The 288358-nt window shown below is 35.0% G+C and overlaps 19 protein-coding genes, 2 long non-coding RNA genes, 2 other non-coding genes and 4 pseudogenes across 29 annotated transcripts; 16 read left to right on the top strand and 11 right to left on the bottom strand.

Moving 5' to 3' along the window:
• The first annotated feature begins 49632 nt into the window (after nt 1-49632).
• On the top strand, nt 49633-54539 carry LOC146882497 (uncharacterized). Its single transcript, XM_085667752.1, has 2 exons — nt 49633-50518; nt 51921-54539. Exon 2 carries the CDS (start codon nt 53028-53030, stop codon nt 54537-54539), a length of 1512 nt encoding a protein of 503 aa, XP_085523878.1. The 5' UTR covers nt 49633-50518; nt 51921-53027.
• A 3306-nt stretch (nt 54540-57845) lies between these two features.
• LOC146882496 (uncharacterized) lies at nt 57846-60507 on the top strand. Its single transcript, XM_085667753.1, has 7 exons — nt 57846-58067; nt 58146-58352; nt 58420-58512; nt 58595-58696; nt 58779-58997; nt 60148-60258; nt 60340-60507. Exons 2-7 carry the CDS (start codon nt 58281-58283, stop codon nt 60394-60396), a joined length of 654 nt encoding a protein of 217 aa, XP_085523879.1. The 5' UTR covers nt 57846-58067; nt 58146-58280; the 3' UTR covers nt 60397-60507.
• A 22611-nt stretch (nt 60508-83118) lies between these two features.
• Nucleotides 83119-84195, bottom strand: LOC114166465 (germin-like protein subfamily 1 member 20). Its single transcript, XM_028051201.2, has 2 exons — nt 84023-84195; nt 83119-83800 (listed from the first exon to the last, which is right to left on the bottom strand). The coding sequence occupies exons 1-2, from the start codon at nt 84135-84137 to the stop codon at nt 83253-83255; spliced, it is 663 nt and encodes a 220-aa protein (XP_027907002.2). The 5' UTR covers nt 84138-84195; the 3' UTR covers nt 83119-83252.
• Nucleotides 84196-85769: 1574 nt separating this feature from the next.
• On the top strand, nt 85770-85857 carry TRNAY-GUA (transfer RNA tyrosine (anticodon GUA)). Its single transcript is given in 2 exon segments — nt 85770-85806; nt 85822-85857. It is a non-coding gene; the product is annotated as a tRNA-Tyr (tRNA).
• A 5965-nt stretch (nt 85858-91822) lies between these two features.
• TBL35 (TRICHOME BIREFRINGENCE-LIKE 35) lies at nt 91823-97296 on the bottom strand. Its single transcript, XM_028050088.2, has 7 exons — nt 97084-97296; nt 96671-96960; nt 96294-96573; nt 95126-95297; nt 94731-94927; nt 94490-94642; nt 91823-92383 (listed from the first exon to the last, which is right to left on the bottom strand). Exons 2-7 carry the CDS (start codon nt 96879-96881, stop codon nt 92053-92055), a joined length of 1344 nt encoding a protein of 447 aa, XP_027905889.2. The 5' UTR covers nt 96882-96960; nt 97084-97296; the 3' UTR covers nt 91823-92052.
• A 21813-nt stretch (nt 97297-119109) lies between these two features.
• Nucleotides 119110-122468, top strand: LOC114167502 (proteasome subunit alpha type-4). Of its 3 annotated transcripts, none has more exons than XM_028052600.2 (2): nt 119110-119268; nt 121413-122468. In XM_028052600.2, exon 2 carries the CDS (start codon nt 121436-121438, stop codon nt 122186-122188), a length of 753 nt encoding a protein of 250 aa, XP_027908401.1. In that variant the 5' UTR covers nt 119110-119268; nt 121413-121435; the 3' UTR covers nt 122189-122468. The 3 variants fall into 3 exon arrangements, with proteins under 3 accessions (XP_027908401.1, XP_027908402.1, XP_085523754.1); XM_028052601.2 differs by having other exon boundaries at nt 119131-119268; nt 121418-122468; XM_085667628.1 differs by lacking the exon at nt 119110-119268 and adding an exon at nt 120196-120299.
• Nucleotides 122469-126609: 4141 nt separating this feature from the next.
• On the bottom strand, nt 126610-129891 carry LOC114166523 (protein trichome birefringence-like 34). The gene is made up of 5 exons (XM_028051270.2): nt 129402-129891; nt 129007-129184; nt 128548-128744; nt 127436-127594; nt 126610-127166 (listed from the first exon to the last, which is right to left on the bottom strand). The coding sequence occupies exons 1-5, from the start codon at nt 129734-129736 to the stop codon at nt 126818-126820; spliced, it is 1218 nt and encodes a 405-aa protein (XP_027907071.2). The 5' UTR covers nt 129737-129891; the 3' UTR covers nt 126610-126817.
• A 3395-nt stretch (nt 129892-133286) lies between these two features.
• LOC114166313 (uncharacterized) lies at nt 133287-145170 on the bottom strand. Of its 2 annotated transcripts, XR_003599895.2 has the most exons (4): nt 144711-145170; nt 143992-144084; nt 136589-136691; nt 133287-134098 (listed from the first exon to the last, which is right to left on the bottom strand). It is a non-coding gene; the product is annotated as an uncharacterized LOC114166313 (long non-coding RNA). The 2 variants fall into 2 exon arrangements; XR_003599892.2 differs by lacking the exon at nt 136589-136691 and having other exon boundaries at nt 144711-145168.
• LOC146882495 (uncharacterized) lies at nt 138005-140799 on the top strand (annotated as a pseudogene).
• LOC146882494 (uncharacterized) lies at nt 141039-142219 on the top strand. Its single transcript, XM_085668111.1, has 2 exons — nt 141039-141512; nt 141781-142219. The coding sequence occupies exons 1-2, from the start codon at nt 141432-141434 to the stop codon at nt 141874-141876; spliced, it is 177 nt and encodes a 58-aa protein (XP_085524237.1). The 5' UTR covers nt 141039-141431; the 3' UTR covers nt 141877-142219.
• Nucleotides 145171-154075: 8905 nt separating the features above from the next.
• On the bottom strand, nt 154076-155233 carry LOC114165437 (uncharacterized). The gene is made up of 2 exons (XM_085667431.1): nt 154528-155233; nt 154076-154398 (listed from the first exon to the last, which is right to left on the bottom strand). The coding sequence occupies exons 1-2, from the start codon at nt 155231-155233 to the stop codon at nt 154076-154078; spliced, it is 1029 nt and encodes a 342-aa protein (XP_085523557.1).
• A 219-nt stretch (nt 155234-155452) lies between these two features.
• On the bottom strand, nt 155453-157425 carry LOC114165980 (uncharacterized). The gene is made up of 4 exons (XM_085667430.1): nt 157032-157425; nt 156825-156928; nt 155709-156261; nt 155453-155637 (listed from the first exon to the last, which is right to left on the bottom strand). The coding sequence occupies exons 1-4, from the start codon at nt 157423-157425 to the stop codon at nt 155453-155455; spliced, it is 1236 nt and encodes a 411-aa protein (XP_085523556.1).
• Nucleotides 157426-164310: 6885 nt separating this feature from the next.
• LOC114165898 (uncharacterized) lies at nt 164311-165180 on the bottom strand. Its single transcript, XM_085667429.1, has 5 exons — nt 165040-165180; nt 164900-164966; nt 164699-164809; nt 164543-164618; nt 164311-164449 (listed from the first exon to the last, which is right to left on the bottom strand). The coding sequence occupies exons 1-5, from the start codon at nt 165178-165180 to the stop codon at nt 164311-164313; spliced, it is 534 nt and encodes a 177-aa protein (XP_085523555.1).
• A 3061-nt stretch (nt 165181-168241) lies between these two features.
• LOC114166444 (germin-like protein subfamily 1 member 20) lies at nt 168242-169458 on the bottom strand. The gene is made up of 2 exons (XM_028051178.2): nt 169278-169458; nt 168242-169050 (listed from the first exon to the last, which is right to left on the bottom strand). The coding sequence occupies exons 1-2, from the start codon at nt 169390-169392 to the stop codon at nt 168503-168505; spliced, it is 663 nt and encodes a 220-aa protein (XP_027906979.2). The 5' UTR covers nt 169393-169458; the 3' UTR covers nt 168242-168502.
• A 1939-nt stretch (nt 169459-171397) lies between these two features.
• LOC146882493 (5-OH-xanthotoxin synthase-like) lies at nt 171398-172281 on the bottom strand (annotated as a pseudogene).
• A 4638-nt stretch (nt 172282-176919) lies between these two features.
• On the bottom strand, nt 176920-178521 carry LOC146882492 (uncharacterized). The gene has a single exon (XM_085667428.1). It carries the CDS (start codon nt 178519-178521, stop codon nt 176920-176922), a length of 1602 nt encoding a protein of 533 aa, XP_085523554.1.
• A 1574-nt stretch (nt 178522-180095) lies between these two features.
• On the bottom strand, nt 180096-182001 carry LOC146882491 (uncharacterized). The gene is made up of 2 exons (XM_085667427.1): nt 180166-182001; nt 180096-180110 (listed from the first exon to the last, which is right to left on the bottom strand). The coding sequence occupies exons 1-2, from the start codon at nt 181999-182001 to the stop codon at nt 180096-180098; spliced, it is 1851 nt and encodes a 616-aa protein (XP_085523553.1).
• Nucleotides 182002-184983: 2982 nt separating this feature from the next.
• LOC114167310 (germin-like protein subfamily 1 member 20) lies at nt 184984-186153 on the top strand. The gene is made up of 2 exons (XM_028052363.2): nt 184984-185167; nt 185482-186153. The coding sequence occupies exons 1-2, from the start codon at nt 185053-185055 to the stop codon at nt 186027-186029; spliced, it is 663 nt and encodes a 220-aa protein (XP_027908164.2). The 5' UTR covers nt 184984-185052; the 3' UTR covers nt 186030-186153.
• Nucleotides 186154-188471: 2318 nt separating this feature from the next.
• On the top strand, nt 188472-192080 carry LOC114167649 (uncharacterized). Of its 4 annotated transcripts, XR_014984886.1 has the most exons (5): nt 188472-188810; nt 188898-189017; nt 189106-189238; nt 189713-189839; nt 191076-192080. It is a non-coding gene; the product is annotated as an uncharacterized LOC114167649 (long non-coding RNA). The 4 variants fall into 4 exon arrangements; XR_003600287.2 differs by having other exon boundaries at nt 188473-188810; nt 189713-192080; XR_014984887.1 differs by lacking the exon at nt 189106-189238 and having other exon boundaries at nt 188474-188810.
• A 14925-nt stretch (nt 192081-207005) lies between these two features.
• LOC114166500 (germin-like protein subfamily 1 member 20) lies at nt 207006-208065 on the top strand. The gene is made up of 2 exons (XM_028051243.2): nt 207006-207175; nt 207388-208065. The coding sequence occupies exons 1-2, from the start codon at nt 207061-207063 to the stop codon at nt 207933-207935; spliced, it is 663 nt and encodes a 220-aa protein (XP_027907044.2). The 5' UTR covers nt 207006-207060; the 3' UTR covers nt 207936-208065.
• A 6423-nt stretch (nt 208066-214488) lies between these two features.
• On the top strand, nt 214489-215838 carry LOC146882490 (uncharacterized). The gene is made up of 3 exons (XM_085667426.1): nt 214489-215397; nt 215446-215517; nt 215563-215838. Exons 1-3 carry the CDS (start codon nt 214489-214491, stop codon nt 215836-215838), a joined length of 1257 nt encoding a protein of 418 aa, XP_085523552.1.
• A 10111-nt stretch (nt 215839-225949) lies between these two features.
• LOC114166440 (germin-like protein subfamily 1 member 20) lies at nt 225950-227022 on the top strand. Its single transcript, XM_028051175.2, has 2 exons — nt 225950-226126; nt 226354-227022. Exons 1-2 carry the CDS (start codon nt 226012-226014, stop codon nt 226899-226901), a joined length of 663 nt encoding a protein of 220 aa, XP_027906976.2. The 5' UTR covers nt 225950-226011; the 3' UTR covers nt 226902-227022.
• Nucleotides 227023-244801: 17779 nt separating this feature from the next.
• Nucleotides 244802-247184, top strand: LOC146882489 (uncharacterized). Its single transcript, XM_085667425.1, has 2 exons — nt 244802-245963; nt 246117-247184. Exons 1-2 carry the CDS (start codon nt 244830-244832, stop codon nt 247182-247184), a joined length of 2202 nt encoding a protein of 733 aa, XP_085523551.1. The 5' UTR covers nt 244802-244829.
• Nucleotides 247185-248776: 1592 nt separating this feature from the next.
• LOC146882488 (uncharacterized) lies at nt 248777-249950 on the top strand. Its single transcript, XM_085667424.1, has one exon. It carries the CDS (start codon nt 248799-248801, stop codon nt 249948-249950), a length of 1152 nt encoding a protein of 383 aa, XP_085523550.1. The 5' UTR covers nt 248777-248798.
• A 3801-nt stretch (nt 249951-253751) lies between these two features.
• On the top strand, nt 253752-253858 carry LOC146882487 (small nucleolar RNA R71). Its single transcript, XR_014985675.1, has one exon. It is a non-coding gene; the product is annotated as a small nucleolar RNA R71 (small nucleolar RNA).
• A 17969-nt stretch (nt 253859-271827) lies between these two features.
• Nucleotides 271828-276393, top strand: LOC146882486 (uncharacterized; annotated as a pseudogene).
• A 3808-nt stretch (nt 276394-280201) lies between these two features.
• LOC146882485 (uncharacterized) lies at nt 280202-281668 on the top strand (annotated as a pseudogene).
• Nucleotides 281669-288358: the final 6690 nt, after the last annotated feature.

Here is a 288358-nt window from a genome sequence, read left to right as displayed (position 1 = left end):
ATTTCTGGGAGATCAAAGAAGTTCTTAGGTAGATGAAATATCTAATGATGTTGCGTATAGTGTTGGGACATGTTGCCTAATTTAAGTCATTGTATTCTAGTATTTGTATGTCATTATCTAAAGGGAAGAAAAGACCAAGAGCATGGTGGGCTTTGACATATCTGAGAATATGTTGACCGATCTTGTGATGAAACATTATTGGATCCTACACAAATTAATAGATTATGTTATATTAGATCTATAATTAACTAGGTATAAAAGCTCTCGTATTAACATCGATATTGTTGAGGGTTCACCAAGGGTTTTCCCTTTTCAATGAGGTCTTTGATGTTGCTCATAAGGGGAGTCTAGCAAGGCTTATTATCCATCATTCCAACTTTAGATCGGATATTTAGGGAGTATTTTCTCTGACATAGATGAATGCGTTTTTTGGACCTAGTAATTTCAAATCGTAGGAAGTATTTTAATTTTCTAACTTTTTTTTTTTATTTTTAAGGCTTTGTGTAGAAGAATCTTGGTTTTCTCAATTTGGTTCATACTATTTCCTACAAGAATGACATCATCTACATACACAAAAGAAGTGGTAAACGTAGTAGAATTTTTATGTGTAAAAAGGGAGTAATCTGACTTTGATTGGATATATCTTATAGAAATGAGGAAGGAAGACAATTTCGCAAACCATTGGGGGCTTGCTTGCTTGACACCATAAAGGGATTTAGTCAATTTATAGACTTTCCCGGTCTTGATAGTATTGAGTCTTGGTGGAGCTGTCATGAAGACTTCTTCATTAAGGTTTTCATGCAAAAAAGCATTATCCACATCAAGTTGGTACAAATGCTAGTTCTTTGTTGCAGCAAGAACTAAAAGAAACCTTAAAGTAGTCAATTTTGCCATAGGAGAAAAAGTATGAAGAAAATATATTCCTTCTAATTGTTTATACCCATTAGTAAGAAGTTTAGCCTTATATCTAGTAGAATTAAGCAGCAGAATAATTAAGGTTTGGACAAAAACAAAAGAGGGATGGTGAATTGGGTTCTTAATAAAATTGTGCTTTTAAAATTTTCCCTTTTCAATATCTAAGTTCAATTAAAAAAATTCTTTTCTTTATTTTAATAAACACAATAAAATAAAGAGAGTACGAAAGAGAAAATTGCATAAAGTATTTATATTGGTTCGGATAAAAATACCTTACGTCCAATTGTTAATCTCTCAAAAATGAGATTAACTTAATCACTAAAATAAACCAAACTTACAATTAATAGTAATAAAGATTAGGTTTAGAAAACACCTCTCTTGAATCACACAAGAGATGAAACACCTCCCTTGAAATCCACAAGGGATGAACACACCTTCCTTGAATCACACTGGAATGAACACCTTCTTTGAATCACACAAAGAATGATTGGCTTCTTTTAGTAACAGAAAAACACTCAATCTCTCAAGATCTCACTTGATGAAAGTTATCTCTCTACCCATAGGTTTTTCAAATCCTTCCCATAGAGAGTTCTCAAGTACTCTAATTTATGTGTCTTCCAAATGAAAGCCTACCACTTTATTTATAGAAGCCTATTTACAAATTAGGTTAAGAATATGAAAAGTTAAGTCATAACTGCCATAGATAATCGATTATCATAAGTGATAATCGATTATCACAGAAACTTTAATAAAAACATTTTTTCTCACTATGATAATCTATTATCAGCTAGGATAATCTATTATCAGTAGGTGATAATCGATTATCAGCAATGATAATTAATTATTCTAGTGAGTTTTGCAAATAAATAAAATTCTCTTGGTGCTTTATTGCTTGGATTTTGCCTTTTTGACTCTTGACATACTAATTTAACAATTTTAAATAGCATATACAGATTACAAAACCTAAATAACTAAACTCCTAAGTCTTTAATGTAGCTCTTGAATCGAAGCATCCTTTTAAGTCTTCAACATTTTTTCATCATCGTTAAGTGTTCCATAGTTCTTCATAAGTCATCATCATCATCAAAACTCCTTATTGAAGGAAGATGTCCATCTTCTTCTTTTTGCCAACAATCTCCCCCTTTTTGATGATGATAAACAAGTGTTGAAGACTTTTGATATGTCTTGTTTTTAATAAGCAACTTAAGAGAAAAGAGTAATTATTCCAAATCAAAGATAAATATTTTTTCTCTCCTTTTTAAAACATAAGGTATTACAAAACATCAATAAACACATATCTTCCCCTTAAAGAGGTACCAGTTATCACAAGATATTAACATAAATAAATCTCCCCTTTTTTTATCATAATCAAAAATGAATTCTTTAGATAGTTCCCCCTAAATCAGATAACTTAAGTCCCACTTAAAAAAATGTTTAAGATATAAAACTCCCCCTACATGTAATATTTCCCCTTTTTAATAAATACAAACATTTCAAGAACAAATACTCCTCTTTAATCAGACTCCCCATAAATGAAAGAGAAACTCTAAAGTTAAGAGAAAAACAAGAGTTTATTTAAATAAGGGAAGATTATATCATAAAACAATGATCTTTAATTTTCTAATTTTCATTTATAAATTTCAATAGTCTAAATATTTGAAAATCTTATCAGAATGGTTAAAATTTGAATTTTTTTATTCAAATTTTGCAGGATAATCGATTATAAATAATGATAATCAATTATTAATTCATACCCCATAATAGAAATTTCCAAATTTGCTGATAATTGATTATCACCTGAGATAATCGATTATCACAACGGAGTTTTTCGGAAAACACTAACAGTAATTATTTTTACCACTTTTACACATATCTAATATTCCCAAATCCATTATGAAATCGTAGAACTTACCAGGATGCCAAAAGTTTGATGAATATACTTGCTCTTGAACATCCAAAGAGACTTTCTTGATTTTGAAATAACCTACGAGACAGAAAACAATAACATTTTGGTCCCCAATAAACTTATTTGGGTCCTTTGAGGTTAAATACCAGTTCTGAACAAAAAAAACACATTTCCTAGCTCTCAGATCAAGTTTAACAACCTTCAAATTGAGACAAGTAGGAGATTCATCATGCAATAATTTATATAGTTTTATTTGAAAGAACATAGCTAGGTATTCTATTAATAAGATGCATAGCATGAGTAACAACATAGCACCAATAAGACTTTGGTAAATTGCATTGGAAAAGTAAGCTCTAAGCAATAGTAAGATGTGTTGGTGTTTTCATTCCACAATAAAATTTTGTTGGGGTGTCCAAACACACCTTTGATGACTTACACCAAATTTGTTGTACAAATCAGTATCACAAATAATCATGCCCATTATCAATTCTAATGGTTTTAATAACTTTACCAAACTGATTTGTTATATGAACAATGAAATTCAATAAAAGTTTTCTAGTTTGAAATTGAGCATGCCTAAGGAAAATTCATGTGTGCCTATTATGATTATCCACACTGCTTATAAAATATTTAAGACCATGAATAGAGAAAAGAAATATAGGGCCCCAAATATCAGTATTTATCATATTAAAAATTTTAGAGGAATAACTATCACTTTTAGAAAAAGGCATATTATGTTGCTTACAAAAATGACAAATATCATAAGCATCAACACAAGAATAATGAATATAACGAAAGGTTTTATATATTTTTAAGACAGTTCCCAACATTAAAACCAGTAAAAGAAGGAAAATTGTTAAGGTAATATAAGCCATTGTTTATGCTAACACACCCAATCATCTTGGATGAAGTAATTTTCTATATCTAGAAACATTTAGGAAGACATATTATCATGAAGTTCAAATATTTGTTCTAGTTACCCCTTTCTTGATTATCGGTGTTATAGTTATTCTTTTGTTTGTACCATTGAGGGTGTCCATGCTTGGAATAAAATTCATCAATTTTTATGATTCATCTTATGGTATTAAGAACATTGCTTTCCATAGTTTGGATTTCTTCCGCTTCATTGAACACACTGTGCATTTCCTCCCCAAGATCCTTGTTCTTGTTTGTAATTTTTTTTAGTAGTATGATGTAAAACTTTGCTTTCAACATCAGAATTATTTGTATGCCTTTCTTATTGCATAATGATGGAAAAAACTTTGTTAATGTTTAGTAAAGGCACCATTAAAAGAATCTAAATTTTGATGTTATTGTAGGAATCATTTAAGCCCTTTAGAATAATATGGCATATTCATTTTCTCTAATTTTCATGAAATTTCTAGGTAGGTCACACTCACAAGGTTTTCAACAAACACAGTTGGGAATAGGTCTTAAAAAATCTAATTCTTCCCACAAAGTTTTCAAATCAGTATAATATACATCCCACAAAGTTCTCTCATAACTTTATTGAGTGAAAATTTTATATAATATCTGACACACAAAACAATCTCTCTTTGAGAATCTATCTCTTAATTCATCCCAAAACTCTTTGGCACTATTAATATAAATGACATTATCTGCAATTTGAGAAGATAACATTGTGTTGATGATCTAAGAAAGAATGGTAACATTCAGTCTTACCCATGCTTCTTAGATAGGATCACCCTTATACGAGTCTTGATGTTTCCATCTAAAAACTTGAACTTGTTCTTAGGCAAAACAGCTTTCTTCATACTTCTGCTCCAAGAACTGTAATTGGTCTCATTTAAGGATTGAGAAATAAGAACACTTAGGTTTTCTCTTAGGTGTAGATAGTAAGGGCTTGTAGGGACGAGGGATTGATCTATGTTATAGGTCTTTGTGGTGGCAACACTAGTATTGGTGTTATTCTCCATGATAGAGATATGCAAGGTCTAAGAACCTATAAAGAAGAAAGAAAAGTGGCAATGGAAGCAAAAAAAGTTTTTACAATTGCTTTGATACCATATTAAAATTATTTCGTGATTAAAAGATAGTAAAGTTTTACATAAAGCTTGTTTGCATAAAAGAAGGCATAAAGAGTGAGAAAGGAATATCTCCTTCTTCCTCCAAGACGAAAACCAACAAGCAAGAGACAAGACCAAAACGAAAAATTTGTGAGCAAAGGGACAAAAGGTGTGAAAATTAAATGCTTTTGTTTATTCCTTTGAAAGTTACACTGAAAAAGGAAGGCAAACCTATCTTAAATAGGTTTATGTTACAAAAAGGGAAAAAAGAAAAAAAAAACTAATGAGATTTCTCATAAAACATAAATCCTAAAGCTCTTTAGGTCACAATATAATTTGAAGGGAAATTGTGTTTCTTTTGACAAACAACTATAGTGTGGCCAATACAACAACAATGTTTGCAAAAAGATGTTGTGGTAGCAAAGTTAACCTGATGTTCATGAGTGCAAAAAATTATTTCCAAGAATTTGTCATTCTAGCTAGGATCCATCAACAAAATATGGGATCTCACATTGTTTTACTCCTTATTCAATCCATACAAAAATTGCATTACTTGTTCTTCACGTTTACCTTGAGTAATGGTTTAATGAACTATACTTGAACATTTGGTAATGCAAACATATATGATTTCTTCTAAAGCTATCCAGTCCATTCCATACCACCCTAAGCTTGGTGAATAACTTAGTACCTGAGAGATCTCATTGTCAAAGAAAACAAACATTTACATTGTAAATCATTATATTAAAAAGACAAGCCTAAAAATAAAAGGATTTGAGATCTTTGAGTATTTGTTAAGCTTTGTCTATCCAGAATATACTCTGCAAATTAAAATGGAAACATAGTGAACCAACCAACATAGAATCATGTTATTGCATAGTTGCCAAACATGATAAGAAGGATTATATTTCTCAAGTTTAGGAACAGTTCCATCGCTGAACTCAACTTTGTTCTTCTCACTAAGAGCAATAATTATGGATCTACTCCAAGAATGATAGTTATTATTAGCTTTAAGAACAGTAGAGAGAATAGTGGTAATAGAGTTTTCAATTGGGTGAAGATACATGAAACTATGAAGAGACATGGTTTGAGATGGTTCTTCATACAAGATGGCAACAAAAATAAGAACCATCAAGAGAGGAAGAAAAGTAAGAAAGCGTGCAACATACCTCTTCCAAAAAAAGAACTTTGATACCATATCAAAATTATATCCTCCTATAATAAGAATTATAGCATTGTAAACAATGACTTAGAGTTCGATCATAATAAGGTGTGATGAGCACTAGAAAAAAAGAAGAACAAAAAAGAAAGAGTATATGCAAAGCACTTCATTAACCCATATTTAGAAAAATACAAATACCTTATACCTATAAAAGTTGAAAAAGAGGAGAGAAAATTATTTATACCCATTATATTTATTTTTCTAAGAACTTAGTTAAATTGTACTTTTTTTTTATAATTTTCATAATTTGTTAATTTTTCTTATATGCATCGAATAAGGAATATGATTACAGTTTAATTCTTTTTTTTCTTACTTTATTATATCTTTATTCTATTATATCATCATTGTTTTATATCTTCCTTTTTCTGTTTATGTACACCATATAAATCATACACTAAAGAATGTAGGTTATATTCGTCGGCCAAAAACGGACGCCACAAATGTAAAACTGACGAAAAGAGGAAGAAGCCGTTGGTCCAGTAACGACAACATGGACCACACCCATTTCCTAGATGCAAAGCTCGTTTGCGTCACCTAAATAGGGACGAACATTTGTTGCTTATTGTCACAACTGGAATTGCGACGGGATAGCGAACTAAAAAAGAAAATGCATTTGAAAAGAGAATTAGAGTTGCCACCATAGTTAGTTCTAGAAAACTATGGAAAACCATAAAAATAAGACAAGTCTATGAAAAACCAAATTTTTGAATCCGAGAGTCGGTTTCGCGTAAGGAAGGTCTTAGCACCCTACGGCGCCCGCCCGAGGGCAGTACCCTTAATTAAACAAACAAGTTGATGTGGTTTTCAAAATATTAATTTTCCCCAAAAATAATAAGACAAACATATATAAAAGAAACAAAACTATTTTTTAGTTTTTTGGGCCCGACAAAGGTTGACCTTGGTCCTACGTATTCTCATTAAAAATGAGAAATCAGGGTTACGTAGTTCTTTAAAAAGATATTAAAAAAATATTTCGAAAATGATTTAATTTTTTGGAGGTGAACCTAACAAGGACTGACCTTGCTCCTACGTATCTCACAGGGGAGAATCAAGGATCACGTAGTTCTTAAAAAGCTTGTTTGTTTGAAAATGTTGATGTTTTTATATTTTGAAAATTTATATTTTTTTTGTATTTTTGAATTACTTGAAAATATGTGTCACACGACGCGAGCGGTCGAACAAACACTAAAAGGGAAAGAAAATTCTTTTAGTATTTTTTTAAAATTATTTGGAAGAAAGTGTCATACGACGCGAGCGGCCGAACAAACAAAATAAAAATGAAAGAGAACTTTTTTTTTTATTTTTTTCTATATTTTTATTTTTATAATTTTCAAATATATTTTTTTTAAATAAATAAAAAATATAAATAAATAAAAGTGGAAAACAAAAATACGGGGTACATGAGTGATTAGTGGGGGTACACAAAGTAAACACAACAACAGGCCCAAAAACAAATAGACAAAGGTACGAGGGTGCAGGACTATCACATGTGGGAGGTGCACGAAGTAAACAGGTGGGGTGTATAAAGTAGGACAAAGGTGTAAGAAATAAAATGATGTGGGGTGTATGCATTAAATAAAGGGGTGCGTTGTGTAAACCCAAATAGATCCAAAACATAAACTAGAAGGGGTGCAAAGATTTAAAGCAGGGGTGCGCAAAGTAAAGAGAGGTCTACCAGCCCAAACTCAACTTTTTTTTCCAACACTCATTCGAGCAGTAGTAACACCCAAACAATACCAAAATCGAAACAAGAACATGTCTTAACAATGGCAGATAAAATAAAAAATAAAATAAAATATAAAAAAAAATCGTGCTCTGTTCTTTATTGTTTTTTCGTAGGTGTGATGGGAATAAACAAAATAAATAACAGATGTAACTATGCTCACCTCAAATCATCTCCAATTCATACATTCATGAACATCAATATTAAGTCACTGTAACAGAAGCTCCAATTCATACATTCATGAACATCAATATCAATATCAAATCACGATAACATAAGCTAAGAAGGAGTTAAGAACACTTACCGTGAAAATAAAACTTAATGCATTAACAGCTTTGCTTCCGTTTTCAATTTTGACTCATTCTCTCCCTCTCTGTAGTAAAAAAAATCAATCCCCCCTTTCATGAATCTTCCTATTTTTATTATGTCATTCTCTCCTTTGTTCTGTTCACTTTTCTCTGCACCTTCCAATCTCAAGATGTGGGATAAGATTGAGAGCAGATGTTGCTTCCTCCTCTTTCAGCCATCATGGCCATGGCTAGCTAGCTATTACAGGTCATTCCTAATGCCGAAAACCATGATAGCATAGGAGGCATTGGTCTGATATCAGAGACCTTACATTACCTCTAGCTTTCTTTCTCTTTTTTCTTTTCTTTTTTTTTTCTTTCTCTTCTTTTTTTCTTTTGTTTTCTTGTTTTTTTTCTCTTTTTTTATTAAACTAGAATGAGAGACGTAAAACAAAATGGAACTATAATGACAGAAAGAAAAATAATGTAATAATAAAATAATAGTAATAATAAAAATAAAAAGCACAAATAAATAAATAAAACAAAAAAAAAGCAAAATTAAATTAAATTAAAAATAAAATAAATAATAAATAATTAATAAAAATAATAAATAAATAAGCATAGATATTATTCTTTCTCAAACGAAAAAATATTTTTAACCTTTTTTATTTTATTAATTATTTATTTATTCTTCTCAATTGAACTTTAATTATTTTTTTATTTATTATTTTTATCATTGTTATCCGAACAAAATTGGATGTTGACACTTATTTATCGTCGGCTCAACCGACAAAAACACAAAAGAAATATAATAATTTCGTATACGTGGGTCAAGCCCACGAACACCTGAAATGACTAAAAATGAGAAGAATTCAACGCATTTTCTAAATTTTGTGTGGGCTAAGCCCACAAATGATTGAAAATTAATGGTTGAAACAAGGGTTTGTGTTGGTTCAATCGACGCAATGAATTTGCACTTTAATCGTTGCCATCAGCCCAACGTGGACTTGGCCCATGCAAATACCTACGGAACAAGTCAGGACCCCGTTGGACAATGATGAACCATCACACAACAAACATATTCATTACCCCTAAGTTCTAGACAAGCAAAAAATAGAAGAATGCATAAAGAGGAAATTTGCATCATGCCAACAATGAAAGACTAAACAAAACAGATTCATTACCCCTAAATTTTGTGCTAATGCACATCATGAAGACCAAGAACAGGTCGTGCATACTTAATGACAACAATTTGCATCCCCAAGCAAAGAAATGGAACAGTATGTTCTCGGGCATACTTAGGAGTAAGAATTTTCCCTTGCACTCCTCTATCAACAAAGCCTCCTAGAACTAGAAGACCATCAACGCCCTAAAGAAGTCTAATTAAAAATAAATAAATAATATATCATTACATGCATTTTAATGTATATATCATTATTAAGATATCTGAAAATGGAATAAATGTGTTCAGTCTAAATAATAGGAATACATTTAAAAGATTCCATGCAACTTTATATGCCTCAAGATCCTGTAGCAGTATATTAATCAATCATCAAAGGGTTGCATAAAAGAAAAACCAAAGGGTCAACTAACATAAGTAGTGCGACAGAAAGATTAGTAATCACCTCTTTATAAGTAACTTCTTCAAGATCCCCAGTCGAAACCCAATCTCTACTTCGGTTGCGAGCAACAAAAGCATGTAAGAGTGCCTTCACAAAATAACAAGTGCATTGGCTTATGGTATACTAGGGTTTAGTTTAACAATTATGTTTCATTATGCATATGGAATAAAAGATTCAAGAATACTATATAGAATTACTTACTTTAAATAGCAAAGGAATATCTATGGTTCCTTGAAGTTGATAGAGTGATGCACCTGTAAACCTAAGTGTTGATGTTTAAAAATCAAAGTGAGGGTGTGGCTGTTGAGGGGCTAGTAATGTTTGAACAAGTATACATTCCTTGATACCAAAACTCAATTTCAAACATCTGAAATCTCCTTCTCCCAAAATAGCGTGGACAAATATACTCTTCAATTTAAACAACTGTATATACCTTGATCCAAAAAATCAGTTTCAAACATCTGAAACTTTCTTCCATTCATTAGAAACAATTTTCCCAATCATTATTTTCACACAAGTTTGTAAACAACTTAACTCCTAATCATTTGCAATTCTGCATCTAAAAAAAGTACCTAAAAATCAATATGTGGTGAAATTGCAAGCCTAAAACGAAATAGTAGGAAACAAGACCATAATACTTACACATAATCATAACATCAGAACATCAATCTCATTTAAAATGCATAAAATCAAAAGAGTTAAAGCCAAAATCATAAAATGCATATATAGGTTATATTATTTTCAAATAAGAACAACTTAAATGGATGCTCCAATTTGGTCTCCACAATTCACAATAATATCTGATAAAACATTAATTAATTCCCAAACAAAATCCAATCGAGAAAATAGAGAAAGAAGGGAAAAGTTAAAATACCTCTACAACGCCAAAAATGGGGCTTAAAGCCACGAACTCCAACTGATTACAAGGATGCACTACAACAATGACTTAAATAGCTATCGTGACGACTAAGAATGAATGTGGATTGCAACGAGAATGCGAGCCTTAGCTATACACACAAGCTCAAACAAAACCCATTACAAGACATATGCTTCCAACTAGGTGCGAACGAAAATCCCCAAACCACGCCTCTGAAAAAACCCTTTGTTGCATAAAAGAGAGTTTATGCATTGTGTTGTTGACGAGAAGCTGTAGGGTGAAGGACACTCGTCATCGCGCCCTCTCTCGCTCAAGCATCCACGCTCGTCACCGAAGTCAGCTCGCCGGAGCAACTCACGACGTTGCAAAACCATGCCTCGTCATAGCAGGTGGCATCGTCGAAGAAGTTGGAGCTTCGTTGGAATGTCTTCGCAAAAGGTGGCATTGCAGTTTCGCTTACCCACTTCCCTAGTTGAGTTTCACCCCTCGTGGAAGAAATCATGTGGTAAGGAAAGTAGGGAAAACAAGGAGCTCACTCAAGGAAGCGTGAAAAGTCGAAGGGCGTGAAAATTTGAAAGGGGAAAACAAGGAGCTCACTCAAGGAAGCGTCAAAAGTCGAAGGGCGTGAAAAGTTTGGCTAGCCGATGCAAACAATTTAAATTGTTATGTGTCGGCCTTCCGATGTTAACTATTCACGCTTTTTGCGAATAGTTAATTTTCATTTTTAAATAATTTTTTATTAACGTCGATTTTGCATGAGTCTAACAGACTTAATTTGCATCGCACACTAGTTCGACACCATGATTTGGAAGCTAAAAGAGTGTATTCTTATAGTGGTAGCTAGTGTATGTAGATAGATATATAGAAGTTAAGACTATCTTGTTTAAGAAGTATCAGTGGACTGCAGGTTTCTATTAAGCTTTGACGAACATTGGAATATTATTTAAAATCTCTACTTTTAAACAAGTATATATTATTGAAATAATGTTACATATGTTTTCGTAATATTTTTACCTAATCTTAGTTTAAGCTCAATACGTTGAGAAGAATTTGGTTTAATGTAAGACCCAATTCAAAGATTTGTTATATTTTTACAAAATTTTAACTGAACCCAACTTTACTTCAATTGGATTTAGTCAAATAGTTAGTTGATTAATTAAAGTAATAATAATAGTAATAATAAATAAATAATAATATAGTATAGGATATAAAAAAAAAAAAACAAAGCATAAATAAAAAATATTTGCCTCAAAACAAGAAAACAATACATTACTTTCATATATAACACAATTCAAATATAAATACTATTCCATGAAAAATACAAATGATGTAATAATCATGTGTCAATAACACTAACAATAATTATTTTACTTACTATAATAGATGGAATTAAATTGGACTGATCAAGTTTGGAGTTCATTAACTTGATACTTAACCAAATTTTAATTCCTCACCGGCATAAACTCAACACAGTTAAATGGCAATACAATATGTTGAAATGTAATTGGATTGATTAGGTTGGTTAAGGTTAGGTTTATTTCAACTCACTTACACCTATTATCGGTTGTTTCACTTTGTTTAGAATTGCCTTTACTAGTAACTTCACCACCATGTTCAATATATGTAAATTCTTCTTTTGTCTTACCCAAATTCACATGTAATTTTTTTAAAATAATATAATTTACACATGTTTAACTTAAGGTCTAACGGCACTTATACTTCTAAATTTTACGTTAAAAAGCATAAGAAAAACAAAATGCATCTCTTGAAACTATGATATATATATATATATATATATATATATATATATATATATATATATATATATATATATATATAAAACTTATGTGTCCTTACAATATATTTATGTGATATCAAGATCATTTATCAAGTACTTCAAAGACTATTATCACAATCATTATTTTTTCTTTCAACAAAGAAAGGTAAGAGGTAACATTAAATTGTTTAAAACTCGTTGAAAATATCCATCCAAAACCAATGATGGGTTTTACAAACAGAAGTTTTTCAATGCATACCTTGGAAAAAATGTACGAGTCTCCTTTTACCGTTTTTAACATTCTCCTTAAATAATTGGTAGTCTCACATGTTAACTTAATGGTTGATCTTGGATAAGATTTGATAAGCTCGTGAAAATAATAATGTAAGTGTGTAAACTAATATTTGAAGGAATCATGAACTAGATTTGTATATAATCCTTTGATCTTAATCTCTTGTTCTTGCTAATGTTGGTATTCCATTATTTACGAAGTTTGTTAATTATATCCCTTAACTTTTTCTTAGGACTCTCCCTCAAATTATTAAACAATTATCTTATATCAAAATTACAATTGTCAATTTAACCTATGTTCAATAGGTCCGTCTTAGTTCACTCTTAAACAAAATCTCTTTCAATGGATCACTAAATAAATGGCTTGAAAAAAACACTAAACTATTAAAGGCCCCTCTTAAAATGCGTTAGACTCAAAGTGGACTTGACCCTACCACAAAAATTTAAATAACTTTTTAAAATGGTTTTGAGTTGGCTTGAATCGAAAGTCGAGCTTGGTCGTCCCAAATCGAAGGTGGAGCAAAGTGGGCTCGCCCTGAAGGTCCAACCAACCTTGGTCGAGACAACGGTCGAGACGAGTTGCTTGAGACAAAGGTTAAGATGGGGTGTCACGTGTCGAATGTCGAAGGTTAACACAAGTTGAACTGCGTGAAAGGTCAAGAGGGGTTGGCACATGTCAAAGGTCAAGATGGACCATAAAGAGACGAAGGTCGAGACGGGTCATCCAGGACTAAAAGTCCAAGCAAACAACCTGAGTTGAAGGTCAAGATAGTTCGTCCAAGGACCAAGGTTGAGATGAGTCAATCCAAGCCAAAGGTCGTGATAGGTTGAGCTGACTCGAAATTTGAGATCGACCGACCTGCGTCGAGGGTCTAGACATGCCATTTCAGGCTAAAAGTGGGACATACTAACTTAGACTAAAAGACGAGATAGGTCAACAAAGTTTGAGGCTTAATACAAGCTTACTTGGATTGAATGTCAAGATCAACCAACTTTGACCAAAAAATGGAACAAGTCTATGATGAGTGCAAACTTATGCCCCCATTTAACCTTTAATATTGGGTTCTTAATTGAATTTTGTTCTTAAAAAATTGTTTTAATTAGGATTTGTTATAAATAGGCTTATTAAGTAGATTTGGAGAAAAAAAAAAGGTGTCTTAAGGAAAAGTCAAGCAAAGTCTTAAAAAATTAATGTATTTTGTATCTTTTTTATTTTGTTCATTCATTGCCAATGAAGAATCAAATTCATGTTGTTTTTTTATTTTCCCAAAACCCTTTTTAATGAGTAATTAATTTAATAAATTAGTTAAATCAAATAAAATAATATTATGATAAAAAAAATTATTCTTATTTCTCTATTTCTTTCGAAACTAAACACTCTTTATATTCATTTAATTTTTGTTCATTTTTTTATTTTTTATTAGTTTCAGTCTCTATATATTTTTCTCTAGAATATATATATATATATATATATATATATATATATATATATATATATATAAAAGTAATTGCTAAAAATACTTAGATCATGATAAAATGAATTCTCAAAATATTCAAACTCAATTATATTTTTAAAGATATTTCAGTGTCGGATATATGGATATAATATAATATAATATAAAATAATATACTAGTATTTTCATAGAAATTTAAACTAATAGAATATGTTATATTTATTTATCTAAGAGAAAACCTTAGAAATATTATTTTTTTATCGGCAAAGAATTAAATTAAATTAATAATAGAGCACTTGAGGGGTGCTCTAACCCATTTACAAAAAGATGAGAGAAAGATGCAGTGCATCTCCAAAACTATGCTTCTACAATAATCTAGCAGAACAATTAAACTGGACTTTCAATGCTAGAGTTATGCCTTCCCAACGTCAAGCTGGGTAGGAATCATAAGATTAGCCACCCATATCGCACCTTCCTTGGCCGGTCTACAAGATTACACAAAAAGTGAATACAAAACCAGGTATGCATGGTTCGTTGCGCTCTCGAGACTATGTTCTCTTGGTTGTTACGGAGTAACCAAAGAAATGTGCAAAATCACTGATGAAGAGCTCATTTCTTTAGACATGGGAATCCTTTTCATGCTCACCTGACAACTTAAACACAGAAAGCATCATATCATAGAGATTTTAAATACACAATAGGAGCGAAGTACCAGTCACTATATGAAAACTTTACCGAAGGAATTTTATGTTTCAACCAAGCCCAAGTGTTAACTTGAGCAAGACTAAAAATCTCTTAAGTGTCAACTTTCTTTTGCTTAAAGATCACCTCATTCCTATGTCTCCAAATTTCCCCAACTATAGCCAGCCACATTCCTTTCCACATTGTGTTTTGCCTAGTGTTCAAGCTACTCATATGAAAGTGTTGAAAATGTATCCTAGCTTGGTTGTGATGCACTGAGCTCACCCCTATCCAGCTATCACACATTTTCCGCACCTTTTGAGACATTGCACAAGAGAAAAATAGGTTTGATGCACTATCTTCACAATCTAGGCAAAACTCACATAAAAAGTGTTGTACTTGGACTCCCTTCACTGATAATTTATCCTTTGTCGGTAACTTATCCAAGAGTAGCCTCCACCCAAATAATTGTGCCTTCGGAATCACTCTTATACTTCATAACTCTGTGAACACCTTGTCGCTTTCCCCTTTGGAGCTACCCATCAACTTCATATATGCAGACCTTACAGTGTATGCTCCTTTTGCGGTTTCCTTCCAACTCCAAGTATCCAGATTTCCTTTCCTAAATGTACGACTATTAATTAGCTGATAGAGTTGTGCTTCCATAGCTTGCTCCCAAACAAGTCTTTGTCTCCTCCAAACCAATTCCCAAACCCATGTGTTGTCGACCCAATGTCCTACTCTAGCTATGGGACTTTTTTTACTTTCTGAGATTAGATATAACCTATGGAACCTCGAGCTAAGTGGTGCATCCCCCACCCAAAGATCTTCCCAAAATAGTACTTTGTCCCTTTCTCCTATCACCCAGTCTTTACAGTTTTCAAACCATGCTCCTTGTATTGAGCTTCCACAAACCTTATGGATGTCTTTCCACCACCTTGAAGCAGACTTCGAGATGACAATTTCATTAAGGTTCCTCCATGACCCATATTTTGATTCTAGCACCTTTCTCCACAAGCCTTTGTCCGCAATGCCTAATCTCCACTTCCATTTTGCTTGAAGTGCTCTATTGAAGTTCCTAATTTCTCTTATTCCCAAACCTCCTTCCTCCTTTGGTTTGCATATGTTTTCCCATCGAACCCAGGCTATTTTCCTATCCTCAATGCTCCAACCCCATAGAAAGTTCCTTTGGATTTTCTTTAACTCATCACACATGCATTTAGGTGCTTTAAAGAAGGATAGATAATACAACGGTAGTGCTAATATTACTGATTTGATAAGGCAAACCCGACCAGCCATAGACAAGAGTTTACCTTTCCAACTTGATAGCCTACTTCTGACTTTGCTGACAATTGTTTGCCAAAACTGTTTCTTCCTTGGGTCCCCCCAATTGGCAAACCTAGGTACAAGAATGGGATTTTCATATGCTTACAGTTCAGAATGCTGGAGAGGTTGTTTAAATGAATGGCGTCTAGACCTAGCCCCCCAATTCTAGTTTTGCAGAAGTTAACCCTAAGACCAGACACCAATTCGAAACATCTTAAAATGGCTTTTATTACATAAGCGCTACGAGTAGTTCCATCAAACATGAATAACGTGTCATCAGCGAACTATAATAACTGCATTTTAATCCCTTGAGCACCTACTTGAACTCCACAATACAAACCTTTCTTGACAGCTTGTCTTACCAACCCTGCTAAGCCCTCTGCTACAATGAGAAATAGGAATGGTGCCATAGGGCCCCCTTGTCTAAGACCCCTAGTTGGGACAAACTCTTTGGTAGGGCTTCCATTCACCAGCACTGACACTGAGGATGATTCCATACATTCCTTGATCCATCGAATCCACTTTTGGCAAAACCCGAGTCTAGCCATCATGTCGTATAAGAAGTCCCAGCTTACCGAATCATAAGCTTTTTCATAATCAACCTTGACTATAGCTAGTCTTTTTTTTTTTGGGTCCTGTATTCTTCCACCATTTCATTGGCTACAAGTATATCATCCATAAGACCTCTTCCTTTAAGAAACGCAGATTGAGAGTAGTCAATGATCTTAGGTAGTACCCTTTTAAGTCTGTTTGCAAGAATCTTTGATACTATCTTGTACACACATCCGACCAACGATATTGGCCTATAGTCGTCCACTCCTAAGGGGATTTGTTTCTTGGGTACCAGAGCTATAAAGGAGGCATTACAACCTTTTGGTATTCTACCAGTACTGTGGAACCATTTTATCGCTTGACACACATCATTCTTCAAGGTAGCCCAATTTTGTTTTATGAAACAAAAATTAAATCCATCAGAACCAGGACTTTTGTTACTCCCACACTGATTTATTGCCTCCACTATCTCATGTTCCTCTATTCCCATTATCAAAGACCTATTATCATCTTCAGAAATGGTTGGGAACTTAATATGGTGAAGGCTTAGGTGTACGCTGTTAGGAGCTGTGAAACGAATTTCAAAGGCTGACCTTACCTCTTCTCAAATTTTGTTTGGATCCTCACACCACATGCCATTCACATCCACCCCTTTGAGTTCATTCTTAATTCTCCTCCATCTAATTTTAGAGTGGAAATACTTTGAATTTATGTCCCCTTGTTGCATCCATTTAATTCGTGCATTTTGATTAATCAGTGAGCTTTCCTTTTGTAATAGCATTTTTAGTTCGCATAACAAGTTCATTCTTTTGAGCTTTTCCACATCCTCTAAGTTACTTTCATCGCCCTTCTTGTCAAGGTCCCCTATTTCCATTATAAGGTTTTGTTTCTTAGTGCCAATAAGCCCAAAAATCTCCTTGTTCCAGGATTTTAAGTCATACTTGAGCTTTTTTAGCTTCTCTTTTATAGTTGTCAATGGGTTCCCTTTCCCAATATACGACTCCTAGGACCGCTTGACCACCAAATTGAACGACGGATCAGAATTCCACATGTTTAGCGTTTTGAAAGGCTTAGGTCCCCAGTCAATTGAAACTGGTTTTAAAAGTAGAGCACAGTGATCAGATACTTGTCTGCCTAGAATGTATTGTTTACTATCCGGCCAATAGTTGAGCCACTCTATTGAGATCATTATTGTGTCGATTCTGCTTTTAGTTGTTCCATTGTCCCTATACCATGTATACTTTCCCCCTATTAAAGGTGCATCGATCAGTTCTGAGGTATCTATAAAATTATTGAACCCTTCCACTTCTCTTTTCGTTGTATAGCCTCTTGAGTTTAAACCTTTTCTTTCACTGCTTTTTCTCACTGCATTAAAGTCACCCAGTATACACCATGACTTACACACATTCGCTGCTTTTATTAAGGTTAGATCCTTCCACAATTCTTCTTTCTCAGTAATGACACTGGAAGAATACACGTTGAACACAACCACAGGGATTGGGTTTTCTTTAGTGTTTCTAAAAAAATCACCAAACACTCCTACATACAAATTTCCAATGACTTGTCTTGTACATTTGAACCTCTCTTTATGCCAAATTGTTAGGATTCCTCCTGAATTACCCTCTGCTTGTTTATGCAACCAGTTTATATTATTATCACCCCACAAGTTATAGCAACTAACCTCTTGCAAGTCTTGTAACTTAGTCTCTTGGATGCATAACATATCAATTGCGTTGCTATCTATAAGTCCTTTTAGATATTTCCATTTGTGCCCCCCTCCTAATCCTCTAATGTTTAAGCTAATAGTTTTCAGAGTTAACTAAATGTCCCCCTACTTTCCCTTTCTCCTGATTCTTATCTCTAGATTCCATATTCTCTAATTCCTTAATAATTTGTTCTTCCTCTCTTGAAAATGTTGCGCCTAATTCCTTTACTAATTCCCACAACTTTACAAACTCTGAACCACTCGAAGCTTGTTGGTTAGACCAAAACAATTTATTGCAGTTTTGTATATTTTCATCAAAGAGTGAATTACATATAGATTGGACAACTTACCTGATTAATTTTCGCTTGCAAGCCTGCCTACCCTCCTTCGTTAAGCTGCTCGATTTTTGTTGTGCTTTTCCACTTGATTCTCCTATCCAGAATTGCCTTCTGACCGAGAATTCCAAAGGATCCAATTTCTCCTCATTAATGAGAATCATATGGTTGGTTAAAGATGTATTATAGCGCTCCAGGACACACGCTTGGTGAGAGGTGTCAACCGATGTGCTCGTGTTTGATAGAATGTGGTGTTCACCTTTTGTAGGTTCTGCAATTGCCAAGCTTCCCGAGGCTAATAAAAATTCTCTTATTGTATCATCTGCTACCTCATTGGACCGACAACGAAGTGCACATTCTTCATTTGAGCTGCTACTATTTACAATTGAAAGTGGGCTTCTTACCTTAGTTTGGCCCATTACGTCTGTTTGAGCTTCATTTTCGCAGCCTCGTTTTATTGGAGTTAATACTAGGTCAACATGTGGGCCATCACTAGATAACTTTTCTAAGTTGCCATAATGCCCACCATGCAAAAGTGTAGCAGTGTCGTCATCAAAATGGAAGTCTTCGTTTGGCACAGATGGAGATGCTTCTGGCATTGATGCATAGTTTCCGTTTTTGGTTAAAAGAGCACAACGGTCATAAACGATCACATTACCGTTACCACTTTGCATCGCCGATTGCTTTTGGGGTATCCCGTTGCCGCCGGTTGTCGGAGAAAGAATTGTACGCTCATCCAGCTCTGCTAATCACATATTATTCAACTGGGAGTCATTATCGCTCCACTCTGTATCTGAGCTATGTTTCCCTTCTCCCGCATTGTAGAAGTTGCTCACAGAGGAAGAGTTAATGTCTTTTACACAGCAGCATAATAGGTGTGTGTCTCCATTAAATTCCTCCTCCAATGCTACGTTGTATTCTTGGCCATTAATGCTCATGTTAACTACCATCCACGCTCTTCACCCGATGGGGACCTTTATCCTCAATCTAGCAAACTATATGCATTCCCAAGCTTGTGTGCTTTCATCGATGGATACGAGGGATCCTATTGGTGCTACAATCTTTTAAAACATTCCTCAGACCATAGATTAAGGGGTAAACCCCTACATCTTACCCAAACCAACTTGTTATGCATGACTTGTGTAGAATTCCAAGGTGTGATCAAGTCAAAGTTTATTTCCCACCACTCCTTGTTCTCCTCTATAAGCTTCCCAACCTCCTCCCCAGAACTACCTTGCAGCAATAGTGAGTTATCCCCAAGGTATTTTGCTCTTAATCGGCCTTGACTGCTTGATTCCACTTCCTCACTAATTAGATCAACTCTCGCACAGTTGCTGACTCTGCCAACATAACTACCCTTCAGCCATTTAACATCCACCTCCTTAGCCTCAAAGCTTATTCCTTTCGCTTGTTTGTTCTTCTGTGTAACTTCATTTCCAGAACCTTTTGTAGCTTGAGCATATGTTAAGTGTTTTTTAACCTCCCTCCATTCTGATCTAATTTTCACTGCCTTGTTAGCCAATGAATATTTGGTTTGTTGTAGCCGAAGATTCACATCTTTCCTAGCATATCTTGGTATATTTACATGCAGTTTGGTAGAGCCAATGTAGATGGAGTCAAGGTCGTGTTGCAGTTTTTGAGTTTCCTTAACATCATAGAAGCGAACGAACCTGTACTTGTGACCCCACTTATCAAGCCTTCTTGGTATAAAAACTTCTGATACCCTTCCCCACCTCTGAAATACCCTCCACATATCATTCTTACCGTAATTGATTGGAAAATGTGAGAAGAAGTAAGTAGTTATCCTTCCACCAAGATTTCCCTGTGCTCTGAAGCTCATATTCCAAATATTTTTTCAGTTATATATCAGTGAACTTGCCAATACGATGCAGAACTTGAATTCAGATTTAACTGCTGAGGTTGTGGAAATTCCGAGAGAAGAGCATGAGTATGGTAATATGGTATGAATGCAGATTCGTAAACCTTAGAAATATTGATAAGATTTTTCACCGAGGGATTCATAGGGAGAGATTATATATGTGTGACATGAGCTTTACCCACATAAGGATCTATATTACTTTTAACTCAAAATCTAAAGATAATAAGTTTATGGGTCTTTTCTCTTATGGTGTTTAACTTTGTCATTTTTACCCAATATGAGATTTTGACTCACACTTTGGTTTTTCCGAGCAAATACTTCATATTATCATAGGAAGTACTAATTCAATTCTTCTTAACACTCACTATACTATCATACACAAATACTCTCTAACACTAGTGTAGGAAAGTCTTTTAATGTTGGTTAAAAAATACTTTCTATGTCGGTTCTAGAGCAATAATAGATACAAGCGATATAGAAAGTATCCACTTTCTATTTCAGTTCCAGAACTGATATAAAAAGTGGAACTTTCTATACAGGTTAAAACCATAACAGGCATTGAAAGGCATAATGGCGACCCTCTTCGCTTGGATTTCACAAAAATTGGTGTCCTCAAACAAACCAACCAAATACGCCTCAACAGCTTCCTGAAGAGCAAGAACTGTGTGGCTCTATAACCTTAAATCATTTTTGTGAAAGACAAACACCAAACATAATCATTATGATGAAAAATCAAAAAAGGTAAAAGTAAAAAAGAAAGTTGGGTTTTGAAATTATAACAAACCTTGGAATCTTTGAGGATTTCAAGGATCAAACGACCAAATGACCTGACAACCTTGGAATCTTGGTTCAAAATAAGTATACGGGCCCCACAGGATACTACGTTAACGTAATTCGAATACACTGGCAAAACATTTTTATATGCACCTTTACTTAATCATATAATTAATTTAATCTAACTTAACTACACCAATTTATTATTTTATGTTGCCCATAATATATGTTATGTGGTTTTCATGTTGCTTCGAGTTTCTTAAGTTGTTATTCTTATGTCGATATAGTACCTAGTGAACGTACTATGGAATGAATTTCTTAGACGCTTGCAGTGGTCGTCTTTAAAATTCTCATCTCTCTCTTTTCCAAACTGGAGATACCTGCAAAAGATGCTTCAATGCCAAATCAACATAGAGCCTTTCTCCAAAGGTCAAATTTCTGAGATTAGTGATTAATTAAAAAAGTGTCCTTAATTACTTAGATCCACCTGTATTTATACTAATTGTTTTTTTAAGAGTTATTACCTATTTTAGGTTACCATCTTATGCGTACTGTGATTTGGTTGTTAGTTTGGACCTTAGGGCCCTTGTGGTTTGGTTGTTAGTTTGGACCTTAGGGCCCTTATGGTTTGGTTGTTGGTTTGGGCCTTAAGGCCTTTAGTTGGGGGTTGTGTGGGCCTGACATTGGAGGCCGAATTTTGTTAGGAAGCTTGTGGGATCCCAATAGAATTCTTCTAAGTTATGTTATGAAAGAAGGGGAAAAGGGTCGTTCACATGTCTGTTTGCCGACAAGAGCTCTTGTTGTTATCTTTGTTTACTTTGCATACTCATTTGTTCTACATATCTTACTTTATTAATGTTGTTAAGTAGTCGATTTGAGCATTTAGGATATGTAATTAGCCTTCGAAGGGTGATAGGTTCGCGGTTTTTTGCGTAGTTACTTTGTTTGCATATTTGTGATTGACCTTTTTCTAGAGAGATGAGTGGGTTTCCGACCTTGGGTCTAGCTGTTGGTCGGGGATTGGGTGGTCTTATTTGTTACATATGGTATAAGTGTGTTTTTGGCCTTGGATTCAACCGTTGGTCGAGGACTAGCCGGCCTTATCTGACACATATGGTACATTTGTGTTTGATATTGTTCATTACTTCATCAAATTAAATGTTCATCTTGCTAAGAAATCTTTTGACATGCAACATGGTCTTTCTAAATATTGAATAACAACATTGAATTAAGTTTTCTCTTTTAATTTCGATGGCACTTGTTGAAATTTTTGTAAATATGATTTTAAACAAATGTTCCACTATTCTTTTTAGAGTAATGTATTACTCCTACAATTTTTCTTTAATTTGACCTTATTAGACTGGCTTGTCCGAGTTAGGGTAATATCATTATACCTTTTGTTTAATAAAGTTGGATGATTATTTTTTTTCTTTTAAATATGTTTTTAACTCATTAACATGTTTTTATTATGTTTTGTGAAGACTTAATTATTGATTTAGTCCTCCAATTTGTTGTTTTGGTTAATTTTGGTCCTCTTATTATTTTTGGGTTCAATTTACACTACTACAAAAATCACATATTACATCGGTTATTTTCTACATTTTAAATCGGTTATATCACCGATGTAAATTTTACCGATGTAGAAAGAATGACATGTTTATATCGGTCGTGCATATAACCGCAGTAATATACTACTCTACTATTTCATCCATCCATATTGACCATTTCATCACTTTCAATATTAACCAGCTACCAGAAATTTGATTTTGTTAATCTAGCCACAAGAAGAACAAGGAATGCAATTTGATTTAAAATCGTGTTTCTTCCCAAGCTTAGTGAATCTTAAACATCTGCCAGATTTATTCTCATCATTCAATAATAAAAAAAAAAAGCACACCAAAGAATTTATTAATGTCAAAAATGCACACTGTATGATTTATTCTAAGGATTGAATAGATTTTTTTTGAAATTGCTATAATTAAAAAGGGGGAAGGCTGAGCAATGGCAAGAGACAACAAATAGGGCTAGGCACGACGACGGAGGAGAACGAAACCCTAAACCTAGGGTAGCGAAAATAGTGGTGCAAGGTAGTGGAAGTAACCAGCCAAGGCAGCGACACGGGAAAGAGAAAGTGGAACCCTAAAACCAGGGTACAGGAAGCAGCGCATCTCACAAATGTTGATCTCTTTTGGTGCAACCAAAGGTGGAAGAGAGGTGGTATCCTCCCGTGAGTAGCAACAACGATAGTGGCACATCACAACGACAGTGGAAGTGGTTTCCCAAGCAGCGGAAGCGGTGAGGCAGCGGAAGAGGCACACACGAATGTTGATCTACTTCAGCCCAACCAACATGGAAGAGAGGTGGTCTTTTTGAGCACGAGCAGCGGTGGTTTTCTCGATTACGAGCGCACGAACGGTGGCTCCTTCACTACGAACGACGGGGGACACATTGGTGGCTTTGGACCTCAAAGTGAAATGAAGATGGAAATAGAGAATGGGAAAAAAGATGTTCGCAAAGGAAATGCAAGAGTTAGGTTGAAATAGAACCCTGTTAAATTGGTTCTTCAATTAACGGATGTAATATAGAATTTCGTTATTACAATTATGCCACCAGCTTATGTTTTACATTGTTTTCAAAACAAATTATGTAAAATCTTGATGTTGAAACTCATTTTTGCACTAGTGTTAGACCTTCAATTTTATAAAACGGTTCAATTTAGTCCCCTTATTATTTTTTATTCAATTTAGTCCTCTTTTTTTAAACAATCTAATTTGAGACCAAATTACAACTTATATGTACATGTTAAAATAATTTTTTAGAATTTATACATCAAATCACTACACCTAAATGTAAAAAATTTGAGTATTTAGGTTAGGTGTAAAAATTTAAATTATTTGACCATTTAGGTCCAGTGATTTGATTAGGGATGGCAATGGGTCGGGTCGGGCACAAATAGTGCCTACCCGCATCCCAACCTGCCCAAATAAAATCTGCCTCGTTACCCGCCTGTTTACCCGCCGAGTATCCGCTTAAAAAATACTCGCGGATATTTTTAAAACCCATGGGTACTCGTGGATACCCGATACCCACAAATATTTAAAAAATATATATTTTAAAAATTTTTTAATATAGAATTAAAAAATAAAATATAAATTAAATTAAATTAAATTTTAATTATAATTAAATTTGACATAATAAAATATACTGCTAATTTTAATTTTAATTAAATTCAACTTAATAAAATATAAATTTAATTTTAATTTTAATTTTTTTGCAGGTAACGGGTACCCGCGGGTACAGATAGTATAATACCCGCACCCGACCCATTTATAAACGGGTATTAAAATATCCGCTACCCGCAGATAATAAATAACCACGGGTACTAACTATCTGCGAATATCCGCGAGCACGGGTATTTTTGTCATCCCCAGATTTGATGTATAAATTCTAAAAAGAATACTTTAACATGTATGTATAAGTTGTAATTGAGCTTAATTACTAATTTGGTCTCAAATCGGAGAGAACAAAATTGAATTGTTTAAAAAAAATGAGGACTAAATTGCATCAAAAGTAATAAAGGGACCAAATTGAACATTTTTGAAAAAATTGAAAGACTAAATTAAATTAAAAAATAATAAAAGGATCAAAATAAAGTAAGTAACAAATTAGGGGACTAAATCACTAATTAAGCCGTTTTGTGAATGAAGAAAATAAAAATGTTTTCTTTTTCTTTTCCCTTATATTAGACTTGTCCACATGACTCAAATTAAAATTTTTTAAACATTGTTAGTAAAAATAACGCAACAAATAAACATCATATAAGAAATTAATGATTAATGACTATAATTAAATGACAAACTTTCAGTTCCCCCACATATTAAAAAGCTCACAAAAATGTTCTCTAGAAGAAAATATTTTTATTTAAACAAATACGTTTTAAAGGAATATAAACATTTTCAGTCAATGCAAATCAAGAAAAAGTAACTTATTAAACTAAATCTAATTTTGGTTAAACACGACAAAACTATTGAACACACCTAACAATAAGACTACTGAAGCTTGGAAAGTAAGAAGTTGGAATTGAATTATTGGCATCAAAGATTTAAGAATTTTACGTGAGATTATATATATATTTGCTGAAATAACTGTGCTTCGTTATTTAAATAGTGCAATAAATTGACGAAGAATAATTTGATATTATTGCAACACAAAATGGGCATGTAAACGACAGAATCTGTGTTCTAAATTCTATTCTGGAGCAAACAGATTAAACTGTATGTAGAAGGAGAGTGATGATGAAAGGATGCAAAGAGAAGGCAAGAATCTGATATGAGTCACCTTATGAATATAATTGTGATAATCAGTAACTTGGAGAATAGGGTTCCATATAGTGTCCCTCCTAACTTTAGTGCTACTTTTTCACTTCGATATTGTCTTTATCTGAATAATGCAGCTAACGTGAGACCCGGATCAAGCACCCTATCACTAAATTATTACACAAATATCTATCCATTTTATTTATATATCATATCATATTACCAACCTATCTAGTAATTTTTAAGGATATATTTATATTGGGAAATGAATTTGAGGAACAGAAAAGTAAAAAAATAATAGTCAAATGTAAAGATGTTTAAATTAAAATTACATGTTTCGTTTCAAAAGTTGTGTTCCATCCATAAATGAAATATATACTTACTGTATATCTACAATTCATGTAAATCATTCTCTCCGACAAACAATAAGTAAAGAGTTTAGTATGTGACTGTATCACACCTAGCCGGTTTCGCTAGCTCACCAACACATGTTATCCTTGACCGACAACCGATATCGGACAAGGCTGGGGGACTGGTGTACTATACCTAGCCAAACTCAAATCAAGTAAATAGTACACACGTTAGAACCGCATACCGCCTAGTACCCGGACGCAACCAGCATTAGCCATCTAGGCAAAATACAACCAGCATTGACCATCTAGGCAGGTAGCCGGCCAAAACCGACTACTTGCCTAGAAGGTTAACCCACCTCAATACACCTTGGTAACCTGTTTTAGGGCCAGGCCCACTCATGGCCCAAGTTGGGGCCCAAGTCAGAGCCCAAGTCAAGGCCCAGCCCATGAAATGGTCAAACGTCATTAATGTCTATAAATACACGTGGACCCCGTCATTTAAAGGTACGCTTTTCATTAATTGCTGATTTGACTCTTGAGAACTTTGACTTACTTGAGCTTCGGAGATCCTTCTGCAGGTAACCCCTCCTGGGTTCAAGTTGACATGTATCGAAGGGGAAGAGGCCAACTAAGGAGATAGCGGATACATGGTGAGGTGACACTCGTGCCTAACTTATCTTATTTGTACCTCTGCAGGAACAATTGGCGCCCACCGTGGGGCACGAGACGAACACCCTTGGTATCCGCTTTTCTCCGAAGATGGTTTCTACCCGTAGCAAGGCTGGAGTTAGTAAGCAAGTTGACGCTGGTCCCTCTGGACCTTCTGGCGTCACCCCTGACCTGGCCGCCATCCTAGACGGCCAGAGGAAGATGCAATAGGAAATCGCAGACCTGAAGAAGCGCAATGCTGAAGAGATGGAAGCGCTCAAACAAGAAAACTCCCGCCTCAGGAGGAAAATTGAGGCAGATGCAGACCTGAAGGGAAAAGCCAAAGAAACATCTGAAGCCGTGAAGTCTCCGGCTTTTCAACCTACAGAAGAAGAGAGTGAATACAACCCCACCCCCCACACCTTCACCTCCACCCAACAAACCCCTCTCACGACCACACACCCCCAACACCTCCCACCCGGTCACCCAGGCCTTACCGCACCCTCAACAACCCACATTCCCCATAACCTACCCACTACTCTCCACACCGCATACGTCCCACCCTACAACCCCCCATATCTTCCCACAACCCACATCCCTCCTCATAATGTTACCTCCACCTTCCCTACCATGATCAACCACCCACCACCACCCCACCTTCCCCATCCACACCAGCCCAGACGCCGCCACCCGTTCACAGACTTCATCTCCAACACCCCTCTCCCAACCCAGTGGGAACCATTCAACCTCGATCGCTACACTGGCGAAACTGACCCCGATGAACACCTCAAAGTTTACATCACACACGTCGCCCTGTACACATCCCAGGACGTAGTCTTCTGCAAAGCTTTTCCCACAACACTCAAAGGCCCCGCCTTAGAGTGGTTCACCACCCTTCCACCCTACTCCATTGATAACTTTGACACCCTTTCCAACATGTTCTCCACACATTTCGCCGGCAGCCGGCCTCACCAAACCACCACCATGTCCCTACTGGGCATCAGACAAGAGCCCAACGAACCACTCAGAACATTCATCGACCGCTTCAGTAAAGCAGCCCTCCGCACACCACACCTTAACCAGGAAATGATACTCCAATGCATGACCCTCACCCTGCAGCCTGGACCCTTCGCTAACAACGTCTACCTCCACCCGCCCACCTCCATGCACGAACTCAAGCTGCGTGCCGCTGACTATGTGCGCATGGAAGAGATGCAAACTCTTCACACCCAATTCTGCAACGACTATGCCGCCAACACCTCCAACCCCAATCCCAACCCCGCACCCAATCCCAACTCCGCACCCAACCCCACCCCACAGCCTCACTCGCGCCCCGATACCCGTCCACGTGAATCCCGCCAACCACGTTTCACCAGATACGCCCCACTCACAGTAGCCCGCTCCCGCATCCTTGACGAAGCCCTCCAGGCCGACCTCCTCCCCCCACCACGTAAAACAACCACCCCTCCCAACGCCGATATGACCAAATATTGTCGATACCACCGCAATCACGGTCATACTACAAAAGAGTGCAGAGCGCTACAGGACAAGATTGAAGAACTGGTACGCGCCGGCCACTTTCGCCGCTTCATCCGCAGAGATGACCACACCTCATCTCGAACCCACCACCCCCCAAGACAAGACCACAGACGACAACCAAACACCGCTAACCACAACACCCAACCCACCCAACCCAGTGACCAACACCCACAACCCGCCCACACCAACATAACCCCTGCTGACCCCCCCTTGCGAGGTACTATTAACACCATCTCTGGTGGCTTCGCAAGCGGAGGCTCCACCTCATCCGCTAGAAAGAAACACCTCCGCCACATACAATCTATCAACCACATCACCCAAACCCATCACAGACGACGAATGCCCCCCATCGTCTTCACTGACGATGACTTTCACGGCCTCGACCACCAACAAGACGACCCCATGGTCATTACAGTTGAAATCGAAAACTATGCCGTTAAAAAAGTACTCGTAGACCAAGGCAGCTCAGTTGACATCCTCTATTGGGCCACATACCAAAAACTGCAAATCCCTGACACCGCGATGATCCCATATGACGAGCCCATATACGGCTTTTCTGGCGAACAAGTCTCTACCCGGGGCTACATAGACCTCCATACCCTCTTCCGGGAAGGAACCCAAACCAAAACAATCCCAATCCGCTTCCTTATAGTCGACGCACCCACATCCTACAACATACTCTTGGGCCGCCCTTCCCTCAACACCCTCGGAGCGGTCGTCTCCACCCCGCATTTGGCCATGAAGTTCCCAACACCATCCGGCGATATCCTAACCATCCACTGCGACCAACGCTTGGCACGCGAATGCTACATGGCAAGCTTAAGGCCCCAACTCCCAATCCAACAGACAAACCACATCGAGCGACCACCCAATTCACGCATAGCCTTATCCGGCGAAGACCTTGATCCCAGAATTGGCCGAGACGCCTGTCTCGAACCAGTCGAGGACACAACCCCACTGGAACTTCCCAACGGCCATTCCATCAACTTGGGCACTGGTTTAAGTCCTGATGAGCGTGCCACAGTTACACCCATCCTTATAAACAACACGGATCTCTTCGCTTGGTCAGCCGCCGACCTCCCAGGGGTAGACCCTAACGTCGCATCCCACAAGCTCTCGGTATACAAAGAAGCTCGCTATGTATCTCAGAAAAAACGCAAACTTGGCGAAGAACGCAGGCAAGCAGCCAAAATAGAAGCCGAGAAGTTGCTGACCGCAGGATTCATAGATGAAGCGCACTACACCACCTGGCTCTCTAACGTTGTCTTGGTGAAGAAAGCCAACGGTAAGTGGCGCATGTGCGTGGATTACACAGATCTAAACAAGGCATGCCCTCGCGACGCCTACCCCCTACCCAACATCGACCGCCTTGTGGACGGTGCAGCAGGAAACAAAGTACTCAGCTTTCTGGACGCATACTCAGGATATAACCAAATACCCATGGCCACAGCAGACATGCACAAGACCGCCTTTATCACAGACGACGCCAACTACTACTACAGAGTCATGCCCTTCGGCCTCAAAAACGCTGGGGCAACCTACCAGCGGTTAATGGACAAAGTCTTCAGCCACCTCACAGGACACTGTGTCGAAGTCTACGTCGATGACATGGTCGTCAAATCCTCAAGCCATCATCAGCATGCCATAGATTTGGAGGCGGTTTTCTCCGCGTTACGCCAGTATAACCTACGCCTGAACCCTGAGAAATGCGTATTCGGCGTGGACCGGGGTAAATTCCTCGGTTTCATGTTAACTCAGCGCGGCATAGAGGTTAACCCCGAAAAATGCAAGGCTATCATCGAGATGCGTAGCCCCACCACCATCAAAGAAGTACAGCGACTGATTGGCCGCCTCACATCTATATCCCGTTTTCTACCAAAACTAGCAGAACAAACCCAACCCATAATCCAACTCCTGAAGAAATCCGCCCGGTTCACGTGGACAGAAGATTGTGAACAAATCTTCCTCAAGCTCAAAGCATCCCTAACCTCACCACCCGTCCTCCGCAAACCTGACACTAGCCAACCCCTGCTAGTGTACATCACGGCCACCGATCACACCGTCAGCGCTGCCCTTGTCCAAGAAGCAGAAGGCACCCAGCACCCTGTTTACTTTGTAAGCAGGACGCTCCAAGACCCTGAAACCAGATACCAAATGGTAGAAAAACTAGCCCTATCCTTGGTACACGCCGCACGCCGCTTACGTCCATATTTCCAAAACCACACCATAACCGTCAAGACCGATTATCCAATTCAAAAAATATTGCAAAAACCAGACTTAGCCGGGCGCATGTCGTCATGGGCCGTGGAGCTCTCCGAATTTAACATCCGCTATGAACCACACGGCCCCATCAAAGCCCAATGTCTCTTGGACTTCGTCAACGACCTACAGCAAACACCTATCGAGGACCAATGGACGCTTCATGTAGATGGCTCCTCGAATCCAAGGGGTGCAGGTGCCGGCATCGTACTAGAAGGCCCCAACGATATCCTCATCGAGAAATCTCTTCATTTCGCTTTCAAAACGTCGAATAATCAAGCCGAATACGAAGCCATACTGGCTGGTCTCTCTCTAGCCCGTGAAGTAGGCGTCAAGAAGTTGATATGTAAAACCGACTCTAAACTCACAGTAGGTCATTTGAACGACGAGTTCCAGATCAAAGACCCCGTCCTCCAACAATATTACCATTTGGTCCGCGCAATCATCCAGTCCGCCTTCGAACTGGTCCGCGTCGAACACATACCCAGAACCGACAACGTCAGAGCCGACATCCTTTCCAAATTAGCCAGCACCAAACTCAAAAACCGCAACCGATCCTTGCTACAGCAAACACTATCCACACCCTCCGTCACACACACTTGCCAAACGTTAACCCACACCCCATCAGATAATCTCACCCCCACCCAAAACCCAAACTGGACCACCCCTTATGTTCAGTACCTCAAAACCGGCAACCCCCCGCCCAACGCGGACAAAACTTGGCTGGCCAAGGCCGCCAGGTACACTATGGTAGGCGACGACCTATATAAACGCGGATATGGCCAACCCCTACTTAAATGTGTCACGCCAGAACAAGCCCAGTACGTCATTAAGGAACTACACGAAGGGATTTGCGGTTATCACTCAGGCGCGCGCACCATGGCCACGAGGGTCCTCAGAGCCGGGTACTTCTGGCCTACAATAGAAGCGGACTGCCAAGATTACGTCAAAAAGTGCAAGCCATGCCAGAAGCATGGCAACCTTATACATCAAAAGCAGGAACAGCTACATCACATATTATCCCCCTGGCCGTTCGCTAAGTGGGGAATGGACATCCTAGGCCCATTCACACCTGGCAAAGGACAGGTTAAGTTCCTAATCGTAGCCGTCGACTACTTCACCAAGTGGATTGAAGCCAAACCTTTGACCACTATCACGGCCCAGCAAGTCCAGCAGTTCGTGTGGAAGGACATCATATGCAGATATGGTATACCGCATACCATCATAACAGATAACGGCCGACAATTCATTGACAAAGAGCTAGCAAAATTCTACACCGGCTTGGGCATCAAACATATCACCAGTTCAGTAGAACACCCACAAACCAATGGGCAAGCAGAAGCGGCAAACAAGGTCATCCTCGTGGAACTACGTAAAAGATTGGATACCGCAAGAGGCCGGTGGCCGGAAGAGTTAGTTGAAGTACTTTGGGCCTATAGATGCACCCCGCAATCGTCAACCAACGAATCCCCCTTCAGCCTGGTCTACGGCGCAGACGCCATGATACCGGTAGAAATTGGCGAACCATCTCTGCGCCGAGAACTATACAACCCCGCTAGCAACCATCAAAACATGGCTTTGCATCTCGACCTCCTTCCCGAACTCAGAGAAAAAGCTCAAATACGCAACCTCGCCGCCAAACAACGAGCCGCCAGGAAATATAACGCAAACCTGCAACCGCGTTCGTTTGTCATAGGAGACTTAGTTTGGAGAATGGCCAGCAGTGCTAGAAAGAAGGATGGCAAGTTCTCCGCCAATTGGGACGGCCCGTACCGCATACGAGAAGACACAAGTGGTGGGGCTTATCGCCTCGAGCAACTATCTGGGGAAGAAATCCCCAACACATGGAATGTCTCCCACCTAAAGTTTTATTTCAGTTGAACATGTATCATAAGCGAATCCATACTTGTAACCACGGGTGTACTCTTTTTCCTCACTTGGTCTTTTTTCCCTAAGGAGGGTTTTGGCCAAGGAGGTTTTAACGAGGCACCCCCTTTTTAAATAAATAAAATGAGTGGTTCCCTACTTTATGATTCTATACTACTTGTGGTTAATTCGCTTAAGTTCCCCACCCTTACCACAAGTAAGCGGCCTGGGTCGAACACCCTCTACTTGTGTTTAATTCGTTTAAGTTCCCCACCCTTACCACAAGTAAGCGGCCTGGGTCGAACACCCTCTACTTGTGTTTAATTCGTTTAAGTTCCCCACCCTTACCACAAGTAAGCGGCCTGGGTCGAACACCCTCTACTTGTGTTTAATTCGTTTAAGTTCCCCACCCTTACCACAAGTAAGCGGCCTGGGTCGAACACCCTCTACTTGTGTTTAATTCGTTTAAGTTCCCCACCCTTACCACAAGTAAGCGGCCTGGGTCGAACACCCTCTACTTGTGTTTAATTCGTTTAAGTTCCCCACCCTTACCACAAGTAAGCGGCCTGGGTCGAACACCCTCTACTTGTGTTTAATTCGTTTAAGTTCGACAACATTCCCCTGTACACATGCAACACAACATATCTCATATTCCTATCACATGCTATCATCAACAACCACAAAACATATATAGATCCACAAGATGCATCATATTAAAAACAAATGAAAATATTGTACGAATTATTACAGATTTAGGATTCATTGCAAAACACAACAATATGAAAACTACATGCTAAGCCGCTTGATTGCCATCATCCCCCACGGTCGCATCCTTCTCCTTCACTCCCTCGGGCGCCTCACTACCAACCCCTACCTCACCCTCTTCATCCTCCCCTACCAGCTTACCACCGACCACATCCTTATCTACATCAAACCGTGCATCCAGTGCATCCACATTTTTGTAGAAGAAGGCCGCCTGCCGCAACCCCTTCTCAAAGCCATTGATATGCTCCTGAATAACACTGTTCTTCAGATCGTCCAACTCACCAACAGCACCATCATACTTATCTTTTAGATCCTCATAATCCTCCTCCATCTCCCCTATCCGCTTATTCAACTTCTCCTCAGAGTCAAGGTAACGAACCTTCCACGACGCCAACCTCTTTCTCTCAGCCTCCCACCCTTCCTTCTCCTTCTCCAACGCCGCCTTCTCCTCCGCCAACTTGTCCAATTTATCCTGCAACCCTCCCGCCTCCTTCACTTCCCTTCTGTAGAGCGACCCAACACGTCTACTTAACACCAACGCCTTACTCCCAAACTCAACCATAGTCCTCACAATATGATCAACCTCCATATTGTCGATGGAGTTCACAACAGTATCCGGCAAATTGATTGAAATGTCCTTCCTCACGCAGATCTCCGGCAACTCGATTAACCCGGCCTCCGGCAACTTCTCGCCACTGGCCGACCCCGCCCCATCGCCGGACCCAAGAATAGCTGCTCTTACTCTCTTCACATCCTTACCCTTCCCGGGTCGAGGCGGAAGCTCAGCCCTCCTCTTAGTGCCGCCATGCACGTGTACCTCCACCACAGATTCCTGCAAATTGGGAACCTCAGTTTTCCCAGCCTCCTTGGCCTTGGCGGCCATCTCCTTCCTCAGCGCTTGGAAGAGCGCCAAGTTCTTCTTGCCAGACTGTGCCATATGTCCTGCAATAACATATCACAACTCGGATCAAAACAACTTAGCATCATTAACACAGTTTAAGTAATAAACAGATACCTTCAATATCTATAATCGGATGCACCGAATTATAAACCCTAACTAAGCCCTTAGTGGGCAACTTATCCACAAATTTCAACAACACCCCCACCACCTCCTTATCTCCGGACGACAACTCTTCCACCCCCATATCCTTGTAACGCGTAGGGTTATTAGTCCAGCTGAAAGGGAACTTTGTACTCCCATCCGCATTCAGGAAATGCTGCTCACCTCCCTCCTTCACCACAACTTTGAAGTATCCATCCTTGAAGTGCTTGAAAGACTGGGAGAATGCGTCCAACCTGCTAATGCTGGGACGACTTATCAATGACAACCATGTAGTCGGCCTCCGAGGTCTGGTATCATAGAAATACAAAAACGCATAAGGCGAGGGCTCCAAGTACAGCGACTCGCACAAAATACGGAAAGCCTGTAAGTAAGCCCAGCTGTTGGGATGTAGTTGAGTAGGCGCCACATTCAAAACCCGCAACACGCCCATGGTAAAGTCGTCGAAAGGTAGACGTATATGCAGTTGCGAAAAATGGCACATGTACATGTAGAAGAACTTCTCGGCAGCCCCTTCTTGCCCATGACATACCCGGTCTATGGCGCTCACTCTCTCCAATGAAACTATATCTTCACTGACCCCTCTAGAGATGATGGGAGTACAGTTTAGCCAGGAGTTCAGCAGACGAGACCATCTGAACAGGGATGACTGGTCACGAACATCGGACGCAACCCACGCATAACCGCCCTTAGCCGGCCAGTTGCTTTCCTCCAGTTCTTCAGGAGGATCTTCTCGGATCTCCCTTACTACCTCCATCGGCACCCCGCTTGTGCCAACTCCAGCACTCACCCCCTCTCCACCAAACCGGTCATCTCTACTCCTATCCGATTCAGTACTCTGACTACTACTAGATGTAGACAACGATGAGCTATCGCTACTAGACATACCTGTTTGATTTTTTACGGAAAGATGTCGGCGGAAATTGGGAACTAGTCGGACAAGATGATGTGCACAAGATCTCTGTTTTCAAAACTCGCAAATGAACCAAGTAAACCATCAGCTGCATTCAAAGCTGTATTTATAGTCCACGATCCCAAACTCTTCCCGCCAAAATGAAAGCCCAGACCAATCGACACCATCATTATGAAATGTATGACACATAAAAAAACGACGGCGCCAAAAGTTTTAAGATGTGACCACCTGACGCCCTTTCACCTACCTTCTGACACTTCAAAGCCTTAACACTGTTCATCACACTTAAAGGCTGGGGGACTGGTGTATCACACCTAGCCGGTTTCGCTAGCTCACCAACACATGTTATCCTTGACCGACAACCGATATCGGACAAGGCTGGGGGACTGGTGTACTATACCTAGCCAAACTCAAATCAAGTAAATAGTACACACGTTAGAACCGCATACCGCCTAATACCCGGACGCAACCAGCATTAGCCATCTAGGCAAAATACAACCAGCATTGACCATCTAGGCAGGTAGCCGGCCAAAACCGACTACTTGCCTAGAAGGTTAACCCACCTCAATACACCTTGGTAACCTGTTTTAGGGCCAGGCCCACTCATGGCCCAAGTTGGGGCCCAAGTCAGAGCCCAAGTCAAGGCCCAGCCCATGAAATGGTCAAACGTCATTAATGTCTATAAATACACGTGGACCCCGTCATTTAAAGGTACGCTTTTCATTAATTGCTGATTTGACTCTTGAGAACTTTGACTTACTTGAGCTTCGGAGATCCTTCTGCAGTTAACCCCTCCTGGGTTCAAGTTGACATGTATCGAAGGGGAAGAGGCCAACTAAGGAGATAGCGGACTACATGGTGAGGTGACACTCGTGCCTAACTTATCTTATTTGTACCTCTGCAGGAACAGTGACAAACGAAGTTCGAAATGGAGTATAATATATTATTGTAGAAATCAAATAAATATTTGAAGAAGGAGATTGAGTATTATTGATTGTAGAAAATGTTACAAATAGTTCGTTATATTGTACACACAAAACTCACCCTAAAAGTCACTAGTAAATATGTCTAAAACATGGGTATATGCTAATATACTCCCTCAAACTCACAATACTACAATTAAAGTCATTGAAAGTTTGTCAAATAAAAAGCGAAAGCGTAAAACAGAGTGCGGCTTGGTAAACATATATGCAATTTGTAGAGTCAAAGGAACAAATCGTAAATATATAGTACCAAGTTGAAGATGATGACGAGTAAAACGAAAATTTGTGTAAGTATGCTTGGTTCGATCATGAAAATCATAGTTGCGAGCAATATGAATAGCATTTTTATTATCACAATGTAGAGGTATATGATATTTCAAATAGACAGTCATATCTACAAGTAACCAACGCATCTAAATAATCTCACAACTAGTCAATGTCATGGTGTGGTACTCAGCTTATGTGGATGATCAAGATGTAACATCTTGTTTCTTACTCTTCCATGATATAAATTATTCAACAAGAAAAATACTCCACCTAGTAATGGATTTTCGATCATTAGCTCACCGTTCCAACTTGCATCACAATAGGCACACAAGTCTAAAGACGATGTAGAAGAAAGCAAAAAGGACTAAAATTGAGTGCCCCGAATATACCTGAGAATACGAAGAACAATTATGATTGTTTCTCAACAACCATTTCCCAGCAAGTGCACTGGTGCGTAGTAATATCAACAAGTATCATATCCACAGAGATTTAGTAAGTATATTGGTAGTTTGGTTTTTTGGTTTTTGGATTTTCATAAAGAATGCAAGTAAATATAGATAGTAGTAATTATATAGATTGAGTGGAGTGGAGGTTAGATTTAGTTTATATGTCTAATAACAACTATGATAGATTCAATGAATACAACAACCTTCATATACTTCTAATTTAGATATGGAAAATTAATGGATCCAAGATAAAGTTCTAAGTAACCTTATGCAAATTCTTCTTGTAGCAAGATTACTTAGTAACCTTATGGAGATTCAATCTCAAAGACTTAACCCAAAGTTCCAGATCTATGTTCAACTTAACCAGATATATCCTCGGCCTGAAGATAATCTTGGTGATGGATATTACTTTCCATGTTCTCTTAGGCCAAGAACACATAAATCCCTCTAGTCTTGCATATCTAAGTCTTAAACAGCTTGCTCAATTCCTTGACACAAGATCTGCCTAATACCTGCATTAAGCGTCAAAACAGTGGGGGCCAAACGCACAACTCCATCCCTGGTTACTAGTTTAATCTAGTTTTGAATTAGTTAGTTTCGTTGTTGAAATCTCAGATCATGCTTTAAGGCGCACCTTGAGACAAGAATTAAGCATGAACCAAATCGAAGGAAAGAATAAACATATAAGATATAATCTGCATAAATGGAAAGAAAGGATAAGAAGATTAGTGCTACTTTGATATCACCATAGAGAATTTAGCTACTCATGGAGTAGAATGATGCAATACATATCCAACATTTAGACATATAGTATTTACATTAAGAACTTAATCTTTTTAACCTCACAAACTCATTCCTACTCCACTATTGTATATTTGAGCCTTCACTCAATGCCTAGAATGAAGACATGAGGCATTTATTTATAGGAATTTTTAGGCAGTGCTCAGCCACAAGGATTTCTTCACAAATGGGATTTCCTTCTTTGCTCAACCCCTTGTCTTGGTGCTTAGCACTTGACCTTTCCTTCTTGAAAGGGTTTTTGTTGGCTGCTCAACCTCATGGAATTGTGCTATAGGTTTCCTTACAAAGAATGTTTCCTCACGAGACTCGGCTCCATTTGTTGTGCTTAGCCAAAAAGTCAAAATATGTTATCATGACTTTTCTACTTCCATGGCTCAACTCTAGTTTTGTGTCTCAGTTGCATACTTGATATTTTTTTCATATTCACTACAAAGCAGCAAAATATCATTGCAATTCATAAAACTCCAATTCTCAATACCTCATTCTGTATTTTAAGCTTAAGGAGGTTTGTTTTATACATAAATAAAACCATTTGATACATGATAAGTCTCAATTTCAAATGGAAAATTTACTTATTCTAGACACTATCACCGCACCCCCAACAATAGCTCTATGCTTGCCCTCGAGTAGAGCAGAACAGGACAAAATGGCAACATGATTAGTTTCATAGGTTGTTAAAGAACTAGTTTTAACATGTTGAATGCAAGAGAGGGAACAACAAAAGAATCCATCCATTTTCAAACCAATACCAATGCATTGTAGTTCACAGTTTGGGGAACCAACATGGATTTTCACTCATGTTTTTCAATTTGGTATATATTGAATGCACTCCCCAACTTAAGTATCTTACGCTCTAAACAACCTTGCAAGCTTTCACCTGATTTTGTATCTCATTTCCAAGCACTGTCTACACACAATAAGCATGGTCTCTCTTGAGCTTGTAACCTGGCTAGGCTGTCAAGAAACTTTGTTTTACAAGACAAGTGATGAGTGTGTATTTTTGCCCTCATTTAAAGATTTAATTTTGGGTATTTAATAGAATTGTTGTGCTTAAAGAGTGATTTAATTGACAACTCTGATAATTGGGTTTAAGTTTTTGAAACAAAAATAATTTAAATTTTTTTTTAATTACATAAATTATTTTTTAATGTTTTAGTGTTTGTTGATGCGACTGAAATTAAATTTAGTTATTTAAAAACGTTAAATTAAATTATTTCAAATTACAAAATAAAGCAAAAATTAACAAATTTTTTGAAAGGAAATAGATGAGGAGCTGAGGTTAGTTTTTACATATACACCATACTTTTTCAAATGGGCCATAATGTAAAACCTACTCTTGCATCCCCAATATATCTACTTTCACCTCTCTTACTACCTACAAAATAAGACCCTATCAAAAGATGACATGTGGCAGCATGTTGGTACTCAAACTCTGTCCAATCAGATGATTCCACCTCATCACCTTTAACCTGTACGCCGGCAGCCATTGCGGCGCCACGAACATCCTCGAAATCGCGCCGTCATCGCCTCCGCAACTTATTCGTTCAGTCACCACCTTCGAAGCCACCATGGAAGCCTTCACCACGACATCGCGCTTCCACGAAGAATCTCGCGCATGCAACGTCTCCTTCCTCCATTGACGGAGCGACGCCAACACGAACCACCACTGTAGCAGCAAAACGACGCGGTTTCAATGTCATTATCAAACCTCCATCAGATCTCGACGCTCATCGGAGCAAAACGCGCCCAAACCACCGCGGCAAACATCGACGTTCACAAGCCAACCACGCCACCAGATACAGGTAGAAACGCGAACACAAAATCACGAGCTGTTCTAAATCACGTTAAACCAGCAGCAGCAGCGCCTCCAACGCAGACCTGCAATCACCCATCTCGCGAGAACGAAGTCCGTAAGACCACCACGAAAGCAAAACCTGCACCACGTATCAAAGCCGCATTCAGTATCGTGCACCACCACAGTTCACCATGGCATCCTCCGCGTTCACACCAGACCTTGTCGCCGGCCACATTAGGTCTGCACCTTCAACCAGCAGCACGACCACGAGCCATGCAGCACACGAAAACCCTAATTTTGGAGAGTGAAAGTGGATGCCATGTATCAAACTCTCAATGCACACTTAACAAGTCAATGAGTGAAAGCAGGTCAAATATTTAAAGTCTGATCAAAGTTTGGTCAAATAAATAGAAACTAAATGTAATTAATAATATATTTGGATTTCCCTTCAACGAACTACACGATTGATTGTTGATTAAAAAATTAATACAAATCACTATAAAAATATTTAATTTTAGAAGGAGTTAATTAGTTGAGGTTATGATAACCTCTAGTAAAATACAATATATCAGAGGTTTTAAGAACCCCAGTTAAATACCAGGGGTTTTCTAAAAACCCCCGAAAAATTTAAATTTTAATTAATTTTTTCATTTTCATTTTTTTTGTAAGTTTTAATGTTAGAAACAGTGTCTCGTCTCAGGTGTCGTCGCGTGGTCGTGTTCTATTCAGCGAGCGTGTCGTGTTCTATTCAGCGAAGAAGATCTGTCGCGTGGTTGTTCTTCAACGGAGAAGATCGTAAACGGAGAAGATCGTTTAAAGGTCTCACAAGAACCGTCCTCCACCACCGTTCTTCACTGACTCATGAAACTTCTACAGGTAATTGTTCTCCCTTGCTTCCAATTTCATTTTCATACTTCGTCCTCGATTTTTCGATTGCTTCCAATTTCGTCTTTCGATCTCCCGATTTCATCTTCCAGCATTTCAATCTCTGTTTCGTTTTCATTTGATTTGCTACTGCATTCGATTTTTTCTTTCGATTTTGCCCTAATTTGGTTTCTCTTTTCGATTTTGTCACTGGCGTGCGATTTTGCCACTGGCCACCACCAAGTAACCATGCCATAGCCATTGCAATTAGAGTGAGTTCGATTTTGTCACTGCGTCGCGCCATTGCTGTCAGGTTTTCTGCTCTTTCAGTATTTTCTGTTTCTGCTATTTGCATATTTCATTGCATATTTGACTGAGTGGTCCAACCTCAGTGATGATGATGCCCTGTTTGTTTCTTCAGTTTCTGCTATTTGCATATTTCATTACATATTTGACTAAGGGGTTCAACCTCAGTGACGATGATTGTAACATCCCGGTCGGATATTACTAATTTAAGTAATAAAAAATAAGAAATATGATGAAAACATCATTTATTATACTTCGCTTCCCAAAAACGCGGGAAATTTTAAAACGTTTATTAATCGAATGTTATCCAAAAATCCATAATTTATGAAACTCCAATACAGTATCCAAATTCACAAATCAATAAGACACTATTTACAAATTTCATAAAAACAATAACGGTAAAACTTCAGTAAAAGCTTTTCCCAGTTAACCCTCTCTCCGATGTTATGCCTCATCAGCACCACCTGCGACATCATCTGCTCCCGTGTAACGCATTACACGATCATCGCCAAACACAAGCAGATAGGGTGAGCTCATAAATAATTAAACATATAAGTTAATAAAAAAAAGTCAAGATACACCCATCTATTTTATTCTAGTTAATTCTTAGCCCAGACCTTAATCCCCAAGGCTTTTCAACCTTCACAACAAATAAATAATTAGCCTCGAATTCAGGGTTTATGATGCTCACACGAACCTGTCCGCTCGTGGTCCTGCCTCTACGAACCTCCCCGCTCGTAGTCCTGCTCTACGGACCTACCCGCCCGTAGTCCAACACACGTGATCCACCAGCTACGTACCTCCCCGCACGCAGCATCTCTCAAGTGTGAGCACGGAACATACGAACCTACCTCGCTCGTATCCCCACACGAGAGTAACATGATATGAACCTCCCCGCTCATATCATCACGTGTTCACCACCATCCATGAACCTACCCGCTCATGGCACAGCATCCCCTGATCCAAGTTTCACAACACAACATGATAAAGAAAACAAGCAAAGCACACCACCCTACACAAGGTATATACTCAAGTTGGTCTTAGGGATTCCAATGCTTCCACAAACCTGCCCGCTCGTGGTCCAACTCTACGAACCTCCCAGCTCGTAGTCCAACACACGTGATCCACCAGCTACATACCTCCCCGCACGCAGCATCTCTCAAGTGTGAGCACGGAACATACGAACCTACCTCGCTCGTATCCCCACACGAGAGTAATAAAATATGAACCTCCCCGCTCATATCATCACGTGTTCATCGCCAGTCATGAACCTACCCGCTCATGACAACATCAAGCATATCCCAGACCAGGACCCACACCACAAACCATGCAAAACATATCACAATGCACCCTACCACTACACCATCACCTAGCGTAGCCTAAGCACTGCTAGGCAAAATGGCAGTACAGACCGCCTGGCGGTTCCACATCACCGTCGGGCGCCACAACTTATAAAACATTCTTGTTTCATACTATCGCCTGGCGGTTCAGTCTACACCGCTAGGCGCTACACCAGTAATGTGACACTACTGGTTTTAGGTACTCTAATTCATTTCCTAAAATTCAACCATTTAATTCTCAAACATCCAGAAATCAACATACACATTCATATATTCCAAATTACAACATCACAACACATATGCATCTTTCAAGTATAAGCACACATTCCTCTCTTTTATAATTCATATATACTTACCTCTTAAATCAATTCCAGCACACATTTTATTTTCCCCTTCTCATTTTTCCCAACCCTTTGCATGCTTACAATTCCATTACATTTAAAGTATGATTATCATGTTCCCATACTTTTCCAAAACCCGTCATGATCATGCAACACCCGGTCATAGTAATATCATCAATTGTGGCCTTATTCCCACACTTATAACATCTTACGTTCGAGCTAACATATATAGGTTCATATATTCAACATGTCTCAACAAGCACTACCAAAAACATACTCATCAATCATGCATCAATATATTTATATATATACATTCACCAATCAAGGCCATACCAACACTTGATCACACTTAATCATCCATTAGTAATCATACTATTAGGGAATTCAACAACCAATCATGAGTGACGTATATCTCCCTCTTTAGGCATCCAATTTGAATCTCCACCGTTCAAAGTGAAGAACAACATGTTGTGAAACACCTTACAAAATTTCACCCAAATCGGACGGTTAACGAAGCGGGAAATGCAGTTTTACGAAAACTGCGCAGACTAGAAAAATCGGTGGCGCCTGGCGGCATGAACTAGCGCCGGGCGGTTCCTGTTCCACGAAAAGTACGAAAAACAGCGTTTTTCATGAATCAGACACCACGCTTCACTGATATGGCGCCTGGCGGTAACCAACGTGCCGCCAGGCGGTTCCTGCTGTTCCAGGAACCCCAACATTTTTCTTTGCACCTGCGAATCTCAACCCTTTCAGAACAACTCTGAGTTCAACCAATTTATGACTTTATAGGATATGATTCCATCTTTTAGGATTACAATTCATTCTCTAACACTTCCCATACCCGAATTCATTCACCCTTTCCATTTAGATTAAAGTCGTTTTCGAAATCCCCAATTCATCAACCCTAAGATAACCTTCATGCAATCTTCTTCTATATTAAACCCCAATTCCACGAATTTCCAATGAAATACTATGTTTAATCATTCATAAATATTAGAAAGCAATTTCTCCTTGATCACAAACCTCCCAGAACCTGTGAAACATCAAAATCGAGCCAAAAGTGGCTCGCGTCGCCTAGCGGGTATTCGTCACCGCTAGGCCCTTCATAAAACCCAGAAAACTGGGTACTCTAACATGCACCGCCTGGCGGTTAAGCCCGTTCCGCCAAGCGGTTCCGTCTCTAGAACCCCCAATTACCCAGAAATAAGATGAGTCGCCTGGCGGTGGCGATTTCTGGAAAATTGCAGAAAATACGAAAATACATGAAATAGCAGAGTACATGCATTCAAATTCACATACATTTCATACAAATAAAAACAAGAAATAAAAGATTCGGTTCCAGCTCCCCTAACCTCTGATCCTCGCTCCAAACACGGATTGCACGTGACTTTTAGTTCAAACTCAGCCTTGCTCTTGCCTCACTCTTCCACAATGGTTTCCCACTCCAATTCTCCTCTACAATTCGTGCCAATCGCCCAGAAGTCTGTGATTTCGTATGCACTCCCCTGTCTCAGACCCTTAATCCCTTAATTATTCTCTCTCACTCTAATTCATTCCACCCTTAATTTCACTTAACCTTTTAAAACGAAAATTACAATAAAAGTGTGTGTTAATGTCTACTTAATATCCCTCACAGTGTATTTTTCCAGCACTCACGGCTGCCTTCTTGGCTACTAGGTTTTCCAAACCTTTTCACATTCATGCCAAAGGAAAAATTGGCAAAAAGAAATTATTTAGTTCTCAACAAGGTTTGAACTCACACCCATACACATACCAAACCAAGGCCAAACCATTCAACCAATCCAGATTTCATGATAACTCCTACAATTCTAGGAATTTATCATCACCCCATGCATTCAATATATAAACACACACAAAACGCATAATTTAAATAACACCCAAGTGGCACATATAGGACTCGAACCCAAGTCCTCACACACAATAAAGTACTCTCAACCACTTGAGCTAGTACTTTTCCATGTCATAGTTCCTCACATTAATTGCTTTAAATGTTTCTATTACCCACCATAATTAAATAATTATTTACATAACTATTTAATTTTCTCGGGTCTTACATTACACCCACCTTTAAAGATTTTCGTCCTCGAAAATAAGACTTACCATGAAATAAGTGCGGATAGGATTGCCTCATGCGATCCTCCATCTCCCAGGTCATTTCCTAAGTAGTCTCATCCCATAGCACCTTCACAGTCTTGATTTCCTTCCCTCGCAGCTGTTTCATTGATCCAACTCCCAATATTAGATCCTCACGTACCTGAACGTTTTCCTCCTCTTACACAAGTGTAATACTTGCAATCATTATAGTGTTTACACTAAGTCCTTGTCATCAATTCTTCAGTATCTAGTCCTCTGCTTCTCTTTCTTCCCATTCCCCGCGACACCATCCAATTAGAAATTATTGACACCAGCTCTTCCTCAGGTACTAATGCGATAAGGAACTTCACCACTCCAAAGTGAAATTCTAGCATATACTTGAAAACGAGTCTATGACTCTTCCACCATCGAGATGCTCTACATCTATTCTTCTCTGGTCTTTGCTAAGTAACTCTAGTTCACATGACATTTTGTCCTCACCTTTCTGATCCATCTACAATTGATACCTCGTCGTCGATTTGTCTCTTTGGATCATCGAACACTACCTTGTTGAGTACCACACTGTTCCAGCATGAGATTGGAAAATAACCTATCCATTCTTGTGTTGATGTCCCATTCTCACAAAAGAGTCAATTCCAATTAACCTTGAGTATGAATTCTTCGATCATCTCGAGACACCACCAAACCCAAGTATTCCACACTTAGCCGCAACTATAGAGTAAACCAACATCTCACTACCAATTCCCTCTTGCCGACAACCAGAACCTAATTCTCATAATGGCGATACCAAGGAGTATCTGATCTCGATTAAAACCAAAACGCATACCCCAAACACCACTTTTATACCTTGTATCTTTTTAATTATTTACTTTAACCGATCCAACACCAATTAGTAGAGACACTCCTTCAGCTGCACAAGACTTTTCTCTTTTCCTTTCATCCTCCCTTGTGCCATGACCTTACCAACTGCCTCATTCCCATAAGAACAACTTAATGAAGTACTTCTTCTTTCGATACTTGAAACTGTTCATCTCATGCCCCAAGTCAGACCTTTCTCTCTCGTGAGCCACCTTACTTAGGACATCCATTCTACTCCTGACTTAAATTGTGGTTATTGCCAAGAAGATTTAACTACCTCTCATGGAGGTTGACCGGCATAAAACCTTGAACATACGGTATTCTTACCACGTGATTGGTTTTCCCCCTTTCTTAGAACATTGCCTGGTCGACCTAATCTTTCGAGCTCTACCTCAACTTTACCTTTCACTAGAGATTCTCACTTCCTTGTCTCGACCCTTTTGGTTTAGCCTTAGCCTCATACGTTTCACTACTTTCCACTACTACCTCTGACCCATGTTAGGATGTAGTACCAATTTGACTTCTCAACTTTGCTGCACAAGCATGCACTGAACACCTCTCCTTATTCTAACCTTTGAATTTGATTCCTCTCCCAAAACTTAAGGTATTCGTTCCAAGAACCTATTCTTGCCCTTAGTTTAACGCGATGTTTCTAAACTCCTCTAGTGCTTTTCGCCTACAAATCCACAACTTAACTTCACTCGTACACTGATACACAACCTTCTGCATATTCGTATCTTCGGTCAAGAGGCTACCTCAAAGGCCCTACACTAACCCTTGCAAGGCAAGCAAGTCAAGTTTGAGCTTGAATCTGCATTGCTTTGCCACCACAAATAACAAACACATACCACATGAGTGCAAACATAAAAGAAAAAGGTATAGGAGAGAAACTCAACCTATAACTTCCCTCTCTTTTACCAAAACCTTTAGAATTAAGAAAGGAAACTATCTCTGATATAGTCATGAGTGTGCACCCTCATCACTTTACCAAGAAATTTTCTGTTCTTAATGCTTCCGGTTTCACAACTTTACGTAGTCCGTAATCAATAGTATGATCGATAGACTGCAAATTCATTCCTACACGGTTTCGCAACCGAAACACGACAAGCTCACTCCCCAAGGCCCAAAAATCATTTGAAAACCATTGCTCTGATACCAAATGTAACATCCCGGTCGGATATTACTAATTTAAGTAATAAAAAATAAGAAATATGATGAAAACATCATTTATTATACTTCGCTTCCCAAAAACGCGGGAAATTTTAAAACGTTTATTAATCGAATGTTATCCAAAAATCCATAATTTATGAAACTCCAATACAGTATCCAAATTCACAAATCAATAAGACACTATTTACAAATTTCATAAAAACAATAACGGTAAAACTCCAGTAAAAGCTTTTCCCAGTTAACCCTCTCTCCGATGTTATGCCTCATCAGCACCACCTGCGACATCATCTGCTCCCGTGTAACGCATTACACGATCATCGCCAAACACAAGCAGATAGGGTGAGCTCATAAATAATTAAACATATAAGTTAATAAAAAAAAGTCAAGATACACCCATTTATTTTATTCTAGTTAATTCTTGGCCCAGACCTTAATCCCCAAGGCTTTTCAACCTTCACAACAAATAAATAATTAGCCTCGGATTCAGGGTTTATGATGCTCACACGAACCTGCCCGCTCGTGGTCCTGCCTCTACGAACCTCCCCGCTCGTAGTCCTGCTCTATGGACCTACCCGCCCGTAGTCCAACACACGTGATCCACCAGCTACGTACCTCCCCGCACGCAGCATCTCTCAAGTGTGAGCACGGAACATACGAACCTACCTCGCTCGTATCCCCACACGAGAGTAACATGATATGAACCTCCCCGCTCATATCATCACGTGTTCACCACCATCCATGAACCTACCCGCTCATGGCACAGCATCCCCTGATCCAAGTTTCACAACACAACATGATAAAGAAAACAAGCAAAGCACACCACCCTACACAAGGTATATACTCAAGCTGGTCTTAGGGATTCCAATGCTTCCACAAACCTGCCCGCTCGTGGTCCAACTCTACGAACCTCCCCGCTCGTAGTCCAACACACGTGATCCACCAGCTACATACCTCCCCGCACGCAGCATCTCTCAAGTGTGAGCACGGAACATACGAACCTACCTCGCTCGTATCCCCACACGAGAGTAATAAAATATGAACCTCCCCGCTCATATCATCACGTGTTCATCGCCAGTCATGAACCTACCCGCTCATGACAACATCAAGCATATCCCAGACCAGGACCCACACCACAAACCATGCAAAACATATCACAATGCACCCTACCACTACACCATCACCTAGCGTAGCCTAAGCACCGCTAGGCAAAATGGCAGTACAGACCGCCTGGCGGTTCCACATCACCGTCGGGCGCCACAACTTATAAAACATTCTTGTTTCATACTATCGCCTGGCGGTTCAGTCTACACCGCTAGGCGCTACACCAGTAATGTGACACTACTGGTTTTAGGTACTCTAATTCATTTCCTAGAATTCAACCATTTAATTCTCAAACATCCAGAAATCAACATACTGGCAAGAGGGAATTGGTAGTGAGATGTTGGTTTACTCTATAGTTGCGGCTAAGTGTGGAATACTTGGGTTTGGTGGTGTCTCGAGATGATCGAAGAATTCATACTCAAGGTTAATTGGAATTGACTCTTTTGTGAGAATGGGACATCAACACAAGAATGGATAGGTTATTTTCCAATCTCATGCTGGAACAGTGTGGTACTCAACAAGGTAGTGTTCGATGATCCAAAGAGACAAATCGACGACGAGGTATCAATTGTAGATGGATCAGAAAGGTGAGGACAAAATGTCATGTGAACTAGAGTTACTTAGCAAAGACCAGAGAAGAATAGATGTAGAGCATCTCGATGGTGGAAGAGTCATAGACTCGTTTTCAAGTATATGCTAGAATTTCACTTTGGAGTGGTGAAGTTCCTTATCGCATTAGTACCTGAGGAAGAGCTGGTGTCAATAATTTCTAATTGGCTGGTGTCGCGGGGAATGGGAAGAAAGAGAAGTAGATGACTAGATACTGAAGAATTGATGACAAGGACTTAGTGTAAACACTATAATGATTGCAAGTATTACACTTGTGTAAGAGGAGGAAAACGTTCAGGTATGTGAGGATCTAATATTGGGAGTTGGATCAATGAAACAGCTGCGAGGGAAGGAAATCAAGATTGTGAAGGTGCTATGGGATGAGACTACTCAGGAAATGACCTGGGAGATGGAGGATCGCATGAGGCAATCCTATCCGCACTTATTTCATGGTAAGTCTTATTTTCGAGGACGAAAATCTTTAAAGGTGGGTGTAATGTAAGACCCGAGAAAATTAAATAGTTATTTAAATAATTATTTAATTATGGTGGGTAATAGAAACATTTAAAGCAATTAATGTGAGGAACTATGACATGGAAAAGTACTAGCTCAAGTGGTTGAGAGTACTTTATTGTGTGTGAGGACTTGGGTTCGAGTCCTATATGTGCCACTTGGGTGTTATTTAAATTATGCGTTTTTGTGTGTTTATATATTGAATGCATGGGGTGATGATAAATTCCTAGAATTGTAGGAGTTATCATGAAATCTGGATTGGTTGAATGGTTTGGCCTTGGTTTGGTATGTGCATGGGTGTGAGTTCAAACCTTGTTGAGAACTAAATAATTTCTTTTTGCCAATTTTTCCTTTGGCATGAATGTGAAAAGGTTTGGAAAACCTAGTAGCCAAGAAGGCAGCCGTGAGTGCTGGTAGCATCTGCTGGTTTGCCAGGGGTGTTAAAGGTCAGGTTGGGGGTTTGATTCCCACTGGCAACAACCCACCCAGTATGAATGGACGGAGAAGGGTAAGGGGTTGGGGTGCATTGGGCTATAGTAACCTGACAGCCTCTGGGGCCCGAGGAGGGGTAGCCAGGGATGTTAACTGGTAGCATCTGCTGGTGTGCCAGAGGTGTTAAAGGTCAGGTTGGGGGTTCAATTCCCACTGGCAACAACCCACCCAATATGAATGGACGGAGAAGGGTGATGGGTTGGGGTGTATTGGGCTGCAGACCTAACACAACCGGTTTGAGGGTGGCAGGTGGGATGCCTGGTAAGCCCAAGAGGATCCGGGGGTGTTACAATGATGCCATGTTTGCTTCTTCAGGGTGCTATTTGGTACATTTGTAAGTCAAAAATGACTTTTAGTTTTTTTTTCATATTTTTCTTTCGCAATTAGTGTGTAGAATTTGAATTCTATGGAAATGACTTTCGCAATTACTGAACCTGGAATAAGAGCAGAGTCACAGACATGTAGTGGTTTTTTTGGTGGTGGATAGTTGCTATTGAAAATACAAGTTGATATGATCTGATATCTTAATTTTGCTTCTATGAAATACAATGCTACTAAATGAAGAAGCCAATTACCAATGGATATAAAAAGTGGCAAATGAAAGTCTGGTAATTTGAAATGAAGATTATACCCGCGAAGAAATGGCAAGGGGAAGGATTCTTGTATTTAAAAATCATATAAAATGTATAGAATGTAGGATATTGAAGTAGATCATTGTGATCTATGCTTTGTTTTCCTTTCCTCTTGTTTTTGTCTTGTAACGTTGCTTTTGTCTAATCAAATTTCGCTGTAACTTGCTTCACCCTGATTGTATTAGCGAAATCCCTTTGGTTAATATACTAACATCTGTGTTTGGTTTGGAAGACCAAATTATGGTACAATCTTTATTTCCTTTGCAGTCTTAGGATTGTTTAGTTTCCTTTAAACTGTAAAGTGCTAAACGTAGAAAAAGACAATGTCGTTCATATGCTTAAGTCTTCTTTTTGTTCCATTATCATTTGTGGGCTTGAATTCAGAATGGCATTGATGTTGGTCAAGTACTTTTTTTTCCTACTCTATTGACCCGTGTTAGGAAAATACGATCTCAAAGATTTTGCAATAGCATTTGGGTTAGTCAGTTAAAATCAGACCAGTGTGTCACCCTTAAGCATTCACTGTACGATTACATATTGAATTAGGAATCTCACAAACATAATTTGTTATCTGTATCTGATTTATTTGTTTGTTGAATTTGGTGGACTTTGACTTGGTTACTGCCATCCGGAATTGAATCTGGAGCCAGTGAGAGTAGCGCTGGTCAATGTAATCTTTATGACATCTCTTAAAGTCATCGGGAATCGGCTGTGAATGTAACATTTGTGCTAGAACTTGGAAGTATTTGAAAGGTTTTCTGATAGCTTCTCCCTCCTTTTCTGCAGGAATATATCATAGTTTTGATTCAGCAGGTAAGGCAATGCTACATTACGTTGTTGTTATTATTCCATTGAACATCAATTTTGTTTCTCATGTTACGTGAATTATTACAATCTATTTTTTATCAAACTTTATCTGATTCAGTAATGGTGTTTTTTGTGGTGAAGAGATAAAACTTTATCAAAATGTTATTTAATGGTTTCCTTTCAGTTTTTTAAGGTAAATTTTGCCTTTTAGTTATTGGGGCTTCATTTAATAAATTTAGTTATAGACATGATTCCTCCGACTCGTGATTAGATGATAAAAAATCACATAAAAAACATTGGAATGGACTTTATTTAATTTCATCTTTAATAATTAGACGGAATTTGTAATAATAGCCTTTTCTTTATAGTTGATTATATATAAACATTCATATCTATTATATATTTCATAATTTTTTTTTGGTATTCTTATATTAACATATTTTGAAAAAATAATATACTCCTTTTAATGATTAATATGATGTCAATAAAATATTTGTATCCCTATCAGGTAAAATTTGATTTTTGTCTTCTAAACTTATATTGACTTGATTTGGAATAACTTTCTATTGATCTAGATTGTGTGTTTATAAGCTACCCCAACTAGTTTATGAAAATAGGACAGCTTAAAATTATCATTTTTTTAACTTTCATTTTTTCATTACTGATTAATTTAAAACATATCTCATTTTTAGTTAAAAAATTTAAATAACACATTCTATAATTTTATCCTTTTTCATTAACTAATATTTTCAATTCAATCAACTAGCCAACCATTTTTTAGTTTCCAAGCTACCTAACTTATGACATAATTACATCTAATATATGGTTTAAGGAAACCATTAGGCAAGTACTTCACTTAAATAATTGGTGTATTTGATGAATTTTCAGTGTGGTCATTCAGTTTAGAAAATTACCTCAAATTAAATTAAATGGTTTTGGTGTATTTAGTTGAAGCATAAGGCATGCATGCGTTCATCTTAAAGGAAACCTCCTTGCCACTAAAATTGTTAACGGGAACAATATACAACTGCATTTATGTTATGGTTTCCTTTTTAGTTAACGCCCTAATCAGTAAATTCATGAATTAAAAAAATATTTGCAGACTGTTACAACAAAGATTATAAAGTTACACAAGTAGCTTGCTCTACATGGAACATAAACAGTTGCAGACTGTTATAGTTTTTGCACTGAATACATAATAAGAGTAGGTCTAATAGTAGTTATACATTATTATGCACCACCCACTTATTTTAGGACTAAAGATTTTGGAAAGACTACCTTAGGTCTTAATAAACGACACATGTTCATAATCACATTACCTTTGCCATGATTTTATCAATCCTATTCTCCTTTGTAATGTATGTTATTTTTGTCTTGAAATAATGTATCAATTAATTGACTTGAACAGACCTCATTCTCAATGGACAAATCTTGGATAGAGATGCCTAGAAATACACCTCAATATATGGAAGGATTGAACACATTTTTGGACTTTTCATTTGCCAATAGCAGTGTGAGGGGTGAGATACTATGTCCGTGTCCGAAATGCAACTTTAACAAGTGGCAATGTCGTGAAATAGTGTATGAACATTTGATTCTCAAACCTTTTCCAAAAGGATATACAAGGTGGCTTCTACATGGGGAGATAAGAGGAGCAAATGTGCCAGATGAAATACATGTAATGCCGCAAGAAAACAATGAAGCAATTCCCGCTAATAATCCAATGTGTGACATGATTAATGATGCATTTGGGTATCATCAATACAATGATGACATGGTGGATGATAAGGAAACGGGTGCAGAGTCAAGCCATAATATGAATGATGATCTTGGAGATTTTTTTCAGTTGATGCAAGAAGGTCAAGAGAGTTTATATGAAGGGTGTGATAAATATTCTAAACTTTCTTTCTTGATCAAGTTGTATCACATCAAATGTATGTGCAAAATAACTAACAAGGGAATGTCCATGATACTAGAGTTGTTAGCCGATGCTTTTGAACAAGCTAAAATACCACGCTCATTCTATGAGGCGAAGAAAATTATTAACAAGCTTGGTCTTCATTACACAAAATTTGATGCTTGTCCAAATGATTGCATGTTGTACTTTGGAGAAGACGCAAATAGGGACTTTTGTAAGAAATGTAAAACATCTAGATGGAAGGCCAAAAAGAAAGGTACAAGTGACAGTGGTACAAGTAATAAAAGAAAAAAGATTCCTGCAAAGGTTTTAAGGTATTTTCCTCTGAAGCCACGCTTACAAAGGATGTTTATGTCTTCTAAAATAGCTGAGCATATGTGATGGCATGCATCAAAAAGTACAAATGAAGACATCTTAAGGCATCCAAGAGATTCTAAGGCATGGAAGACATTTGACCTTAAACATCCTCAATTTGCCTCAGACCCTCGAAATGTGAGACTTGGTTTAGCTACTGATGGGTTTAATCCATATGGCAATCTAAGCACCAGTTATAGTATTTGGCCAATTGTACTCATACCATACAACCTTCCTCCTTGGATGTGTATGAAACAAAGTTCCTTTATTCTCTCTATGATCATTCCAGGAAAGCGAGCTCCAGGAAATGATATTGATGTATATTTGCAACCACTGATAGAAGAGTTGAAAGAGTTATGGAGCACGGGCATAAAAACTTTTGACTCATATGGTAATGAAGTGTTTGATATGCATGCAGCCATATTGTGGACTATCAGTGATTTTTCAGGTCTTGGAACTCTATCTGGATGGAACACGCATACTGGGTTGGCATGTCCTAGATGTAATTTTGACACAACTCCTAAGAAGCTTCTTAAAGGTGGTAAATTTTGTTTCATGAGTCATCGTCGTTGGTTAGATGGGAGGCATAGATTTAGACTGGCTCGCATGAGATTTGATGGAACTATAGAAAATAGAAATCCACCTATGGTAGTGTCAGGATATGATGTCTTACAACAAGTTGAAAATGTCAATGTTGAATTTGGGAAAGAACCAATACTTGAAGAACGAGCCAAAAGACAACGGGGAGTTAATCATGCCAAGTTAGACACTCAACAATGGCGAAAAAAGAGTATATTTTTTGAACTTCCTTATTGGGTAGACAACTTATTACATCACAATTTGGATGTTATGCATATTGAGAAAAATGTATGTGATAATGTGGTGTTTACCTTGTTGAATGATAGTTCAAACAAATGTAAAGACAATCTAAAAGCACGAAAGGATTTACAACTTTGGGGTATTAGACCTGATCTTTGGCCTGATGAGAATGGTAGATATCTCCCTGCTATATATACATTGACAAATGCAAATAAAGATATCTTTCTCAAAACTTTGAAGAACATAACTGTTCCAGATGGTTACTCTAGTAACATTAGTAGATGCATTGATGTCAAACAACGTAAGCTTGGTGGATTAAAAAGTCATGACTCACATGTTTTGATGGAGCAACTTTTACCTTTGGCAATGAGAAATACACTTCCTAAAGAAGTATGCTCTATCTTGATTGATCTGTGTATGTTTTTTAGACAATTGTGCAATAAAGTTTTAAGAATGGATGAACTTGACCAACTACAAAGTAGAGTTGTCCTCACATTGTGCCACATGGAGATGTTATTTCCTCCTTCTTTCTTTACAGTCATGATTCATTTAATTGTGCATTTGGTAGAAGATGCCAAGCTTGGAGGACCCGTCCAATATCGATGGATGTATCCCATTGAGAGGTATCTAGGAAAGTTAAAGTCCTATGTTCATAATAAGGCACAAGCAGAAGGGTCAATAGCTGAAGGATACATGGCTGAAGAGGCTTTAACTTTTTGTTCTAGATATTTAGATGGAATTGAGACTGTATTTAATCGACCGCGTCGTGTTAATGATGAACCTCATATTGTTCCATCTAATGTAAGTACATTATTCCCACAAGTTGGAAAACCAGCCGGTTCTTTTGCTTATTTCACTTTATCGGCAAAGGAAAAGTTGCAAGCACATCGTCATGTGCTAACTAACTGCACCATAGTTGACCCGTTTCTGCAGTAAGTATTTATGCATTTTTGTATAATTAGTTTTTCCTTCAACATTACATTATATATTTTATATCTTTGACATAGGGAATTTAGAGACACTTTACGAAGACAACTAAGAAGTCGCACACGATCATCCTCTATGATAGACAAGAGGGTTCATAGGGAATTTGTAGAATGGTTTTCACGTCGTGTATGTATATTTTCTCCAATAATCTTTAACTTATATATATATTATTAAAATATTAAGCATGTTACTGAATATTAAGTATTTTGTTTTATTTTGTTTTAGATAAGGAATGAATCAATTGGTATCCATTCAATTGATTTAAAATTCTTAGCTATGGGTCCGATTGATTGTGCAAAGCGATACAGTGCCTACAATGTGAATGGGTTCAAATTTCGTATATTGGAGCGTGATCTTTGGCTTAAAACACAAAATAGTGGAGTGTTTGGTACATTTGGGACAAGGAGTTATGCAAGTAGCATTGATAATCAAATGCGGTTTGGAGTTGTGCCATATTACGGTCGATTGGTAGACATAATTGAGATAAATTACCATGGACATTTCTCAGTTGTTTTATTCAAATGTATGTGGGCTAATACAACTTCTTCTAGAGGGATTATGACTGATGACTTTGGATTTACATTAGTTAGTTTTTCACGTTTGATCCACACTGGTGATAATGATGATGATGAGCCATACATTCACGCATCAGAAGCTCAAATGGTGTATTATGTAGAAGATGAGTTGGATAAAAATTGGTGCATACCTGTACATTTAAAGCCTAGAGACATGTACAACATGGGTGAAGAAGATGTTGATGATTTTCATGAATCTGAACCATTTGAGCAACAAAACTTAGAATTACTATATCCAGATGAGGATGGAAATATACAACTAGCAAGGTAATTGTCACATAACACTCTTTGAATTTCAATTTTTGTGTAATTCAATTTCAGTTTCTGTCTAGCAACAGTCTAGTAAGGTAATTGTCACATATACTACTAGCAACTAGCAAGGATGTTTTGGTTTGTGTAATTGAATTTCAGTTTCTGCATTCCAGAATCAATTCTGATTTTGATTTCGTGTTTTGGATTAGGTAGCTTTAGGATTTGTGTTTTGGAAGTCGGGTTTTGCATTCCAGAATCAATTTTGTATATACCTTGGGCTCCGTCGTAGCAATATTGCATCTTTGATAAACGCCCAAGAGATAGTTTTATTTCTCTAGCAAGTTCTTCACTCTTTTTTAGACGAATAATTTTCTTTAGAAGTATGCATCTTTACACACATCTTCTACTTTTGATTCTGCTCCTTTGTCTCCTTCATCTACAGTGCTTTCTTTCATCATCAAATTTAAAGCAAAAGAACACTTTTATTTTTGTTGAGAAGGTGCATTATCTTTAAGAAGCTTTCATATTTGTTTTATTTTGAACCAGTCAATTTGCTTTGTTTTGAATCTAATGGCTTAGGTATTTCCTAATATTCAGCTAAGTTATTAGTATGGTTGCTAGAACCATGGAATGTGATCTTATGATGAGTTATTGCTGAATGTGTTTAAATTAAACTGCACTAAGATAACAATATGCTTAAGTCAGTAATTTGTCTCTTAAAATTAGCACTAAGACACTAAGCAATATTTGATCGATGTTATTAGACACGTAAAGGAAGTACTTCCCATCATTTAATTCACTTTGAAAATGAATACTTTTCAAAAACTTAGTTATTATTGCTCTCATGATTTGTAGGACTAGTATGGTCAATAAATTACGCTTGAAGTTCTTACCAAACAGTCACCATTTTAATTATATTCAACAATTTGTAACAGTGCTCTTGATTAGTATCTCAAACTCTCTTATCAAAGTTGAAAACCTACATATTTTTTATTCTTTCATTGTTCTTGTATTTATTTATGAGAAAGTTTTGCATTAGCCTTTTGAACCTAAGTTGATCATGCCTGTAAAAATGGTGTTTGAAACAGTAGAGAATAAAAAGAACTTAGCTCTGGACTAACTTATCTTTCTATAGAATTTTCGGGAAACTAGTGCACTTCACAGTCTTCTTTTACGCCTTCAGAATGTGACATATTACTTGATACTAACATATGTGTTTGTCTTATTTTTTTGAAGACCACCTGAAGATGAAGAAAACATCAACCAAGAGTAATAGTTCGGATGTACACACCACCCATAAGTCCTCTTCTACATGGGGACAAGTAGTTGATCACAAGTCTTCTTCATGTCATCATCCATCTAATCCAGGTAGTATGTTGAATTTAAAATTGAGCTTTATTAAATCTTCAAGAGTTTTATTGGTTGTCAGGAGTCTTCAAGAATAAATTTGCAACCTCAAATAAGTCTAAGTCAGATGCACAAGTGCATATATCATTTCCTGCACCTAAGTTTACTAATTCTAGACATCTTCAACGTCCATCTACACCAGGTTAGATATCTCAACTCTCTTACTAATTTGTTTTCCATCTATATTCAACAAATTGATTCATTTTCCAAAACTAAACAGGTTCTTCATTTCCATTTCCCCATCCACCTCCAACTGCACCTCAAAGAAGTAGTGAACATGCTCCCCCTCCACCTCCCCCTGCACCCCAACCAAGTACTGAACAAGATCCCCCTCCATCTGCACCTACACCTCAACCAAGTAATGAAAAGGATCCCCCTCCACCTGCACCTGCACCTCAACCAATTAATGAACATGATCCTCTTCTATCTGCAACTGCACCTCAACCAAGTAATTTACATTTCACATATTTATGCACACTTTTTTTTTCATTCAACTAATTTACTTTCAGGAACCTTGAAAGTGAGGATATCTTCAACTAGTACATCATATATATATTCTGAAAGTGAAGAGGAAGAAAGTGAGGAGTCTGAGTTGCAAGAAGATCAACAGAGGCTTGTAGCACGAAAAAGAGCATGGTTTGTTGATGTTATTGGTATGAAACTTTTGTATATATGTATGTTTTCAAGCAGGAAGATTTTAGTTTTTCTAAATTTTCATGCAGTAAGTTTTCAACCATCATAGTTTTTAATCTTTTCTGAATTTTTCTGATGTCTAGTATTTTTATGTATCAATTACTAGAAACTTTGTAACTTTGTACTACAGCTGTAAGTTTTGATGTCTAGTATCTAAAGTAGTAAGCTTTAATTATTGTAACTTGGATTTTGATGTATCAAATACCAAAAACTTGTAATCAAATTCTGTCTACACTGAAATCTTATTTTTAATTATGCAGATTTTTAGTTAAATCTACACTATTTAATTTGTTTTTCAAACTTTATAGATGATCAAGGAAAGATAAATACAAAACAACTATGAGCCAATGATGTATGGAATTTACCTACAAATGAAAAGATTGTTGTGCAATGGAATAATGAGGGTCAACCAATTGGAGATAGTGGAGCATTATTGAATAGGTTTTTAGGTAGTGTTTCAAGAAACTCCAATGCTTTTCCTATTAGCTATTCTAGTTGGAGGAAGATTCCTAAAGATTATAAAGAAGATATACTTAAAAACGCTATTCAGGTAAGGAATGTAAAAGTTGAATTTATAATTTAATTATACCATGATTGTTGTTAATTTTAATTGTTTCATGTTTTGAAGGTTAAGTTTGATGTCTATTCTGATGTTCATGTAAACTATGTTCTCAAATCACTTAACACAAAGTGGAGAGACCATCGACAAGAATTATGGCAACAAAGGAATGATGGTACACGTACTAGAGATGAATTGATCACAATGGCTCCAAAAGGAATAGATAGAGACCAATGGGCTTCTTTTATTGACTATCGTCTAAATTCAAAAACAAAGGTATAATTGAAACCTTTTTTCCATCAACCTTATTCATTATTATTAATTTTTATACTTTGGTGGTTAGGACCATGCCCTCAAAAATAAAAACAATAGGGCAAAGCAAACCATTGCTCACACAGGTGGATCTAAGAGCCTTGCAAGGAAAAGAGATGAAATGGTGATAATATTACATATCTTCAAATTAAATTTATGTTTTAATTTTTTGAATTGTGTCATAATTTTTTTCTTCAACTCTATAGGAAAAAGAGTGTGGCCAAAAGGTCAGTAGAGGAGAGGTATGGATAGCCACCCACAAGCATGCTAATGGAACATTTGTTAGTGATGAAGCAAGGGAAATTGGTGTAAGTTTGATTCTAATAAACTCTATAATTATCATCCACAATTCACGTTATTTTAATTAGTTTCTTCTTGTGTTCTGTATAGGAAAAAATTCAATCATATGAATCAAAATTATCAACATCCCAATCAAAAGATGTATCTAGCACCGATTCCTTAGCTTTTGCTTTCGGAAGTCAAGAACATTGCGGACGTGTTAGGGGTTTAGGTTTGGGACCTTGTCCATCTAAAGTGTTTGGCTTCAACGCACATTCATATAGTGGGGCGTCTTCGAGTTGTCCTTCTTATACACAGTTACAAAATCAGGTTAATAATTTCTTATTTTCAATTATTGCTTTTTTTAGTTTATCTCTTCTGTATAATGATATTTTATTGCCATGAATATAGTCTTTTTTGTTGTTATATTGGGAATACAGAACCCCACTTTTAAGTTGCAGAGTAGCATCCCACATGGTTACCAAAAATGTGGTGAAAGGCATGCTTTTTATTGCTGTTAAATAACCTTAAATTGCTATTGATGTCATTGTTGTTATTGCTATCATTATTAAGACATCATTATCCTCATTTGGGTGTATGTATCACATTGTGAATGTGAAGAGTGGTTAGTGAGTGCACCTATCATTGTTAGTTCTCTCTCCCTTGTGCCTTTTATTGATATACATAAGCCTCTTCTTAGTAAGCCTCTTCTTAATTTAACCAAAAAGTCGACTAACTCGGATGTTCATGTTCAACCAGGCTTGTTGGTGCTAGCTTAGGACTAGCAGTTGCCATCTTATTTACCCTTGGTATTAATCCAAACTGCAGAGAAGGAATAATATAATATGAAAAACAATCATATGAACAACAAATTATTCTATATTTCATCCTTTTATGGTAACAACTCGAGCAATGTTGTGCTTTATGTATAATCCTAATTATTATAATCCTAGAATATATTTATTTACAAGACAGTATTCTACAGACCATAATTTACAATTACAACTATCTAAGGATATATGTTATGTACATGATTCTATGAAATCTGAGAATTTTATACCTAGTCTGACTCCTTACCAATTGTCTAGCATTCAACATCAAATTGAAAACGGTTCTTACAAGGTAGGACCGCTAGAGTATATTGATTGTTTAGAAGAAGATATGAATCAACTTTTAGATTCTACACTACCTGATTATCTGGATATCCATATACATGTATCAAAAAAACCTGATGAACGTCTAGTGATAATAAAAGCCCCATGCTAAATGTTAGTTCTCTCTCCCTTGTGCATATTTAATGTGAATGTTAAATAAATTTGAAATTTCAACCCTCTGCACAATGATTGAAAATAATATATGAACATGATGTAATATGGTTCATTATTGATGATTTTGAGTTTGATTTAAGTTTGTATTATTGTTAGGCATGTTGTAAAATGTAGACAGTTTGATTAATTTGATTAGTTATGTTCTCAAACAGGTTTCTTCATTAACATCGCAAGTCAATGAAATGAAGGCAATGATGAATTTCTTTGTACAAAACTATCAAGGAGAATTGCCTCATGACTTTCCTATGTTTCATTCATCATCGGTAATATTTAAATTTTAAGTATATTAATATATATTTTATATTGTGAAGAATGTTACCAATTATTATTATTTTTAATGTTAGGTATCTGATCAGGGGAGTGTTCCCAATGGAGAAGCAAATGACTCATATCAAGATTGATACAGAAGAATCTTATTAGACTTTCATTTTATTTGACTTTATAACAAATATAACAAAGATATTGTAATATTTCACTAGTTTGAACGTTTAAACTTTATTATTTACTTTGAACTTATAGACTACGTTTCTTGTTTTTATGAATGCTATATCTAGTTATAAACAAATATCTAAATGTTAGAATTTTTTCATATTATATGTTTTATGAATTATATGCATTCAAAAAGCATAATAAATAAAATTAAGAGAATTTGAAAAGTAAAAACATTGATAAATAATGAATTGCATTGTAGGGGTAAAAAATGAATTTTCAGTATTATTATACGGTATAAAGGATTTAAAACTACATACAAGAAATGGGTACTAGGGTTACAAAACCATAGTGAATACCAATGGTTCTAAAACTGCCGGTAATTACTAGGGGTTTTAAAACCTCAGATAAATACCAGGGATTACTAGGGGTTTTAAAACCGTCGATAATTACCAGGGGTTTTAAAACCGCCGGTAATTACCAGGGGTTTGAAACCGCCGGTAATTACCAGGGGTTTAAAACCGTCGGTAATTACCAGGGGTTTGAAACCGCCGGTAATTACCAGGGGTTCAAAACTGCCGGTAATTACCAGGGGTTTCAAAACCGCCGGTAAGTGCTGTTTTACCAGGGGTTAGTGAAAACCGCCGGTAATCCGTTAACGACGCTGGTTTTTCTAGGGGATTTCTCGTGCAGAGTCAGAAGTGTAGTTGCCCGATGAGCGTAAACGGCTAACTTCCACTTCTGATGACGTGATGGTGGTGAAGGAGGCTCAGTATCTTCACCCTCAGAAGGTGGGGGCCTAGATTTTTTCTTTTCTGTCATTATCTTCTCTTCAAGTTTTCTATACCCACCACGAGATAATATGTGCGGGTTTTTATTTTGAGCACTTATGCTTTGAGCCTTTTTTCTCTTTACCTGTAACATATAAAACCCACTTTATGAATTAGTTAAAATTTTGCATAATTATCAATTGTGCTATTGATGATTTCAAATAAACATACCTGTCATCCCTCAAATGTCTGAAGCTCAAGAAACTGACGCCATGTGTCTTCATCAATCCAAGTGTATTTCAACAATGGATTTTCATTCTTTTTATGTCCAAAGACATACCTAGACGTCAACTTGGTCTTAAAACCACAAAATTTCTCAGCCACCGATGACAAACATTTTTGTCTTAGCGTCGGCACATTTGGAATATCAAATGTTAGCTGCAATATAGAAAATGTCATCAACAATATTTATCATATTATCAACAAAATCCAAGTATAACGTTAATAACATTAATATTAGTTACCAATAAATCTTGCCATATCATTTCCCGATCAGCTTCAGTGACATGATCAAAAGATGGCGTAAGGATTGATATTCTCTCTCGTGCCAACATTCCTAAATAGCTTTTGAAGACGTCCCCAGAACGACCATTAGGCTCACCAGTGTCGATGTTAATATCAACAGGTGTTTTCTGACCTTTAGCTCTTCTAATTAAGAGCTATCTCAACCTAGTGGCTCCTCTAGTGGGTCTCTTAGTAGGTGCTTCATCCTCTGATGAAGTATAATGTTCAGCCATGTATCTGTGAAATGAAAACATAAAAAAACATTAATAAGCAACTGGCAAAATAATATATAAAACATTATTTAACAAAACACCTAAATTTTAACAAGAATATGAAATTTATACATAAAGTTATTGATTGGTCATATGTATATTCCTTCATCGTGATCTTCTCGAATTGCATGTACATCATCAACTAGATGGATTTCATCAACATTTATCGTTCTTCTAAATGGGTGGGTGACAGCAATATTAAGATCACTCATATTCTCTTCATTAGGATCAATTTGTTTTTTTTCCATGAAGAGCGACAAACCAATGTTCAGACGCAGGATCTTTAACATAGAAAACCTGAGATGCTTGTTGTGCCATGATAAATGGCTCGTCTCGATAACCCACCTTTCGAAAATCCACTAGAGTCATTCCTGATTCATCTATTTTGACACCACTCTTATTGTCAATCCACTTACATTTGAATAGTGGAATAGTAAACATGGTATAATCAACCTCCCATATCTCTTGTATTACACCATAGTATGTCATTGATCCTACTACGGGATTTTGATCTTTAGATGTAGAAAATTGTAGCGACTCAGCTTCAAGACTGACTCCACTATTTTATACTGTGTTGTTATCATCAAGAGACTTTGTATAGAATGTGCAATTATTGATTTCATAACCTGTACAACAGATGACATCAAATTTCAACCCATTTGCTAACCACATCAAAGTCTCAGAGCATTGCGAATCTTTCAAAACCTCATAGTTAAACCAAGGCATGAATGTTCTATTATGCTCCATCAAATGCCATTTCTCTGATTGTCTTGGATTGTTCTCTTTCACAATGACTTTGTGTGCAGACAAGTAAGGCATTACCTCATTTGTGTTGTTCAATATGTATAGGTGTGCTTGCATCAACTCTTCGCGATTTTTGGTAACCACACTCACACCTCGTATGCTGTTACTTATAGAACACTTGTTCAACCATGATCTGTGAGGAACTCCTATCGGTTTTGCTTTTGCCATGTAATCTGAACAAACTCGACACTTTCTTCAGCAATATATCTTTCGATCATTAAGCTTCTGGACGATATTGATTTTTCACATACCCTTTCAAAATATTCATGTAACATTCAATGGGATACATCCATCTTAAGTATATTGGTCCACAAAACTTGATTTCTCTCACCACATGAACAAGTAAATGTACCATGATGTCAAAAAATGATGGAGGGAAAAACATCTCTAGCTGATACAAGATTATAACAATTTCGGCTTTAAGTTCATCTAACTTTAAAGGATCAATGACTTTGCTACAAATTAAAGAGAAGAATGCACACAAACACGTTATAGTTTGTCTAACATTTTTGGGTAAAATTCCACGAATAGCTACAGGTAACAATTGTTGCATTAAGATGTGGCAATCGTGAGACTTTAGGCCAACAAGCTTCAAGTCTTGCATGGACACTAAACTCTGAATATTTGAAGAGTATCCTTGAGGTACCTTGACACTCTTTAAACATAAGCAAAAACTTATCTTCTCTTGTCTGGACATAGTGTAACATGCAGGGGGCAAATAAGTGCGCCTACCAACCTCCCTTGGTGCCAAGTATTCTCGGATCTTCATTTCAACCAAATCCAAACGAGCATTTACTCCATCTTTTGTCTTTCCCTGAATGTTGAGTAGTGTACCAATCAAGCTATCACACACATTCTTCTCTACATGCATGACATCTATGCAATGCCTAACTTCTAACTTCGACCAATATGGAAGGTCAAAGAATATTGATTTTTTCTTCCAAGGGCTTGATGCAGATGACTTCTTGGACGTTTTACCAAATACATGATGTACTTTATTAACTTTTTCATGAATTTGAATGCCAGTTAATGGAGTTGGTGCTTTGTCATTCTCTTGATGTCCATTGAATGCTTTCTTTAACCTTCGATAAGGATGATTAGCTTGTAAAAACCTTCGATGGCGTAGATACACGGTCTTCCTTCCGTTTTTCAATTGATGAGATGCAGTGTTTTCTTCACATATAGGACATGCTTTATGACCCTTGACACTGTACCCTGACAAATTACCATAAGCTGGAAAGTCATTAATGGTGCAAAATAACATTGCATGCATCATGAAAGTTTTAGAAGCAACAACATCAAATACTTCAACACCATCAACCCACAACAACTTCAAGCCTTCAACTAGAGGATTAAGATATACATCTATGTCATTTTTAGGCTGCTTTGGACCAGATATCATCATAGACAACATCATGTATTTTCTCTTCATGCAGAGTCTAGGAGATAAGTTGTAAATGAATAATATAACAGGCCAACAACTATGGTTTGTACTTAAATTACCAAATGGATTCATTCCATCGGTAGCTAAGCCAAAACGAATATTTCTACATTCTTCACCGAACTTGGGAAATTCCTGATCAATATTTTCCCATTGCATTGAATCAGCTGGATGACGAAGGAGTCCGTCACATCTTCTCTCAGTTGCATGCCATCTAAGGTTTTTAGCGTCTTTAGGATTTGCAAACAAACGCTTAAGTCTGGGCACGATTGGAAGGTACCAGACCACTTTCAAAGCAGATCCTTCCTTCTCTATTTGACCATTATCTTCACTGTTTCTTTTCTGCTTGTACCGTGATGACCCACACTTTGGACATTTTTTCAAATCTTCAAATTCTTTTCTGTATAATATGCAATCATTAGGACATGCGTGTATCCTTTTATACTCCATACCCATCGGACAAAGAATTTTCTTGGCGTCATAGTTTCGAGTGGGTAGAGTATTTCCTTCGGGAAGCATTTCATTCAAGAGCACGAGCAATTATGTGAAGCTTTTATCTGTCCAACCATTGGTCACTTTCAAATTCATAAGTCTTAAAACCGCTGATAATCGCGTGAACTTAGTTGAACCAACATACAACGGAGTTTTCGCATCAGCAGACATTGTCTCATACATATGCGCTTGTGCAAAAGCTTTTGCGCCAACATCCCGTATCATGTCCTCCATATTGTCTTCTTCTACTTCTACTCGCTCTTTAAATTGCTCTTTCCGTCGCTCTTTCATGGAGGAATTGGCAAGATATTCAGTCCGAGAAACTGTTGGAATGTGTATTAATTCGCCGTGCCATGTCCATATTGTATAACTTCTAAGGAAACCATCACAAATAAGATGTTCCCTAACTTGAGTTGCATTCAATTTTCTTTCATTCAAACAGTTGACACAAGGACATCTGAATTTCACCTCATCATTACTTCTCCCCTCATAACGTTGCGCAAATTTTATAAATTCCTCTACTCCATTCTCACACTCAGCGCTAATACGTGGTAAATTAATCCAATCTCGATCCATACTGAAATTGCGTGAACAATTTCAGTAATCTTTGAATCAATGCTCACGTCGTAATGAAGGTGTGACCCTATCCCGTTTAAGAAGATTCACTTTCTTTATTTTATTGGTACATATTACTTTTAAAATACATATCTTAAATTTCACGAAATTTTGCCAGCATTTCGCATTGGCCTTCAGGATACACGAAATGAAAGTGATTATAAACCACAATCAAATATGCACCCGAAGATCAATACAAAACACAATTGACAAATATTCATGAATTTTAAGATATCTATTTTAAAATATATATATATATATATATATATATATATATATATATATATATATATATATATATATATATATATATATATATATATATATATGCACTAATAAATTACTAGAAAGTGATTAATCTTCTTAAACTGTCCAATCGGACAATTCAAGATTCAATACATTTAAATTATTAGTATTGTATCCCCTTATATCTAATTTAAAAAAAATGTAATTTTTTCAAAATGAAAACTCGGGGACAATACATAATTTTCGTATTGAATCTCAAACGGGAAACTAAGGCTAACTTACATATAAGAAAAACAAACAACATGTTTTAACAAATAATTAATAAAATATATAAACCAAACAACATATTGGCATCATAGGAAAATATTAGAATTAGGAACCTGGGAGCGCGTAAAAAGCAGATGACGGTGGAAGATGATGCAATTCAACGCATTCGAGAGCTACAAGAGATAACAAAAAACACAAGACTAAGTCATAAGTAACAAATAAAAGCAAAAACAACAATTTCCTTAACATCATATATTACCTATTTAATTATAGTGTTCTTATAATTTTCTTAAATTCAGACTTAATGCTATACATTTGAAGACACAATGCTCTTAAATTGAGACTCAATCCTCTCACAAAATTAATTAAAACACTCAAAACAATTTCAATCTCAATGCAAATTAACACTCACAATAACTAAAATTGAAAATTAACATACACAAAACAAAAAACAAAAAAAAACACGTTAGAAATTTACCTTAAAGAAATCGCGGCGCGACAGTTACGGCAAAAAAAGGAAAATGTTCGCGCACAAAATGGAGGTGCAGCGATGGTGGTCGAAGCAAAGTGGCTGGAGGCACGAAAGTTCGGTGGCACCCCAACGTTGGTGGAAGAAGACCTCGCGTGGTGGTGGAGGGACGCCAGAAAAGTTACACCGAGACAGAGAGAGGGACGACTGCCGGAGCAGCGTGGCCGGAGGCGAGACGAGACGGCGGCAGGGGGCTCGCGTGGTTTTATCGCCGGAAGTCGTGGAGAGAGAAGGAGGAGACTGCGGCGACAGGGGGCTCGCGTGGTTTTCTCGCCGGAATTCGCGGAGAGAGAAGGAGGAGACAGCGACGGGAGACGGTGGCAGTGGCAGCGCAATGCAGTGGCCGGAATTTGCAGAGAGAAATGGAGGAGCAGCACGCGCGAGGAAGAAAGGGGGTTCATTTTTGAGCCCTAATTAAAATATATGGCCTCGGTTCAATTTAGAATCGAGGCATATAACCCCTTTTGGCCCCAATTCACTAACACCCGAGGCCTAACATCCCTTTTGGCACCGGCATTTTCCCCATCGAAGCCTATAAGTCAAAACGAGAATGGCATTTTTGAAATTTTGGGTAACCTTTTTGGCTTCGGGCCTTCATAACCGAGGCCTAACACCCTTTTTTGGCACCGGTTTTTCTGTAACCGAGGCCTATAACAGCTTTTGGCTTCGAGTTTTAGGTGAACCGAGGCATAAAAGTTGCTTATAATTGCAAAATTGCCACCGCGCCATTATAGGCTTCGGTTCCTTGCCAACCGAGGCCTATAAGGCGAGGTAAAAATACAATTATGCACTAGTGTTTCTTTATCATTGTTTTTATATCTTTTATCTTTCACCAATTTTATCTCTCTTATTACTTTTATTATTTGGCTAACCCTTTTTATATAGTTTTGATAAGAACTAATTTGTCAATAATCAATTCCGTGTTCGTTGGGAGACGACTTATGGTTGACTTACCCTTTCTATTTTGTTAACTTCTATCTTAGTAATACTAAAGTTGTTATAGTTTAGTAGTATAAATTTGGTAATGTTAATGGAAGCGTTATCAACAAGCAAGACTCACTGATAAAAAGAGTTAAAACAGCATGTGCATATTATGAGTCCTTCAACCTTATTTAGCTTAGCTCTGTTTTACTACCCTCTTTTTATGCATTTCAATTCCAATGCAATTTGGTTTCTTTTCATCTTTTTTTGTTTTGCACCATAGTTTTTTTCCTCAGTCTTTTGGACTGCATTTTTATTGGGCAATTTCTTCAAAGGCCTTCGTTCTTGCCTTTTATTCCAACACACATGCTATTTTTGTCCTCCTTGTCAATGAGAAAAAGTGGGATATTTACTTTTGTGGGCTAAGGTGTGGATTATGAGGCTAAGGTTCAAAAAAGGATATTAAAATTCAATTTGAGCTAGGCTATTTGGCTCTAGGTATGGATATTCAACAAAGAACATGCCTTGATCCTTTCCATGCTTTTTCATGTGTTTGACAATTTTCAAAGAATTGAAACAAAACTAGTGGCAACTCCTAAAGGTGCTTTCACTCAGCTCTCAATTTGATGTTTGGTTGCTCTTCTCACTATTTAGGTGCACTCATCCATGTTGATTTTTTTAACCATGAGCCCACTAGAATTGTTGGTTTGTCATTCAAGCATCAGGGTTCCCAAAGTTTTCCTACTCTTACATATCAAAAATCTAGTTTTTCTCCTAGTTCTTGTTCCAACAAAAAATCTAGAAAAACCTTCTATGCATTTCCAAAAGATATTAGTTACCCATATTGTCAATATTTATACTTATGGAAAAAATAAAAGCAAAAACATAAATTAAAAACTGCAATTAAAGACAAAAGTTAAAATGTACAAAAATTTAAAAAGAACACTAATATTTGGTGGTTTCAATCTTCCTCTCCATCATGATCTTCTATTTAGCCCCTAGACCGAATCACCTTCTAAGAACTAATCATATTTAAATTTAGAGACATTAGTATCCCTTTTTGTTATGGATTTTGTTCTTTGACTATTTGGTTAGGATCAATATTGGCAAATTGAGGGAATTGATAGCCAATTCAATACTAGCAAATTATGCTTATGATTTAAATCCTTGATTTTTTTTTCCAGCTTCAGTACTGGCTAGTTATGTCTTTAAAGGGCTAGTCATGGATTCAAACAAGCAGTAAAGGTCAAGTTGTCCTTTACAATTCGTCTGAAATTTTCAAATTTAAATTGCACATTCCACAGACCTCGAAAAACTATATTTTTACATTTTTACAGTGGATTGGAGCTAACTTAAGGGAGTCATGTTGCCAACATAAAAAAAGGAAATTCTAGCATTGTCTTTTGAGCAAGAATACCAGGTTAGGGGAGTTTCATCTGTTGTTAAATTGTAATTTTCACATGATCACGTATTGTATGGAATGCTTGAAGTGTAAATATTTGCCATGCTCGAGCTCTTTTCGCGTTTCTGGATTTTTCCATAAACCGCCTGGCGACACATGTGTTTGAACACAATTTTCTAGGTTTCCCTATGAACCGCCTGGCGGCTGATGGCGACCCGCCAGGCGACGTATACTATGTTGCCCAGTTTGTGGCTTGTGGTGATTTTTGTGACAATTGTGATGCCCGAGTTGATCCTGTATGTATGCATGGGTGAGTTGAAATTGGAAAATTGCTTGTGAGTTACACTTTATATGAAATTAGTAAGAATTGAGATTCAATTAGGGGTTAGGGTTCATATGGGATTTTAAGATGATGTAATATGTGTTGGGTTAGATTTGATGTACTGTTTGCATGAAAATAATATGGCATTAGACTGGCAGGAACTAGTGTGATGTTAGACATTTAAAATTATGCCAAAATGCGTACTGAAATTGGTAATTGAGGTCTTTAGGGTTCACATAGGTACAAGAAAAATCTGGGCAGAACCCATAATTTTTAAAGTAAATCTTCTCTTTGTTTATCTTTAACAATTCAAAACTCTTGTACTACAAACAACAATTTAACTTTTAAAAGTCTTATATTTCCACCGCACAAGAATTCCATCCAAATTCTATAAAATCGATATATATATATATATATATATATATATATATATATATATATATATATATATATATATATATATATATATATATATATATATATATATATATATAAAATAACCATTCCAAAAATTGGACACTAGTAGTAGTACTAGTACATGAGTTGACAGTTTCCTACAATCTAGAAAATTGAAGACACAGAACTTGTCTTAGGATCAAAATTTATGATGTGATCTATCGTTTATAGATCCTTAGACATAGGTACGTATAGTAACCTCAAGAAGTCATGTCCTTTTATTCTCCATTTTACCTTTTATGGTTCAAAATAAGTATACGGGCCCCACATGATACTACGTTAAAGTAATTCGAATACACAGGCAAAATTTTTATATGCACCTTAACTTAATCATATAATTAAGTTAATCTAACTTAATTACACCAATTTACTATTTTATGTTGCCCATAATATATGTTATGTAGTTTTCATGTTGCTTTGAGTTTCGTAAGTTGTTGTTCTTATGTCGATATAGTACCTGGTGAACGTACTATGGAATGAATTTCTTAGCCGCTTGTAGTGGTCGTCTTTAAAGTTCTCATCTCTCTGATTTCCAAAATGGAGATATCTGCAAAAGATGCTTCAATGCCAAATCAAAATCCACCTGCTGCCTGCCTGTTTATCGCCAAGTATCCACTTAAAAAATACCCGCGGATAATTTTAAAACCCACGGGTACCCGTGGATACTCGATACCCGCAAATATTTAAAAAATATATATTTTATAAATTATTTAATATAAATATATAAAAATAAATATAAATTATATTATATTAAATTATAATTATAATTAAATTTGACATAATAAAATATACTACTAATTTTAATTTTAATTAAATTTAACTTAATAAAATATAAATTAAATTTTAATTTTAATTATTTTGCGGGTAACGATACCCGCGGGGTACGAATAGTATGATACCCACACCCGACCCGTTTATAAGCGGATATTAAAATACCCGCTACCCGCTACACGTGGGTAATAAATACCCGCGAGTACTAATTATTCGCAGATATCCGCAGGCACAGGTATTTTTGTCATCCCTATATTTGATGTATAAATTATAAAAAGAATATTTTAACATGTATGTATAAGTTGTAATTGAGCTTAATTACTAATTTGGTCTCAAATCGGAGAGAACAAAATTGAATTGTTTAAAAAAAATGAGGACTAAATTGCATCAAAAGTAATAAAGGGACCAAATTGAACATTTTTGAAAAAATTGAAAGACTAAATTGAATTAAAAAATAATAAAAGGATCAAAATAAAGCAAGTAACAAATTAGAGGACTAAATCACTAATTAAGCCGTTTTGTGAACGAAGAAAATAAAAATGTTTTCTTTTTCTTTTCCCTTATATTAGACTTGTCCACATGACTCAAATTAAAATTTTTTAAACATTGTTAGTAAAAATAACGCAACAAATAAACATCATATAAGAAATTAATGATTAATGACTATAATTAAATGACAAACTTTCAGTTCCCCCACATATTAAAAAGCTCACAAAAATGTTCTCTAGAAGAAAATATTTTTATTTAAACAAATACGTTTTAAAGGAATATAAACATTTTCAGTCAATGCAAATCAAGAAAAAGTAACTTATTAAACTAAATCTAATTTTGGTTAAACACGACAAAACTATTGAACACACCTAACAATAAGACTACTGAAGCTTGGAAAGTAAGAAGTTGGAATTGAATTATTGGCATCAAAGATTTAAGAATTTTACGTGAGATTATATATATATTTGCTGAAATAACTGTGCTTCGTTATTTAAATAGTGCAATAAATTGACGAAGAATAATTTGATATTATTGCAACACAAAATGGGCATGTAAACGACAGAATCTGTGTTCTAAATTCTATTCTGGAGCAAACAGATTAAACTGTATGTAGAAGGAGAGTGATGATGAAAGGATGCAAAGAGAAGGCAAGAATCTGATATGAGTCACCTTATGAATATAATTGTGATAATCAGTAACTTGGAGAATAGGGTTCCATATAGTGTCCCTCCTAACTTTAGTGCTACTTTTTCACTTCGATATTGTCTTTATCTGAATAATGCAGCTAACGTGAGACCCGGATCAAGCACCCTATCACTAAATTATTACACAAATATCTATCCATTTTATTTATATATGATATCATATTACCAACCTATCTAGTAATTTTTAAGGATATATTTATATTGGGAAATGAATTTGAGGAGCAGAAAAGTAAAAAAAATAATAGTCAAATGTAAAGTTGTTTAAATTAAAATTACATGTTTCGTTTCAAAAGTTGTGTTCCATCCATAAATGAAATATATACTTACCTTTGTGTTTGGAGGAAGCATTTCAAAAATGTTTGAGAAATTGAAATGCATTGTATTTGAATTGCTTGCAATTAAATTTCCTTCATTTTCTAAATAACTTGTTTGGACAAAGAAATTAAAATACCTTACATTTTAATTTTTTATTTGAATAAAATAATTAAATTTTTTGTGAGATAAAATTTCATTTTAAAACTACTTATTTTAGGCTTAATTATGTTTTGAGTTCATGATAAATTTAGAAATGGACTCGACAACCCAAATGGGTCGGGACAACCTAGATGGGTCGAGCTAACCCGATGACTCAGCCGGGATAGGAAACTCAGATGGGCTAGGTTGGGTCGGCTCGACGATCCAGACAAGATTAATAAGCCTAACGACCCATACGGTCCGATCATGCCCGTTAAGTTCATCAACCTAGCCCGACCCAACTCGTCTAGGTCGTTGGCCCAACTTGGACTAACTAGATCACCGGGCCCTCCCGACCCATCTGGGTCATCCGGCCTGCTGACCCATCTGGATTGTCGAGCCTATTTATGTCGTTGGGCACACCCAATAAATCTGTGTCGTTAGGCCTACCCGACCTGACAAGGTCATCGGGCTGTTCGGTATCGGACCTATTAGGCCTGTCTAGGTTGTTAGATCAATCAGACCTGACTAGGTCATTAGGTCGGTAAGGCTTGTCAGGTCAACAGGTCAGTCAAGTTGTTTTGCCTGCTCGACACGTTTGGGTCGTTAGGCCCACCCGACACCTCTAAGTCGTTTGGCCCGTCCAACCCGTGTGGGTCACCGAGCTCGCCTGTCTTGCTTGGGCCATCTAACCCGCTAACCTATTTGAGTTGTCAAGACCGCCCGACCCGTTTGTGTCATTAGGTCACCCGGTCTGTTTAGGTCATCGGGCATGCTCGATCTGTTTGTGATGTCAGGTCAGTATGATCCGTCTGGAGTGTTTGGCCAACCCAGCGTGTCATGGTTGTTAGGTTTGTCGGGTACGTTTGGGGTTGAGTCTAGAGTGTGAGGTTAAGTGACAAGAATTTCAAATTCTCCAAATAAATGAATCACCCTCTTGAATTGCCTCTTCCAAACACACCGTTATTGTATCTATACATTTCATGTAATGCATTCTCTCTGATAAACAATATGTAAGAGTTTAGTATGTGACAAACAAAGTTCAAAAATTGAGTATAATATATTATTGTAGAAATTAAATAAATATTTGAAGAAGGAGATTGTGTATTATTGATGATAGAAAATGTTACAAAAACTGTGTTATATTGTACAAACAAAGCAAACCCTAAAAGTCACAAGTAAATAGGCCTAAAACATTGAGAGTTTGTCAAATAAAAAAGTGAAAGCATAAAATGGAATGCGGCTTGGTAAACATATATGCAATCTGTAGAGCCAAAGGAACAAATCGTAAATATATAATGCCAAGTTGAAGATGATGATGAGTAAAACGACAATATGTGTCAATATGCTTGGTTCGAACATGAAAATCATAGTTACGAGCAATATGAATAGCATTTTCATTATCACAATGTAGAGACAAAGGATCTTTCAAATAGACACTAATATTTGTAAGTAACCAACGCAACCAAATAATCTCACAAGTAGTCAAACCCATGGCGTGATACTCAGCTTATGTGGACGATCGAGATGTAACATGTTGTTTCTTACTCTTGCATGATATAAATTATTCACCAAGAAAAATACTCCACCTATAGTAGTGGATTTTCGATGATTATATCACCATTCCAACCTGCATCAAAATAGGCACACAAGTCTAAAGATGATGTAGAAGAAAGCAAAAAGGACTGAAACTGAGTGCCCCGAAGATACCTGAGAATACGAAGAACAATGAAGACTGTTTCTCAACAATTATTTCCAGCAAGTGCACCGGTGCGTAGTAGTTTCAACAAGTGTCGCATCCGTATGGATTTTAACAAGTACATTGGTAGTTTGGATTTTTATAAAGAGTGCAAGTAAATATAGATAATAGTAATTATATAGATTGAGTGAAGTGGAGGTTAGATTTAGTTTATATGTCTAGAAGCAACTATGATAGATTCAATGAATACAACAACCTTCAAATACTTATAATTCATATATGCAAAATTAATTTATGCAAGATAAAGGTCTAAGTAACCTTACGCAAATTTTTCTTGTAACAAGATTACTTTGTAACCTTATGGAGGATCAATCTCAAAGAATTACTCCAAGGCTGCAGATCTTTGCTCAACTTAACCAGATATATCCTCACGTCTAAAGATAATCTTGGTGATGGATATTACTTTCCTTGTTCTCTAAGACAAAGAACACATAGATCCCTTTAGTTGTTCCTATCAAAGTCTTATATTGCTTACTCAATTCATTGACACAAGATTTGCCTAATAACTGCATTAAGCGTCAGATCACTAGGGGTCAAACACATAGTTCCATCCCTGGTTATTGTTTTAATTTGGCTTTTGAATTAGTGAGTATCCTAGGACAAGCATTAAGCATAAACCAAATCAAAGGAAAATATAAACATCTACGATATAATATGCATAAATGGAAAGAAAGTATAAGAAGATTACATCTCCATTGATATCACCATAGAGAATTCAGCTACTCATAGAGTAGTATGATGCAATACAAATCCAGCAACATCTAGAAATATAGTATTTACACTAAGAACATAATATTTCTACCCTCATAAACTCATTCCTAATTTGATTGCAGATAAGTTTGACTAGCACTACAAACCACAATCCTGATATTGAATTATGTTCTGCACCTTGAAAACAATTATCACCAGATACTAGCTTTGAATGGGATGGTTTGGAAGATATCCCTTAACATCAAACACACGAAAAAGTATTAAAAAGGAGAAGTTGTAAACTTTCTACAGTTTTTTTTAGATACTTAATAACTGTCTTTTTATATTTGAGTGCATGTTTTTGTTGTAGTATCCCCCAAACTTGCGACTTTTTTAAGTTTGTTGCTTTGTAAATATCATCTGATATATATTGATGTATATATACACTTTAAAGGATTCAATATTTTCTTTATTTATAAATTTCATTTATATGGTCAACCTAAGATACAGTGAAGATTCTAATATCAAAATAATGATATTAATGTAAAGAATAAGGCTCTCAAACCATAAAATTTATGTCATCAAACTAACGATTTGAACGGGCCGAGCAAGCCCAAAGACACGAACAGGCTGGGCGGGCTTGACGACCCGAACAAGTCGGGCGAACTCGATGATCCAAACAGGCCAAGCGAGCCTGAAGACTTGGACGGACTGAGCCAACTTGACGACTCAGACATGTCGTACCCGACGACCTGTACGGATTGGGCATGCCCAAAGACCCTATTGGTAAGGCGGAATTAGGGAGTGGAGTTTGTAAAAGTTTGTGACGGAATTGACTAATGTGACATATTAAGAAAACTTTTAATAGATAAAAAAGTTAGATTACCAAAATGTCCCTATTGTTATAAGTAATATAAAATTATATATAAGTGATTTAGAATTATTTTTATAAATTTTATTAAATGATTGAAAATATAAAAAAAAAAACTATATTTATAAAAAAATGAATAATACAATATATTTTGAATGAAAATAAATTTAATATATAAGGTGGAAAATAATTTATTTACATGGAGACTTTTCTTTTCTTTTTAATAGTAATTTTAGAAGTAATAAATGTTTATTATAAGATTAATAAATTATTATTTGTGTTACTAATTTTTATTATGTTATTTTTTCATAATAAGAGAATGAATATAAGTGAATGGGTAATTTGGTAAATTCGGTCGTGTCACCCTCTAATCTCACTATAGGTAGTGGGATTGGATTGGATTTTCAGTGAATCTTCCTAATCATCTCCTTCATTCACCTTGTATCACCTTCAAAAGAACACATTATTCACTCGCTGATCATCACTTCTCATTCTTTGTGAATAGTACATTCACCCAAACGAACACACCCTTAAGTAAATTCTTTTTTACTACTCTTTTTCCTTAAGCATTTGGAAGTTTGTGCAAAGGATGTCACATGGTAAATTATTATATTACTTTTTCAGAGTTGTTGGCCAACTTTTGGAATTTTAATTCATCAAAAATTAAAGCTTTATTAATACTAATGATGTTGATTCTTTTATTCAAATTACACATTACAAATGATGAACTCCAGTTTATTTACAAATGATGGTATGAAAGGTTTAAGATATGGTTTTAAAGATTTATTTCTTTTACATTATGTTTTGAATTTATTATATACAATACATATAATTGTATAACAATAACTGATAATTACTTTTAGGTATAACTACTGATTTAGTCCCTTAATTTTTTGGTTTAGTTCAATTTGGTCCCCTTATTATTGGTTGGTTTAATTAAGTCCCTAATTATTTAATAGGGTTCAATTTGGTCCTCTCAATTAAGTTGGAGTTAACATTATGTCCGTACAGGACACGTGTCAAGCCATAAAATTTTTCATTTTTTTTATTTTTTTAATTTTTTTTCCTAAAAATTTATAATCTACCACGTGTCAAATTATTGTTGTGACGTGTCCTAACAAACACAGTGTTAACTCCAACTTAACGATGGGGATCAAATTAAACCTTTCTAAATAATTGGGGGACTAAATTGAACCAACCAATAATAAGGGGACCAAATTGAACTAAACCAAAAAATTAGGGACTAAATCAGATTATACCTTACTTTTATTATTAGTTACTTTATTTTTTTAATAATATTTAAAACTTAGATTAATTTAAAACAACCAAATAATGTGTATTAAAAGAAAGTGTGCGTTGCACAGGTAAAAAGACTAGTTTGACATTTTGAAACCCATGAACACTAGTTGAAGCAATTTAGAAAAGATAGAGCACTCAGTTAGGTCATTAAATCATTGTTATCTCTGAGAAGTTTTGAATACAAGTGACTTGTCAATTAAAATACACACACATACACACACTTTCTTAAGTAATTTTTTTTTTCAATAGCTTACTCTTGCATTTGTTGTTTGTATTGTGGAATGTGATGACTATACTATGTATACAAGCAAATATGTACAACTACAGAAAGAATATTTGAAAGATAATAAGGATATACAAAAATTTATTTTATTTTAACGATCCTTGAATAAATATTTCTCTCTATAGTGTAATTATGGTTGTATTATTTATGATTATAGTTTTATATAAATCCTTTGATGGGTTTATAGTATTCTTGATGGTTTAACTTTTAGGTGTTACAAATATAATCCTTATGCGTCATTTGCTAGAATGAGAATTTACATGAATTTTATATAATGCATGAATGAAATATGTATATAGTTTAGTTTAGAAAAGAAATACATTTTTTAAAAATAGATTGAGAACAAAAAATATATTTCATCTTTAAATTAAGAGTAAGAGAATGAAAAATGAAAACAAAATAGAAAAAATATCATAAAATATAATAAATGATTTAATTGGTGTAATAAATTATAGGGTTAATTATGTTTTTCATATGTAAAGTATAACGTGATTTTGGAACCCATCCCTATTTCAAAGTTTGAACTTATTTGGTCCTCTTACTTAAGAAATGCATGAAAGCAATACTCCCCACTTAACTACAATAATTTTGTTTAGGTGGCAAATGGTATTGTCATGTGTCTCCAAGTGTACAAGTCCACGTGTACTCTTTTCTCCTTCTCTCCCACCTTCCCCCTAATTCTTGCTCCTCCCCCACCCTTCATAGTCACTCTTCCCCCTCTTCCACCCTCCCTTCCCCCACTTCTAGCTACAATACCTTCATTCTAATTCTAAATCTCTAGCATGCTTAAGTCATGACATTTCACTTTTCCTTTCAGTATGTTAATTCACATAAACTATTTACAAAATATCAACTTTTTCTACTTAGTCTCCTCATCTTCCTCTACTCCAAAATCTAACCCAAAAATGTTCATCTTTCCCATATTAACTTCAATTATTCAAACTTCAAATAAAACATTAAGCAAGCAAGGGGCAAGGAATTGGTTTAGATATATAATATATTGTATTGAACAAATTAAACTGATTGCAACCGAGAGAAAATAATGTTAACGATTCCTCCTAAATTGCATAACACACATTTTATAATTGCTACAAACACTGCTAAAGTGCAACTTCCATTAATTCAAATTAACAACATAACATCAATTCTTGTTCCCTCTTCTCCCTCTCTTTCGTCAATCTCATTCTCTACCACAACCATCAAGCCAAGGAGTGCCATTTGCACGCCTTTTACCTCTTCCTCAAACATGAATTAGGGTTTTTCCACGCTCTAAATTTTATTTCACAATCCCTTCATAACGAGATGATGGAGGTTAAGAGGTCATGAGGGTGAGGGGGAGGGGGGAGGAGTGGCCATGGAGGGTGCGACAAGAGGAAGAATCGTGGGAAAGGTGAGGAAAGGGGAAAGAAAGGTACATGTGGACAAAAACTTAGACACACACTTAAACACACATGGCATCACCATTTGCCACGTCCAAAAAAAAATATAATGTTTTTAGGTGAGAAGAACTGCATTCATGCATTTCTTAAATATGAGGACCAAACTGAATCAAACATTGAAATAAGGACGAATTCAAAATTTGAGTTTTAGAAACCAAATACGTAGTTAACCCTAAATTTATATACCTTAATAACTACTTAATTATGCTTAGAATATATAGTAACCATATATATATATATATATATATATATATATATATATATATATATAATGTAAGATTGATATTCAAATTTAATGTTAAGAAATATTTTTATGTAAATTTGTAATATAATTTGGATAAATTAAAATAAGGGTAAAATTATAATTTACTTCTTTCAGTTGACTTTTATTTGATCACATTTGAGGTAGAGAAGAAAGGGTTCTCTTCCATAAGTTTGTCTATGACATTCATTGCACAACATTAGTTACAAATGATAAAAGATAAAAGTTTTTTTTGTAATTATTCTTAATAAAAAGTTTGTTCTTTTCTTATTTGAAATATTGATTGATTTTGCATTTGGTGTTTCCAGAAAATATGTATTTACATTTCTCGTGTTTTCTAACTACTACTTTTATTTTTGGGTTAAGTATGTTTTTGGTCCATCAACTTACATGTGAAATTGGAATTTGTCCATCTCGAAAAGTCCATATAAAATGCATTCTTATATTTTAATAATGCATGGAATACATTTTTCATAACCAAGGACGTCAACTTTTAGGTGATGTGTCTAATGGCCATGTCGACTAGATTAAAAGGTCAGAATACTTGGCTGACGTTGGATTAAAATAATTTTTTTGTTTTTTTTTACATTTTTCTTTTCTTTGTTATTTCCCTTTCTTCTTCCTCTCTTCTTTTCTCTTCTTCATCTTCACTTTACACCTAGGTTTCAAAGGCATAAAAAAACAACCAAACCAATTGATGAGTAGCATCTAAAATGGAATCAATATCCACTTATCAGACTAAGACACGAAATGCAGGAGTTGAGACACAAAAACATAGGGACTAGGACATGAAATGCAAGGGCTAAGAAGGATTTGCTTTCCTCTTCACCCAACCTCGCAGAAAGGAGTGACTACAATGGTGACTAACCGTGACGATAAGCGAGCGTTAGTGCAAACACGGTCACAATGACAAGCGAACGTGATTGCGATGGCGAGTGAATGCGACCATGACATCGAGCAAGTACAAACATGACAACAAACGATGGAGAATGGGGCGACACAGTTGAGAAGAAGGAATGAAAAAGGGGCTAAATAAGAACAAGAAGGAACTCTAATCCCTTAATCAATGAGTTTTCTTCACTCTCACGATTCCAAACAAGTTCATGTTTTAAAAAAATTTCTCTTCAAACTTACTAAATTTGCTTGTATCGATAAAAGAAAAATTTGAATATATTATTTTGTCTCTTCCATAAATATTGGTCAAAATCCGTAAATGGAGATAAATGTTGTTCGTAAAATCCCACGTTGATTTAGTAGCAGCCACGATCTTCGGTTTGTCCATCTTTGATCTTGTATTTTCGTTTTTCTTAATTTTTCCATTATATTTTCTTAGAACAGGTATGGCTTAAATTTATTCCTAAACTAAGCTCCTATAATTAATCTTCTCATTTTAGAATCAAAATCAAGTCAATATTTAAAGGTTTAAATATGTTTAATTATGATATATATATATATATATATATATATATATATATGGATATTTTTGTAACAAATTATTTTTGCAATTGTGTAATGTTACTTATTTTATTTTCTTTTAGGCAAAACAACATGGACTATATCTTTACGATATACTGTAAAAAATTGAAAAAATATAGTAATTTCGGTTTAATATTATTACAAAATGTGATATGAATTTTTGTTCCTAGTCCACACAATATATATGTTGAGTATCTAACCAAAAAAAGTGATAAATGGATATTACAAGATAAAAGAATTAGTAGAAACTAGTTAAAATCAATTGTACACGTATATATAAAAAATGTAAGAAAGAGACAATGAATTAAAGAGACCTAAAAAAAGTTTTGTAAGAGTAATCCATTTTTCAATCAAATAAAATTTTACGAGTAATCCATGTTTTAAAGTAAAAGCATATGTAATTTGAAAATAAAAGCTATTTTCTAAGGTAAAAGTTACACACTTCTATGGTGTTAACAAATGGACATTTTTTTAGTTTGATAATAATATAGGTTTTTGATAGAGGTGGGCTTAAAGCCTAATTCAACCCCACAAAATCAAATTGTAAGGTGGGATTTGTATCCCACTTATATACTATGAAATTGTCTTATCTCTAGTTAATGTGAGACTTCCAACACCCCCCCCCCTCACGTAAAGGTATATACATCTCATGCATGGGTCTAGAAATGGGTGGTCCGGTCTAATAGCGGGTGAAACAGAATGTTCAAGAAGAAATCTTGCTATAGGATAGGTTTTTTTAAACAATGGCTCTGATATCATGTAAGAAATGGGTTTAAAGCCCTTAAGCCCACAAAATCAGCTTGTAAAGTGAGGTTTGCACCACATTTATATACTACGAAATTGTCTTATCTCTAGTCGATGTGAAACTTTCAATAGTTTTAATATGTTTTTGGTCGTAATATAATTACACCAGTGCAGTAAGGGCTTTTGGCATCGGTTATTTTCAATATTTTGCCCCGGTTCCAGAACCGAGGCATATTGGGGTGAGACAAATAGGGGTAACTTTTGGCCCCGGGTGTCAATAGAAGCAAAAACACCCTCTTTCTGCCTCAGTTATGGTTTAACCGAAGTCATATACTTGGAACGTTACAACCAATCCAGAAACGCCTCCCGAATTCAATCTGATGATAGAATGCAACCAATCCAGAGACCCCAATCGTGATAACAAAATCCAGAAACAAACCCAAATCGAACACGAATATCTTTCTTTGCGTATACTCAGAAACCAGGTTGGTGTTCGGAGGAGGTGCCGACACAGGGCCAGCATAGGCCAACTGACAACAAGTTGTATGGTTTCCAATTCTTCTGTGGATTTTTCAGCGCCTTGCAAGCATCATCCCTGTGCTTGAAAAGGATGAATGTGTAACCCTTCGATTTTCCAGAGACTTTGTCGGTGATGGCCTTGCAGTCCTCGATCTCGCCATATTTCCCAAACACGGAAGTTAGGGTTTCGGTAGTGGCGTCCCAACTGAGGCCGTGGACAAAGATTTTCTGGTGTGCGGGGTCCACATCGACGAGCTGGCATACGCTCTCGACGAATTCAGGGAACTGTGGGATGCTGGAGATGACAACTTAGGGCTTAGGTGTTGCGCTATGCACGAGAGAAAGAGACGGAGGAGCAAGCCGTTCAGAGGCGGCGCAGCCGTCGTGATGGAGGAGGTTCCAGGGGACTGAGGCAAGGCGACTCCGATGAAAACCCCTAGTCGTTGGCACAATCGCTAGATGAAGCTCGCCGAAGACCAAAACTTGGAGGTTGGTGTAGAGAGAAGAGAATTGGTGGTGGCAGAGTAGTAAACGTTCGTGAAGAGAGAAGAGAATGCAAATGTTCGTGCAGAAGGAAGAAAATTATGCGAGACGATGAATAGGGTTCGCGAATTGGGAATTATAACATGCTTTATGGCCTCGGTTCAATTAATAACCGAGGCCTAAAGCCCTTTATTGCCTCGGTCCATAAAAATACGAGACCAATAATACTGACGCTGGTGGCATTTTTGAAATTAGGGTTATCAGGTTGCCTTATAGGCTTCGGTTCTTTTGTAACCGAGACCTAAAACCTCTTACTGCACAGGTTTTTAGTCGACCCGAGGCAATATAGTTGGACGAAATTGCAAAAATGTCACTGCCTCCTTATAGGCTTCGGTTCCACTATAACCGAGGCCTATAAGGCGAAGTAAAATGTCAAATCTGCACTAGTGTTATGTAAATTATATTAGGAATGTCAAATTAGGTTTCAATCCGTAAGTCGATATGGTTCATCATCGATTCAAGTTCAAAAGAAAAAAAATCAATTTTTTTAAATATAGGTCAAACTGAACCAGTTCACTTAATTTGTGTGTTAAAAATAGGTTCAAGTTGGGTTGAAGGTGTGTTAACCTATAACCTACCGACAACAACCTTTTATTAACTTTTTACAATTTTTTCATAAGTTTTTTATTATAATTCTTTACTACTTGTAATTATGTAGGTTGACAATTTGATTTTTTAAATATTGGAATGTGGATCAATAATCTTTGAATAGTTTGAATGTTTAATTAATTTGTTTGCCAAATTATGTAGGTAAACACTTTAATTTTCAACTACTGTCTTTATAATAATAGTTGGAGAAATAGGTAAACACTTTGATTATAATACTATAAAAAATGAATTGAGTTTATTAATTTTTATTGTACTACAATAAATATATAAAATAAATTGAAAGAATAAAACTTCATTCAATGAGTCAACCTACTAACCCAGTACCCCAGGTGGATTAAGTCGGCTTATACAATTTATGACTTACCAAAAAGTGATTTGGGATTATCTGACTCATTTTTAGATTGATTTGTGATAAGTCAACCCATGTAAGTCAAGTTGACTTACTTTGGTATTCCTATGTAAATATTTACGGAAAATAGAACAATCTAACTTAATTCAAATAGTACTATCAAGAAATTATTTAAGAAAACATCGTCAAACCAAACTTAATTAACCATGTGTTATCTTAAAGACTAGAATTAGATCCAAGCACAATTTTTGCAAATATTGGTTGTTCCATTAAATTGACAAACATTGGAATAAACCAAATGAAACTACAACTGAAAACAACATTACGGTATACGAAAACAATCCAGATGCACTTTATTTATTATATCAATAATTATTTAGAGGTCTACTGCCTCGGGTGATATATATAGAAACATGAAATTCATTATAGTTGTAGAATAAGAAATGATGGACCATGTTCCCCGACTAGTCCTTGCCATACCATTGTTTCCTTTGAAGATCTTCAATTACTTTGTTATCTACTTGAAGAGCTCTAGCGAGAACCTCAACAGAAATAGGTGGAACAGCTTTAAACAAAGCGTTTGCAATTGTAATAGTTCCTGGATTTTGACTGCTAAGACTAGCAATAGCAACAGCATTGCCATATCCGACGTTGAGTTGGAAGTGAACGAGACCAATTGGGAAGACAAAGACATCACCCTTGTTCAACACTTTGGTGAAAAGACGATTTCCATCTTGATTTGAGGTTACAAATCCAACATAAAGAGTTCCTTCGAGAACTATAAGGATCTCTGTACCACGTGGGTGGGTGTGGGGAGGGTTTAAACCTTTTGGTGCAAAATCTATGCGAGCCAAAGATATACCCAACGTGTTTAGTCCAGGTAGTTGATCAACAGCCACAGCAGTCACATTTGCATTCAGTGGATTGTCAGTGTTCCCAGGTTCCACATGTAAGAAGAAATCTTCAGCTTTCACAGTCTTAGGATCTTTACAAAATTTTCCATTCACAAACACTACAAATTACAAAAAAATGGTTAGTATGATTTAAATAATATTTTCAAAAATGCATGGATATAAAAAGGTATTATAACAGCTGATTGATATAAACTTAAAAAAGATAATACAAATAAAAGTTTATAAGTTATATGATACGATAAGAAAAGAAAGATAAAAAAAATGTAATACGAGATAAAATCAAGATATATATGCATCTTTCGTGGAATATTTTTACGTACCACCATCGGATTCCTTGATTGCCACACAAAAGTCTTGGAGGGGACTAGGGTCATAGGAAGACACAAGTGAGGAAGTGAGAGCCAAGACGGCAACAAGCAAGTAAACACCTTTCATTTTTTTTTTTCCTTTTGGTATACTCAAACGATTCTTCTGCTATGTAATGTTGTGAGAAGTGAGTTTTTGATTCATTTGGAGATCGGTATTTATAAGGATGAATCATTAATTGCTTTGCAAATTGTATTCACCGTAATTAATATTTTATTTAGTGAGGAAGCATTCCTTAACAACTACATGCGTACTTGATCAAAGAGTAGACCAAGGAGATGCCCCATGCGAAAAAGAAAACGTAATTGTTTCGGTGTTACGTCTTCACCTTGGCTTTGTTTCTTATACTTGTTCCAGTAATATTATTTTATGAGGGATCATCGTTAACTTAATCAAAGTTTAGGTTAGACTTTGTTTCAATATATTACATTGATGACGATATAGTTTAAATGGGTTGAATACGAAATTTTTTTGAAGGACTGGGTCACACTTAGAGACCAATTTTGATGCCGCTGTCAACAACTTCAGTACTAAAGTATTTCAATAACAGAAGAGTGTTTGAAGATATAAATGATCTTGAATCATTCACAACATAAATTGGCCAAGTGAAAACTTGAACAGTTCAATACATTCTTTATTTATCAAGATACTTTGTAGAAAAATTAGAATTTCTTTATTTGTAGCAGCCACAATTCAGTTTGTCCATCCCTGATTCTTTTTTTTTTTTTTTCAATAATATTTTCTCAGAACAGGTATGGCTTTAGAAATTTATTCCTTATAAGCTCCAATAATTAATCTTCTAATCACAGACAAATCAATATTTAAAGGTTTGAAGAGGTTTAAGTATGCTATATATATATATATATATATATATATATATATATATATATATATAGAAATTTAATTTTTGTAACAAATTACTTTTGCAATTGTTTAATGTCACTTATTTTATTTTCTTTTAGGCAAAACAACATGGTTTATATCTTTAAGATATACTGTAAAAAAATGTACTTAAAATATAGTAATTTCGGTTTAATATTATTGCAAAGTGTATATGAATTTTTTGTTCCTAGTCCAAACAATATGTTGAGTATCTAACAAAAATAAGGGAAGATTAATATTGCAAGATAAAAGAATTAATAGAAACTAGTTAAAATCTAATGTACACGTTTAAATAAAATAATGTAAGAAAGAGACAAGAATTAAAGAGAGCTAAAAAAATTCTGTTAGATTTAATCAATGAACTAAAATTGTACGACTCATAAGATTAATCCTTATAACTGATGTTTAGAATATTTTATTACACTTTTATTACAAACGATTTAATTATTAAGTAAATTAATTAGATATGCGATAGTAAATAAAAAAGGCAGTATTGTAAAAATAAATAAACCATAAATTATACTTTTAATATTATTTGGCTTAATTATAACTTATTAATTCACGCTAAATTAATGAATAATTTATTTCATAAAATTATATTTTTATTTCATATTTTGATATTTCACTGAGCGAAATGATATATTATTTTATTGATGTAATATTATTATTTGTTTGAGATATACTACAATTTATATAAAGAATTTGTAATAAATTGTATACTAAATTTATTTTTCTTGATATTAATGTTTACACTTGGGATTATAATTGTATTGTCTCATAATATGAAATTAAAACTATGCTTATGCATATAAGCACAAACCGACCTTAGCTCAGTTGGTAGAGCGGAGGACTGTAGTTGGCTATAACAGACATCCTTAGGTCGCTGGTTCGAATCCGGCAGGTCGGAATTTTTCCAAAATAAAACAAAAACCTTTTCCTCTAAATGCATTTTCCAAAAGTAGAAAGAAATTCAGAAACATTTTATGTTAATTTAAGATTTGATATATTTCATGTTAAAATTATATTTTCTGGTCATTTGAATTATTGCACAACACTTTATGAACGTGTGTTTTTCCTCAACACATAGCTGGTAACAAAATAAAAATCAAATGAAATCCTTAAATAGTATGACATGATAAAATTCTGACGCATCCCTATAAAACATTTCATGCTTCCTTAGAAACTATATGTTTTGGAATGGATTAACTCTCCATAAAAGATCAAGAAGTAATTCAGTACTTTTATAGAAAAACTACTCTATAACACTTTACCATGACATTTATCGTTATGAAAAGAGTTATTGGAAACCAATTTTAAATTCATTTTACATCTAACCTCTCCTCATAACTCAGTCTTATAACTCTCTTTTCTATTTAACTACTTTTTCCACCTTGTGTCTAAAATTACATCTTAATATCCCATCTATTTTAGAATTTGATCACACTTTTAGTAATCAAGAAATTAGGAATCGTTCTTCAAAGAGTAAATTTTCTTTTATTCTAAAAATTTATTTATTCTTTTTTTTTTTTTTACAATTTTCTCATCAATCTCACTAGAATCAATTGAAAAAGAAAAAATCCTTTCAACTTTTTTTATTATATATTAAACTTTAGTTATATTCAAATATTATGCTTTTAGTCCCTAGATTTTGAAATGATCATGTTGTTTGAATTTCAAAAATTTCATTAAAGATAAGCATTGTAGGTAAGGGAAACTATTTTTGTTTTTTTATAGAACTTTAGGAGCAATGACCAGGATGGAAGTGGCTTAGTCACTATATTTTAGTTTTTATGCATGGATTTTGTTCTAGTTGAGAACTATTTAAATGTTTACATTAAAGAGGGTTGTTGAGTTTTGTTTGATTAATAATTGTTTCAAAATGTTTTGAGTTGGATACTCTTATTGAAAAGTTGATATAATTATTAGATTATGTATTTTAAGGTATAAATTTCTCTTATATTAAGTTTTCAATATGTCTCAGGTAAGTAGAGTTAATTTCTATAACTTTACTTATGTTAATCTATGAGTTTGATGTGAATATAAATATACATACTTTGAGTTTGAAGGAACAAGGATGAATTGAAATGATTGTTGATGTTTGAACAATTCCCGATTTGAATTAATCATTTTGAATTATTTAGAAGTTGTATTATTAGAATGTTTTTGAAAAAGATATTTGAAAACGAATTTGCTTTGTTCCATAAGTCTGGTTTTCTGATATATTTTTTTCTCAGATAGAGAATTTTCACTCAAGTGAAAATAGAACATAGATGCGGACCTTACTCTTTATCCTAATTTTGTTCAAGAAAAAGATTTTTTTCCAAAACAAAAATAGAGTTGGAAATAACCTTGCTTTCGACCTTATTTTCACTCAAGTGAAAATACAATTGCAACTTAGCCTTTATTTCATCTAAATGTTCACTTAAGAGAGGAAATATTTGCTTAAGTGAGCCAATTTATGTTCAAGCAAAAAAGCTTTAATCACTCAAGCTAAAAAATATTTCAAAACACACACACACGTTTTTGAATTACATGTTTTTGAATCACACACACGTTTTTGAATTATACACATATACACACATGTTTTTGAATTATATTATAAATGTGGAATGAATATTGGCTTGTATATTTAATTGAAAACATGAGTTCGACCCACAAAAATATTTTCCTTAAAATAAAGACACCACTTCCAATCCAAAACCTTAAAATAGTGAGTTTATAGATTTTCCTTCTTATATAGTGCTCAATTTTCACATATCTATGTGAGAATTAAACTCACACTTTGATTCTCAGGACCAAGAAATTGATTATAAGTATTCACAATCCTACTTTAGCATACAATGAGACACGAAATTACTTCTAGTTATTTTTTTTATCTTAAAATCTCCTCTTAAAATAAAGAACAAAAGTAGTATTTTGTACTAAGTAGATGAAGAGCTTTCTGTACTGAATAAAATGCATATGACCTATGATTTATGCTAAAATTACGTAAATTGTTCGTGTTTCTACCAGAAACCGCCTGGTGGCGTTGAAGACCCGCCAGGCGACCCATGCTCCAGAACCCATTTTTCTGGGTTTTCTCTATGAACCGCCTGGTGGTTGTGTGATGTCTGCCAAGCGACACGAACTAGGTTGCCTAATTCTTGGTCTGTTGTGGTTTCTATGATATTTGGGAAGCTTGAATTGATTCTTTATGTATGCGCTTGTGAATTTTAATGTGGATAATTGCCTGAGAGTGAATTTCTAGATGAAATGGGTATGAATCTTGGTATAATTGGGGGTTAGGGTTTATGATGGGATTGGGGATGAAGATGCAAGATTTTTGTGTATGAATGACGTTTTATGATAATAATCTCAAACTGAATAAGCATGAACCCTATAAGTTTGAGTGAACACTAAAGGATGGCCAAATTGCATGCTAGAACAAAATGATTGGGGATTTTAGGATTCACGCATGTGAAGGAAAATTTGGGATTTTTCCAGAATTTGCACGCACCGCCTGGCAGTACGTCATTTGTCGTCAGGCGACGCATCAGTGCGTGGTTGCATTGTGATTTTGTTACGCGTTAGGTGGTCTGGGCGAATTATCTAGGAAATATTGTGCTTAAGATTGAATAATTGGGCAGAGTGTATGGAAAGGAAGCATGTGCATGTAAGATAATTAATAATAGGTATAATTATGTGATAGTTTGAATCAAGTGAGTATAAAAGTAAGGCTTACGGTGCCTATTTCGGTTATTGTCGTTATGTGCAAAATATAATATTGGTTGAGATGTAGTGTGATTTGTTTGAGTGGTAAAAGAATAAGGGTATATGTTATTGGGTAATGACATGATCTCCATTGTGAAACCCTTCAGTATGTGAATGTGTGAATTGCGATTCAGTCATATGATTATGACTAGATAAGTATGATTAATAATATGATTTGTGTGTTGAGTGTTTGGGTTCATTAGAACCAGTCCCATAATGCCAAAAACAAGTAATAGTGACGTTACTAATGTGGCGTCTGCCGGCACGGGGTAAGCCGCCAAGTGACAAGGAGAAAATAGTGAGCTACTGGGCGCGTGGCACCTGACAGAATGGGTGGTTCCGCTAGGCGGAAGCAATCTGGAAAAGACTCTAGAAGGCGCCTGGCGGCGTGAGTTGCTCGCCAGGCGACCTAGAGCTCGAGTGCGCCTAGCGACGCAGAGGTTAACGCCAGCCAGTTTCACGTGCAGAATTGAACTGCGAGGATTTTATGGATGATTTTTGTAATCAGTACTAAAAATCATTTTATATTAGTAAGAGTTAAACGTATTTATGGATTTTATCTTTTGGCACGTGTAAAATAAAGTTTTAATTTTTCTGCATTTTTGGGAAAGTACTTCATTAATAAATGCAGTTATTAAAATTTCTATTTTTTTAATTCTAAATAAGTAATTTTGACTAGGATGTTACACTCTTGGTCACAAAAGAAAAAAATGTAACTGAAAAATTACAAGGATAACTTTGAGATCATATAAAACTTAAACACTCTTTGTTGAGAGAAGTTCACAAAGTGAAGAATTTACTAAGATAGAACATTCATGGTTTACATTTATAAGATGATCTATAGAAGTTGCACTTCTAAATAACTAACTATGTTGAACAACATGTTGGAAATCCACATAAAAAATCAGTTGATCAAGAAGGATTGACTTCTATTTATAAGTGTCTTGAGTACTGAAGCTTGTGTGTAAATCTTTTGTTCATGTCTCATAGTGGTTGGTAACCTTTTAGCTGAACTCATTATTAATAACAACCTTTTAGCTGACCTCATTATTAATAACAATTAATTTGATATGTTTAAAGTATCTTATGCATTGAACAATCATTTTTTATATTTATAACATTAAATTTAGTATACAATACTAGAGAAGTTTGTCGGGTTTTTAACTTGTAGCAGTAGTTTATAAAGTGAAACTACATCACTTAATCTAAACTAGATGTAGTTTGCAATATCAGACAAACCGGTATAAAAATCAAAGAGTAATTTCTTCTTTATCTTATCCTTGTTCAATGCATATTATCGTATTACATTAACGAAAGAAGGAAAGATTTGAAAATATCTATAAACTTTATTGGCATATTGTCTATCAATCCAAAAATATCATTTGAATATTTGCTATCAGATGATACTTTGTGAATTGCAAAAAAAAAAAATGTTGAAATACAGTTCAAGTCTCCCTTTTTGTGTTTTGACATATTTTTCAAAGGTTGTTTAAAGAGTAAGATTGCTTTTACTTAATGGTTTGATTATTTGATTGATTATCACACTTATATATATATATATATATATATATATATATATATTAATTTATCAAAACTTAATATTATTTATTATAATCAAAATCATAAGATATCCTGTCAAGATTATGTTACTGGATGAAGGTTGAGTACCATTGCAACGCTATTCCTTTTGAGTGTTGTAAGGAACAATCAACAAAACATTGTACCGGTACTAAAGTAGAGGTTTACTAGGGTTAAGTATGCTTCGATATATTCATCAGGATTAATAGAGTCATTGTACTACTTTATGGTTGGAGGTTTTCAACCTAGAGGTAAAGGTACACTCACGATAACTATCTTTTGCTTTGTATGATGCTTAGTTAGATGAGTATGATCATGAGTTTATTTTTTAGGTTGAACATTAGGTTAATGATTAGTACGATTCTATTAGTTTTGTTGATAGCCTTTTTAACCAATATTTTGATCTCAATTTGTAAGGTTTTAAGCTTAATTTGGTGTTGCTTTGTGAGGATGTTTTCATCTCTTTTGTCTTTCTTTGCATCATCTTGGGACATTCACTATTTTTAGCTGTAATATCTTGTTATAATGTTGTGGAGCATCATTACAATATTGGCATTCATGCATTTCTCTGTCATGATTTCTCTACACCTTCTTGACATGAGCTTTGAGTTTTTGAAAATGTATTATGTGTCTGTCTCACTAGTGGATTAGTTTGACATGTTTTGACTTTCCAATAGAATTATACATTTGTTGCTTAAGAATTTTTTAAAGGGATATGAAGATATGCTGAAAACCGAGGAAGAAGATGAGGGATATGAAGAATGATATGTTGAAAACCGAAAAGTGAAAGATGTCCATGAAGTTAGAAATTATGAAAATGTATCTTCATTTATACCTATTTGGAATGCTTTGTTAAAAACATTTTATGATAGAAGTGATGAACTACATGTGTTTATTCTTAATAAAAGGATATTCACTTTAAAACATAATCACAAATCAATATCATTTCCACTGTCAAATTTGGGTGAAATATTCTTCTTTTACCTTTTGTCAGCATGTTCAACTTTTAGTGACAGACATTCAAGAAAAACTTGTTTTTCCTTTGGGAATTATCTGATGTCGATAGTTTCATACTGAATTTTTTTCATTTATAAATCCTATAAATATCATCAACAGTATACACATTGATACTTTGATAAAATTAAGGAGTCCATGTAGGTAGACAGATCAACTTCTGAAAGCTTTATTTGCTTTACATTTACGATGTATATGGTTGAGTGGATAAAAATTAAAGAATTAGAAGAAAATAAAATCTGAACTAAGGAAAAAATGAACTATTTGAGTTTCAGTTAGTATTTATTTCACTTCAGAAATTCCGTTTCATCTATTATAAGCCAATATACCATACATTTCTAGCTTCTTCCACCACAGAAATGCTTTTAACGTCACCAGAATTTATACTGACAAGTATATTCTTAGAGATGCTGCTAAACATGCCATAACCCTGATGTTTTTATAAGCTAACAAAAGCATGCATAGGATATATAACAAGTATAAATATAATAGTTAATCACACTGAAAAAATCACTTCATGTAGAAGGAGATGAGAGAGAGAATGAATAAATCACATTCAAAAGAAATCAAAACATATAACTACCTCAGTTTTATGTCCCTTAAGGTGCACATCAGCATTGAGGCCTCTAAATTTCAGCATTTACTTGTCAAAAGAAGTCTACCCTGGCGTGTAAACAACAAGTAGAAACAGCTTTTACCAGTCAAAATGCAGATATTGGCTGCTATATTCAATGAAGAAAATTGAATATTGTAACAACATCTATAAAAAATGGAATAGCAATTCATTCCACACATCAGGTACCCCAGGCAAGCACCAATGTATGCAATCAGAGTATGATGAGGGATTTGACAACTGTTGAGGCCTAAGGGGCTCCCAAAATTTGCGAAAAATAGAAGGATGACCATCCTTTCTATACTCTGATAGTTGAGTGATGTTGATGACAGAAACTTTTGAACTCAAATTGCTTAGGATCTTCTCCACAGTGCTCATTGTAGGCAAATCTGAACCACTTCCCCAATAGCCCTCATTGTAAATAGGCTCCTTCTCCCCATAGCAGTTTCCTTCACTTTCTGGTTTCCACTCTCGGCTCCTGAATGATAATAGTGTTCAATTCATTGATTTTTGGATTTCATCAATTATTGTTGTGATGGTATACAAAGGTGTAGCGATATAAATGAGAAAATATCAACCTTTGGATCGAGATAACAAAACAATATTATTATACACCTTTAATAACGAATAAAAGTATTTTCAGTTCACATTAATTTTCATAAACTAATGACTTCAGCAAAAGCCAATTCGTTTTTGTTTTTCAGTGTCTATGGAAGATCCCATATAGGAACCTAATAACTGTTGGACCAGTTCACCACATTTTCTTCACTGTTATATTGTTATCATTCTAATTATTCTAAAACTCTTATTGACTTCTGTAACATAGAGTCTCTCGCAGGTGATCCTCCGTTGGACATTATTATCACTGTCAAGATGATATTCTTTGGAAAAGCACTCATACAAGGTAAAATATACGCCATAAAGGAAATTTTTTGTACACTTCATTCTCGGCAGAACACACTTCGACCATAACGAGCCCAACAACATCACTATCACATGCACTAAACAATTTGAGGAACTCCTCAATATATTTCCTTGAGGTATACTTAAGAGGCGTAGGAATCAACTTAACCGAATTCCCATGAGTACTTAGAAACAAAAACAGATCTATCTCTCTCAACCTACTCAACCCTATCAATTCTACAACCTCTTGAGAAGTAGTGTCACTTATGACAAAAATTGGGAACAACACGCATTATCTCCTTTGATAACTAGGGGGCTACCACCATAAGAAGAATTGGAAAAAGACGGAGAAAATGACTTGTTGAAATAAGAACGTACGTCAATTGATAAAAGAAAATGAGAACAAGTCTTTGCTCATCATTGCAAAGATTTTTTATATACTTGGCGAAGTAAAGTCTTGTGTTCAAACACATCCAAAATAGAATTAATACAGATCATAACAATAAAATTTTATCATAAAAGGTCAAACATCAATAACTTGATCGTTAAAAGTCTACCTCATCAAACTTGTTCATCCTCATAAAGGTGAACTAATCATTCACCATCTTAAATAAATTACTCAGTCGGCTTCTAAGCTTGTTTGAGAATAAATTATCTCATTTACTATGTCGAGAAATTCTTTTCTTTACTAGGGAGGTAGATGCTCTTAAAAAGAGCGTTACAAGACTGTTAAGAATTAGTTAGAAAGACTCATGAGATGTACTTCTAACAACTGAATGTAAACAGTTATGCAGTAAGCCAGATTGCTAGTACATAAGCAGATAAGAAAAGTCCCTGCTAGACGCTTTAATCCAATAGATGCTTCTGATAAGCAACAAGCTCTATAAGACTATCTAAGCTGTTATACTTTAGATGCCCTTATCCTAGAAAGTAGTTTAGTACACAAGATCCTACTGTGACTTACATTTTTATGAATTTATATATAATTTGATCACTGGAGTAGTTTGATCTAATATTGTATTAATATATAATCAACACTTCATTAGTGGAATTTGCTATTTAGCTTTATTATGATGTGGAAATTTTGAAGTATTGTTGTGTTAATAGCATTTTGTTTTGCCTACATGTCATTAGTAAGTCTTCTAATAATATTAATTTTTCTATTTCGTAAGAGTTTACAGTTCAGAGTTTAAGAATCAACTATACAAGTCAGCTTTGTGGAAGATCCACAAACTCATGTTTAACAACCTAGAATAGGTAACATGAAGTTTACGACAACTTCCAAACACTCTATAACCAATTGAGTTAGACTCTCTAAAACCTAAATATATTGACAGAACAGAATCGTATTAGATGATTTCAAAGAAAGTCAAAATTCAAACTAGAAATTCTAAGTCCTTTTACATGCTTATCTAACAGAACTGAAGTGGGGGGACTAGAAACAAAGGAATTAAAAATTCTATAACAGGTAAGTTCTAAACCACAGAATTTGCATTGGATTATCCAATGAAACACGGTTAAGATGAATGATAACCATCAATATAATTCTGCTATAAGTTCTAAGAATGCACAACAAAGTTAATCTAGCCCAGCCACCAAAAATTGGTTTCTGCTCTACATGCATATAGTATAAATGTTTCCTTCAGTATTTGATAATACAAAATATAGCTTGGTTTCTCACCAGAGATGTGTTGGAGACATGGTCACAAAAAAGACACGCTTCTTCAGGGGATCAACTTTTGAAGATACCCATTCAGCCCAAGCTCCCATGGCCAACTCCATGGCTCCTCGCCCATCCAATTCTTCACAAGATCCATTTTCTTCAGCTGTCCATCTGCAATAGAAGAAAATACAATACATTAGAACGGAGAAAAAAAAATTCCCTTAAATAACAACTTGCACATTAATGAATTGATACAGACAATAGCTTAACTGGGCCTTGTCTCCACCATAAGTATGTGTTAAAAACAAGAATATCAGCATTTTCCCACAGTGATGCGTGTCTAAGAACTGTATCAGGACGAATTATGCGTTCATCTAGTCTGTGATTTACTGGGTCATCAGAATTAGATTCAACAAGCAGGGGAGCCCAGAGAAACTCCACAGTTGCATTATAATCCTGAAAATTAGCACAAAAATAGCGGTGTGCTGGAAATGAGACCCAAGACAATGGCACTTGTGAACTAGACCCCATCAACCCAAGTCTTGGAGCAAGCAATGTGTATAAAGAAATTCAGTTAAATGATGGAAAAAGACACATATTATGGAGGACTACATTTATAACATCATAAACATGTTTCCAGTATTGGTTTCTTACCTCTGCTCTGAAAATGGTGAGATGGGCATTTGGTGACATTGATCTCTTATCAGCAGGAATTACAGATTGTAACAAACATACCATTGATATCCATTGCCCTCTATTTAGTGAATCTCCAACAAACATTAGCCTTTTATCTCTCAACTTCTCCCACATTTCTTTCACATTCCACCTGTTTCATACAAGAATTCAGTGAATCTTATCAGAAGGAACCTACCCTATCACAGAAATAACTAAAAGATTAAATATGTTTCTAGTTCCTATATATAGAAAAAATGTACGCTTGCAGTTCCCTTGATCCCACATTGGTGTTTCCAATAACAGTGACATATTAGCGACTAAAGAAGAACATTCCTAATTTGTAGGGCTTAAACATCTTTAACCCAATAGTTAAACACTTACACAACCCACAGCTAATGCTACATTATGCACCAGAAAAAAATAAAAAATTTCAACTAACCACAGGAACAATGTTAGGATATAAGGAGAAGGAGAAATTAATTAAGATAGACTATTAATACGTTACGTTACGTTAGGTTAGTTAGTTAGTAGTTAGATATAAATAGGGGAAGAAAGATAGGAGAGGGGAAGGATGTTCGTTCTGTAGATTGAGCATTAATGACATATTTTGTGAAGCTCTTGGAGAGAGACACTGATCTCCTATTTCTTGTTCTTTTCATTCTATTTAATAAAAAAGTTATCTCTTCTTTCTCCTTTCAATTCTTGGTTCCTACCTAACAAACAACTCAGCAAATGATATTGTACTTGGACCTTTACTAAACTCAATCTTGGTCATACATCACTTCCACAAAATACTGACAACGTTCAAGCCATTGAATTGGATCATTCCAACTCATGTCACCACTAAGTGCCTGTTTGGAGAAACTTCTTCATAAGTATAGGAGAAAAAAAGTAAGAAGAAAAATAAAATAGTTTTTCCATAAGCTAAGATGAAGTTATACATATGCTAATTTGTTAAAAAAAAAAAATTCCTTTTAGCTTTTCCAAAATCTGATTTTAATTATGCACAAGCTATGGAGAAACTGATTTATTTTTTGCTTTTCCTTTTTTCGAAATTTCCACCAAACAAGCTCCAAGTCCAAAGCAATAATTAGACCATGGTGATTCAGCTAAAAACCACAAACACAAAGCTCAGAGAGAGAACCACCTCTTCAAATTGCAGTTATGTGGTTGCCATCTCCAATACTGGTAACCCAAATCAGACCTTCCATGCTTGTGACAGGCCAATTGGTCAGACATGTAAGGGCAATCTGACTCATTGTACAGTGGATGCGAAACATTATCAAACACCCATTTGCCTGAAAAAACATCACAACTTTCCGGCCTCACTCTCCGGCGACCAGACTGCCAAGAATCACCACGCCAAGCAATTTTCTTGCCACTATACTCAACAGTAGAGTTGCATCTACTGAATCTATCCAAAACCTCTAAAATTCAACAACCCCATTTCAACAAGTCAGAGAAAGCACAAAGCTTTAAGCTTCCAATGAAGCACAAAGCAAGCAGTGAAGAGAAATGCCATACCTGGAGCTTGCTTGAGGTGACCAGAGAGGTTGGGTTCGACAAAGGTGGCTGAAGAAACCTCTTGGTGGTTAAGAACATGATCTGGGATTTCATGGATTCGTTGTATGGTGTGCTCACTGTGGAGGGTTGAGAAGGCTATGAAGAACAGCAATACAAGCACAAGCAAAGGGAAAATGGGGGGTTTCTTCCTGTTCCACTTCCACCTCTGCATGGTGGTGTTGGTGGGTTGTGCTTGATTTTGATCTTGAATTTTGATTTTCCTCTATAAAGAAACCAAATCCTGGCTCTGCCTGAAACATGAAAAGGCAAATACATCACATAAAAGATAAAAGACTGGTCATGAACAATAAAAGAAAACAGCTTCAGATTCACGAAGAAGTGTGTAATAAAGACTAGTCAGTGCTCAGAATGACCGAATCAGAAGCTTTGATTTGAACTTTGGTGCTGCGTGTCCTAGTGTTGCATTTGCAACCTATTCGGTGCAAGATGGAAGAGTTTATTACTATTCTTTTCTAGTCAACATTTGTAGAATTATTATTGGTAAATGTAGAATCATCGTTACACCGTTTTACTGCATTGATCATATTCTCACTATCTTATGTTCCCTCAATTCTACCTCCATCTAGTTATTATGATCAATGACACGCCAGATTTAAAAGAAAGAATTATTCTTGTTTTTGCTTTAATAGAAAAAAGGGACATTTTAACTGGTTCATATCTTTTCAGGTAAAAATTTAGCTGTAGATGTAGTTGCCATGTTGTAAGAAACAAAATTAAGAGCGGTTTAATGTAAGAAATTTATTATTACTAATCTATTAAAAAAAAAAGCTTGATTGTATATTTTATAACTATTATCGTAAAAATTTGTGAATGTGTAATTAAATTATATGCAAAAATATCTTATATAACGTAACTTAAAAGAACCTATTTTATATTATACTACTGGATCATAAATAAATTTGTTTTCATATATTATCTAGATTTGTTTTATATTTTGATATAAAAAATATAAATATGAGTAATACTCGATATTTTAAATTAAATATATTTTAAATATTATATATATATATATATATATATATGAAATAGTTTTATTGGTTCATATAATTTTTTTTCTTCTAGATCTTTGATATTTATTAAATTTATTTTAATTTCAAAAGTATTTTTTTTCCTCGTTACAATCTTAGTTATAATTTTTTATTTTTAGTTTGTGAAATTTTATTCAAACGGGATATGAATTACATTGTTTAACAATACACATTTAATTTATTTATGTTTTTTTTAATATTTTTATTCATTTATTAATTTTTTTTACTTGAGAATGTCACACTTTTCATCTTAAGTGTTTAATTTTGTAAATTCTCAACAGAAAATATTTTTTCATTAAACAAGTTCATCAAAGGATATCATCAAATCTCCACTAAACAAGTTTATGAAATTATACACACACATATATATATATATATATATATATATATATATATATATATATATATATATATATAGACTAGTATAGCGAAGTATAGATTATGTTAGCACAAATGACCTTTGTGCATGAATTTGATGAAACTAGTATTTGAGATCATGTATGATTGATGAAGTATTAATGAAGAATTGAAGTAATTTGTTGTTGATCAAACTTAGAGTGTATTGAATCTAAAATTTGATGTGAAGATCACAAAACTTGAATATTGGACTCAATTCGTAGATTGTATAACATAATGTAGATTTCTTTTCTCTTGTGTCTGTCCTTTTAAATATGTTAAAAAGGGTTTTAACATGTTAAAAGTCTTGCTGCATATAGTTCTGGTATGAATGCATTCAATCAGTTGAATTGTTATGCAATTAGCTGATTTCACTTAAGTCAAGCGAAATTAACAAATTGTACAAACAAATCAACCTATTGAATTCACTAATGATCCGGCTATATTAGTTGGTTTTTCAAAGACTGGAGTAACTTTTGTAATTTTTGAATGTGAAAACAATGAAACCATTTTTGGAAACTCTCTCTTTCAATTACAAAGTATGCAGCTCATGTTTTGGTTTGTTAAGGAGATCCACCACCAAGGTTTGGTTGCTCTTGTGCTTCTGGTTGTTTCCTGGTGTGATTTTGGTTATTTCTTGGTGTGATTCCAGGTTTGCAAGTGGGATCTTGTTGTGCAAGGGTTGAGCTTCTTGTGGGATTCAAGAATCTTGGTGGTTTTATTATATTCATAAGTGTAATCTTTAATGGATTGTGTAATTTTTTTTATATAGTGCATTATCAAGCTCAAGTTGTCCTGATAAACTGGATGTAACTCATATTTGAGTGAACCAATATAAAAACCATTGTATGATTCTCTTTCCCTTACCTTATTCATCATTTAGGCTGTGTTCACTTGAAGGAGAGTGATCGAGAGAGAGTGAGTGGAAGGGTTTGAATTGATTTAAGAGTGAAATTTGTGTTGTTTTTTTTAAGGGATTTAGAAGTGATGGTGAGTGAATTTGGAAGTAAAGTTTGTGAGAGTTTGAGAAAGATTTGATTGATGTGATAGATTAAAAAATATGTTTTAGTAAAAGTAATAATTAAATTACCATTTAGCCCTCAGAATGCATGGCACGTGATGCAGATATGAAGGGTAAAAATGTAAAAGCTACAGCAATTCCCCTCATATCCGCGCATAATAGGCGAGACACCAAAATTCGTCTATCTCTCGTTTCTTCGCTCTCACTTCTGCATGCATTTCTCCAAACGAACACGGCAGGCTGCCTATTATCTTCGCTCACAAATCTACTCACCTTCAAACGAACACAGTGTTAATCTTCAAGAAAACTTGTCTAATCAATCTTTGTAAGGTTTTTGTGTGTTTTAATGTAATCTGGTGGTGCAACTAAGTTTAATATATCAATTAAAATCAATCTTGTATGATAATGCATGTTGTTTGAGAAAGTGGAGTGGCGCACAAACCAAATGTTGCAACTTTTCAAGACATCATCTGAGAAAAGAAAGGTCATATGTGATAGATCATACAAATTAATTAGAATAATTGATGCAATATGGATTTTGTATTATGATACTATTGGTGCATATTGTTGGCACAAGCAAGCTTGGTGCAAAGATTTGATAAAATTAAGTGCATGAAGATCACATGTGTTTGATAAAGATTAATGAAGATCCACTAGAAGATTATGTTTCTATTGTGCTAAATTTGTAAATGATGTGTTAAATGGAATGCTTACATGTTATATCATGTTGGTAGGCTATATGACATAGGTTAGATGTCTTGTTAGTCTTAGTTTGTCCTTTTTAATATGTTAAAATGGATTTTAACAAGTTAAAAGGCTTTTTGTATATAGTTTCTAGTATGAATGTATTCAATCAGTTGAATTATTTTTCAATTGACTAACACTTAAGTCAAGTGAAATCAACGGATTGTACGAAAAATTTAACCAATTGATTTAACTTAAGACCAGACTATATAAGTTGTGCTTTCGAGAGCAGAGACACGATTATGAGTTTTTGAGCGCGAAAACATGGTATTCATCACTAGAGAACTCTCTCTCTCTAAATTACACAACTGCAAGGTGAAGATTGAAGATCTTGGAGGCATTTTGGCTTTGTGGAAGCTTGAAAAACTCGTATATGGTTGGCTAAGGAGAGCCACCATCAGATTTTGTATTTCTTGTGCCTCTAGTTGTTTACCTAGTGTGATTCCAGGTATGTGAGATTTATTCTTGCAGGTTGTTGGCTAGATTTTTGTGAGTCAAAAATCTTGGTGTGTTTCTTTGTTCAAAAGTGTAATCTTGGTGTATGATTTGTAAAACTTTTGAATATAGTAAAAACCAGGCTCAAGTTGTCCTAATAAACTGGATGTAGCTATGTGATTGAGTGAACCAATATAAAAACATTTGTGCCACTCTCTTCCCTTCATCTCTTTCACTTTAAAAACTCAAGAAAACCAAGTAAATCATTTTTTGTTGAATTTGAATGTGTTTCTGTGTAATATGATAATGCATACATGTTAGAAATATTGTTTGGAACAATTCTTGTGTGTAAAATTTTGTTGTTTGAGTTAAATTTGCGAATTCTGCATAATTTGTTGTTTTATTTTTTGACCAACTGAAAGTTATTGTTCTGTAGCTTTTGTATTCGAATTTTGTGGTCTATTTGATTAAATCAAGGGTTAATTATGTTTTTCGTCCCCCAACTATTAGTGTTTTTTGGTTTTAGTCCCCCATCTAACGATTGATCCATTTCAGTCCCTGACCTTTTAAATAGCATGGAATTGGTCCCCGATTTTAAACTCCGTTAGGTTGAATTGACACCTGGCTAACGGATGGCCACGTAAGAATCCCGTTTAAGGCTTTCTCTTCAGTTACAATATTATGCACGTTTTGGTTATACTGTAATAATGCTTTCAGCTCATGTGTTAATTAATTAAAGAAGTGTTGTTATAGTAGTAATGTTTTCAGTCACGTGTTAACTAATTAAAGAAGTATGGTTAAGTTAGTAATGTTTTCAGCTAACATTTTGGGAAAGTAAGCATTACATTTGAAATTAGAAAGGGGTTTTTGCTAAAAACCCTAAACTTGAGGTGGTGAACGACGAAGTCGAAGTGGGTTGCACTCAGCGAAGGATACAGAAACTTCATTGACAGAGCGAAATCGAAGTGGTTTTCTGGTGATATTTGTACGACGAAATCAACATTGGTGAACTGAGGTAAGTTAAGTTGTATTGTTTACAAATTTTGTTTCGTTCATTGTTCGATTTACTCTGGTTTTGCTGTTATTAAAGTTCGATTGTTGTTGTTTTTGTTGGGTTTGTGCTTTATTTGAAATGTGGGGTTGCAAATGGGGTTTGCGGTGGCATTTCATCATATGGGTAGGTTTGAAAGGAATAGGGGATTGAAATATGTTGGCGGTGAAATCCACGTTGTCAAAGGGATCGATCCAGATTTTTGGTCTTTCTTTGAAGCATTAGGCATCGTGAAGGATTTTAAATACGCTGGCGATGTTAAACTATGGTGGAAGGGTTCCAAAGAGAAGCTGTTAAATAATCTAAGATTGTTGAGTGATGATAAGGAGGCATTAGCTTTGGCTAAGTATGCAGAGGAAAGGAACGAAAAGGTGGATATATATGTTCAACACATTCCTTGTCAGGCCGAAGTGGTGCATTTTATTACTGGTCCTGAATTGGATGAAGAATTCGGTCAGCCAAAAGTGGGGGGTGAACAAGATGTGGTTCCTGATGCAGCTGTAGTGGATGAGGCACCTGAAGTGGTTGAGGTTGAGGTTGATGTTGATGGGATTTGGTAGGTATCCCTTGTAGACATGTTGTGGCTGCTATTAACTATAAGATAGAAAATCCTGAGACATACGTGCATCCATGCTACAAAAGACAAGCTTATCATGCTTGCTATAGCCCAAAAATCACCCCTATAAATGGACAACAACTATGGCCCAGAAGCAATGAACCTGAATTGTTCCCACCCATATACAAAACACCACCTGGCAGGCCAAAAAAACTTAGAAGAAGGGAAGCAGATGAAAATGTGAGTCATTCAAAACTTTCAAAGAAGAATCTGATCATGAAGTGCAGTAGATGCAAACAAATAGGACATAATATCAGAAGCTGTAGAAAGGGGATGAGATTCAGAAAGGTAATTGAGTAATGATCTTTACTTCTTATTGATTTCTGTTTTGGAAATTATAGATCTGAAATTTAAAAACATACTGAATGGACAGGGAAACACACAACGCACTCCAACTGCCACTGCAGCTACCAACGTTGCTGGACCATCAAACCAAAGCTGCAGTAGAAGGACATCCACACCCATAGTTGCTGCAAACGTGAATGAAGGTGAAAGAGCACCAAGAACACAGCCAAGGAGCAGGGCAGCACAAGCATTAGGGTCTCAAGCTAGTAGTAGTACAACTTGTGCACAACCCACGTGAAAATGAATGAAGATTCCAACTTTTTCTTCCTTTTTTAAACGCATCTGTAATTAATCAAGACAGCTATAACGTTGGGCATAGTGATAGTGGACCAGTATTTTGTTTTGGAGAAGTGCTATTTGAATATTGTAGTTAAAGTTATGGACCACATGCCTGCTTTGGACCACTTTTTGCATTATTGTATTCAATCAAAGCAAACACTGTCCTTGTTGTTTTGGACCACTTGTCTGCCATTATTGATCAATGAAACGCGTAGGACTACTGTTTATTCATTCCAAATTTATTTGTCATACTATGAGAATTGGTAAAACACGAAGTTGGAGAAAATTGGGGACACCGTTTCATACTTTCATATTCTTTTAATCAGGAAAACAGGAAAATTGAGCAAACAGAAATTGGTAAAACCCACTGTCATAGTGTCAAATAACATCACGCATGACAAATTGGAGTAATATTCTGATATTATAACCACCAAGCTTAATACATTCCAAGTTTAATACACCAAACATACCTAACACAACATTAACCACCAATTTTAATAAATTCCTAATCACTGCTACAAATACCTAATACATTCCTAATTACAATTAACCTTCAACAACACCATAATAACCACAACAACAGTTGCAACCCACGACAAAACGAATAAAAGTTGAAGAAATTTTCCAATGTTCTTCTCTTGTTGCAATTTCTTCTTCAGCTTGTCATTTTTCTTTATCAACTCCATTATCACTTTGTCCTTTTCCTCCTTTTCTAAGCAACAAACTTTGTCTTCTTCAACAGTTTTTCCTCCGCTCGATTCAAGTTCAGAGTCTTTCCCTTCAAACGTTGATTCTGACTCATTAACCCATTCAAAATAATTACAATTGGAATTCGACTGCACAGAAAAGGAAACGATTACAAAGAAAACCAAATGAAGCTCAAAAATAAATTAAGGAATTTCTCACTTACAGCCCAATTCCTACACCTCCAAAATAATCTGCCTTTGTTCTTCACAGTACTTGCCTTTAGAAGCAACAATTTCTCCCCACACCCACACACTTTCGATGCGATTTCTGAAGAGAAGGCACAACTTTGCCATATTTTCAAACCACTACTCCTCTGCGTACAATCCAATCCTTTGGTTCCGCTATTCATCACTGTTTTAGGGTGCAATCCGTTATTCTCCCCACACCCACACACGTTCGATGCGATTTCCAATCCTTTGCGTGCAATCCGCAGTTTCTCAAATTTATCCAATTTTAGGGTTTCATAACATACCCCCAAACATGCATAATATTGTAAATGAAGAGAAAGCCTTAAACGGGATTCTTACGTGGCCATCCGTTAGCCAGGTGTCAATTCAACCTAACGGAGTTTAAAATCGGGGACCAATTCCATGCAATTTAAAAGGTCAGGGACTGAAATGGATCAATCGTTAGATGGGGGACTAAAACCAAAAAACACTAATAGTTAGGGGACGAAAAACATAATTAACCCTTAAATCAAAAGAGGTTTTAAGCTTTCGAAAAAGTTTTAAACAATCAATTCAACCCCCCCCCCCTTTCTTGGCTTAAATCACCATTCCATATCTAACACATATGCACATAGATGTTGTGGTGATTGAATCAGATGATGTGAATATTGCAATAGCAGCAGAAGTGGCTAAGGGTTCTATCACCAAACTTGTTGTTGGATATTCATCTAGTGGCATAGTTCAATAAAATAGTTCTACAAACAAATGATCATTACTCAAACACTTCGCAAGATAACTATTAATGGGAGATAATTAAACACTTCAATAATCCACCAAGCATCACATATTAATTAGTGTAGGATTTGGACACTTTATAATTCCCAAGTTTGTATCATAATCTAATCACCCATGAGTCCTTAAATTGGATATTGGGATTTAGAAGGACCATTTCTTTTATCATTAATTACTATTTGTTGGCTCATAAAAAAATATACTTTATTTTTTTCTTTTTAAATATGAAGATACCTAACTTCATTCTCTTATATCACTGCATAGTTGGTTATCAATATATGAACATTTAGAGCGCGGTTATTTATGGATTTTTAAACAGAATTTAATAATGAGCCTGGAATATTTTATAGTTTGTATTAGTGTTGAGTACATAATGTTTCATTTCAACCAACTATCTTGTAGTCTCTATCTGAAAATGGGGTAAGGGTGTTGAACATGGAATAAACGAAATCAAACTACAAGATGCATTGTATTTATTATATTATTAATTATTAGGAGGTCTAGTGCATGCGGTGATAGAAACATGAAATTCATTATAATTGTAGAATAAAAAATGATGGACCATGTTCCGAAACTAGTCCTTATCGTACCACGATTTCTTCTAAAGATCTTCAAGTACTTTTTTATCCACTTGAAGAGCTCTGGTGAGAACCTCACCAAAAATAGGTTGAACAACTTTAAACAAAGCATTTGCAACTATAATAGTTCCTAAACTTTGACTGCTAAGACCGACAATAGAAACCGCATTGCCATATCCGATGTTGAGTTGGAAGTGAACGAGACTAATTGGGAAGACAAAGACATCACCCTTGTTCAGCACTTTGGTGAAAAGGCAATTCCATCTTGATTTGATTCAACAGACATAGGAGTTACCTATGCCTTCAATGGGTTATCAATGTTCCCAAGTTCCACATGTAGTCTTTATCTGATTATTTCCCCTTTAGTAATGTATTGTTTTCAATAAACATAAGGGTATATCTATGATAATATCAATAAGCACTCCAAGATTTTGTACAATTTACGCTATTTCAAAGGGAAAATTATCCATACAATAGTCATACATGTCGATTGATGGAAGCATTATAGATGATGCTAGTGAAACTAGTTTGTCTTTTAACAACTCTTCTAACTACACTTCCACCTCTCAAATAGGACTACTACTAGTAATTTCTGCAAAACTATGGCTTAGAAATTTGTAAACCATAAATAAGCATTGACATCATATTTAAATTCATAAATTGTTATCATCATTTCAGCATAAGTACATATCCAATGCCTTAAATTTACCAATTTAACATTCTTGTGTTGCAATATTGTTAGTACACATATAAGCACTTGCTCATATGTACTCCTTTAAATGGTAGACACTCAAATTATTCTTCAAATCAAAATTTCTAGTGAAACTCATTTGGGTTATTAGAAATAAGGAAATATAATAAGAAATCATATATACTTAAACTATGCCAATATGTTTTACAGTGATATGTAATGTTCACATTACTCACTCACATTGCAAATAAAGGTAACACATTATGGGGTGCTTGTGATAATTGACACTACCGTGTTTTATTTTTTATTTATTTTTATCTTTTATTGTTATTTTATTATTAATTATCTTTATAGATAGTTCAATTTTTATTTAATAAATTTGGAAAAGATAATATTTAGTTTATATTTTGTAGAAAAGTGGAAATCTTAGAGATTTAAGAAGATTATCAACAAAATCATTGGAGATTACTGAATATTAAAAGAATATATCAACAAAATCAATTATCTAACAAGTTGGTTACTTTAATTACAAAACAAAATATTTGAAGGATGTATCAAAGATATGGAATCTACGAAGATTAAAAGATATGTATTTAGGATATTCAATTACAAAATCAAGCATAAAGCTACAAGGTCAATCCAATTCGAAAAATCTATATATAAGGGGCTTGGCAACGGTAAAAAACAATAATCCTTCTATCGTCACCATAGTTTATTATGAAAAACTATGGAAAACCATGAAGATAAAGCAAATCTATGAAAAACCAAATATTTGGGTTCGAGAGTCGAATACACATAGGGAAGGTGTTAGCACGCTACAACACCCGCCCGAGGACGACACCTTTAATTAAACATGCGAAGTTGATGTGGTTTTCAAAACATTAACTTTCCCCGAAAATAATAAGCAATGATACAAGAAAGAAACAAAAATATTTTTTGGTCTTTTGGGTCCGACAATGATTGACCTTGGTCCTACGTATTCTCATCCAAAATGAGAAATCAAGGTTACGTACTTCTTTAAGAAAGATTATTTCAAAAGACTATTTGGAAAATGATTTGAATTTTTCAAGGTGAACCTAACAAGGACTAACCTTGCTCCTACATATCTTGCAATGGAGAATCAAGGATGACGTAGTTCTTAAGAAGTCATTTGTTTGAAAATGTTGATATTCTTATATTTTTGAAATTTTATACTTTTTGGTATTTTATGAATTATTTGAAAATTAGTGTCACACGACGCAAGTGACCAGACAAACACCAAAAGAGAAAGAGAAAAGCATTTTTTTCATTTTATAATTTTTAGATTTTTATATTATGAAAACAAAAGTTTAGTGTGAGAGAAAGTGAGTTATTAAAAAGAAAGTAAGGTGAAAGTCTGAAAAGTATTTTAAAAAAATTAAAATAGAAGTCCAATACAAAAAGTAAACAAAAAAGAAAATAAAAACAATAGGTGTGCAAGATAGTAAACATGTGGTGCAGAAAGTAGTCAATGGAGATGTGTGTAGTGAAATTTAGGCGTAGGAAATAAAATGAGGTGGGGTGTGTGCAATGAACAAAGGGGGGCAGTGAATAAACGCAATTAGGCCCAAAACAAGACCAATACAAAACATGTGGTGTGGGGTTAGAAATTATAAGGATGTATGAAGTAAATGATTTTTTAGCCCAAAAGTAAGACATGCGGTGTATGTAGCAATTTGAGACAATTAGCACAATCCACATATGGGGGTGCAGGATAAAAATATAGGAGGTGCACAAATAAGAGGTGGGTTGAGATGCTTGATCAGCCCAATGTGAGATATGTTTGTGGAACCTGAACCTAAACCCTAACTTTTCATCAATCAAGAGGCGAACCCTCTCTCAACACAAGAACCCTTTACTTTGTCACTGTCCAACAGCCTCTATCTAGGCTTCACTCCATCGCCTCAAAGTCGTCGTCGACCTTGTCGTTGTCGTCGACAATATCGCTAGCGCCACTGGTGCGAACAGGGGGCGTGACTTCTCCTCTCCTTCGGGAGCTCTCCAAGACTGAACAGAGCCACTCTTAGTGACGACGTTGGTGATCGAAATTGGAGTCTCCGCCATGACCATGTTAGGGTTATCGCCGCAACCACAATTCAATGTTGCCACTAGTGCCCTATTCTTTCTGGTTTTTTGAATGGGTGCTAATTGTGGTCGTGTGTGGATTCTGGTTTTGGGCCCCTATTTTTTATGGTTTTTATGCATGTGGATGTGAAAGTGATAACAAAAGGAGTAGGAATAATGGAGTGGAGTGAAATTGAAAGATGATGGATTATGGTGGTTTGATTGGAAGAAGGTTTGAGGAGATGAATGTAGGTGTGATCGATAATGGTGTAGGACGTGAGTTGGCGATGGAGTTTAGGAGGAGAAAAAATGGAGAAGGTGTATTCGTGGATTGTGGAATTGAGGGAAATGAAGATGAGATGGATGAAGGATAGAAGAAAGTATGATGTTGTGATGAGCGTAATGAAGATGGAAAGGGTTGCATGTGTAAGGGATATTTGATGGGTAGCAAATGGGGGTGTTGAAACTTTGTTATGTGTGTGTTGCCCATGAAGGATGGAGATGGTGCATGGTAGTGGTTCTGGAGATGATTATTGTCAAAGAAGAGGAAGTATGGAATGGCTTATTTGGAGGTGCTCATTGGCTGGAAAGATGAAGTATAAAGATGGCACGGATAGATGGAAGAAATTCGTGGCTGTGGGGGTTCAAGTGGGGCTTGAATGGTGAAAGCATTGGTGTTGGACAAAGGAATGTGTGAGAAATGTGATGATCATATATTAATGAAGGTGACCATGGATTATGTTTTCAAACACTCAAGCAACAACAATAACTTGCACATTATCATGAATAAGCAACAAATAAAGCATGGTAAGCATAACACAACACGACAACATTCATTCAAAGACCAAACAATTTCACATTCATCCAAATATTCAAGAATTAAATGGTGTTTACCTCTTATAGCCTCCTTGTGCTTGTGCCGATGGACTTGTCTCAATATTACTTCTTCCCATTTTGCTCTGGTTGGCCACCTTCATATGTTTCCTTTTCCTCTATTGTTGTGTATTATGAATTGTATTTTGAAACTACAAATTCTTTCTCCTACCGTGTGAGCTGCCCAAAGCACGATGTCGACTGGTCTTCTATCACCCCATTAATGTTGTTATGACTGCCATGGGTGCAGTCATGATACACATGCCCAAAATTTCCCTTTTCATGCCAAGACCCCAAGAGTAGGGCAACGTATGAAGATGAACATTTTTCTTTGCATGAATGAGGAAAGGGATAACAGGCCAAGCCAATGGACTTTCATTTTTTTCATTTCTTTTATACATTTTTATCTATTTTTTAAGAGAATAAAACAAAATGGCGTGAAAATAAAATAAGATGAAAATTAAAAATAGAATAAAAATAAGATAAGATAAGATAAAGTAAAAATCAAAATAAAATAAAATAAAAATAAAACAAGATAAAATAAAAGTAAAGTAAAGCAAGATAAAATTAAAGTTAAAATAAAACAAAAGTAAGAATAGGAATATATATCTACATCCAATTCTGTTCATTTTTTTTTGTAATAATTTTTTTAATTATTTTCTAAGTTAATTTTCTAGACAAAATGGGGTGTTGACACCTTCAAGCAGAGAAGAAACCCCTTTCGAGGAAAAATCCCTTTGGGGGAGAGAGGGAAAGAAGGTAGAGACACATTCTGAAGGTTGAAGGAGGCATTCATCTTCATCATTATTCTAGTATTCAGAATGTTAAAGAGTAGCTAACTCCCTTATTCATGGGGTTGGGTGTAATTTATTATTAACTCTTTGTGAATTTTACTATTCAATATAATTATTTTCCATTACTCTTGTGTTCTATTCTTGTTTTAACAACATAATATTAGACATGATATTAGAATCTAAACTAGCGTAGACAAATAATTGATTGTGCATCTAGACATAGAGTAGCTCATTGGTCATTCATAAAATCAAAATTTTGATCATTAATGTGAACTTATAATAAAAATTGTTAAGACAGTGGAGTTTTTATTATTCAAGTTTAGACTTGTTGCTAAGACATTAGGGCTTGTTACATAAGGTGTGAATGCTAGAGTATGAATTAGAAGAATATTTTTTGGTGTTTTTACGTTGAATTGGATTATGAAATCCAATCTTAGTGAAGCCTTTATCATATATTGTTGCATACCATATGTTTGATAAAAATATAAAAATACAAAAAAAAAAATATTTTTGTTTTTGTTAACTTTGTTGTCTAATTAAGTTATAAATTGCAAGAGTGGCCAAGTGTTTCACAAGTCCCTTGGGAAATGATACTTGGACTTTCCACTTTATTACTTATACGATTTGGTACACTTGCCAGTCCTATAACAAGTTTTTGATTTCGTTGTTGTGGACTTGTGTTCAAACACAAGGCAATTTGGGCATTTGTATCTCTTTTAGACTTTCTTATGTGTTATATTTTTTTTGTGTTTTCTTTTATGCAGTTGATCTGTAAATGTTTATGATTTCCATTGATTTGGTTTGTGCTTAATGTTTGTCTCGAGGTATGCCTTAGAGCATGATCTAGCCGTTGGAAGATTCTAGACATGGGATTTCAGCAGCCTAACTAATCAAATCAAACAAATATTGCAATTCACCATAAATGGGATTGTGTGTTTTGCCTTTACTGTTTTGGTTCTGAATGCTATTATTGATTCATGCTCAATCCAAGAGATTTGGTAGGGTACGTCAGACTTAGATAGGCATTACAAGAGACATCTACGTGTCTAATCTTAGAAACATGGAATGTAATATTCATCCAAAATGAGAGTACTAAGTAATTTTGCAACAAGAGACATCTGACTGAGGTTATTTCATAAATATGTTTAATCATTCTGCATATTAGAATTATGGTTTGGTTGTGCATATGTTTTTCAATTTTTTTCTTTGTTTCAGTGTTACTATATTTTTATATAAAAATTGGGATAATTTGTTTGTTCAAGTATCTTTTGTGTTCTTGTGAGTGCAAGGTATTAATGAAAATGAAGATAAGACACAAAAAAGCATATGGTATTGGTTCAACAAGCAACCCACCAAAAAGAAAAAAAAATCATAATGAATATCAACCATCGAGCTAAAAGACATTAAACAAGCACTTGCTAGCGGCAACCTAGTATTTTTAATTTGTGTCTGAACATATTTAATTATTAAATTCTCTCTAAACTTGTTCTAATCATGTCCTCAAAGTATATAATTGAATGTTTGGATGGTCAACTAAGTTAGAATATATTTGAGCAATGATTTTCTTGTCTCATAATTGTGCATATAGTTGAGATAACTTATGGCATACATTGATTGTGAGATAATTTAATATGTTTATATATAGTCAGTCCTTGTTTAGCGTGAGAGTATGACCAGATTTTTGGATATTTGGATATGAAAGCATTTGAGTGTTGAAAGAATATGAGTGTTCTGAGCTTGAGAGTAGAGAGTTGTAAAGAAAGCAATTATTTCCATGAAATTGATTTTTGCCTGATTCTTGTTAATATAATCACATAATTGGTTATAAAGGATAAGGGCATGTGTTTGATATGTTTAAGCTACTTAGCCAAATAGTCAACCTTGATATATGTTAATTATATGTTATTACCCTTTTTAAGCCTAATTATTTCATTCTTTTACCCTTAGCCTTTAAAAAAATATATTTTGTGTGCAACTTAGCCAAAGAGAATATGTATATGTTGAGTAAAATAAAGGTATGAGATCATATCAATTTGGAGTAGGGTATAAGCACCCTATTAGGATATTAGATTGAATAAGTTCGGGATATGATTTTGTAAAAATCCTACCCTATGAAAAAGAAAAGAGAAAGAAGAAAAAAGACAACAAATCTCATGTGATAAAATGGGGTAGTGTTATGAGAAGTATATGAAAATTTTAGGGAAAATTATTTTGTAGGGAATACCAAGATACCATCAATTATTTGCATTTAGTTGTTCTCTTCAGCTTAATAGTGTTTTTGAATTCCAAAAAAATATATTTCTTCTAGCTAAGCCTCATTACAACCTTTGAAAGATCTTTTGATCTAACCAAAGGTGTGCATTGTGTAAATTAGATGATGGGCCAAAGTTGATGAAATGATTTTATAACATGCTCATTATGAGTGCTCATTTATAAACACTTATGTGCTGAGTGAAACACTAATTTTTTATTCAAGAATCTGTTTATTGTCTCTTATACTATTTTAAGGATTGAAGTGATTAAACAAAATAATGGCATTATATCTTTAGTTTTAAAGCTACAAGTGAAATTCTCTTTTGTTGAATGACTATGATTGATTTGAGATGTCATTTGCTCTTGCGTTAGTCTGATGGGTTGACTTGAGTTTTTATTACTTTATAGTTTTAAGATTTCATAAGGACATGAACAAGTTTAAAATTTGGGGTATTTTGATAATTGACATTATCATGTTTTATTCGTTTCAAAGATATGTTCACCTCTTCATGGAAATTCTAGCTTGTGTTTGCCTCAATTTCATCACATGTTGGTTTACACTTGTCTTACCTAGCAACACAACAATTTCAACTCTTTCATGTATAAATAGTTCCCTTCTAAGCACAAAGTTTAACCAACACTATTCATTTTAGATCATAGGAGAGAAAATACTTCTACCAGTTATACCAAAAACTCAAACATTGATCATGCCTTAAGTTGAGTCTTTGGATGCAAAAGCTTTATTTTAGATACTAGATCTTGGATGTATGATCAAAATTTTTTAAAGGATGTGTGACTACCTACACTTCCATCCCTTAATAGCTAAGTAATTGAAATTTCTATCATCTGGCTTGATCAAATGGTACTTATTTCCATCTCATACATAAGGTTATGGTACCTTCTTGGAAAAGGTAGAGATATGTATACTCTTGTCATGATTTAACATTGGAGGAAAAAAATATTCGTACCTTTTCTTATTTTCATGGTACCCTATATTTGACAAGTCTCCAATAACACAATTATCTTCACTAGATTCTGATTTTTCATGCAAATGCAAAACTACAAATATGTTATGCACAATTAGAATTAATATGCAATCCTTCAATAGAAAACTTCATGTTGCTTGTCAAACAAATATTGCTTTAGCAAATTCTGGTTAGAGATAACTCCAATTTGCAAGTGAACTTTCTTTGTGGTCCTTTATTTTATTAGGCAAAATTGAACCATGAGCTGGAAAGGTTGAGAATTGAGCTAAGACATGTCCAAGGACTTCATGCAGTATCTCACAATAAAAAACTAAAAGGATCCTAAAAGGTAACATTTATTCTCATATTGCTAAAAAAAATTCTACTACAAGTACAACAATTTAATGGGACCCTTACACCCTATATACCGAAGTTGTTTCTTTGTTAGGTTCTCTTTCTTTTCTTTAACATCAATAAAAATACATTGCCTTATTACAACAATTGGAAGATGAATACACCTTCTATATGCCTGCAACTAAAATCTTTGTTGGTATTCTCAAGTGGATTAACATCCTTTATTGCTTTGAACAGTTGAATGACCTTAGCAAGAGACTATTAGAAAAAACCATGAAAAAGAAGGAGGTTATTGTTAAGCAAGAGAAGGCAAAGGAATTAGCAAAACTCGAAATAGAGAAATATAATATTTTTTTATAGTGCTTGGTATTGGGTTGAAGTTTGTTGTGCTTTTTTATTTGACTATTTGATTTGATATTTGCATTATGACAAGTATACATGTACTTCTACATCAGTGGTAAGGCTGAAGTTTTGAAGCATGATGTTGCAAGAGGGACAATGATGTCAACTCTATAACATGGCACTTGTAAATGTTTTCCACATGCTTATCAACAAGATTATTTCAAAAGTTACCATATTCCTACACACTTTTTTGCACTTTGTTTAATACTGAATTTGATTTTCTAGTCTTTTGGCTAGGTTTGAGTCAAACCATATCATTAAGATAGAAGAACCTTAGTTGGGTATATATAGAAAAACATAGTTTGAGACAAACATCATTACATGTTTATTTTAAATCTCTATCTTAGTTTTATTTTTTAGAATAATTGCATAAACACTTGTTAAAAATACATTGAACATTTGTTCCCATGGTGTCTTTGTCTCGTTCTTTTTTTATCACTAATGGTTTAATAATTTACAAGTTGTTGTATTTGATGTATGAGAGTGGTTATTTAAAGAAAAATATTTATTATGTGATATAATTAGAATGTTCATTTTTTAAAAATAGTAAAAATAGTAATACTATTATTATCATCTTGCTGCAACCAAAATCGCGATAGAATGAAAAACAAAAAAAAGAAGGTATTTTAAAAATAGAGAGTTTGGAGTCGCCACCATAATTTATTTTGGAAAACTTCGGAAAAACCGAAAAGATAAATCATGGTCAATCAAATCAGATTTTTGGTCCGGGAGTCGGTTACATATTGCAATGGTGTTCGTACAATGTTTGTTATAAGATGATACCTTTAATTAAAAGTGCAAAAATATGTGGTTTTCAAAATATTTAATTTTTTCCAAAAAACAAGAAAACATTTTTTGAAAGGAAATAATTTTTTTTTTGTATTTTAGGGCCTGATAAGGATGTATCTCGCTCCTATGTATCCTTATTTACAATGTGCAATTAGGGTTACATAGTTCTTTATGAAAAAACTATTTGGAAAATGATTTTATTTTATTTTTCATTTTGAAAACCCTTTTTACATTTTTGTTATATTTTTTAATTACTTGAAAATTTGTGTCACATGACGAGAGTAGTCAGACAAAGACAAAAAAGTGAAAGAGAAAAATATTTTTTCATTTTTTATTATTTTTTTAAAAAAAGTGGTACAATTTAAGAGAATATATTTTTTCAATTGTCATTTTCCTACATTTTCTATTTTTTAAAAGTTATTTTTTGTTTTTGAATTTTTAAATTCATAATTCTTTTTTTTTAAGAAACAATGATATTTGTGAAAAAAATTGAAAACTAATTAAGAGAAGGGTAAAATAGAAACTAACAAGTGTGAAAGTATGTGCAGTGAAACATACAAGTGCAATGAGTAAAAATAAATAAAGGCCAAACAAAACAAAAAGATAACAATTAATGTATGGTGTGTGCAATGTAGAATAGAGGTACAGTAAGTATTATAGATACAATGTAGGGTAAGGGTGATGAACATGATGATTCTGTAAGTGAATCCAAAATGGAGAATATGAAGATAGGTGGAAGTACAAAAATGGTACGGGGTTTGGGTTTGATGGGACCGTTACAAAGCAAAGATGAAAACTTATACACACATTAAATGGAATAAAAACACATCATAACTAGGATATTCAATCAATATCATTGTATATTACATTCAATGATATACCTTTCATAACATATATATCAACTCAAGATAAAATAAGAGCCAAGGAATACTTGGAAGCTAATTATGTAGATGAATTTTCTCGTCAGTGTGCCATGGTAATGGAAAAGAAAGGGAAGTGTAACAATTTTTTCTTGTTTTCATATGACAGATTGTGTCTATATACACACATTGCAATACAAAAGTAATCCTAGCCTTAATTACAATGAACAAAATAAGGAAAAAATTGGTTATGATATATAGCAACACATTACAAGAATCAAATCACAACATAATATCAGGGATATTGATTCTAATTACTATCAGGATATTGATCCTAATTACTATCAAGGGTATTGTGAATGATGAAGTCTTAATAAATAATTAAAGTGATTTGTTGGTGATTAAGCTAAAGGTTTGTTGAATCTAGAATTGACATGAAGATCACAAAGCTTGAAGATTAGACTCAATTTATAGATTATATGACATAATATAGATGTATTTTTGTCTTGTGTTTGTTCTTTTCAATATGTTAAAAAGGGTTTTAACAAGTTAAAAGGCTTGTTGTATATAGTTTTGGTTTGAATGTATTCAATCAATTAAATTGTTATACAATCGATTGATTTCATTTAAGTGAAATGAAATCAACAGATTATATGGATAAATCAACCTGTTGAATTCACTTGTGACCAAGTTATATTAGCTGGTTATTTAGAGAGTGGAGTAAAAATTCATATTTGAGTGCGAAAATAGTGAAACGAACTTGGAAAACTCTCTTTTTCTCTAGATTACACAATGTGCAACTCGTGATTGAAAATCTTTGGATCTCCGAGCAAAGTTTTGCTTATGTTGAAGCATTGAAGAATTCATTTTTCGTTCGCTAGGGAGAGCCACCACTCATGTTTGGTTTTCTTGTGCTTTTAGGTGATTCCATGTCTACAAGTGGGATCTTGCAATGTAGGGGTTAAGGTTCTTGTGGGATTCAAGAATCTTGGTGCTTTGTTATATTCAAAAGTGTAATCTTTGATGGATTTTGTAATTCTTTTGATATAGTGCATGATCAAGCTCAGATTGTCCTAATAAACTAGATGTAGCCCATATATTGAGTGAACTAGTATAAAAATCATTGTGTGATCATCTCTCCCTTATCTTGTTCCTCTTATAAATCTCAAGAAAACTCATTAAATCAATCTTTGTAAGGTTTACATGTGCTTTTATGTAATCTAGTGATATAACTAAGTTTGGTATATTAATTGAAATCAATCTTGTATGATAAAGCATGTTATTTGAGTGATTTTGGTGTTTTTCATGTTTCTGCAGAATTTCCCACAATATTAGTGGTTGATTTTATATTTCAATTTGTTGAATTATACTATATGAACTAATTAGTCTATTGTTTCTATTTTTCAATCGATTAAAATGTATGGTCCTGCAACTATAAACCTCTAAATTTTTGTTCAATTGAATTCAAATAGAACGGATTTTTACAAGTTTTAATTAAACAATTTTTAAGTACTCAATCAATTCAACCCCCCTTCTTGACTAAGAAAGACATTTTAAATGTACAGTTTCGATTCGTATGTTGTTCCATAATGAGATAGTATGATTATTTGGTTGTGATTTTTTCTTGGTTGAAATTAACTTGTGATGAACCCTATAGAGTGAAGTTGTATTGTGAAATTGTATTATGAAGTGTTTGTAAAACATATAGTATGAGCTGCATTGATGTCTGATTGTGAAATATTTGAGAATTTGCATATAAGTTTGGAAAATTAGGTCCTGATTTGGTATTAATTTTGACATATAAAATGGATAAAAATATCAATTACAGCTAATTGAGCAAACTCATACACCTATTTTATTTATGATTTTGATGCAGACTCGTTTGGAAAGCCAAACCCTCACTAAGTGAGAGTGAAAAAATAAATTCATAAAGAGCTACAAACATTTTCAATCGCTGTAAAAGCTTGAATAAACAAGCTTATAGGGTTTGAGTCGTTGGGCAAGTGAAATGGTCGATGAGTGAGAACAATTTTAGAAAATATCATAGAAGGAGGGGAGATGTGGGTCGCTAAGTAAGTCTTGTCTCGCTGGGTGAATTTCCATGACTTTTTGTCCCAAGGCCTCAGTAGTTGGGCTAGTCACTTTTTTGCTAAGCGAGTATACCTCGATGGGTATGCACTCAGTGAAAAAGGAATTTGTTGAGCTAATCGGTGATGGTTTGATTCACACTTGGTGCTGAAAGTTGTGAAATTTTAATGGTGGTTAAAATGATAGTTGAATGGTTATGGTTTCAAATTATTAAAATATGTTGAAATAAGGGAATAAATGGTATAAGAATATTGTGTGAATTGTATGAATATGATTATTCCCAAGGAGGAATGTCATGTTAGTGTAGTGTTTACATCGGTTAGAAGTCTAGAGAGTCAAGTCATCCTAACTCTACTAAACTCATAGATTCATATAAAGAATGTAGTTTATGTGATGAGAGTTGAAACACGTTCCTAGTTATGACATGATTTAGTGTGAAAGAACACATTTATGGCTAGGCTATAGGGAACTAATCTTATCGTGAGGAATTTGATATTTTGGCCAAAAGGAGCCTGAGTAGTTACTATAATTCATACGAGGTTACATTATAGGTGTAAGACCTCATGAGTATTCAACTCGATGCATAAGTATTCTAAAAATTGAATCTATAATAAGCTATATGTCTATTAATTTTTATTAAACGAAAATATATGCTACATAAAACACTTGGATTGGTAATATTTCTTGAGCCATATTTATTCGTAGTTTATGTTATAAAATTCATTAGCTTACCTTCTTCTTGTTATTGTCTATTTTTCTTATACTATGATCGTTTGATATGTGTAAGCATATAATGATGCAGGTAGTAATGGAGCTCAATAATATGATGGTTGTTATATAGAAGATTAATTCTTTTGGTAGTGTTATGTGTATATACTTATTTTGTTTTGCATAAGTTCTCTCTTGTTTTGCATAAGTTCTCTCTGATATAGTTTATTTTAATTTTGTAATTAAAATAAAATATATCAGAGAGAACTTATGCAAAACAAGAGAGAACTTATGTAAAAGAAAATAAGTATATACACATAACACTACCAAAAGAATTAATCTTCTATATAACTACCAAAAGTATATATATAACTGCGTGTTGAAATTTAATATAAAATGTCTAATACATGTTTATAAATAATATAATCACAATTAGGTTGTTACAATATTAATATTATAATAATGATGAGTGAGAAGTGTATGTGTTATTTTTTTATGATGATAAAAATTATTATTATTATTATTATTATAATTATAAAATTAAGTATTAGTAATTTTTATAATTTTATTATAAATAATTTTTATTTATTTCGTAGATAATTTTATGATTAATAATGGTTAAGTCTAAAAATATGCTCAAATCAAAAGAATGATTAAATTTTAAAAAATAATTACTTAAAAATAAAATTAATAAAATAATAATTTAATTAAAAAAACCTTTATTTAAAGGATGAAATTGAAAAATAAATATGTACCAAAAACGATCTCGTTTATATTTTTCTTCTATCTTTTTCTATCTTTTAAGAATGCATGTATGATAACAATTTTTTACTTTAACTGTATTACAGAACCTAGAATCAAATTATATATTTGTTTATTTTTTAAGTTATTTATTTATACTTATATTATTTTTTATTTTACTTTTTTTTCTAAGTCAAATCAAAATTAATTTTAACATATATAATTAATTATATTAAATTATTTTTTATTATATATATATATATATATATATATATTTAATTTTTAGCATTATCTTTATTTTATTATATATAATAAACTACTAAATAAAATTTTGACTTGTTTTTTCCGCTTTAAAAATTATAAAATTCAATTTTTTTAGTGAAACTCTGAACTTAAATAATAAAAGAAATCTAGTTTATAAAAAAAAGGTATGAGGAGGTTTATATAGAAATTTTTAAATTGAATTTACTATAAAAAAATAAATTTTATATACAGCTATAGATATAAAAAAGATGAGTTTTTCTTAAAGAAAACCCTCCCTATGATTCCTTGTCTGATAAGTTTGTCATTAAGAAAAAAAAAGAAAAAGAAAACATAAAATAAATCTACAAAAGTAAAGAAAAAAGTGTCTCCTAAGTTTTCGTGTGCAGAGGGCAATTCGAGTCTTCAATTCCGCTTCCAACTCCACTCAGTCTTCTCCTCTCTCTCTATCACTACCTCCTCTTCACCACCGATTTCTGTGAGTTTTCATTTTTTCTTCTTTTAATTCGAGTTTCAATTCCCATCCCTCTCCTTTTTAATTAGGTTGTGGGGTTCTCAATTAGGTCGAATAATTGGTTTCCTTTGATATTAGTTGAGTCCATGAGTTTTTTTTTTTTTTTTTTACTCTGCTCAGTAGGTTTGTTTGTGGGTAGTTTAAACTTCGAGCTTTGTGATTTGTGGAGATAGCTACATATACCCTTTTCACTTGGATGTATAATTTTCTGAACAGTTACATTATTAGTTAATGTTGATATAATTACTGTATTTTTTTTTATGTAAGATTGGACCAGGATCAACCTCCAAAATGCATTTGTTTGATTTTCTTTTTTGTTTTTTAAAATTTAACGCTTACCTTGCTGGGTGTTTGACTGGTCATTCAAACTGAAATATTTCTTTTTTGTCTATCTTGGAAGTGAAAACTTACTATGGTACTTTTTGTTGATGAGCTGTAATACAAGATTTTGAATTTTTATGTGTGATGTGTTCTTGGGTAGGTGCAATGTTAATGAACCTTAATATAATGATTAGTTTGGATGATGCTAGTTTTCACTCATTTTGGCCTTGACTTCTTAGTGGTATTACAACTTAGTCATATTTCTTTTACCCTGAATGGAAGTTCATGCGACTTAGTCATATTTTTTATATCCTGAATGGAAGTTCATGCGGCTTCTGCGGCTCAATGGGCATGAGATATTATTTTTGCTAAATTAGTTTGGGTGTATCTTTAGGAACTTCAGAATAAATTTGCTTTAATTGTTTAAATCATTATGTGTGGGATACCAACTCAACAACCAAAAACTAATGTCACTTGTGCATCATGCTAGTCTTAGAAAGTTTATATCCTAAGAAATGCAGCTCGTAGTTTGTTTTTTTAAAACTTGATGTTTTGTGTTTGTGCATCAGGTTTAGGAACATCTTCGGGTGGGAAATGTTCCTTCGTTTCATGCCTTTTACTTTGCCCTCTTCATATGTCTAACTTGCATAACTTTTCCATTAAAAAATGTCAAGGTTCTTATTGCTGTCGAATTTTTATATTAAAGTTTCTTACTGAAGTTTACCGTTTTAAAAGCTGTTCCTAGTCTGGAGTATAAAAGATATTTTGGAGGATACTGCTATAGTTTTCATATGGATTATTTTAACAGGCATACCAGTATTCTTATCAAAAGTTTCCTAAACATTTTGAAAAAGGGAAAACAATTATAGCATAAATAGTAGTGTATGTAAAAACTTCCTATTCAAGTGAAAACTTAACTAAAGTAAACCTCACAGGAGCTTACAGTAGAACACAACTAGCAGGGTCTGCTTCAAGAAATAATCACCCCCAATTCCTTCCCTAATTGTATTATTACTTTTCTGCAGAATATTTTACTTTTATCCTTCTATTATTCTGTCTTGCCGCAAATAACTACATGTATAGGTACTATAACTTTATTTTGTAGATAATATTGAGAAGTTCAGCTGTGTTTTAAACATAGAGTCGTGTAATTTTTGTGATTTTCACAATTTATGTTGTTTTTAGAGAAAAAAAAAACCTCATTTTTTTAAAGGTGAGATAAAGCCACTTAGCCTCAAATGTCACAACTGTTTCCATATCATGAATGGTCCTGGAACATATCCGAATTATTTTGTGAATGTATGCTGTGTAATGAAAAGACTCCGTTTTATATATGTAATTTGAAATCTTATCCTGATATTCTTGTCTTTTGCTTCCTTTTATTTTTCCTAACGGAGTCCAGCAGCTCTATAGTTTTTGGATATAAATCATGTGTTTGACTCTTCTTCTTTCTGAGTGGTAATGCAGAGTAGGGATTTAGTGCTATCTAAGCCTATATTGTCAATCTAATGATTTTTTTTTTCCTGTAAAAACAAATGTTTGTTAGAGAGGCACTTCTGATATTTAGGACAGTGAGAACTGATTTTTGTTAAAAGAGCAAGAGGTTGGTGGTAACTCAGGAGTTTAGATAATTCCATTGTTATACTCTCTTTTAAAATTTACAATATTCCTATTAGCTTGTAGGGGGTATAGAGAAAGAAAAAGTACTAGAATGTTTTTCTTTCTGCTTCGACCTGGAAACTACTTGTTTAATTCCTTTCATTTTCCATGTTTTCTACTTTGCATAGGTCAGTAGTAGTCAGAGATCAAAATGTCACGAAGATATGATAGCCGAACAACAATCTTCTCTCCTGAAGGACGTCTTTACCAAGTGGAATATGCAATGGAAGCTATTGGGAATGCTGGTACTGCAATAGGGATCTTATCGAAAGATGGAGTTGTGCTGGTTGGTGAAAAAAAGGTGACATCCAAGCTGCTCCAAACTTCAACCTCCACTGAGAAAATGTACAAGATTGATGATCATGTTGCATGTGCTGTGGCTGGGATAATGTCAGATGCCAACATTCTGATCAATACTGCAAGGGTCCAAGCACAACGCTACACTTATGCTTATCAAGAGCCAATGCCAGTTGAGCAGCTAGTTCAGTCTCTCTGTGATACCAAGCAAGGTTACACCCAATTTGGTGGCCTTAGGCCATTTGGGGTCTCATTTCTGTTTGCAGGATGGGACAAAAACTTTGGCTTTCAGCTTTACATGAGTGACCCTAGTGGAAATTATGGTGGCTGGAAAGCTGGAGCCATTGGGGCAAATAACCAAGCAGCACAATCAATACTGAAACAGGACTACAAGGATGATATCACAAGGGAAGAAGCAGTTCAACTTGCATTGAAGGTTTTAAGTAAAACCATGGACAGCACAAGTCTGACTTCAGAAAAGCTTGAACTTGCTGAGGTTTTTCTGTCACCCTCTGGTAAAGTGAAGTATGAAGTTTGCTCCCCAGAGTCCCTCACTAAGCTGTTGGTGAAGTTTGGTGTAACCCAACCTGCAACGGACACTTCGTAGTTCAATTTTGCGTATCTTATCCATTTATGGTGCTTTTGGCACTATATGGCAGCTATTGGGTCAAACACATTTCAAGCTTAAACATTTTGGATCTCGGTACATCTGAGATTTTCAAGACAGATATATGGTCTTTGAGTTCCATTTGGTTAACCACTGTGTTTCCATGATTTGGTACTTGTTATTTGAATCAAAGTCTATAGGAGAACATATCTATAGCTCGTTAGCACTTTTTCTAAATTTGTGTTTAGTTTATATTAATTTCAAAAATATTTCTGATGAAGTTGACTAATTGCGATTATTTTTCTATAATAAACTAAAGCTAATACCTATCGAGATTATTAGAGCTATTCATGTGAGGAAAGTGTTTACTTTATTATTTGTTTGCAATAATTAGTGACTAGAGAGTAAATTATTTCGAGAGAATAAGTATTACATAAAACTATTATCATGTAAGAAACTATTACATGAAATACATTATTAAAATATAAGATTAAATTGTAAGTTTACTACTTTTAAATTTTTAATTTGTGGATTTTCTTTTTCAATTTTTACGATTTTATTCCTATTTTAAAAAATTATGTAGTTTCAATCTAATGTTAACTTTGATTGAATAATTTATTTTTGAAAAAAGAGTCAAATAGTTTCTTGATCATATTTTAAATGATATCTCAAGTTTATGGTGGAATTAAACCTAAATAAAATATATAAAATTAAAGATATATATATATATATATATATATATATATATATATATATATATATATATATATATTAAACCTGCATGTCGAAAACATGAGACTAAAAAGTGTAAAAATAAAATCCTGTCAACCCAAAGTAAAAAATGTTATAAAATCAGCGGTTGTTCATTGACTTCCTATCAAATATGATGGATTAGTATTGATTTATTTAAATTGTTTACATTAGAGGCTAAAACGCGAAAAAATAAAATCCTGTCAACGCCAAATCATTTTTTATTTTTTATTTTTTACATTCAATTCTTTTATAAGGGACAAAGAAAACGAAAATATTGTACGGAAAAGTAGAAATCACCTTGTTCAAACTTGGCAGAAAATATTCATGACTAGACCGATAGTCATCAAAAGGGGCTTCTTTCTGCACTTTCAAATATTGTTCAGTATCTTCAAATTAGAGTTTTGAACCTAATAAATTTTGTATCTATCTCGGTGATCGAAAGATTTAAAACATAAAAAAACCAAAAAATAATAATAATGAAACGAATGTCGAGATCCGTTTTAGAAAAGATATGAAATGGATTTCAATATATGTTTCACAGAACAAAAAAAACAATGAAATAGATATCGAGATCTGTTTCAGAAAAATGTGAAACGGATCTCGATATTTGTTCCACAAACAAACAAGAAAAAATAATGAAACGGATATCGAGATCCGTTTAGAAAAAATGTGAAACGGATTTCGACATCCATTTCAAAAAAACAAAAAAAAAATAATGAAACAGATGTTGAGATCCGTTTCAGAAAAATGTGAAACAAATCTCGATATCCATTTAAAAAAAAAAACAAAAAAATTAGTGAAACGAATGTCGAGATTTGTTTCAGAAAAATGTGAAACGGATCCTTTTCAAAAAAAAATAAATGAAACAGTTGTCAAGATCTGTTTCACATTTTTCTTTCAACCATTAAGGTCAAAACTGTAATTTTTGGGATACAGAAGAATGTTTGGGGTTCATGGAGAAACCCCCATCAAAAACTACAAAATGGGCGATCGCGGACAGTGTTGGACAGTGTTGTGGGCCGAGCCTGGAAGCCTGGAACATGAAAGAAAAGGACTTGGCCCATCTCCCATACTTAGAGGTTGTGATGAAGGCAACCAGGCTGACCCATCATCAACCATTCTTGCTCTGCCACGTGTTGATGCCGAGTGCTGAAAGAAAATTGGATTCCACATCCAAGGGTTCAACTCTCTTGGAGAAATTTTGGGCCATACCCGTGACCCAAAGTAATGGGCAGACTCATTAAAGTTCAGGCCCGAAGGTTCCTTCCTAGTGGTGAGAAGGAGGCAGTTTTTTCATGCACCTCTGACTTGCATTATCATAATTTTCATTATTGTTCTTTCGAAATTGTATAATCTGAAAATAAATTTAGAAGTTAAAAATAATATCTGAACTGTGCAATCTAGAAGAAAAAAATGGTTAAAAAAAACTTTTGAATTATATAATTTGAAAATTATTACTGGTTATACAATTCAAGTTATTTTTAACTTTCGGATCCTACATCTTAAATTTTTTGTTTTAAAAGTCTTCTAGATTGTACAAATCTCAAAATCATTATTGTTTTTTAAATTAAAAAAAATATTTTTTTACTATATTAGTTATAATTTTTAAATAATATAATTTTTAATTTGTTATAGCTTTTGGGATATTTATCTACTGGATTACATCTCTAGACTCAAATATAAATTAAAATAAGTTGGATTTTAATGATATAAAATAATTTCAATTAATTAAGTTTGATATGAATACTTCTAATTTAATTCAAATCTAAAATCTATAACAAATACGATTAAATATAATTTCACTTTTTTTTTTTGCAGATTTGAAAAAATGAAATGAACTTAAATATGTAAGCAAAAACAGAATATGATCCTAATATTAATTCTAATGATCGATCATAAATAATATCCTATACTGATCATCATGCTGTAAAAAGTAAATGGAAGCGCCATAACGATTATATTTCCTCTATTAGAGGACTACTGATCCAGCGATCTTCCTCCTATAGAGCACATTTATTTTTCCTTTAGTTTTCTCTTTTGATGGGATAGAGAGAAAGGATCAGGATCTTGAATAGTACGTAACGACTCTCTGGGTTCTCAGAAGGGGACCACCACCATTTATAAACTGTAGTCAAATATTTAATTTAGTCAAATCACTTTATTATTTGACTTTATAAATAATGGTCCTAACATCTTTAATTATGTATCATATATATGTATGACCCAAAATTACTAACAAAATATCGTTAATCAATCTGAAATTATATTTTTTTAACCATATTTGAAGTTTGAATAACAGAGCATTTAACATTGTTTCCCAAAAACAAACAATTGTGCTACCAAAATGTTCATGTATTTGTTTTGAATCACTTTTGCGCAAATTTTGAAATGATGTTTATTATAGGCTTTCCTCATTAATGTAAGAACTGTTTGTTTAATTATCTATTTCTTTACTTTTCTCCTTTAAAAATGTTTCATAACAAGCGTGCAATAAAATTGTTTTTACATAGTTCAATATATTCTGCGAAAACTTCATCTCTAAACACTCAAAGCACATGTAGCTTCAAATTCAAGATACTCATCCCTTTATAGCTAGTCGTTCTCTTCAAACCAAATAGGAGTTGTGCATGTAAAAAATACCTTGACACTCAAATCAGTCAAGTACGTTAAAAGGTAATGCAATAAGTAATGACCCTAATTAAACATGGAAATCTCGTAAAGTATGTGATTATTTGGGCAATTCATTAAACTAATTAAAAGACTACCCATTATCTTTAAAAGAAACTACATGAATCAACAGAATTAAAAAAAAATTCATTATTAAATCTTAATTTCAATCCTTTTTAACTTTTAATTTGAGAATTTTTAAGATTTTTATGATATTTTCAAATACATATATTTGATTTTAATGAAATGTAATTTTTTCTTAAAGAATTTTTTTAGCAAAACATCAAATAATTTATTGACGATATTAAAAAAATTATAATTACATATAAACATCAAGAAAATAAAATTATTATTACAATTTGCGAAAGTCGTGGTTTTGTGAGTTGCGACCTTGTTTAGAGATAGTATGAACGAACATATTAGCGGTTTGTTTTTTTTCCGCAAAATTTCTTGTCAAAATTGTGGAAACTATTTTTGCTATTGAACATTTTCAAGAGACCGACTTTATATATGTTTGGTTATAAATTGATTTTATATTAATATGTTATGTAAGACTTGATAACCTTTGTTTGGTCTCTCAGAGAAAGATTGAGAAAATATTTGTAGATATGTACAAGATTAGAGTTTGAGTATTATCACATTTTTAGAGAGTAAAATCACTATGCGAATAAGTTGAATTTTTTAAAATTAGAAAAACAATTCATTATGAATGGTATAACATTATGTCATTTGGGATTGCTCTTAATTTTTTTCATAATTGATATAATTTTCTTATGTTTAGAACAATTTAATTTCTTTTGAAGAAAGTTTGTTATGTATTTTTTGTTCATGAGTTTGGTTTGGTCTTCCATTTTTTTGTTGTCATTTTTCTATTTTAATAATATTTTTTATATGATAATTAATATGTTTTGAATGGAATTTAGTTATGATATATCATAATACATAGTGATGCTTACTACAACTTCATAAAGAAAAAAAATAATATATAATCGCATGAAAAATTAAATGAGAACTAAAACTATATTTGAGTTTTAGGAGCCAAAGTTAACATGAGATTTCAAAGAGTAGGAGAGGCAACATTCTTTACACTTCAACTCTGCCCAACACATCAATGAAGAACGTTACAAAGCAAAAGCAAAAAGAAAAACTTGGCATGCAAAATATACTACCTTTCAAACTTAATTTTTTTTTTCTTTTGTCAAAAGTTAGTCATGGATTGAGAATATAAGCATAAAGAAGCTCATTCCACACATCAGGTACACCAGGGAGGCACCAATGTATGCAATCAGCATAAGTTTTTGGGTTTGATAACTGTTCTTCAGTTAGAGGATCCCATTGCTTTCTATAGATTGATGGGTGCCCTTCTTTCCTATACTCTGAGAGCTGTGTGATGTTTAACAATTCAACTTTCAAGCCTCTTCCATTCAAATCTTCAATCACATTTTCCACCACTCTCATCATACTTGGATATGAACCATTCCCCCAATACCCTTCTTCACTAATTTTATCTCTCTCATTGTAACAATTCTCACCCTCAGCTCCTCCCCATTCATGTGCCCTGCATTTTTTTTAATATATGTTGCAAATTCACTTAAATCACAGTGTGATTATAGAGCTATAGAGCAATTGATATGTGCATTAACACGAGTGAAGTGATGCATTAGTTGAAATGTCGTTAATCAATGCATTGACATTATTGCATGTAAAATGCTTTAAACAATGTAACCTAAATAATAAACATATGTATTATTGATTATAATGTTGAGGTAGGTAATAAGGTTATTCATAATGATGATGGTGAATGAAGATAGAGTTTGTGACACTTACTTTTGGTGGGTTGGTGACATAGAAACAAAGAACAAGTTGGTCTTGTTGCGATTAATATGAACTTCCAACCAATCTGACCATGTTCTCAATGCCATTTCATACACTCTCACCATTCCTACCTTTTTCATTACCCCATTTGGGTCTCCAAATGAACCCCACCTGCTCATAGGTTACGCTGTCATTATTCAGATTAAGACACTTAATTACCATCTTAAGCAACCTCTTAACTTCTTTACTCTTAGTAAAAAAGCACACACAAGTGTAATGTTTTATAACTCACACTAAACCCACTAAATATGACAAAAATGAAGAAAACGAAAACACATTTCTCAATTATTTCTATTTATTTATTTTGAAACAATATTGTTTTAGATTTAAAAAAAAAAGGCAGCTTTATATTGAAAAAACGTTTTTGAAACCAGGGTAATAGAATTTAAGGAAAAATTGTATGTGTATACCTTTATTAATTTTATGGTTAATCGTTTTTGTGAAACTTTGATATATTTTGGTCCCTAAATTTTAAAAGTGATTGGATGTAGTTCTTTTAATTAAATTACGTCAATTTATTTTTATATGTCAAACACATTTTCTATCAAACATTGAAGCGAAAACGTGTCAAACAATATAAACAACTCATACTAGTTTGAAACATCAAAACTTTGTAACAAATAATTAAAAAGAATATATTCATTGACGACTAAAAATATACTTAACCTTTTAATAGTTCTAAAGTCTAATAAAAAATAATATTTATTCTAAACCTTTTTATATTTGTTGACGTTGAATAAATATTGAACAGAAAATGAGGTGTTTGTGTCATCGCTTCAATTTTAATTTTAGTTTTTTTTTGGTCTAGAAAGTTTGGCAAGTGAATTTTTTTTAATACATTTGAATCATACTAAAAAAAAGAAGCACAAAATGAGGAAACAAAAGTGTAGTTTAGCCTTAAAAGTGAATCAAACACACGCAAGTTGTTGTGGTTAAGACATGTTGTAGATGGAACCAAATTGGTGAAAAGAAGTGGAACAGATTGACATGTGAGAGTGGATAATTGGTGGTTGGAAATTGGAGTTGATGAAAAGACAATGATGGGTTGGTAAGATTTTACTTACAAAACATTCATTGCTTTCCTTCTCCACCATAAGAAAGTGTTGAACACCAAAATGTCTGCATCAGTCCAGTACTTAGCATGCTTCTCTATGCCATGCACTCTTACGGTTCGTTCAGCAACCCGGTGGTTCACAGGGTCATCTGAATTTGATTCTACCAATAATGGAGCCCAATAGAACTCGATCGTTGCATTGTACTCCTTCATCAAATCACAATAATGTCAAATAATTAATCACTAACAAATCTCATCTTATAGAGACATAGATACTTGAAATTCATAACGTTATTAACGTCTACCACCTACAATCTTGTCAACTACAATCTTATCAAGTATTTAAAATATATTTGATGTCGACTCGATGCGAGATTTATCGAGTATATCAGAACAGATTTGTGATGCGAGATTTATCGAGTATATCAGAACAGATTTATTGAAAAGGACAAAACTTTGAAACACTTACTTGTGCCTTGAAGATGTTGAGGGAGCCATTTGCAATGGTTCGCATGGATTTGAGAGTTGGGGGAATAGAAGATTCCACAAGGCAAACCATTGAAACCCATTGCCCTCTGTTGAGTGAATCCCCCACAAACACCATCCTCTTGTTCCTTAGCCTTTCAAGCAATGCTGTGGCATTGAACCTTTATTAACAAAGAAGAAGCCACATTCACAAACCTCAAAACACATTCTCAAACTTAATATCCAAGCATACATATGTAGCCACAAAAGAACTAATATGCATTTGAAGAACATAAATGTCGACAATTACCCTCATTACAACATTAAAATTTTCTTTATTTTTATAAACACTATGTAGCTATATCAAAATTTAAAATTTAAAAAATGTGATAGAGAGACCTGGGTAAGTCACATTGGTGAGGTTTCCACTTCCAATTCTGGTAGCTAAGGTCCTTCCTTCCAAACTTCTCACAAGCCAATTGATCAGACATGAAGGTGCACTGTTGCTCCTTGTAGAGTGGGTATGATTCATTATCAAAAACCCACTTGCCAGAAAAGAAGTCACATTTTGATAATGAATGTAACTTGGTTTTGTCTTGAGACCATTGTTCTCCTTCTTGTGTCAGATAAATGGCAGTGACAACTAGAGTGGTGGCTAAGATGGCTACAAGGGATTGAAAAATGTTTCTGATTCCCCAAGTGCTTCCTACTACTATCTCATGTGCCTTTGCCATTTACACTACTCACTTTCATCTTTCTTCTTATCACATCTCTTCCTCCCTTTTCAAGCTTCTTCAAACTGGTTGGTGAGATAGAAAGTATATAGCTTTATCATGTATTGCTAAATTGTGAGGAGTAGTAGGTGGAGCATGATTCATCTAGAAGCTTTTGCATGTTGTTGATACACTCATATTTTCATGGAAAAAAACCCTAATTTTTATATCACTCACTTAGAGTTATAAAGAATTTTCATATAAAAATATATAAATGAAAATTACACTTTATAAAAAGATCAAAAGTCTTGATTCTATATAGGGAACTGTTTTTTATTATGAAATAATTTGAATAAGGAACCTATCGTTAATAAGATATACAAGCTGACTATTCATTTCATATTAATTTTATTATAATTGAGAACTGTTATTTAGAAAAAATAAACACTTCTTTAGAAGGACATAAAAAATGAAAGAAAAAAGCCAGTGATTTACACTCTGTTTGTTTTAAGTGACGAATTTGTCAAGACGGATGGAAATGAAAGAAATGAAGAGAATAAAAAAAACGATGAATAAAAGAGTAATTAAAAACAAAAACAAGACAGATATTTCATGTTTAACTTTCTTCGCAGAATAATAAAGATATGCAAGAAAAATTGCTGAAATATAATAAAATATTAATAAAAATTTAAAATTATGATCTTTCTCCTTTGTTTGCAGCTGAATAAATTTAAGGTTAAATATGTTTTTGGTCCCTCAAGTTTCAGTGAATTTTGGAATTAGTTTCTTTTCGAAACTTGATACCAATTTAGTCTTTCACCTTTAGAAATGTATGGATTTAGTCCTTCTTACCAAATTTTGTTAAGTTTATCTAACGTTTCAAGCGTATTTCATGATAGTAGTTGAATTGTTTACATCGTTTGACACACTTTCGCTTCAATGTTAACTTAAATATTATCATAAAATGCATTTAAAATGTCAAATAAAGTTAACAAAATTTGATAAGAAAGACTAAATTCACACATTTCTAAAGATGAAAAACTAAATTGGTATCAAGTTTCGAAGAGGGACTAATTCCAAAATTCACTGAAACTTGAGGGACCAAAAACATATTTAACCCTAAATTTAATAATAGTGAGTATAAGATAAATATAACTAATAAAATAGTATAATATAATAAAATAATAAAATTATAATAATAATTATTATTAACATAATAATAATATAATTACAAAATAATAATAATAATAATCAATTATATTTTTGTAATTTTAAATAATAATTTCAATTTTAATGTAAAATAACTATTATTATTTACATTTAAATTTATATCACATTTATTTTCAAGGATAAAATGGTAATAATTTAATCTTGTTTATTAAAATACTTTTTTAGTTTACTATATCCATTCTATTATACACAAAATTTCATCTCAAATATATGTTCAAATCACGTTATACTTTTCATAATCCAAACAATTTCACATTCATCTCATTTTCCTTTTAAATTCACTTTTCCAAATCCATTTTCATATCTAAACACACACACACACACACTTAAAGATTAGAATTTTCAAATTTACCTTTGTATTATATTAGTGAGAGGTTTCTAATGTATTTTATTGGAAACAATATTAAGAAACATACATTAAATATATTATATGAAATGTTTCTATTTACTTTTTAAAGAGTGCAATTATATTGTCACTAATTAATTAATTTCAATGGTTAGTTAGAGAATGTTTTTCGCTGCATTTGCACTTTACCAACACTACTTAATATGGATATTGATTGTTTCAATGTTTAGTTTGAACAATACGGGAGACCAATTAAACGATAAACCATTAGGTTGAGTTGTTGACGTTTCCTCAACCAAGAACATTGCTTCAAGAAAGATCGAGAGTCCTATGGTCCTTTTCATTTCTTTTTCCTAAACAAAAACAAAAAGAAATGGGATTAAATATCTAAAAGATTTTGCTGCAATATGAAACAGTTTTTATTTATTTTTTCCAATTGTGTGTTTGTGTTAATTTTACCACTCATTTGAATTATCCATTTTTTTAATTATAACTTTTGTAAAGATAATCCTTGCCAATTACAATTATAGAGAATATGATTAAGTTATATCCAAAATCAAAGGTTATACCTTTAAAAATATAATAAATATAAAATTATTTTATTATTATTTATTTTTTTTTTTAAAATTTGATTCACATAATCGATATAATATATAATTATAATTAATGGTAAAAGTTAAGCAAAGTTTTCAATGATTTATGTACAATGTCAACTAACATGAAAATATAATATCACATAATGTTATAATTGATAATGTTAATATTATTATTTTTTCTTTTAAAAATTTAAAAGATTTTGATAATTGTATAATATAGAAAATTAAAACATGAGCATAAAATTATGTGAGTAGTATATGTACATTTTTTTAAATATAAACCCTATTAATACCTTATCCCCTTTTCTATTTTTCATGCTTCTCTTTCCCTTTCTCCACAAACTCTCTTTTTTCTCTCTAACATCTCTCTACTTCCATTCTTCATAAATCATCCCTTTTAGAATTCGATCACATATTGTAAATGTTGATAAGCCAGGGGTTATTTCTAATCGATTAAATTTAAAATTTTTTTATTTACTCTAAAGATTTTTTATTTCCTTTATTTTCTTATGATATTTTCATTAATATTGGTGAGGTAAGATGAAAAAACTGATCCTTCCAATTTGATTAAACCCACATTGAAATTTTGTCATGTTTAGAAACTTTTGCTTTAGGTCTCTATATTTTGAAGGATTCTCATACTGAAACTATTTTTTGAATAAGAAAATTCAGGTAAGTAGAATAGAACCTTATGATGAATGATCTGAATGTAAAAGTGACTTTATCATAATATTTTGGTTTTTATGCAGGGATGATATTTAGTTTGAAAATTGTTTGAATGCTTGAAGTATATGTTATTTGAGTCTTAATTAATGTATTATTGATTTAGAATGTTTGAAATGAACACTCTCAATGAGAAATTAATTTAGCGGCCCGATTATTCCTTAAATGTATATAATGTATTAGGATGAGTTCCGAATTTTGAATGAGTAAAGTAACACACACAATTTGAATGACCAAGGTGTAATATTTAAAGGGACAGGGGTTGAATTGTCTATAACTGAAAAATAGGTTCAATTTAAATTTATAAAAAACATTTACTTTAAATCAGATTGATCAACAAATCAACATACAATCACTATAGGACCACACATTTTTAATTAATTGAAAACAGAATTAATAAATTGATTTCACTTAATAAAAAGTCAGACAGATAGGCTAGTACAATTCAACAAATTAAAACATCTATTCAACAAATTGAAATACTGAGAAAATTATGCAGAAAATGCAATTGATGATAAACTTGAAAACAACTTGCAAAACCAATCAAGATTGATATCAATCAATAGAACAAACACAATTACAACTTTAGATTACATCAATTCACTAGAATACCATAAAAAGATTGATTAAACTAGATTTCTTTAAACTTTTTATCAAATAACAAATAAGAGGAAGATTAGACAAGTGCACACAAAATTTTTATTAGTTCACTCAAAATTGAGTTACATCCAATTTGTCAAGGCAACCTTAGCCTGACACACCACTATACCAAAAGTTTTACAAAAGCCACCAAGATTACACTTTTGAAAACGTGAAATTACACCAAGACTCTATAATCCCACAATAATCTCAACAAATCACAATAAGAATCTCACTTGCAAATCTGCAATCACACCAGATAACACCAAAAAACTTGAGAAAGACTAAACCTTGGTGTGAATCTCCTTAGCCAATCGAACCTCTTTCTCCAAGTCTCTTATACCAAGTAAACCGCTATCAAAATTACAAAGAACACCTCACGAATAACTATAGATTTGTATAGTTCAGAGAGAGAAAGAAATTTCTAAATTATTCACCCTGATTTCTTGCTCAAAATCACAAATGTTAATGATCTATCTAAAAAACCAGACTTTATTGTCTATCTATTAACATATTCAATAGGTTGATCTATTTGTTCAATCTGTTGATTTCACTTGACTTAAGTGAAATCAGCTGATTGAATAATAATTCAACTGATTGAAAGTGTTAATGACAGAAATATAGTAGTAAGCTAAAAGACTACAACCAGACACAAGACACCTATACTATGTCAAATTGTCTTCATGTTAAGCTTCAAGATCTTCATGTAATAGCCAAATTAAGCACACATCAAGCTTGATCAACAAAACATTTCTTCAAGTCTTCATCAATCTACATCAACTCTTCATATCCTCATCAAGTCACTATACAATATCTTCCTTAAATCTCTATGCACTAAAGTCATTTGTCCTAATACAAGGTTGAATTAGAATAAGTAAAGGATTATGCTTGACCAAATTATAGATTATAACTAATGCATTTTTAACTTTTTAACTCAGACTTTATGCCTCGGTTACAACAGAAACAAGACATATAAATACGCGATGGCAATTTTGAAATGTATGCAATGTTTTATGCCTTCGTTATTAATTCAACCGAGGCAGAACACAATCTTCTACCCCGGTTATGAGTGACTGGAGGCCTAATGCCCTTCCAAATTTTCTGCTTTCCTACTGTTTCGAATTTTTTAAATTTAAAAAAAAAAGTTTATGCCTCGACCGTGACTGACCTGAGGCAGTATAGCTGATATGCCTCAGTTACTGATTGAACTGATGCAGAAGTGGGTTAAAAAACCCCAAAATCATAATAAGTTTCATCTCCTCTAGTGCGCGTGAACGTGAAGAACCTCTCTACTTCTCCATTACAGTCTCGCTACCCACCACCGTAGACTCCACCGCCGTGCCTATCTCCTCCGCCTACTGCCGGCGTTACACCTCCGAGGACGAGCTGTTGCGCCTTCGACGACGACAACAATAGCTGCGCCACATTTGTCCGCGCATTGTGGTATTGTTTGCATTTTCGTTTTATGATTTGAATCCTTTTTTTTTGTGCTTTTTTCTATTTTTTTTGTTCTTTTTTTGTTGTAATATAATGTGGTGATGATTAATTTTTTGGTTCTTCCATTCCCTTTTTTCTCCCTTTCTCTTTTTGCATTTTTCGTAATTAGGGTTTGTTCTTTCTCCATTTTTCGCTTCTTCTCCTCATTCTTTCTCTTCTTCTTTTGTGTTTTTTTTTCATTTATTTTTTTTGTTGCTGCAAATTTGTAATTGAGAAAGAAGAAAAAGAAGAAGAAAAAGAAGAAGAAGAAATTGGAGGGGGTATGTCATCGGGTCCTCAAGTGAAGATATGAGGCTTTTCGTGTCTCTTTCTCTTTGCTTATTTCCTACACTAGCAACACTTTTCCCATCGTTAGTTTCCTTCTCCTTTCTCTTTTTCACATTTCAAACGTTAACATTGGGTCTAGGTGATTGTTCAGTTCCGCTTATTGAAGAAATTTAGTTACATTTTTCTTGCCATATGCATTTCGGGAAGTGATGGGATATGTTTCATAAGCCTACAAACATCATTTTGTGAAATTATAATGGATCCTTGATTATGAAGTTTGGTTTAGAAGATTGATATTGTTGTATTCATGTAATCTAGAAGACAAGCATTTAATGTCTTCCTTTTTTTTCACCTTCGTTTTATGTCATTTATTGTCATAAGAGACATGGATTTTTCTTGTCATTTATTTTAAGAATATTACAAGATTTCTGTATGGCCGATAATTTGTGGATCTTGTTTATACTAAGGAATTGTTTCATTTTATAAAAAATGATGATAAAATGAATGTGTTTGTTTCATTTTCAGTGGATTTCAGAGTTGAAGCATTATGCACATGGTGTTCCCATCATTCTGGTTGGCAGAAACACTACTAGAAATTAATGTTTTAGCGACCGAAATTAGCGACCAAAAAATACAGGTTGCTATCTGCAACCGAATTAGCCACTGAATGATTTTTGTTGCAATCTACGACCAATATAGCGATAAAATATTATTGTACTTACATAAATTTAATCAGCGACTGAAATAGTGACCTTAACATATAGTTGCTACAATTTAGTCGCTAAATCGGTGGCTATATTTCTACAAATGAACATAGACTTTTTAGCAACCACATTAGCAACCGAATAAATTTTCCATTAGCGACCGACATCATGGTGGTCGCTAAATACGTTTTTTATGACGAGTAGCGACTGAAAAGTATTTGCTTGCTAATTAAGATATTTTTAATGCATGAATCAGTGACCGAAAGTATGGTGGTCGCTAAATTTGTATAATTTTATAGTTAGCCACCGAAAACTTGATGGTCGCTAAATATTTATTACATGGTAATTAGCGAATGAAAATTATTTGGTCGTTGAATATAGTGTTTATAACGTATCAATTTGTGACCGATATGCGGTGGTCGCTAAATGTTGAACACATCATTTAGAGACTGAATTGTTTTGGTCGCTAAATTCAATATTTTTAAAATTGCATTAGATGTGTGTGTTTAGAGTTTGGGATTTAAGGGTTAGGGTTTTAAGACTTAGGGTTAGGATTTATGGTTAAATGTTATATTAAGATCCAAAAATTTAATGGTTGCTAAATGTTTATTGTTTTTAGTTGAAAAATAAAATTTAATATTTAATTGTTTCCTAATCAAAACGAATAAGATTAGTCTAAACCTTATGTAATAAAAGAGACAATATCATTGTCTATAATAATTTATGTTCCACTCAACCATAGATATAAAATGTTCAAAACTCTTTTATACACATTTGGTTGATCTTAGGATATCAAAATATTGAAATGAAATGAGAGAAGATGCAAGATTTAAAGGAAATTGAAGTAACTGTCAAGATTAATTTAACTAACCTTGTGTTTGACATGACTCAACTTAGGGTCCGGACCGACTCGTGTCGACCTCTAGTCTGAACTGACTTGGCTTGACCTTCGACCTATTCTGACTTGGCTCAACCTTCGAATTGAGGAAATTCCTTAATTTTTGAGGGAATTTCATATTATACTATTTTTGTTATTTAAAATGCGTCCTTAAAATTCTTCAATTTCAATTTTCTTTTTAATTTCTTTATCCAAACTTGTCGTTTTCCTTTAAAAAAATTTAAATCCTCTAAATAAATAAATAAATTATTCTCTTAAATTGTCTTATCCAAACACATCATACATCTATTAAACTATTAGATATCCAGATTGACTCTCTCTATATAGTTTGTAAAAACAAGTTAGAAATATGAGCTTGATAGAATTAAATTATTTTAAATCTGGTTTTTTTGTTTGAAATTAAATGAATTTGGAATGGTCTAACTCAAATTACAATACCCATAAATCTTTTAAAATAATAATTATTCTTTTTAAATTTAAAAATAATATTATTATATATATATATATATATATATATATATATATAAAGATGAAAGTAAAACCCATCATTAAGTAATTACAAAATATTATATAATCAATTACTACATTTGTATTTTTTGATTAATTTTCAAATTGTATTTTTTTTACAAATACTTATTATTAATTTATTCCAATAATTAAATTTTGTTCGAATAGAATTGGAAACTATTTTTTTTTTGTTAAAGAATACTTAAATTTGTAGTCTTTATTATTTAGAGATAAAAATGACTAATTTTAAAAAGAAAGTACCTTCGCTCTAAAATTTTAGTTTCTCTCTCCTACGCCACGCGAGCTTTCATTTCTATTTTCCCAAATTTTCTTTCCTCCATGTACATTCTGCTTCGCTAAACTCTTCTCCTCCAAACCCTTTTCTTTTAACTTTTGTTCTTCGTTGTCAATCATCTTTGACCAAGCATTCATCTTTGCAATCCGAGAGGAGCTATAAAAAGTTTCAGGAGTTGAAAGCTTGGAGATTCAACTGCAGAAAAGGAGCTCTTTCAACTATTGCAGGCTCAAAGTGCCCTAAAAACAACTTAGTCCTTCAATAATTTGGGTAACTTTTCAAAATCCTTGGAATTTATTGATAAAGTTGTTCTTGTTTTCTCTCTAGATTGCACTAAGTTAACTTTTTCCTTCTCTTTTAGTTTTATAAATATACTTTCTTTTTGTATCTGAATAGTTACAGTATAGTCTTAAAGTGAATGAATAAATAGGCATTAGGTTTGTTCTTGCATTGGGTTTGTTGAACCAACATTTCTTTAACTTGGTGTTAACTGTGAAAAGGCCTTTCTCATTAGAATGATCTAACTTTATTTTTTGAAACAATAAGCTTTATTTATTGTAGGAGGCAACAATTTGTTTGCGACGTTAATGGTAGCTTCTAGCCAAGTATATATTTTAGTGGGGAAAGAGTTACACTTTAGCACAAGATTGACATGTTCTTGCAACCACTTATAGATAAGTTGTGCTCCCTTTGAATTGAAGGAACATTGACCTATGATGTGTCATTGAGGAATAACTTTATGTTGAAAGCTACTTTGATGTGGACAATTAATGACTTTCCAACTTATGGCATGTTATCGGGTTGGATGACCTCTGGTAGATTTGCTTGCCTTATATGTATGGAAAGAACAAAGGCATTCTCACTTAGTCATAGCCACAAGATCTCTAATTTTGATTGTCATCATCAGTTTCTTTCACCTGATCATCCATTTAGAAGGAATAAAAAGGCATTTAAGAAGAAGGTTGTTGAAACAAATCCTCCTCCCCCACGTTTGTCTAGCCTTGATATTTGGAATAGAGTTGCACAATTGCCAATTTGCACTGAATTACAAGAACAAGGGAATATTTCTAGATACGGTATTAATCATAATTGGAAGAAAAAAAGTATATTCTAGAGGTTACCTTATTGGAAACTCAACTTTTATGTCATAATATTGATGTTATGCATACAAAAAGAAATGTGTTCATGAATTTGTTTGACACAATGATGGATATCAAAGGAAGAAATAAGGATTCAAATAAGGATCGATTGGATTTAGCAACAATATGTAATCGAAAAGAGCTAGAGTTGAAAGACATTGGTCGTGGTAAACTTATTAAACCAAAGGTAGCATATGCATTCACCAAATCCAAAGAGTCGCTATTTGTAAATGGGTTAAAGAACTTAAGTTGCCAGATGGATATGCTTCCAATTTGGGTAGATGTGTCAACCTTAATGAAGGAAAGTTACATGGAATGAAAAGTCATGATTGTGATGTTTTCATACAACGATTACTTCCAATTGCATTTGACTCTTTACCAAAATCAATCTGGAAAGTTCTAGTAGAATTGAGCCTTTTCTTTAGAGAATTAAGTTCTACAACACTAAATGTTGAACACCTAAGAGTTGTGGAAGAAAATATACCCGTGTTGTTATGTAAATTGGAACAAATATTCCCACCAAGCTTATTTGATTCTATGGAACATCTTCCAATTCATCTACCTTATGAGGCAAAAGTTGGTGGTTCAGTTCAATACCGTTGGATGTATACATTTGAGAGGTATAAAATTACTAATCACCTTTACACTATTTATTGTATACTTCTTCAATAGTTTAAAAGATTCATGTTTATATTCTTTTTTAGGTTCTTACACTCCCTAAAACAGAAAGTAAAAAATAAAGTTAGGGTGGAAGGCTCTATTTGTGAAGCTTACTTGGTGGAGGAAACATCTACCTTTGCCTCATTTTATTATCCTGATCATGTTGAAACAAGAAGGACTAGGATTGCTCGTAATATTGATGTAGGTGACAGGTCTTCATCTACTCCTCCTATTTCAATTTTCAATTACCCTGGAAGAGCAATTGAAAAATCCATAACATATTTTCTGAACCAAAAAGACTTTGATGTTGCCCAATTGTATGTTCTTCAAAATTGTGAAGAGATTCAACCATACTTTGAGTAAGATGGATGGTCTTCAGTCCTTTTAAGTTAAAGTTAGTTATGTTGATTTATATCGGTTGAGTACTTCATTTCTTCTTTGCCGTATTTATATTGAATATTTAAGAGAGCTTAGGCCAACTGCTTCTAATGCTGAAATTGACCAAGACATATCGCATTTTACACTATGGTTCAAACAATATGTAGGTTTTTAAGTTACATGTTATTCACATCTTATTTTTCTCCTTTAGAGAATAATGTATATTCTTTTATTTAGGTTCTAAATCCATAAAATAATATTCAAGATTCCTTATTGGTTAATTTGGCATGGGGTCCTAAGACAAAAGTTGAATCATGGCCCATCTATGTCACCAATGGATACAAATTTCACACTATTCTTTAGAGTGAAGGCATGAACTCTTCTAACTATGAAGTTTATGTACGAAGAACCAATGATCAATTAGAGTCATATTTCTATGGATTATTGTCTAATATCATTCAATTGGAGTATACTAACATGCCAATCATGAATTTGGTTCTTTTTGAATGTGAATAGTTTGATAATACTCTTAATGTAGGAACCAAAGTAGATAATAAGTATGGAATCGTTCAAGTGAACCAATCAAGGAGATATAATAAAGCATATGATCCATTCATATTTGCACAACAGGCAGAGCAAGTTGATTACACATCATATTCAGAGGGGCACCAAGGTTGGTTAGGTGTAATCAAGACAAAAGCTCACAGTAGAATCTCTGATAATATAGTAAGTCAGGTTGAGCATGAGACTCCATACTAATATGATGAGCTAATACATCTCCAAGTAGTGCTACATGTAGATTCAGACTTCATTTATGATTCTCTTGCTCATGTTGACAGCAAGGGAGAAGAAATAGATATGCAATTACTAAATAAAACAAACATGGATGAAGAATATGAGGATGAATACATTTCAAGTGAGGGTGACATGGATAGTGATTTTGATGAAACAGATACCTCTTCAGTAATTCATGCATTACAATTAATTGCATATCTCATGTTAATTATCTTTTACATTAATATGTTTGTGATTTCTAATAATTGTAGTGAATAAGAGGCTAAATATCTGACACGTTTGGGTGTAGAAAACACAACCAGGTTTGAGTCTTTCATTATAATTAACTTATTTTGTTTACTAACAATTCATTGTTCCACTTTGTTTAATTTCTTACAAGTTGTATATGTAATAAGTTCCACTTGCAAATGACTCAAAGGGTTAGAAGTGGTGGTTCGTGGTGGACGAGGTGTTCATTTTGATGATAGGGCTTCACCTACCACCAACTCTCCCAACCACCATGGAGTCTAGACGTCCTATCTGTGAAGGACCACCACTTCCTATAGTTGAGGAAGAACATGCTGAACACTTAATAGAAGATTCCATTCCTACTAGCTTTTCTATAGAGACCACACTGAATCAACCTTTGCCAACACATGATTCACTTACACCCGAGTGTGAATCTGACAATGTCATTGATCATAAGCCTTGGCTTCATGCAAAAAAGGAGAGTAAGTATATTTTAATTTCATTATGGAATTTCTTCAATGTGTCAATATTTACATATATCATTTTGACAATATGTTTGAACACCAATTTACTCTAGCAAATGGCCCATCTACTATAATCTCACAGATCTTCAAACAAAAATTTGATGAAGCAAATCCCAGTTGGAAGAAGGTTCTAATCGAGCTTAGAGATAGATGGTTTGGAGAATTTAAGGCGAGTTGAATTATAATTACATTTGAAATGTTATTTTTATTATTCAATTATGTGTTTTTGCTAACTAATTTTTCATGCGAAAAGAATATAGGTGGAATCCAGAACAAGAGCTGTTTTTGAAATGAAAGGCTCACGTATTTTAAAAAATGCAATGAACAAAGTTAGGAATGGTCAGGATAAGGGGACTTGGATTCCACCGAGTGTTCGACCAGCCTTGGATATTCATTAGAGTTCTACAAAATTCCAAGACATGAGTGTCACAGCCAAGGCAAATCGGGTTGTTCAGAAAGGAGTCACAACCTACTGTGGTGGTTCCATATCTACTGCAGCTCATTTTGAGAAAATGATACTTATTATATTTTTGTATGGTTAATTGAAATATAATGTATTAGACTTAAGATGCTAAACTTTTACTTGTGTTTAAATATATGTAGACTAGGCAACTTGAATGAGAACCAATTGCTTGGGAGATTGTAGAAAGAACAAAGAAACTAAAGACTGGAAAATGGGTCAATGACAAGACTCGTGACCTTGTAGTATGTTTAACATTTAATGTTATAATTTAGTGTTTGTTGTGTGTTTCCTTCTTGAGAATAGTTTATGTTATTATTTCCAGGAAAAATATAAGCAACGCCGAGAAGAAGTCAACCAAAACACATGCATGAAGGCTCATCTTCACAAAACTCTCATGTTCCCTCCATTGATGATAATGAAATATACTTTAGTGGTGTTGGAGGTGAAAGTAAGAAAGGGAATGTGTATGGACTTGGTACATTAAGCAAAAAGTTTCATAGTTATGTAGGTGCTCACTCTTCTACTAGCCAAGCTCCAGTAGTACATCAAATAGAAGAAATGCGTGAGACTATTCAAAAGTTGAATGCTGAACTTATGGCAAAGAATGCCAAGGAGAAGACACTTGAAGAAAAGGTTGAACACTTGCTGAAAAATCATGCCGAATAGAATGAACGTATGTATGAACAAAATGAACGTATGCGCCAACAAAATGAACAAATGAAACTTATTTTGCAACATATTCATTTGAAGAATTTTGTGTCAGGTCCTAGTGATCCTCCTACTATTGGAGAGGATAAAGTACACCATATTAGTGATAATAGACCAGGCGATCATTAGTTTCATGTTTAGTTATTTGGTGTGTTTCAATGTTGCACACTTTCAAACTATTTTTGTTTTGTTTTTTTGATCATGTTATATTTTTACCACTTGTAATGTATGTACTACACTTTACTATATTATGTAATGTAGTTTGTTATTACTTAGCTAGATTAAATTTTATCATTCATAAATAGGTAAAAATATTATTTCTAACCAGATAAAAATCGTAAATAATACAAAAAAAATCATTTTTTTGCTAATCAACAACCGATTTTATGGGTCGCTGTTAGTCTCCGAACTTTGCCACCAATTTAGCAACCAACCAATATTAGTCGTTGTTCATAAAAACATTTGCCACCATTTCAGTGACCCAAAAAAAAATTGTATATCAATAAAACAATCATACTTTAGCGATAGATTTAATTGGTCGCTGTTTGTCTCATAACTTTACCACCAATTTAGCGACCAAAAATAAATTGTTCATAAATATAATAATCATAGTTTAGCGATCGAAATATTGGTCGCTAACTACTTACCTTTTGCGACCAAACTAGCAACCAAATTTAGTATCACTTCTGGTTGCTAAATTTGTCTCTTATGCTTAGGAAGTGACCAACTTTTAGGGACCAAATAGCGACCGATATTTCGGTAGCTATTTAGCGACTAAATAAAAATCGGTCACTATTGATTTTGGCACCAAAGTTTTTGTTATTCCATAAATTTGGTCGTTAATTTAGTTGCAAATGGTATTAGCGACTGATTTATGTTATTTAGTGACCAAATTCAGTGGTCGCTAAAATATAGTTTTTGGGTAGTAAAAGCTTAGTATGTTTGTTTATGTATACTATGATACTGGTATCGTCATTCTTGATATCCTCCCATCTAGCTTATCTATGATTATCTATCATTTTCATTTATGCTGATTTGTGTTAAAATGAGATAGATAAACTTAACCCAAAGGGTTTCATGTCTCATAACTATTGACTTTAGATACTGTACAACATCTTTGAAATTCATCTTAGAAAAATAGTATTTATTTAATTTTATATTTAAAGTATTAAGATTAAGCATGAAAACAAAAGTAGAAGTTTACGTATCTTATTATACACTAAAAACATGATCTTTTAAGGTACTAAAACATCAATTAATTTGAAATAAAAAAAATTATATGTTTAATAGAAATTAACGGCCACTAAAAAAAACTGTATTTATCTACGACAAAAATTCATGGGTAACAGCAAAAGTCTGTGGGTAATCAAAAATTATCCACGAATTGCCGACGACAGAATATCCGTATGTAATCTTGGCATAGGTAATCTTGGCATTAGACATCTCATAAAACTTCTAAAAACAAACACACGCAAATTTGATGAAGAGAACATTTCTCATTATAAGGGTAAGTAGCTGCACCAGACAACACTGATAAAGTTAGCGTCTGAGCATGCATCCTACGAAACCATATCATTCATTAATTACATTTACAATATTATTACAACATTATTCACATGGGGCATGGATTAAATTTGTTTTATTATTAAGTTAAACTTTTCTTAGAAAGATATATGTACCTGGCATGGATGAGCTGAGGCTAGTCTTCATTGGCGACTTTTTGCATGAATAAGTCACAAGTGATGCTCCAATTCCAGATGCCCAGAGTGCCCCTGTAATAATAATTAAAATTAATTTAAGACCAAATTCTTTAAAGTTTAATCATCTTTCATATCAGATCATGCATTAACAGTGTAAACTAGTTTTATAGAGATTGGAAAGTTGGAATTGAGTTAAACTGGAGGAACAGGGAGCCACTTTTGCCAATCTATTGATTTGCTTTATTAAAATCATGTGGTATGCACAGGGATCCAACGAATTTTGTTTTATCTGGATCAGTGGTGCTGATATAGACAGTCCATGAAACCCTTTGTATCGTCATCGCACTGCATCAATTCGTGCTAAATCCTAATTCATATTGAATAATCAAGTAACAAATCTTCCTCAACTACTACATTGTTTCCTTAGTATCAAAGATCTATCTAGACTTAGGTTAAGCTTCAGCAGAACGACAAATAGAAAAAGGTGATTGTAACATATGAAAGACATCTAAAATTAACCATTAAATTTGACAATGAAAGGTTTTATTAAGAAAATATTCAAACAAAAATTAACATCTTCACGTGACTACTAATGTTAATGCAAATAAAACACTAAGATAATACAAAAAATAGGAACCTTTCAAAAAGACCAATTAATTGTTGAAAAGACGAGAAGGAAGGGTGTGACGTTGTTTTACCAGAAAGGGGCGTTGTATGCGATTCACGATGATGATGTTGCATGAAGAACAAAATAAGACCGGCAAGAGAGAATGTTCTGAGAAGCAACCAGAACCAATAATCTAAACGTTTCTGAACTAGGCGACGAAAATGGGCGGCCACTCGCCTCCTCGTTGTCGCTACTATCGTAATCGCCAAGCATTTGAGACGACAGGGAAGACAATCCCTAACTTCGTCGTCGGTGAAAAGGTGAGGGGATCGGAGATGGTGGAGATAGGGGAAGAGGAAGAGAGCAAAATTTCTGTCATCGTCGCCGGAGATCAAGGCATCGTCTAGGTTCCAACGCGGGTAAGGTAAACAAAGGGGCCGCAACAGTGGTTGTCCGGAAAGGGTTCATGAAAGGAGGATTTGGTTCAAGGGTTTTCGTAAGGAAACATTTTCAGAGTTAAAAGAATTTGCTTCCCTAATCTTTATGGAACGAGTTTTATTGGGATGTTTTATTTAAAATTATATATTCAATTTTAAATTTTTTTTAATTTTTATTTTATCTACGGATCAAATGATATTACTCATTGCATAAGTTTTCCCACGTACCTTACATTCATAGGTAAAATATCTGATTCCGTTTTTTCTCTCTTATGTCAATAAAATCATTTTCTACTACTACGATCCGTAGATAATAATAATTTACATATAAATTTTATTCCGTAGATAATTATTTATAAATAATTTGATATTTTCTAGTAGTGGGCGAGATATAAACTTAACAAAACCAAATTGTACTATAACTGCTTCCGATTATTATCTATTTATTAAGTCTTTATAAGTATATGAAACTTATTTTTTATTTTTTATTAATCATTTTAATCTTTATAAATATTATTTTAATCTCTTCTAATTGTTGTATATGTTATTTTTAATCCTTTTATTCCCGATGTGTATTATTTTTAATGTTTTCATTCCTAAGATTATAGGATTATTTTGTTTTAAATATGCGTAAAAGAAATAGTTTTTAAATAAAGAATATAAAAGGAAAAGTTGTTCCCGTAACTTGTGTTCTCTGCAGAATCTATATCAGTACAAAAATTCTTTGATAAGTTGATAGTTTTTGTTTTACTCATGCATTGTAGGCACGCCGTTTTTCTAAATATATGTATTACAATTTTCAGACATATGATCGGAGCTAGAGCTTTGATAGTTCTACACGATTCAAGATTTCAGAATAATGATTCACAAAATGTAATAGAGATTTTAGAAGTAGATTTAAATCAACATTTTTTCCTTATTTATCTTGCTCCAAATTTTACATTAACTTTACAAGATTTTATAAATCACATAAACTTAGAAGTACAAACGATAGGTTTTGGATCCAATTGGATGGGTGAAAATCTACATTTAGACATAACCTTCATAGGAAGAATAAGTAACCATATTTCTTCTATATATAGAATAAACACTAGACCTAGGGTTGGGCATAATTTACTAAACTATACTAAACTATAGTTAATTGTACTATATTAAACTAAAATATACTAAACTATTCATAATAATAATTGAACTGTACTATAAAATAGTTCAGTTTTAAGAAACTAAACTTATGTTAAGTTAACTAAGTTAACTAAGTTAACTATTGAACTATAGTAGATTGAAAGAGCAAAATACCTCAAATAAAATATTAGTATTAGGATAAGAATTGGACTTATGTATTTTATATCTTACCTTCTATTTTTTCTCTTTCATATTGAAATATTTATTTTATCTTGTCTTAATTTTTTTCTTTACTCTTTCTTTGAGAAAAATATAAAATATTTATAATTAATTTATTAAAAAAAATTATAAATTAATTCAATATCTTATTTTATTTTGAATGAATTTTACTATGTAATGTTAGTTTTATGTTATGATTTTACAGAAGTTATTTTTAAAAATTAAATTCTGTGACAGCTAACATTTTTATAATTTTTTATTTATATTAAAGTTTTTTGTAAATTAAATATTGAAATTAGTATAATAAATATAAATATTGGTACTAACTTATTTTTTTTTAAATCTTATGTAATATTATTTTTTAGTTTTAAAATATTTATTATGTGGCATCAACTTTTTTAAAGAGAATTTATTTTAAAAAATTCTTAAAATATTAATTTTAGAACTTCATAAAATTTCTATAACATTTTTCACACAAATATTAATGAATACAAATGTTAAAAAAAATATTAATTTTGAGAATTTTCTAAAATAAATCCTTTTAAAAAAATTTACGCAACATAATTTGTAAAACTAAAAAGTAATATTACATAAAATTTTAAAATATAAAAAATAAGTTAATACCGATATTTATATTTATTATATTAATTTTAATATTTTAATTACATTTTAAGTTACGAAAAACTTTAATATAAATAAAAAAATTATAAAAATGTTAATTGGTGTATTGAAGTATGATGCATATTTCAAGTATTATTTTCTAAGCATTTTCAAATTATAAACTTTAGATTATTATTGCGTAGTACAATTATATGTAATTAGTGCAATTCGATTCAAAATAGTGTAATTCAGTTCAAAAATAATGCAATTCAATTCAAAATCAATGCAATCCGGTTCAAAAATAGTACAATTCAGTTCAAAAGGAGTGAGGTTTATTAAAAATCAATGCAATTCGGTTCAAAAATGGTTCAAAAACAGTGTAGTTAAGTTAAAAATTAGTGTAGTTCAGTCCAAAAATAGTGCAGTTTAGTTCTGACGTAGTGCAGTTCATAAAACAGTTCAGTTTATAATAGTTCAGTTCAGTTTATATTATAGTGCAGTTTAGTTCAGTGCAGTGCAGTTCAGTCCAGTTTATTTTTAAGAATAACAATTCAGTTCAGTTCATCTGAATTGTTTTCCAGTTCAGTGCAGTTCATGCGAACAGATTTTTAGTTCAGTGCAGTTTTTGGTAGTGCAGTGCAGTTTGATTTATTTTGCCCAACCCTATAGACCATTAGAAGAAGCCATTAGCTCTTATGGTACACAATTCTTACCAGCCCAAGCCTTCACAAGAAGAAATGAAGGACATTTATGGCAAACACATTTACTAGGTTATTTAACATGGGAGTTACCTCATCATTTTTCCAGGATTCTCTGATTTTCTGGCCTAATTTTCCTGGAAGTTTGAGAAACATTTTTTCTCCAACACTTATATCATGAAAACATCCGGCTATGGAGGCATACATGAGATAATCTTGTAAAAATTCTTTAATTTTTCCAAAATATGTTATAGACAACCTTTCTAGATGTCCTAAATAAATTTGTTGTCTGAGTGTATTCCCATCATTTGCAGATTGTGAGGTGAGTAATCTTTGTATTAGAGAGCAGAAATTATAAATGTTAGGACCTGGTTCGATCACTAATGTATTTATTTCTGTTGGGTAATTTTTTTTAAAAGATTCCCAACATGCTCTGGCTATATCACCTAAGTAGGTTTCACCTTTGGCAATCATGTCTTGTGAAGACTGAACTTCTTTTTCGTAATGGATACCATAATCACGGATTACAGTAGCAGTCCATTGTTCAATGTATGTTGGTAATAATTGAGGGTCAATTCCACCTATGTTTAATAAAAGATTTGGCAATGGGAAATTTGGTTCTATTGGGAGCCTCTTTCCCTGTGTTGTATATTGATTATCTGTAAAAGTGACATTTGTTGGGGATTCTCTGGGTATGAATCCAGTAGAATAACTTTGTGTACCAACATGTTCTAACTGATAACTGTTGGGGTTTACTGATCCTACACTTATATTGACGAAACCTATTGTAGATAAAGGTTTGCCTAATTGTGTTGACAAATGTGAGAAAGAGAAAAAGCGGGAAATGAAAAAAAAAATATTGTATGACTCGATTATTCGTTTTTTTTTAAATTTTAATAACTTAAGGCTTCGATTATTTTACAATTGAGATTGTATGTGACAGTTTTTTTTTTCCCCGGTTGCAACTAGACCTGAGATAGAAGGATTAATTCTGTTTTTTTTTTCTTTTTTTTTTTTAACTTTTAATGATTATTAGGTCTCAGTTAGTCTAAAAACTGAAGTAGTAGCATTTGGATATGTTTCAATTTTCAACTTATGTCAAAAGTTAACTTTTCTTTTTGTCTCGATTTTATATATTTTGTCCGAAACCGAAATAGAATAACAAAAATAACTGTTTTAAATATCCTTTCAGCATTTATGTATATTAATCATTATAAATTGTTTGGAAGTTGTATTTGTTAAATTGGCTTTAAATAAAACCTTAAAAACTTCTTTTTTCTGTTGTATAACATTGGATTTTTTATATTTTCGTTTAATCGGAAGATTTTACTTTACTGAAAATAGAATAAAGATTTAATCCTTATTTTTTCTCAAATGAAAGATATTTTTTTTAAAAAAGAAACTAACACTACCACTCATCCCTTGATTCAGTCAAACTTTCACTCAAGCCAGGAAATTTTTGCTCCAACGAAGGAAATTTCGGAAATGAGCTACTTTTCGCTTACGTGAAAATATATTCACTTAAGCTATTTTTTTTTTTAAAAACTTTTTTCTTTTTCTCTTCTTATCAAGAGATTATACGTGAATGTTTAATAAAAATATAAGGTGATTATCAGTTTTTATATTTAATTTATAAGTTAAATATGATTTGAGTTCCTAAACTTTGATCTAAAATTGAAATTTGTCCTTATTTCAAATATTAAACAATATTCTAAGTTGGTGTTGAAATTGTTTAAAATTTTTTATACATGTATAACAATATATAGTAGTATAATAATATATAGTAGTGACATTTGAAACAAAGAAAATATAGAAAAAAGATATGAACTAGAGTTTTTTTAATTTGAGAACTATGATAGTTATTTTTTTTATGTCTGCAATGATTATTTTTTTTATCATCAAAACTAATGTTACTTTTTGTCATCAATTTGTTAGACTTTTTTTGATACACTACGAGTAAACTTTCAATTAGCATTAACTAAGATTGTATTTTTTATAATGTCAATTGGAGAAAATTTCCTATCAACATTAATATAAGAATTAAACAAAAAAAAAAACGCCCAACCAATAAAGTTGTAAAAATAACCCGTTTTTTATTAAAAAAATTGTAAAAATAAGCTTAACCGAGATCTCAAGCTGAATAACTATGATGAATTTCATTTATTTGACCGATAACAATCAAGAAACATATTTGTTACTAGTAGTTAAACAAAAATCTTAATAAACTTCGACAAAAATTTGTCATCAACCTAGATTGATTAGAAAAATCATCAACATTAATATTTTTAATAGTTAAAATGATTTATCATCAACCTAAACAATAATTCATTAAATTTAAACTGTCTTACCAAATAAAATATTTAAAAAATAAAATAGTTTTTAAAATATACAATTGATCCCTATTTTTGTTATTTTTATTCAATTTGGTCCCATTTTCGTTTTGTGTTCAATTAGGTCCTCATTTTCATCAAATTGTGGTCAATTTGATCCTTTCCACTAACGGTGTTTAAATAGTTAACGTTTTTGAACAGTACATGCCACGTGTCAACTCTTGGTTCTTTTGATTTTTTTTAATTTTTTTAAAAGTATTTTTTTTAATTTTTTTAATTTTTTAATTTTTTTAATTTCAAAAAAATTATCCATGTATCAAGTCACAATTGTGTCACGTGTCAATACTAGTGCCACATGTCAATTTGTGGTAGTATTATTATTTTTTATTCAATTTAGTCCCTATATTCATTATTTTCATTCAATTTAGTCCCAATTTTTGTTAAAACTAGGTTGAGACCCGTGCGTACGCACGGGTCATTTTTCTTTTCTTTGTGTTTTTGGTTTTGGATTTCACATTTATTTATGTTTTATGTAAGTATATATGGAATTTTTTGATTAATAGAAATTTTAATTATAGATATTGGTTTTTAGGTAATAAATTTAATTCAAAAGGGAAAATATTATTATAATATAGTAATTTTTTCACAGCAGAAGTAGTATGATTATGTTTAAGATTCGATTTGGAGAATCTGATTTTGGCAGTAAGTTCTTATGTTTATTGTTTATGTTTTCGAAATATGTGGCGTTTTGTTATATGTGGCGTCTCGATTTGATTAAAGGACGAAAGGAAACGTTGGAGTAAAAGAGGAGAGAAACGCTTTATTAAGTGTATTGTTTGGTTTTTGGAAAGCAGAACAAAAGAAAATCGTTCAGAGTCCATAGGTTTGGGTTTCGTTTGGGCAGAAGGGAAAATGTCAGCTTCCAAACGTTTGAGTTTCAAAAATTTTTACCAGAACTCGGTCATGTTCTTGGATCCTTCTAAGGTTAGTGTTAATGCAATTGTCTATTTTTTTTGTTTTTTTTCCTTTTTAATGTGATTTGGTTTGAAAGCAGTTGTTTTTAATGTGATTTTGTTTGAGAGTAGGAAATTTCTTAAAAACAAAAATTATTGAACGCATTCCTTTCCGTTTCTGTTTTTGCCAAGATTTTTTAGTGTTTGATGAAGGCTTCTTCTTGGAATGGGGTAAATCATTAGTAATAGGGACGAACTATTTTTGTGATCCTGCGGGAAATGTGCTTAACATTAAGTTTGATGAAAATATGGTCGCAAAGAGGAAATAATGTGGTGTTTTTCAGATATTAGGGTTCTATAATCTGCGATTCATGTGTTACGTGTGCACTCTGTTTTGTGGAGATAGGTACTTTCGGTTAAGAGTTTTCGACTCATATTGGAAGGAAGTTGAGTATCCTGTGGTAGGGCAGTCAAGGACTGGGATGACGTATGACCCTTTTGGTTCACCAAGATTTTTTCAATGTTTTAGAGTGAAGTTGCTACCGTCGACGATAAAGTCTTGTAATCCTTACATAGTTTGATTAATTTTGTGCAGGTTTATCTATATTTACTAATTGTTGATTAACTTGTATTGCTTGTTAACAGCCATACATTCTTCTCCTAGACGAATTTCAGATGTTTTCTCAGGATGAACTAAAACTTGATCGTAAAGTTGAACTTTATGATCCTCTTAGGAAAAAGTTTGAGCTGTTTGTGGATACAACAGATGTAGGCACTATTGTATTGTTTGGGTTGGCGGAATTTCTGAAGTACTATGGGTTCAAGAAATGGTTTTTCTTACATTTGAGTTATGTAGGAAAAAATCAATTTATCCATAAGATTTTCTCCCCTGAAGGAGTAGAAATTGTGTATTGTAGGGATTCGACGAGTGAAAATGATATACAACATGGTGTTGTTAATGAACCTGATGGTAGTGCCATTCTTGATAATGCTGGTGTTAGCGCTATTGCTCATAATGCGTCACCTATTAGTGATGATGGACTGGTGAAATACTTAACTCGTTATGATGTTCAAAGTTCATGTTTGGTATATTTTATGTTTATGGTTGTATATTTCTTATAGTTGTATTGTTATGGAATTGGTGTTTAATAGAGCAATTTTGTTTGTAGTATCTGAATTCCAATTTTGTTTGACAATTTTTGGATAAAAGTTGCAAGAGCTATTTGCTGACAAATGAAATTGCTATATATTGGCCTTGTTCAATTCGTTGGACTGGAAGGATCAATTTTGAATGCTATCTGACGTGTGGATGGAAGACGTTTTACAAGGACAATGGCTTAGCTGCTGGTGATGGCATAAAGTTTGTAATAGACGATGATAAGAAAAATATCATCCATGTTGTAAAGGTTTAGGTGTGTTGGTTAATTTAACTTTTTGCAAGGACAATGTCTGTTTTGTGAACTCGTGTTTAACTTTGGATTGTTATTTTGTTGAATGATGATATTTGACCAAGTAGTCGACGTTGATATTTGACCAAGTAGTCCAGGTTGATATTAAACATCGTTAAAATGTTTTAGATATTGATTGAGACTATACGTAATAATATTTTATTACTTAAAATGGTTGACGTGGTTTTAATGTAGTAATTAAAGTAATAAATTATCTGGTATAGAATTGTTTAATTTTTGTTGGTATATTAACGTGGGCACTAAATTACATGAATGTAACATTTTAAATAATAAATTCAGCTGTACTAATTAAAGTAATGTGTATTTTCGTATAATTTTGGATGTTATATAAAATTTATTAATAGAGCACAAGTTACATAGAAAATTTATTAAAAAGAGAATTAATCCCAAAATTAATTAATAAACCAAAGTTTTGTAGGAATATGATGAAAATATTTAACTGCAATAATTGATTAATAACGAAAATTGTTTAATCTTAGTGTTAATCAAATAATTAAGTGCGATGATCTTGTTGTGTACAGATATTATAGTCATGGCTAATGATATATTTGTACCTAAGATTTGTGGTGGTGTGGTTAGTGAAAATTTGGATTGGGTTCTAAGTTGATGTACTCCCAATGTGGTGATCGTGAAACAAAACATACTGGAAGATGTATGGCTGTCAATAAAAACTGGAATTGGAAAAAAAACAGAATATAATAAATTTTATCGTAATGGTGCAAAAATGAATTTTGGTGGCGTTGTTATCAAACTTCAATATAAGTTAGGTACGTTTGTTAGTTTCAATTTAAATGCATTGTCATGTGTGGTGCAATAGGACAAAATAATGGTCAATTTGAAAAGATTCTAAAGTAGTCATTGGTCACGGGTTCATATAGGGGAAATTGTAAGCTTTTGGGAACAATTGAAAAGTTGGAACAATGGAAGGAGATTGATATCTGTTTTGGTGAGTTCTTGTGGCCTCAATAACGTTGAATTGGTTATTCTTTTTTTAATCTCATATTGATCAATTGCTCTACAAACCATATTAGTCGGATCTGGATGTTTTTTTTTTCGAAATTTATTGAACATTTTTCATTTTTGCAGTTAAGCTTGCGAAGATACATGTATGATTGTTTGCAATTGGGATTTCCAGGTTTTATCATGGGTAGATCTTGATAAGCTTATTGCAATGGTTCTTTCTATGCACAAAGGTAAGAATTTTTTCGCATCTTTGGTAATGTATTTTGGTATCACCTAAAAACTTAAATAATAGATCGAACTTCTTTGTATGGAATCAGAATAGAGTAATATATATTTTTCTAATAATTTCTTTGGCAATCTTGTACAAAATGTTTAGTAAATAGTAAGAAAAAGTTTTGTCTTAAGAACAACTATACATTTTGGAACACTTCTTTGTATACAACATTAGTTGTTGTATTCGAAGGTTTGTTGTCCTTATCATGGATTAGGATTTTTAATCCAGATTTACTTTGAACTCGAGAGACTGCAACATATAGCTAACTGTGACTAAATACCGGTGTCGGTAAATACAATCCAACAAAACGTAGAGATTGACCTTGAGATTTGTTTATTATCATTGCATATGATAGCATGATAGGAAATTGTTTTCTGATTAGCTTAAATGGTCATGGGGATTGTGAAGGGGACATTGACATTCGTGGAATATAAATGTCTTGATTATCTTTATTACCTGTAATCATCTTAGCTCCAATAACATGGTTTGCAAGTCTTGTTATTATTAATCTGCTTCTTTTGCACAAACCTTCTGCTTGATCCAAGTTCCTCAAAAGCATTATTGGTGCTCCAATCTTCAGTTTGATTTTATGGTTAGGAAGGCCAGATGTAGAGAGAGAATTTAGGAATTCAGAAGTTATAGTGTTGTAGCTATCATTTGTAGCAAATTCTGTTTCATCAACTGAATCACAGCTGAGATACTCCTTCTCCTCCCCTGTATTAGTAATAACATTAGTCACACTAAATTTCCAAATTATAATCATCAGTTTAAGGGTGTAGACTAATATACCTGGAATTAGTGATAACATGCATTAATTGATTTCATTGACTGTCTCAATCCTACTTGCCAATATTGCCCTACACTGTAGATAGGACTCGTCTATATGGTTTTGTATCAAATTTGGGTAAATGGCAGACACAATTACTTCTATAGGATCATTGAACTCTAAAATTAGGAATTCTTCAGGTATTTCAATTTCAACTAAACCGTCATTAGGTTCTTGTAACTTACCATCACCAATTTGAACAATCCAATCTGAGAATTCTTGAATCTCTGATGCAGTACTTGATTGTAGGCCTTCTTGTAATAGACGCATGTTTTTTGTCAGTTTTAAAACTTCACAGTGATCCCATATATAAGATGAATTAATTGTGGCGTTGACAATATCTGATCTTGACCCTCCTGGTATAATAGGTAATATTTGCCTAAAGTCTCCTCCAAATACTATGACTTTTCCTCCAAAAACTGAACCTTCTTTTGTAATACCGTTCATTATGTCATTTCGAGTTCTATCCAGAGCTTCAAAACAAAATTTGTGTGCCATAGGAGCTTCATCCCAAATAATTAGTTCTGCTTTCTTTAACAACTCTGACGTTTTGGATCCTTGTGAAATGTTACACATAGAATGTTCTAGTGTTGGAACCGGTATCTTGAATTTAGAATGTGTTGTTCTTCCCCCTGGCAATAGTAGGGAAGCTATTCCACTTGAACCTACTGTGAGTACAATTTTACCTTCGAAACGAACTGCTGCTGAAAGCGTCTTCCACATGAACGTTTTGCCAGTTCCACCATACCCATACAAGAAGAATACACCTCATTGTTTATTAACAACTGCTTGCTTGATCATTTGAAAAATATTTTTTTGTTCACCTGTAATTGAATGGTTATTCAAACTGATTGCATAATGTAATTCGATTTAGTATTCAAGTACAAAAAACGATAATAATACTTAACTTGTCATGGATTTGAAATTTGATTGGAATAAATGTCATTGGTCAGCAGTGTTATAGTCAAGTTCTGCATATACCAATCTATTTCCACAATTTTGGGTAACGAATCCATTTGGGTATGGCATTGTTGGGAAGAACTTTAAACTGCTTCTATTAGACTCCAAGATCTTTTCAATCTCAATCAAGGTTAGATTTTGGATTACTTCTGGAGTAAGATTCAGTTCTGCACACAAAAACATTTAAGACGTTTAATTTTGCATTATATATTTATGAATACAATTTATTGGAGCTAACCTGGAATTCCTGCTATTATTCTCTTTCGGTAGAGAATTCCATCTGCTAACCACTCCCATGTCTTGTTGCATAGGTCTTCTAGTCGACTAACACTATTTGACAACATGATAGTGACAAATAATTTTCTTAGATAATGTCTGGAACCCCAATCCTTTTCTTCTTTTATAGCTTCAACATATTCTGTATCATCTGCTAATATTCCCAAAGCTAAGCAAGCTTCTCTAAAAGTAGAATATATTACATTGTTAATTGTTCTGATATCAATGTAGGATGTTGGTCCTCTTACATGGGTTAGCATTTTTCTAAGATAAAATACTTCACCAATACTTGGAGGAACCCAAATCAGTATTCCAATAGTATTCTCCATTTTCCTTGGTTTCCAACATCTATCTTTCTTGACATATACAAACTTAGAAACAAATTCAGCATATGTTAATTCCCTGGCTTCTGCGTATTTCTTATTACATTCCATCCAACCTATAAACATTGATTCCGAAACTGTTGTCTTTCCCATGATATCATCAATCACGTCATCATCTTTAAAGTATACTGCCTGTTCTCCAGGAAGATGGAAAAACAATCTTTCTACTGCTGAATTTCGTCCATGAATTGGAAACGAAAATATTCTCCAACATGCTTCACAAGGAGATACATATTTGCAATCAAGATATTGCTTGATTTCATTTATTGGTTCTTTGTTCAAAAAGAATTCATTTTTCTCGGGAACTATAGCAGTCGTTATTCTATCGTAACCCTTGTTGATATATTTGAATAAGTACTTGATGGAAGTGCTACAATTACACCATTCAATATTTATATGTGCTTGGTACTTCAACAATAATTGTGAATTGTAAGGAACCACAGACCAATTGTCTAGACAAACCCCATTCTTGGTTAATATTAATGAATCGTTCCTTCTACAATAATGAGGAAAACCATCTTCTGATATGGTAGTTGTCCTTCGAAATTTTTTTGGAAATAGGCGTGAGCATTTTCCGTTTTTCATGCAAGGCAGAGATTTGTTTGACATTCCACAAGGTCCATGAATCATATGATCTTAACACATTTATGCAATTCAGGATTACTTATTGGATAAGAGATTTTTGCAGATATTACCTTATCAATATCATCAAGAGTTGGGTATTTGCTATTGGGATGCAAAAAAATCAATAGGTGTGCATGAGGTAGACCACGCTTCTGAAATTCTATGGTATATATGACTGCAAATGAAGAAAAAGACATTTATTGACAAAACAAAACAATCCAAACTGATTTGATAGAAACCATATTAGAGAACAATGATTACAAAAAGGGATGACTTACATGCAATGGTTTTGCCTAGTATATGATTCTTAGTTAAGTCTGTCAAAAGTTGTTCAAACTTAATTTTGAAGACCCTTGAAACTATATCAAGACGGTCTGTTGGAGATAGCTTTAGCTTAGCAAGTAGTCTGGTTATTTCTGGCCATTTAGGATTGCATGTGAAAGTTATAAAAAGGTCTGGGAATCCCATATAACTACAAATAGTCATTCCATCAAAATATAGTTGGTCCATGAATCTGCGACTACCAATAAAAGATGACGGAAGAACAACCCTCTTTACCTGTTGTGATCCTTGAGTTTGTGAGCTGGTGGAAGCCTGACATAGGTTATTGTATTTATCAACCCTTAACTTCGATTGATTATATTTAATAAATGACAATCTTTCAGACTCCATCATTGTATATCCATCAACTATGAATTGTTGAAAAAGTCAACTAGATCTAAGCAAAGTTTGTGTTTCAGATTGTCTCGTTTGTAGTCTAAAACAAAACCATTCCCTAATTGTGAGTCTGTTCCTTTTGTTGTTGAATCCTAGTTTCTCTCGATGATTGACATCATGTCTATAACCATCTTCCCCATATGGGAAGAGTAAAGGATATTGAAATTCTAAATAGCTAGTGTGCAATTCATTTATTCTTTGCAACTTCCCAGACTGCTTTTCCATTATGATGTCTCTCCCTGAACTACATCACCAACTATAAGGGCCGCAACTTCTGAAACATTGGGGATATTATATATCCTTCCATCTTTTGTCCTATCTGCAATAAGTCGCAATTTCAAGTCATCAAATGGTTGGTCTCTATATTTATCTCTTGCCATTCTAAAACATTTTGCATGAACATTGAATTCGTCTAGCATCATCTTTAATTTGCTGACAATTTCCGAATCAATCCTGTTTTGATTCCTGCAAAGGTTAACTGGTTAAATAACCAATTGTTCTATTTGATTAACATTGAATAGAGGAAACATTCATGTGCCTTAAAGATTCCATTCTGTTTTGAAGTTCATTTTCAGTGTCGTAAATATAAAGTTAGGCAAACTTTGGAAGTCCTCCAGGGATTGGTAAGAGGCTTCCTATTCTATGACAAGATTGACCTTAAATTCGTAAATTAGGTGGCCCTTTTCCATTGTTGAAAGTGGTATCGACTTTTGCTCCGGGAGATGTAAACGCAAACATCATATTGTATGTTCTAATGTGATTTTGATAGTTCTTGCTCTCTTTTGATTCATTATCAAACAAAAGACGTTGCAAAACAATTGGTGGGTCCTTTAGAGTTGGTAATTGAACTATACCATTACCACAACACATATGAAATGCCGGATTGCTGGACCTTCTGTTCTTGTTAATCCTTTCCTCGTACCACATATAGACATTACATTCCTTACATATGAATAGTGGATCATCAATGTCTGCATACATTGTGCATAATTAAATATATGGTCAGTAAATAGAATTCAATATACATTTAGTAGAAACTATAACTATGAAATACAATCTTATCTTGGAACTATGTTTTGTGGAATTTCGTCATCTTGTTCTATACTTTGATCTTCCATTTCCTCATTAGTGTTAGCTGCTGAATATGAAACACTTTCTCCTATGTCTAAAATGATGTTGTTATTTTGTCAATAGATACTTCTTTAGTAAATAAGAAAGTATAAAATTTAATTTAGAATGTATAGTCATATGCGCAGAAATTTAGAAACTACTACCTGTACCCATATTTTCGATTGGAGTAGTTGTACTTGGACATATTGTAGTATCATTTAGTACTCTTTGGAAAGATGATTGACCTATGGATCCAGCAACCTCAAACTTTCAAAATAAATTTTGACGATGAGAAGTCTGATGAAATAATCTATGGTTCATTTCGTTAGTCCTTCTCTGTGGTGGTTGACCTTTATAATAGCCACCTATATCATTATGTGTTGGAGTATCTTGATTGAGGAAAGCATTCATTGTTATATCACATAATGGTGTGAAATTCCTTTTCTTGCGTTGTTCCTGGTCAAGTAGGAGACTTTGAGTCTTTTGTGCACACTTCATTTTCTTTTCTTTTAGCACTAACATTCTCTTTAGTCTTGCATTTGCACAACCTAGATTTGATAGCACCTTCGGATCACTCATATTGGTTACTATGGCAATAAAAGTTGGAACTGAAACAAAAGCAATTTCCACATTCACATTAATCTGTTAAAGATAAAGTCATTAATGGTGTACATAGACAACTTTAAAATTTTTCCCAATACACAAACACATTGACATAACATTAATGTTGAAAAATTAATTCCAAGATGGAATAAAGACAGGGTAGATGTCTAATATGTACAAGAACCAAACATTAAAAATAGCATTTAATCCAAGTTACCTCACACTTCATTTACTTGACTGGTTGGCTACTTGATCCCTTGCATTGCCTGCTGCTATGTGTATTAGTTTTTCTGATGTCTAAAGCTTTGAAACAGTTCTTCCTAAAAAAGCTTTTTGTTCACGGTCCATGAATAATGCGCGCCAAAAATAATTTAATTATTAAATTAATTTTATTTTATGAAATCCTTTATTATAGAAATGATTGATTGCATGGTATGGAGGCAGTTCGACTTCTAAATGCTTTTCTAGAACGTACTTGATGTAAATGTCTACATCCATTAATTAAGCTTTCATTTCTATAGTTTTTTTTGAATTAAAAAAAATAACTGTAACGATAGAACGCTCCATTTGGATAACCCCTCGTGTCGTTTCAGCATTTATATATATTGTTAACTTTTTGCTTTTTGGAACTTCACCATCCAAACTCTTCAATGGCAACCTCTCAGGAAAATGAAAATAACTCTGCAAAATGTTACTCCTTCAAGAACTGGTTCCAGACTTCAATGACTTTGGTTCATCCACAATGGGTAAGTCTTAAAGTTGTGATTTCATTTACTTTTAATGCTTCTTTTATTGTTAGATTGCTGGAAAAAATCAATCTTTCATGAAATGTTCAACCACTGCATTGTGTATAGTTATTAGTTTTCTGAAAATTCTATCTTTGTTGGCTTTTGTAATTGTTTGTAGGAATTCGTAGAGTTTGATGAAACCTTCTTTGCTTACTGGGGAAAACACAAGCTAATGGGCCCAAACTATTTTCGTGATCCGGTAGAAAATTTATTATGGTTGAATTTAAAGATTCTTTGATGGAAAACCGCAAATTTCGGATAGCTAATGAACTTGCAAAGTTTTATAAGTTGGATGATCTTTATTGGTTAGTAATCCTTTACTGTGGAAACCGGTATTTCCAGTTTAGAATTTTCAGTTTACCCATGGAAGAAATAAATTATCCTACACCCAATATGGTTCCTATGCCGTAACGCACTTTGTCTTCTTCAAGGTTTATGACTTGCTTTAAATCCGAGATATTGGTATCTGAGGTACTATTTAAAACTTCGAATCATTGTATTCCATTATCTGAAACATTTGCTTTAAATAATTTGTTTATGTTTAACTTGGTTGCAGAAAATCATTCGCCTAGACGACTCCTTTGTTATTTTTTGGGGACATGAATTGACTATCAACAAATTTAAACTTATTGATCCGCGTCAGAAGAAACATGATGTTGGTATCCAGAAATTAGAGAATGGAGATTTTATAATACATGAAGGTCTCTTGGAGATATGTCAATACTACAATCTGAAGGAAAACAAAGCCATACATGTGAATTATGTTGACAAAGATACATTTTTATTCAAGGTTTTTTTTGCTGAAGCCATTGAGATTGATTATACTTCACAATTGGTCAGTAGTAACAATTCGGAAGCCTTATCTTCAAATGATGGAAAATCTTCAAATGATGGAGGTTATGATCCTGCAGACTTCTACCATTCAATGTCAAAATGCTTATCTTCAAATGATGCAAAATCTTCTTCACTGGTAATGGATTCTTAAACTTGGTTATTTAAATTATCAATTTGTTTGATGTGTTCTAATTTATTAAAATTCAAACTTCTTTCAGTACTTGGATTCTGAATTTGCTGGAAAAGCTTTGGTTAAACAGAGGAAGCGCTATTTATTGGTGAATGCAAAAGGTGATTGCTGGCCTTGCAAAATTAGATGGTCTAGAAGAAATAACAGTTAATGTTATTTAACTTGTGGATGAAAAGACTTTTGCAATGAAAATGGATTCAAGGAAGGCACTATGATCCAACTTGGTGTTGATAGGGACCTCAGCATGTATATTCATGTAATGGAGATAAAGATTTAGTTCCGGTCTTCATCATATGTTTGAAAACATTATCTATATTTTGTGAACATGTTTAATGAACTATTAGCTATATATATTGAATACTATTTGCCTAAGTGAATCCTTATGCTTCTCGTTGTGATCTCGTAATGCTCCATCTTAAGTATTAAAATTAATGGTCCGGTGTTGATCATATGTTTGAAAATATTACGTAAATTTTGTAAACATCTTTAATGAGCTATTAACATACTCGCATACTATTTTGCAATCAACGTACTTTTTACACCAAATAGTATCCCATTTGGGTTCTTGTCCATATAACATTTAAACTTGTAACAGCACTGGTATCATATCACAATCAATAATCAATACTTAACTCTTTAACCCGAAATATATGTATAACGATTCTTAGAATAAAATTACCATAACATTAGATATCCAAAAATATTTACATTGTAATAATAATGTGTGATATCCTTTGGTTCTCCCAACATTAATTATAACCATTTTGCATCCTTGATAGCCAACTCCAACAAAATACACCCAAGTCCACCACAAAAAACATTAACATGGGTATGGTTTCCAAAATCCAAGTTACCATTTACCACCCACATTTAATATATATTATATATATATATATATATATATATATATATATATATATATATATATATATATATATATATATATATATATATATATATGTCTAATTACAAACAACAGTGGCCCACATCAGTGTTTTTCCTGTTTCATTCGTTTCTTAGTCTTGGACCTCGAAAATTCTACACTTGGTATATCTTCAAGGTGGTCGCAATCAACTTCAAAGTCCAGCAACAAGTCCTTTGTAGGGGTAACACAGAAATCAATATAAGGATCATGATCTGCTGAACCACTCATAGTTAACTGCAGCATATAAAAAAAGTATTACTATGACATCCATTTTGTTAGTTATAAAACATTTCATATTTAATAAAATTACATTTCTTATCTTACCATGCAATTGTCAGCTTCGGTATTTTTATTAACACTTGGCTTACCCCTAGATTCTTTAATCTGTCCATTTAAAAAAAAGTGCTTAGAAAATGGGAAATTTAATGCAATGAAAAAAGTATACAAACAATTTTAATTATAGAGACCTTTCCTGTATGACTTGGAGTTTTAATGGAAGCATGTGTTTTAGATTGTGTATTGCAAGGACTTAGATCTACAGGATCAAACTCTTTAATCTGTAAATTGCATAAAAATAGCATATCATAAATTTAGTGTCAACTAAAAACTATAAAAATTGGTTGAAGTACAGATACCTCATTTCCATGAAATCCAGTTTTACTCGGATTTGTAGCTTTTGATTGTGTACTGGAGCCACATATTGCAGTGGGACTGGACTCTTTAATCTAAAATTACCATAAAAGTACCTCATTAGAAAATTAGTGTGAACAGAGAAGTATAAATATAGGTTAAAGTACACATACATTTTTTCCACGAGATCCACTTTTTATCAAACCAACTGTCATAGATTGCATCCTGGAACCACATATATCTGTGGGACTGGACTCCTTATTAATCTATAATTTCCAAAGCAACAGTTATTACATCATTTATTTAGTATCGCAAATAAATGACTAACATAAATTTAAATGAGTCTTACCACATCTGTCTGAGACTCGTAAGTAATAATGGGAATTGATTCATTTTGGTTGTTAGAGTCACATACAGGTAGATCAAAAGACTGTTTACCCTGTGCGTTTAGACAAATATTTATTACATGATAAAAAACTACATACAAAGCAATTAGTGACAAATTATTTCACCTTTGTATTTGGTCTCTGCCCTTAGAATTTTCCTCAGTACTGGAATCAGACGTAGCTTCAGCGCTGAAGTCTTTAATCTACATATCAAGAATCAAAAATTGAGTAATTAAAAGATTTAATTCGATGTAACTATTCCAGGAGGGTATCTAAACTTAAAGCATCATATAAATGAGTTACCATCTTTGACTCAAGTTTACTTCTAATAAAAGCAATGGTTTCAAGATTGTTTGAAGCTTTCATGACCGATGAAGATCTGTTTTTTGGTTGAACTCTAACCTTGAATGCAAGAGTACATCCCAGCATAACATCTAGATCCTTTGGAAAACATTTCGGATCATCCTCCCCACCCTAAGAAGAAAAGAAAAAGCCATTAACAATAAAATTTTGTTAAATTAATAAATCAACATAGCAATACTACCTCAATCATCTTATTCATTAACTCAACAGCTGATACACCAATCAAGTTAATACAGTTTTGATCCCATATGACGAAATTCGCATAACTATCTCCATTATCTCCATCACAGACCTGTAATTCCAACTTATATCTACAACAAAATCGACCTTTTTAATTAAAACCATACAACATACATTAACATATACAATACTAAAAGAAATACAAACCTAATTCCAGGTTTTTCATTATTAAACCCACACATGACACACTTAAAAACACCTATCTCTTCAGTCTTCTTCCTGCAACCATTGCATACTGGATAACACCATCCATCATTCCCTAAATTAAACTTAACGGTAGTTGCAACAGTAACAGAATACACTTCCTATATACATAAAAAAGGTCATTATAATAACAAACTTAAAAATTCAGTAAGGATGTTAAAACCATTACTTAGTGCTATATTACCTCCTTCATTGTTGTGATTTCGGATATTGTACTCACAACAGCTTTATACATAAATTTCTCATGTTCACTATATTGAGACGGTGAACACAATTGACTAGCTTCTTGACTTTGGCTAACTTCATTGCCAAAACGTCTGTAATTCCAATATGTATGTGAGTATAATATAATAAATGGAAAACAATATTCTAAGAACTAAGTAATTCAAGAAATGTGTACTGTATCCATTGCTCCTTGAACCGGACCAATTCAGAACATTCATCACCCATAAACAACTTTGAACCATTCCAAGAATTTGATATTGACACTGGCCACCGTCCTAAATCAATCAGAAAAATAATGATTACAAAATCACATTACAAAAGCACAAAATAATGAATTTAAATTCACAAACCTGAAGACAGCTTGATCTTAGCTTGAGTCAACATAACAACAACAACAACAAAGGAAACTGGTTCTCCCCTCCAATTACTCATAAATTTAAAGTAATAGGAATCCCACAACGTACACCCAATAACAACAAAACTGTAAAATGAAAACACAATACATTATAAATTACAACACATATACAAAACCCTAATAAATTAAAACACTATACTTATATCAAAATACACAAACCTTAAATCCCTTATATGAAATACAGCATTCTTGGACTGGGGATTACACCTCACATTATCCACCACTCCAATAATATCTAAAACCAATATTACCACGAAAACAAAATAATTAAATTTCTACAGGGTAAAGTAAAAAAGCATTAGTATATGTACCTACCATACACCAAATCAGCAGAGAATTTTCCGTAAACTATATCCTCGATACTTTTGAAATTATAAATGTTTCGAGGAATACTTGAAATTGGTTGTTCCTTTATAGTTGTTGCACCTATGAACAATAACTTGTAAGGGTGGTCACAAACACGAAATTGTCCTTGGTTCTTCATGATTTTAAAATTATGCATTATATAGGTATGACCCTCAACCAACTTCTCTTCCCACAAATCTATATCTTCCTTTTTTACCATTGCAGGAATCATATCTCCCTGGAAAAATAACGTAAACAGTAAAGATCATTTCATATCCCAAAAAATAAAGAAGACAACAAACTTTATTTACCTTCTGATCCAAAAGAATAAACTCCATATGACGATTCGTATCCCGGTTTTGAACAAACCACAAATCCTTTACTCTCACAGCAAGCTTCAAAGTCTCTTTCTTCTCATCTATATCTTTGATCAAATCAAATTTTCTAGCCATTTGAAGACAACAAATGCAACCTACACGAACTGAAAAAGCACACACGAAATAAAATCCATTTACACAACCCGAAAAGTATATAAATAACAAAAAATAAAACTCAAAAACAAAGCAAAGCAAGATCATACCTCACGTAACTGGGGAAACGAAAATAGAAACCAAAAGCGTTAAACACATCCAAAACACAATAACAATAAACAACAAACAATGAACTGCAAAATACAAACACGAAATCTAAAATAATTTTAGAAAATATATTAAAGAGGAACGAAGCAAGAGGAAGAAAAGAAAAATTATCTCAGAGGAACTGAGATACACGATCACAGTAAACAACATCCAAAACACAGTACTAACAGTGAATAATCAACAATGCACTAAAAATACAAACTATAAACAGGGTTAAACCAAAAGGAAAAAAACGAAAAATCATCTCAAGCCAACTCAGCTACACCTTCAAACGAAAAATCATCTCAAGCCAACTCAGTTACACCTTCAAACCAAAACGAAAAATCATCTGAAGCCAACTCAACTACACCATCAAACCAAAGACTCGGACACAACAACAGAGAAAATAGGGTACTGTATGGAAGGAAAAATTCAGACAGTAAATTGGAAAAAAAATCGCATACCCAAACCGGAGAAAAGAAAATGCAAAAACCATATGAAAAAACCAAACCACTAAACACTACCCTTAAAAAACGATTTCAAACACGGTTGAGATAATTAATGCATGCAACATCAATCACTTCATGCACAGTTTCCCTTCTTCCAACACTTAACAGGCGGAAAATACAAAATTACTTTTAACCCCGCGCACTAAACGAAATTCAATCTGAAGTAAAGGGTTACAGTAGTAAAATACCGAGGTTTGGGTTTCTGATCAGTTCCAAAATGTTATTTGACCAAAATACCAGTTTAGAAGACAAGTGTCAATGAATTCAGTTGGGGTATTTGGGTAATATCCACCTATGAAATTACTAAAAAACCTGAAAAAGGGACACATGTCAATGATTTGAGTTGGGATATTTGAGTAATATCCAGAGGTGATTGTTTTCTTATAGTTTAGATAAATCAATTTTGTCCCTTTCAAATTGATACTAAATTTAATATCTTTTATACAAATTATATTAATATTTTTTCTAAAATTGACATTCGAATTTATTATTTTTTAAATTCAATCATAAATTATTAAATTTAATTATAAATTGAATAAAATTATTATATTTAATTGCTAAATAGAATATAATTATTCAAAATATTATAAGAATGTAATTATTATTTTTTTTTAATATTTATATTCTAAAATACTTTTAAAATTGATATATAAAAATATTTTAAATATTCAAAATACTTTAGAAAAGTTAACTAATATTTGTAAAATTAACATTTAAATATTAAATATTTTAAATTTTAATATCTAAAATGCAATAAAAATATTAAATATTTTAGATTTAAATTTAAATTTTACAAATGTTAATATATATTTTTAAAATTTTAATAATTATATTTTAATAATATTTAAATAATTATATTCTATTTAACAATTTAATATAAGAATTATATTCAATTTATAATTAAATATTATAATTTATAATTGAATTTAAAAAATAACTAATAATTATGTCTATTTCAAAAATTAAATGGTTCCATTTTAAAAAATTTGGAACTAAATTAAACAAAAATAACGAATATAGAGATTGAATTGAACAAAACTAACGAATATGAGGACTAAATTGAACAAAAAGAAAATAATACAATTACAAACTGATACGTGACACTAGCATCGACGTGTGACATAATTGTGACTTGACATGTGAAGAATTATTTTGAAATTAAAAAAACTAAAAAAACTAAAAATAAAATAAAAAATCTAGGAGCCGACACGTAACCTATATTGTTCAAAATCGTTAACTATTTAAACACCGTTAGTGAAAATAACCAAATTGATCAAAATTTGACGAAAATGAGAACCTAATTGAACACAAAACGAAAATGAGACCAAATTGAATAAAAACAACAAAAATAGGAATCAAATGTATATTTAAATATATTAAAAATTTTGAAATTGGTATACCAAGAACATTGCCTCTCTTATTCCACCATCTATTTCCAATGTTAGATCGTTTATCAAGCATCAAGCATGGTAGTTTCCGTCAACCACATCTATTATTGTCCCATTTCTTTGTATTTGTGGCATACCCTTTTCTAATTCACAATTGTTTGTTTTATTTATTTCATTTAATTTCTTTTCCTCTATTCGATCTTTATCTAACTAGTTTAGTTTGAACAAAAATATACCAATATTCTAATATTTATGTCATCATTAGCATAAAATATATAATGATTTTAAAGTAAAATCATATGTACTTTGAAAATAAAAGTAGGAGTGATAAAAGGTGGCTTAGTGATCGGATAGAAGGAAAAGGTGGTGAATTTAATTTCCTTGCTAATAATTTGGAAAACTAATATTGGTTTTGTTGGGTTTAGAAGGGAGGGGGAGAGGGATTGTGAGTTCACTTCCCTGATAATGAAAACTAAGAACTAACATTTGATGATAAAAAAAAGTCTTTGAAAATAAAAGTTATTTTCTAAAGTAAAAACTATGTGCAGTTCTATGGTGTTAACAAATGTGCATTTTTTTCTGCTTGATGATAAAAATACAATGTTCAAATATGTTACTGACGGTAATATAATTATTTAAATTGTATTAGCAATGTCAAAAATATGTTCTAATATGAGTGAATCTAATTTCAAGTTGGGTTGAATTGAAAAAAATTAAGATATTTTCTATTTCTAATTATGTATGTTAACAATTTTATTTTTTAAAATACTAGAGTGTTGATTAATCATGTTTGAATAATTTAGATGTTTAATTTATTTATTACATAGAGTGTGTATTTATTATATAAGTTCACCAATCTATGTTAAGTTAAAATCGATTAAAAAAATTTCGACTTTCCAAAAAATGAGTTATTGAACTGATTCTGTTTTACCAAACTCATGATGAGTTAACTCGTGTAAGTTAAGTTGACTCGCTTCAACCGAAAAAAATAGAATAATATAATTCAATTCAAATAGTATTATTATCGAGAAATTATTTAAGAAAACATCAACAAACCGCACTTAATCAACCACGTTATCATAAAGACTATAATATTGGATCCAAGCACAACTCTTGCAAGAATAGATTGTTTCATTAGATTGACAAACATTGGAATAAACGAAATCAAACTATAACAAAAAACAATACTACCATATAACAATCAATATGCATTTTATTTATTATATTTTTTTTTTAGGTCTAGTGCATGAGGGTTGTAGTCTAGTCCTTTCCGTACCATGACTTCCTTTGAAGATCTTCAATTACCCTGTTATCCACTTGAAGAGCTCTGGCAAGAACCTCAACAGAAATAGGTGGAACAGCTTTAAACAAAGCATTTGCAACTATAACAGTTCCTGGATTTTGACTGCTAAGACCAGCAATAGCAACTGCATTGCCATATCCAATGTTGAGTTGGAAGTGAACGAGACCAATCGGGAAGACAAAGACATCACCCTTGTTCAACACTTTGGTGAAAAGACGATTTCCATCTTGATTCGAGGTTACAAATCCAACATAAAGTGTTCCCTCAAGAACTATAAGGATCTCTGTGCCACGAGGGTGGGTGTGGGGAGGGTTTAAACCCTTTGGTGCAAAATCTATGCGAGCCAAAGATATGCCCAACGTGTTTAGTCCAGGTAGTTGATCAACAGCCACAGGAGTCACCTGTGCATTCAGTGGGTTGTCGGTATTCCCAGGTTCCACGTGTAAGAAGAAATCTTCAGCTTTCACAGTCTTAGGATCTTTGCAAAATTTTCCATTCACAAACACTACAAATTACAAAGCAATAGTTAGTATAATTTGAATAATATTTTAAAAAATGCATGGATACAAAAAAGGTATTATAACACGTGATATAAAATTAGAAAGATAATACAAATGAATGTTTATAAGTTATATGATATGATAAGAAAAGAAAGAGATAACAAAAAATTGTAATACATTTAGATAAAATCAAGATATATGTGTGCATATTTCTTGGAATATTTTTACGTACCACCATCGGATTCCTTGATTGCCACACAAAAGTCTTGGAGGGGACTAGGGTCATAAGCAGACACAAATGAGGAAGTGAGAGCCAAGACGGCAACAAGCAAGTAAACACCTTTCATTTTTTTTCCCTTTTTGTATACTCAAACGATTCTTCTGCTATGTAATGTTGTGAGAAGTGAGTTATGATTCATTTGGAGATGGGTATTTATAAGGATGAATCATTAATTGGTTTGCATATTGTATTTAGCGTACCTAATATTTTATTTAGTGAGGAAGCATTCCTTAACAACTACATGCATACTTGATCAAAGAGTAGACTAAGGAGATGCACCATGTGAAAAAGAAAACGCAAGTGTTTCGGTCTTACCTTATCACCTGCCTTTGCTTCTTATACTTGTTCCAGTAATATTATTTTATGAAGGGATCATCTTTAACTTAATCAAACTTCAGTTTAGACTTTTTCTCAATATATTAATTACATTGATGACGATACTTTAAATGGGCTGAATACGAAAATTTTGGTGTGGAACTGGGCCACACTTATCAAACAATGGATATTCATCACTTTTCATGCCGCTGTCAACTTCAGAAAATGACGACTAAAGTATTTCAATAGCAGAAGAGTGTTTGAAGATGTATATTAACTTGAAACCATTCACAAAATAAATTTGCCAAAGTAAAAACGTTTTTCCTTGGACTCCATGCCATGTAATGCAAAAGTGCACTTTGAATCATATTTTTCTATCATGGATCCAAGTGAATGACAAAGAGATAGTAAACAAATAAGTAAATATAGAAAGATACATTATTTATGTTGAGAATACTTACATATCTTGAAACCATAAATCGAAAGCAAACCTAGATGTTTGGATTCACCTATTCTAGAAATTCACTACAAGAATACATTAGATTAACAACGAAAAGATAACGCCGGCCTCCAACGTTAAATTGGACGTAACTCTCACTATAAATTCTCATATTATATTATAGGAGAATATTTTTGCAAATTTGTTAAAAAAAAATTGCAAGAAAAAATTTTTTTCTGATATTTTTTTTAAGAATTTTAATTAGCAGGTAATCTCTTCATGGGTAATCATTTTCTACAAAATTATAAAATTTGCAAGAAAATTGGTAGCAATTTCTTGCAAAAAAATTTTCACAATAAAATTTGTAAATATTTCCTACGAAAAAATTTTCAAAACAAAATTGACGGTATATATGAATTTTTTTAGAAATGTCTTATGTGAGTGAACTAGTATAAAATTTTTTTCTACATTATTATTTTTGTTTTTATCAATTTGTAATTCCTTCTCTTTGGATCAAGAAATTTAATTAGTTGAATGTGTGTGACAAACTTTAATGTGATTTAGTGTATAATCAATTAATGTGTCATTTTCAAAAAGTCTTGCAATTCAACACACAAACAAACTAAACAAATTTTCCTTCAAACCCCCAAACTCATGTAAAATAATGTAAGCGCACTTGCAAATCCTCAAACATAAGAACAAATAATTTTCGTGAATCAAATGTAGAAATACATAATGTAAACAAAGAGTAGAAAAGAAATAAAAAAATAAAAAAAAATAAGACAAACTAAATGGTTAAATATGTTTTTGGTTCCTTAACTTTCAGTAAAAATTATAATTAGTTCATTTTTGAAACTTTGAACCAATTTAGTCCTCTAACTTTAAAAATGTGTGAATTTAGCCCTTCAATCACATACTGTTAAATTTATTTGTTGATAGCATTTAAGCTAACATTAAAGCGAAAATGTGTTAAATAGTGTAAACAACTTAACTGCTATCATGAAACACGTTTGAAACATCAAATAAACTTAACAAAATTCGGTTAGAAGAATTAGTAGTTACTAGCAAACCGTCTATTTTAATATCAATCAGTAGAAATTTCCAATACATAACTACAAATTTCAATGAAAAAGAAAATATTCTAACAATGAAACTTCATAATGCAATAATTGAACTCAAATATTCTCTTCACCCAGCTTAGTTTTTGTCTTGTGTAAATTTCTACATATAACAAAGTAGTATTTTGTGTGTGCGAATATGCCATTTTTTTTACTGAAAGAGTTAAGTTATATAAGAAGAAAAGGAAATGAAAAAAAGTTCAAACCATGAACAATGCTTTGATGTGACCATTTGCGAGATCTATGGAGAACAAACGTTGCTTCTTTAGAGAAAGCAAGATATCTATTATGTCCTCGTTCTCTGGGGTTGTTCTATTTGGATCATTGTGTTCATCAATGGCTTCTTGTTAGAACTTAACCAAATCCTTGAAAGTACGTTCAAGACATGCATGCAGTCCCCTGATTTTATCAATCCTCCCTAAGAATGGAGTATAATATGAGAAAAAAGAAGGACATCGACATGGCGCTTGACACTCATTGAATTGTCTATGGAGCCTATTTCTTTTAGTTCTTCATCTTCATAGCTTCTCCCAAACACAATTCTTCATATGATAGTGCCAGAAACAAACATTAGCACTTCACCCAAATTTATAACTTCTGAAGATGAAGCATGCGTGGATATTCTTTTTATTATTTTCTTGACGTCAAAGTTGCTTATTGAGGAGAAGCTAGAGACACACCTAGAGCTAAGGACATGGACAACACAAATTTTTCTAATTTCTCTCTAGTAATCGTTGTATGGGCAAAATGCCATGTCTAATTGATTATAGGACAACTTTTGTTGGGCAAGTAATTTAGGTCATCCACAAGACTCTAAGTCATGGTCTTTCATTACTTCTTTGGCCAATTTAGGATATGAAACAACTATTGACCTTAAACCTAACTGAAGGGAAAAAATTCGACCATATTTATTTGAGAGTTGCCATAGGTGCAGATAAAGAGTTGAATTATTTAGTTGATGAAGATTTCTTATGATGGGAAGGCCTCTAGGACCAGGTGGAAGGGTTGAGTTCTTGAAGTTTCTGCGGTTTTGGAAGAACAACAACAAAAGAAGAGGAAGAGTTAGGCATGGAGTTAGAATCATGATCGTACTGCATGTATTATTTCTTTTGTTTTAGCCATGAAAGAAACATGTCCAAACTAGAACACCTAAATTAAGAACTAAGGACTGTTAGCACCTGAACAAGTCTCACTAAAATGGTTTCTCTCCTTCTATGTGCGAAATCACTAAGTTTAATGATTTTGAGTTTGGTTTAAGTTTGTATTATTGTTAGGCATGTTGTAAAATGCAGGAAGTTTGATTAATTTGATTAGTTATTGTTTCGGGGTGTAGGGACCAAGAGCCTACTACGAGAATCTCTAAACTTGACGTTGCCTTTCTCCTTCACAGTAACTTCAACGAAATCCACTCCTCAGTTCGATCGGTTGGGATGACGATCGGGGTACCTGTCTAAAGTACTCCGATGCTTAAGTTAGAAAGGGGACCGGTCGGTTTATCGGAAATCAGTTATAATAAATGCGTAATTAATGTCCTTACCAACCTACCTTTGGGCCCTATTTATAGCTTTGGATATGGGCCTGTGATTAAGGTTCCTTAATCACGGCCCAATGAAACCTTAATGAAGATTAGTGACCCGTTTAACCGATAATTAATAACTTGAGTAATATAACCGTGCGACCGATGGTTGCCTGATTGGGTTGATGGCATTGACAAGATATCGATGTGTTTGGCCGATCGACCATCACTGGTGTCCTAACGATGAACCGATTGGCATTAAAGGTTAGGAGGTCCATCGCTGCCGTTTTATCGATGGACCGATGGACCCTTGAGATCAGGAGGTCCATCGCTGCTGCTTCACCGATGGACCGATGGACCCTTGAGATCAGGAGGTCCATCGCTGCTGCTTCACCGATGGACCGATGGACCCTTGAGGTCAGGAGGTCCATCGCTGCTGCTTCACCGATGGACCGATGGACCCTTGAGGTCAGGAGGTCCATCGCTGCTGCTTTACCGATGGACCGATGGACCCTTGAGGTCAGGAGGTCCATCGCTGCTGCTTCACCGATGGACCGATGGACCCTTGAGGTCAGGAGGTCCATCGCTGCTGCTTTACCGATGGACCGATGGGCCCTTGAGGTCAGAAGGTCCATCGCTGCTGCTTCACCGATGGACCGATGGACCCTTGAGGTCAGAAGGTCCATCGCTGCCGCTTCACCGATGGACCGATGGGCCCTTGAGTATGGTTAAGTCGTGATTTACCTATCTAACCGTTTGACCGATGGTGTGCAGCTTTCTGTTATTCGTTCGCCCGCTGGTCCTTTAATTTTATGGCACGGTTGTTCGTTTACCCGTGAGACCTTGAGGGTCAGTATGCCGACTGACCGATTGGGCATACTGTACACAAGCCCCCCCAGCCTCGAGCGATGTAAAAGAGTCGAAGAGGTTTTTTGTGGACCGTGGTGCCGGTTGACCGATGGTGCTTCTCAACGGTTACATTGCCTCGTGGATCGTGCCTGGCAGTTAGGATTTGAAGCGTCGTGAAGCTGCGGCCGTTGATCTGAATGTGATCGTAGGGTCCTGAGGCTGCCACGTGTCACCTGGTCCCCCCTATAAATAGGATTGTGTGGCTGCCGTTATTTTCACGCTTTCCTTTCTCTTTCTAGCCAAGCCACCGATCGTTTTTCTCTCTCTGCAGGTAAAAAATGTCTTCAAGCGCATCGGGTTCAGATGATCCGTCGGGTGGAGCGGTCGGGTGGTCAGGGGACGCCGGGTCGATTTCCGCATTATTTGAGTCTTCTGAGTCGGGGACTTCGCTCGGGGGAGTGTCGAGCAGCACAGATTCGCCAATACTTTTAAGCGGCAGCTCTGATGCCGAGCAACCGATCGAGGAGGTGGCTGAGCAGGCTGTTGCTTCTGATGAAAGTGGGGACCTCATCGGGATCGACGTAAACGACGAGGGGGATGACGTCAATCTGCCGGAAATATCGGGTTACGATTGGGCCCCTTATGAGCCGCGCACACTTGTGACCAGATTTCGTTGGGGAAACGACATAGGGGATCTGGTCGAGCGGACAAGAATCTTTAGCGAGGAGGTGGAGGATCGGCAACTTCGGGTTAAGATCTGCGCCGGTAATGAGAGAGTATGCCATGGGAAGGGGGAGGCGAAGCTGGACTTCTTCTACATGTACGCCTGTCTCTTCCAAGATCTACGTTTGAGCGTTCCATTTGCCGATTGGCAGATGGCCGTCCTTCGCCAGATTCAGTGTGCGCCGACGCAAATTCACCCGAACGCCTGGGCGTCCATGCAGGCATTTGACGTTCTTTGTCGGGCGGCCGGTCTCACACCCACCATGCCTTTGTTTCTCCATTTCTATAAGACCCGACCGACGGCGTCCAAGGGTTGGGTCTCGTTCTTGGGGGCGAACAAGAGCCTATTCACTCTTTACCTCGCGTCGTACAAAGGTTTCAAGAACGGGTTCTTTAAAGTGGCGATTACTAGCAAGGGAAGGAAGCACTTCTTCGACGAGCAGGATCGCCCTAAATTCCCCCTCTACTGGACGGCTTTCCCTCCTCCCACCGATGCCTGGTCTGAAGACCTGATGACGCCGGCCGAGCGGGCTGACCTGGCAGTCCTTAAGACCCTACCCGACAAGATCCACCCGCGGCCGCTGATCCAATGCATCCGCTCCCCCGACCTATCGGGGGCGGTTTATGGTTAGTTGTTCTGATATTGCCGATCGTCTATTTTGGTCGCAGTTTAACTTAATTGTTTTGTCGTTTTGCAGATATTATGGCTCGAACGCCCGCTGCCAACGCTGAGTTCGCCGCTCGTGCCAAGGCTCGACGCCGGGGGAGAGATACCGCTGAGGAAGTGGTTCCACTCTCAACCGTTCCAGCCGCCCCTCCGACCGGTGAGGATGCTCCTACCGTCGCTTCCGCGGGCACTTCTGGCACGGTCTCACGGCCTCGCATAGTCATGAAGCGGCCGAGTTCTGGTACCGCCGCTGTTGCCGGGGACAAAGGCAAAAAGTCCAGAAGACAAGACCCCCCGGTCGTCCCCCCGTTCAAGAAACAAAAGCACGGGGAATCATTGTCTTTGGCCGACACTTTCCTCGGTGGCGGTGCCGATCTGGACAAAGAGGTCATCCTCCAATTGGGACCTCGAATAACTGAAGCTTTGAAGGATGCAACCGAGGAGGACGCCCTTCGGACCGCTGGGGAACTCTCCCTCCGGTTGGCTGCTTTATGCTCTAAGTTTCCTCGTCCCGAGCGGAGCAGGATTGGGGACTTGGAGAAGGAGCTGGCGGCGGCAAAGGCTGAGCTGACAGAGGTGAAAGCGTCCGCAGCCGATCTGAAGACCCAGTTTGATCGGCTTAACGGCATTAAGGCTGAGCATGCCAAGTGTGCTGGGCTGCTGAAAGCTGCTGACGATCGGGTCAAGGCTGCTGACGATCGGGCCAAGGCGGAGCAGGTCAAAGCAGTTGAAGCCGCCGACGAACTGCGCAAGCTCCAGCGCCGTTTTGATGATCTATCTCTGGAGCACCTGGGCGCCGTCGGTTCAGCTTCAGACATGCAGAAGAAGGTCAAGGAGCTTGAGGAGGAGCTGGAGGTGGCCGATGAGCAAGTTTTTGCTCAGTATGAGTTGGGTTTCCAGAGGGCCGTTGATCTGGCGGCCTTCTATTATAAATGCGACCCCGACCGATTCGATGTGCATATGGGAGTGGTCGATGGGAAGGTGGAGCGGGTCTTCGACCGGTTAGATGAAGCCAACGATCCTCCAGCATAAAATTTTCTTTATTTTTGCATGTATATTTTGATATAACCGATCGAACCCGATCGACCGTTGGATTGATCGCGTTCGCTCGGTTATTAGGTTATTTTTTGACAAACACTTATGTAAATTTGCTAGCCTTCGTTTATTTCATTCGTTGCATCCTTCACGCTTTCACACATTTATACTGCTTTGCGATGGCGGCCGGCCTTGCCCTTATCGTTATTTCTTAACGTTGGCGATCGGCCATACTTTTGTCGTTTCTTATTATGGGCGATCGACTTTGTAACTGCTTAACTTGTTAATTTTACTTTCTTGCGCTAAGTCATGCACTGTGGGTTTTTGCGCGTTCAATTATTCTTTTAGATCGTTGGTGTTATACCTGGTTTATCAAGACAGCTCGCGTCGCTTGTTTACCCGTGGGGTAAATTGATCGCATGGATCGGTGCTAACCGAGCGGGACTACCTCTTGGAAGTCCCTGCATCATTCGGTCAGGCTTTGTTTGGATCGCTAGGATCGGTGCTGACGGAGCGGGACTTCCTCTTGGAAATCCCTGCCTCGATCGGTCAGGCTTTGTTTGGATCGCTAGGATCGGTGCTGACGGAGTGGGACTTCCTCTTGGAAGTCCCTGCCTCGATCGGTCAGGCTTTGTTTGGGTCCCGTAGGGAGCCCCATCGGCCGTGCAGTTAGATAAAGTTGCACGAAACGCTCATTTTATTCATAATTAACTGTAATACATCTTGAGGTGTGACGCGTTCCACGTGTTGGGTATTTCCTTCCCGCTCAGGTGCTCCAACCGATAGGCTCCGTTCTGCAAGCTTTCAGTCACGCGGAACGGGCCCTCCCAATTTGGTGCTAGTTTTCCCTGTGTCGACTTCTTTCGCGCGTCGTTGGTTTTTCTCCAAACCAAATCTCCTTTGACAAAACTTCTCGGTCTGACCTTCGCGTTTTACCTCCTGGCCACCATTCTCTTACATGCTTCAGTCCGAACGGTTGCTCGCTCTCTTCGTTCGGTCACCCAGTCCAATTCCTCGCGTAGCCTTCCACAATTTACTTCGAGGTCTTGCATCTCCCGCCGAAGGGTCGGCTCTCCAACCTCGACCGGCAGCATGGCGTCTGTTCCGTATGTCAGGTTGAAAGGGGATTCTCCGGTCGTCCCGTGTGGCGTGCATCGGTAGGCCCACAGGACTTGCGGCAGCTCGTCGACCCATGCTCCTTTGGCTTCTCCCAATCTCTTCTTCAGCTCGGCCACTATCACCTTGTTCATGGCCTCAGCCTGGCCGTTAGTTTGGGGATGCTCGACCGAGCTAGTAACATGCCTTATCCCTACCTGCTTGTAGAAGTCCTTCAGCTTTTTATCGATGAACTGACGACCGTTGTCCGTGATGATCGTATGCGGAAGACCGAAGCGGCATATGATATTGCGCCAGACGAAGGAATGGACCTGCCGAGCGGTGATATTGGCCAGAGCTTCTGCCTCGACCCACTTAGTGAAGTAGTCGACTGCTACGAGTATGAACTTCTTCTGCGCTCGGCCGACTAGGAAAGGTCCGACGATGTCCATCCCCCATTGAGCGAACGGCCACGGGGCTGTCAAACTGTGTAACTCGGTCGGAGCCTTCTTCATGTCGTTTCCGTGGGCTTGGCATCCTGCGCACTTGCGCACCACAGCTTCGCAATCTTGTTCCATGGTCGGCCAAAAGTAACCCGCTCGGAGTATCCGGGCTTTCATCGTTCTCCGTCCGGTATGCATCCCGCAGATACCGTTATGGACCTCATTCATGACGTATTCTGCTTCGTCTGCTGCGAGGCATTTCAAGAGTGGCGCTGTGAATCCTCTCTTGTATAGATCGTCTCCGATGATCACGAACCGGAGCGCTCGCCTTCTCTCCGTCGGTCTGATTTCTTCCCCAGCCTCGTACCTCCTTAAGAGCTCTCGCATCTCGGTAGTCCAATCAGCCGATCGCTCTACCGCGGCGCATTCTCCCACCGAAGGTCTCACCAGGGTCTGCCTGATAATTGTCTTCAACTGACCCTTCTCTTTTCCGTCTGCCAGCTTCGACAGCCTGTCGGCTCGGGCGTTCTCCGCTCGGGGGATGTGTTGGATTGTCACCTCCTCGAACCCCTTCATGGTTTCGATAGTCTTGTGATAGTACTGGAGCAGTAGATCATCCTTAACCTGATATTCTCCCTTCACTTGCCCGACCACCAGCTTAGAGTCGGTGTTACACCTCAGCTTCATTGCGCCTAAGTCTTTTGCTAGTGTTAATCCGGCGATCAGCGCTTCATACTCTGCCTGGTTATTTGAGGCTTTAAACTGAAACTGCAAGGAGTGCTCTACTGAGAGACCGTTCGGTCCTTCAATAACAATTCCTGCCCCCGCACTTCGTTTGTCTGACGACCCGTCAACGTAGAGTACCCACGTTTGGTCGGACGGAGTGACCGATCCGTGGAGTTCGGCTGTGAAGTCGGCCAGATGCTGCCCTTTGACCGATCCTCTGGGTTCGTACTTGAGACCGAACTCAGACAGCTCAACCGACCAGGCGATCATCCTTCCGGCCAAGTCAGGCTTTCGGAGTATCTTGGCTATTGGATGGTCGGTTCGTACGACCACCTGGTGACTCTGGAAGTACTGGCGTAGCCGTCGAGAAGCCGTCAACAACGCCAAAGCTATCTTCTCTATTAACTGATACCTCGTCTCCGCGCCCTGTAGAACTCGACTAATGAAGTAAACGGGCCGCTGCTCCGGGGCTTCTTGTACCAGGGCTGCACTGATCGCGTCGTCTGAGACCGATAGGTATAATTGCAGGGGCAGCCCTTCCACCGGTCAGCTCATGATTGGGGGAGTGCTGATCATTTCCTTTATCTGCTGAAAAGCTGCCTCGCACTGGTCATTCCACTTCTCTGCGGTTTGCTTCTTCATGATCTTCAGGATCGGCTTGACCTTCTCTGTCAGCCTGGGCAGAAAGCGCGCCAGAGAGGTCAGCCGCCCCATCAGACGCTGAATCTCCTTCAAATTCTTAGGGCTCCTCATCTCCACGATAGCAGTGCACTTGTCCGGGTTCGCTTCTATGCCTCGGGCGGTCAGCATGAAACCTAGAAATTTTCCTGCCGGCACGCCGAAGACGCATTTCTCGGGGTTAAGACGCATGTTATACTTTCGCACCTGGCGGAAGACTTCGCCGAGGTCGCGGGCGTGGTCTTCAGCAGTCTGCGACTTTACGACCATATCGTCCACATAGACCTCCATGGACCGACCGATCTGCCCCCGGAAGACCCGGTCCATCAACCTCTGATAGGTAGCCCCCGCGTTCTTCAGACCGAACGGCATAACCTCGTAGCAGAAGTTTGCCCGGTCTGTGATGAATGCCGTTTTTGATCGGTCCGGACCATACATGGGGATCTGGTTATACCCTGAATAGGCGTCCAAAAAGCTGAGGAAGTTGTGCCCCGAGGCCCCATCTACCAGCCGATCGATGCTAGGCAAGGGATACGCGTCCTTTGGGCAAGCTTTGTTCAGATCAGTGAAGTCAGTACACATCCTCCACTTCCCGCTCGACTTCTTCACCATGACTACGTTGGCTAGCCATGTCGTGTACTTGATTTCGCTGATAAAGCCGGCTCCTTCTAGCTTTTTTACTTCCTCCTCGACCGCCTTCCGCCTTTCTTCTCCCATCTTTCTTTTCTTCTGGGCGACTGGCCGAGCTTCCCGGAAGATAGCGAGCTTGTGGGACATCACGTCTGGATGGACGCCCGGCATGTCAGCGCTCGACCAGGCGAACAGGTCCCTGTTTTCTTGGATCACAGCGCCGATAAGTTCTTCCTCTTCCGCACTCAGGGCTCCCCCTATCTTCGTGAGTTGTCCGGGCTGGCTGCCGATGGGGATCTCCTTGGTCTCTCCTTCCGGCTGTAGCCGATCCTCTGTGTTCGTTCGGGGATCCAGGTCCGTCATCGCCACCTCCGACCGATGTTGTTTACGCGGTCGGCTGTGAGGCCTGATCCTCAACCCTGCAGCGTAGCATTGCCTGGCGACCTGTTGATCTGCATGTACCGTGCATATAGTTCCCCTGTCCGACGGGAACTTCATGGCTAGGTGAAGGGTAGACACGATCGCTCCGAAAGCGTTCAAACAGGGCCTCCCTAGCAACACATTGTAGGAGGTGTTAGCTTCAACTAACAGGAATCTAACTCTTACCTCCCGACCGTCTTTCCGTGAGCCGATCCTGGTGCGGAGATCCACGTATCCTCTTGTGTCCACCCGTTCGCCCGAGAAGCCGACTATCTGCTCGTTGTATGGCACGATCAGGTCCTCGGAGAGGTTCATCCTCTGAAAAGTCTTCCAATATAAGATGTTGACAGAGCTTCCCTGATCGACCAACACCTTCCCGATCCCATACTCGGCCACCTCTAGCGAGATGACCATCGGGTCGTCGTGATCGGGATCGGGCGCCTTGAAGTCGTCGTTCGTGAAAGTGATGGGAGGCATCGACCGGATCTTCTTCTCAACAAGGTGGACCGACTTCAATGCCCGAACGTGCTTCTTTCGGGCTGCGGAGCTTGATCCCCCTCCGGCGAAGCCACCAGAGATGGTGTTGATGTAACCCCTCAGGGGTCTTTCTTGGCTGCGACTACGGCTTCTCCTCGGGCTTCGATGTGATCGGGACGGTGCTCTCCCATGTTTCTCGCGCTCGGGCTCCCTTCTCTTCTCCGATCGGGTTGGGGGGTTTCTTCTTCTCGGGCTTCGGTTCATCACTGGACTCCGCTGGGGGCGATCTTGCCGGATGTATTTCTTCAAGTGTCCCTGTCGAATGAGCTCTTCTATTTTGTCGCGGAGCGTGTGGCACTCCTCTGTTGTATGCCCGATGGTCCGATGATACTGGCAATGTTTGCTCCCGTCGGCATCGGGTGGTGGAGGTTTCTTCCTGATCGCTGGGAGCGAATCAGCGCTAAAGGCTTCCTGCAGTATTTTGGCTCGGGGGACCGCCAGAGGGGTATAAGTTGTGAACTTTGGTAGTTTCCGCTCGGTGGGTCGAGTTGTAGGTTTGCTCGGTCTAGGGACAACTGGCTTAGGGAGCGCAGCATCTTCCTTCTCCCTCTTCTTTACCCGAAACTCCTGCATGTCTTCCATCTGTATAAACTTAGCCGCGCGTTCCCTCATCTCCTCCATTGTCTGCGGCTTCTTGCGGCTTATCTTGTCCGCAAAGACCCCTGGCTGGAGTCCGTAAGAGAAGTGGTGCCGCGCGATCTCGTCGCTGAGACCTTTTATCTTGACCGACATACGATTATACCGATCGAGGTAGCTCCTCAGTGATTCCCCGTCCTCCTGTCGGATGTTGACCAGATTGTCGACCGTCAGAATGGCCGGTTTCAGGGGCGCGAATTGTGTGCTGAACCTTGCTTTCAGAGAAGCGAACGAGTCGATGCAGCCGGTCGGTAATTCAGAGAACCACTCCAAGGCCTCCCCGGTCAGCGATGTTGAGAAAACTCGGCACCAGATGGGGTCGCTGACAGCATGAAACATCATCTGATGCATGAAAACCCGCAAGTGGTTGTCCGGATCGGTCGTGCCGTCGTACTTGTCAAAGATCGGCATTTTCCATTTCTCCGGCAGCGGTGTTTCTAAGATATATGAGGTGAAGGGGGAGGACCCCGACACGGGTATCGGCTGCCGTGACGGCCGGGCCCCGTTGTTCGCTCCTGAACTTTCCGCCACCGTGTGTGATGGGTTTCCCCCTGAGCCTTGCGTCCTTTCAACCCGAGCTGGTTGTGATTGCTCATTCCCCGTAAGTGGGAGACGGCTCTCCACCCGCTCGGCGTCCCGATGCTGCTGTACTCGACTCAACCTGTTCGGATCGGGTACGGTCGGCGTCGAAGGGACTCCGTCCTCCTTCCGCCTTAAGATGGCGTTCTCCTCTCGTAAAATCTGCACCTGTGCTTCATAGTTCCTCTGCATCTCATCCATCCTTTGTTGCATCAAACGTATCATCTCCCTAGTATCCGCTTGATCATCTGCTAACCTTCCTCCGTCCATGTTGCTGTTTCTGTTCCTCGTGGTCACCATATGGGTAAATTCTCAAAGGAGACCGCTCGGCCCCACGGTGGGCGCCAAAATGTTTCGGGGTGTAGGGACCAAGAGCCTACTACGAGAATCTCTAAACTTGACGTTGCCTTTCTCCTTCACAGTAACTTCAACGAAATCCACTCCTCAGTTCGATCGGTTGGGATGACGATCGGGGTACCTGTCTAAAGTACTCCGATGCTTAAGTTAGAAAGGGGACCGGTCGGTTTATCGGAAATCAGTTATAATAAATGCGTAATTAATGTCCTTACCAACCTACCTTTGGGCCCTATTTATAGCTTTGGATATGGGCCTGTGATTAAGGTTCCTTAATCACGGCCCAATGAAACCTTAATGAAGATTAGTGACCCGTTTAACCGATAATTAATAACTTGAGTAATATAACCGTGCGACCGATGGTTGCCTGATTGGGTTGATGGCATTGACAAGATATCGATGTGTTTGGCCGATCGACCATCACTGGTGTCCTAACGATGAACCGATTGGCATTAAAGGTTAGGAGGTCCATCGCTGCCGTTTTATCGATGGACCGATGGACCCTTGAGATCAGGAGGTCCATCGCTGCTGCTTCACCGATGGACCGATGGACCCTTGAGATCAGGAGGTCCATCGCTGCTGCTTCACCGATGGACCGATGGACCCTTGAGGTCAGGAGGTCCATCGCTGCTGCTTCACCGATGGACCGATGGACCCTTGAGGTCAGGAGGTCCATCGCTGCTGCTTTACCGATGGACCGATGGACCCTTGAGGTCAGGAGGTCCATCGCTGCTGCTTCACCGATGGACCGATGGACCCTTGAGGTCAGGAGGTCCATCGCTGCTGCTTTACCGATGGACCGATGGGCCCTTGAGGTCAGAAGGTCCATCGCTGCTGCTTCACCGATGGACCGATGGACCCTTGAGGTCAGAAGGTCCATCGCTGCCGCTTCACCGATGGACCGATGGGCCCTTGAGTATGGTTAAGTCGTGATTTACCTATCTAACCGTTTGACCGATGGTGTGCAGCTTTCTGTTATTCGTTCGCCCGCTGGTCCTTTAATTTTATGGCACGGTTGTTCGTTTACCCGTGAGACCTTGAGGGTCAGTATGCCGACTGACCGATTGGGCATACTGTACAGTTATGTTCTAAAATAGGTTTCTTCATTAATATTACAAGTCAATGAAATGAAAACAATGATGAGTTTCTTTGTAGAAAACTATTAAGGAGAATTGCCTCATGACTTTCCTGTGTTTCATTCACATCGGTAATATTTTAATGTTTAGTATATTAAAATATATATTTTATATTCTAAAGAATGGTACTAGTTATGATTATTTTTTATATTAGGTATCTGATTAAGGGAGTATTTCTTATGAAGAAACAAATGATTCAGATCAAGATTGATAGTTGAAAAATCTTATTAAACTTTCATTATGTTTGACTTTGAAACTATAAGAACTAAAATATTGCAATATTTTAACTAGTTTGAACATTTAAACTTATTATTTACCTTGAACTTATAAACAATGTTACTTATTTTTATGAATGTTATATCTAGTTATAAACAAATGTCAAAATGTCAAATTTTTTGTTTTTTATATCATATGTTTAAGGAATTATATGCATTAAAAAAGTGTTACAAATAAAATTAAGGGAATTTGAACATAAGTAAAAACATCAATAAATAATGAATCGTATTACTGGAGTAAAAAACACTCAAAATGGGCTTTCATTAATGTCAAAGATTATAAAGGGTTTAAAATAACTAGTAGAGGTTTGCAAAACCTTGCCAAGTACCAAGGATTCTAGAATCGTCGACCAGTAAATAACAGGCATTTCAACACGGCTGGTGAATAACATGGTTCTAAAACTGTCGGTTAATACCATGGGTTCCAAAACTGCTAGTAAATACTAAGGTTTCCAAACCCTTGATAAATACTAGGGGTTCCAAACTGCCGGTAAACACCAGATGTTTCAAAACCGCGAGTAAGTACAACTTTACTAGAGGTTAGTCAAAATCACGGGGAATCTGTTAATGACGTTGGTTTTCTAGGAAAAAAACAAATCATAGATAATTCCTTTAGTTAGGGTTAAAACCCCTGAAAATGTAAAAAATAACTCCTGATAAAAATTATTTTTTTTTGTAGTGTGTATATAATAATTAACATAATATTGTGTATAAATATTAGAATCTTTGAACAATTTCTAGAAGGAGTGAATCCAAAAATCTCTCAAAGAGAAATAAAGTCTAGGATTACTTTGGATTTCCCAATATTATGATTTCAAAGATACGTAGTATTGTCAATGTTGTTAATTTATCATTTTATATTTACTTATTTATTCATCATTCACTTTTAGGTTCATGATAGGGAAATATGGTTCAAAGTCAAGTTTTGCGAGACATAGTCCAAGGAAAAAAGGTTTTCACTTGGCCAATTTATTTTGTGGATGATTTGAAGATCATGTACATCTTCAAACACTCTTCTGCTATTGAAATGCTTTAGTAGTAATTTTCTGAAGTTGTTGACAGCAGCATCAAAAATGGTCTCTATGTATGACCCAGAAGGTTTAGCCGTGATCAATATACATTGGTCGATTGATAAGTATGACCCAGTCCCTCACAAAAATTTTCGTATTCAACCCATTTAAACTATTGTCACATCAATATACTATATTGAGACAAAGTCTAAACTGCACTTTGATTAAGTTAACGACAATCCCTTCGTAAAATAATATTACTGGAATAAGTATAAGAAGCAAAGCCAGGTGATTAGGTAACACCGAAACACTTGCGTTTTCTTTTTCACATGGTGCATCTCCTTATTCTACTCTTTGATCAAGCACGTACGTAGTTGTTAAGGAATGTTTCGTCATTAAATAAAAAATTAATTGCGGTTAATACAATCTGAAAAGAAATTAATGATTCATCCTTATAAATACCGATCTCCAAATGAATCAAAAACTCACTTCTCACAACATTACATAGCAGAAGAATCGTTTGAGTATACCATAAGGAAAAAAAAAATGAAAGGTGTTTACTTGCTTGTTGCTGTCTTGGCTCTCACTTCCTCACTTGTGTCTGCCTATGACCCTAGTCCCCTCCAAGACTTTTGTGTGGCACTCAAGGAACCCGATGGTGGTACGAAGAAATCTTTATTTTATCTACACGAATTATATTTCTTTTTAGAAAAATTATTTGTTGACAATATTTTTTTACAGACTTGACAAACTTTCTATAAATAGAATTAAATAGATTAATTTTTATTTTTTAATCAAAATATAGAAATAAAGTAGTACCTTTTTTACCTAAAAATGTAGTTTGTCAAACTTTATTAAAATTTTGTTTGTATTATCTTTTTAAGTTTATACTAGGTGTTATAATACCTTTTTCATATCCATGCATTTTTCAAAATATTATTCAAATTATATTAACCAATGCTTTATAATTTGTAGTGTTTGTGAATGGAAAATTTTGCAAAGACCCTAAGACTGTGAAAGCGGAAGATTTCTTCCTACACGTGGAACCTGGGAACACCGACAACCCATTGAATGCACAGGTTACTCCCGTGGCTGTTGATCAACTACCTGGACTAAACACATTGGGCATTTCTTTGGCTCGCATAGATTTTGCACCAAAGGGTTTAAACCCTCCCCACACCCACCCTCGTGGCACAGAGATCCTTATAGTTCTTGAGGGAACACTTTATGTTGGATTTGTAACCTCGAATCAAGATGGAAATCGTCTTTTCACCAAAGTGTTGAACAAGGGTGATGTCTTTGTCTTCCCGATTGGTCTCGTTCACTTCCAACTCAACATTGGATATGGCAATGCAGTTGCTATTGCTGGTCTTAGCAGTCAAAATCCAGGAACTGTTATAGTTGCAAATGCTTTGTTTAAAGCTGTTCCACCTATTTCTGTTGAGGTTCTTGCCAGAGCTCTTCAAGTGGATAACAAAGTAATTGAAGATCTTCAAAGAAAATCATGGTACGGCAAGGACTAGTCAGGCAACATGGTCCATCATTTCTTATTCTACAACTATAATGAATTTCTTATTTCTGTAATCCCTATGCAATAGGACTCCAGATAATTACTAATATAATAAATGAAATGCATGTTGATTGTTATACCTAAGTATTGTTTTTTGTTGTAGTTTGATTTGTTTCTTCCAATGTTTGTCAATCTAATGAAACAACATATTCTTACAAGAGATGTGCTTGGATCCAATATTAGAGTTTTTAAGATAACATGTGATTGATTAAGTTCGGTTTGTCGATGTTTTCCTAAATACTTTCTTGATAATACTATTTGAACGGAATTATATTGTTCAGTGCTTTTTGGTTAGGGATGTTAAAGTGAATTAACCTACTTGTACGAGTTAACTCATCATGGATTTGATAAAAATGAATCAATTCAATCACTCACTTTTTAGAAAGTAAAAAATTTTGTAACCCAGTTTAACTTAACATAGATTAATGAGTTAGTAAGTTGACTCACTTAAAGATTTTCTTTTACTTATTTTATATATTTATTGGAGTATAATCTAACTATATTAACTCAATTATTTATTTATAGTATTATAATCATTGTGTTCATATATTTATGTAATATAGATACCAGTGAAAAACTAAAATGTCCACCTATATAATAAATAAATTAAATTTATAAGCTATTCAAATATTATTTATCAGTATTTAAAAAAAAAATCAAATTATCAACTTACAAAATTAAAAATAGTAAATAATTGAATTTTTTTCCAATTCAACCTGAATTAAATGCATGGTGAATTAAATTGACTCAGAATCTATTTTGACATTCCTATTTAATATAATTTACATAATTATATTACGGCCGGGAACATATTAAAACCTTGTATTTTTATATCAAGAAAAAAATATTCCAATTTGTTAACACCATATGGAAGTGTGTATAGCTTTTACTTTAGATAATAACTTTTACTTTCAAAGTGCATTTGCTATTACTTTAAAAACATCGTATATTTGATGCTAATGATGGCACAAATATTAGCGTTATAATTTTGTGCAATAGATAAAGATAGAAGAAAAGAAAGAAAATAAAATGAAATAAATAAAAACAAACAAACAATTGCGAATTGAAAAAAGGATATGCCTCAAATAAAGAAAAATGTTACAATAATAGAGGTGGTCGACGGAAACTAAGATGGTCGATGAACGTTCTAACATTGGAAATACATGCTGGAATAAGAGAGGTAATGTTCTTCGTATACCAATTTCATAGTTTTTAACATATTTAAATATATCAAGTTTGAATTAACTTTATGTTAAAAAATATTTTATTTTTTTCGATATTTTATTTGATAAGACAGTTTAAATTTAATGGATCATTTTTAGGTAAAATATTTTTATTACTACTAAAGATAAAAAAAAAAAAATTTAAGTAAGAAATCATTGTTAACAAGTAAAAATATTAACGTGGATGCTTTTCCTAATCAATCTAGGTTGCTGACAAATTTTTGCCATAAGTTTATTAAGACTATTTTTACTACTATTAACAAAGATGTTTCTTGATTATTATCAGTCAAATTATTGATATTGAACATAGTTATTTAGATTGAGATCGGTTAGGGTTACTTTTAAAATTAATTTTAATAAAAGAAGGGTTATTTTTACAACTTTGTTGGTTTTTATTTTTTTTTAAGTTCTTATTTTAATTTTGATTGAAAATTTTCTACAACTGACTTTATAAAAAATACAATCTTAGTTAACGCTGGTTGAAAGTTTGCTCAATTAGTATATGAAAAATAATCTAGCAATTTGTTGACAAAAAATAATATTGGTTCTGAGGATAAAAAATAATCGTTGCATACGTCAACCAAAAAATAACTGACAGTTGTCAATTTAAAAAAAAAAAAAACTATTTCATTACCAATAAAAAATATTCTCCTCAACATACTACAAAAAATTGTGTACATAGTGACACTTACTTTTGTATATATATATATATATATATATATTTTTTTTTTATATCAAATGTCACACTATAAAATACATGTAACGAATTTAAAAAAATACTATAGATTTTGTCATCACAAAATATAATATAATAGTCTTTATCAAACTGTTTTAATACTTGTCATTTAATATAATGTACAAAGTGATATTTGAAAGTGTAAATAATATTCACTACAAGAATAAGAATATTTGGTTTTTCTACCAAATAAGGCGTTGGTCACACGTCAGACACAATTAGCGTCGGTCAAAATGACGTAAAACAGACGCAATTATGTTGTTCAATATATAGCGTGGGTTTAGCCGACGCTTAGTAGAAAAAATAAATATAACATTCGTTCAATAAAAAGAGATAAAAAAGATTGAATTTAACATTAAGTATTTAAGGACTAGCGTGAGATGACCGACGCAAATGACGCGAGAATAAAAAAGAAATTGGAGAAAGGGTTTTAAAGTTGTGTTAAGGAAAGGTGCGAAAATGTCATTTTCCCCAAATTTTTCCCTTTTCCCTCACAAACGCATCTTCAGAAACCCTTGCTTTCTTCACTGCATCGCAACGCAATCGCAAGGTCCACGATTTCCCCTTCTTTGGCCTCTGCATTGCGAAGCTAAGCATTGCAAAACACTCCTCCCCTGCAATTGCTAATCTATATTTGACGGCGATTGTGGGGGTGATTGCAATAGTGAATCTGGCAATGATTGCAGCGGTGATTGCAAAGCGCATCCTGAGATTGCGAAGCGTCCCGATTTTGTGTCCATTCGAGCCATTCCAACTGCATTGGTGACTATACCTGGTAAGGATTCAATCCAAGCTTCCATTAGTCATTGATATGAACTGAGAAATCCTAATGAGTGACTAATTTTTTTATGATGGGACCCAGATGTTGAAGGTGATCATGTTGGTAGGAGTTTCGGGTGGAGGTGAAGCTTCTTAGGTGGAACTGAATCCTTCAACCTTTGGTGAAGCTTTAGGAAATTGAATCTTTGGTGAAGCTTCTTGGGTACGTGTGTTGAGTTGCGTAATTTAGTATATATTAACTTGTATATTGTTTAATTTTAGTTTTAATTTGGTTTTATGATTGCGATCAGCTGGTGTTGTGATTGGAACAAATGGTTCTTTGAATCATTGGGGTGAAGCAAAGGCTTTTGGAATCAATTGGTCTTTCCAACTACACCAAATATGATTTGGCTATTTGGATTGATTTTGAAATAGGATTGAGAGGTATAATGTATTTTTGAATGTGTATTATTAATAACTGAACCTATTGAATTAGTTTGGTTCAGTTTGTTTAAAAACCTTTTTCTCAACCTATGCTAAGAACTAAAAACTCATTCAACATGATTCTTAAACTGTAACCTCTTTGCTTTATTTGTTTGGATTTATGAGTTTGGATTGTTCAAAATACTTCATGTGTCTAGAATTGTCCATTTACTTGTAATATTACACACTAGAATTACAATTGTCACTTAACTTGTTAACTTGATATAATGAGCATTAAACAAATATATATTGCATTCATATGTTCCAAGTGAAACACCAGTAGCATTAGTGAGCTTAGAGAAGAAGAAATGGAGACTTTGACAGGGTATCATCTAGTTTATTTATTATACATGGTAATATAACTTTTATAAAATGAATCATTTCGGCTATTGCTTTTAATAAATTGTAATAAACTTTACCTTGTAATTTATGCAGGGGATAGAGCTGATGCTGAGAATCATATCCCAGAAACATGTAATGCTAAACCAGCACATATCAAACAAGGCAAGGTCAATTAACAAAAAACTTCGAGCCTGATCTTTTAGTTGAATTCTTAGGAAAGGTAAATCTTCCTTTATTTGACTTTTTACTTGTGTGTTTGCAATGATAAAAATGTTTGTATGTTGTGTTTAATATCTGGTATTTTTCGGTGTGCACTTGATCATACACTTTTGAGTTGTGATGCATCAATTTGAGGATAGTCTGTATTTTTTTATTGTCATGGCAATGCTTGATTTGTTTCGGCTTTCCTATAAGTCAATTGTGGTGGTAAATTCTAGATTCAATTATGCATATTTTCTTATGCGTCGGCTAAGCGCACGAAAGTTGTTTTAAATATTTTATTTTGTTCATATAATGTGTGGGTTTAATCAAGAAGCAACCATGCGTCCCCAATTGATCGACACAAAGAGACTTTGCATCCCCGAAATTAGCGATGCACCCCTGTCGTCGCTAGACCGACGCCAACTTGCTATTGGAGTCGGTTTTGCCCCAGTTGCGTCCTGTTTTGGCCAATGCTATATGGCTGCATTCTTGTAGTGATTAGTTAAAATTTTCATAATTTCTTTTACTGGAAAACAATTTCAATGTAATAAATAACAAAATATAAGTAATTGAAGTTCAATGTCTATTCAAATAAATAAAGATAGCAATATAATAAATTATTTAACTAATTTTCTTACATAAAAAGTATACCTCATTAACATAAGGATGTACCAAACCAGCCGTAGTTACAACGAAATGTTTTGAAACATCTTATCTAAAGCAATGTAGGCAAGCAATGTTTGTATTTGGTTTTTGAAAGTTGTAACCTCATTTTTGCATATTCACTACCTTATCCTCCATATTTGGTGATGTTGCACGAGGTGAAGCAAATTTTTTACCATTTAATCTTGTAATAGATTGCTTAAAAGCAAGGGTAGGATAAGCTCCATATGACAAGCTCTATATGTCATACTAGAGATTAACATTTTATCTAAACAATTACTTAGATTTACAAGTGAACCTAAGAATAATGATCATAGTACGTTCATTCTAATGCAATTCCGCATTACTAAACATGTCATGATGTGTAAAAATTTTCTCCTCAGCTTCTCACCACCTGATTTCTTAATCAATATGAATTAGACCATCAGTGAAACAAGGTAATGTCTTTGTCTTCTCAATTGGTCTAGTTCACTTCGAACTCAACGTCAAATATGGTAATGTGATTGCTATTGTTAGTCTTAGCAGTCAAAATTCAATAATTGTTATAGTTGAAAATCCTTTGTTTAAAGTTGTTCCATCTATTTTTGTTGAGGTTCTTGCCTGAGCTCTTCAAGTGGACAATAAAGTAATTGAAGATCTTTAGAAGAAATCATGGTACGACAAGGACTATTCGGGGAACATGGTCGATCATTTTTTATTCTACAACTATAATGAATTTCATGTTTCTATCTTCGTCATGCACTAGATCTAGACATTCAAATAATTGTTGACAAAAAGAAGAAGATGGGCATCTTCCTTCAATAAGGAGTTTTGATGATGATGATGATGATGATGATGATGACCTATGGAGAAATGTTAAAGAGTTAAAGAATGCATGGAGCTTGGATTCAAGAGATTAATTGAAAACTTAAAAGTTTAGTTGTTTAGGTTTTGTAATATGTGTATGTTATTTAAAATAGTTAAATTAGTATGTCAAGAGTCAAAAGGCAACATCCAAGCAGTAGAGCACCAAAAGAATTTTATTTATTTGCAAAACTCACTAGAATAATCTATTATTCTTAGTGATAATCGATTATCTCAGTTAAAAATGATTTTTGAGAAAAACCTATGTGATAATCGATTATCATCTGCTGATAATAGATTATCCACGTTGATAATAGATTATCACTACGAGAATTTTTTTTTAATAAATGTTTCCATGATAATTGATTATCTGTGGCAATTATGACTTAACTTAATCTCTAAATAGGCTTCTATAATTAAAGTGGTAGGCTTTTATTTGTAAATAGAGAAGTTAGAGAAGTTTGAGAACTTGAGAACTTTCTATGGGAAGGCTTTGAAAAACCTAGTGTGGGTAGAGCGATAACTTTCATCAAGTGAGATCTTGAGGGATTGAGTGTTGTTGTTGTTATTGCTCGGAGAAGCCGATCATCCTTTATGTGATGCAAAGGATGTGTTCATTCCTTGTGTGATTCAAGGAAGGTGTCTTCATCTCTTGTGGGATTCAAGAGAGGTTTTCATCCCTTGTGAATTTCAAGAGATGTGTTCACCCATTGTGGATTTCAAGGAGGTGTCTTCTAAATCTTAAACTTTCTTATCTGTGATTGTATTTGTGTTTTATTTTAGAGATTGAGTTAATCTCGTTTTTGAAAGATTAACAACTGGACGTACGGTCTTTTGATCTGAATCAGTATAAATACTATATCCAATTTTCTCTTCCCTTATCTCTTTATTTTATTGTGATTATTAAAATAAAGAAATAATTTTAATTGAACTTTTATATTAAAAGGGAAAAGGATAACATGTGTTGATTTAGTTTAGTTTGTCGATGTTTTCTTAAATAATTTCTTGATAATACTATTTGAATTGAATTATATTCTTCCGTTTGTTTGGTTAGTGATGTTAAAGTGAGTCAACCTAACTTACATGAGTTAACTCATCACGAGTTTGGTAAAAGGAAACAAGTTCAAAAATTCACCTTTTGGAAAGTAAAAAAATGTGTAACCCACTTTAACTTAACATGGTTTTTGAACTGACTCGAAGTTATTAAGTTGATTGACTTGAAGATGTTTCTTGTTTTTGTTTTTGTTTTTTATTTTATATATGTATTGCAATACAACCTAACTAGATTAACTAAATTCATTTTTTATAGTATTATAATCAAAGTGTTCATCTATTTCTCCATTATAAAGATAATAGTTGAAAATTAAAATATCAAATTACATAACTTTGCAAATAAATATATTAAATATCTAAACTATTCAAACATTATTAATAAACATTCTAGTATTTAAAAAATTAAATTGTCAACTTACATAGTTAGAAGTAGTAAAATTAATTAGAATAAAAAATGTATGAAGAAAATTGGTAAAAATTCAATAAAAGATCGTTATTAATGGATTACGAATCAACTCACCTTCAACCCGACTGTTAAAAAAATTGACAAGTGTACTTAATCGTATAAGTAATTAAGTAGATAAGTCTAGATATTGTTTCCAACATAGACTCATATTATTTAGAAAAACTATGATTATTTACTAATTAAAGTCAAGAACTTTAAAATAGTGAAAAATATTAATCTTTGTTTATAAAATAATTCAAAAGTATGGAAAGCAAATTAATTATATGAAATTAAAATATATGGTAAAGACTTCACTGAGATGGATTTCATGCATCAAATAAAAAAACACTAAACAATATACTTCCAATCCTAACTCTAGCCTTTAGATCACTTTGTAGCAAGTCTTATTGTCTTAGATACAAGTCTAAGTTTATTAATAAGAATTATAATGTCTTAGAGCTTTCCTTTTTAAAATTTTGCTTTAAGACTTAAGTTAAAATGTTAAGAATGACCAATGATGAACTTTATGTCTAGATGCCCAATCAATTAGTTGTTCGATGCTAGTCTAGGTTCTAATATCGCGTCTAATGATTAGATATCCATAATCAATAATTATCATGCAGTTAAGATTGAGAATAAAACACAAGAGTAGGAAAAAGAAATATATTTGTTAGGTCTTTAGAGGGGGTTTCACCAGGGAGAAACAATACCAATGACATTTGAGCTTGGGATTGATACCACTCTCAATGCAAAACTTTAAGGCATTGAGTTTATGGGTTTTCATTCTTATATAGTGTTCTATTTTCTAATTTCTACCCAATGTGGGACTTAGACTCACACTTGGATTTTCAACAATATTGAATAGCTCGAATCATAAAGAGTTAAGATACATTACATTCAACCCTGTGAATACGGGAGTTAGTTATTCTTATACATTCTGAACACTAGGAAAAGAATAATGATGAATTTCCACCAAAGAATTGATTTCCCTCTCTCTCCTAAAGGAGAGGCTTATTTCCCAAATGGGGTGTTAATATTTAACTATGTAGCGACTTTCAGAATTTGACTGGACTTGAAATTTCTGCTTGAATTTGTAATTGAATTAATTAAATCTATTGATAATTGATTATGTTGATAACTTCTTATATCTCTGATGTTTACACTTATCTGCCAAATATAAACCAAATACTTATCTTTATCAATTTATTAAGTAAAACCTTAGTTATCTAATAAAAGATAAAATAGTTATCTTTTATAAAATTATTTAATATATCTTTAATTATTTAAAAAGATAATAATAAAAATATCAATAAAAAATAAAAAGTAAACATAATAAAAATACGATAATGTCAATTATCACTAGTTTAAACATGTTTAACCTATGGCTCAAGTGATTTGAATATAGTTTGACTTACATTTATAAAACATGGCTTTTTTTTTTCAAACCAACCCAACTCAAAACTTGTAATGAGTTGGGTTAATTCAAAGGTTTAAACTTATTTTAACATTTTTAATTTGATTTATATATTTATATTATGTCCAATAATATATTAAAATATAGCTTTTTATTATCAAGAAAAAAGAAAAATGTCCCTTTATTAATACTATAGAACAATTGTCTATAACTTTTACTTTAGAAACTAACTTCTATTTTTCAAAGTACATATGCCTTTACTTTAAAAATATTATATATTTGATGTTAATGATGTCATAAATATTAGAATGTTATGTAAATAAATTTTGTAGGTTTTCATACTAATCAATTCATTATAGATAACTATTATAAGATCTTAAGATTCATGATTCTCACACATTCACATATATAAATTGTAATAGGATATTAACGTTGATCCATGAGAGATCTATGAGAGATCCAATGAGAATGCATTCTTCAATCGCATTTCTTCAACCTCCTTTTTCCAATCTATCTATTTCCTTTTCTTTCTCCTCTCACACTCTCTTTCTTGGTGGCTTATTGTGAAAAAACCTTATGGCCAGAGACATAACCTTAATCCCTTTTATAAACTAACATCCATCAAGTTGGGTTGGGTTTTATTTTATCTTTAATTTATTTTATTATAACTTCTCACAATAATCAATAGGTCCTTATATTTTATTAAATCACATTTAGACTAATCATAATATTTCAAATAAGTCATATAATATAATTAATTCGTCAATTAATTCTAACATTCTCCCCCTTGACTCATATGATGACATAACATTCTTTGATTTAATATATAAATGTAATGCGCATTAAAAGACCTTACACAAATTGGTTCCATCATTATTCATGATCAAAGATACAAAAATAACAAGAGTCATGGTGGTTTCACATCAGTTAGTCGATATGGTCCATTCCATATAGTACTGTATCATCCCTTTCTCCTTAATATTTAGAATGAGAAATTCATAATGGGTTCAAACATAATATCATTTCAATAATAATAACAATAATATAATGTGCATGCATAAACATAAACATAAAGAATAAAACACAAATTTCAAAAACTTATACATCAAAGAGCTCAAAGTGTCACATAAGCATTAATAACACTAACATTCAACATTTAACATTCACGAGTAGACATAATGCCCATATTCTTTACATGGCCGGCGAAAAATTTGGGCGATAACCCTTTTGTGAAAGGGTTTGCAATCTTAAGATCAGTACTAATATGTTCTATTGACACTCTACACTTTTGAATTCTTCTTTAACGACAAAGTATTTTAATTCCCTATGCTTAGCACCTTTGGAATACTTGTCATTCATAGTAAAAAAGATTGTTGCGAAATTATCACAATAAATTTTCAACGGCTTGGAAATACTATCAACTACTTCAAGTTCTAAAATAAAGTTCTACAACAAATTAAGCCTTAATCGTGGCCTCAAAGCATGTCACAAATTCAGCTTCCATGGTGGATGCAACAATGACGGACTGCTTCACACTTTTCCATGAAATTTCTCCTCCAGCTAAAAGATACACATAATCAAATGTAGACTTTCTTGTATCCATGCAACCGACAAAGTTTGAATCTATATAACTGATCACCTCAAGGCAAGAAAATTTCCTATAAGTAAGCATGTGATTCTTTATTCCTTGTACGTATCTTAAAACTTTCTATGTAGCTTTCCAATGCTCCAGTCCTAGATAACTCTGGTATCTACCAAGCATGCCAACTGCAAAGCTAATATCTAATCTCGTACATGTTTGAGCATAAATCAAACTCCCAACAATATATGCATAAGGGATATCTTCCATTTGTTTTTGTTCCAAATCATTATTTGGACATTGCATGAGACTAAATTTGTCTCCTTTCTGTATTTGAACGAAAGATGCTGAACATTTATCTATTCCAAATCTCTCTAAAACTTTATTAATATATGCTTTCTAAGACAAACCTAACAGTCCTTGTGATCTTTCACAAAATATTTATGTTCCTATCACATAGTATGTCTCACCCATATCTTTCATTTCAAAGTTATTGGAGAGAAACCTCTTAGTCTCACCTAATAGACCCAAATCATATAGTCGTAAGCAAGATATCATCAACATACAAAATTAGAAAAAAAAAATTCTCCCACCGACCTTCTGATGTATACATCAATCGAGAGTGTTTTTCTCAAATTCAAAGGACATTATAGTATCATTGAACTTAAGATACCATTGTCGAGAAGCTTGCTTAAGCCCATATATTAATCTCTTAAGTTTACACACAATGTGTTCCTTTCCTTCTTTAGTAAACCCCACCAGTTGGTCAATATAAACATTTTCTTCTAAATCCCCATTTAGAAAGACAATTTTAACATCCATTTTATGTAACTCAAAATCATAATGAGCTACTATAGCCATGACAATTCTAAAAGAATCCTTCTTAGGAAAAAGCAAAAATGTTTCCTTATAGTGAATTCCATCTTTTTGAGTAAAACCTTGGCAATAAGTTGGGCCTTGTAAAGTTTGATATTGTAATGAGAGTCATGCTTACTCTTAAAGACCTATTTACACCCAACTCTCTTGCATCGTTTTGATAATTCCACAAAGTCCCATACGTCATTCAATGCCACTGATTTAAGCTCCTCTTTCATAGCATCTAACCATTTATCAAAGTTATCACCAATTAATGGCTTTTGAAAATAAAACTAGATCATTATCAATACTCAAGTAATTTTCTAACTCTAGTAGATGTACCACATAATCATTCGAAATAAAAAACTTTCTTTCTCTATTAGATCTTCTTAATATTATTTCTTGTGGTTGTTCTTCTATTTACTCATTGTTAACCTCAAGATCATTAATGTGTTGTTCTTCTTGATTGTTCTGAGTTTCTACAATATCTAGAACAACATCTCTTAAAGAAGAAGTACTAGCTACAAGAACTTGTAATTTAACTTTCTTGATCTCCATATTCTGTGAAACATCACTCCCATTAATTTCACCATTTTCAATGAACCGAACATTTCTAGTTTCAACGATTCTTGTACTATGGTAGGGCAGTAAAACATACACCTTTTTTTATTTTTCTGAATAACCAATGAAATATCCACTGTTTGTTCTTTTATCCAATTTCTTTTCTTGCGAATTATAAATTCTTACTTCTGCCTGACAACCCCAAACATGTAGGTGTCTCAAACTGGGTTTCCTACTCGCCCACAACTCAAAAGGAGTCTTCTGAACAACTTTACTAGAAATTATGTTGAACAAATACATGACAATCTTTAAAGCATACATCCATAACTATACAAGTAAATGTGAATCACTTAACATAATCCTAACCATAAACATTAAGGTTCTGATATGTCTTTCTGATAGTCCATTTCCCTTATGAAAGCCCTAAGACATCTTGTCTATTCAAGTATAGTGGGATGTCAAGGTCTCTCCCAAAAACATTAGAATCCTAAGGAATTTGCATCAGCTTATAAGTTATGATCTCAGTAAGTTGGTGTAATGCACCAAGAGGATCGTCCAAAGAGAGAGGAATCTTCTTAGGTTGAGGACTTTCCTGATGATGCAACTCAAATTAAATAAAATACAATTTAATGTTAAATATAAATAATATGTAAACTTAAAAATTTTAATGGCGTGTTTGAGATTTTGTACAGGGGGGTCAGAATAAGAATCAACCTAGTCTCTAGGCCAGGTAAGGAAACATTGAAATGCATGTGCCATTGTATATACATCATCTGTTGGCATAGGAACTACAACATACGACATAATAACTTCACCTACTGTGACCTTAACATCATCCTTTGATAGCTCCATACCATGACGAATTGTGACTGCCTCAAATGCTTTTGCACGAGTCACTAGTGTCTTTCATGTTCATCCAAAATATATAGCTGACATAGAGGTGTCATCCATGTCATCTCTTGGTATGGGTGGAGCTTAATAACTCCTTTTTCCGCTTCTATCTGTTATAGTCAATGTTTTGTTAATATTATTCAATTATTTTATTAAATATCAATTCTTCAATTCATAACTTATAGAAAAAACATTGTTAATTTTACTTGTATGAGGCACAAATGGTTCTAATGGAGGAAGAGATAATTGCGGACAAATGCCATAACTCTCGAATTGTTGCTAGATTTTGCGCATAACCCTTTCAGTCACCTTCTTAGTGATTTCTTGCGTCAGTCTTTCGTCATAATTAGTAGTGTGTGGGCATGAAGACTAACGAGAGGAGGCACCAAAATATTGATGAATGCCGACTCTTGATCCAGCAGCACGCACACGTCGAAGGTGCTCAGGCTGTCCAATTGCAGTAGCAAGTATGTCATGACGACCTTCTGGAGTGAAAGTTCCTTGGGAGCTCTAGTCAACCAAGGATTCAAGCAATATAACAAAGAAAAGTTACAGAAAATCATATATTATAAAAAAACTTATACATGACAGACAAGCTATTTATAGAAAAGTTATATCTTACAATTTTCTTAGAGATTTCTCGTGCAGTATCAAAAGTGTAGGAGCCTAATCTGTGTAGATGAACTAACTTCCACTTTTCGTGACGAGATGATAGTGAAGGAGGCTCTGAAAATTTACCCTCAAAAGATAGGGTCTAGATTTTTTCTTTTCTGTCATTATCTTTTTTTCATGTTTTCTATACCCAAACATCATCCCTTTTTGGTCTCAATTTTCGTCAAGTTTTGTCAAATAAGTGCTAATTTTGGTTGTGTTCAAATAGGTTCCAATTTTTGTCAATTTTGTTCAATTGAGTCCTTTTTTGCTAACACCGTTTAAATCATTAACGACCATGAATAGTGACTGTCACGTGTCACTTCATGGTTTTTTCTGAATTTTTTTTAAGTGTCCACGTGTCAACCCAACAACGTGTCATGTGTCAAAGTCAATTTTTTATTCAATTTGGTCCCAATATTTGTTATTTTTGTTCAATTTAGTCCAAATTTTTGTTACATGAACCAATTTGGTTCCTTTCCAAATTGAAACCAAATATAATTTTTGTATTAAAATTCACATCATTATAACTTTGATATAAAAATTAAATTTGGTCACAACTTCGATACGGACAAAATTGGTCAATTTTAAACAAAATTGGGACTAAATTGAACAAAAATAACAAATAAAGGGACCAAATTGAATATAGAACATTGACTTTGACAAGTGACACGCTAAAAAATTAAGAAAGTTAAAAAAAATTAAAAAAGAAATTAAAAAGGTAATTAAAAAATAAAAATAAATAAAAAAAATCACAAAGTGAGACGTGGCAGTCATTTTTCATGGTCGTTAATGATTTAAACGGTGTTAGCCAAAAAGGACCCAATTGAACAAAATTGATGAAAATTGGAATCTATTTGAACACAAAACCAAAATTAGGACTTATTTAACAAAAGTTGATGAAAATTGGGCCCAAAGAGGAATTTTAACCTTAATATTATTTACTAATAAATCTTGCCATATCATGTTTCAATTATTTCAGTCACATGATCGAAAAATGGAGTAAAGATGGATATTTTAGCTCATGCCAATACTCCTAAATATCTCCTAGAGACATTCGCATGAGGACTTAAAGCTATACTAGTGTTGACATCAATATGGACAAGTGTTTTCTCATCATTAGCTATTCTCATTAAGAGTTGTCTCAACCTAGTGGCTCCTTTGGTAGGTCTCATAATGGGTCCTTCATCCCCTGATGAATTATGATGTTCAGGCATATATTTGTGAAAAGAAAAAAATCACAAAACATTAATAAAATATATATAAAATCACATATAAAAGATTATTTAACTAAACATGTAAATGTTTACAAGAATGTGAAATTCATACTTAAAGTTATGGATTGGTCATATTATATTCCCTCATCATGATCTTCCCAACACTAAATTAGTGTTTTATTTCACTCTTTTGTCTAATTTTTCCTTTTTCTTAAATAAATTAAACACTCATTTTTAATTATGTTTTTAGAAATAAAATTATTTTTATCGAACGAAATCAAGTGTTTACAAGGTTGTTTAAGGGCCTAGATATAGCCTCAAGTGAAAGTGAGCTAGTATAAATCCTTTATGTACATTTTCTTTATCCCTATATTTACTTTGAATATTTTGTGTGTTTGTTAAGTAATGGAGAATAATAACGAATACAAACATCTCATACACTTACATCTTCATCATTCCTAAACCATTCAGGAAAAAGTTGATGTATAGCAGTGGACACTTGTTCAGTGTTGATGGAGTTCAATTGTAAGAACAATCTTGCAAAAGAAAATGTAAACGGTAAGTAATATAAGTATAATGTTAACATTGTGAAGCTTTTATGAATACTAATGCACGTACTAAATTACTGAAGTATCAATTTAACCTCACTGCAATTGAAGAGAATGTTCATATGAGCAGAACGAAATTCATCATTTTTAACACTCCATTTTGTATTATTTTTCCTTTCTAAAACTTTCTTTTTAGTTTAAATAAATATTTGTTTGTCTTTAATTAATTAATTTTTATTGTGAGTGTAGAAAAATAGAGTTTTCTTAAAAATATGGTGAAAAGGTTTCTTTTAGTAGTCTTTTAATGCATTTAGTCTTGTTCCTTTAAATTTCCCCTTTTACAATAAATTTGCTTTGCCAGGAATTCCTTTATCTTTGTTGAATTACATGTGAATCCCTAATCCAATTTTCATCTATTTGTAGGGAGGCCCTTGGTCAACTCAAATGCAATCAAGTCTTTCCTTTGCTTTTGTCAACTGTAGTTGACCAAGTCATTCTTCCAAAACGCACGTTTCATTTAATTGGATGGATCAATCCTTGGCTTATGATGAAGGGATGAAACTTGATGCACAATGAAGGATGAACCCCATCTGATGTTGCAGCCCTAATGAGAGAGAGAGAGAGAGAGACGGCTGCTTCGCGATGGTTGGAGATGATTTGGAGATCTAGATGATGAGATTGAAGTGTAGAAAGATGGACAAACGTGAGATGGTCAATGCAAAATCAAGGACATCGAAAAAGGCATTGAGAATCGCGCTTCTAGTTCAAGCAGTGGCAGAGCACTCTTGATGCAGGGAGGGGCCATGCCCCCCCTAAGTTTTAATTTTTTTTTATATTATATATATTTTAATTTATTTTTATATTATAGATATTAAAAATATATTATAATTAAATCAAATATTTTATTTCTTTTATAAACATAATAATTAATGTTAATAAATAATAAAATATAAAATTAAACATAATAAAAAATAAAGAATAAAAAGATTTATCAAGATATTTTTTTATTTTTTTATTTATTATGGTTTGAGTTTCTCATAAATTGTTCTCATATTCCATTCTCACCTGTTTTTTCTTGTTTTTGAAGAGAAAAAGATCTATTATTTTTGCTCTTATTTATCCTCTGTTCTCTTCCTTCCATTCTCATGGAAGTAAAGAAGAAGATAATTCTTTGGTCTCAATTGATAGTGAAATATTAGTTTGATCCTCTTTAATATTAATTGTTTATTTCATGAATATAGAAAAAAATATTGTACTGTGTGTTTGTTTATTTTATAACTGAATCTTAATTGTGATTCCATTATATGTCTTGAGTTTCTCACAAATTGTTCTCATATTTCATTCTCATATGTTTTCTTTTGCTTTTAAAAAGAAACAGATATATCATTTTTGCTCTTATTTCTCCTATGTTCTCTTCCATACTCGAGGGAAAAAAAAAAAGAAGGTAATTCTTTGGTCTCAATTGATAGTGAAATATTAGTTTAATAATTTATTTAATGAGTCTGTTTTATATTAATTTTTTATTTTATGAACATAGAAGAAAAAATATTATACTGTGTTTTTTTTATAACTGAATTTTAGTTGTAGTTCCATTATATGTCTTAAGTTTCTCACAAATTGTTCTCATCTATCTTCTTTTGTTACTGGAGAGATCAAGATCTATTATTTTTGCTCTCATCTTTCAGCGATTTTCTTCCATTCTTGAAGAAATAAAGAATAAGGTAATTCTCTCTTGTCTCACTTGATAGTAAAATATTAGTTTAATCAGCCTCTTATATATTAATTTTTTATTTATGAAAATAGAAAAAAAAATATTGTATTTTGTGTTTTTTATAACTGAATTTTAAGTGTGGTTTAATTATTATTGAATTTTCTTTTGACAATTTTTTAGATATGTGTGATTTCTTTTTTAGTTATTGTTATACTAAATTATGTATTTAATTTTATTTTATTAGTGACAATAATTAAATATATAAACAATTCTCGTCAAGATCTTCCACTGGATTCAAGAGCAACAAATCATGGTTAGGAAAGTTTTGGTTTTCTTTTATGTTTTATTTTTCGTGAGGGGTTTAAAAAGGGGCAGATTTAGACTTTGTTTGGAGGGTCCTAGTTCCGTGAGTAGAAACATGTCGAGAGGCTAAGGTTCTCCGAGGGTGTTCTTGCAAGAGAGGGAAATAGTGCATTGTAAGAAGGGTTCTCCATCTCTGATGAGCACAAAGTGGCCTTCAGAGATTCGGGTTTTCCTTAGTGTGTGGGTGGTTTCACTTGGCTTTTTACCAACACAAAGTGGTCGGGAATTGCTTAGTGAACCTCTTTTCACCATTTTAATTTCAGCTTCTTTCTTGACATTGTGTAACACTTCTCTGAATTTGAAATGAATACACTGATTCTGCTTCCATTTCAATTTCCAATTCTGAATTTTAGCTTGTGTTGCTTGCTTGTTTACGATTCACTTTCATTTTATGTTTCTCAGCTTTAATTTTCTAAATTTGTTTAAATTCCTTTATCACATTCCAGTTATCAATTTAGCTTCATGTTCTTAAGTTAGTGTAGTGATCATGAATCCACAATTCTACACAGTTTAATATTTCCTCCTAGAAACCAAGTGACTCCAAAGTGGGCGCATAATATCGAGATGTCTTCTCGAGTGTAGATGGATTCTTATTCACTCAATGCAACTGTTCCAAGTCTAGTTTATTCCAATTCTACAGCAATTTTAAATTTCCTTTATTGCTTTATGTCATCATTTTGTTTGCCTTTTAAGTTTTTGCACCAATTTATGTTATTTATGTCCTTGTTTTTAAGTACTATAGTAGTTAATGGATTAACTCATGAACTCCACAAATAGTTCCTCTTAAGCTTTTATGATTTAGTTTTTGGTAGCTTTAATCATATCTCAAGCATATTTAGGTTATGGATCTTTTAGTTCTTTATGATTGAGCATAGAGCATTTTCATTTGATATTCACAGCTGCACCTCAAGTTACTCTAATGATTGGTGTTAAACTAAATGCTGCCTAACAGATACACTACTGCAATATGGTTTCATACAATTTTTCTGATTAGGAACATCTGCATTGCATTTGAAATAATTCTGTTTGGGTTGGTTGCTGTGATTTAATTCCAAATTTGTCTAGAGAATTAGCCTAACACGTTAGGGTTGTTTATGCTTGAATATTTAGCATGCTTATTTGGAATTCACTATTGTGTTTCAGTTCATGTTGTTGAGAATCTGATTGAGTAATTCTACTGCTGTTTTGTGCTGATTCTCTACTATTTTGCTGCCAAATTATGGTTCCGCTGATGCCATCTAGTTTGCGTATTGTCTTGTTCCAATTTCATTTCACATTAGGCTTAGCATTGTTTAGGGCATACAGTCGTTTATCACATGTGTATGATAACTAGATTTGCATAAGGTCTGCATATGAATTCACATTCACGTAGACTCTTCCTCATTGTACGTTCTCACGCATTGCATTCATGCATATTATGGCATATTTTCATTCGTGCATTTGCATAGTTTAGATTCAATTCAATAAAATTCTACATTTTTTCTAGGTTTTAAAATTTCTTTTTTTCACTTTGTTTTCTTTTATTTTCATGTTAGCAAGATTAAATTATACAAGCTATGCTCAATACAGACCATTTCCTTGGATTTGATACTCAGGGTTTTCCTATACTTCATTAGGGGAAATTTGGTTTTGTTTAACTCTAAACAACTGAAAAAAAAAAAGGAGTTAACAATCATCGTGTAATAAATGATGTTTATATGCTCAATTAAAACGTTGAGATTTGTTTAAGATTGACAATGATGACTGGAGTTCATCATTTGAACTTAATAACCAAGGATAATTTCGCAAAAGAAGTATTGGACAATAAGCTTACACTTTTCAAACAAGGAGAACAAAAATATTTTATCTCACTCTATAAGTAGAATGATGATATTGACCCTTCTACCCTTGACAATCCTATAACTTGCTTAACATCTCCCATTATCCTATAGGAAAGAACACCATAAATTTATTTATTGTATTGAGTTATACAGTCCATATGGTGAATAACAAAGTTGTTACCTTTCAAATGGGTAGATCTAGCGGTATTTAACAGAACCATCAAGTGTTACTTCCATGCGAAGATGAATAACAAGGTTGAAATTTTTTTCTTTGAAAACCGCTATAATTCATATCACTGCAAAGTATAATGTGGTAATTTTGAAGGCTAATATGGCACAACATTTTTACCAATGTAAGCAATATCATTTTTCAAATTTGATGACGAGGCATCATTCAATTAAATTTGCTACTTCGAAACACAACAACACACCAAAGTAAAATACACTTTTGTACAAGGAAGAAAATCTCATCAGACCAATGGATACATAATAATATAATACATAATCCATGCACAGTAAAAGCTACAAAATAAGATGCAAAAATAGTACATGTAATCCAACTATCTTCTTAATCATTGATGATGGATTTGAATTCAATCCTTTAATCAATGCCACAATTATTTGCTTCAGCATAGATAACCTTCTATCGTTCTCTCAATCCACACTAATGACATCAGACCTAAAAGCCTCTCCACCCAAAGCTTGAAGCTCATCCAAAGTAGAAATACTATCAAAAAGCTTATTGAGTCATTTAGTACTTTTGGGTCAATGTGGGCATGATCGAGTTTTGGGTTTTTTTTTTTTTCTCAATCAAAGCTTCTCACAGAGAAAACAGGAAAGGGAGAACTTATCTACATTTTATTTCTTTCCTCCCAAGCGAAATGAATAAAAATTCTTATTACCAAAGAATGATAAGAGAGAATGGAAGAGGAATCCAACCCGATTCAAATTGAACAGCCAAATGATAACCTTCATTGGGTAAATACTTTATAATAAGAGTATGGAAACACGATTCAATGGAAGAAAAAGAAACTTGAAATTCAAATCCTCAAAGATAAAAACCCTAAATTATACATTTTTTTGTTAAACTTACTACAATTTTTAGTGGACTAATGCGATCTTGAGCGTGCGTAGCAATCCTAAAAGGCGAGATTGAGAGGGGAGAGTGAGAGCGGAGGTTTGAAACGTAAAAGGGAAAGCGGAGGAATGAAAGTATTGAAGTTTGGAAAAAAAAAAACTTTAGGGAAACCAAAAAAAGAACTCGGGAAAAATTATTTGTAGATTTTATTTAAAAAATACAGTTAAAACTAACATATTTTACACATAAAAACCGGCATTTTAAATAAACGTCATAATTTGTATGATTTTTTGTAGTGAGTATCCACTAACCTTGCAAAATCACTAATATATTTTTGTATTATTTTTTTCTATTTTATAATATAGAATTAGCATCCTCCAGCTGACGTTAATGGACACAAATTAGTGTCGACTAGCCCTAACAAAATAACTAATATAATGTTATATTAATTTCGGTCTTATAATATTATGTTAGAGTCCTCCAAGCTGTGATATTGAGGATAAAACAGTGTAGGTCAGTCCTTGCAAAGATAACTAATATAAATCTATGTTATTCAGGATAAAATAACGTCGTCAAACCCTCGCAAACTAACTATGATAAATTTTGATATTATTTTCAATTTTATTTTGGGTAATAAATATTGATTTAGTGATGTGGTATATGATTTGTGTTGTTGTTGTGTCCTTTCGACTTGCTCTAAATAGCGGCTCACGCTATAGTTTTTTTTTCTCAATTTTCATAAATTTTGTCAAATAAATCCTAATATTAGTTTTATATTCAAAAAATATTTTAACCTTAATCAAAACATCTCTCCAAAAGAAATTGAGTCTAGGATTACTTTCGAATTCCCAACATTATGATTTCAAAGATATTTAAGTATTGTCAACGTTGAAAATTTATCATTTTATATTTACTTATTTATTCATCATTGACTTAGGTTCATGATAGGAATATATGGTTCAAAAAGTCAATTTTTGCAAGACATAGTCCAAGGAAAAAGGTTTTCACTTGGCCAATTTATTTTGTGAATGATTTCAAGATCATGTACATCTTCAAACACTCTTCGGCTATTGAAATACTTTAGTGGTGATCAATATACATGGTATTCAAACCAATGTATATATTGAGTATGACCCAGTCCCGATCACAAAAATTTTCGTATTCAAACCATTTAAACTATTGTCATCAATGTACTATATTGAGACAAAGTCTAAACTGCACTTTGATTAAGTTAACGATCATCCCCTCATAAAATAATATTACTGGAATAAGTATAAGAAGCAAAGCCAGGTGATTAGGTAACACCGAAACACTTGCGTTTTCTTTTTCACATGGTGCATCTCCTTAGTCTACTCTTTGATCAAGCACGTATATAGTTGTTAAGGAATGTTTCGTCATTAAATAAAAAATTAATTACGGTTAATACAATCTGAAAAGCGATTAATGATTCATCCTTATAAATACCGATCTCCAAATGAATCAAAAAACTCACTTCTCACAACATTACATAGCAGAAGAATCGTTTGAGTATACCATAAGGAAAAAAAAATGAAAGGTGTTTACTTGCTTGTTGCCGTCTTGGCTCTCACTTCCTCATTTGTGTCTGCCTATGACCCTAGTCCCCTTCAAGACTTTTGTGTGGCACTCAAGGAACCCGATGGTGGTACGTAAAAAAATTCCACGAAATCTTTATTTTATCTACGCGATTACATTTTTTTTTGTCTTTCTTTCCTTATCATATCATATAACTTATAAACATTCATTTGTATTATCTTTCCAAGTTTATATTAATTGGGTGTTATAATACATTTTTGATATCCATACATTTTTCAAAATATTATTCAAATTTACTAACCATTGCTATGTAATTTGTAGTGTTTGTAAATGGAAAATTTTGCAAAGACCCCAAGACTGTGAAAGCTGAAGATTTCTTCCTGCATGTGGAACCTGGGAACACCGACAACCCACTGAATGCACAGGTGACTCCTGTGTCTGTTGATCAACTACCTGGCCTCAACACCCTAGGCATATCTTTGGCTCGCATAGATTTTGCACCAAAGGGTTTAAATCCTCCCCATACCCACCCTCGTGGAACAGAGATCCTTATAGTTCTCGAGGGAACACTTTACGTTGGATTTGTAACCTCGAACCAAGATGGAAATCGCCTTTTCACCAAAGTTCTAAACAAGGGTGATGTCTTTGTCTTCCCAATTGGTCTCGTCCACTTCCAACTCAACGTCGGATATGGCAATGCAGTTGCTATTGCTGGTCTTAGCAGTCAAAATCCAGGAACTGTTATAGTTGCAAACTCTTTGTTTAAAACTGTTCCACCTATTTCTGTTGAGGTTCTCGCTAGAGCTCTTCAAGTGGATAACAAAGTAATTGAAGATCTTCAAAGGAAATCATGGTACGGCAAGGACTAGTCTAGGAACATGGTCCATCATTGCTTATTCTACAACTACAATGAATTTCATGTTTTTGTAACCCCTATACAATAGACCTTCAGATAATTATTGATATAATAAATGAAATGCATCTTGATTATTATACTGTGGTATTGTTTTCTATTGTAGTTTGATTTCATTTTTTCCAATGTTTGTCAATCTAATGAAACAACATATTCTTGTAAGATATGTGCTTGGATCCAATATTAGAGTCTTTAAGATAACACATGGTTGATTAAGATTGGTTTATCGATGTTTTCTTAAATAATTTCTAGATAATACTATTTGAATTGAATTATATTGATTAGGGATGTTAAAGCGAGTCAATCTAACTTACACAAGTTAACTCATCACGAATTTGGTAGAAAGGAATCAATTCAAAAACTTGGTTTCTGGAAAGTCAAAAATTTTGTATATATTTGTTGCGGTACAATCTAACTAGATTAACTCAATTCATTTTTTATAGTATATTATAAACAAAGTGTTCATATATTTCTCCAATATAAAGATACTAGTCAAAAACTAAAATGTCCACCTACATAATAAATAATAGAAACATCTAAACTATTCAAACATTATTAATCAACATTGTAGTATTTGAAAAAAATCAAATGGTCAGCCTACATAGTTAAAAATATTAAATAACTCGTTTTTTCTAATTTAATCCGACTTGAACTCATATTGAACCAAATTGACTCATACATTTCTAATATAATTTACATAGTTATATTACGGTCAGTAACATATTAAAACCTTGTATTTTTATCTTCAAAGAAAAAAAATGCCCATTTGTTAACACTATAGAAATGTATATGGCTTTTACTTTATAAAATAACTTTTATCTTCAAAGTACATATACTTTTAATTTAAAAACATTATATATTTGATGTTAATGAATGCTTAAATATTAAAGTAACAGAATAAACATATGGTTTATTCATTACAGTTACGAGTCTTTGATGAGAGACTTGATATTTTGTGAAAAATGGGAGATAATACTCATTTTTGGAGGATATGTCATGATGATCCTTGTATTTAGTTTATTATATTGATTGATAATTGGATAAATGAACCAAGTGAGAGAATGTTGGAAATTTCTCAAATATGTGATATGTGGGATAATGTGAGATATTCACATGGTTAATTATTTTCATAGATGTTGTCCATTTGTCAATCAATTTTATAATTGTGGCATAAATTTTGATACTCTAATCTCATATAATTGGCAACGATGTATTATGGAAATCACTTTGTGATGAATAAAGAGCTATATAAATTTCACATGCCCTTTGTTCTTTAGATCACTAAATCTGTTATCTTCTACGGTATAATATACTATCAAAGTTTAGAGAGTGAGTTTGAAACTAAAAAGCATACAAAAAGATTCTCGTGACAATGGCAATGACAGAATGTTAGTTCTTATTTCTTTTTTCACATTAATTTTAGGAAGAAAGAGAAAGAGAGTACACTAGAGTGAGGGACTCAATGCAACTAGTTTAGTTAGAAGTTTGGTTACTTTTGTCAAAATGTTTTAATTCAAATCACATTATATATTATGATCATAACAAAGAGCGAGGATTTTTTACACAGACTTTTCAGATACCATTTGTTGGAAAAGTACTTGGAGGCTTGTCATTCTGTTTTCACTTATGTACCTTTTTGGTATATATATCATATGACATTTTTTATTTAATTTATTATTCATACCTTGTTATACATGTTGATATATGTTCTTTTGACAGAATAGAGACCCTTACATAAGATGTGATGCACTTAACTATAAGTATGTACAACAAAAGGTGAAGAGCAAAGAACACAAACATCTCCCTTTTATGGCTTAACATAGATTTAACATTTAAAGTTTTATGGCAAACTATAAACAATCAATAGGATGGTTCCCTAATACCTAAGGATTCAGGTCACTAAAGCTATGAAATTTTTCGTCGTGTATCAAAAATAGTTAAGTAATCAACTCAGTGTGGAAACATAAATGAAGAGAGAAAACTATAGCATGGGATAGCCAAACATGAAGTACATCCAAAGTGGTTTTGCTATATAACCCTCTAATTCTAAACTTCACTCAGATCGGGGTGTAGGACCCCACTCATGGAAAAAAGTGGGATAAGTGTCACCTTAGGAGTGAGAAGGATTTTAGGTGCTGTAGGTAGGGGTGCAAAAAAAATAAGGGGAGTGTGAATGTAAAACGTTGGGTTAATACGCCATTTAAAAAGAGAGGTGAATAGAGTAACATGGGGGAGGTGAAAGTAGAAACATGTGTTGGCTTGTTAGCTCATAGGGAAAGAAAGTGTTATAAGTGGTATACTTTTAGATCTTTTCCACTTTGTTTGTTTTTATTTTTATTTCACTTTTTTTCTAGTTTTTCCTTGTTCTTAAATAAATTAAACTTTATTTTTAATCAAGGTTTTAGAAATAAAATTATATTTAGTCGAACGAAATTAAGTATTGACAAGGTTTTTTAAGAGACTAGACGTAACCTCGGGTAGAGGTGAGCTAGTATAAATCTTTTGTGTGCATTTTCTTTATTCCTACTGTTTACTTTGAATAGTTTATGTGTTTGTATAAGTTAAGTAATGGAGAATAATAACAAAATATGAACATCTCATACCTCAACATTTTCATCGTTCCTAAACCATTAAGGAAAAGACTACTAATATATAGTAATGGACGTTTGTTCAGTGCTGATGGAGTTCATTTGTAAGAGCAATCTTGCAAGAGAAAATGTACATCGTAAATAATATAATTATAACGTTAACATTGTGTGAAGTTTTTGTGAATACAAATGCACATCTTAAATTACTCAAGTATTAGTTTAAACTCAATGCAATTGATGAGCACGTGTATATGAGCATAATGAAATTAATCATCATGTAACCAATAATGTTTATATGCTCTACTAGAATTTTGAGATTTGTTTAAGATTGACAATGATGACTGAAGTTTATCATTTGAACCTAACCAAGGATCATTTTGCAAAGAAGTATTATACAACAAGATTATACTTTGCAAATAGTGAGAACAAAATATGTTATCACACAGTGTAAGTAGAATGCACATATTGACCCTTCTACCCTTGCCAAATTTCTTATAGTTTGCTATGCATCTCTGATCATACTATAGGAAAGAAAAACATAAAATTATTTATCGTATTGACTTATAATGTCCACATATGGTGAATAACAAAATTGTTAGCTTTCAAATGGATACATCTAGCGGTATTTAACATGACCACCAAGTATTACTTCCATGGATAGATGAATAACAAGGTTGAAAAAGAAAGGAGTTACACAAATTGAAATAAGGAGGCTCAACAAATCATAAAATAAAGCAGTTGTGTCTAGGGCATAAGAGAGGGGAAAAACTTTGAACATTGGCTCTAGCTTGAGAAATCACCAAACAAAAAGGAGAATGACATGTGTAGGTTTCGATTGAAGGTGAAGAAAGTGAAACTGTACAAGCTGGCGAGAAAGGGAGAATGAAACTCGTACGGAAAATTGAAACTTATTTTGAAATTTTTTCCTTATTCATCTTATTAAATGTCTGCTAGTCAATGCTACCCTAATGACTACCTAGTGTCGGTCACCAATTCTAATGGTAATAAAATAGTCACCGCATAAAATAGTGAAAATTGTGATAGTTATTTTCGTAAAATGATGTGTTTTTAACCACCACAATTTACATTTCTTGCAGTTTTGAAAATTTTCGTAATTTGTATCGCCACAAAGTATAACGTGGCACCATTTTTATGGAATTAAAGGCTAAGGTGACACCATTTTTACTAATGTAGTGCTACGCCATTTTTCAAATTTCTCGATGAGGCAACGTTCTATTAACTTTGCTACTTGGAAACCCAACAAACATACCACATAAAATACCATTTGTACACGGAAGAAAATCTCTTAGACCAATGGAGAAATAGTAATATAATACAAAATCCATGCACCGCAAAAGCTACAAAATACGATGCAAAAATAGTACATGTAATCCAACTATTTACTTAATCATTGATGGTGGATTTGAATTAAATCCTTTAACAAATGCCATAATTAGTGGCTTCAACACATATAACCTTTTATCTTTCTCTTAATCCACAACAATGACATCAACCCTAAAAGCCTCACCTAAAGCTTGAAGCTCATCCAAAGTAGAAATACTATAAAAAAGTTTCTCGAGTCTTTTGGTAATTTTGGGTCAATGTGGGCATGACCAAGTTTTAGGTTCGTCTAAGTCAAAGCTTCTCACAGAGAAAACATGAAGGGCAGAACCTTCTTATCCACCTTTCATCTCTTTTCCCCCCAGCTAAATGAATAAATATTCCTGAAAGGATGAATGCGATATTGAGCGTGCATAGCAATCCTGAAAGGCGAGAGTGAGAATGTGTGCTAATGGATGGAAGGGGGTTGAAAAGCAAAAGTGAAAGTGGAGGAATGAAAGTATTGAAGTTTGGAGAAAAACTTTATGAGGAACTAGAAAAAGAACTCAAGATAAATTATTTACAGATTTTATTTAAAAAAATGATAGTTAAACCATCATATATAACATATAAAATATAACGGTTCAAAACACTTAAAACTCCCATATTTTGTATGTTAAATGTGACGATTCAAAAACTGTCGTATTATCATGTAAAAGGTAACGGTTTTAAATAATTGTTATACTAAAATTGTCATAATTTACAGTGTAAGGCCCAGTTTTATTTCTGCCCTAATGTTTAAGGGTTGACCTTAATCTGTTGGACATAAGGGCTGGCCCATAGGGTGCTAAGGCCCTAAAGCTGCTAGGGTTTCCAATTCTGATTCATTCTTGCAAAACAGAACCCTACGCGCTGCCCCCTTCCTTTCAGAACACTCTACTAGGGCTTGACTCCGATCTTGGCCAAAGATTTCTTGAGCTCAGTTTTGTTTTTCGCTCCATGTAAGTGTTTCTCAAGCTCGTACTTGTACTCCTTGAAGCTTATTTTCGTGTTCTTCCTTTTTAGGGTTCCATAGTAACTTTGTTCTTTCACTACCCCGCTGTTCTTCCAGTTTCTAAGACTGCTTCTCGAACTATTGCACTCCGCAGTTGGTGTCGAGGTCTCGTATAAGCCCCTTCCAGGTAAGGGAAGCTAGGGTCCTTGTGTCTAGCCGTTTTTTGCTTGTTCTAATATTATTGTATGATTCTGTAGACTGCATGCTACTATGTTTTGATGAAAATGTCGTTGTAGTCTTTGGGTTTGATGTTTGCGTGACTGTTGTATGAATGAACAGTGGCGGGCACTGGTTTTCTCGCCCAAGCGAGCATGCCTCGCCTAGGCAAGACTAACAAAGGCTCGCCCAAGCATTTCTGTGCAAACGGTCGCTCAAGGGACCTGGTTTCTTTTTGAGCGAGGTGTAGTCTCACTTAGGCGAGAAGGGGCTCGCTCGAGCGAGACATCGCATAACCCATTGTTTCCCTGTCGCGCTCTCGCCTAGGCGAGAAGGGTTTCGCCTGAGCGAGAGGGCCTCTCTCGCCCGAGCAAGGCCTGTTAGCCTGAGCGAGGCTGTGAACAGGTTTTGGTGCTATTGTTGAATGGTTTATTGATGTGAGCAGATAGGAGAACATCTGGTAGTGGTAATGATGATAGGAATGATACAGCTTGATGGATTGGACGGGTATTGGGCCCACTATGAGGCCCATCGTTGAAGAATTTATTTGCTATGCTTTTCTTATCTATACAAGACCTAGTACTATTAGTTCGCTAGTGTATTTTGTTTTAGGCCGTGTGGGCCTCTTTTATGTTTTATGGATATGTTGGGGTAGGAAGTACTTTATATCCCAAATCTTCGTACCCTCTGGATATTATGTATGTGGCATTTTATTAAATGGGCTTTATCTATTTATTTGGGACGTTACATTTATGGTATCAGAGCGGTCGTTCCTTAGGTCTGTGGACTTGGGTGTCCGCTTAGCTTTCTCTATGTCTTTATGAGTATTCTTAGCTAATTCCTGTTTTATCCAACCTAACCAAGTGATCTCCTGTGTGCTAGTGAACTATGCACCATCTCGTAGGACTCCGCAATATTCCTAGGGCGATGCGCCAGATATCGTTAGAGCGATTGAGGCAATGGTAGCTGCTATGACGCATCAAAGTACGACAATGATGCAACAACTTGAAGCATCAATGCAGTGACAGGTGGCAACGCTTGAGCAGCAACAACTAGTGATGCAGCAGATGGAGGCTGCTAGGGTGGCGGCTGAGAACGGTCACAGACAACATATGGAGGCCCTCCGCCAGTTGGAGGAGAGCAGGGTAGCTACCCTTGCTTTTGGCCTGGAGCTACGACCTACAACCAGGGAGTGGAGTCTGGAAGACTTTCTGAAACACCATCTAGTGAAGTTTGGAGGCAAGACCAGTCTGGATGCAGCAGACTAGTGGCTGAAAGACCTAGAGAGGATATTTGACGCTAAGATGTGCCCCGAGGAGAGTAGACTGACTTTCGCGGTGTACATGCTCACGGGTGAGGCTGAACATTGACGGATCAGTATGAAGTCCATCATGGAGGAGAGGCAGGAACCAGTTACTTGGGATGTCTTTAGGAGGAAGTTCCTCTCTGAGTACTTCTGTGACAGCGTTAAATACGTTAAAGAGGTGGAGTTTCTACAGTTAACACAAGGGAACAAATCTGTGATTGAGTATGCGAAAAAGTTTAAGCATCTCAGTCGTTTCTACACCATGCTGCTGGATAAAGAGTGGCAATGTAGGAAGTTCGAGAACGGCTTCCGTGGAGATCTCTGTTTGATGGTGGCCCCGCTATCCATCAAGGACTTTACCGCCTTGGTGGAGAAGGCAAGGGTCATGGAGAAGATGAAGGTAGAGGTGGAAACTCAACACCCATCCCAACAGAGAGTGGGAGGACCATCTAGGTCTACGCATAGGCACGAAGAGAGGAGGAAGCCCTATACTAGGCCTCATTTCCAGTCTCGGGGGTCTAGGGAGTCTTCTTCCCAGCAGAGTAGGATTCAGTGCTACCAGTGTGAGGGACCGCACAAGAGAAATGTCTGCCCTCAGCTTGTAGGCTTCAAGAGGTGCAACAACTATGGCAAGGAAGGCCACTTTGGGAGGGACTACCCCACCCTTGCTAGGGCAGTGACACAACCTCCTGTACAGACTCCTGCTCAGAACCAGCAGAGGCATAGAGGCAACAACCCTCAAGCGATTGGTAGAGTGTACGCCATGACCGGGGCGGAGGCAGCAGGTTCAGGTAACCTCGTTATAGGCCATTGTATGATAGCTAGAAAAGCTTGTTGTGTGCATGACTCTAGAGCGACACACTCATTTATGTCAGATGCATGTGTGAAAAAGTTGAGTCTGCCGGTGTGTGAGCTACAGTGTGAACATGTGGTGTCTACTCCGGCATCGGATTTGGTCAGGACATCGTCCTTGTGTGCTAGGTGTCCAGTGGAGGTAGAGGGATGCAGGTATAAAGTAAATCTGACCTGCTTACCTCTGTAGGAGTTAGAGGTGATCTTGGGAATGGATTGGCTCTCTGCCAATCGCATTCTTATAGATTGTCGAGAGAAGAAAGTGCTTTTCCCCAACTCAGAGGAGCTTGAGTTGTTAACATCTTAGGGGGTTGTGAAGGAACTACAAGAGGGTGCACAATGTTACATAATCTTCACACATCTGGAGGTGGAGAAAGAGGAGAGGACGTCACTTATACCAGTCGTGCATGAATTTGAGGACGTATTCCCGGCGGAAGTACCAGGTTTACCTTACAGTAGAGAAGTGGAATTCTCTATTGACTTGGTACCAGGAACTAGCCCGGTGTCGATGGCCCCATATCAGATGGCGCTGGTGGAGTTGGTGGAACTCAAGAGTCAGATTGAGGAGCTGTTGGGGAAATAGTTTATACGACCTAGTACGTCACCTTGGGGAGCACAAGTGCTGTTGGTAAAGAAAAAGGATGGGAGTTCATGCTTGTGTGTGGACTACAGCCAGTTAAACAAAATGACGATTAAGAACAAGTATCCTCTCCCGAGAATAGAGGACTTGATGGATCAGTTGCATGGGTCATCGATATTCTCAAAGATTTACTTACAGTCGGGTTATCACCAAATATTGGTGAAGGCAGATGATGTGCAGAAGATGGCCTTTAGGTCCCGGTACGGACACTATGAGTATGTGGTTATGTCTTTTGGTGTGACCAATGCTTCAGCGGTGTTCATGGACTACATGAACCGGATATTCAGACCGTTCCTAGATAAGTTTGTCGTAGTCTTCATAGACGACATCCTTATCTATTCCAGGACTCAGGAGGAGCATGCCGAGCACCTGAGGGTAGTGCTTGGTATTCTGAGGGAGAAACAGCTGTATGCTAAATTGTTCAAGTGTGAGTTCTGGATGGACGAAGTGCAATTCTTGGGACATGTGATATCCGCCCAGGGGATAGCAGTGGACCCAGCAAAGGTAGAGGTAGTGGTGAAGTGGGAAAGTCCCATATCAGCGACGAAGATAAGGAGCTTCGTGGGTTTAGCAGGGTACTATAGAAGGTTTATTGAGGGATTTTCCAAGATAGTGGCGCCCTTGACGCAACTTACACGGAAGGACCAACCTTTCACTTGGACGGACAAGTGTGAGGAAAGCTTCCAAGAGCTTAAGCAGAGGTTGACGAGTGCTCCAATCCTAGTGATCCCCGATATTGGAAAACCTTTTGAGGTCCATTGTGATGCCTCTCATCTAGGGTTGGGCTGTGTGTTGATGCAAGAGAAGAATGTGGTGGCCTACACTTCGAGGCAACTCAAGGTGCATAAGAGAAACTACCCCACTCACGACTTGGAGTTGGCGGCTATCGTGTTTACCTTGAAGATCTGAAGGCACTACCTCTACGGTGCTCAATTCCGGGTATTCGGTGATCACAAGAGTCTAAAGTACCTATTTGATTAGAAGGAGTTAAACATGAGACAGAGAAGATGGATGAAATTTTTGAAGAATTATGATTTTAAGCTTTTGTACCATCCAGGAAAGGCGAACGTAGTAGCCGATGCTCTAAGTAGGAAGAGGGTGCACATCGCTCACCTCATGATCAAAAAGGTGGAACTATTGGAGAAATTTAGAGACATGAAACTGTAGGTGGAGTTGGAATCATGATCCATTAGATGTAGTAACGTGACCATATCTAGTGACTTCCTAAATTCGGTTAGAGAAAGACAGTTATTGGATGCTAGTCTGAACAAGGTGGGGGAGCAATTGGGGTCGGAAGAGGCAAAGGACTTTGCTTTGGGTAATGACGGTATATTGAGATTCTAGGGCATAGTGTGTGTGCCTGATGATGTTGAGGTGAAAAGGCTAATCCTTGAGGAAGGGCACAAGAGTCGTCTTAGCTTACATCCGGGCATGACTAAGATGTACCAGGATCTCAAGGAAAATTTCTGGTGGTAGGGTATGAAGAAAGAAGTAGCACAGTTCGTGTCAGCCTATCTGACCTGTCAGAAGGCAAAGGTGGAGCATTAGAGACCCGGTGGAATTATGCAACCCTTAGAGATACCAGTGTGGAAATGGGATAGCATCTCGATGGACTTTGTGACCCTTCTGCCACGAACTTTTAGAGGGCATGACACCATCTGGTCATAGTGGATCGACTGACCAAGAGTGCGCATTTCTTAGCAATGAACCTGAGGATGTCTATGGTTAAGTTGGCTCAGTTGTACATCAAAGAGATTGTGAGTTTGCATGGGGTGCCTTCGAGCATTGTATCAGACAGAGATCCACGGTTCACATCACGGTTTTGGAAAACCTTGCAGGGTGCTTTGGGAAACAAACTCACGATGAGTTCAGCCAGATGGTCAGTCTGAGAGGACGATCCAATCACTTGAGGACTTACTGCGGACATGCATACTAGATCATTTGGGTGCTTGGGATGAAGTGTTATCGTTGATTGAGTTTACCTACAACAATAGTTTACATGCAAGAATTGGGATGACACCATATGAGACTCTTTATGGTCGGAAGTGCAGGACTCCCTTGTGTTGGTATCAGGATGGGGAGGCCGTGTTAGTTGGGTTAGAATTGTTGGAGCAAACCATCGAGAATGTGAGATTGGTGAGGAATAGAATGCAGGCTTCATAGAGTAGACAAAAGGCTTATGCAGGTCGCACGAAGAGGCCTTTGGAATTCGAGGCTGGAGATCACGTGTTCTTGAGGGTGACCCAAACCACTGGTGTGGGAAGGGCTCTCCGCTCAAGAAAACTTTATCCTAAGTTCCTTGGTCCTTATCAGATCTCGAGGAGGATTGGACCAATAGCTTATGAGATAGCTTTGCCTCCTCAGTTGGCAAATCTTCACCTGGTGTTCCACGTGTCGTAGTTGAGGAAGTATGTGTTTGATCCGGCTCATGTGTTGGAAGCTGAGGATATACAGATTAGGGAGGACCTCACTGTGGAAGTACCACCCATTGCTCTAGAGGATAACAAGGTTGAGGAACGCAAAGAAAAAATAGTCAGATTGGTCAAGGTCATCTAGGATCGGAGGGCAGGTGACTCCACTTGGGAGTTAGAGGAGGACATGAGGAAATCACACCCGCACCTCTTCACCTGGTAAGTTTTCATTTTCGAGGTCGAAAATTTTGTTGTTGGGGAGAATGTAAGGCCAAGTTTTATTTCTGCCCTAATGTTTAAGGGCTGGCCTTAATCTGTTGGGCCTAAGGGCTAGCCCATAGGGTGCTAAGGCCCTAAAGCTGCTAGGGTTTCCAATTCTGATTCATTCTTGCAAAACAGAACCCTAAGCGCTGCCCCTTCCTTTCAGAACACTCTGCTAGGGCTTGACTCCGATCTTGGCCAAAGATTTCTCAAGCTCAGTTTTGTTTTTCACTCCATGTAAGTGTTTCTCAAACTCGTACCTGTACTCCCTAAAGCTTATTTTCGTGTTCTTCCTTTTTAGGGTTCCATAGTAACTTTGTTCTTTCACTACCCCGCTGTTCTTCCAGTTTCTAAGACTGCTTCTCGAACTATTGCACTCCGCAGTTGGTGTCGAGGTCTCGTATAAGCCCCTTCCAGGTAAGGGAAGCTAGGGTCCTTGTGTCTAGCCGTTTTTAGCTTGCTCTAATATTATTGTATGATTTTGTGGACTGCATGCTACTATGCTTTGATGAAAATGTCGTTGTAGCCTTTGGGTTTGATGTTTGCGTGACTGCTGTGTGAATGAACAGTGGCGGGCACTGGTTTTCTCGCCCAAGTGAGCATGCCTCGCCTAGGCAAGACTAATAAAGGCTCGCCCAAGCATTTCTGTGCGAACGGTCGCTCAGGCGACCTATTTCTTTTTGAGCGAGGTGTAGTCTCGCTTAGGCGAGAAGGGGCTCGCCTGAGCGAGACATCACATAACCCATTGTTTCCCTATCGCGCTCTCGACTAGGCGAGAAGAGTTTCGCATGAGCGAGAGGGCCTCTCTCGCTTGAGCGAGGCCTGTTAGCCTGAGCGAGAAGGGTTTTGATTAGTTCACTAGTGTATTTTGTTTTAGGCCGTGTGGGACCTCTTTTATGTTTTATGGATATGTTGGAGTACGGAGTACTTCATATCCCAAATCTTCGTACCCTCTGGATATTATGTATGTGGCGTTTTATTAAATGAGTTTTATCTATTTATTTGGGAGGTTACATATAAGATTATTTGTAGTGAGTGTCAACTAATCCTTGAAAAATCGCTAATATATATTCCTATTTTTTTTTCAATTTTACAATATAAAATTAGTGTCCCCTAGTCGACGCTAATGGGATAAAATAAAATTAACTAGCCCTCACTATTGAAAACCCCTTATATCTAGGGTTTTATGTTAGATCTAGGGTTTTCTGTTTTCTGTTTTATTTTCTGTTAATAGATGGTTAGGGCTGTCTGTTCAAACAGTTGGGGTTTGTTTTCGGAGACTATAAATAGATCTCCCACATGTACAGAAGAAGTAGAAGAATACAGAGATTAAAACAGAGTTCAGTTCTTTTATGTTTACCTTTGAAGCTTTCCTCTCTCTCGATCTTTCTTTCTTCTTCTCTTCCTCGCGCTTCCTTTCTTTTCTCATGATTCTCCTCTGAAGCTTTGTCGCCATGGGAGTTCTCTTCACCTCGAAGGTTCGAGGGTTTGTCACCCCTAATATTGGGTTTGGGCCGCAATATGGTATCAGAGCAGGTTCATAGCCTGCTCTGTTTCCGTTTGCCCACTCTGCAGCCTAATTCAGTCAATCTGCAAGATACCAGGCCTAATCTTGCAACATGGAAGACAAAATCAACAATCAAGAATCCAAGGAAGAAAAACCAATACAGCAAATGGAAAGATTGGATCTTGACCAATCTTTGATTCCCACAAGTCCCTACTATATTCATCCTGGGGAAAATCCAGGACAGGTCCTCACTACTCCATCCTTAAATGAAACCAATTATAATTCCTGGAGCAGGAATATGAGAAGAGCATTATTGTCCAAAAATAAATTGAAGTTCGTGGATGGCAGCATCAAGACTCCAGCAAGAGAAGATCCTCTGTATGAAACTTGGGAGAGAGCCAATGTCATGGTTCTCTCCTGGATTGTTAGAACACTCTCACCTCAGATTGCTGAGAGTGTCATCTACATAGAATCTGCAAGAGATTTATGGAAGGACCTAAAAGAAAGGTTCACTAAAGGTGACTACTTCAGAATTTCTGACCTGCTGCAGGAAATGCATTCAGCCAAGCAAGGAGAAAGAAACATCACCCAATTCTTTACGGATATAAAAACCATATGGGAGGAATTAGAATTCCTACGCCCTGTCCCTAATTGTGTTTGCGGTAAATCATGTGACTGCAACCTTTCCAAGATTTTCATAAAGCAGAGAGAAGTTGAATATGTGATCTGTTTTCTGAAGGGTCTGAATGACAGCTACAACACAGTGAAGACTCAAATCCTGCTCTTAGATCCTCTTCCCAATATAAACAGGGTCTACTCTCTTATTATGCAGCAAGAAAGGCAGAATAATGGCAATGTTAATCTAGGAACTGAGGGAAAAGCTCTCTTTAACACCTCTGAAAGACATGGAAAGTCTCAAGATCAAGGAAATTGGAGAGGTCAAGGAAGAGGCTTCATGCCCCGATCTCAAGGAAGGGGAAGAGGAAGAAATCCTAACTATGGCAAACAGTGCTCCTACTGTCATAAGATGAATCATACTGTTGAAGAATGCTATTCTAAGCATGGATATCCACCTTGGTACAAACAAAGAAATGATGGCAGCAACAACACTCAAGAAAGGGGCACTCAAGAAAGGAGGGAACAACAAGCTTGTAATCTCAACATTAAGGAAGACTCTGTTGACAAACAGCAACCAGTAAAAGATGAATCTGCCAAAGGATTCACAGCAGAACAAATGCAGAGACTTCTAAGACTCCTTGATGACACTGAAGGTGCTGGACACAACATCAACCAAATACAGAGACGTGATAATGACTCAAGCAGGAATTTACAAGGTAAGAACCTTTGGATTCTTGACACTGGTGCCACAGATCATGTCACACACAATAAAAATTGTTTCACTACCTTTTTCAAAATAAAACCAGTAAAAATAAAATTGCCCAATAATAATGATGTCACTGCTCAGTATGCTGGAACAGTCCAATTCTGTGCTGATTTGATTCTTTTTAATGTTCTATATGTTCCAGAATTTCATTTCAATTTAATTTCAGTTCAAACCTTAATCAAGGATTTGAACTGTAAACTAATTTTTTCTTCTGAGTGCTGCCAGATACAGGACATTATTACATCACAGATGATTGGGCAAGCTAATCTCAATCAGGGCCTCTACTATCTTGACATTGTTCCTGTCACCAAGTTTACTAATTTCTTTTCTAATACTGTCCTAAACTGCTCTAAAGTTGACATTGATACTTGGCACTATAGACTTGGACATCCTGCCCGTAGGATTACTGAACAAATCTGTAAAAATTTTCCTTACATTCAATCTAAAGGTTCTGATGCTTGTGATATATGTCATCTTTCAAAACAACACAAATTACCTTTCCATAAAAGTGATACTGTCTCTAATGCTTGTTTTGATCTTATTCATCTTGATATATGGGGACCTATTGCCATTCCTTCTGTTCATGGTCATAGATATTTCTTAACTGTTATTGATGATCACTCTAGACACACATGGATCTTTCTTATGCACTCTAAATCTGAAACTAGAAAACTTATCCAGAATTTTATAATCCTTGTTAAGAATCAGTTTAATAAGACTATTAAAGCTTTTAGAACTGATAATGGTCCAGAATTTAATTGTATTGATATATGCAATGCCTATGGGATAAATCATCAAAAGAGTTGTGTTGAAACTCCCCAACAAAATTCTGTTGTGGAGCGAAAGCACCAGCACATCCTCAATACTACTCGCTGTCTTTTATTTCAATCTAATTTACCAAAAGCCTACTGGTGCTATGCTGTTAATCATGCTGTTCATATCATTAATAGATTGCCTACCACTGTTCTAAATAATGCTTGTCCTTATCAGATTCTGTATGAAAAACCTCCCACTTACCTAAATCTTAAGGTTTTTGGAAGCCTATGTTTTGCTAGTACTCTTGAATGTAATAGAACCAAGCTTGACCCTAGAGCTAGAAAATGCGTGTTTTTAGGTTTTAAAAATGGTGTTAAAGGCTATGTTCTTCTTGATACCTCCAGCAGAGAAATTTTTATATCCAGAAATGTGATATTCTATGAAAATATTTTCCCTTACAAGAATGTTAGTCAGCACATCCAGACCACTGAAAGTGAAGAAAATGACCTAAACTTCCTATGTGATGACATTGACAATTGTCCACAAGAGGTCAGAATTAATGAACAGATTCCTCCCAGAACAGACACTGGTGGTTCAGAAACAGAAACAGAATCCATTCCAGACATCACTAGTGACGAATCCGCTGACCACTCCGACATTGACCTCCCACACAACAATGATCAAGGATCTGAGAATGTGACTCTGAGAAGGTCAGAAAGGCAGAGGAAAACACCTACCTATTTGAAGGACTATCTACACCAGGTGAATAGTTCCATGAACCCCAAGCATTTCATTCATAATAGATCTGTCTTTAAAACTAATTATCCCATTAATTCTGTCCTTTCCTATAAATCTTTGTCTAAAGAGCATCTTAAATATACTCTAGCTATAACTTCCACGCATGAACCTCATACTTATGCTGAAGCTTCCAAGGATCCCAAATGGATTGATGCTATTCATAAAGAAATAAAAGCTCTAGAGGATAATAAAACCTGGTACTTCACTGATCTACCTGCTGGAAAGAAACCTATAGGATGTAAATGGATTTTTAAAATCAAATATAAATCGGATGGGACCATTGAAAGACACAAGGCTAGGCTTGTTGCTAAAGGGTACACTCAACTAGAGGGAATTGATTTCATTGATACTTTTTCCCCTGTTGCTAAACTTACTACTATGCGTCTTTTACTAGCCATTGCAGCCACCAAAAATTGGTATTTACACCAACTTGATGTTGATAATGCCTTCTTACATGGCACCCTTGATGAAGAGGTTTACATGAATCCACCTCCTGGGCTTCAGGTTCCTAAACCAGGTCAAGTTTGCAGGTTAACTAAGTCCCTTTACGGCCTGAAACAGGCCAGCCGTCAATGGTTTGCTAGACTATCCTCGTTTCTGATATCTGCTGGTTTTTCTCAATCCCAATCTGACCATTCTCTTTTTACTAAATCAAAATTAGACACTTTTACTGTTCTCCTTGTGTATGTAGATGATGTAATATTGGCAGGCAACTCCCTGGACGAAATTGATAAAATAAAGGCCTCCCTACATGAAGCCTTCAGAATTAAGGATTTAGGAAGCCTAAAATACTTCCTAGGCTTTGAAGTGGCTAGATCTACCAAAGGAATACACTTATGCCAGAGAAAATACGCTCTGGACATCTTATCTGAAACTGGAATGCTGGATTGCAAACCATGTCAAACCCCTCTCATGAACAACACTAAAATTCTATTTGACAAAACTGCTGAACCTGTAAATGATCCTGATTCCTACAGACGTTTGATAGGGAAGTTGCTTTATCTTACTAACTCAAGACCTGATATTTGCTACTCAGTACACTTACTTAGTCAATTTGTACAGGCACCTACCATATATCATCAACAAGCGGCCCAACACATCCTCAGATATCTAAAAACCAGTCCTGCCAATGGCCTTTTCTTTGCTGCCACTAATGACATTCAAATTAAAGCCTTCAGCGACTCTGACTGGGCCACATGCCCAGACACAAGACGCAGCGTTACTGGCTACTGCGTTTTCTTAGGGAACTCCTTGATTTCCTGGAAATCAAAGAAACAAAGCACTGTGTCCAGGTCCTCCTCAGAAGCCGAATACCGTGCCCTAGCCACTACCACTTGCGAAATCCAGTGGCTCAACTACCTTCTCCACGACTTCCATGTTCAGCACACCGACCAATCTGTCCTATATTGCGACAGCCAGTCTGCCAGACAAATAGCTCACAACCCCACCTTCCATGAGCGCACGAAACATATCGATCTCGATTGTCATGTCGTCCGCGAAAAACTCCAGAAGAAACTCTTCCACTTACTGCCGATTCGCTCCGATGAGCAACTCGCGGATATTTTCACAAAAGCCCTCCATCGCAGAAGTACAGAAGAAGAAGTAGAAGAATACAGAGATTAAAACAGAGTTCAGTTCTTTTATGTTTACCTTTGAAGCTTTCCTCTCTCTCGATCTTTCTTTCTTCTTCTCTTCCTCGCGCTTCCTTTCTTTTCTCATGATTCTCCTCTGAAGCTTTGTCGCCATGGGAGTTCTCTTCACCTCGAAGGTTCGAGGGTTTGTCACCCCTAATATTGGGTTTGGGCCGCAATACTCACAAAATAACTAATATAATTTTACAATAACTAATATAATTTTACAGTCTTATAATGTTGAGTGAGAGTCTTTCGGCCGAAACTATTGAGGATAAAATAGTGTTGAATAGCTCTCGCAAAATAACTAATATAAATTTATAAAATTTTCAGTTTTATTATCTCGAGTTAGCATCCTCGAGTTGATGTTAACAAGGATAAAATAGTGTCAGACTAACCCTCACATATTAACTAATATATCTTTATATTATTTTCAATTTTATATTTGGTTATAAATATCGATGTAATGTTGTAGTATATGATTTCTTCTTGTTTTTGCATCTTTTTTCTGATTCTGACAATTTCTCGGTGGTGGTCAACGTTATCTTTACGTTGCTAATCTCATGTATTCTTGTAGTGAATTCCTAGAAGAGTGAATCCAAACATATGTGCTAGAGAAATTGAGTTTATGATTGCTTTTTACTTTTCATTTTGATTTGAAAGATATGTAAGTATTGTCATGTTGATAATTTATCTTTTCATGTTTATTTATTTATTCATCATTAGGTTTATGATAGCAAAAAGTCAACTTTTGCAAGACAGTCCAAGGAAAAAGGGTTTTCACTCGGAAAATTTATTTTGTGAATGATTTCGAGATCATATACATCTTCAAACACTCTTCTGCTATTGAAATACTTTAGTAGCCATTTTCTGAAGTTATTGACAGCGGCATCAAAATTGGTCTCTATGTTTAGCCGTGATCAATATTATATCCATTGTTTGATAAGTGTGGCCCAGTCCCACACAGAACTTTTCGTATTCAGCCCATTTAAAGTATCGTCATCAATGTAATTAATATATTTACGAAAAAGTCTAAACTGAAGTTTGATTAAGTTAAAGATGATCCCCTCATAAAATAATATTACTGGAACAAGTATGAGAAGCAAAGGCAGGTGATAAGGTAAGACCGAAACACTTGCGTTTTCTTTTTCACATGGTGCATCTCCTTAGTCTACTCTTTGATCAAGTATGCATGTAGTTGTTAAGGAATGCTTCCTCACTAAATAAAATATTAGGTACGCTAAATACAATATGCAAACCAATTAATCATTCATCCTTATAAATACCCATCTCCAAATGAATCATAACTCACTTCTCACAACTTTACATAGCAGAAGAATCGTTTGAGTATACCACAAGGAAAAAAAAATGAAAGGTGTTTACTTGCTTGTTGCCGTCTTGGCTCTCACTTCCTCACTTGTGTCTGCCTATGACCCTAGTCCCCTCCAAGACTTTTGTGTGGCAATCAAGGAATCCGATGGTGGTACGTAAAAATATTCCAAGAAATATGCACACATATATCTTGATTTTATCTAAATGTATTACAATTTTTTGTTATCTCTTTCTTTTCTTATCATATCATATAACTTATAAACCTTCATTTGTATTATCTTTCTAATTTTATATCACGTGTTATAATACCTTTTTTGTATCCATGCATTTTTTAAAATATTATTCAAATTATACTAACCATTGCTTTGTAATTTGTAGTGTTTGTGAATGGAAAATTTTGCAAAGATCCTAAGACTGTGAAAGCTGAAGATTTCTTCTTACACGTGGAACCTGGGAATACCGACAACCCACTGAATGCACAGGTGACTCCTGTGGCTGTTGATCAACTACCTGGACTAAACACGTTGGGCATATCTTTGGCTCGCATAGATTTTGCACCAAAGGGTTTAAACCCTCCCCACACCCACCCTCGTGGCACAGAGATCCTTATAGTTCTCGAGGGAACACTTTATGTTGGATTTGTAACCTCGAATCAAGATGGAAATCGCCTTTTCACCAAAGTGTTGAACAAGGGTGATGTCTTTGTTTTCCCAATTGGTCTCGTTCACTTCCAACTCAACGTCGGATATGGCAATGCGGTTGCTATTGCTGGTCTTAGCAGTCAAAATCCAGGTACTGTTATAGTTGCAAATGCTTTGTTTAAAGTTGTTCCACCTATTTCTGTTGAGGTTCTCGCCAGAGCTCTTCAACTGGATAACAGAGTAATTGAAGATCTTCAAAGGAGATCATGGTATGGCAAAGACTAGTCTGGCAACATGGTCCATCATTTCTTATTCCACAATTATAATGTATTTCATGTTTCTATCATCCCCATGTTGTTGACCTCCAAATAATTAATATAATAAATGAAATGCATCTTAATTGTTAGACCGTAGTATTGTTTTTTGTTGTAGTTTGATTGCATTTATTCCAATGTTTGTCAATCTAATGTAAGAACCTATTCTTGAAAGAGTTGTGCTTGGATCCAATATTAGAGTCTTTATCAACGTTTTCTTAAATAATTTTTTGATAATACCATTTGAATTGAATTATGTTGTGTTGTTTTTAAGTTAAGGATGTTAAAGTGAGTCAACTTAACTTGCACGAGTTAACCTTATTACGAGTTTGATAAAAAAGAATTAATTTGATAACTCACCTTTTGGAAAATAAAATATTTTGTAACCCGATTTAACTTAACATGTTTTTATTTATTTCATATATTTATTGCATTACAATTATAATGAATTAATTCAATTCATTTTTTATAGTATTATTATCAAAGTGCTCATATATTTATCGAATATAAAGATAATGGTTAAAAACTAAATTATCAACCTACATAATAAATAATATAAAAATCTAAACTATCCAATCATTATTAACAAAATTATCAACTTATATATAATTAGTAATAATTAGAAATAGTTAATAACTGAATTGACTAAGATTGATATTCCTAATGTAGTTTACATAATTATATTAGGCTAGTAACATATTAATACCTTGTATTTTTATCATCAAGCACAAAAAATGCCCATTTGTTAACACTATATAAATGTATTTAGCTTTTACTTTAGAAAATAACTTTTATATATTTAGTAGATATGCTTTTACTTTAAAAACATTCTATATTTGATGTTTGGCTTAAATATTAAAGTGTTATACTTTTGTTCAAATTCAACTAGTTAGATAAAGATAGAAGATGAAAAGAAAATAAACGAAATAAATAAAACAAACAATTGCGAATTAGAAAAGAAATGTGACAATAATAGATGTGGTTGACGGCATCTGCGATGGTTGATGAACGTTCTTAGTTCTAATATGGAAATACATGGTGGAATAAGAGAGTTAATGTTCTTCGTATACCAATTTCACAGTTTTTAATATATTTAAATATATTAAGTTTGAATTAACTTTATTTTAAAAAATATTTTATTTTTTTTAATATTTTATTTGATGAGACAGGTTAAATTTAATGAATAATTGTTTAGGTAAAATATTTTTGTTACTACTAAAGATAAAAAAGGTTATTTAAGTAAGAAATCATTGTTAACAATGACAAATATTAATGTTGATGATTTTTCTAACCAATCTAGGTTGATGACAATTTTTTGTGAAAGTTTATTAATACTTTTTTTACTACTATTAACAAAGATGTTTCTTGATTATTCTCGGCCAAATTATTGATATTGATCATAGTTATTTAGCTTGAGATCGGTTAGGGTTATTTTTATAATTTTTCTAATAAAAGAAGGGTTATTTTTACAACTTTTGTAAGGCCCACTTAATTTCTATCCTTAATATTTAAGGGCCTAGCCCCATTTGTTGGGCCTAAGGGCCAGTCCATATGGTGCCCCAAAGATTCCATTTCAGCCTCTTCGTTTTTCATTCTATCATTTTGCAAAAACAACCTTTCACTCACTCCCTCTTTCTCTCTAAAAGAGCTTTGTTAGGGTTTGACTCCCATTCTTCGTCGAGCTAGTAAATTTCATTTTTATTCCACGTAAGTTGGTCCTCAACTCATACTCTTTCTTCTCTAGCTTGATTTTCGTGGTTCCAACTAGGGTTCATCGTAGTAACCTGTCTTTATTCTGGTATTAGTGTTTCCAGCTCACAAAGTTGTTCTTGGAGCTGTGGTGCAATTCTACTTGTGCCTAAACCCCCTCCTAGTAGCTTTTGATAAAGTAAGGGAAGTTAGGGTTTTGCGTTTTTATGTTATTTTAACTGCTATTCGAATGTTTGGTACTCTTGAATACTTGTGTGGTGTTGTTGATGGTATGGAAAATATATGGTATGCTTTTGGTTGTGACGGCATGCGTGAGAGCAAGTGAGTTCAGCTGAACTCGCCTAGGCGAGCTGGGTGGTCGCCCAAAACGAAAGCTCTCGCTTAAGCGAGGAGCTCTCGCTTGAGCGAGAACAACAACTCACCCCCTCTCTGTTTTGAGGGGTCGCCTAAGCGAAGGCCACTTGCCTGAGCGAGAGTAGTCTCGCCTGAGCGAGATGGGCTAGCTTGAGTGAGATCTTGACGTGCCCTCTATTTGTAGTGTCGCCCAGGCGAGAGCTGGTAGCTTGAGCGAGGGGTTCCTCTCGCCTGAGTGAGAGCTCTTTAGCCTGAGCGAGATTGACAGAGTTGATTGTATTCGTGGGTGTTTCACATGATTCGATGATTTGTGCTTTAAACAGTTCAAGTATGATGCCATGTATGCTCTATATGATATATTGGGATTTGAATTGATGAGATTGGTATGAATGAATTTATGGAACATGATGGAGTTGTTGGTTGGACATTGGTATGAGTTTGTTATGCATGATAAATCTATGGCTGGTTGGTGAGACAAGGTTATGGTATGAGTTGGACGTAATTCCATGAACCCCTTGGTGAGATCTCATGGTGGTGCTGTATATGATGAATGTAATTTAATGAACCTCTTTGTGAGACCTCATGGTGGTGCCTTATGTGATGGACATAATTTGAAGAACCTCTTAGTAAGGTTTCGTGGTGGTGCCTTAGTGTATAATTACCTAAGGATTCAAGTAAGGATTGCATCTTGAAACTCTAAAGAGTCTGTTAGTCTCACGTAGAGCGGACTGACTCAAGTGGTAAGAGTAGCAGGAGACCCTAGTCTTTGGCAGGATAATGGCCTTAGATGTTTGAAGGCTAACCTTGTGTGTGGTAGGGTGAAACCTGTAACATCCCTACCGGATATTACGAATTTAAATAATAAAATAAAGAATTATTACATCAACTTGATTTATTAAAACCTCATTTCCCAAAAACGCGTGAAATTTAAAACTTTATTTCAAGTAAAAGTATCTCAAATACATTATAAACTCCTTTATAAAAGAAATCCATGTTCATAACTAAAGATTACGATCCGTAAAATCCATAATAAAACATCTCTATAAAAATCTCCTAACTAGACCCTGCTCCGTCTCTATGTCTTACCAGATCCACCTGCAACATCCTCTGCTCACGTGTACCGCATACACGATCATCGCCAACCCGAGCCACAACTTGAGGGATGACATTCCGAGCCACAACTCAAGGAATGCCTCGTGCTTAACCCCCTATCTCGAGCCGTAACTCAAGGAACACCAGTAAGCCGACCTTTAAGGTATCATTAAAACATTGTAGATCACGCACGTCAAGAGTAAGAACACCAATATTGCTGCTCAAAATCGCCTGGCGCAGGTCACGTAGTGCCAGGCGCTGCCCGCTTTTAGACCGCTTGGCGGGGGACGCATACTGCCAAGCGCGTAGCGCCTCTGAAAATACCAACGCTGCAGACCTCGCCTGACAGGACTACCCTCATCGCCAAGCGCAAGCGTTCCAGGAGCCCACTGACGCAACCATTCCTGGAGCCCATTGACGCAACCGCGATCGTAGGCGCTATTTGCACCAGAACGTTACTATTTTGTGGCTATCGCCTGGCAGTGCAGACCCCGCCGTCAGTCACTACACTAGTAACATGCATCTGACTGATTTTGCATACTTTTAGCCAAGTCCCAACACTTTAGTCTTGTAACACCATGCATCCAGGTTGTTGAATCCTCTTATATCTCTGTCTAAATAATTATATTTATATCCTTATGCATTAACCAATATCATTAACACTTTACAAAGTGTGCTATCCTTCAATTCTCTTTAAGAATTCAACTTCCCACTAAATTAAATACCACATCATTGGCTCTCAACCAATTGAACTGTCATTTCTTTGCCTATTACAAGTGGCTATTGTACCTGCTCATCACATCATTTCTACATGAAGGCATCCCCTTTTAAATCATAATATTTGTAATCCTTACACACATTCAACCTTAATTTAGTAATAGGCTTTCCATAAATATTAAGAACACAATATCTCACACAATTAAATTTAGTACCACGAGAATCCAGTCCTTGAGTTGTCCAATTCCCTTTAATACTTAGACATCTTCTATGGCTTCTCTCCCTTAACCTCACAAGTCATAAGTCCCTTTCCACTACCACAAGTTTTCAGTTTAGTCCAATCCCCATAGTATTTCCAATCCCACAATTTCATCACCCATGACCTAATTTAGTTTCCCAACCACACTTCGCACCCAAACTCAGCAACATGCGACTCTGGTGTGGCGCCTGATGGCAGCCAAGGTGCAGCCATGTTGTTCCTGCAGTTTCCAAGAACCCCAATTTCTCCATGCCCTACGAACCCTAACCCATGCACACAACTCTGATTTCAATCAATTTCATAACTCCATAGCATACGATTCCCATTCAAATTGCATTCATTCACTCTTTCCATTACAACTAAACCACCAATTTTCCTTAGGATAACAAAACCCCAATTTCCATCCCTAAAAGCATCTCTCCACTGTGCCATTCAATCATGCCCTCAAGTACGTGAAATTAATTGTTGTTTGACATCAAAACATGCTTTAACCATTAAAATTAGCTTTTCCTCTGATCAAAATCATCCAAAAACCCAAAAAACACCAAAATTGAGCCAACATGGCTCGCTTCGCCTGACAGTTCAATCACCACCGCCAGGCCCTTCATCAGAGAATCCAGAATTGTGTAAACCACAAAGCGTCGCTTGGTGGACAGTCTCGTGCCGCCAGGTGGTTCCATCTTTGGAACCCAGAATTAACATAGCAGTGATGAGTCGCCTAGTGGGAATTCATCACCCATTAGGCAGTTTCTGGAAAAATTCCAGAAACCCAAGATTTATAAGATGAATAGTATATATATACATCCAAATAACATGTTTTTCATACAAAATAAACTATACAACTTAAAGAAACGAGTTCAACTCCCCTAACCTGGAATTTCCTTACTTAAACTTGAATATCTTTAATTCTTCCTTGCTCCCAATTGGTTTGCCTTAGTCCTCTCCAATTAGCCTATATACTTCACTCAAAGAACCAATTCCACTCTAAGTTCTCTCTCTCAAAAATGCAGATCAATGGCAACTTCAACTTGAGATTAATTGGTTCAAAACGAAAATGGCTTAATGCATATGATAATTGTCATTCAATGATTCATTATTTTTGCAAAAAGAGAGTTTAGTTTGGGTTCACCGAGGTTCGAACCCATAACCATGCCAATGTTTAATTCAATGCACAACCATTCAACCAATTCAAGTTTTGTTATAATTCTTGTAATTCTATAAGTATATTACTACTCCACATGGTCAAGCATAATTATAAACAAAATAATTATAAATTAAATAGTACATAAATGGCATACATAGGACTTAAACCCAAGTCCTTTCACACAATAAAGTACTTTCAACCACTTGAGCTAGTACTTTTCCACATTATACAAGTTAAAATTTAATGCCATAAAGGCTCCCACTACCCGCATTTATTAATTAATTAATTATTTAATTAATTAATTTTCACAAGTCTTACATTTCCCCACCTTAAAAAAAAATTTCGTCCTCGAAAATAGGACTTACTAGGAAATAGGTGTGCGTATGACTTCTTCATGAGGTCCTCCATCTCCCATGTCATTTCTTGAGTTGCCTCGTCCCAAAGGACCTTGACAGTCCGGATCTCCTTCCCTCTGAGTTGCTTGACTTGAGAATCCAAGATTCTCACTAGTCCAACTCCGATCGTTAGGTCTTCACGCACCTGAATATCGTCCTCCTTTAGTAGATAAGTAGGATCCACAATGTACTTCCTAAGCTGTGATACATGGAAGACATTATGTAGGTTTGCCAGGTGAGGTGGCAAAGCGATCTCGTAGCCTCGCAGTCCAATCCTCCTTGTGATCTGATACGGACCGATGAATCGAGAAGTCAACTTCCTCGGCTTTAGAGCTCTTCCAATACCTGCTATGGGAGTAACACAGAGAAAAACATGGTCACCTACCTCAAAATCAAGCGGGCTCCTCCTCTTATCTGCATAAGATTTCTGCTAGCTCTGAGTTGCCTGCATCCCCATCCTGCTGCCAACACCAAGGAATCCTACATCTCTGACCATACAATACCTCGTATGGTGCCATCCCAATGCTGGAATGGTAGTTGTTATTGTATGTGAACTCCACCAGTAAAAGCATATCACTCCAGGTACCCAAGTGATCCAATACATATGTCCTTAGCAAATCTTCCAACGATTGAATGGTTCTCTTAGATCTCATTCTCAACTGGGTGCCCAGTGCTACCTGCAACGACTGCCAAAACCGCGAGGTTAAACGTGGATCTTTGTCTGATACAATGCACGTTGGCACCCCATGTAGTCAGACCACTTCCCTAACATATAACTTTGCCAATTGGTCCATGGACATCTTCTGGTTAATTGGCAAAAAATGTGCACACTTCGTCAATCTGTCTACTATTACCCAAATGGAGTCATGCCCTCTCACTGACCTTGGCAGATGTGTAACAAAATCCATGGAAATGCTATCCCATTTCCACTGAGGGATATCCAGAGGCTCCATCATACCACTCGATCTCTGATGCTCAATCTTCGCCTTCTAACACACAAGACACGATACCACATAATCTGCCACATCTTAGTCATACCTGGATGTATGCTAAGACGACTCTTATGTCTTTCCTACAAGAGCATCTTTCTTAGTAAAGGGTTCTTGGGTACACAAACCCTCTCCCTAAAACGTAGGATGTCGTCTTTACCCATCATAAAATCTTTTTTCTTCTCAGTGTCCAACTCACCAATGATCTGTTGTAGCTCCTGATTATTACCCTGTTCCACCCGAAACTCGTTTAGGAACTCATTGGTGATTCTCAACATACTGCATTGTATATGATTTACGCCTGTGTGTATACCCAAGTTCATATCTCGCAGTTTTTCAATCAGTTTTAGCTTTTCACCATCATAGCAGACATGTGAATCCTCTTCCTACTCAGTGTGTCTGCAACGACATTGGCTTTACCAGGATGGTATAACAGCTCAAAGTCGTCATCCTTCAAATCATATTCAGCTCCTTCTGATCAAACAAGTATTTCAAACTCTTGTGATCGATGAATACGTGGAACTATGAACCATACAAATAGTGCCTCCAAGTCTTGAGAGCAAACACTACTGCAACTAGCTCCAAATCATGCGCCGAGTAATTCTTTTCATGCACTTTCAACTGTTTCGACGCATAGGCCACTGGTCTTTTATCTTGCATCAGCACACAACCTAGACCCTGATATGAAGTGTCACAATACACCTCAAATGTCTTAGATGTGTCTGGAATATCTAGCATTGGTGCAGTTGTCAACCTCTTCTTTATATCTTCAAAACAAGCTTCACATTCATCAGTCCAAGAGAAAGGTTGGTCCTTTCTGGTGAGTTATGTCAATGGACTCACCATCTTGGAGAAACCCTCCACAAACCTCCTATAATAACCTGTCAAACCCAAGAAGCTTCGCACCTCTGTAACTGTTTGCGATCTCTCCCACTTTACCACTGTTTCAATCTTAGCCGGATCCACTGCTATTCCTTGGGTTGAGATTACATGGCCCAAGAACTGTACCTTATCCAGCCAAAACTCACATTTTGACAACTTCCCATACAACTGATGCTCTTTGAGAATTTCCAATACCACTCTCAAATGCTCTGCATGTTCTTCTTAGATCTCAGAATATATCAGTATGTCGTCAATGAATACAACGATAAACTGATCCAGATACGATCGGAATATTTTGTTCATGTAGTCCATGAAAATTGTAGGAGCATTTGTCACCCCAAACGACATCACCACATCCTCGTAGTGCCTATAGCGTGACCTGAAGGTTGTCTTCTAGACATCCTTTGGCTTGACTAAGATTTGATGATATTCATACCTCATGCCAATCTTAGAGAACACAACTGCTCCCATCAACTAATCTAGCAAATCATCAATCTTCGATAGGCAGTTTTGTTTCTTAATTGTTAACTTGTTCAACTGTCGGTAATAAACACACAGTCTAGAGCTATCGTCCTTCTTCTTCACCAAGAGCACAGACGCTCCCTAGGGTGATGCACTCGGTCATATGAATTTCTTCTCAAGCAAATCCTCAATATGATTCTTTAATTTTTCTAACTTTGTCGGCGCCATCATGTAAGGTGCCATCGAGACTAGGCCAGCTCCAGGGATGAGATCAATAGTGAAATCCACATCCCTGCTTGGCGGTAGTTCTGGTATTTCATCCGGAAAAACATTTGCATACTCATCCACCTTTGGTATGCTTCTAATATGCTCAGTTGTACTATTCTTCTCTCCTTGAGCCACTATCATGAAACAAGTAGCTCTAACTTCTATGTCCTTCATCGCCATCTGAGCTGAGATCAACTCCAATCCTATTGTCTCTGGGAATACTACACTATGCCGTCCACAATCAATAACAATATGGTTGCCTGACAGTCATTCCATCCCCAGAATCACATTTAGGCCCTCCATTGGCAAGCATATGAGATTCACCTTGAACCTGCGGCCTGCCACTTCCGTAGGGCATCCCACACAAACAGAATTGGTGTATACCTCGTCAGATGCTGGTGTTGCAACTATCAGCTTGTGCTCCAACTCTCGCAACTTAAGTCTGAGTCTCCTCACGCATTCATTATACATGAATGAATGGGTGGCTCCTGAATCAAACAACACCACCACATTGTTACCAAAAAGCATACAAGCTTGCTGCACCAGATTACCTGACTGAGTCGCCTCGATGGTCGTCAAGGCAAACACACGACCTGGTGCTCTAAGTCGATCTCCAACTGGTTTCTTTGCTAGTGCACCTCCAGCTGGTTTCTTGTTAGGGCAAAGGCGTGCGAAATGTCCAGTCTGCTCACATACATAGCACTTGCCAGTGTTATCGCCTCCTCCATAACTGCTAGAGGGTTTTGGGCAGTCCCTCCTAAGATGTTCTCCCCCGCAATTATAACATTGTACTTTCCTGACTGAAGACTACAACATGTTATAAGGCTTCTTTTGTTGCCGTGAATCTGTAATGGCCTTCTGAGGGCGTGCCACCTTGCTGGGCCCCATCTTCAGCTGTTCTACTGCCTTGGCCTACTCCACCAAGACTAGAAACTCATTGATCCGGAGTGGTAATAAGAATCAACGTAGCTCATGTTTTAGTCCTCCCTCGTATTTGTTGCACCTCTACTCCTCGGTGATAGTGGGTGAATAGAACCTTGCCAGATATTCAAACCTGTCTGTGTATGCCTACACAGTCACGTTCCCCTGCTGGAACATGAGGAATTCTGCTTCCCTCTCATGTTTGGCACTATCTGGGAAGTATTTCTCTAGGAATCGCATCCAGAATTAGCCCAGGTTACCTCCTCTTCCCGGGTCTGCATCAGTTGTTGCATCCCCACCCACTAGTACTCAGCATCCGCCACCAACAGGAAGGTGACGAAGGTCAACTTCTGTGCATCCGTGCCCTTTATGACTTTGCAGATCTTCTCACACTCTCTAAGTCATGCATCTGCCTCATCAGGAGTGGATTTGCCCGTGAAGTTAGAGGGTTTATGCCTCATGAAGTCATCCATGGTCATAAGACGAGTAGGTGCCACCATGGCTCTAGGCTATTGATAGAGGTCATACCCCACCAAATTAAAACACATAAATGCAGTATGTGAAACTTGAACCAAGTCGTCTCCCAACGACAAATATTTTCGTCCACAGTTTAATTTCCAGAATTAAACACATCACCAAAGGGGGGGTTTGATGGATTCGCACAAAATTTAATTCACAAAGCAAAGTAAGTTAACAGTTGTATAAAAACGCAATGATTCCTTGATTCAATTGAAAGTCCACCAATCATAGATTACCAAATTAATTGTTCTATTCCAATTTGCTCTTATGAACCCTAAGTAATCAACTAAGCGAAAATGACCATGGATTCATTATGTCATTAAGCATAACAAATTTCAGGCAATTAATATCCACAGATTGAAACAAGCTGTGACAGAACCCATAAACATTAATACTGAATGCGAGCTATTAATGTGCACGAAACACAGATTTGAGATTAAGAATGTATCAAAAATGCATTTTATCATGAAAACAGAACCTAAAACAAAATCAAATTCGAACACAACCCAGAAACAAGCAACAATCTCATGGTTTCATCTCAATTTCGTCAAGGAATTAATGCAAAAAGTTAGTTCCTCATGGAATCTGAATTAGGGTTCAACAAAATTAATGATTCAACCATTCAAATGAGTACAAATTGGTGCAAAAAACTTAAATTGGTGCAGGAAATGAAAATGTGCAAGGAGAGAAAGGGGCAAGAACGGAAACAACCAACAAAAATGAAAATGCTTCAATATAAATGTTACCCAAGGTGCATAAAACGTGAATACAAACAATGGGTGTTGTCCCTGACTCATAAAACATAAAAAATGAGTGGAAAACATGAAAAATAAGCATGTGCTTTTATGGGTCACCTTCAAAGTTTAAAAAACTTTAAAATAGAGAGTGGAAAAGATGGTGGTGGCTGGAAAATGAAAACTCAGCCATCCTATACGTGGCCACATCACCACGATTCACATAATTACAAAAATGTCATTCTGCCACTCAGAATTACAAAAATGTCACTATGGGGTGAAAATGTTGGCCCAATGAGTGGATGGGCTGACTAACATGGCGTAGACATGGCAATGATGTGGAAATCACGTGACAACCTTCTGTTGACCTTAAGATAAATGTCCAAGCTCCAAAATTTGCTCCACATAATACCTAAAAATAATTACAAACAATAATTAGACCAATTAATGCCAAATTACTCAAAATTCGGAATAATAGTCCAATGAAGCCTAACTAAGGAAAATGAACTAACAAAAGACAATTAAGCACTAAATAACTATCAAATGAGTACACAAAGGTTAGTGGAATGGAGAAAAATAATGACTCATCAAAATCAACCAGACTTACGATTTTGCACTCTTGGGCAAATTTAAAATAGAACAAGGACACTCAGACAACACAAAGAGACACACACACAAACAAACACAAAACAAAAAAAAAAACAAAGACATATCCAACACAGAAGGATTCCAAATTGCAAGTTATCCAAGAACATCATCCATGCTCTTCAAAATATGTCAAGTACTTAGTTCAGCTCAAAGAGAGAATTGAAAGCAACATAACCTCACAAAATATGCACTGTATCACTCAAATCTCTAGGTTACTGTTTACACTCAAAGCACCCCTGAAAAACAAACATCAAACAAACTTTGCAAGCCTATAGAAGCAACAACCAAACCAAAACACATGCAGGTCAAGATCAGAAGGGCTTTTCAAGGTTGTAATGGGGTTGAGGACAAGGTCTGGAACATATGGATAAGTAGCTAAGCAACAAAGGAAACAAAGGAGCAATGAGGAATAAGTCACAATCAAGCATGAAAGTAATCGCAAACGCCAACACTTCCAAATTCAGTTCTCACACAATGCTCAAATCAAAACTCCTTTTATTTCTTTTCTTTCTTTTCTTTTCTTTTCTTTTCTCTTTGTTTTCTTTCTCTTTTTTTTTTATACAAAGAACATGCAGAGAAACAACAATTTTGAAATTCCACCTGGGTATACAAATGAGCAATTCCAAGAACCAATAACAAGTGTGCGTACAACCACACTTATTGTGTGCGACCACACTTAATTGAGCATCCATTCCCAAAATAATTTCAAAGCTCAAAAATTTCCCAAGGTAAGAAGAGTCATGGTTTTTCAGTCTAAGGGCTTGTAATGAGTTATAAATCAATGAAAAAGGGTACGTAGGCTCAAAAAGGGGTTATAAAAGGAAACAATTCGAGGTAGGCTCATCTGGCTATAGGCTCACAGAACAAAATTGCCTAAATCATATCCAAACATGCACGTGAACCAGAAAAGCATAAGAAAGAGTCAAGCCAAGGCCACTGTGTAAGCATTCAAGAGGCATATATCACACAACAAAGAATAGAGAGTGGCTCAAATCCTCACACAGGGTGAAATAATACAAAAGCAACTTGACATGCAAGAAAAAAGTAAAGATATCAGTCCACATAAACAACTCATCCTCCAAAAGTGAAGTGAGTGTCCCAAACAGAAAATAAAAACATAACATAAATTAACAAAAAGGAAACAACAGCAGGCAGACCTGTAGAAGTGCAACAAAAGTAAGGAAGGAGAAAGAAAACTCCTTGAATCATGGTGAAATAGAAGTGGGGTTAAGCAGGGAAGTCTCCTCTATAATAGTATACACCAAGGCATGGTTGCTAAGGAATGGCTTCAGACGATGCCCATTCACTTTAAAGCTCTTATCGGTGGATTGGCTCTTGATCTCAATAGCACTATAAGGATAAACATTAGTCTCCACAAAAGAACCAATCCACTTTGACCGCAACTTACCACCCATGAGTCCAAGTTTGGAGTTATACAATAACACTTGTTGACCGACAACAAACTCCTTTCTAGTTATGGAGCTATCATGGAATCTATTGGTCTTCTCTTTGTAGAAAATAGGGTTCTAATATGCTTCAAACGAATATCATCAAACTCATTCAGCTGCAACTTTCTTTCCTCCCCAGCTTGATCAAGTGAGAAGTTGCATGACTTGACAACCCAGTAGGCTCGGTGCTCTATCTCCACTGGAAGGTGGCATGGTTTACCAAAGACAACCCGATAAGGAGACATCCTTATAGGTGCCTTGTAAGCAGTTCTATGAGCCCAAAGAGCGTCCTCAAGTCTGTTGCTCCAATCCTTCTTAATGGGCTGCACAATCTTCTCCAAGATCCGCTTAATCTCCTTGTTTGAGATCTCGGCTTGCCCGTTAGTCTCGGGGTGATATGGTGTAGAAATCTTGTGCACAACCCCATACTTTCGAAGCAAAGCCCGGATGAACCTATTGCAGAAATGAGTGCCCTGGTCACTAACGATAGCTCTAGGAATTCCAAACCTGTAGAATATGTGAGACCTGACAAAGTCTTTAACAACACGAGCATCGTTAGTCCTAGTGGCTTTAGCTTCCACCCATTTTGAAACATAATCAACAACAAGCAAGATGTAAGTGAAACCAAAAGAGACAAGGAAAGGGCCCATGAAATCTACACCCCAGACATCGAAGACCTCACAAAATAACATGGGTTGTTGAGGTATCTGTTGTCTCCAAGAAATGGCTGCTCCTGCTCATCGACATTGCTCACACATGCTACAAATCCTTCACGCATCCTTGAAGATGGTGGGCCAATAAAATCCACAATCTAGCACCTTGCGAGCTGTCCTTTGTGTGCCAAGAGACCACCAGGTGCAGATGAATGACAAAATTGAAGGGCCGAGTCAATCTCATGGTCCATAATGCATCTCCTGGTAACCTAATCACTGCACATTTTCCACAAATAGGGGTCATCCCAAATATAATACTTAACGTCGCTCCTGAGTTTGTCACATTAAGGGAGGAAAAAACAGAAGCAGCAAGATAATTCACGATGTTAGCAAACCAAGGTGAGGGAGCAGAGAGTGTCAACAAACTTTCATCGGGAAAGTCATCTCAGATTGGTGAAGCATCATCAACAGACCTCTCAATCCAGCTCAAGTGATCTGCAACCAAGTTTTGTGCTCTGCTCCTATCACAGATCTCTAAATCAAATTCCTAGAGCTAGAGCATCCATCTTATCACCCGAGGCTTAGATTCTGCCTTCTTCAACAAGTACTTAAGAGCTGCATGATCAGTAAACACAACAACAGAAGAACCAAGTAGATAAGATCTAAACTTTTCAAGTGCAAAAACAACCGTAAGAAGCTCCTTCTCTGTTGTGGTGTAGTTTGCTTGGGCAACATCCAATGTCCTGGAGGCATAGTAGATTACCCTTGGCTGTTTGTCAATCCTTTGAGTCAGAACAACCCCCAATGCATAATTGGATGCATCGCACATAAGCTCGAACAGGGTAGTCCAATCGGGCGCCTAAATGATCAGAGTGGTGGTCAGAGCCTTCTTGAGGCAATCAAAAGCCTCTTTGCATCCTTCATCAAAGATGAAGTCAACATCCTTTTGCAGCAAGTTAGACAGTGGAAGGGCCTTCTTACTGAAGTCCTGGATGAAGCGCCTGTAAAACCCTGCATGGCCAAGAAAAGAACGAACCTCTCGCACAGAAGAGGGGTAAGGCAATTATGAAATAATTGAAATCTTGGCAGGGTCAACTTCAATGCCCTTACTTGAAATTTTGTACCCCAATACTATGCCTTGTTTTACCATCAAACGACATTTTTCAAAATTGAGAACAAGGTTAGATTGGATTCACATATTCAAAAATTTGTCCAAACTATCTAAACATGCATCAAAAGAGGATCCATACACAGTAAAATCGTCCATAAACACCTCTATACATTTTTTAAGAAAATCACTAAAAATGCTAAGCATGCACCATTGGAATATGCTAGGGGCATTGCATAGGCCAAACGACATCCTCCTATAGGCAAAAGTGCCAAAGGGGCAAGTGAATGTGGTTTTCTCTTGGTCCTCAGGTGCAATATGAATTTGAAAGTAACCAGAAAAACCATCAAGAAAACAATAGTGGGACTTACTTGCCAGCTCAAGCATCTGATCAATAAAAGATAGGGGAAATGGTCTTTCCTGGTTTCTTGATTTAGCCTTATGTAGTCAATGCAAACTCTCTAACTATTTTGCACTCTTGTTGGAATCAACTCCTCTTTCTCATTCTTGACCACAATGAGGCTTGTCTTTCTAGAAACAACATGGATGAGGCTGGCCCACTGACTGTCAGAAATGGGGTAGATGATCCCAGCTTGTAGAAGCTTGGTCACCTCCTTCTTGACAACATTTGAGATGACAAGGTTGAGTCGCCTTTGTGGTTGTCTCACTGGCGTTGCTCCATCTTCCAACAATATCCTGTGCATGAATGTTGATGGGCTAATACCAGGAATGTCAGCCAATGTCCATCCAATTGCCTTCTTGTGTTTTTTAAGAACATGCAACAATTTCTACTCTTGTTCAGTAGTGAGGGAGGTGGAAATGATGATGGGCATTTTGTCCTTCTCCTCTAAGTAGACATACTTGAGGTTGTCTGGCAGGGATTTCAACTCTAGAGTGTTGGATGTTGACTGAATATCAAGAACCAGAAGGGAGGGAGAAATGGGTTCCATATCCTGTACCTCAACATAACAATCAGATGCATATGTACATCATGTAACATGGTTAGTGCAATCTGATTGTATAACATCAAAGTCAATAGGTACAACACCCAAAGAGTCAAACTCAGTAGATTCGACATTATCCACATCATATTCAGTGTCAAAATCAGAATCAGAATCATCAATGCATGCAAACTCAGATAACTCAGACATAGATGAATATTTTAATGCATGCAAGTGGAAATAAAAAACATGTCCATCAATAGCATGATCAATGATATCAACGTGAAAAAATAGAGTGATCCTCATAGGGATGTTTCATGGCATCCAAAATATTAAAACGTACGACAATGACATCAAACTCCATGGATAAAGTGTGAGCATGGACATCAATCTTGGTTCAAGTTGTCTTTAAAAATGGTCTCCCTAAAATGAATGGGGCAGAACCATGGGAAAATCCCTCTTTCGTATCAAAAATGTAAAAATCAGCAGGAAAAATCAATTCACCAACTTGAACCAAGACATCCTCAATGAAACCGGCAGGGTGGGCAACACTTCTATTTGCCAATTGAATTACCACACTTGTCGGTTGCAATGGTCCAAGAGACAGAGAATTGAAAATAGATAGAGACATGACATTAATCAAAGCACCCAGATTAAGAATAGCATTCTCAAACTTATTATTACCAATAATGCAAGGAACACAGAATGTACTTGGGGCTTTACACTTTTAGGGATTTGAGAAACAAATTTACCTATCAGTGCAGATACGTTTCTCCCCATGTTGATCCTTTCATTTCCCTTCAGCCTCCTCTTGTGCGTTGATAATGTTAATTTTTACCATTATCCAAGCTATATTTCATTAGCAAAATCATCTCTTCCAAAGCTTTTGACCTACTTAATCCTCAATTTTACCTTACTTTTGTAAATAAATACATTTTGGGTTACATTTATCTAAATATACCACTAATCCCCATTTTTTGTGTCCTTTTTGTAGATGGGAAGCTTTGTCCAAAAATCCAGATTAATGAGTGACCCGGATTAGCAAGGAGAAGAAGAAAAATGTCAACAGGAAGCGCCTGGCGACACGAAGCAAGCGCCAGGCGGAACAGACCGCCAGTCAAGCGCCAACCAAGCGCCAGCCAGGCGCCTCTGTTACGAACCGCCTGGCGGTAACTGGACACCGCCGGGCGGTAGCTGCCAGTTTTGCCCACTGTTTGCTCGATACCGCCTGGCGGTGAGACCCTTCCGCCAGGCGCCTGTGTTCGCTGATGTGGCAAGTTGGCTCCTTTTCTTCTGTTTTCGCGAAGGGAAACTTATCTTGGACACTTTGGAGCTCGAACAACACGTCTTGGAGCACTTGGAGGTCTGCTAGGGCTTGTGGGAACAGCTCCATCTTCCTCTTTGTGTCTCCTCCCTCTTCCATTTCCATTTTGTAAGCTTGAGCTCTCCATGACAATGGAGAGCTAAACCCATTTTTGTTGGGGTTAGATGTAGCCACTGAACTCTTATGTATTTTCGAATGGTTTGAATATATATATGCTTCTTCCATTGATTTCTAGTATCTTTGTTTATGTATTTAAGGCTTGCTTTGTTTTACCCATTCATTGCATGATATTTGGGTCATTAGGTATTGGAAAATATCTCTTGAAACCTAGAATTTGAACAAGATGCCTAATGGAACTTGTATCTAGGAATGGAACTTGACCCATTAGTTGTCTTAAACCCTAATTTGTAAAGCGGGTTTGTTTATTTAGGGATTCAAGGAATTGACTCTAAATAAGGGAACCTAGGCTCATTCAACTAAGGGATTAGAGTTTGAGTAGACTTGTGGGTTGACATTAGTAATTAATGGAGAAGAGTTTTATGGTTTAATATATATGAGAGTGAAGTAGGTGAAGTCTAACTCCAACATTATCAATCCATTGCATTTCTAGTCTTTACCATTTTCTAGAGTCTTCAAATATCCAAGTTCAAATTTAATTATTTAGGCAAAATTTAATTTCATACAAAAATCCCAAATTATGAATTTATTCATTAGTTTAAATTAGTCACTAATTACGCAAATATTTAGTATACACGAGTCTCTTGGGAAACGATATCCCGGTCTTACCGGTTACTACTTGCGCGACTTGGTACACTTGCCAAAGTCTTAACAAGTTTTTGGCGCCGTTGCCGGGGACCCGTGTCTAATACTAGACTATTGTGTGATTTTTGACTTATTTAGACTTAAATTCTTTTGTGCATATTTATTGTTTTTGTTTACTTATATACGCACATTATTTTTGGGCTAACTTGTAGTTCGAGCTTGTTTTTGTTGTTGCTCTAATAGTTTATGCAGGGTAGGATCCGTACAAGGAGGACTGCATCTTCAGAACCACTCCTTGTTGATCCCGAGATAGAGAAAACTGCCCGCAGAAACAATAGTGCCACAAGGAGAAGACGAGATCAAGCACAACAAGTTGCCCATCACTCTTCTGATTCAGACACTCTTCCGTCTACTTCTTAGAATCTTGATTATTTGCCAGAAGAAGAAATGGCTGAAAATCCTCATGGTGATGGTAGGGGTCGTGAAAGACGCACTTTGGAAGATTATGCAGCGTTCACAGGCCATATCAACTTCAACAGTATTGCTAGGCCAACTGTCAATGCCACCAACATGGAGATGAAGCCAGCTCTTATTCATCTGGTGCAGAGTAATCAGTTCAATGGCCTGTCTCATGAGAATCCCTACACTCATCTGGCCACATTCTTGGAGATATGCAATACTGTGAAGATCCATCAAGTTCCTGATGAAGCCATACGCCTGAGTCTCTTCCCGTTCTCACTAGCAGGACCTGCAAAAGCTTGGCTGAATTCTTTTCCTGAAAATAGCCTCACTAACTGGGATGAAGTGGTTGCAAAGTTCTTGAGCAAATATTTTCCCCAGTCCAAGGTTAATAAGGGAAAGCAGGAAATCTCGGCATTTCAACAAGATATGGATGAGTCCTTGGGCCAAGCATGGGATAGATTCAAGGGACTGCTGAGGAAGACTCCCATTCATGGGTTTGATCAACCTACACAACTTACTCTTTTCTTGGCAGGACTTAAATCCCAGTCAAAGCTGATGTTAGATGCCTCTGCCGGTGGGAGTATCAAGTGGAAGACACCAGAGGAAGCATATGAGTTAATAGAGAATATGGCAGCTAATGATAATGAAGCCTATACTGAGAGAGCCCATTCTCAAAAGAAGGGTATTCTAGAGCTTCAATCTCAAGATGCTCTATTGGCTCAAAACAAGATTATGACTCAGCAGCTGGAGACCCTGATGAAGAAATTGTCACAACTTCCTCAAGAGCTTCAAAATGCCTCTGTAGCTCAACTCCAACAAATGCAAAGTTGTGAGTTATGTGGAGGAAACCATACCAATGGGAAATGTGCTATGCCAAGCACATCTCAAGAGGAAGTTAGTTATATGGGCAATCAAGGCCGACCAGGGAACTATAATCAAGGATGGAAACCTCACCAAAACATGGGCCAAGCAGGACCTTCCAATAGGCCCACACATCAACAAACTTACCAACATCCCTCTTTGACTGACAGAACCTCAAAGCTTGAGGACATGATGCAACAGTTCTTGCAAATGTCAATTCAAAATCAAAAGAACACTGATGCATCAATAAAAAACTTGGAGGTGCAAGTGGGGCAATTAGCCAAGCAATTGGCTGATCAACAAGGAAGTCCTTTTTCCGCCAACACCGAAGCCAACCCCAAAGAGCAATGTAAGGCCATCTTCACTAGAAGCGGAAAGGAGGTTGGACTAGGTTGTAAAGAAAAGGTGGAGGCTAGAGATAAGAGAAAGAATGAAGAAAAGATTCAAGAGGAAGAAGTTGATGAAGAGATTGTTATGGAAGAAGAAAAGAATAAAAGTGAAGAGAATGATAAAGAGAAAAGACAAAAAGAGAAGGTTGTTGTGAAACCCCTTCCCTATCCTCAAAATCCTTCAAGAAAAGAGAAAGAGAGACAATTAGCTCGCTTCAAAGACATATTCAAGCAGCTTGAGATCAAGATCCCGTTTTCTGAAGCACTGCAACAAATACCCTCTTATTCAAAGTTCATGAAGGAGTTCCTGGGCAAAAAGAAGAAATACATAGAAGAGGAAACCATTGAAGTGCAAGGGAATTGTAGTGCCATTATTCAGAAAAATCTTCCTCCAAAATTCAAGGATCCGGGTAGCTTCACCATCCCCTGCACCATTGGAAATCAAGATATGGGAAAAGCTCTTGTTGACTTAGGGGCTAGCATTAATTTGATGCCCCTATCTATGCTTAGAAAGATTGGTGGTCTCGAAGCCAAGCCAACAAGGATGACCTTGCAACTAGCAGATAGCTCAATCAAATACCCTTATGGCGTGGTGGAAGATGTGGTGGTGCAGATAGATAAGCTCAAGTTCCCGGTTGATTTTGTGGTGATGGAAATGGAGAAAGATGAAGGGGTACCACTCATTCTTGGGAGGCCATTCATGAAGACAGCCAAGGTTGTCATCAATGTGGATGAGGGAACGCTGAAATTGAAGGACCAAGATGAGGAAGTGAATTTCAACGTTTTTGAAGCGGTGCAAGAATCAACTAATGAAGAAACTAGTCTTAAGGCCATCAATGAAGTCTTATCTGTGACTAGTAGACCGTGGCAAGCTTCTAAGTTGCTTGGAAATTGCTCAAATTGTTTCTCTGCAAAAGTGAATGAAGATAGGGAAGAGAAAGATGCTCTAGTTCACCACCACTCTTTGATGGGGACTAATGCACTTAGACCCGGCCAACCAATTGTGATGAGAAAGGAAAGTGTGAAGATTTCTCCTAGAAGATTCAAGTCAAATGGGGCAAGGCTATGGGTTATTAGAGACATCAAAGTTGATGGAAGAATTGAAATTGAAGCTCCTTATTCTAGAAGGACTAAATTGGTGACTAGTGCTCAATTGAAGTTATATAGGTGTGAGGTTGGGAAGGAGCACACCAAAAGCACCAACCAAGCTTAAGCGTCTTACCCGTCAGGCTCGTGACGTTAAACAAGCGCTTCCTGGGAGGCAACCCAGTGCTCTAAACTCATTCTAGCTTTTAATTTTTGTTTTCAATTCAATATGATGTTTGTATGCATGTGTGAATTGTGTTAGTATGATTGTTGTGTTGTTGAGATGTTGAATTTTGTGTTAAATTTGCATTTGTGAATTTGTGGAAGCATAGCCTAGAATGTTGTTAAGCATGTTTAGTTTTAGGATGGTGTTGGCATGTGCTAGTTGTAGCATTTTGAATTGTGTTCAACCTTTGTGCATCATAGAATGTGGTAGTGTAAAATTGGGTTTGTGAGAATAGTAGAAGCATAGCTTGTGTAGTAAATTCATATCTTAAGTTAAGTTGTGCATGTGTTTTGTAAATTAAATGTTTTTGCTTGAGTGTGAATGCTTGTTTTAAAGTTGGAAAAGCTTGAAAAAGATGCTTGCAAGAGTGAAACGTTGGGTGGAGTACAAAAGAGTCAAAACCAACCCTACCAATAGCCAAAAATACAAAAATCTCCACCACTGCAGTAGTCGCCTGGCGCTACATTTACTCCCGCCAGGCGATATATGTGAAATTGGCCACTGGAAGCACTGCAGAAGCAAGCCGCCTGGCGGCTCCCTAGCGCCCGCCTGGCGCCACACCAGAAAAACAGCCCCAGGGTGATTTTACTGGTATACCGCCTGGCGGCTCGTGACCTACCGCCAGGCGGTACTGCTGCGCGAGCTCACGTTGGGCTTTTTAAAATCTGTTTTGAGTTGGCCCACTCCTCACACTCGTGCTGCACTCTCAAAGAACCTTAAATCTCGCCTGGCGCCGCTGTTCCCTGCTCTCACCTCTTGCCAAACCCTAATCACCTCTTGCCAAACCCTAATCCCCAATTCCAAATCCCTATTCTCGTGCCCTAACCACTCACACTCTCACTGCTGCCACACTATCGCCAGGCGCAGCTAACCCATTTCACACCAGCCACTCTTCACGAGTTCTCCAACTTATTCTTGCATTCCTCCCGTGCACTCCACTCAAGTACATTTCTTTTTTCTTTTTCTTGTGCTATCTTTTCGTGTTTGAGTGTTGTTTTGTTACTCCATTGTTGGTTCACTAGCTTAGGGTTATTTTGCTTTCATATACATGTTGTTTCTGTTGCTATTTGTGTTTAAGAACTCGTATTTGTTGTGTGGGCTGCCATTGTGATGTTGTTTTTCTGCTGTTCTGTGACCATTCACTGCATTCCATGGCTGCCCTGTTGTGTACCGCCTGGCGGTGGCCATTTTGGCCTGTTCTACCGCCAGGCGGTGGCGCCTAGCAGTGCTCACTGTTGCACGCTGGCGCCTGGCGGCAGTTTTGGAGGGGCCAGGCGGTGGCCCCTGTTTTTGCCTCTTTCTTTGCTTTTCTTGTGTTTGTAGCTTGGGTTGTGAGGCACCAATGCTACAAGAGTTTTTGCATTTGAATGACTTGACATTTTGTTGTTCTAGTTTAGTCTTTAGATGCAATTAACTCTCTTTTTGATTGAATCTCTCACTTCAATGCTAACTCTAAATTGCCTCTTTGTACCAATGTTTATTTTGCAGATGACATCCTCCTCAAATCCCAAAAGAATGAAGACCTCCGTGGGGAACCCTTCGAAAGGGCAAAAGCGAAAGGAGAGAATTTACTCTCATCACTTTCTCACAAAAGATAATGAGGACCGCTTCCAAGTGGTCATGCAACGGAAGTTGGTGGCAGAGAGGAAAGTGATTCTCAAGCCTGGGGAGGTCAACGAATTTCAGCTGGAGTTGATGAGGCGTGGCTGGGAAAGGCTGGGTAGCTATCCTAGCACTTATAGTGTAACCTTGGTGAAGGAATTTTATGCTAATGCCAAGGTTACCACCTCCGCAGCCCCCACTTTTCTCAGTTATGTGCGGGGGAAAAGGGTGCCCTTTGATGCTGACACGATCAACGAGTTCTTGGGCACCCAGCTGGCTGATGATGTGGAGTGCCAGTTTTCAGTGTTGGAAGATGAGGGCGTGGCGCCTGGAGAGCTGCTCCAAGCACTCTGCTTGGCGGGTGAAGGATTTCACAGGGGTACGATTCAGAGAGGTTCCCTTCACCCCTTGGCCCGCTTCTGGTCAGCATTTGTGCACGCCAACATCTCCCCGTGCTCCCATGTGTCTGATCTTACGGAGGGACGCGCCACCATTCTATACACCATCCTGACAGGTCGGGTGATGGATGTAGGGCAATTCATTGCCAATGAGATCCACCGGTGTGCCAACGCCGCTGGCAAGGCCGCTCTTGGCCATCCATCTCTCATCACCCATCTTTGCAGCCTGGCAGGGGTGGATATTTCTGTACCCCCGTTGGAGAAAGCAACGCAGGACCTGGACTTTTCATATTTTCAGAGGTTCTGCTCAGTTGCTCCCAGACCCAGGAGGCGCCATCAGCCACAGCCAGAAGCTGAGCCAGAGCCCGAGCCTGAGGCAACTCCCACCATTGACATGCGGTTGCAGGCTTTGGAGGCCAAGCTCGATCACCTTCAGCTCCTGGAACCCCAGATGCAGGCCTTATACAGGATGGGGATGGCCAATGCTGACATGCTTAGGGGCATCTCCCTAACTATTCCTGAGTTGCACACCCCATCAGCTGAGGAATTTGCTGCCACTGTTGCTTGGCCTGGGGCCCAGGCCACTACTACTGGAGGAGGTGGAGCCTCAGCTGCTGCAGAGGATGAGGAGGAGGATCTAGACGAAGAGGGCGAGGATGACGCCTGAGCATTTGGAGAGAGTGATTCACATTTTGCAGGACTTGTTTTGTTGATAGTCCTGATTTATTTTATGCTTTTAGTTTTTAGTCTTAACTTTCTTTTGATAGTATTGAACTTTTAGCATAGTTTAGAACTTCGTAACTTGGTTGTGGTGAACTAATCTTTTGCATTGAATTACTACTTTTCATGATCACCTTTTGTGCTTGTTATGAAATGATGTTGAATTGGCTTGTGAGCATGAGCTTGTGGTTGTTCTCATTTTGATATAGTGATGCTTGAGTTTAATTGTGATCAATGATTTTGGCATATGTTGACAATTGTGGAACCCAAATACCCTGTGAGAGGTTGTGCCCCAGAGTTGATTTGTGTGAATGCTATCACTGTGAACTCATAATTGACTTTGCTTGAGTTCAATTGCTATTCATTTACTTGCATGCTACAGGTGATCAAGGCCATCTTTCTTTTTCTTTACATAATTGAGCCAATCCTTTTTAAGTTGATTTCTTGTGCAAATCCTTTGAGTCTTATTTGAGCCTTAAAGATAATATGTACCATTCCTTGAACCTTGAGCATAGTGAAGATATTGACTACCTTACTTTGAGCTTGAGAGAGCAAATGATTGTTAGTCATGAGTATGGTTCAAGTTTGGGGGAATTATTGCTAATACAAGGGAGCATGGGAAAATTTGTAAAGTTTTTGGTTCAATTCATTGAAAAAAAAAAAAAAAAAAAAAGAAGAAAAGAAAAGAGAAAGAAAAAGAAAATTGGTGCAAGCAAGTTGGGAATTGGTTTCATTGGTTCAATAGAGAAGGGAGAAAAATACTTTCATGATTTGATTAGTTGCTCTCTTAGCTCAAAGTACTTTTGTTATCCTGAAAAACCAAATTTCCTTCTTAGCCTAGCCACGATACAAGCCATAAAAGACCTTGTGATGATAGCATGCTTGTGAAAGTCTTAGACATTTTGAACAAAAAGCAAAGTTAAAATTGTGTGACATTGTGATGGTAGAGAGAATGTTGTTTATATACATACACTAGTGGGCTTGAGTGAAACACTTGTTCTTGTGAGAAGTGGTTTCCATTGATCAAGGAAACATTTTGCCATGATTGTTGATCCCTTATAAACTCTTGCATGCACTTGTGATATTTTTGTTTTGTGAACACCATAGCTTTAGTTTGCCTTGCTAATGAAACACATGTGCTACACAATCTTTCAAATAAGAGCAGGCACAATTGGCATATGTTTTCTTGATTTGCTAGATCATTGCAATTGTGTTGTTCATCTAGGCCAAGTTACCTTTTTGCTTGAGGACAAGCAAGGTTTTAAGTTTGGGGGAGTTGATAATGTTAATTTTTACCATTATCCAAGCTATATTTCATTAGCAAAATCATCTCTTCCAAAGCTTTTGACCTACTTAATCCTCAATTTTACCTTACTTTTGTAAATAAATACATTTTGGGTTACATTTATCTAAATATACCACTAATCCCCATTTTTTGTGTCCTTTTTGTAGATGGGAAGCTTTGTCCAAAAATCCAGATTAATGAGTGACCCGGATTAGCAAGGAGAAGAAGAAAAATGTCAACAGGAAGCGCCTGGCGACACGAAGCAAGCGCCAGGCGGAACAGACCGCCAGTCAAGCGCCAACCAAGCGCCAGCCAGGCGCCTCTGTTACGAACCGCCTGGCGGTAACTGGACACCGCCGGGCGGTAGCTGCCAGTTTTGCCCACTGTTTGCTCGATACCGCCTGGCGGTGAGACCCTTCCGCCAGGCGCCTGTGTTCGCTGATGTGGCAAGTTGGCTCCTTTTCTTCTGTTTTCGCGAAGGGAAACTTATCTTGGACACTTTGGAGCTCGAACAACACGTCTTGGAGCACTTGGAGGTCTGCTAGGGCTTGTGGGAACAGCTCCATCTTCCTCTTTGTGTCTCCTCCCTCTTCCATTTCCATTTTGTAAGCTTGAGCTCTCCATGACAATGGAGAGCTAAACCCATTTTTGTTGGGGTTAGATGTAGCCACTGAACTCTTATGTATTTTCGAATGGTTTGAATATATATATGCTTCTTCCATTGATTTCTAGTATCTTTGTTTATGTATTTAAGGCTTGCTTTGTTTTACCCATTCATTGCATGATATTTGGGTCATTAGGTATTGGAAAATATCTCTTGAAACCTAGAATTTGAACAAGATGCCTAATGGAACTTGTATCTAGGAATGGAACTTGACCCATTAGTTGTCTTAAACCCTAATTTGTAAAGCGGGTTTGTTTATTTAGGGATTCAAGGAATTGACTCTAAATAAGGGAACCTAGGCTCATTCAACTAAGGGATTAGAGTTTGAGTAGACTTGTGGGTTGACATTAGTAATTAATGGAGAAGAGTTTTATGGTTTAATATATATGAGAGTGAAGTAGGTGAAGTCTAACTCCAACATTATCAATCCATTGCATTTCTAGTCTTTACCATTTTCTAGAGTCTTCAAATATCCAAGTTCAAATTTAATTATTTAGGCAAAATTTAATTTCATACAAAAATCCCAAATTATGAATTTATTCATTAGTTTAAATTAGTCACTAATTACGCAAATATTTAGTATACACGAGTCTCTTGGGAAACGATATCCCGGTCTTACCGGTTACTACTTGCGCGACTTGGTACACTTGCCAAAGTCTTAACATGCGTGCATAACTCCTTCAAGAACTTGGCATATCTGGGAATCTGTTTGATGACGTCCAAAAGAGGTATGTTCACCTCCACCTTCCTAAATGTTTCTAGGATCTCTCTGTCAACCTCTTCCATCTTCTTGCTTGGAATAGCTCTCGGAGGGAAAGGAAGAGGTGTGGAAGGTGCAATAGATGTGGAAGGATGGGTTACATGAGCATCATCATGCTTTCTCTTATGTGTAGCAGTAGGGTCAACTTCCTTTTGAGGTGTAGGCTCAGTAATGGGAACTTTAATGTTCTTCCCAGATCTCAATGTGATGACACTCACATTTTTGGGATTATCCACCGTTTGTGATGGCAAATTATCATAATTTTGAGCCTGTGCTTGATTAAGTTGCGTAGCCATCTACCCCATTTGATTTGTCAAAGACTGGATTGAGGCTCTAGTCTCCTGCTAGAGTTGCCTATTCTGTGGTATCATCATCCTGACCAACTCTTCTAGTGAAGTAGAAGAGGAAGGTGTAGGTGCAACAAGAGTTAGAGCTGGTGTGGGTACAGGTTGAACATGAGCAGCTTGTGTAGGCATAACTCTTTGTTGAGGAGGTGGTTGAGCGTTTTGAAACTGTTGGTTTTGCTGTTGTTGGTTGCCCTAGTTTCCCCATCTCATATTAGGATGATTCCTCCATCCTGGATTGTATCTATTTGTTGAATATTCATGGATTTGTTGCTGGTGTTGGGGCCTATTGTTGTTGAAAATATTAGCTGCATACGCCTAAGGAGTATCCACTAGTGTAAAGGAAGAAGAAGCAGCTTGTTGTTGCAATGTTGGCAAAGAGTCTGTGAAATGATCAACGAATGTACAAAGGTCACAAACTCTTGTAGTTGGAGCTCTCTGATTGGAAGCAAGTTGATTAACTAGTGTAGTAAGAGCATCAATCTTACTCTCCAACTTCTTGGTGTATTCGGCTGCCCCTACATCATGAATTCTTTATGCCAAATTGTTGAGAATTGGAAGCCATGTTCTCAATTAGTTGCCTAGTTGTAGTTGGGGTCATGTTACCAAGAGCACCACCACTTGCGGCATCAATCCTATTTCTATCTATGTGGTGCAGGCCTTCATAAAAATACTATAGAAAAAGATGTTCAGAGATTTGATGGTGGGGGCAACTTGAACAAAAATTCTTGAACCTCTCCCAGTACTCATGGAGGGTCTCTTCAGATTGTTGCATGATGCCAGAAATTTCCTTCCTTATTGTTGTTGTCCTTGATGCTGGGAAGAATTTGGCAAGGAATAATCTCTTCAAGTCATCCCAACTCGTGATGGACCTGGGTGCAAGGTAGTACAACCAGTCTTTTGCATTGCCCTACAAGGAATGAGGAAAGGCCTTCAAGTAGACATGGTCTTCTTGGACATTTGCGGGTTTCATGGTGGAACACACGACATAAAATTGCTTCAAGTGTTTGCACGGGTCCTCACCTGCAAGGCCATGAAACTTTGACAACAAGTGTATTAATCTAGTTTTTAAGACATACGGAACTTCCTCCTCAAGATATTGAATGCATAAACTATCATAAGTGAACTCTGGTGTAGTGAGCTCACTCATGGTCCTCTCATGAGGTGGAGGAGGTTGAGCCATATTATCAGTATGAAAATTAGAATGATCAGAATAAATAGTATGCTCAGAATGCAAGGAATGCACAAAATGAGGAGTGTCAGGAGTATGACGAGAATTAGAGGAATCAGGAAAAGTCACAGTATAATCAACATGCAAAGATGGATTCACTTGGGTTTCCCCTAATCATGCACCAAAATACATTAATTCTAGTGGTATTGGCATAACATAGGGTATAACTACAAGTATACTCAAATGAACTCCAAATGACTTGAAAATTGGTAGGATTATCCTTTGGGTGCTCAAACAGTACCACAAAAAATATCAGCTCAAAACCCAAAGTGCAAGTATTTTTAAAATATTTTCAAAAGTGGAAAAAATGAAGAAAATTCACAAAAAACATTGTTGAAATATAGAAAATGGCACTTTCTGTAGAATCTGAGCTTGATAACTAGCAAAGCGGGTACCAACAAGGTAGGAAATTAAATTCCACCCCAAATGCATATAAAATAATGTTGATTCTGATAACTAGAGCAAAAGTTATGGTCCTCTGAACTTTGACTAAAAAATTGTCCAAAATTTTTTTGAATCTCTCAAATCAGACCATTCCAACTGCTCTAGCCATTTTTCCCATTAAGTTCAATGTCTTAGAAGTGGGGAGCAAAAATTTCAAGTCAAAACAAGCATCGTAGCTACCAGAACAAAAATCCACAAGTTAAATGCCAGAATCGGACACTATTCATGCATTATTCACTACTCTAGATGACATTATTCATGCGCGCCGCGACAATATGTACTCTACTACACAGACAACACGCACACTACACAAAAACACTACCACAATCAACATATGCCAACTCAACTACACTTGAAATACAAACACACCAAAACACAAACACACAAACACAAACACACTGAAAATTTTACTTTGAACAAAACTATTGGTCCTCGACAACGGTGCCAAATTTGATAGAGGTCGTACCCCACCAAATTAAAACATTTAAATGCAGTATACGAAATTTAAACAAAGTCGTCTCCCAACGACCAATATTTTCGTCCAAAGCTTCAATTTCCAGATGAACACAATAATATAACACAAGGAGGGGGTTTGGCAGATTCAGTTTCAAGACAAAATTAAATTCGTAATGCAGAGAAATTTAACAGTTATATGAAAACACAATGATTCCTTAATTCAATTGAAAGTCCACCAATCACAAATTACCAAATTAATTGTTCTATTCGAATTTGCTCTCATGAGCCCTAAGTAATCAACTAAGGGAAAATTACCATGGATTCATTGTCATTAAGCACAACATATTTCAGGCAGTTAACACACCCACAGATTGAAGCAAGCTGTGACAGAACCCATAAACATTAAGCATGAATACGAGCCACTTAAGGTGCACACACGAATTTGAGATTGAGCATGCATCAGAAACATGTTTATCATCAAAACGCAACCTGAAATCAATGCAATTCTGAATAAAATCCAAAAGCGATCAACAATCTCATGGTTTCATTTCAATTTTGTCAAGGAATCATTGCAAAGAGCTTAGCTAGACATGGAAATGGAGCACACAAGCCCTTCAAAACGGAATTCACAAAAACAGGGCATTAAACCCTAACCTATGAATTGTTAAAACACAAATCAAGAGCAAAAGAGAGATTTTAAAGCTTCAATGGAATGAAAAATGCTGCTGTGATATATAAATCTGAAAACCCTATCAATGGGTGTTGTTCCAAGTCAATAAAATCCAAAAAATGAGCTGCCCAATCTACCAAATGCATTCAAAATGTAAATCCCACATTGGGTGATGTCAAATGTGCATAGAAATGACAAAAACTAGTGCAAAAACATAAAAAACGAGTGGAACACCTCCATGGACACCCACCAAACCTTGAGAGAGCGAAAATGGAGGTTGGAGAAGAGTGAAGAAGAAGGAGTGTGGTTGTTGCATGGGTCAAGACCTAAATCTTTTGGTCAAATCAACTTTGCCACCACTATTTACAAAATGGCTAGTCTACCACTCAGAATTACAAAAATGCCACTATTGGGCCTCAAATTTGACTCATTCACTTAGATGACGTGGAAATGATGTGGAAATGATGTGGCAACACTCTTCAACTAAATATTAATGTCCAAGATCAAAAATTGCTTCACCCAAATACCTAAAAATAATTAAAAACGAAAATTAGGCCAAATAAAGTGAAATTAACCCAAATTCGGAAGAATGGCCCAATAAAGCCCAATAGACGAAAACACACTAAAGATGAACAATTAAGCACTGAACAACTGTCAAATGGATACACAGGCAAGTAGAATGGAGGAAAATAATGACTCATCAGAACCCATCTTTGTTCTGGTGTTAGTGTTTCCAACTCACAAAGTTATTCTTAAAGTTGTGGTGCCATCCTACTTGTGCCTAAACCTCATCCCAGTAGCTTTTGATAAAGTAAGGGAAGTTAGGGTTTTGTGTTTTTATGCTGTTTTAACAAATATTGGAATGTTTGGTACTCTTGAATGCTTGTGTGGTGTTGTTGATGGTATGGAAAATATATGGTATGCTTCTGGTCATGACAACATGTGTGAGAGCATATGAGTTCTGCTGAACTCGCCTAGGCGAGCTGGATGGTCGCCCAAAACGAAAGCTCTTGCTTAACGGAGGAGCTCTCACCTGAGTGAGAACAGCAGCTCACCCCCTCTCAGTTTCAAGGGTTCGCCTAAGCGAAGGCCACTCGCCTGAGCGAGAGTAGTATCGCTTGAGCGAGATGGGCTAGCTTGAGCGAGACCTCGACGTGTTCTCTATTTGCAGTCTCGCCTAGGCAAGAGCTGGTAGCTTGAGCGAAGAGTTCCTCTCGCCTAAGCGAGAGCTCTTTAGCATGAGTGAGATTGATAGAGTTGATTGTATTCGTGGGTGTTTCATATGATTGGATTATTTGTGCTTTAAAGAATTCAAGTATGATGCCATGTATGCTCTATATGATATATTGGGATTTGAATTGATGGGATTGGTATGAATGAATTCATGGAACATGATGGGGTGGTTGGTTGGACATTGGTATGAGTTTGTTATGCATGATAAATCTATGGTTGGTTGGTGAGACATGGTTATGGTATGAGTTGGACGTAATTTCATGAACCTCTTGGTGAGATCTCATGGTGGTGTTGTATGTGATGGACGTAATTCCATGAACCTCTTGGTGAGAACTCATGGTGGTGCCTTATGTGATGGACATAATTCCACGAACCTCTTAGTAAGGTTTTATGTTGGTGCCTTAGTGTATATAATTAGGTAAGGATTCAAGTAAGGATTGCATCCTGAAACTCTAAAAAGTCAGTTAGCCTCACATAGAGCGGACTGACTCAAGTGGTGAGAGTAGCAGGAGTCCCTAGTCTTTGGTAGGATAATGGTCTTAGATGTTTAAAGGCTAACCTTGTGCATGGTAGGGTGAAATCCATTAGCAATGGCTTTGCAGAGCAATAAAGGCCACCACAAGTGCAAGCATCTAGTGAATCTGACCGATTATATGTATCCAGATAATTGAGTCTTAGAGTCTTACTTGTTTGCCATCACATGATTGTTTACCTATCTTGTTGCATGTTTATGATCTGTTTTAAGTATTTGCATGCCATAACATGTTAAAATGATTTATACTCTAGCTTACCCTTTCTGTTTGCTTGTGTTTGTCTAGTGTGTGGTCTTTCCATTTTGCAATGATCATCAATTTATTGATGTGAGCAGATGTGGAAACCCCTAGTGGTCACCAGGGTCATGGAAACTCTACAGTGTAGTCCGGTTTAGGTTGAATCTCATTTTCTTCTAGTACTCTCTGTAGGCATGGTTGCCTATGTAATACCTTGCTTATGAGCAAGCTATGTCAGATAACTGTGAACTTTTATCTTTTTTTGTTCTTGGCATTGTGTAATGCCTATGTTTTCCTTTTGGGTATATTTGAATGATTCTAAAAGATCCTTATACTTTAAGTCTTGTGTCCTTTGAATATTATAAACTATGCGATGTTTTATTTAATTAGATTTATCTATTAAATGAGATGTTACAACTTTGTTGGTTGGATTTTTTTTCTTAAATTCTTATATTAATTTTGATTGAAAAATTTCTCCAATTGACTTTATAAAAAACACAATCTTCATTAATGCTACTTGAAAGTTTATTCAATTAGTATATGAAAAAAAATCTAACAAATTGTTGACAAAAAATAACATTGGTTTGGATGATAAAAATAATCATTGCAGACGTCAACCAAAAAATAATTATGATCGTTGTCAATTATATAAAAAAAAAAAAACTCAAGTTCATCCAAAAAAAATATCCTGCTCAATACACTAAAATAAATTGTGATGCGGTGACGGTTACTTTTGTATATTTTATTTGTTCAAATGTCAAACTATACACACATGTAGTGACAGTGATAGATTTTGTCACCACAAAATATAATATAACAGTCTTAAAAATAGTAACTATTAATATAATAAACAAAATGTATCTTCATTGTTATACCGTAATATTGTTTTTTTATTGTAGTTTAATTTTGTTTATTCCAATATTTGTTAATCTAATGAAAGAACCTATTCTTGAATTGTGATTTAATCTAATATTGATGTTAGAGTCTTTAAGATAACACGTGGTTGATTAATTTCAGTTTCTCTCTGTTGTCCTAAGTAATTTCTTGATAATATTGTTTTCAACTAAGGATATTAAAACGAGTCAACCTAAATTACAAAATTAGATGAGTTAACTTATACGGGTTTGGTAATAAAAAAAACAATTCAATAACTCACATTTTAGAGAATAATAAGAAATTTTGTAACCAAGTTTAACTTGGTGAGTTAGTAAGTTGACTCATTTAAAGATGTTTTTATTTATTTTACATAATTATTGTTGTACAATTTAACTAAATTAACTCAATTAAATCAAATTGTTTACCTTTTTTTCTAATTGAAAGATACTAGTTGAATATTAAAATGTCAACCTACAAAGCTAGACAAATAATCAAACATATAAATTATTGAAACTTTATAAATCAACATTTTAGTATTTAAAAAATCAAGGATTAAATATGATTTTGGTCCCTTAAGTTTCATTGAAATTTGGAATTAGTCTCTCTTCAAAACTTTTGACCAATTTAGTCCTTCATCTTTAAAAATGCGTGAATTTAGTCCTTTTAACCAAATTTTGTTAAGCTTATCTAACGTTTCAAGCGCATTTCATGATAGTATTTGAATTGTTTCTCTACAAAAAAATTAAAGTAAATATGACGGTTTTAATATGGCGGTTATGGAAAATCGCCATAATTTGCTTCATAATACGACAATTCTATACCTGCCACATTTTGTATGCAAAATATGGCATTTGAAAACGCCATTATACTTTCATTACACATTAAGCCGTCTTTTCCAATGGCACCATCTTTCCCTCCACAATACTCTTTTTTATTTACTTCTCATTTAATTCTATCTTTTTATTACACACTAAATTGAATTTTAATGAAACAAATGCGCAGACAAGAAACAAAACTAGCTCATGTGAAGACAAACCCTACAAAATTCTCTCAGTCAACCCCAACCTCTGACGGTTTCGTTTCCACACTCCTCGTTGTTTCCACACTCCTCGCTGTAGGAGATCACCACGTTGTCGTTCCATAAAACTTCGTCGCGACTTCGCACTCGGATTGCGACCCAACAACGCTTCAGTACTCCACCTTTCCAACACCACCACATCGTTTGACACATTTTCGCTTCAATGTTAACTCAAATATTATAATAAAATGTGTTTAAAATGTCAAATAAACTTAAAAAAATTTGGTAAGAAGGACTAAATTCATGCATTAATAAAGATGAAGAACTAAATTGGTATAAAGTTTCGAAGAGGGACTAATTCCAAAATTCACTGAAACTTGAGGGACCAAAAACATATTTAACCCAAAAATCAAATTGTCAACTTGCATGATTTAAAAGTAGCAAAAATAATTATAATAAAAAAATGTATGAAAAAAATGGTAAAATACTAATAAAATTTTGTTGTTAGTAAACACCAGTACAAACAGGAGATTTGGTCGCGGTTATTTTTACTATTCTGCCCCGGTTTCAAAACCGAGACATATAAAGTCGAGGCCAAAAAGGTCACTTTTTTGCCTCGGTTGAAAATTGAGACATATTCAACAGCTACTGGCTCGGTTCTATAGGCAAACGAGGCCTAATGAGCATTAAAAAAAATCAGAACTAGACTTTTTGCTTCGGGTATAGTTGCAACTGAGGCAGAAAAGTGATTAAAATTAAAAAAAAAATACGGGTTGAATACTTTCATCACTCTACAACCTAAAAGATCCCACTTTTCCTTGTCCAACAGTTTCCTGCTCTTCCTCGGAGCCACTTTCACATGAGCCGGAACTAGAGGTGCCTCCTCCACCAGTCACCGAACCTAGACTGCCCTCAGCCTTAGTTGACTCAGACTCGTTCTGGTCATTCCATAAATCTGATTTCTCCATTTTCTCTCTATATCAGAATCATCATTATAATCATTATCACTTTCATTCAATTTCCTCTTCCCCATCCTGCAAAACATAAGGGACCACCATTACACACATAAAGGACAAAAAATAAATTAAAAAATGTAGCAAGAAAACCAACGGTGGTTTCATGCAGCACTACGCGACCTCTATCCTCCACAACACTAACACTAGCTGTAGCAGTGAAGACGTGATGAACAACGGCGGTGGATGCGCACAGCAGCGGCGACGGACGCGCACAACAGCGGCTGCGGACGTGCACAGTAGCAGCGATGGACGCGCACAACAGTGGTGGCGGTAGTTGCGGTGGATCGGCATAGCAGCGAGGTGGACGCGCACAGCAGAGACGGCGACAGCTGTAGTGGATGCACACAACAACGGCGGTGGACGCACACAGCAACGGCGGTGGACGCGCACAGCAGCGACGGCAGCTTGCGGTGGACACGCACAGCAACGACGGCGGCAACTGCGGTGGATGCGCACAACAGCGATGACGGCAACTGCGGTGGACGTGCACAGTAGCGACGGTGGACGTACAGAACAACGGTGCCAACGGGAGCAACACGAAGAGGATGAAACAACAGCGCGCATAAGAGGGAACCAGTGACTCGCGAAGAGAAATGCGAAAAAGATTATATATTTGCCCAATTTTAAACCCTAGACAGAACCTTTCCCCTTCCGCTTTCTGCCTCGGATACCCTAAAAGCTTTTTCAAAAATGCAGTCCCTTTTTAGCTTCGGGTCTTGTTGGACCGAGGCCTATAGCACTCTTTGACACCGGTTTTGCGCAAACCGAGGCCTATAGTTGTCTTTGGCTTCGAGTGTTAGCTGAACCGAGGCATAAAACTTGGTTGGAATTGCAAAAATGTCACCGCGTCATTATATGCTTCGGTTCCTAGCCAACCAAGACATATAAGGCGAGGTAAAAAGGAAATTCTGCACTAGTGAAATTACGAGTCAACTCATCTTCAATCCGGTTCAAACTTGTTTAATCCATGAGTTAAGAGAGTTAGGTTCAACTTCACCCACATTACAAAAAAAAAATTCAATCTAACCCAACTCAAACACATAGTGAGCTAGGTTAACTTAAGAGTTTAAACCTATTTTGACATTTTTAATATAATTTACATAATTATATTATGTCCAATAATATATTAAAATGTAAGAGAGGCATGGTTCTTGGTTTACCAATTTCACAATTTTTAATATATTTAAGTATATAAATTTGAATTAATTTTATTGTAGAAACTATTTTATTTTTTTAAAATATTGTATTTGACAAAGCAGTTCAAATTTAAAGATTTTTTTTTTATTTAGGTAAAAATATTTTTGTTACTGATAAAGATAAAGAGTTGTTCAAGTATAAATTCATTATTTAATTATTAAAAATATTAATATTGATGATTTTTTATCTATGTTAAGGACAATGTTTTGTCAAAGTCCGTCAAGTTTTTTTCAACTACCAAAATGTTCTTTTTATTGATATCTGTCAAAATTATATTTTGTTAATATTAATCATATAGGTTGACATTGATCAGCGTTATTTTTACAACTTTGTTGTTGACTTTTTCCTTTGTTGATTTTTATTTTATATCGGCAAAAAGTAAAAATTAAATTAGAAAGAATATCTGAAGCGTACTCTAACCTTTATAAAAAAAACTTATAAAAAAACAGAACTTGTATGAATTTGATGTATTAGTTTAGTATGGTGGCTCCAACAATTAAAACTCAACCAAAACAAATGAGAAGAATCTAAATAAACATTATGATCCGCAGACAAAAGGGAACATAAGTATGCATCCTTGTATCTTCTCCTAGCTCTGTACATGCAAAGATCAAGCAAGAACCATGTTGTCCTTTTGCAGTCCTATTGATGAGTTTTGTTATGCCTCCTGCTACTCATAATACTCCACTCACACAAACCCTAGATGTAAGGATGAAAAGTAGCAGACATATTGCAATCACCTACTCGTCCAAAGCAACCCAACCGATGCAGCACTGTGACATCTATTACAAATTAAAGAGCGTATGGGCAAAGCAACGTCTAAGAGCTAATTCCACCACTGACTTTGATGCAGAACCACATAGCAAGAATGGATATAACGATGGAAGCATGAAAAGGAATTCCTGGGCCAACGAAACGTCTAAGAAGTTTCCTTTGTTGAATTCTTTTATCAATGTTGGTTGAAAATTCCCCAACTTGACATTATAACAAAATACAATCTTAGTTAATATTAGTTAAAAGTTTACTTCACAAAAAATAACACAAGTTTTGATGATAAAAAATAATTAACCATGATAGTGGTCAATTAAAAAAATAATCTAGTTCATCTCCACCATATAATATTTTCTTTACATACTACAACAAATTGTGTATGATGTGACAGTAATTTTTGTATATTTTTGTCAGTTTCAAACGCACGAGTTGCCGTAAAGTAATCAAATTGTCGCGGGCATTTAATGCACCATACAAAGTGACATTTTAAATACGAAAATACTGTCAATTAAAATTATCACAATTGTCATTATTCTAATAAATGTTTAAATATAACACGTGATTTCAGCTATCATAATTCGAATATTATATTATATGTAATCATTCACATGTGTTATAATTTAATAAAAATTGTTTCTGATAACTAAAATGTTTGTGTATAAATAATATTAACTTCTTATGAGATTAAAATCTTCTTTTGTCATAAATTTTAAATTTTTTGGATAGACATTCCACCGTCTTGTCCTGTAAATCTTCGTTGTTGGTTGCTTTATACAGACCGTGGAATTAGGGGTATATCTCAGACGATCAAGTCTAAAAAATTCTCAAAGTAAAACTCATATTAGGATACCAATGAATTGTGTAATTTTAATTATCTAAATTTACTTATATTTATAAAAATTTAATTATTTTTTTACTATTTTATTCGTTAATCATGGGCTCAAGTTTTGAGCTTTGATTATGTTAATTAACTGGATTTGACTAGATCTAATTGATTTTGACTAAATTCTGATTGGCTTTCTCGATGCTCTCACCAACAAGATACAAGAATGAATAGAAACTAGTTAAAATCGATTGTAGACATTTAAATAAATAATGTACGAAAGAGACAATGAATTATAGAGAGATAACTTTTTTTTTGTTATAGTAATTATTTTTCAATCAACTATAAGACTGATAACATTAATCCTTATAACTGATGTTGTTTTATTATACACGTTTTAATTATATAATTAGTAAATAATAAATACAGTATTGTAAAAATAAATAAACAATAAATTATACATCTCATTTTCTTTTCCTTTCTTCTCTTATACATTTCATTTTCTTTTTCCTTTCTTCTCTCTTTATCTAACTATTGGAATTTGAACAAAAGTATAACACTCTAATATTTATGCCATCATTAGCGTCAAGTATATAATGTTTTTAAAGTAAAAGCATATGTACTTTGAAAATAGAAGTTATTTTCTAAAGTAAAAGCTATATACACTTTTATTGTGTTAATGGACATTTTCTTTAGCTTGATAATAGGCATACCATGTTTTAATATGTTATTGGCCGTACTATAATTATGTAAATTATAGTAGGAATGTCAAGATAGGTTTCAGTCGTCTGTAGTATCTGTGAGTGAATTTGGATCACCACATGTTTGAGTCACGTTGATTTAAAAAAAAGAAAAATTAAATATGCGTCGAACTAAACTTGATCCACTAAATTCATGTGTTAAAAATGGATTCAAGCTAGGTTGATGCATAACATACCAACAACAACCTTTCATTAATTTTTTATTATAATTGTTTACTACTTTTAAATATGTAGGTTGACAAATTGATTTTTTAAATGCTAAAATATTGAACAATGAGCTTATCCACTTTGATTATATTGCAATAAATATATAAAATAAATCAAAAGAATAAAACATCCTTCAATGAGTGAATCTAATAATCCACCAACCAATGGTGGATTAAGCTAAATTATAAAACTTCGGACTAACCAAAAAATGAGACAGATTGAACTGATTCAATTTAAGCTCAATCTATGATAAGTCACACATGTAAGTGAGTTAGGTTACTTTGGAATTCCTATGTAAATATCTAGGGAAAATGACATTTTTTGGCTTGATAATAAAAGGTTAAAATACCTTTTTGATCCTAATTTTCATCAAGTTTTATCAAATCAGTCCTAATTTTGTTTCTGTGTTCAAATAGGTCCCAATTTTCATCAATTTTGTTCAATTTGATCCTTTTTTGCTAACATCATTTAAATCATTAACGGTCATGAACAATAACTGACATGTGTTACTTCGTGATTTTTTTGGTTTCTTTTTTTATTTTTTTTAAGTTTTTTCATTTTTTCATTTTTTAAATGTCCACCTGTCATCCTAGCATCATGCTACATGTTAGAGTCCATGTTTTATATTCAATTTGGTCCTAATATTCATTATTTTTGTTCTATTTAGTCCCAATTTTTTTAAACATGAACCTAGTTTGCCCTTTCCAAATTAAGACCAAAATTAATTTTTATATTAAAGTTCACATTTTTGTTAAATATTTTTGTTTAGGGTTATAGTTAGTTTAAAAATTATAACTCTTATATAAAAATTACATTTGGTCCCAATTTTAAGGGGACAAAATTGCTCAATTTTAAATAAAATTGGGACTAAATTGAACAAAAATAACAAATATAAGGACTAAATTGAATATAAAATATTTACTCTAACACGTGGCACGTTATTGGGTTAACACGTGGATATTTAAGAAAAAATAAAAAAAATTATAAAAAAATAAAAAAAAATCATGAAGTGATACATGGCAGTCATTGTTCATTACCATTAATGATTTAAACGGTGTTAGCAAAAAATGACCAAATTGAACAAAACTAACAACAATTGGAGACCTATTTGAACAAAAAAAAAGGACTGATTTGACAAAACTTGACAAAAATTGGGACCAAAAGGGTATTTTAACCATAATAAAAATGCTAAGTTTTAATATGTTATTGGTCATAATATAATTATTTAAACTTTATTTGAAATTTCAAAACATGTTTGAATTTGTGGGTCAATCCAGCTCATCAAAGGTTCAAGTCGGGTTGAATTTTTGTCAAACTGTACCTAATTCACTTAATTTTTAGGTTAAATGGGTTTTTGTCAGGGTTGAAGGTGGGTTAATCCATAAGCCACAACAATAACCTTTATTTTGTATTTTACCATTTTCTTCATTACCTTTTTATTATAATTATCTACTATTTCTAATTTTGTAGGTTTACTATAACGTTTGAATAATTTGAATGTTGAATTTATTTACTTATTAAATTATGTAGGTTGACACTTTAATTTTCAACTACTATCTTTATAGTAATATTTGGAAAAATCAGTGAACACTTTAATTATCTTAGTATAAAAAATGAATCGAGTTAATCCAATTTAACTATACTAATATAAATATATAAAATAAATCATAAGAAAAAAACATCATTCAAAACATCATTCAGTGAGTTAGCCCATTAACTCACCAACCCATGGTGGATCAAGTCCATGAAGAATAAAATGAAAGAATGAGTAGGAATGTCCTTTATTTGACTAATTGCTCATGTTAATTTTTGGAGCTGTGAAAACATGTCAACCAAAAAGAATTAACCCCTACATTTGAAATCAAATCCCAAAACAATTTCAATTTGTGCTCTCTTTTTTCTTTTTTTCAATTACTTTTTAGGACAAATATGCTTGCATGTCAAAATACGTGGCATTTATTAAGCTTGTATCATGGCTAAGGCTAGGGATATGGAAAAAGGGATGATAAAGGCCCAAAAATTATTTAAGGGTTATTCAGAACCAGTGGCAGATCTTGACCAACATTGTTGGAGGAGCCAAAATAATACATCCAAATTTATACATTTAATTATTTTCACTAATCCAATAAAAATGAATACATAACTTAGTATAACGATAACTAAAAAAGAAATCACATATATCTAAAAGATTGCCCTTCGTTCATTCAGATCCCTGAACTCATCAATAATTAATGAACAGGAATAAAAGCCATCAATAACTAGAGGAACACACAACATTTACAATAAAAGCCAAATTTGAAAAAAATTGATGAACTAGAATGACCTCTCTTGAAACAGCCACCAAAGCAAGTTGTAGTCTATGAGCAAAACAATGCACATAATAAGCATAAGGATTATCATTACAAAATAATTCTTGCAATCCATTCCATTCTCCCCTTATATTACTAGCACCATCATACCCTTGACCGCGAATATTGGAAACATCAAGATTATGCCTAGAGAGAATGACACTCAATTCTTTTTTTAGAGTGACGATTGTTGTATCCTTATCATGCACAATATCAAAAAATCGTTCTTTTATATTACCATTCTTATTTACAAATCTCGAAACAATAACCATTTGCTTTTTAGATTCATCATGTGCTTCATCAACAATTATGCAAAATTTAGAATCTCCAATTTCTTCTCGGATGTGACTTCTTACTTTTCTTGATAAAATGTGCAAGATTTCTTTCTAAATATGATGAGAAGTATACTTAGCATTATACAGAGAATTTTCTAACACAACTTGTGCCACTTTATCATTATATGATGCTAGAAGTTTAATCATTTCAAGAAAGTTACCTCTATTACTTGACTTTGGTGTTTCCTCATGGCCTCTAAATGCATAAGCTTGAAATGCTAGCCAACAAATTGTGTCGATAGAGGTTTTGAGCCATAAACAATTCTTGTAGACTTGTTCTAAACTTTGAATATTTATAATGTTCTTAATATGCATAGATTGATTCAACAAGTCTTCACAAGCTTTCATTGCATTGTAATGCGATGAGCAAGGACTATCTCCAATGTGGTTGAGAAATGCACATATTTTTCCTACATTAACCTTTTTCCATGATCTAAAACCTTGTTTAGTAAACACATCTGACCCAAAATGACCATCTAGCTTTGAACTAAATAGATAACATGCCAAACAATAAGCTTTATCATTAGTCAGGGAATACTCTAGCTAAGAAGGAAAAATTTTAAACCAATTAGATTGAAATCTCCTTGGATGTTTTTTTAGAATAAGCTCTTCGAATCTCATCTCTTTGGCTCATTGGATATTCCCATATTTGAAGACGTTTTCCTGGATCACATTCCAAAGAATTAATATGAAACTCCTCGCTTATAATTCTTTGAACCTTAAAAAAGGGCTCCCTCTGATTGAACAACTGGATCATTAGTATCATGCTTTAGAATATCTAGAAGAGTTTAAGAAATGAATCTATTCTTTTATTCTTCATCAATATACCTATTTTAAAAAAATAAGACTAAAATAATTTATCATAATCTAATAAAAAATTGAGAGACGTAAATACCAAAAGAAAATTCGATGATAATCAAACCACACTTAAAATCCAATTATAAAAAACACACAATACAATATTTTTTCTTCTATGTTCATAAAATAAAAAATTAATATACAAGAGACTCATTAAATAAATTATTAAACTAATATTTCACTATCAAGTAAGACAAAAGAGAATTACCTTCTTTATTTCTTTGAGAATGGAAGAGAACAACTGAGAGATGAGAACAAAAATAATAAATCTTTTTCTCTTCAGAAACAAAAAAAAAAGGTGAGAATAGGAGATGAGAACAATTTGTAAGAAACTCAAGACATATACATATAATGAAACCACAATTAAAATCTGGTTATAAAAAAAATACACAGCACAATACTTTGTCTTCTATGTTCATAAAAAAATAATATAAAAGAGTCTCATTAAATAAATTATTAAACTAATATTTCACCATCAAGTGAGACGAAAGAATGACCATCAAAGGAGAAAGAAGAGCAAAAATAATATATATTTTTCTCTTCAGAAACAAAAGAAAACAGGTTAGAATAAAAGATGAAAACAATTTGTAAAAAACTCAAGCCATAATGAAAAAAATAATAAAAAACACTACATCAAAAATGACTTTAGGCAACTCTAAATTTTTCCACGACTATAAAAGCGTCGCCTAATCATAGTATAGGCAACAATTTTACACGCATGGCTTAAAGTATTCCAATGGCAACGCCTTACAAAATGTGGATACTTTATGCCACATTTATTTCCATGTTCACTTTAAAATGTGTGGGCTATACCATAAAACCATTGTCTGTAATAAATTTTAAAAAATAAATTTAATAATTTCGGGGAAATATAAGTTTTAGCGCCTAAGTATCAGTGTGCTAGTGAAATCAGTATCTAGGGAAAAATAAAAAGGCTAGAATTCTTCCCTCCACTTTGCTAATTCTTAGTTCCCACTCACTCAATGTCCAAATTAAAACCTATTTCCGTAAGGGCTCTGTCTTCTCGACTCCATCACCACCAATTGTGAAACCCTTCACACCGTCCATCGTCAATCGCACACCATCTCATCGGCCATCGACTTACCATTGTCGTTGTCGTGCCGTCATCAGTTTTCGCAATCGTCGTGCGATTTACCCTCGTCGTCGTGCAATTCACCCTCCTCGTCGTGATCAGTTAACCTTTATCGTCGCGCCGTCGTTAGTTCTCATCGTCGTCGCGCTATCATTGATTCACCCTCGTCGTCATGTCGTGATCGATTCACCTTCATCATCGTGCAATCATCATTCACTGTCATCGTCTCAGCATTTCGCATGTCTTTGTTCTCTGGTACGCTCTACTTTCAGATAAATTTTTCATTTCATGTCCAAAAATGAAAGTATGCTAGCCTGAGGTGGTTTAAATGTGGGAAAAAAAGGGTTGGGGACTGAAGGCACTTGGCAATGTTATTGAAGGCCAGATTCCTATTGAATACGTGGGAGAGGGAAAATGTACAAAATTTTGTTATGATACATGATCTATTGCCTGTTGAGAATGATTATTAGTTTTTGTGATCATATTTATGCTTTGGTTCCTTATTTTAGCTTATGTTTTTAGGGAAGGAAGATTTAATATTACCCTTTACGAAGTTATAGTTACAGTTATGTTAAATTGGTCTCACATAACTATTCTCTTTTTGTTTTATTCCCCCTAATCATTCTTTTTGTTGAGTTTTAGTTTAATTACCACCATGTTCATATATATATATATATATATATATATATATATATAGTAAAAGTGATATTTCGTGAGAGATGATGAACCTGTGATGGGTATTCATCTGTTGTTTCTTCTTTGCACTGACCTAGGGGTGTACCATTGATGCACATAAACCGTAATTCTTCCATCTTTGCTCTGAATTAAAGTTTTTCTCTATGTTCTTCTTAGGACTTTGATCTTGGGAAGGTCACGTTGTTGTAAGGCTGAATTAAAGACGTGCTTGTGGGCACGTTCTAAAGCTATATGTTTGTTTGCATGGGTGTTTATGTGCATAATCTTTGTTTTTGAGGGTTAGCGTTTCGTTGAGGGGTGTGGTTTGCTTTTATAGGATTTAGGTGGTAGATGGTGAACACATAGTGTAGTTTCATTTTAAGTTTTTTCATTATCCAATCAGGTCGCATGTTTCGTGGTTGGTGAAGGATTCATGGAGAGTATTTGGAGTAGTTTTTGGGTCACATTGCAGTGGTGTTATGTTTAACCAAACCTTTTTCTCTTATAAGCTTTAGACCATATAAATCACTGGATGGAAAGGTTGTGCTTGGCAATTTCATGTGGAGGGTTTGCTTCAAACTTTATGAGAATACCGTGTAGTTGGGGTTCCTTTTAGTGACCATATTAGGTAATGGTTTACTTCCCAAGGGTTACATGAAGCTAGGGGATTCCATGTAGGTTGCATTCACATAGGCACTTCATGTTTTCCTTTCTCATTTTGGTTTAAGGAAATTGTGGTGGATGATTTGACATCCATGTGTTAGCATTTCTCTAGGTTCATCTTTACGCATGGATGCTATGTTCTTGTTGTTTAATCTCATGCTTCTTTTTTGAGAGTTTTATTGTGTTAAGTTAATCTATTATCATTCTTTCACTTATGTTACAGAATTCAAATCACACACACAATTGTTTACATGAATAGATTGTTAGTAGATGTCCTTTAACTTCTCCTATAATACATTCATATTCATGTGCTGTGGAAAATAAATTCTCATCATTTCCTTCAAAGAAAATTTATCAGGGGAAGAAAACTATTTTCTTGCAATAAAATTATTTTTCATTGTATCTCCCGATCTTCTAGGTGCTACGAGACTTTAGCTGTGTTAATGGAAACTTTTGGCTAGGGATACAAATTTTTATTTCTATCTTTTTATGAATATTGGATGTATCATTAAAGAAAGTAAGTTGTTACACTCTATGATTTTATTTTATAAGTTTTTGGATTGTGTACTTTTGATGGACTTAAATTGTCATTTCCATTTACTTTTAAGTTTGATTCTCATGTGTATAATATGGACCTTATAGAACACCAAATGCTGAAAAATATTCAAGTTTCTTTGGTTCACCCTCTCCACACGGATGTTAGTTACTTGTATTAGTTTCTTTGGTAGGATTTTACACGTGATGTATTAGTTACTTGTATGAAATTAGGTGTGTTTTTAACATAGTTTCAAGGTTTTTACCATGGCTAAAATTAAATCATTTATTATATATATTGACTCAACCTTTATTATTGATATAATTGTTTCTATAATGATCATTGGATATATTCTAACAGGTGACATTGCTCTGATTTTGGTTGTCTTGCATTAATATTAGGCTATCTCCTTTTATCTAAAGCAAAATGTTAGTTTTATTTTGGTTGTCATATGCATTTAAATTTACTTTGAAATCAGAAGTAAACAAAATGTAATATAGCTTTTAGCTCCACCAATTGTGTTATTTATCTTGGAACATCTGATGTAAATACCACTTTGTTGCTGCTTTTCCACCATCATTTTTTATATAAGTGTCTAAAAAAATGTATAATAGATATATCCAACACCTATTGAAGGTTAAGTAGAGGAACGTATAGTAGTTATAAATAGTACTTATTCAAGATTAAGTAATGAAATAAATTAATTTGCTTGGTATTTTCTTATCTAAAAATAAATTATTGAATAACTTAAATTATATAACACATTTTTATTATTTATTATATTAAGGGTCATGGACAAAGAATGGACTAAACTTAAAAGGTTTAGTACATAGTACACCAATGGTGTGGAGTCTTTTTTGGATTTTGCATATACTAGGGGACAACCTCAAGGAAACGAAATTTTGTGTCCGTGTGCCAAGTGTAGAAATCAGTGTTAGGCAAGAAGAAGCATGGTTTATGATCATTTAATAGCCATAGGCTTTCTAAAGGGCTACACTATTTGGGTAAACCATGGGGAGGAAATTCCATCACGTGTTGTCAATGATGATGATACGGACAATCAAGAAGACTGACGTGATGACATTGATGGCATACTGTACGACACATTTAGAAATCTGGCAGACACAAATACAAGTATTGAGGGTCCAAGTGAGGAAGCTAAGAAGTTCTACAATTTGATTAATGAGGCAAAACAAGAGCTTTATCATGGTTGTGAAAGCTTCTCCACTTTATCTTTCATGATTCGACTTATTACAATTATTGAAAAAAGCCATATCCAACTTAAACATTCCAATATCTTTCAATAAAACAAAAGCTACGGTTAATGATTTAGGCCTCAATTATAAAAAGATTCATGCATGTCCAAATGATTGCTTGTTGTTTTGAAAAAGCATGAGAGTGAAGATGTTTGCGCTAAAGCTTCTCGTTGGAAAGAATTCCCTCTAGTTAATTCAGATGTTGAGTAAGCAAAGAATGATCATAAAGTTTCTGCAAAAATTTTAAGGCATTTTCCACTTATTCCTAGATGGCATGAAGAAGAACGCTCCAAGGATGGAAAAATGAGACATCCTACAAATGGTCAAGCTTGGAAGGATTTTGATAAACTTCATTCTGATTTTTCAATTGAGCCGTGAAACATAAGACTCGGTCTAGCAAGCAATGGCTTGAAGCCATTTAGAACTATGACCATATTACATAGTACATGGCCTGTTGTGATGGTAGTTTATAACTTGCCTCCTTGGCTGTGCATGAAACCTGAATATACAATGTTATCATTATTGATTCCTGGTCCACATTCTCCAGGAAACGATATTGATGTCTACCTTCAGACATTGATTAAGGAGTTAAAAGCGTTATGGGAGTCAGGAGTAGACACATATGATGCTTCAATAAATAAAACCTTTCAAATGCATGCAACACTTTTATGGACTATAAGTGACTATCCTGGATATGCTATGTTGTCAGGTTGGAGTACTAAAGGGAAGTTGGCATGTGCTTGTTGTAATTATAACACACATTCATGTTACCTAAAACATAGTCATAAGATGTGTTATATGGATCATCGTGTCTTTTTACCAATGAGTCACCCTTGGAGAGCTAATAAAAAGTCTTTTAATAGTAAAAAAGAACTAAGGCACACACCTCATGTGTTAACAAAAATGAACATCTAGAAATATTAAAATATTTTAAGAATGATTTGGGAAAGATAAACAAAAACAAAAGGGATGGTCCATGGAAAAAGAGATCAATCTTTTTCCAACTACGTTATTGGGCTCAGAATACATTGCGTCACAATTTTGATGTAATGCACATTGAAAAAAACGTGTGTGATAGTGTCATTGGAACTCTTTTGGACATTCCAAGCAAGACAAAAGATCATTGATGAGTCATTATTTTCCTCCATTCATCTTTAGTGTGCTTTCATCTGTTGGGCTTTATTGGACCACTATTCCGAATTTGGACCAATTTCACATTATTTGGCCTAACTTTTGTTTTTAATTATTTTTAAGAATTTGGGTGAAGCATTTTGGAGCTTGGACATTAATATTCAGTTGAAGAGAGTTGCCACATCATTGCCACATCATTTCCACGTCATTTCCATGTTATCTGAGTGAATGGACCAACATTTGAGGCCTAGTAGTGGCATTTTTGTAATTCTGTAGCCCATAATGGCAATTTTGTAAATATGAGTGGCAGATTGGATGTGACCACGAAATTAGGTTTGGATGCATGCAACCAGCCACACACTCTTCTTCTCCACTCTTATTTAACCCCCATTTTTGTTCTCCAAGCTTTGGTGGGTGTCCATGGAGGTATTCCACTCGTTTTTAATGATTTTACACTAATTTTTGCCATTTGTATGCACATTTGACAGCACCCATTGTGGGATTTACGTTTTGAATGCATTTGGTAGATTGGGCATCTCTTTTTGTAGACTCTATTGATTTGGAACAACACCTATTGATGGGGGTTTCTATTTTTATACCATTGCATCTTTTTCCATTCAATTGAAGCTCTTAAATTCTTCTTTTGATGTTGAAATCACGTTTGGAGAGTTTGAAGTTAGGGTTTTTGATTGTGTTTTTGTGATTCTAGATTTGAAGAGTTTGTGTGCTCCATTTTCCATGTCTAGCTAAATTCGTGTATTGACTCCTTGATGAAAAATGCAATGAAGCTTTGAGGTTGTGCTTGTTTTGTGAAATCTGCCATGTCTATTTGTTCTGAATTCGGGAATGCATGTGATGAATCTGTTTATACTTAATTTATAGAGTAATTGCATGTGTTTGGGTTAAGTTATGTTCATGCTTAATGTATGTAGCTTGGCTGTCACGAATTTAAGGATGTGTGCATTGCTTAATTGCACAATGAAGCTTCATTGTAACTTTCGCTTAGTAAGTTCTTATCTAGTGGATGAAGAGAAGGCAGAGGTATTAATTTGGTGGCCTATGATAAGTGAAATTGTGTTTGAATCAAGGATGTCAATACGGTTTTAATCATTGTCGCATTCAATTTAATATATTGATTAGCATTCTGAATTTGTTTGCCAACCCCCCTTGTGTTATTGTGTTGTGTTTGAATCTGGAAATTTGAAGCTTTGGACAAAAATATTGGTCGTTGGGAGACGACTTGGTTCACTTTGATATACTGCATTTTATCTGTTTTAATTTTGTGGGGTACGACCTCTATCAATCGTGTTAATGCTCGCTATGATTTGAAAGATATGAATATTAGAAAGAACCTTCATCCACGAGAGATTGGTGGAGGTCGTGCAGAGTTTACAACTGCTTGCTTTTCAATGAATGCACGTGAAAAGTCCACTTTTTGTGGTGTTTTAAAGGCTGCCAAATTGCCAGATGGAAGTGCATCAAATATTTCAAAGTCTGTGCAAGTTGGAAACAAGAAAATATTTGGTTACAAGAGTTATGATGCACATTTCAGGTTACATTACTTAATACAAGTACCAATAAGAAGTATTATGCCTCATGTTGTAGCAGAACCTTTAATTCGTTTAGGATCATTCTTTAGCTCCATATGTCAAAAGTTTATCCAAGTACAAGATTTGGATTACCTTGAAGTGGATATCATAGAAATACTTTGTCAATTGGAAATGATCTTCCCACCTAATTTCTTTGACATAATGATGAATTTACCTATTCATCTGCCAAATGAAGTGAGATTAGGTCGTCCTGTGCAATTTCGGTGGATCTATCCTATTGAAAGGTATTTATGTTCGAAACAAAACTTATCCAGAAGTTCTATTGTTGAAAGGTATTTGGCAGAAGAAGCATTGACATTTTGCTCAACATATTTGCATAAAGATGTTGCGACAAGGCTAAATAGAATAGGACGAAATGATGAGGTTAATTTTTGTGATGTAGATTCAGTTGATTAATTTTCAAGTGTTGGTTGTCCTTTAGGGGGGAACAATAATGGAAAACCATTTTCTTTGGACTTAACAACAAAATCTCAAGCTCATCGATACCTCCCATTTAATTGCAACAAGATGGAAATATACGTCAAGTATGATAACAATATACCTTCTATTTTATTTATAAACTAATTATATATTTCTCCTAATCTAACACTGATGTCTTTTGTAGTGAGTATGAAGAAAGTGTTAATACACACATTAAAAAGAAAAAGAGAATGAAAACTCAAGTCCAAACCCAAATTCTAGAGTTTGCTGAGTGGTTTAGAACTCGGGTCTTGCAAGATGATGTCGCAATTCAACTTAAGGAGTTTTCTAGAGGTCCAAATAATGTTGCAAAAAGGTTTTCAGGTTACCTCATCAATGGATATAGATTCCATACCGCAAAGCGAGATGCTAGACAAAAAACTCAAAATTCTGGTGTAACTTTGGTTTCAATGACTCCAAGTTTTTCGAGTTCTAAGGATGAAAATCCAATAATAGAACCCATAACATATTATGGTGTAATTACAGATATAATTGAGTTAGATTATTATGGTAACTTCAAGTTTGTATTATTTAAGTGTGACTGGTTTAAGGGTGAGGATGACAAATATGGACTAAGTTGTGTGTACTTTAATAGAAAACGCTACCAAAACGATCCTTTTGTGCTAGCATCTCAAGTTCATCAATGTTTTTATATCCAAGACCCCTTTCAAGAAAATAGGAAGTATGTTGTGAAGACAACTCCAAGGGATTTATTTAACATGGGAGACCAATCTAATAAATCAAATTGTATTGAACAAAATGGTCCAAATAAAGATGGTGAACTTAATTGGGTTAGGGAAGACATGCTTGTCCAAGTAATTGAGAAACCTCTCTCTATTATGATAAAATTGATTTTGATGAAGAAGATTTTGATGACACTCTATTTGATTTCATGGATTAATTATGGTTAGTTTCATGTTTTAAAACCTATTTTTGTTTTTGTGTAATTTGTACAACAAACTAGGTTTTTCTTATATATTTACATGTTTTTAGTCCTAGTGTGTTTGCTTTCGCAGCTCATCTTATAATTATTGTACATGTATGTTATAGATTTGCAGCTTTTTATTGGGATAAGTAGTTTTGCATCCTTTCAATCGTAGTCTCAAAGCAATAACATCCAACATCAAGTAACCTCATTTGCCATAATAACTATCCAAGTAAAGGTTAGTTGGACTCTCTGTCATTGGTCACCCTGTGCACACAATATATATATATATATATATATATATATATATATATATATATATATATATATATATATATATATATATATATATATATATATATATATATATATATATATATATATGTATGTATAGTTCTGAACTGGCTTTGTACCCAGCCGAAAAAGAAACACACAATCACTTTTGAATCATAATAGTACTTGAAAAATAATAGCATTTATTTATAACAATAAAATTCCAAACTAGAGTCTTGTAAGAATAAGTATTATATCATTTAATAATAGTAAGGTTATGTATTAGGAATAATGGAATGAGCAGAAAATGACCTTTATATGCATCATTCCTCTTTGACTTTGACTAGTCCGCATGATTGATTTTGAAGATATTATACATATATAATAATAGAATGAGGAAAAAACTAAAGAAGTTATTGTCATTAGATATAGTAATTGATAGTTAAGTAGATTTTGTATATTATTCTTACCCATACAATGCCATGCGTATATCTGTATATTGAAAACTAAATAAATTACCCATTTGATAGTTTATAGCATAACAAGAGGCTTCAAGAACAAGCTTTATACCCTTCTAACATTTTATATTTATATAATTTTCTGATATCATCATACCATCATAACACAACTAGCTCAATGTATACCACTGAATAATTCACTACAAAAAAAAACCACTTTAGACAACGATATGAATATGTGATGTAAATTATAAAAACCATGGTCTAAAGATTAGACCACAATTTTTTAGATGTGGTATAGGTGAGTGTAGCTATAGGTAATAGACAACGGTTTTTAGTACAACAACACTTTTAAAACTGTTCCTTAAAATCCTCACAATTGACAACAGTTTTTCAAGTTGATTTTAGACCTAACTTATATTTTTAGACCACATTTTTACTAGTTTTGCCCACATAGTTTAAAGCAACAGTTATATAATCATGGACTTTCATGATATTTATACAACATTTATAAATATGTTGTTTATTATATATTTAGGCCACATTTATTTAGCCGTTGTCTAATTTAGTATGGTCTAAACTACAAAATTTTGTAGTGATTTAATCCTCATTTTGCTTCTATTAAATATTTATAAATAAATAAAATATCTTTTTTATATATTTTTGTGCCCATTCTTGGTTGTCAGGCCTTATTTGTGAAGCTAGCATTTGCATTGATCTTCTAATATCACTCTCTCATATTCTCTCTCAAAACCCATGTTTGTGCCCTTGAAGCTAAGAAACAGTGCAACCAAAGACTCCTCCAACCTATCTGGTTTCATGTGTGGTTCTTTGTCTGATTTCCTTTGTCCTTTGAGAGGGTTTCATCTTTAAAGGGTCTCATCTGAAACTTTGATTGCATTGTTCTTTTTTTCTTAAGGCATTTGTTTATTTTTAAGAGATGGGAAAAAAAATTTCTCCGAACAATTTTTCCATGTGTTTGGTGAATAGATCCATTGAATTTAGAGGATCAAGGAATGTTTATTAAGATTGAGGATGCTTTCTATAGGTAGTTAAGAAGAACATTGACAAAGTACTTAGCAGCACCCTCCTCCAATTCATAATAAATACCTTGAAAGAATTCCTAGACTAAAGATCACACCTGTTGTGCCCTGTGTTCTTGGTCTGGGAAAAGTTCACAATAAAAGTGCATGCCATATGCTTTATAGCACTAAGGATAGACATCAAATGGCTCTCATTTTTTTCATCCTGACACCTACAAAGATGAGCTAAATTGGGGGTGTAGAGTATCAAATGAACTTTAGCAGCAGAGTTAACATATGTTTCCAAAAAGGCTTAGTTGATTCATACCACCCAACTGCTTGATGATAAAATTATTGTAGCATATATCCCAAACGCACCCTGAAAAGCAACCACCTCAAAGTAAGATCAACCAAACCTTCTTTAATATACACCATCAAAACATCACTAGCTGTCACATACAAAATACCTCATGGCCTTCATTTTAAGTAGAATTTGGTAGCCATATCCACTAGCTTATTATTAGCCAGTAGAGTTAAAAGCACGGTATAAGTGCTTAGGTCAGGCCTTAAACATGCATTAGTCATTGAATTGTAGAGTTTCATGGCAGGATCAATTTGTCCAGTAGCAACATGTATTTCCAAAAGCCTTAAAGCAGTTTCTAACTTCCCTGACTTCACATAAGACTCAATCAGAGAAACAAATATGGTAGGAGGTGGATTAAGATAACGTTCATACTTTGTTTCTTGGATAAGGAAATATAAAAATAAGTATATTTTGGGAAATTTAACATAGTTTGTACATCAAGTATATAATGGAAGTTTCTTAATCTAAGGTATGAACAAATGATTAACATAAATCAAAATCTCAAAATGCATTTAATTATTGTTATATCTGAAAAATTTTATTACATGTCAAACTTATTTTAAACATTACTACTCTTGAACCTTTCTTTGTTGGAGTCAAGCACTATATTGCTCTTTGTGTATTGGAGCTTTTATTTCTTTGTTCAACATAGTTTCAAGTTGTACTCATTCTGGATTGATCAACTTCCTCACTTTCACTTCTACTCAAAACTGATTTATATGCAACCCTAAATTATATAGGTTTGTATGCTCATCATATGAAGTGTGTAACAAAATTGATTATGATCATATGTGACTACAAAATTATGGAGATACTTGGTCAAAAGAGTATAAATGGCATCTGTAATGTGCTCTTTGCCAAACAAATAGACCACTAGATATCCTAGAATCCATATGAAGCAAGTAAATATAATAAAATGAGATACTCCCATCACGTATATGGATTAAGATGAAAAAAGTATGAGCTATAACCTATCATAACATGCAAGCTGCACTATTTACAAGACATAATAGATAGATGGATAATAAGCAGTTTTGGTCATTGAATTAGTCCATTCTAAACCATAAGATAATGTTTTAGTACTTTTCACTTTAGAGTTTCAAAACATAAATTAGCCCATTCTAAATTTAGAGCCAAAACTAGTTTTACCAAAGCACAAATGAAAAATAAACTGATCCAAAGAAAATGTGCATGTTGGTTAACCATTTTATCACATACAAATATGCATGTTAGTGTATTTATAGGCAAAGAAAACCCTAGCTAGCATGTAAGCATGCATGATACATGGAATCTTATGAATTTCTTAACATGTTTGCAACACCCATTATTTCTAAATCCCTTTCTTCTATGTTTTATTTTTTTCAGCCAATGGAAGTTGGAACTATGTTAAAAATGACTGTTCCAAATTTCGAGGTGCCTGAAATGAAATCAAGCAAAGAACTGCGAAAGAAAGTAAAGATAAAGCATGAAAGGATAATAAGCATTGGAGGGGTCACTAATGGACCTAAGATTGCACCAAAAGGACAATTTAATTTGACTGATTTTGAAGTATGTAGCCAACCCAATTTGAATTCCCAAGAGTTTAAATTAACAAAAAAGGACAAATCTACAGCAAGGATGGCTAACCTAAGCTTCCTACCCAAAAGAACTTGACATTGGAAACATCCATGACTAAAGAAAAAGAGCATATACAAATGCAAGATTCAAATAGGTGGTTAATGAAGGGAGTAGCAGTTGTAAATGAAAAGTCTTGCACCAATCAACAACTACAGGTAATAGGAAGAACACAATCTCAAAATTCCAAGGCAAAGCTTTTGGCAAATGCAAACACAATGGCTGGAGTTAGCAAGTCAAGTTCCAAACAACACCCAAGAAAAAAGGAAACCGAGGGAAATTCTAGAGCAAAGTTGGTGCCAATGAAAAATGTTAGAGCTCAAATTAATAAGCCAAATGAAGAACGACAACCTTCAAAAATGTTGACATTGGAAGATGATAACTCTAGGACAAAGAAGAAATCCAACAAAAGGGTAACGATGGAAGATGATGAACCAATGATGGGAGAATAAGGTACTATCAAAAATAAGTCACAAAGGACCTCATTATGTCGGTCAATATTGATTGATGAATTTCTCAAATAAAATAGACACGATGGTGAAGGAATAGAGTTAGAAAGTGAAAGTGAAAGTGTCGAAGAGGAAGATATTGAAGAAAATCTTGAAGAAGATATTGAAGAAGAGCATGAAAACCAAGACGAAACAGGTGTTGATTTAAATTCCCTATAAGAAGGTAAATATTTCAGTTTAATTAAACTATAAAATGAATACTTGTCAATTTCTTTATGTCATATTTGTTAAGTTATCTTATACAATTTTAACTTGGAAATAGTTATGTCTAAGAAAAAAGAAGAGGACCAACTCAGTGCTTACAAATACATGCAAGAGGCATTGAAGACCGTCAAGAGATTATATTGGATGATGATGGAGAGCCTATTGGTCGAAGTGATAAAGTTGTGTCAGACTTGAGTTATTTTCATGGCACAATAGAAAGGAATTCTAACTTTTGCCCTTTGATTTATACAAGCTTCAAGGCACTGCTCAAAGATAACAAGGATCACATATGGAAATATGTTTTGGCTAGTACAATTTTGACTTTCTCTCAATTAAATATGTTTTGGCTAGTACAATTTTGACTTTCTCTCAATTAAATATGTTTTGGTATGGAAATATTTCATTAAATAAATGTAATGCGATCATTTTTGTAGGAGAAATTCAATATCTCCCCTAAAGGAGAAAAGACAATATTTTCTCACATAAATGGTTCTTAGAGGCGCTACAAGTGCTCTATCAAGAGAAATCATTTTCTAAATACTCTTCCTTTAAGGAGCAACTAAAACATTGTCCATCTGATATTTCTGAAGATCATTTCAAGCAGTTGTTGATATATTGGAAAAATCCCACTATTCAAGTAAGTTATTGCAACTATTACTATTATAAATTCAAACTTTCTATCTATCTTAATATTTCTCTCTCTAATATATAATGCAGAGCATTAGTGAAAAGAATGTTGCTAATAGAGCTAAGCAAAATTATATGCATCGAATGGGACCAACAGACTTTGCTAGAATTCATGCTTAATTGGTATTACTATTTCAATGCTTTACTATTTCTTGCTTTTCCATATCTAATGTGAAAATGTATTTTAATCATATTTATTAATGCAGCTTGCAAATAAGAATGAAGGGTAAGAAGTGACTCGTGCTGAAATGTTCATCAAAACTCGTCAAGGTCTTAAAGGAAAAGTAGTGGATGAAGAAACACAAAATGTTATTGTAAGTATTTTACTTAATTAAATATTAAATATGTCTAAAATTTAAAATTGATTAGTCTTCATTGTGTTTTCCTATTAGGCTACATTTCAAACTTTCATTGAAAATTCAAATGAGTCATTGGAAGAAAAATTTGAATCTTTGCTTAGAAAAGAAAAGCTTGGTCGAGTGCGTTGCTGTAGAAGGACTATGACACCTACCATGTTCAAGAGAAATGAAAACATTGCTTCTATAAAAAAAGAATGTGAAGCTAAAATGAGTAGCATGCAAGAAGAAATGAATGGTATGAAGGCAATGATGAAATTCATGCTCAAGCAACAAAATCCAGAATTAGATGATGATGATATAAATGAATTGATGACACGTATTTTGGGCAAAGAAAGTAGTGTAATAGGACCTCATTCATCTGCATCAACATATAATCCTAATTCAAATGATTATCAAGTACAGGTATAGTTAAACACAAATTGATCAAATGCTAATGCTGCTAAATTCTGCCACTGATTGGTGTTTACAAATGTATATATTGATCAATAATTATGCTATTAGATTTATTGGGCAATTGGCTTTATTGCCATTTCGTTGAAATTGAATGTTTAAATATATATGGTTATTTTCAATAATTGTGCTACAACCTTTATTGCCATTTTGCAACTTAGTATATGGTTCATTCATTATCTCCTTGGAGAGAGATAAAAAATTATAATGATATAATTGAATTTGTGTAGATATCCAAACTAAGAAATTGGTATATAATTGTAATTATTTAAGTTTTTGTTTTTTATATGTGGTGAAACACTATTGCGGAGTTGAATTCCTCTACATTATATATTATTTTTTTATTAGTTAAGACTTGCATTATTTTTGTTTTACTAGTTGGGATTTGGATAAGAGATAAATTGAACTTTTAATTTGTTTCAGGATGTTGGTGAAGATCAAGAGGATGAAGAATGATAAAAAATCCAAATGGTATATGAAGATGAAGAGGAATGAAAGTGCAAGATAAATTGTACTTTTTCTTTTTTGAAGAACATAATACTTTTAAATTAGTTGTAAATATTTTTACTTATGGAATTGTACACAATATTACAATATAATTTTGCAATATATGAAAATTTTCAATTCCATATTATATGTTAGAAGTATCTTATTTAATCTATTTTATTTTATTTCTACTATTTTAATAGAATAAATATATTTTAATTAATATTGTTCAAATAAAATTATTAATATTTCATTTAAAATAGTATTGTATAAATGTATATATAAAATTAAAATTATATTTTAAATTATTTTACATCATTCAATTTTTATAAGCCTTGTTAAACAAATCTATTTTGTTCCACACTTTCATAAATGTGCCCTATAGAAATAAGCAACACGAAAAAACCATTGCATTATATTGGCCGAAAAACTGTTGCCTATTGGAACATTTTAGGCAACTTTTTTTTAATTGTTGAATAATGAGCAACGGTTTTCAAATTTCTTGGCCTAAATAGAAAAAAATTGTTGCCTCTAGTATAGGCCACGACCACCTATGCAACGACTGCAAATTTGTTTCCAATTCGTTGTCTAATCTTCAGGCCACGATTTTTTTACTTTAGGCCATGGTTTTTGGTCCGTTGCCTAAGCTTTGAGGGCATTAAAATACAGTTGTTTTGATCTTGAGATGGCTGAAAAGTGGTCGATAGATGAATATCACTCTTAATTCCCATTTGTGCATGTTTAGTTCTTTTAAGTGAGTTGTAGGCATAACATAATTTGATTTTGTGTTTTCTAACTTATTTTCTTAGCTATAGCATAGTTAGTAGTGCGTATTAAAGTTGTTGAAAGGGGGTTGAGTGTGAAAGCTGCTATTGCGATGAAGAAATGAAGTGGAGTTTGAACCATGCAAAGTTACCTAGTGGAAGGCCATTGAATGAATGGATTTGGAGCTATTATGAGCTAGCTAGATTCATTCACCCATTACAGCAGGTCATGTAGATGCTGAAACATCACCAATTACACGTAGATAACCTAAAGCAAGTTGTACCAATCACTAGAGAACCTGCCACCTAAGTTCCAAGTGAAAGTGCAAAGTAGTGTAGGCATATAATCGTAGTTTAGTTAGTTGTAGCAACTTGTAGAACCAATAACAGGTTCTAAATTTTGTCAACTTGGTGCTAGTTCATAGTTCAAACAACAATCACACCACAATTCACCAAACACACCATACATACTTCATCCATTTTCTCTCTCGAGCACTCCAATCATACCACCACAAAACAAATTCTGCTACATTTTCTGCACAATTTCAACCATTGTGTTGATGTTTCTTATGGACCTGAACCACAAAAATTGAGTTTATTTCTACTGTTCAATTTGTTTGCAAGACGTTTCTACTCAATAGATTCATGATTTGTTCTCAATTCCATCGATCATTTGGCATGTTTTTCCATTTCTTTGGCTGATTAGAGCTTGTGATTCAAGATTGCAAAGGTTGAGCGACATTGATCTAAATCAACATTGAAATTCGGATGAAGTCTTCTTGAATTTCAGAGATGTGTGGTCATCTACCTAGATATCGAATGTCTTTCGATCTATGACCAATTATGCACAAATCAGGCACCTTGAATCACTTTCTTTAAATCTGCACTTTCGCACTATTGTTTCATTTGCACTTTCATTTCGAATTCTGTGATTTAGTGTTGTTTGTACTCGTTTCACGTTTGCATCATATTAGTGCCATTATATGTAATTTTTTTGCATCTTTCCTACATCCAATCCATCGTTCATTGCATCAAATTTCATGCTAGTTCATAAGTTTGTTAAAATCGTTAATTAGGTTTCATCATTTAGGAACTCGAGTTTTACTCAACATTTTTTGGTGATTCTTGTTCCTATGTTTAGTAGAGATCATTCCTAGACATTCTACATTATTACATTTTTTATTCATGCATTAGAAGTCTATTTTAGTTGTTTTCCAGTATCACGCACACATGGAAGCTCTCGGGAATTTTACAAATTTTTTATTTCTGCATTTTTTATTTTGAATTCAATTTTAATGGTTCATTGAGGTGTTAGAAGCATTTTGCATCGTTAGATTGAATTTAGGGGCATTGTATTTGCATATTCATACATTGGCACACATAGTTAGTTCTAGCTTTTCATCAAACACCTTAGGACCTATTGTAGTTTACTTAGGCATTTCATCAAACAGTTGCATTTTCACATTTTGCATAGCATATTAAGTTTTGTCAGCTTTGGTTTGAATACATTCTATTAGATTTCCTCATTTTCACAAGATAGGTTCACTAAAATCACTCATCTGCCTTCGCCCATCCTTGGATTGATCTTTGGTTGATCACTATGCTTTATTAAGTAGCTTTAGTGAGGAAATCAAGTTTGACTAAATCTCTAGGTGACAAGAGGTTTATCACCCTTTATAATTAAACATATTTTCAAAGGCAGATGGAACTTCTCCATTCTTGTAGACACATATTATTCAAATTCACAGTATTCTAATAATAAATAAAACATAAAACAATTCCTATAAATCTTACATACTAAGAAATTACATGTATTTTTTTACGACAAAAGTTTTTAAATTTTTCTAACAATCATCTTAAAATTCACACACATAATTTTTGTTAATCGATAATCCATAAATTTTTATTATGAATACATAATTCTTTACAGAAGAAATTGGGAAAATATAAGATAGATGAATATTTCTTCTATTGACTAAAAATATAAATTTTTTTCTACTTACATTAGTTCATACCTATTAAGCTTTATTCATGTATGTAAACAGAGCATGCTGAGCTAAAAAAACACAAAGAGTGCATATTTAGTGGGAGATGTTAGAGGTGAATGTAGTAAAATGCATAGTTTTGCTTGACTTTAATTACACAATTTTGCAGTATGCAAGTGATACTACACAATACAAATAGTTTGGCTTGTTTTAGTATGCTATTTTGGATCTAGAAAAAGACAACTCTACAACTTATATTGGAGATTATTTTAACTACTTCAATTTGCTTCATGCTAGGTAATCTTTTACAATTAAATATAGTTTTTTATGGTTATTTTGTGATATGATAGTGAATAATAGTCATATTTTTTTTTTTAATTTTATTATCATGTGTGTTTGTTTTGGGTATAGGAAATGAAAAAAAAAATATTAAAGACTTTTTGTATATAAAAAAATAGTTTGGCACCCCTGAATATTTTTTTCAAGTTCCATTTGCAATCATACTAGGGCATGTGCTCCCTTTCATGATGATGTTACATTGGAAATGAAAGTAATGTTTATGATGGAAGTATGATGAAAAAAGGGAATGAGTTTGAGAAATTTTATGTATGCAAATTAGATGAATGCATCAGAAGTAATGACATCAAAAATTACTTTTATTTGTTTATTCACTTAACTCATTTGACCAAAGAGTATTTTTTGTTATTTTCTCACTTTTCGTAAAAGGATTCCATGATAAAAACAATGAGAAGCAATCAAATTTAAATTTATTGCAATGAAATTCTTTTTCTCTTCAAAATTTTATGTTGATGCATGCTACGTGTTATACACAATAATATGAAAATGCAAGATGCTATGATGAACTTGTAGACTATGCTAATGTGGATGACCACAACCTCTGGATATGGGGGTACGTATTATACAAAGCGACATGATAATGTATATTATGCATTATCCAAGATGATGCAAGGATGCATGTTATTCATTTGTATGTTATGTACATGGTACCATGAATGAAGATAGTATGTGAATGCAATGTATGTTTATTCCTTAGAAGCCATGTATTCTAACAATATGATGATGTGAAGGTGATTAAAAAAATACCATGTATGATATGTAATGAACTAAAAAGCCTAGATGATATATTGATGAAAGGCATGATGCACTTACTAGTACGTTATGCATGATATGCAATTAAATGATGCAATGGATTGTAATGCATGCCTACACCTCAAGAGATGTTTATTCACATGATATGTTGTTGAAAGATGTGATGCATTTACTATTAGTATGTACAAGAAAAGGTGAAGAGCAAAGAACGCAAACATGTCCTTTTTGTACCTTAAAAAAGATTAAGTACATACACTCACCAGGATGGTTCCCTAAACCTAAGGGTCGAGGTCACTAGACATATAGCCCTCTTTAAGGTGTTTCAAAAATAGTTTAGTAATCAACTCGATATGGAAACACAAATGAAAAGAACAAAATTTAGTCGAGGATAGACAAATAGGAAGTACATACCAAGTTGTACTGCTACACAACCCCTCTAATTCTAAGCATAACTTAGATTCGGGTATAGCGATCCACTCGTGAATGTGATGGAAGAAAATGGTTTTGTAGGGGGTTGTCTCCTTTTTATTTTGTTTTTGTGCATGAATAAGTGGAGAATAAAAAGTGAGTTAATTGTGTGTGTGTGTGAGAGAGAGAGAGAGAGAGAGAGAGAGAAGGTGGGAGAAGTTTCACCTTGGGAGTGGGAAGGATTTTACATGGTATAGGTAGGGGTGCCAAAAGAAAAAAAAGGAGTGTCAATGTAAAACGTTAGGTTGATGGTTCATTTCAAAAGATAGGTGAATAGAGTAACATAGCGGGGGTGAAAGTAGAAACATTTATTGGTGCTTCTAAGTTAATTGTTTGGTTTTTTTTAGTTTTATTAGGCTTGTTTTCTTACTTTTTCTTGGTTGTTGTTATTTGTAAAATCAAATAAATATCAATAATCTAATGCACTATAGCATTGCATTAGTTGCACAAAAAATTGATAAAAAAAAATAGAATATAGATTGATTAGTTAACTCAAATCGATTCTCAATGAATTCGATTAAGAACTTCACTTAAAAAGTACTTAGAAGAATAGAAATATTTGAAACATACAAACAATAAAATTGGGTGGAGGTTTGAAAATAGTAAAGGATATAAAGAAAACAAATATAAAAGGACAAGTTGATTCTCTAGTCATTACATAGTAAAATTCTTCAACTGTTATGATTATCATTCATTTAATTTATAAATTGATACCTCAAATTAACTAAACAATCTTCAATTCATCTATATATATATATATATATATATATATATATATATATATATATATATATATATTACATTCATTCATTCATTCATTTAATTCTTGTCTCTTGATAATATATATATACATCTCTATATATATATATATATATATATATATATATATATATATATATATATATATATATATTACATGTATATATATCATTCATTCATTTAATTCTTCAACCCTAAACCCTAAACCCTAAACCCTATGTATATACATATATGTATATATACATGTATATACATATATATGTATATATGTATATACATATATATATATACATATATATGTATATATATATATATATACATATATATGTATATATATACATATATATATAAATGTATATACATACATATGTATATACATATATGTATATATATATGTATATATATACATATATATATATATATATGTAT

Source organism: Vigna unguiculata, chromosome 10 (genome assembly GCF_037176805.1).
Source record: "Vigna unguiculata cultivar grain cowpea cultivar isolate G323 ecotype 2 chromosome 10, ASM3717680v1, whole genome shotgun sequence".
Taxonomy (NCBI): Eukaryota; Viridiplantae; Streptophyta; class Magnoliopsida; order Fabales; family Fabaceae; genus Vigna; species Vigna unguiculata.
This window is presented reverse-complemented; position numbering and strand designations above follow the sequence as displayed.

Excerpts from the sequence above, each read along its gene's own strand:
- LOC146882497 (XM_085667752.1), top strand. The coding sequence starts at position 53,028 with ATGTGTATGAAACAAAGTTCCTTTATTCTCTCTATGATCATTCCAGGA.
- LOC146882496 (XM_085667753.1), top strand. The coding sequence starts at position 58,281 with ATGGCTCCAAAAGGAATAGATAGAGACCAATGGGCTTCTTTTATTGAC. Across the intron at positions 58,513-58,594 it reads CAAGGAAAAGAGATGAAATG|GAAAAAGAGTGTGGCCAAAA; the intron begins GTGATAATATTA and ends TCAACTCTATAG. Across the intron at positions 58,697-58,778 it reads ATGAAGCAAGGGAAATTGGT|GAAAAAATTCAATCATATGA; the intron begins GTAAGTTTGATT and ends TGTTCTGTATAG.
- LOC114166465 (XM_028051201.2), bottom strand. The coding sequence starts at position 84,137 with ATGAAAGGTGTTTACTTGCTTGTTGCCGTCTTGGCTCTCACTTCCTCA. Across the intron at positions 83,801-84,022 it reads AATCAAGGAATCCGATGGTG|TGTTTGTGAATGGAAAATTT; the intron begins GTACGTAAAAAT and ends TGTAATTTGTAG.
- TBL35 (XM_028050088.2), bottom strand. The coding sequence starts at position 96,881 with ATGCAGAGGTGGAAGTGGAACAGGAAGAAACCCCCCATTTTCCCTTTG. Across the intron at positions 96,574-96,670 it reads TCACCTCAAGCAAGCTCCAG|AGGTTTTGGATAGATTCAGT; the intron begins GTATGGCATTTC and ends GTTGAATTTTAG. Across the intron at positions 94,643-94,730 it reads CAAGGCCCAGTTAAGCTATT|ATGGACAGCTGAAGAAAATG; the intron begins GTCTGTATCAAT and ends CTTCTATTGCAG.
- LOC114167502 (XM_028052600.2), top strand. The coding sequence starts at position 121,436 with ATGTCACGAAGATATGATAGCCGAACAACAATCTTCTCTCCTGAAGGA.
- LOC114166523 (XM_028051270.2), bottom strand. The coding sequence starts at position 129,736 with ATGGCAAAGGCACATGAGATAGTAGTAGGAAGCACTTGGGGAATCAGA. Across the intron at positions 129,185-129,401 it reads CACCAATGTGACTTACCCAG|GTTCAATGCCACAGCATTGC; the intron begins GTCTCTCTATCA and ends TTGTTAATAAAG. Across the intron at positions 127,595-128,547 it reads AGGAAAGCAATGAATGTTTT|GTGGGGTTCATTTGGAGACC; the intron begins GTAAGTAAAATC and ends ACCTATGAGCAG.
- LOC146882494 (XM_085668111.1), top strand. The coding sequence starts at position 141,432 with ATGAAAGGCTCACGTATTTTAAAAAATGCAATGAACAAAGTTAGGAAT. Across the intron at positions 141,513-141,780 it reads GGACTTGGATTCCACCGAGT|ATTGTAGAAAGAACAAAGAA; the intron begins GTTCGACCAGCC and ends ATTGCTTGGGAG.
- LOC114165437 (XM_085667431.1), bottom strand. The coding sequence starts at position 155,233 with ATGTGGAAGACGCTTTCAGCAGCAGTTCGTTTCGAAGGTAAAATTGTA. Across the intron at positions 154,399-154,527 it reads GTGTAGGGCAATATTGGCAA|GGGAGGAGAAGGAGTATCTC; the intron begins GTAGGATTGAGA and ends TTACTAATACAG.
- LOC114165980 (XM_085667430.1), bottom strand. The coding sequence starts at position 157,425 with ATGGAGTCTGAAAGATTGTCATTTATTAAATATAATCAATCGAAGTTA. Across the intron at positions 156,929-157,031 it reads ACTAGGCAAAACCATTGCAT|TCATATATACCATAGAATTT; the intron begins GTAAGTCATCCC and ends CTTCATTTGCAG. Across the intron at positions 155,638-155,708 it reads AATAATAGCAGGAATTCCAG|AACTGAATCTTACTCCAGAA; the intron begins GTTAGCTCCAAT and ends TTTTGTGTGCAG.
- LOC114165898 (XM_085667429.1), bottom strand. The coding sequence starts at position 165,180 with ATGGCTAGAAAATTTGATTTGATCAAAGATATAGATGAGAAGAAAGAG. Across the intron at positions 164,967-165,039 it reads TTATTCTTTTGGATCAGAAG|GGAGATATGATTCCTGCAAT; the intron begins GTAAATAAAGTT and ends TTATTTTTCCAG. Across the intron at positions 164,619-164,698 it reads CTCTGCTGATTTGGTGTATG|ATATTATTGGAGTGGTGGAT; the intron begins GTAGGTACATAT and ends TATTGGTTTTAG.
- LOC114166444 (XM_028051178.2), bottom strand. The coding sequence starts at position 169,392 with ATGAAAGGTGTTTACTTGCTTGTTGCCGTCTTGGCTCTCACTTCCTCA. Across the intron at positions 169,051-169,277 it reads AATCAAGGAATCCGATGGTG|TGTTTGTGAATGGAAAATTT; the intron begins GTACGTAAAAAT and ends TGTAATTTGTAG.
- LOC146882492 (XM_085667428.1), bottom strand. The coding sequence starts at position 178,521 with ATGATCGCCTGGTCGGTTGAGCTGTCTGAGTTCGGTCTCAAGTACGAA.
- LOC146882491 (XM_085667427.1), bottom strand. The coding sequence starts at position 182,001 with ATGGACGGAGGAAGGTTAGCAGATGATCAAGCGGATACTAGGGAGATG.
- LOC114167310 (XM_028052363.2), top strand. The coding sequence starts at position 185,053 with ATGAAAGGTGTTTACTTGCTTGTTGCTGTCTTGGCTCTCACTTCCTCA. Across the intron at positions 185,168-185,481 it reads ACTCAAGGAACCCGATGGTG|TGTTTGTGAATGGAAAATTT; the intron begins GTACGAAGAAAT and ends TATAATTTGTAG.
- LOC114166500 (XM_028051243.2), top strand. The coding sequence starts at position 207,061 with ATGAAAGGTGTTTACTTGCTTGTTGCCGTCTTGGCTCTCACTTCCTCA. Across the intron at positions 207,176-207,387 it reads ACTCAAGGAACCCGATGGTG|TGTTTGTAAATGGAAAATTT; the intron begins GTACGTAAAAAA and ends TGTAATTTGTAG.
- LOC146882490 (XM_085667426.1), top strand. The coding sequence starts at position 214,489 with ATGGAGGAGAGGCAGGAACCAGTTACTTGGGATGTCTTTAGGAGGAAG. Across the intron at positions 215,398-215,445 it reads GTGCTAGGTGTCCAGTGGAG|GAGTTAGAGGTGATCTTGGG; the intron begins GTAGAGGGATGC and ends TTACCTCTGTAG. Across the intron at positions 215,518-215,562 it reads TAGATTGTCGAGAGAAGAAA|GGGGTTGTGAAGGAACTACA; the intron begins GTGCTTTTCCCC and ends TTAACATCTTAG.
- LOC114166440 (XM_028051175.2), top strand. The coding sequence starts at position 226,012 with ATGAAAGGTGTTTACTTGCTTGTTGCCGTCTTGGCTCTCACTTCCTCA. Across the intron at positions 226,127-226,353 it reads AATCAAGGAATCCGATGGTG|TGTTTGTGAATGGAAAATTT; the intron begins GTACGTAAAAAT and ends TGTAATTTGTAG.
- LOC146882489 (XM_085667425.1), top strand. The coding sequence starts at position 244,830 with ATGGAGATGAAGCCAGCTCTTATTCATCTGGTGCAGAGTAATCAGTTC. Across the intron at positions 245,964-246,116 it reads TCACTAGAAGCGGAAAGGAG|GTTGTTGTGAAACCCCTTCC; the intron begins GTTGGACTAGGT and ends CAAAAAGAGAAG.
- LOC146882488 (XM_085667424.1), top strand. The coding sequence starts at position 248,799 with ATGAAGACCTCCGTGGGGAACCCTTCGAAAGGGCAAAAGCGAAAGGAG.